Raw genomic sequence first — 242,548 nt, forward strand, 5'->3', positions numbered from 1 at the left:
CTTGATAATATGGTTGAATGTAGTAACCACATTGTTTTTCATGTGAAACCTTCACAAGAGTATATATTACTAATACCTTAAAAAGAAAAAGAAGCAGACTACTGTGTGACATGGGCAAATCTCAAAACCATTATGATTAGTGGAAGAAGACAGATATGAAATGCTTTATGCCATATGATTCCATGTATATGACATTCTGGAAGTGGCAATACTATAAGCACAGAAAGCAAATAAATGACTTCCAGGGATAGAGGTGGGGTAAGGGAACTGACTATAATGGACATGGAGGAACTTTTTAGGATCATGGAGTTTTCTCTATCTTGATTGTGGTGCTAGCTATGCAACTATATCTGTTTGTGAAAACTCATCAGGTTGTACATCTAAAACAGGTGAATTGCATTGCATATAAATTACATCTTCCATAAAAAGAGAGAGAAACCTGTCTTAGCATCCCAACATAAGTTGAGAGAGTAAGAATTAGATTATACTATGGCTATTCAATTGCTGTCCTGAAGAAAATACAAAAGGGATCTAAGACCCTTCTTTCATTGTTGTCCCTTGGCCATATTGGGCTAACACTCTTATCTACCAAATATTTTTACTGAGCCCAAAAGAACTTGAGTGAATGAAAACACCACTTTAAGTAGAAGGCATGGTTTTAAATACCTAAACTCTAACAAAGCATAATAGCAATAATAGTCAAAACACTCTGACTCATTTCCCAAGTCTTCTGGATGCAGACTTCAGTTTTATTTCTATTACATGGACTTAGGATTGTGATATATGTAGTGTACACACACAATTGTAATGCAATACACGGAATTATTATCAGACTAAATCATTATCACTTGTGTGTTTCCAGTGTGACTGCCTTCTTGTCCCTGTAATCGTTGTTTATGATCTGCACCACTTGTCTATATTGTGTGGACCAAGCTAAAACAGCATTATTAGCAGTCATTTGCAGCCAGGCCAATCAGATCACGTTATTACCATACTGTCAATTGTCTTTTGTTCATTAAAAAGATGTGATCACAAAATGGAAAACTACTAAACAATTCCATTAGAATATTGCTCCTGTTTGGATGCCTCTGGTATTTAGATTCTGGAATAAATCATTTTGTACCATGGGTTAACACCATAAGAGTGAATCAGAATGCCTCAAAAAATATGTTGAGAAGCAAGAGCAGTAGACCCAGAGCAAAATCCTTAGAAACACCAATGAACAGAATAAATGGAGGTATGAATAGGACCAAAAAATGAATGATCTGAGAAGCAAAACAGAAGAACTAGGTAGGATCATAGAAGTCAATGGAACAGAGTTTCAAGGGCTTACTGGTCTATACTGTCAAAAAATCCATCAGCAAGGTAAGGATTGAAAAGTGTCCACTTGAAATGGCAAGGTGGTGATTCAGGGAAATATTTGCTGAAATGATTTTTTTGTTGAGTCAGAAGCAGAACTTCTGTGGTAAAGGAAGAGACTGGCCTAGAAAAGGAAGAAGAGAGATTGGAGTGTAGCTAGAATGGTTGCAGAAAAGACAGTCTATTTTTAGATGGTAAAAAGTTGAGCAAGTTGACAGACTTGGGGTAAAGGGCCATGAAAGAGTGAGAGGTTAAAGTCTTAGAAGGGAGGGCAGACACTGATTTATGCAACCAAGTCCTTGAAGAAGATAGAGGATTTAGGATTGGATTAAAAGCAGAGGCTGCATGTTTTCATGTATATCTCCCCCTTCAATTAGATTGTAAACTCCTTTACATAAACTATATTCTTCAGTTCTACACAACTTAGCCATGGTAGGAATACAATGAACAAGCGGCGGTTCATTAAATGAAACCTCCTTATCTAACCAACATAACATCTTCAGTTTCTTTTGGTTCAAAGTCAACAAGTTTGAAACAAATCCAAATCTAAATAGTCCTTATTTCTACCAGTTGTTATAATGTTGGCTGTAAATACTTTCAGTTCTCACTTGGTATTCACCTTAAATATGATAAACTAAAGTCAAACATTTGGATTGGAAGATACAAACTCTTATCTTCCTACAGAGCTTTTTAATGGGCCTTGTATATAGAGGGTGCTTCATTTGTTGTGGAAATCTACCTATGTGCTTGGATTCCCACAAGCCTTTATAAAAACCAAGAGCGTTTTCTGAGAATCAGAGCAATACTACACATGTCCAAATTAAGAATGAACAGTGTTAGATTAATTACCACAATAGGATATTTATCACAAGGGCTTCACCTGAGAGCAGTGTGATTAAGAGTAGCACATCTGTGAAAGCTGAACCCAGAACTGCCCTTTTAGCTGCATGTTGGAACCAGTAAAGGTGACAGCTGGTCACTGGAGTCTGTGCCTATCCCCACAAATGGCTTCACTTTATTTAAATATTGTTTTTTATACTTTTTAAATGGACTTTTCCAAAGCAGACAGGTCTTCTTCCCATTAAACCTTCCCTATTCTTCTCTTTTTAGAAAATATAATCACCAAAAACAACAAAAAGAGGTCTTTTTACAAGAAATAACAAGTGTCAGCAAGGATTTGGAGAGAAGAGAACCCTCATTATACTGCTGGTGGGGATGTGAATTGATGCAGCCCCTGTGGAAAACAGTATGGAGGTTCCTCAAAAAACTAAAAACAGAAATACCACATGATCCAGCAATTCCACTTTTGGGTATTTTTCTGAAGAAAACAATATTGCTAACTTGAAAAGATTTATGCACCCCCATATTCACTGCAGCATTATTTACAATAGCTTACATATGGAAACAACGTAAGTGTCTATCAATGGATGAATAGAGAAAGATGATGTTATATAGGTGGAATATTATTCACAGTGGACTATTATTTGGCCATAAAAAATAATGAAAGCATGTCATTTATAACAGCATGAATGGGCCTTGATGGTACAATGCTAAGTAAATCAGACAAAGGAAGACAAATTCCATATGATCTCACTTATATGTGGAGTCTGAAAACAAAACAAAACACTGAGCTTATAGATATGGAGGACAGATTGGTGGTTGCCAGAGGTGGGGAATTGGTACAAGGGGGATGGGTGAACGGTTTCAAAACATAAACTTCCAGTTGTAAAATAAGTAAGTCACTGGGATATAATATACAGCAGAGTGACTTATAGTTAACAATACTGTATTGTCTATTTGCAAGTTGCTAAGAAAGGAGATTTTAAAAGTTCTCACCACATGAAAATTCATTTTGTAACTATGTACGGTGATGAATGTTAACTAGACTTAATTGTGGTGATCACTGTGTACTATATACATTTATCAAGTTATTATGTTGTACGCCTGAAATTAATATAATGTTATACATCAGTTATGCCTCAATTTTTTTAAAAAGTCTTTTCAGTGGTGATATGTTCCAAAAGGGAGTATTTTCACCATACCTTTTTCCTCTGTGATTAGATTTTAACAGTTGCAACAGGAAGTGCAGCTAACACTGGGCAGCCCATTTGACAGGCCTTTCTGGCTATGTTCACATTTGACATGGCTGCTTTTGAATATCCCAGTGAGATATAGTTCTGATTTCTTTATTCTATAATTTTTCACGTGTAAAGGAGAGAAACATTTTCTCCTTCAGGAGCCAAAATGTCATTGTTTTCTGGTTTCCATTTCACTTCATAAAAGTGAAGTGGATGAAGTGCCGAGGGCTGATAATTTTATACGCAGAGTAACTTGTAGAGGATTAAAATGGTGCGAGCCTTTTGGAAAATAGTTTGGCAGTTCCTTAAAATGCTAAACACAGAGTCACCATATGATCCATCAATTCCACTCCTAGCTACAAATTCATGAGAAATGAAACTATATGTCCGCACAATAACTTTTATGTACTTGTTTATAACAGCCAAAAAGTAGAATCAACCCAAATATCTAGCAAATGATAAATATAATGTGGTATATTATTCATACAATGAAATACTTAGCAATAAGAAGGAAGTACTGCTACAAATGGGTGAACCTTGACTACATAGTGTTAAGTGAAAGAAACCAGACATAGAAGATTACAGATTATATGACTCCATTTCAGGCAAACCCAAAAAGACAGAAAGTAGATTAATAGCTGGCAAAGATGGGTGGAGAGGAAGGAATGGGGAGTGACTGCCAATGGGTATACAGGGTTTCTGGCTCTAAAACTGATGATGGTGATAGTTGCACAACTCTGAATATACTAAAAATCACTGAATTGTACACTTGAAATATGTGGATGGTATGGTATGTGATGATTATATCTTCACAAAGAGGTTTATAAATAAAGTAAGTTGACCCCTTAGCCACCATCCCACTCAAAAAAGCATATGACTTGAAAGAATTTCATATGGAGCATTGACTTGGGTGCTGGAGAGAGAATTATGAAGGCAATTAAAAGCTTAAAAGTTCACATTGGAGTTCTATGAAAAGAGGTTTACAAAAATCTGTAAATATTCTGAATCAGCCTTTATAAGCATTTTTGTTATCACTCTCATGGGTGATTCTGGGCTTTCACCTTTGTATAATGTGAAAGCAAATTCATAGGTACAGTCTGCTCAAACCAGTAAGATTCATAATGTATCACCACTTTGGCAGGACTCCTGTCCTGGATATCTGTGTTACAAAAGTGATTTTTTTTTTTTGAGAGGGTATCTCTCATATTTATTGATCAAATGGTTGTTAACAACAATAAAATTCTGTATAGGGGAGTCAATGCTCAATGCACAATCATTAATCCATCTCAAGCCCAATTCTCGTCAGTCTCCAATCTTCTGAAGCATAACGAACAAGTTCTTACATGGTGAACAAATTCTTACATAGTGAATAAGTTCTTACATGGTGAACAGTACAAGGGCAGTCATCACAGAAACTTTCAGTTTTGATCACGCATTATGAACTGTAAACAATCAGGTCAAATATGAATATTTGTTTGATTTTTATACTTGATTTATATGTGGATCCCACATTTCTCCCTTTATTATTATTTTTATTTTTATTTTTAATAAAATGCTGAAGTGGTAGGTAGATGCAAGATCAAGGTAGAAAACATAGTTCAGTGTTGTAAGAGAGCAATTGTAGAAGATCAGGTGTGTGCCTGTAGACTGTGTCAATCCGAGCTAGACAAGGGCATTAAAACATCCACGGATGCAGAAGATTTCTCTCAAAACAGGGGTTTGAGGTTCTAAGCTTCACCACTGTTGATCCCCAATTTCTCACCTGATGGCCCCCCTGCGACTGTGCCTGTCTTAGGTTGTTCCTCCCTTGAGGAATCTTACCCATCTCTGGCTAACCAGTCATCTTCCAGGGCCATACAGGGAGATGTAAAGTCGGTAAGTGAGAGAGAAGCCATATTGTTTGAAAAGGTTAGCTTTTTACTTCTTTGCAGATTTATGCCCTGTGGCTTCTATGCCCAGCATTTGTCTTGAGGTATCTTTACCACTTGAAGGAATTATGATACTCAGTAAATTCGATATGAGGCACGAATTCTATTTAAGGGTTGTAATTAGGAAGGAAGAAGAAATGCTATAGAGGTAGCAGATGGAAGAAAACATGGGAGGATTGATTATTTATTTGACATATCTTCTGGTAGAGTAACTTAAGCATGTATAGGTTTTAAACTACTAACTAAATTGCGCACACATATTAACATAATAGGAATACAGTTATATAAACAAAGCAGATCTATAATTATCAGCCATCTCCAGTGAAGCCAAGAAAACCAGTTAGGCACCCTAGGCATTTGTGAAAATTTGTCTATGATATGATGGATATTGTCCAACTGTACTTGAACAGTCTGAGAGAAATCAGACAAATTAAAGCAACCCATTTCTGGGAACTGTTCACATCCCATATGTTCTTTTAACCATAGATAGTCTGTAGTTGTAAGATTTTGGAGCGCTACAACTTGCACTTCTCCTAATTCTTGGTTGAGTTCCAACAGTATAGATCCAGTCAAATTTGTTGTTTTACTGAAAGCACAGGCCAGCTTAGATATCTCCTTCTTCATTCTAATGGCAAGTCCAGGAATCGGTGGGATGAATGCAGCTACAACTGCAGCATCGCCTGAATCTTTGTTGAGGTTTTTTGATGATCATCTTCTGGTATGACTCTTCCAGAGAGTGCTGATGTTGGAAGTTCTTCCTCATATCGTATCTTAGTTCATTTTCTGGGTAGCCAAATTAGGCTTTGATCTTCTGTATAAAAACAAACAGACCCTTTGCCCATACTTTGATATGCCCTTTATACCATTGTGTAGAACTCATTGGAGGTCACCACATAGACACTGCTTTTTTTTTTTTTTTATTAAGAGAAAGGAATATTATCAGAAAAGTGTACCTCCATAGCCGATCATCTGACACCCTTTAAGTGATCAAAATTAAGGATATTTAGAGCATGCGTTAATCTTTGATTTACCATTAGTTTTATCCTATCAAGGAGTAATCCCCCTTTTCTTTCTTTCTACAAAAGTGATTTTTAATCTCTGTCTGCACTGATTCAGTGTGGATGGCTTAGAATAAACTCACTACCACATTTGAAAAATACAGCTAACCAAGGTCCTCCCACAGTGGGCCAGTATGCCTTATTTTATGTTAAACAACAGCACATAATTGAGGATTCAAAAATTGGAGATCACAGAAACAGCATCTTAATTCTTCATTAATTAGCTTATCTAATTCACTACTACTTTACTACTTGATTTTGACCCTTAAAAGACCACAACAGTTTCAGGAAAACATTTCTTTCATCAAGAGATGTAGAATGTCAATTGATAACCTTCCATTGTAACAGCCATTTCCAGTTTTCTTTTGGGGGAAGAAAGGGTAAATAGGCCACACTTCGCGAAGCTGGTTCCTGCCCTTCTGTTTAGAATAACACCTCCCCCTACAGAATGTGTGTTCCAGGCCTTCAGCCCCACTGTGGTCTTCTTGTCCATATCTGCTCACCTCTCTTTCCTGTCATCATAATCAGTCATAATTTAATTCCACTTAGAAGGATTTAAAATATTCCTTTCTTCTTCCTGGGACATGGAATACTCAGACTGCATAGCTGGTCAGGCACCGTTGTAGGCACGTGGACTGAAAGAAGTCACTCTTCATTCTCAACTGTCACACCATCCCCAAATGACTGGCAAAGGTTAAAATCTCTCCTCCTCCCCTAGGTAGCATTCTTATGCATGGGCCAAGCCCAGTGAACTCAGAATTAGCAAATACTCCTTCAAAGAAAATGCCTGGCCATCTTCAGCTAATTGCAGTAGGATGCCCTATCTCAAGAATGCCAATTCATCTGTTCTTTGTTTCCTCTTCAGTTCTCTGCTGTCTTTAGAACATTTTTATATTTGTCTGATTCCCCTGGCTGTTGTAAGAGAAACAGCAGACTGCAATAAACTACTACATCTATCCAAAGTGGAACTTTAGAGTGACCTTTTTGATATGCAAATCTAGACACACCATTTTCCTATTTAAATCCTTTAATGACTCCCAATTACCTTCAAGATAAAAATCAGAATCTTTAAAAGACTTTATGAAGCCTTCTAAGAGAAGACCCTTGTTTGAATGTGCCATATTCTCTCATATGCCTAGACCTTTGCATCATTGCCTGTTCTTACTGGAATGTACCTCCTTCATGATCCTCTCTTAAGTAAGTCTTACTTGCCCTTCAGGACCCAGGTCAGTCCCTCCTTCTTCAGGAAGGTCATTTAGAACACACAAGACTTATTTAGGGGTTCTTGCCCAAATTCTCTTGTCCAACTGCATTGTGTTTATCTGTTTACTATGCTGCATTCCCTGCTAAATTCTTATCTCCTCTGATGATTGGGAAAATATTCTATTCATCATCAGAGGAACTTTTGACAGTAGAGTTTAGCAGCATGGACCCTGGAGCCAAACTGCCTGGGTTCAAACGTTAGCTCTGTTTCTTTCTAGCAGTGTAGCCTTGGCAAGGTTTTGAATCCTAGAATCTCCAGTTTAAGAGGAAATAGCAAAAGTGTTTATCTAGTAGGGTTGAGTTGGTCAAAAAGGGAGTAAACCCTGGGAAACAGACAGACTGTCCCATGCAATAACAGAGTGCCATAGAAAAAGAACCATAGCAAGTAAAAACAATGTCAGAGAAAGAAGAAGGGGGAGGAGAAAGAGGCAGGAATTATTGACTTATACCATCCTCCCACATTTTAGATAGACAGATGGGGGGGTCCTTATAATGTAAGGTAACTCCAATCAGGGTTTTATCCCCACCATTCTACCAAAATTATTCTTGAATACCACCTCTGCAATGGTAAATTCAACAGCCAATTCTCAGTCCTCACCTTATGAACCTATCAGCAACATTTGACCCAAACGATCATTCATTCCGCCTCTCTCTACTTGGCTTCAAGGATACTGTATTCTCTTGGCTTTCCTCTTGTCTCACTATTTTCCACACTATTTGTCTCCCTTGCTAGTTTCCCGTCCACCCCCTGACCTCAACGCTGCAGAACCCATGGCTCAGTCCTTGGTGCTCCCTGTTGTCTTCTTACTCAATCTTATGATGACCTCATTTGATTCTTAGCTTTAAATACTATCTATATGCCAAAGACTCAAAAATACCTCTCCATTCTAGACCTCTCTACTGAACTCCAGGCTTGTATATCAAATTGCCTACTTTATATCTCCCCCTGGATCTCAAATACATACCTCTAACTTAACATGTCCAAAACTGAACTTATGTTTCCCCAAACCTCCGCCCACAGCCTTCCCCATTTCACTTGATAATATATACAGCCTTGTAGTAGTTCTGACCAAAATCCATGTAGTAGGTCTGATCCAATGAAGGATCCAAATCCTTCATTCTTATTCTTTTCTCACATTCTGCATCATATCTGTTAGCATATCCTGCTGGCTCTACTCTTACAGGCCACTGTAAGAAACTTATCTTTTTAAAACAATTACCCAGAGGACACAGAAAACAACTTTCATTTACATCTCATTGCACGGGACTCAGTCTCATGTCCAAGCCTATGTCCAAGGCAGATCAAGAAATATAAGCCTCATTGTTACCTGAAGACAACTTCAGATTTCTTTTACTTTGGAGTGGAACAGGTTCTTGGAGTCAATCCCATCATATATTCTAAAGGATTCTGAACCTCTTTAGACTGATGTATATGTAGGCTGATATTTAAAAAAAAAAAACTAGCACTGAAGCCAGTTTTCTAAGTACCAGGTATAATACTATGTTGATAATATTGTATATCCAGGATGCCATAAGACACTTACTTCTCTATCTTGTCCAGCCAAGCTTCATACTTATTTCACTCAGGGGTCTGTTTAAAAGAATAGAATGTACTCTAGCTGGCTTATTAAAGGTTCACTGAAAAATCTATTAATGTTTATGAAATGGCTTATGGAATTGTCAGAACAGCTAAAGAAACATAGGTCTAGGTAGACAGACATTCCTCAGAATTAAGCCACAAGGGGAGAAGCTGTGCTCTGTGATCAAGAAGCCAACCTGAAAGCTTAGCAGCCCTGGAGCCACACCACTACTGCTACAATCAGAGAGCTGCCAAAGAAACACCAGTCAGCCCCCCACAGTGTCAGCTGAGAGACAACAGCAGGAACCGCAGAAATACAGGTGTTGTCTTGCCTCCAACTCACAAAAGCATCTGAACCTACGATTAACAAACCTAAGTGACATGCAGAATCTAGATGAAGAGACTCTGAAAGGAGGCTGGATTTCATGAAATGAAAAATCTTACGTAAAAGCCACGATTTGCAAATTTACGTCTATTACAAATGAATCTTGTTTATTTCTGTGGACAGCTAGAACAAGGCAACATGGATAAATGAAGTCTACAGGTAATTGGGAGAAAACTGTTTTAACTAGCATTTAAAAATCTCCTTTCCTTGATCATTTTAGTGGAAGTTATAATGAATAAGTCATAAAGTAAGTGTTTTGGGTTTCATTTTTGATTCTGCTTCCCTCCCATAGTATACTAATAAGTAGTAAAAGAGCTGAAAGGAAGACAGCTGTCAGGAAGACAAACACAATGCTTATATCACTCATTTACTGGAGAATCAGCCAAGGGAAAACTGAGCTTTGGTGGCATGTTTCCATACTGTGATGTTTATACCAACAATAAAATATTTAAGAATATGGAAAAAGACAGACATGCAAAGAATAAAAAATGTTGAGCCTTTGGAGTAAGGTAGTTCAAAATAAATCTTTAAATAGGCCTTTTAAAGCATAGAGGAAAAATGAGGGACAAAGGCCCTGAAAGGATATTTTCTATGAATCACAGCATTTGATTGAAAATGTTTGCAGTGGAACTAATTTGAGTTCCAGCCCAAAGAACATCAGCCAAATTGGATCTAGCCTATCTTTGCATTTCTATGAGCCTTGACTGGTCATTTTGGCTGGACCATAAATAAGGCAGGTGTTGGGCCTCATGCTAGTTGAACCTTCAGCGTTCTTACCTTATGTGAGACTTGGCTTTCTCCCCTTAGTCCCCTGAGCCTTGGGATTCAGCTGCTTCACCTCTCCGTTTAGCCTCCAGCTATACTTTTTCTTGAGGTTTACCTCCTCCCCCTAAGTTGGCACATAGTTGCCTTCAAATGTTTATTAGGATTGATTAATTACTTAGAGAATGATTGAATAGAACAGCCTCCCAGCCTCACATTTATTTGCTGTTTCCAAAATTAGACACACCAATCTTGAAAATATTAGTGTGTCTTATCCTTATGATAGGTGAGAGAAAGTGACAAGGCTCTAGGCCCTTAGTCAGTCTGCTTCATCACTGTCCCTATTCTCTAATTCCTGAAACTTTGTTTGTTAGCTGATACCTAATAGTGCCTCTCAGCTAGAAACTTCTTTTCTTGATCCTGGATTTTGGGCTGGGCTGCTTAGACTCACCTCCAGCCTGGAGTACATCAGGACTAGCATCAGTATTGAGACTGGCAGTGACAACTTGGAAAAAGACAGTAACTTTTTCCCCTCAGTCCACTGAGTCTTCCCCTGTGCTCCAGACCTGTCCAAACAAAGTTTAGACACTCCTGTCTCACTCACTCCCTAGCACCAGGAACTAGCACCATTGTGGTGGATTATTTTCCAACAATGCCTGTGATAATACTTCCCATTCTGCACACTCTTACAATGTGATTCTGACTCTTCTCCCAGGTTGGGCCTACGTTCCCTTCGTTTGAATCTGTGATTAGGGTGGAAGCAGTGTCATGTGACTTCGGGCCTAGGTCATAAAAGGCGATAGAGCCTTTTCTGGGGTCTCTTGGGTTGCTTGCTCATGGAAGCCCTACTGTGAGACAGCCTAAAGTTGGCCCACTTAGACGCACCACAAGGAAAGGTCAGGTGGAGTGCTCCAGCAGACAGCCCCAGGTGAGGTGCTGGCCACAAGGCATTTCCAAGCAGGAAGTGAAGATACTTCCAGATGATTCCAGACTCTATCCCTTAAGACATCCAAACTTTGACAACCCAACTCCCCCATGGCCTGTGCAAATTCTTAATCCTCACAATCCATGAACTTAATACAATGATTGTTTTATGCCACCAAGTTTAAGGAGCATTTATAATGCAGCAATAGTTACTAGAACAACCATTCATCCATTAAAAAAAAACTTACTGCATTTGTAATACATGTCAGATGTGCATTTTCAGTCCCTATGTGGGACTGCTGGCCATTTCCTGTGGAAATCTGAAAGATCCTTTCCTGGTCTCCAGAGAACTTGCAACTGTCCCTTCCACTCCTCCTAGAAGTCTGTGTCACTTTGGTCCTCAGAAAATCTTCCCCTTGGTCCAGTTCTCACTGTACTATGTGTGTTGTCTGCAGCACAATAGCTGTGTGCTTGCTAAGGTGCCCACACTTCATTGATGCTGGGATTATTCACCTATTATTCTAAATTAAAGTCTAAGCCAAAGCTTCCTGCTGCCATTTGGTTCAGAGGGGGAAACTCTACCCAGGAGCTTATGTGTCCAGCACGTTGCCTCCACAGCAGCTTCTATCTCACCAGCCTTCTTTGGCTACATTTGGGGCATAGTTACAACTACATTATAGGGTTATTTTGAAGGGTCAGTAGGACAAATGTGTTACCTGAAATATTGCCCAGCATACTGTAGGTACTAGTGCCTACCAATTTTTTTGACAGCCCCCTCTTTTGTAGTTCAAAAGGTCTTAAATTCCCAGAGGATGTTCCAGAATATTCTTGTTTCTAATCTGAGAAATATTCTAAATTCAAAGTCCATTTTGAAAGCTAAAATGATTTTCATGGTCTGTGACTGGTATTCAATCTGGATATATATATTTTTTTAATCTGAAGGGTCCACAGTTCATTTTCCCATTCTTACATGATACAGAATAATTTAGTTGATCTTTTTCTGTGATATTTCTAGCTTTCAGATGCTATTTCTTCTCTGAAGGTTCAGAAGTCCACAGACATGTTCTCAGGACCCTGGAAGAATTGTTATTATAGTTGTTATAAAATGGATCTTGATTATTTAAATATAATTTTAAAACAATGGCTTCAAATTCGTGGTCACTAATGTTTGCTGAGGCCATATCAGGGGAGTTTGTGAATCTGTATAGGTCCATCAGATTTTTGACTTGAATAAATGATAGATTGTAAACAGCTTTTCTGTTATCTCCAATATATGTAATACTATTCTAATGATCAATTTATTTTAAAGTGCTATTGAATTCATTTATATCAGTTTTGGCAAAATTGATTTTCCCAACCAGTGGCTATGGAAAGCATAATAACTATGATATGGAAATACAGAAAATATTTTCCTTGTAAAATTCCTTTTGCTCAAAAAAGTTCAAGTGTTATTTCCAACCATCTCCTCCTGGCATTGAAGGTGATGGATTTAGGCAGTCACCCTAGGGAACCAAGGGAGATTTTGGAATTACAGCGCCTAATATGAAGATTGCTTAACCATACATAATATTCATAATTTCTACCAAGGAAAAACAAGAGCTATTTCATAACATAGGCCCATTATACTGTAGCAATTCATGGGGAAGGGGGTGTTTCACAGAGTGCAATGGCTATTTTTGCACAGACCTCTGATGTAACAATATATAATGTGATGGCCAAGTAACTGGAGCACATTAATCAGTCTGTGACTGCCACCCAACCTCAAGTTGATTAAGATATTCTTCATAGAAAATATTCATTTCTAATAAAAAAAGGATTACTGTAAGAACAAGTCTTAGCTTCAGAGAGTTTTTATTTCCCCACACTTAACATGGCAAAGAATAATTTAGCTAATCTTTTTCTGTGGTATGTCTGGCTTACTTTTTAAACAGAAGGATTCCTGTTTCCAGAAAATCCATAAATGTCCACTTTTCTTTCAAAAACCAGGGTGACCTCTAATATGATTTCAATTTCACAGAGGGTGGAGGAAGGAGTGGCCAGGGGAATCACGTAAAATTATTGGTTCACTGCCATTATAATGAAAAACATGTGTACAGGGAAATTTCGAGCCATAAATCTCTCAGTGCACATAACTTCTAATTAAAACCTCATAACAGTCTTTTCCAAACAATGAACACAATTTTGAGTTCTAGTTCAATTTCATTATTTCAGAATGGACGTGAGAACTGTGTGTCTGGGAACATGTTGCTAGCATACTGTCACCAGTATAGCAGAAAAGAACATCGTAACTACCCTCTCTCAAGAAAATGTGGGAGGAGGGAGGTTGCTGGCTTTAAAAAACAGTATTTTTGGTACAGAATTCATATGCAGTGGGTCTCAAATATCCTGTTTGGCACCGAATTTAGATAACTATGTTGAATAAAAATTATCTGAGCTTTGTCTAGAATACATCTCACAATATATGCTGTTGTGTTGGTCCTGGGGATGGAGAGTATGTGCTGATGAAACCACAGTCCTGCTCTTTGAACCTTGACATCTCACACAGCCCTGTTTGCCCTTTGGCAACACCTTCTGGCTCATCTAAATAGTGTTAACAAATTCCAGGGAGTGAGTACAAGTGTTTTTCCAGAGGGAGACAGATTGCATTAAAAGGAATGAAATAAAGAGTCAATGATTCCAGTTTATGCCAAATTTCAAAAACATTCCATGAACGATGAAGAAAATATTTCCTTTCAGTTAGAATTGTAAGGAGAGAGCAATTATTTGGCCCTTAAACTTGTGTTTGAGGATTGTTTCTTGTCTCAGTTGGACAATATTGATAATGGTGAAAAACATGTTTAATCTATTAGTTTAAATGGAGCACTTACTCTGCCCTAAGGAGTCCTCTTTGAACTCCTTTTCCTTCTCCTGAAAGTCATGGCTAATCAACAGGCATTAATCTCTATTAAAATACAGTAAATCTAAAGGGTGTATTACTTGCCTCTTAACATCAAGTTAATTTATCAACTATGTATACACTCTAATGATAGTAGATAGAAATTGTAAATGGTACTTTTATTGAAGCAAAACAACATTTAACTGTAGGTACTACAGGTGATAAACTTCCAGCACTAGCTCAACTCAAAAACATATGCAACTGCCTGTGTGCCAACTCAAACAGTTTTATTGAATGCACCTGATTTTAAGTCCCCGTTTTAGCATTCCCTTTTAATATTTTAATAAGAACCAGTTATAGCCTAGCTAGCTTGTGCACATGTGTTTAAAATTCAGAAAGTTACATAGGACAAGCTTATCAATTAATAGAAACTCATCAGAAGCAGCATAACATGCATTTAATATTTTTAAAAAAACTTTTAAAATTAACTTGGCCCTTTGTTGTAAATGATTCTCACAATCTGCTTACAACATCTAAGGCCGGGTCTATCAAAGGCTTCCCAAGGCCCTTAATTCAGGACTGGCCTTTATGTTAAAGAGCTCAAGCTGCTGCCTGCAACAAGGACTCCCGGATCTCGACTAAACGAGGGTACCTAAGAGTGATCATTCTTCGCAAACATCTGTAGCCATTGAGTTGCAGACCTGTTCGCAGGGCCGGGAAGCAGGCCATTATGGCCTGGCCCTCTGTGTCCCCTCTCAGCTGCAAGCACACATAAGCGCCAGGTGCAAAACCCTCACTCAAGAGACTATAGATGAGTGTAATGGTCACAGCGATTACGAACTGACAATTATTCCCTCCCTATTGCCTCCTTTCAACCAACTGGTTGCTTCACTGATTATTTTCTCTTTATTGATGAAAATAGTATCTTATGGCTAGGGGCTGATTATATGTTTCTTTCTGGCAAGACTTGTATTTCAAAATTATGTAGCATGTAGTTTGTTAGATTGTACCTATTAGCCACAAATTTGAAGAAATCACCGTATTGAATATTTCACAATGTAAAGTTAGGGGGAGCTATGCAAAATTTATAGTCTCAATATTCCTTTTATTTGTTTTAACTGAAACTCCATATGTGGTCCTCTTGATTTTTTCTTTCAATCTGTTTGTATTGGTTGTATCTTTGTAGAAGTTTTCCTCATTTTCACTGACACAGACTTAAGAAGCTGAGTTATTTTATTTCCGTACACCTACCAAAGCCCACCATTATGCCTGCATTCACAAATGTGGCACAAATTTTATGATACAATAAAATAAGCATTTTTATAGTCATGCACCTTACGGCCAAACACTAATTAAAAATAGGATGGAGCTTTTATTTCCCCCACTAGAGATGTAAGGGCCAAAGTGTTTCAGGAGAACAATGATTTTCATTGCTATGCAACATAGTTATTAAAGGCTGTCTGAACACAAGAGTTTCAAGTGAGTATTGTGCAAGTAATAGGGGCTACTCAGAGATGTTAACTGACATGACTCCCTGCCAAAAATAAGTTCTGTAAAAGAAACTTGAGTTAGATGCTTAAAAATTATATAATTGAAACAGTTGTAAAATGGGCACAATGCTCTCACACAAGTGAATATAAATCTTTTCATCCAGAATCTCAAAAATTACCAACTTGCCAAGTTTTCATTAGTATGGAAAATTCCAAGTCTCATAGAATATTGCAATCAACGAGAGTGACATCTTAAGCAGAATTTGGACATTTCTGGAAATTGTAAAGCCATGAGGGGTAAAATATTGTTTTCCATCTTTTTGTTCTTTCCTTCAAAGGGGAAAGAAAAAAAAGGAAAAAATATCTAGTGGGAATATTAAAATAATGCAAATAGCCAAGTATATTTTCAAGATCTAAGATAACTCTGAATATTACCTATATTATATAGAAATTGGTTTGCTCACAAAATTATCATATTTGTTATATTAACATTTAAAATAAACCTTATCAGGCAGTATAAAAGCTACTATTTGCATTTCTTTCTTTCTTTTTTAATAAATAGAAGCTCATGCTGCAGAACTTAATGGAATCCAGCAATTCTTTCTTACTGAACTTTTTCTGAATATGAGAAGCAGAACAAGACTATAAAGGAGAAGAATCAATATTTTTAAATGTACCCTACTGAGTCACATGACTTCACGAAGCACTTTTGTGTTTTAGAAACAGATTTGAGAAGAAAAGAGGGAGGGATTCAAACTTCATTCTCACTTCTGCTGTATGAAATATTATCTAGAACGCTCCATTGGAATTGTGTATTCCATATGAGAATATTTTGAAGTTTCATTCTTTTTCTCTTACCATGCGGAAATGTTTCCATATGTTAGAAGATGGTCTCACCATGTCACTGAGGGAAATAGATAAAACAAACAACTCTGTGGCCAACTTAAACATATACAACCAAGTAACAAACATTAGGTACAGCCAGCACTCGGGGCTCCTCAGAGTTAACTGTCCCGAGCTCCCCAATTCCCTGGGCTTGGCTCAGGTAAGGCTGGCTTGTGAATTTTCCACATAACACCAGATTATGAGGAATTCCACTAGGAACTATATGTTAAGTGGTAAAAACATCTATTATTGAATAAAATATATATATTTTGAGGATCTAATTCATATAGTGTATCTACCATGATTTAAATGTGTAAGTATTTTCACACACCTATTAGCCTAAGGTTGAGTGTGATTAAAAAGTTGCAAAAGGCACTTTTTTGTTTTTTTTTCTTAATTAAAAACATAGTACATTTTACAAATACCATGTAAGACACTAAGCCAGGAGTACTAAGCTTCTATTTATCGTAATATTTGCTCTTTTTTCTGGGTCATTTTCAGCAAACAAAACAATGTTTTTAAAATTCTAACTTCCACAAGAATATACTCTTGCTATACATCTCAGAGGGTTCTAGATCCAAGGTTAGGACACCTATAAGTGCTCTGAATTCTTGCAGCTTCCTTTTATAGTGCAGTGTATCATGTTTAGGCAGAAACACTGGCTACACAATCAAGACCTCCGCTCTAGAGCTGTTAATCATTGCCTATATCTGAAACCATTCATTATTTTATGAAAGTGGCTTCCTAAGGCATGCCTTTTGGACATTTTTGTTCTTTTCTATTACCCTTTCACCCTCTTATTATCTCATTGTGAACCAAACTGGAGATAACATTGAATCTATTCACTGTGTGCAGAGTTGTTTAAAGCAGTACAAACAGTCATCTAAGGGCACCCAAGTGCCTGGCAGGCGATTTTGCAGCTGGACCAATAGCAGCACACCATGCCAACAGAACCTGATATCCAGCACCATCTACTCCCCAGATCAAATTTGGCTACTTCTGCTCCCCAGAACTCCACTCCCTCATAATTGAACAATTACCCTCAACTACTTTTTGAAAGTAGTATATGCCTTGCGTCACATTATTTTTGCTTTTTGCTATCATCCAGAGGATGCCCGAGGTGTGGGATGCTAAACACTCTAAAGTATGAAGAACTTCAAAGGGAAATTCTATTTTCATTTGTTTGTTGTAAAAGTGTTCACTGGCTGCTAAGAATGCTAATAATAAGGGAAAAAATTTCCAGAAGTTTTTGGTAAAATTCCAGGTATATAGAGTTAAAGAGATTCAGTTATAGGAGTCAAGTACAGTTCAAAAACAAATATTGTGGCTGTGGGTGTGAGTTAGCTAGCTGGTATTTAAAGAGACAGTGTTAAGTGGTAACTCTTCAGTTTAACCTCTCTTAACCTCTTCACTATGTGACTTGCAGTTTTCTTAGTCATAATGTTGTCACAGTGTATTTTTCCTTTAAAGTCTCAAACCCAGATGCATAATTATATTATACTACCTTCTCTCTCCACCCTAGAAGCACCCACACCATACCCTATTTATGAAAAACAGAATAATTACTTTGCTTACTTTTTTTTTTTTTTGTCCCTATCTGGGCTGTCTGGAACTCTATTCAAACTAGTCGTGTGTCTTTTTTTTTAACATACTCCCATTGTTTCTTTGATCCCTTCCTTTATTTTGCTTACTTTTTAGCTAGCTTGATGCCATCAGTTTTTACATTTACTCTGGAAATTCAGTTTTTTAGATTCCCAAGATTTTAATTTTTCTGAAAAAAGATGCATTAGTAAGGTCCTTGTTTAATACAAATTTGAATTTTATCCTTTATTTGTTGGTGATCAACATTAGAATGAACTTAAAAGCTGAGATTCTGGTGTTGTGGACATCTGCACCACTGTCGGGCCAGCATCCCACTTCTCTTAGAGTTGCTCCCTCCCCACTTCCAACCAGGTGCTGTCCAAAGAAAAGCAGTGATGATCTCACAGGACACTACACAGCCACCTCAAACACAGGACCACTGTGAATTAGTTCAAAAATGGGCACCTGACCCAAAATGGCCAAGCAGATTTCTTCCTCAAGCCTTTTGAGCTGAATCCAATAGTGAGTTGGTCTGTCTCTAGTGGGCTACACAATGAGAAACTCAATAGTTTTTAGTGATCATGAGTATCATGTTCTGCAGAGAAGCATGATTAGCCATTAGAAGTGATAAAAGTAACAGCAGAGAAATAAAAAGGTGAGAGATATAATAAAAGACACCCTCAGCATTCACACCCCTGGTTCCAGTTGTTCCTAAGACCCAGTCATGTCTTTACACTTCTTGTGGTTTTTAGCTCTTCAACCCTTCCCTTCAATAAATCTCTCTGCCTATCTGAGCTACTTCGGAGAACCTTCTGTCACTTAGAACTAAAATAAACAGAACTAATACATTTGTGTTAAATCCTAAGTAATATTTTTTTGACATTCCTAACACAGTTCCTAGCATGCAATGGGTATTTAGTGACTCTCTCTTCTTTAAATAGTTTTATTGAAATACAGCTGATATTCAATATTTTATTGGTTTCAGATATACATATAATTCAACAATTACATACATTACTAAATGCTTATCTCAGTAAGTATAGTTATCTGTCAACACACAAATAAATTGCAATATTATTGGCTATATACCTTATACTACATTTCCATCTTCATAACTAATTTATTGAATTTTCTCTTTCTTTATCCCCTTCACCTATTCACCCAACCCCCCGACTCCCCTCCTTTGTGGAAACCACCAGCCTGTTCTCTGTGTTTATGAGTCTATTTCTGTTTTGTTTGTTTGTTTGGTCTTTTTAGATTTCACTTCTAAGTGAAATCATACAGTATTTGTCTTTCTCTGACTTATTTCACTTGGCATAATGCACTCTAGGTCCATCCATGTTATTGCAAATGGCAAGCTTTTATTCTTTTTTTATGGCTTAGCAATATTCCATAGTGTATATATATGTATATGTATATAAATATACATATACATATATATACACATATATGTGTGTGTGTGTATACACATATACTATTTTTTAATCCATTCATCTATCAATGGACACTTATCTCCCTCCCCTTCCCCCAGAATCCAACTCCTTCCCCATGGTAATGACCAGTCACTTCTCAGTGTCTATTAGTCTACTGCTGTTTTGTTTTGTTTTTTTTTTAGATTCCACAAATAAGTGAAATCATATGGTATTTGTCTTTCTCCACCTGGCTTATTTCTCTTAGTGCAATACCCTCTAGGTCCATCCATATTGTTGCAAATGGCAGGATTTCTTTTCTTTAATGGCTGAATAATACCCCATCATGTATATGTACTGCATCTTTATCCATTCTCTGTTGTTGGACACTTTGGTTACTTCCATATCTTGGCCATTGTAAATAACGTGGCAATTAACATAAGGGTGCATATATCTTTTTGAATTAGTGATGTTGTTATCCTTGAGTAAATTCCTGGAAGTGGGATTGTGGGGCCATATTATATTCCCACCAACAGTGTGCAAGTTTCCCTTTTCTCCACACTCTCACCAACAATTGTTATTTCTTGTTTGTTTGTTTGTTTTTGTACTACCCATTCTAAGTAATAAAGATTCTGAAAATAAGATTATGACTAAAATGGAAACTGAAAAACTTGACATTGATATTTATTGTCATTTACTCTTAGGCACTATAATAAAGGGAAAGGCTGTGAACAAAGCCTAGAATTTCCAAGTAGTCCAGCCCATTTTGCCCTCATCTTCTAAATTCTGTATCATTATATTAAGGATCAATAAATCAGCAATTATTTGGTATTTTCTATTTTGTCAACACTGGCAGGGATATAAGAGAACAAAATATGTCCTCTTTGATTTGCCTTATGTTACTCACTTAGTAAGGACTTACTGCCTTAGTAGTTTGGCTAAAGTCACATGGATAGTAAATTTAAATTTAAGCCAACATTTAAGTATAGGGATTATTTCAGAGTCTAGTTTTTTGAAAAACTACCAAGTAAGCATTGTCCCTTTCTAACCAAGAATATTTCTTTCCCTTCCACCTCAATATTTTATTTTGACCATGTCTCAAAGTTGAAAGAATAGGACAATGAAAAATCAATGTACCTTTCATCTAGATTCAACAATTATGGTGTATTTGCTCATTCTCTTGATAGATAGATAGATAGATGATAGATATATATAGACAGATAGATAGATAGATAGATAGATAGATAGATAGATAGATAGATAGATAGGTAGGTAGATAGATAGATAGATAGATAGATAGATAGATAGATAGATAGATAGATAGATAGATAGATAGATATAGACAGATAGATAGTAGATGCTAAGCCATTTGAAAGGTAGGTGCAGATATAATACTTCACCCCTAAAAATTCAGTGTGTATCTCTGAAGAATCTAAGCTGAACAGATTCCCTTCACTGACTGTTTTGCCTTTCTTAGCATTTACACTTATGAAAGTTCTAGGATATTGTCTTCTAAAGTGCCCTACAGTCTGGGTTTATGTGCTCATTTCTTCATGATTAGATTCAGATTAAACATTTTTGATAAGAATACAGCATGGGTGGTATTGAATGCTTTCTCCTGCATCACTGCAGGAGGCAGTGATCGTGGTGATGCTCAATTTGATCACATGGTTAATGTAGTTTCTGTCAGCTACCCATTCAAAGGTACATTTATTTCTTTATAAGTAATAAGTCACTTTAGCATCAATTGCTAATCCTTACCTCAATGATTATGCTGATGATTTTAAAATAGTAATTTTCTAATTGTATTCCACATTTTACTAACTAGAATATTTCTGCAGAGAGGAGTTTCTGTCCCTGACTTCTCACCTTTTTTTGACTGTCATAATAGATTCATGGGTTACTTCTTACTGAATATGTTATGAACCCCTGTTACTATTATTCATTTTGACAATTGAATTATTCCAAATTTGGTCAGTGGAATACCCCATTAAGCCAATTCATGTGTCCTTTTGATATGTTTCCCATTACTTTGTGAGCATTTTCTTTCTTTTATAGCACAAAAGTTTCTAGGTTCACCTTGTGCCTCCCCATCCCACACCTGGAATCAGCCCTTTTTCTTTTTACTGGGGAATGGTATTAGACATCAAGATATAGATGCTAGATGTGCTCATTGCTTCTGGGGTGTCATTCCTTCAGGTGCTTTCAGTGGACTAAACTGTGAAATGAATTTTTAAAAATAAGTTGGTACTTACATCTCCAATTCAAATTCTTCACCCCAGGGTTTTTCATTTTTCCATGACATATTTGTGTTATCTTCCCAGATCTTTGGTTGTTGATAAATCAGTGTTATTTATTCATTTGCTTCCTTCTATAATACATGTAAAACAAATTAACAACTTCAATGCCAACAACAAACCTGCTAAATCCAAGTTTTCTTTGCAGTTCTTATCTTAGAACACATACTACTAACATTACAGAGCTAGATTCTACTGTGTATCCTGGCTGACCATGCCCTCTTTTTGAGATGCAGTTGGGTTCACATGTCCATCACCATCCTTTGACATCATGGCTTCCTCATTCTTGAATTCCAAACTTTCATCTACCTTTATTTTGGCTAAATTATGTAGCCAAAATAGCTTTTTTCAGGGTGATTATACTTTCTGATACCTTACCATATCTCTGAATTCTATCTGCTTTCTTTATGCATAAGTGAAAACTTGCATCTCATCATCCATTTATTAAGTTTATTCCAATATGCTATAAATCTGACACTTTGGTAAGTTGAATTCTATCCTGTTGTTTTTCTGATTATAATAATAGATATTAGTGTATTTGTTTTGGAAAAGGTCACATTATTAAATCATCTTATAGTTCAAATAGGTTTAATTTATTTTTCTTTTTTTTACTTTCCTAAAAGATAATATATCATCTGAAAATACAGAAGCTCCCCTACATAAGAATAGGTTCACTTCCAAAAAGTTGTTCACTAGCTCCAATGTTTGTTAGTCTAAACTAACGGCATATGAACAGGTGTTAGCAACACCCAGTGATGGCAAGAAGAGTTGATGTACTTTTCTTCAGGTGTATTCAAACCAGTTAACACATATGAAGGGGATAAAGAGATACAAATTTCAAATGACAAATTAGTCATCAGAATGAAAGTATAGCATAGAAATATAGTCAATAATACTATAATCTTTGTATGATGACAGATGGTAACTGCATAATGTGGTGAGCATTTAGTAGTATATCTAATTGTCAAATCACTGTTATACATCTGAAATCAATATCATGTTGTATTTCAACTCTATTTCAATAAAATCAAATAAAATCAGTTAACATGTATAGCACTAAGTTTAAATACATGTTATATCTGCAGAAACAAAATCAAATGTAAATGCTAGTAATAAATTTTGAGAGGAATGCAAGATAAAATTAGGTTAATTATTTAGCTACAATTGCCAGTGTCTTTAATAAATTAAACACTGACAAACTACTAGAGTTAGGAAGAATAGCAAAATAGAAGCAAGCTAAATAATTTCCCAAACATTACAGGTATATTCTTGAATTTGGCTGCTAAAGAAATATAGGCTTAAAATCCTTTATCTTTCAGATCATTGTCAAGTATCAATAAAATGTGTTTTTGCTGTTTTGCTTAAGAATATTCAACTATGCTGCAGAAAAATACAAGCAAAAGTAATGGATGAATGAAACCCATAAGAAGGATTAAGCACAGTCATTAAGGAGGCAGTTTATAAGATATAGATGAAACTCACAGGATGCATTAATTGTAGATAATGAGTAAGCAGGAAGCTGGAGAGACATAGTATGCACAAGATTGATTAAATATAGAATAAGTTAGTAACCTCTAAGACATGTTAAAAATACACAAAGTAAATGGATCATATGCTAGAACACACAAAAATGATACTTACAGATAGAAAGGAATGGAAAACTAAGTAATAAATAATAGCTCTTGTCATCTCTATGCTGACAGCTATGTCAGCTACAAACTGGCTGCCCAGTGGTACCACCAATCATGGTCTCACTCTGGCCTTACACGGGCTTCATTCAAGAAATTCAGATAAAAATCATTTGAAATTTGTATCTATTTATCCCCTTCATGTGTGTTAATTGGTTTGAATACACCTGAAGAAAAGTACATTCTTGTGTGTTCTAGTGCTGTTCAGTAGGCTAACTGGAAAGTCACAGCAGACATCAGGCATATTTACCTGCTTCTCTGATGTAGCAAGTGAGTGTGTTGACCCTTGTTAATTTCCATTTGCTGGGCTTCTTCGTAATCACTCCAGCAGCTGGGAGGACATAGGCGTCAAAAAGGGACCAGTAATCAGGCAGTATGACCTTTCCACACTGCTTGCACTCTATCCTAAATGTGTTAGCCTGTCCTTTCTCTCACTTACACTTCTCCCTATATGTTTTAAAATGATTTAAGAAACAATGTGATTTGAGAATTTTACTTTGGTCTGTGAGTTTTTCTGTTCCATGATTGTTAGGATAGTTTGCCTGGCTCATATATTTGGAGGTATTGCTGCCCAAGGGTAATTTCCCATGTGACAGCAAAAGTAAGAACAAATATATTAATCCATATAATTATTTTAAATCATTTAAAAGACAAAGTCTAAACCAAGTTCAATTAAAATAATTTAATCATTCCCTTAATAAGACAAACAAGTTATCATAGAAAGTTAAAAGTAAATGCTTGGGCAAACATAAATCAAGCAAATATCAACCAAAGAAAGCACAATTGTAACCTGGATAATAAACTCAAGTATTAGCGAACTGACTTCAAGAAATGAGTAGCTCTCAAATCCTTTATCGTGTCTCCTAAATTGTTGTGTGAGAAAAGAATGGAGTTACATTGAATGTGTCCAGGGTTACACATAATTTGCTGTTTTCTCCAGGCAGTGGCCAGTAGCAAGCAATTCTTTCCAATGGAAGGAATGCCTGCCTTCAAAATGCCACCTCTTTTGCACTGGAAAAACATGTAAGTTTAATCCAACTGAATTTTAGAAGAATCAGAGAAATGTAAGAATATTTTAATATCAGGAAGCTTAATAACATTATAAATCAGCTGGCAACACGAGTAGATAAACCCACCAGGTGAAACTTTTCGTAGAAACAACAGAAAGTTACCTGATGAAAATATAAGACACATACTTGATTTAGAAAATAAAAACTTATAAAAAAATCTAGGATCAAAACTTTTGGTAAGTGTATCGAGTAGAACTTTTCTTATTGCTCCAGAATTAGTGATGATCAAAGTCTCAACTGAAAATACAGCGCAAAGTACCCACATTTGAATGAGAACCATGGCAATTGGGCCCAGACAAGCCCCCGACACACCTCCTTTACTAAGAGGTGGAAAAATCCACCTGACTGAAATCAAACATCATAACCCCACCTCACCCTAACCCCAAAGTCAGCCTAAGGGAAGGCCAGGACAGAGAGAAAGGTCGTTTGGATCATCAGCTTAATGGAGTGGCAGAGTGCATGAAAAGAGACTGCCTTTCTCCTCCGGAAGGCGGAGCCCTGAGGTAGAATCATAGGTACCATACAGATACCAAGTCTCCAGAAACAGATGGACCCTCACTTAGCCTCAGTGAGGTCTGGGAATCCTCCCTAGATACCTTGCTCAGAGTGGGCATTCTATTTTTCTTAAATAATAAATGAATGACCAGACTACCAAATCACTTTCTGATACACCTTTTATAGGACTTTCATTTCAATACATTAAATTTTGTGTTTACTTCATATCTCTTCTCCTACTTTATAATTTTCTTGAGACTTTGACCAGTTTCTAATCTATTACTGTATCCCTGATAAATATTTTAAATGAGTGTTTTGACAGGGATATTAAAAAGTGTTCCTGAATGAGTAAATAGATGAACAGATCAATATTGTATCAAATAGCCAACAAATTTGCCTGTTCAACTTCTACTAAACACTGGCCCCACATTCCAAACTCAGAACTGATACTGCAATTAATACTCTTGGTTTTATCTTTTAATCCTAGTATAAAATTTCAGATAAAAGATCACTACTTCCAAATGACAATAATGCCCCCCTAAGGCCTCCCTAGGACCCATATCTCTTTTAAGATGTTGTCTTATCCCTCCCCAGCCTTGTCAATTTCTTGAGGAGTTGTCTACAGTTAGATGAAGTGGTGACATTTACTGTGATAGCAAAACAAACAAACAAAAAAAATAAGTTGTAGGGGGAGATCATACATTCATTGGATGTGTTGGATCTGAGATACCTATGCAACATACAGAGGGAAATGCCAAGTGGGCTGCTATGTAGTTAGCTTATTCTCCCAATTCTTCACTCATTCTCAATACACCCATAAACCTGGGCCAATTCTTGCCCTATCCTTATTTCCACTCGAACTGCTACATAACAGGCATCAAGTAAGTGTTCACTAAATAAGATAGATTAACTTAACATTAGTCATTATCCCCTCTTCTAATATCTTATTATTGTTTTCCCTTTTTGGGGGTTATTTTCTCCTTACCTTCCTTCTTTTCTTTTTTTCCTCTTTCTTCCTCCTTCACTGTGTATTTATCTGAGCATCTATTTTATGTCAGAGACCACACTGAGTTTCAAGAATATAGTTTTAGCATGAACAGGTAGTTTCTTTCTCAGAACTTACAATATGGGGCTAGAGATGGGCACTCATTAAATAAGCCCACAAATAAGATTTATAATGACCAATGCTGGTGAGTGGCATGGGGCAAGAGCCCACGGTATGTGACATCAAGCAGGGCTGATGCATCCTAGCCTGGGCCAAGGGTAAAGGGGAGGTTCCCCGATGCCATGGGCTGAGAGCTGAAGGAGCACCAACTTGAACTTGGGGCCGAAGGGCAAGAGCCACGGGGACCCTGGTCAGAGGACCAGAGGCTGGAGGGAGGGGCTCCTGGTGTTCAAGGCCCTGAGAGGCGGGTGAGGGTGATGAGCAGAGGAGAGGCAAGTGTGCTGCTGCCTGTTTCTATCCAGTTATTTAGCTTCTTCTTTTTTTTTTTCTTTTGATTTTCATTTTTGGTATGTTCTTTTATCTTTTTTATTTTATTTTATTTTTATTTTAAATAGCCAAGTATTGGATAACCAAGATAAGAGCAATGCTTTGAATTACCTTCCCAAAATGTAGATGTATAACTAAATGAAAATTTGGGAAATACTGGGAGTTGGAAAAGAGCTCAAGGGGATTTACAGTCTTAAAGGCTGAAATATTTGAAATATTTAAATAATTTATCCCTTAAAGAGAAACAATTTAAAATACCCAGTATATATTTAGTGAGAATGCATAGTAATTTAGTGAAGGAAAACTTAAAAACCTCTATGTTTTCAGTCTCTTCAGATAGACTGCCCACTGTGTGCCATTAGCTACCATGGAGCTTTTGATGATTAGGCAGATTTTACTTTGACTCCTAGCATAGATGGTTCAATTTATACCCATAGTGGACTATTGATATATATAAGAATTGTAAGAAACTCATGTTCAAATATAGAACATTAATGAAGACATATAATAATAAAATTTCTGCACAATTACCCCAATAGACTATTCATTAGATCTGTAAAAGGTTAATCACCTAATCAAATTCTTTACATCAAATTGTCTCCAGTATTTCAGAAATAGGATTAAAAAGTACATATAGTGATGAATATATCTAAATTGACCTTCCATTTATTGTAAGTAAAAATGATATATATGTACAGTATATAATTTATGGATAGGTGCTTACAAATACCACATTTGCATACATTAATCTTTTTTTTAATTTAACTTTAAGAAATGTTTTAACCTTTAAAAAATTTTAATTTTTAAAATTTTGTACAAATTTCTATAACTAAAAATTTTTTAATGTATGAAAATAAATCAATCACTCAATTAAAGTTTATGGCAGAAATTTCAAAGACGTCATAAGAGCAGTTTTTGTCTATTTTGGATGCTGAAATATGTCAATTATATTTCAGTCTACTTTTTAAAAAAATGTGTTAAGTCACTAAATTCTAAGTGATGTCATGTTATGTTTGTTATGTCACTCTTTCATATTTAAATAAAACTAAATTGCATGGGTCACTTGAAAATAGATAAATTTTGAAATTTACTTTTAGAATGTTATTAAATATTAAATAAATTTATAAATAAAATTTTAATGTGATGATATAATTTTTTTTACCTAGATTAGTTTCTTTATAAATCACTTACTAAAAATGGTGAAATGATTATGAAATTACATAAAGCAGGTCTGTGAGGTTATATATTACAGTAAAAGGAATTGATTAATCAAAAATGTTTGGAAACTGTTTTAATCTGCTTTAATTATTTCCAAAGTAGTTTGAATACATGTAGTAGATGTATTGTTCAAGGAACAAACACAGCTTCTGGGCACACATTACTACTTGTTTTCTTACCATGATTTGTCTTATCTGGTATTAATATTTTACAGTTAAAGTGTTAATACACACATGCATATACACCCACACTTAGGCGATCAGTGAAACTTACATTTACAGGTCTCCCCAGTAAATTGCATATGCACCTTAGTAAATAAAAATAACATCTTAGGTTTTTTAAGGGAAGAAGAATCCAGGAAATCTTTGAAAACCTAGAACAACCATAGAACTGATTTATGCTCCAGATATTCAAGCTGACAAGGTCAAAGTCAGCCTTGATTGGCATTTATGTATTTCAAATGTGTATAGTTTTATTTATTTCAAAATGTATATAATTTTAACTAAGTCCTTAATTATTTTAGATGGAAGTATGCAAACAAAATTATTTTCCTACAACAGAACCACAGGAATTTAGCTTAGCTCCCTGAGGTCTGTACAAATCACTTAATCGCTTTCCTCAGTTTCTGGTTGGGAATTACATCTCTACTAAATAAGAGATGGAGTGATCAAATACTCCATCTTTAATGAGCTTTGAAGTTCAGTAATACGGATGTACTGGTTGGCGAGCAGCACTGCAATCTCACTGCGTTTCATGACTTTCCTGATTCAGGGTTTCCACTGATGTGAGCCCGCAACAAAGCGCTCCCAGTGCATGTGTCTCAAACTGCTGTTTTAGTAGCTGCTTGTGTTTATATACAAAACCTCCACTTGTGGGTAAATTAGTGTGAACTGTTATTATTTGATATTTTTCAACTTTTCCATTCTTTTAACTTACCTTCAGAGTGAACAGAATTATTTCGTGAACACAGGTCAGAAGTGTTCTTAATGCACACATACTAATTGGAAAACAATTCTTATTTCACAGACTTAATTTTGACAACAAACACACACAGAACTGTGGGATTTTATAGCCTGCCAAATGAATAAGTCATTAAAAGGGCTGATATTTAAAATATGTATACATGATGAGATCAAATATTGCCAAATCGATGTGACTTCCTGAAATCCAGTAAAAATGAGACTAGGAAGACTATTTCATTGACATACATTAGAAGAAGTAACGTAATAAAATAAGACATATCTCTCTTTTCTTTTCCTTGTCAATTTTCATTTCAGAATGATGTGAAGGCTTATGTCCCAAACTGGAACTAAGAAACACCTCTTTATTACTATTGAGGTTTAAGTAATTTGCCAGACCTTCTGCAGAACTCACACAATGTCTTTATCTGCAAAAAAATGATGTAAATCTTATAAAATGAGTTTGTCACACAAATAAGGACTTATTTGAAATATTAATCTATTCAAAATACTATTGCTTTTCCATTCCTACATCACATTTACTCTGAAAATTTTTAACTAACTAAAATTAAAATTGCTTTTAGTTAGAATATGAACATAGAGAAATGACAGTACAATAATATGTATGACATTGAATGCATTCCACATAGAAAAATGGAATCCACTCACATCAGTGTAATCTTATTAGGAAACAACACATGTATTCAAGTGGTACAGTATCAAATAGTTTTACAGGTCTTGCTTTGTAAATTATTAGGTGTTTATTATTTGCTAAAGGCCTAAACTATGAATTGCTTTTAGAAACCACATAATACATTTTAATATAAATTATGGTCATAAATATTGATCAAAAATAGTTTCAGAAAAGTCTAGACCATTAGAAGCACCTTTGGTGAATAATAAAGATTGGGTAAACAGTGGAGAAAGTATAACTGTTTGCTAAGCACCTACTATGTGCTTCCCACATAGTAAAACCGCTGATTTCTAACCTTCTGTTTCTGCCTCATTCCCAATTTTGTTCTTTATTCCCCTTTTCTCCTATAGATAAAAAACAAAGTCAAGTCAATCCCATTCTCAGATTCCAGGATAGCCCTTCATAAATCTAAGGAGCCAGTGCACCCATAATTGCCCTACTACCTATTATTGGGTAAAGCATGGGAATATCATTGTAGCCCAATTAAACTAACTAAAAGGATTTATAAGCCCTGAAAAGGAAAGATTTTCTCTTCCTCCCTCTTAACATCAATGAAAATGAGGCCTGTTTTTGCCTGGGCTCCCACCACCCCAAAGTTAGGAGGGAAACCAGCCAGAGCCTGAACTTGAGATCTTGAATTTCATTATTTGTATGAATTTTCTATTCACAATTAATAAACATATTTATCATCAATTTGTCAGACACTTCATATATACAATTTCTAATCACCAAGTTAACATCCGTGAAATGAGAATAATTGTCTTGAGGCAAAATACAAAGTATGGAGATTTTCCAAAATCAGCAAGTGACAAGAAAAAGATGAGCGAAGAGCTCCCTACAAATACCCTGTTTGTGCCTCAGATGTGTACCCAGAACTCTCTGGCAGTCCTGTAGACCTAAGCATTGAGTCAGGTGGTAAAAACCAACAAAATCTGTGTCTTAAATGGTTAGCGATTATGAGGACCATTGTTCTTCAACCTCCCTCAGTGGTGGCGAACAGCAACACGGTCAGTCAGGCCCTTGCGCCATACATACCTCAGAAAGAAACTAATAAAAAAAAAAAAGCAACATAAATTTTAAACCAGAGCTAAAGGCACAGTTTCATTGTGAACTATGGTTCATATTCCAATTCAATAAAAGGATAATTTTGCAAGTATTCATTGTCTATTAACAAGCTTGGACTTGAAATTAACTTTAAAATGAAAAAAATCATAGGAGTAAAGTGTCTAGTTGCACAGTAGTACACAGAACGAATCTAGAGAAGGTATATGGACTATTTACATTTTGTTTCTATGACAGAATTCTTTTATCCTTTACAGCTTTATGGATGAGCAAGTTGTTCTTTAAAGAACATTTTAAAAGTTTGAAGATGATGATTTAAAAAAAAACCTTTAAAATCTCCACTCATTTCCATTCTATTCTTATTATCATATTCCATCTTGAGATCCTAGAAACCATAATTACCAAGTAAACCAATTCACATTCACCCTGTATAAAGTAAAAAAGGAAAGTGATAGAGGGAAATACACACACACACACACACACACACACACACATACACACGCACACACACACATGCACACATGCACACACGTTCATCAAACCAAGGAAGAAAATATGACACTGTACCTTCATTCCCTAATAGTCATGAAGACATATCTCATATTTTATAATTTTATAAAATTCTTCCTCCATTACTCATTCCATGTTCTTTGTCTGTAAAATATATTCCTTGTTCACAATCAGTGTCAAGTGATCACAAAGTTTCTTGCTCATTTGCTGTCTTATTCACCAAGACATTAAGATAAGCAATGATTTTAAAGCCAAAAGTACAGCAAGCAGGAAAAACAGGTGCATGCCTAAAATATGCATTTATTCTACTGAATACAATTCCTCCAAAGAGAATGCATCTAATATAATCCATCTCATGCCAGAATATGATACCCTACTCAGGGCTCATCTTTGATATTTGTGACTGACAGATTACGCATTAACAGTAGTAGCTTGATCAGCCTTCATGAGAGAGACTTCAAATTCTTAAGTCCCTCTCCTCACCACCACAACCACCCTGTTCATGAGCTGTAAGGTAGCTGGAAAAAAGACTACACTCACAGAGCAGGTCATTTTTTGCACCAGATTACTGAGAACCTCTTCTACCAGGAAGCCTTACGATGAATACTCATTTGGAACACAAAAATGCACTCACCCTAAGGAGCCTATGTACATACCTTTTCTTCAAAAATTCTTTTCACCAATTTTCTGATGGTGTTCTCCCCAAGTCCCTGACCATCTGCCCAAATGAATAATCACTACCCGGGAACCAGTGGAGCTTCAAACCGAAAGCAGAAGCTTCTAGGCAAGTGGAGAAGCAGATGACGCTTTCAGTATCTTTATTTAGAGGCTTTTGCTTGCCCAATATTCCTCAGAGCCAGGATGGGCACTCTAATGCTGCAGCAGTCTAGTTCTATCTCATGCTGGAATGCCATGCACGACTAGTCACCTGCCCTAGGGTACTCCCTGTGGGGCCTGCCTATAGACTGAAAGATAACAAAGGAGTATGTGCCTGGTACTGTGAGCCACTGTTCTTAGAAGGAATTTGTCTTTAAGACCTGTTCTTGCCACTGGATGGAGTGTTGTCATGCAGACCATACAAGTTGACAATTTATTGTCTGCTGAAATCAGAAGACCTCATGCACTTTTTACCATATGACTCAGACAAATATCTAAAAATTAATAAATTTTGGATAGCTCACACAGTTTTGTCTATTATACAGTCAGAACTTCTTATTCTACTAAAAATAATAGTTTTTCACTTAATAAGATAATCTATAGTTTAGCCTACTAGTTCTTATTGCCTTTATTCAATTATAACATTTCCATCAAATATATTATTACCTCTTTAAAACAGTCTTCTTATCTAGGCTTTTTTAATTGTTTTTTGAAACAGATTATTTTTATGTAGGTTATATGTTACATCTTCATTCAAATTCATTTATTTTTATTCCTGCCATTGCATTCTCCTCTTTATCATTTTTGTGCTCTGATCAGATACTATTCAGAATCTGCCAAGAGCTGGTTTTGTGTTAAGTATTCTCATTGATATTGATTTGATTTTAGCAATTCAGCTACTTAAATAGCACTTGAAGATTGTCTGAAATAGCACTTCATCTGATACAAAGTACATGATCTCAGTTTAGATTCACAGTAAGTCTAGGAGGTGAGGAAAGCAGGGAAGGTATTCTTTCTTTCACCAATTTTCTCTGTTTTTTTAAACTTATTTTATTAATAGGCTATTTTTAAGAGCAGTTTAGGTTTACAGAAAGTACAGAGTTCACATACCCTGCTCTTCCACATACTCTGTCCCCTATTACTGACATTCTACATTAATATGGTATATTTGTTATGACTGAGGAATCAATATCAAGACATTATAATTAACTGAAGTCCATAACTTACATTAAGTCTCATGCTATGTGTTGTTCAGCTCTGTGGGTTTTGACAAATGCATAATGGTTTCTGTCTCAGTCAGCTCAGGCTGCCATAACAAAATACCATAGACTGAGTGGATTAAACAAAAAAATGTATTTTCTCCCAGTCTGGAGGCTGAAAGTCCAAGATCAGGGTGCCATGGTCAGTTTCTGGTGATGTTCTCTTCTGGGTTGCAGATAGCCACCCCTCACTGTCCTCTCATGGTGGTGTCTCTTCTTATAAGAACACTAATCCTATCAGAACAGAGCCCACGCTTAGGACCTCGTTTTACCTTATTTATTTCCTTATAAGCCTTATCTGCAAATGCATCACATTAAGGGGGTTAGGACTTCAACATTTGAATTTTGAGTGGGGCACAAACATTCAGACCATAGCATCATGTAGCCACCACTACAGTATCATACAGAATAGTTTCATCAACCTGAAAATCCTGTGTGCTGCCTATTCATCCCTCCCTCTCCACCAAACCCTGACAATTGCCATTCTTATTACTTTCTCCATAGTTTTTCCTTTCCCATGTGAAACTTGCTTTTTTCACTTAGTAATATACTGTTAAGCTTCCTCCATGTCTTTTTGGAGCTTGGTAGCTCATTTCCTTTTAGGACAGAATAGTATTGCATAATCTGGAAGTACCACAGTTCATTTATTCTTTCACTTACTGAAGGACATCTTGGCTATTTGTGATTTTTGGTGATTATGAATAAAGTGCCATAAATATTTGTGTGTCAGCTTTAGTGATCTGAGTAAACACCTGAAAGCATAACTGCTAGGTCAAATGGTAAGACTATGTTAAACTTTCTAAGAAACTGCCAAACTGCCTTCCACAATGCATGTACCATTTTGCATTCTGAACATTGAGTAAGATTTCCTGTTGCTCCACATCCGCAGTAGCATTTGGCATAATTTTTTTGTATGTTAGCCATTCTGATAGGTGTGTAGTGGTATTTCATTATTTTCATTTGCAATTCCTTAATGAGCTATGATGTTAAGCACCTTTTCATATACTACTTGTTATGTCTGCATCTTCTTTGGTGAGTTGTGTAATTCAAGTTGTATGCCCATATTTTAATTTAGATGTTTGTTTTCTTATTGTTGGGTTTTAAGAGTTGTTTGTATGTTTTGGATAACAGTCCTTTATCAGATATGTGTTCTGCAAATATTTTCTCCTAGTCTATTGCTTGTCTGTTCATTCTCTTAAATGTCCTTTGTTTATTGAGACCATTATTTAACCGGCTGCATAATTAGACACCAACACTACAAAAATAGATAAAATATAGCAACTGCCCTCAGGGGGTCCATAATCAAATTGGGAAATAGGCATTAATAATTAATACCTACATTGTGATGACATAGTGCTCTGAAAATATTAATATGATGTACTTTTGGCATAGAAAACAAATGACTATGGATCATCGATATTCTTCACAGAGAAGGTAAAATATAAAGTAAGATTTAAAGAATGAGTCAGCATATCTTAAGTAGAGAAGGGAAAGGACCATTATAGAAAAGAAAAGAGAGTGTGCTAAGGCATGGAAACATGAGAGAAAATGGGATGTTAATGCTAATGCACATATGCTTACAATCCTAGGAGTGAAGGATAGCCCATATCGTGAAAGGTCTTGAGAGCATTTAAAAGAATCTCAGAGTTATCTAGCAGTTGACCAAAAATACTAGAAACATGAACTTGTTTTAGAAGAGGGAAGGGATATGGTCAAATTTGTGACATGTAGAAGATAGGATTATCAAAACTAAAGTAATAGAGCAGCCATTTAGGTCTTAGGTATGGTGAGGTGGATTTATTGTTTCATTTATTGTATTTTTAAGGCACATACAATAAAACATGCAAATCTTAGTGTGCAGCCTGATGAATTGTGACACATGTATACACTCACATGTATTTTTTTTTTTTTTGAGAGGGCATCTCTCATATTTATTGATCAAATGGTTGTTAACAACAATAAAATTCAGTATAGGGGGGTCAACGCTCAATGTACAATCATTAATCCATCTCAAGCCTAATTCTCGTCAGTCTCCAATCTTCTGAAGCATAATGAACAAGTTCTTACATGGTGAACGAATTCTTACATAGTGAATAAATTCTTACATGGTGAACAGTACAAGGGCAGTCATCACAGAAACTTTCGGTTTTGATCATGCAATATGACCTATAAACAATCAGGTCAAATATGAATATTTGTTTGATTTTTGTACTTGATTTATATGTTGATCCCACATTTCTCCTATTATTATTATTATTTTTATTTTTAATAAAATGCTGAAGTGGTAGGTAGATGCAAGATAAAGGTAGAAAACATAGTTTGGTGCTGTAAGAGGGCAAATGTAGATGATCAGATGATCAGGTGTGTGCCTATGGACTAAGTATTAATCCAGGCTAGACAAGGGCAGCAAGACATCCACGGATGCAGAAGATTTCTCTCAAAGCAGGGGGGGTGAGGTTCTGAGCCTCACCTCTGTTGATCCCCAAATTCTCACCTGATGGCCCCCCTGCGACTGTGCCTGTCTTAGGTTGTTCCTCCCTTGAGGAATCTTACCCGTCTCTGGCTAACCAGTCATCTTCCGGGGCCATACAGGGAAATGTAAAGTTGGTAAGTGAGAGAGAAGCCATATTGTTTGCAAAGGTTAGCTTTTTACTTCTTTGCAGATTTATGCCCTGTGGCTTCTATGCCCAGCACTTGTCTCGAGGTATCTTTACCACCTGGAGGAATTATGATACTCGGTAAATTCGATATGAGGCACGAATTCTATTTAAGGGTTGTAATTAGGAAGGAAGAAGAAAAGCTATAGATGTAGCATATGAGGGAAACTTGGGAGGATTGATTATTTCTTTGACATATCTTCTTGTATAGTACCTTAAGTATGTATAGGTTTTAAACTACTAACTAATTTGCACAGACATATTAACATAATAGGAATATGGTGACATAAACAAAGCAAATCTATAATTACCATCCATCTCCAGTGAAGCCAAGAAAACCATTTAGGCACCCTAGGTATTTGTGAAAATTTATCTATGATATGATGGATATTGTCCAACTGTACTTGAACCATCAGACAAATTAAAGCAGCCCATTTCTGGGATCTGTTCACATCCCATATGTTCTTTTAACCATAGATAGTCTATAGTCATGAGATTTTGGAGTGCTACAACTTGCACCCCTCCCAACTCCTGGTTGAGTTCCAACAGTACAGATCCGGTCAAATTCGTTGTCTCACTGTATGCACATGCCAGCCTAGACATCTCCCTCCTCATTCTTATGGCAAGTCCAGGAGATGGTGGGCTGGATGCAGCCACAACCGCAGCATCGCCCGGATCCCTGTGGAGGCTTTTTGATGATCATCCCCCGGCACAAGTCCTCCAGAGAGTGCTGATGCCGGAAGCTCCTCCTCATATCGTATCTTAGTTCATTTTCTGGGTATCCAAGCTAGGCCTTGATCTTCTGCATAGAAACAAACAGACCCTTTGCCCACACTTTGACATGCCCTCTATACCACTGTGCAGAACTCATTGGAGGTCAGCACACAGTAACTGCTTTTTTGTTTTTTTTTTTAAATTAAGAGAAAGAAATATTATCAGAAAAGAGTACCTCCATAGCTGATCATCTGACACCCTTTAAGTGATCAACATTAAGGATATTTAAAGCATGCGTTGATCTTTGATTTACCAATAGCTTTATCCTGTTAAGGAGTAATCCCCCTTTTCTTTCTTTCTTTCTTTCTTTCTTTTTTTTTTTTTTTTTAATTTTTAATCTACACTTACATGAAGAATACTATGTTTACTATGCTCTCCCCTATATCAGGTCCCCCCTAACAACCACATTACGGTTACTGTCCATCAGCTTAGCCAAATGTTGTAGAGTCACTACTTGTCCTCTCTGTGTTGTGCAGCCCACCCTCCCCTTGCTCCCTCCCCCCCATGCATGCTAATCTTAATATCCCCCTTCTTCTTCCCCCCACTTATCCCTCCCTACCCACCCATCCTCCCCAGTTCCTTTCCCTTTGGTACCTGTTAGTCCATTTTTGGGTTCTGTAATTCCACTGCTGTTTTGTTCCTTCAGTTTTTCCTTTGTTCCTATACTCCTCAGATGAGTGACATCATTTGGTATTTCTCTTTCTCCGCTTGGCTTATTTCACTGAGCATAATACTCTCCAGCTCCATCCATGTTGCTGCAAATGGTTGGATTTTTCCACTTCTTATGGCTGAGTAGTATTCCATTGTGTATATGTACCACATCTTCTTTATCCATTCATCTACAGATGGACATTTAGGTTGCTTCCAATTCTTGGCTATTGTAAATAGTGCTGCGATAAACATAGGAGTGCATCTGTCTTTCTCAAAATTGATTGCTGCGTTCTTAGGGTAAATTCCTAGGAGTGGAATTCCTGGGTCAAATGGTAGGTCTGTTTTGAGCATTTTGATGCACCTCCATACTGCTTTCCACAATGGTTGAACTAATTTACATTCCCACCAGCAGTGTAGGAGGGTTCCCCTTTCTCCACAGCCTCGCCAACATTTGTTGTTGTTTGTCTTTTGGATGGCAGCTATCCTTACTGGTGTGAGGTGATACCTCATTGTAGTTTTAATTTGCATTTCTCTGATAATTAGCGATGTGGAGCATCTTTTCATGTGTCTCTTGGCCATCTGTATTTCTTTTTTGGAGAACTGTCTGTTCAGTTCCTCTGCCCATTTTTTAATTGGGTTATTTGTTTTTTGTTTGTTGAGGCGTGTGAGCTCTTTATATATTCTGGACGTCAAGCCTTTATCGGATCTGTCATTTTCAAATATATTCTCCCATACTGTAGGGTTCCTTTTTGTTCTATTGATGGTGTCTTTCGCTGTACAGAAGCTTTTCAGCTTAATGTAGTCCCACTGGCTCATTTTTGCTGTTGTTTTCCTTGTCCGGGGAGATATGTTCAAGAAGAGGTCACTCATGTTTATGTCTAAGAGGTTTTTGCCTATGTTTTTTTCCAAGAGTTTAATGGTTTCATGACTTACATTCAGGTCTTTGATCCATTTTGAGTTTACCTTTGTATATGGGGTTAGACAATGGTCCAGTTTCATTCTCCTACATGTAGCTGTCCAGTTTTGCCAGCACCATCTGTTGAAGAGACTGTCATTTTGCCATTGTATGTCCATGGCTCCTTTATCAAATATTAATTGACCATATATGTTTGGGTTAATTTCTGGGGTCTCTAATCTGTTCCACTGGTCTGTGGCTCTGTTCTTGTGCCAGTACCAAATTGTCTTGATTACTATGGCTTTGTAGTAGAGCTTGAAGTTGGGGAGTGAGATCCCCCCCACTTTATTCTTCTTTTTCAGGATTGCTTTGGCTATTCGGGGTCTTTGGTGTTTCCATATGAATTTTTGAATTATTTGTTCCAATTCATTGAAGAATGTTGCTGGTAATTTGAGAGGGATTGCATCAAATCTGTATATTGCTTTGGGCAGGATGGCCATTTTGACGATATTAATTCTTCCTAGCCATGAGCATGGGATGAGTTTCCATTTATTAGTGTCCCCTTTAATTTCTCTTAAGAGTGACTTGTAGTTTTCAGAGTATAAGTCTTTCACTTCTTTGGTTAGGTTTATTCCTAGGTATTTTATTCTTTTTGATGCAATGGTGAATGGAATTGTTTTCCTGATTTCTCTTTCTATTGATTCGTTGTTAGTGTATAGGAAAGCTACAGATTTCTGTGTGTTAATTTTGTATCCTGCAACTTTGCTGTATTCCGATATCAGTTCTAGTAGTTTTGGAGTGGAGTCTTTAGGGTTTTTTATGTACAGTATCATATCATCTGCAAATAGTGACAGTTTAACTTCTTCTTTACCAATCTGGATTCCTTGTATTTCTTTGTTTTGTCTGATTGCCGTGGCTAGGACCTCCAGTACTATGTTAAATAACAGTGGGGAGAGTGGGCATCCCTGTCTGGTTCCCGATCTCAGTGGAAATGCTTTCAGCTTCTCACTGTTCAGTATAATGCTGGCTGTGGGTTTATCATATATAGCCTTTATTATGTTGAGGTACTTGCCCTCTATTCCCATTTTGCTGAGAGTTTTTATCATGAATGGATGTTGAATTTTGTCAAATGCTTTTTCAGCATCTATGGAGATGATCATGTGGTTTTTGTCTTTCTTTTTGTTGATGTGGTGGATGATGTTGATGGATTTTCGAATGTTGTACCATCCTTGCATCCCTGGGATGAACCCCACTTGGTCATGGTGTATGATCCTTTTGATATACTGTTGAATTCTGTTTGCTAATATTTTATTGAGTATTTTTGCATCTACATTCATCAGGGATATTGGTCTGTAATTTTCTTTTTTGGTGGGGTCTTTTCCTGGTTTTGGTATTAGGGTGATGTTGGCTTCATAGAATGAGTTTGGGAGTATTCCCTCTTCTTCTATTTTGTGGAACACTTGAAGGAGAATGGGTATTATGTCTTCTCTGTGTGTCTGATAAAATTCTGAGGTAAATCCATCCGGCCCCGGGGTTTTGTTCTTGGGTAGTTTTTTGATTACTCTTTCAATTTCTTTGCTTGTAATTGGTTTGTTTAACTTTTGTGTTTCTTCCTTGTCAGTCTTGGGAGGTTGTATTTTTCTAGGAAGTTGTCCATTTCTTCTAGGTTTTCCAACTTGTTGGCATATAGGTTTTCATAGTAGTCTTTAATAATTCTTTGTATTTCTGTGGAGTCTGTCGTGATTTTTCCATTCTCATTTCTGATTATGTTGATTTGTGTTGACTCTCTTTTTCTCTTAATAAGTTGGGCTAAAGGCTTATCTATTTTGTTTATTTTCTCAAAGAACCAGCTCTTGGTTTCGTTGATTTTTGCTATTGTTTTATTCTTCTCAATTTTGTTTATTTCTTCTCTGATCTTTATTATGTCCCTCCTTCTGCTGACTTTAGGCTTCATTTGTTCTTCTTTTTCCAGTTTTAATAATTGTGATGTTAGACTATTCATTTGGGATTGTTCTTCCTTCTTCAAGTGTGCCTGGATTGCTATATACTTTCCTCTTAAGACTGCTTTCGCTGCATCCCACAGAAGTTGGGGCTTAGTGTTGTTGTTGTCATTTGTTTCTATATATTCCTTGATCTCTATTTTGATTTGTTCATTGATCCATTGATTATTTAGTAGCATGTTGTTAAGCCTCCATGTGTTTGTGAGCCTTTTTGTTTTCTTTGTAGAATTCATTTCTACTTTCATACCTTTGTGGTCTGAAAAATTGGTTGGTAGAATTTCAATATTTTGGAATTTACTGAGGCTCTTTTTGTGAGCTAGTATGTGGTCTATTCTGGAGAATGTTCCATGTGCACTTGAGAAGAATGTATATCCTGTTGCTTTTGGATGTAGAGTTCTATAGATGTCTATTAGGTCCATCTGTTCTAGTGTGTTGTTCAGTGCCTGTGTGTCTTTACTTATTTTCTGCCCGGTGGATCTATCCTTTGGGGTGAGTGGTGTGTTGAAGTCTCCTACAATGAATGCATTGCAGTCTATTTCCCTCTTTAGTTCTGTTAGTATTTGCTTCACATATGCTGGTGCTCCTGCATTGGGTGCATATATATTTAGAATGGTTATATCCTCTTGTTGGACTGAGCCCTTTATCATTATGTAGTGGCCTTCTTTATCTCTTGTTACTTTCTTTGTTTTGAAGTCTATTTTGTCTGATATTAGTACTGCAACCCCTGCTTTCTTCTCACTGTTGTTTGCCTGAAATATGTTTTTCCATCCCTTGACTTTTAGTCTATGCTTATCTTTGGGTTTAAGGTGAGTTTCTTGTAAGCAGCATATAGATGGGTCTTGCTTTTTTATCCATTCTATTACTCTATGTCTTTTAATTGGTGCATTAAGTCCATTTACATTTAGGGTGACTATTGAGAGATATGTACTTATTGCCATTTCAGGCTTTAGATTCGTGGTTACCAAAGGTTCAAGGTTAGCTTCTTTAGTATCTTACTGCCTAACTTAGCTCGCTTATTGAGCTGTTATATACACTGTCTGGAGATTCTTTTCTTCTCTCCCTTCTTATTCCTCCTCCTCCATTCTTCATATGTTGTGTGTTTTGTTCTGTGCTCTTTTTAGGGGTGCTCCCATCTAGAGCAGTCCCTGTAGGATGCCCTGTAGAGGTGGTTTGTGGGAAGCAAATTCCCTCAGCTTTTGCTTGTCTGGGAATTGTTTGATCCCACCATCATATTTAAATGATAGTCGTGCTGGATACAGTATCCTTGGTTCAAGGCCCTTCTGTTTCATTGCATTAAGTATATCATGCCATTCTCTTCTGGCCTGTAGGGTTTCTGTTGAGAAGTCTGATGTTAGCCTGATTGGTTTTCCTTTATAGGTGACCTTTTTCTCTCTAGCTGCCTTTAAAACTCTTTCCTTGTCCTTGATCCTTGCCATTTTAATTATTATGTGTCTTGGTGTTGTCCTCCTTGGATCCTTTCTGTTGGGGGTTCTGTATAATTCCATGGTCTGTTCGATTATTTCCTCCCCCAGTTTGGGGAAGTTTTCAGCAATTATTTCTTCAAAGACACTTTCTATCCCTTTTCCTCTTTCTTCCTCTTCTGGTATCCCTATAATACGAATGTTTTTCCTTTTGTATTGGTCACATATTTCTCTTAGTGTTGTTTCATTCCTGGAGATCCTTTTATCTCTCTCTATGTCAGCTTCTATACGTTCCTGTTCTCTGGCTTCTATTCCTTCAATGGCCTCTTGCATCTTATCCATTCTGCTTATAAATCCTTCCAGGGATTGTTTCACTTCTGTGATCTCTTTCCTGACATCTGTGATCTCCTTCCGGACTTCATCCCACTGCTCTTGCATTTTTCTCTGCATCTCATCCCATTGCTCTTGCATTTTTCTCTGCATCTCTGTCAGCATGTTCATGATTTTTATTTTGAATTCTTTTTCAGGAGGACTAGTTAGGTCTATCTCCTTCTCAGGTGTTTTCTCTGTGATCTTTGTCTGCCTGTAGTTTTGCCTTTTCATGGTGATAGAGATAGTTTGCAGAGCTGGTACAAGTGACCGCTGGAAGAGCTTCCCTTCTTGTTGGTTTGTAGCCTTTTCCTGGGAGAATAGCGACCTCTAGTTGCTTGTGCTGAGCAGCTGTGCGCAGACAGGGCTTCTGCTTCCTGCCCAGTTGCTTTGGGGTTTATCTCCGCTGTTGCTGTGGGCTTGGCCTGGCTGGGGCTGTTCCTCCAAAATGGTGGAGCCCCGTTGGAGGGGGAGCGGCCAGGAGGCTATTTATCTCCGTAAGGGGCCTCTGTGCTCCCTGCTGCCCAGGGGGTTAGAGTGCCCAGAGATCCCCAGATTCCCTGCCTCTGGTCTAAGTGACCTGTCCTGCCCCTTTAAGACTTCCAAAAAGCACTCTCCAAACCAAAACAACAACAGCAACAATGAGAGAGGGAACAGAAAGAAAGAAAAAAAAAAAAAAAAAAAGGAAAAAACAAGCGATTTTTTTTTTTTTTTTTTTTTTTGTCCTCAGGTGCCGGTCCCAGGCACCCGCTCACTGGTCCTGCTGCCCTGTCTCCCTAGCACCAGTGTCCCTGTCTTTTCAAGGCTTCCAAAAAGCACCCACCCACCGGTCCCGCAGGGATGGAACGCTCGATATTCTTTGTCCTCAGGCACTGGTCCCAGGCACCCGCTCAGCAGTCCCACCGCCCTGCCTCCCTAGCACCGGGGTCCCTGTCCCTTCAAGGCTTCCAAAAAGCACTCGCCAAAAAGAGAGAAAAAAAGGGGAAAAACGCGCGATTTCCTCCGTCCTCAAGTGCCAGTCTCAGGCACCCGCCCACTGGTCCCGCAGGGAAAAACGTGGGATATTCTTTGTCCTTAGGCGCCGGTCCCAGGCACCCACTCACCAGTCCCGCCACCCTGCCTCCCTAGCACTGGGGTCCCCGTCCCTTCAAGGCTTCCAAAAAGCGCTCGCCAAAAAGAGAAAAAAAAAAAAAAAGGGGAAAAACGCGCGACCTCCTCCGTCCTCAGGCACCGGTCTCAGGCATCCGCCCGCCGGTCCCGCAGGGAGAAACGCGGGATATTCTTTGTCCTCCGGCGATGTTCCCAGGCACCTGCTCACCGGTCCCGCCACCCTGCCTCCCCAGCAATGGGGGCCCGTCCCTCTAAGGCTTCCAAAAAGCGCTCGCCAAAAAAAAAAAAAAAACCGCTCCGGTTTCTCTCCACCCGCCGGGAGCCGGGGGGAGGGGCGCTCGGGTCCCGCCGGGCCGGGGCTTGTATCTTACCCCCTTCACAAGGCGCTGGTTCCTTGCAGGTGTGGATGTGGTCTGGATGTTGTCCTGTGTCCTGTGGTCTCTATTTTAGGAAGATTTTTCTTTGTTATATTTTCATAGCTCTATGTGTTTTTGGGAGGAGATTTCCACTGCTCTACTCACGCCGCCATCCTGGCTCCGCCCCTCACATGTATTTTTTAAATAATTATGAGAGAAAAGTGAAAATATTTAATAGCCCATTGAGTGTGAAAGTAAAGAATGAATAGTTGCAGGTGTCATCAGGGTTTTAAGTTGGAATGATTGATAGACAGTGCTGCATCTAATGAAGAAAAAAATTATTCTTGAGTTGAATTGAGATAATTCCAATTTTCCAAACATTGAAATCAGATGCTTTTGGAAATTTGTCTAGAGATATTTCAGTCAAGGTCCCAGTACAAAATATATGGTGCACTCAAAAAAAAAGTACCCTCCTACACTGTTGGTGAGACTGTCAGTTGGTGCAGCCATTGGGGAAAGCAGTATGGAAGTGCCTCAAAAAACTAAGAATAGAAATACCATTTGACCCAATAATTCCACTTCTAGGAACATACCCAAGGAAAACAAAATCCCTGATTCACAAAGATATATGCACCCCTATGTTTATCACCACATTATTTACAATAGCCAAGATATGAAATCAACCAAAGCATCTATCAATAGAGACTGGATAAAGATGTGGTACATATACACAATGGAGTATTATTCAGCCATAAAAAAAAGGAAATCCTGCCATTTGCAACAACATGGATGGATCTAGAGGGCATTATAGTAAATAAAATAAGCCAGGTGGAAAAGACAAATACCATATAATTTCACTTATTTGTGGAATCTAAAAACAAAACAAAACAAAGTGAACAAAACAGCAGTAGACTCATATACACTGAGAAGTGAAGTATTTACCATGGGGGAGGAGCTGGAGTTGGGAGAACGGGGAAGGGGATAAAGGGGCACAAAAATTCTCAATCATCATCTAAGTTGGTGAAAGGAATCATAATAGAGCATGGAGAATATAGTCAGTGATTCCGTAACATCTTTCCGTGTTGACAGATAGTAATTACACTAGTGGGGATGAGGATTTAATAATAGGAGTAACGGTTGAACCACTGTGTTGTATATCTAAAACCAATATAAGACTGTATATCAACTGTACCTCAATTGAAAAACAAGACCATGAAAAAAAAGTTTGAATAGACTATAAACTTGTGAGTAACTTTAGAAGAAATCAGTAAGTGGTGGAGGTCCCCAAATCTAGCAATGAGTCAAGGCTCTACCATTCCCAGGCTTGAAGGAATAATCGGAGGGAAGAGTTACCAACCCAATGAGATCTTTAGCTATAGTTATAGACAAGAACTGTGACCACTAGGACAGGAACACAACCATTTATAACCCACTGGCTGAGTGGAAAGGACCAGGGAATGAATATGCTTACCTCTCTTTCTGCTCTCTCATAATCCCTTGCCAGTGGTTTTCCCGGACCATCACAACTAAGAGTCAGAAGCTAAGGGAGCCTGTTCATGTATCCACAAAGACAGGCCTCCTGGGGCTCATTGCTGCATCAGGAAGGGGAAATGTGGATCTGGAGATACAGAAATCTGTAGAATGTCTTCCAGAGAAAATATTCTAGAATATTCTAGATTAGAGGGCAATCTAATCTAGAGATTAAGTTTGGGGATTTATCACTATGTAGGTTGCAGCTAAAACAATGAATCAGAGATAAAGCCTATTTCACAGATTAGAAAACTTAACTCACAAACAATTAATTCATAAGGCTTTTAAGTCATAAATTACCATGTTTATAATATATAATATAATACATAATTATAATTAAAAATTATGAATATGATTCATACAGTTTTTTACCTAAAGACTAATAAAATAAAGGCTATTTGCCTAAAGCTAATAAATAGAACCTAATCTTCTGAATTCTAGTCCACTCACTCTCTCTCTCTCTTTTTTTTTCACACCAGTAATCTTAACCAATGATAATAGACACTGATCATCAAACTCAATGATGCAGCCTTTTATATTATGTATTATAAATATTTTTCTCTTCTGTCCTAGTCTTCCTGGTTCAGAACGAACTGTGCCTATGTCCCAGCTCCAAGGAGAAGCACATGTCCCAGTTGTGGCCAATAGAAATATACATTCTTCTGGACATGGTGATGGATTCAGGGATTGTCAATCCAAGGTTATGGTATGTAAGAGGCTGTTATTCATTAGTGAGCCCTATAATTATGACCCACTAAAGGAAATCCACATAAAAGTTTGAACCTAAGTGAACTATCCCAAAACTTCTGGGCCCTTTCATTCAGGCAGATTTTGTAATAAAAGAGAAAACAGAGAAAAAAATTATTATAGGAAATTTGTACTTTAAAATATTTTGATAAATCTTTCCATTTTATTTTCACTCTTTCATATTGTTTTGACAAGCCATGACTAAGACTGTCAAAACCTAAGTAATACAAAGCAAAACATCGGGTAAGAAAAATTCTATATCATTAACTGTTACTTGTAGAATATTTTAAAACTCAAATTAATGGCTCAGTTTTCCATTTGCTTTTGTTTATCAAAATGCAAATGGACTCAGTCGTTAATACATCATATTGTATAATTTATTAATTTATATATAGGAATAATTCATGATATTCAAAATTGAAATATAATGCTTGATACAGCAGTTCTCATGACAGCAAAATTACTGTAGGTTACAGAATGTCTTTTAGATTTGCAGTGCAAGGTTATTTCAGCATTATAAAAATAGAATTTAATTGAATTTGGGTAGAATTAATTTCCAACATATGTATGAGACGATTTCAAGATTTGGGGGGAAGGGCATAAAACAAATGTTTCTCCAAAGATGTTTTCCTTCCAGCCCTAACAGTGACAGCATGAAGCCTGCCCTCTGCAAATTGTATCATCTGGTCCTTGCCAGGAGAGGCCCTTACTCGTGGCTGCCACTGGTCCTGGGCAGGGCTGTCCTTCTCTTCATGCCAATTTTCTGGTTTGAGCACACGTGTTCTGAGGCGTATAAACTGCTTTACTTCCTTTATTAAGACATTGACATAGTGTCCCTGGAGTAGTGCAGAAAGACTTCAAAACTGAAATGAACCACCCTTGGGGTCCAATGTTCTTGTCATGTAGGGTTTCTTTTTTTCTTCCTTCTCTTTATTCCATTCTTTTTTCCTTTCTTTTTACTTTAATAAAGACTGTAACAGCAGGGACTATACAGACCCTGAAATCGCTAGAAAATGAAATGTTTCCGCAGCACTGAGAGGCATTTAGTGCTGAGGCAGAAATTTAGGTCCTTCTATTGTTCCTTTGTAAGGAGCAGTTTTTTTAAAACCCAAATGACATCAGAATAATTTCAGGATTATGGGAGAGCCTCCTGCTTCAGGACACACTGTTCTCGTACCATTTTTCAAAGTGTTTGGTGATAAAAGAAAATGAAAGAAAAGGGAAATTTTTCTAATCAGAGTTCCATCAATCAAGTGGATAAACTAGAGAAAATGAAAATGGTCAGTGTGTACTCATTAAAGTGACTTTTCAAAATGACAAATTTCAGAATCAATGATACTATTGCTAAACTAATCATTGACTGTAACTTAGAACTTTTTGTTTTATGTACTTTTCTCTGTTTCCTTCTGTGACATAGCTTCATAAACATACATGATCCACAATATAAATACACAAGCTTATATATTTATGTAGTTGTGCTTTTTATTCCATTCTCTAAACTCAGATTACTAGTATTTCATTGTTCTGGAAAATCATCTTCAAAAGAAATTTTAGGGATTTTTAATTCAAACAATGCAATGAATAGTTCAATAAATACCTACCTTTTTAATTTAAAAAATAAAAAATAAGTTATACTCTTTATACATGTATTCTTTTTATCATTAAAAAGCTGTTTATTAATATTTTTAGAGGATAACGGTATTATATGATTGCTGTAAAGAATTAAAAGAATATAAATATGTAGAAATACAAAAATAATAACCTTCCATACACTCCCCCCATCCCTACATCACCCACCTACCATCACCTCACTTCAATGAGTTAACCAATGTAACACACTTGGATATATCTTTTCATTCTGCTCAGTGCATTTATCCTATACGGGCATATATATGGAGATTTGGGGGTGATTGTTTTTAATAAAAAATAATCATATATATTTTTGAAAATTGTTCTTTTCATTTTGAAAACAAGTATTAAAATTCATAAGGTTTTAGTTATACAGTTTAAAACATTTTATTATATAAATTTCAAATATATACAAAAGAAGACAGACTAGTATAATGAATACTCATGTACCTATCATTCAGTTAAATAATAAACAACTAGAAGATCACATTTATCTCACACTCCCTATTTGATTATTTTGAAGCAACACTTCTTAGGTATGGTTATATTTTTGCCAGGAGGCACATGTCTGGTGGTCTTTAGCTTCTGAAAGGGTTTAGCTATAATTTTAATTATAAGCTATTAATAGGATTGCTCTAACAAAAGATCTCTTCTCCTTCAGGAATCCTTATTTATTTTGAGGTCAATGGTATTGTTGTCATCTACCAACATGATGTTGTCTTTCTCTTTGTTCATCTATCCCTTGTTTTGTTCAAGTGTCTGCCTCTGTTTCACATGACTCATGAGTAAATCCTCATTAGTCCAAACCAATCATGGGAGTTACATTCCTCTTGATAGTGACTGGTTTAGGGCAAGTGTAATTCTGTCCACTGAAACATGAAGGATGAAATAAAACCAAAGTCTGGATGTATCACTTTGAAGGGATGAGAAATGGTGAAGCCAACCACTCTAAGCCTTACTTTCCTGATTTATACAAAGGCATTATAATAGTATTTATTCCATGCATAGTTATCAGAATTAAATGAAATAATGTATAAAACACCTCAGCATCTACTGCCCAGCATGGGGACTACACCTAACAGCAATTCATTGTATACTCTGAAGTTGCTAAGAAGCTAAATCTTAAAAGTTCATGTCACACACACAAAACAGATAACTGTGAGGTGACGGATGTGTTAATTAACTTTATTGTGGTAATTGTTTCACAATATGTACATATATCAAATAATCACACTGTACACCTTAAGCTTATTCAATGTTATATTTCGATACAGCTGAAAAGATAAAATAAAATTTAAAAAGATATAAAACAAAAAAATCCTCAGCATAAATGTTGGTGTTTTGCAGTAGAAATACGAGTGCTCATCAGTATCCTTGTTTTTTCTTTTCCATTTTGGGCACATTTCTAACCTCTGCTCTGTAACTTAATAGAACTCTTGTGAACTTCAGCAAGTTACTTTAATAACCTGTGCCTTTGAACTGAGGCACAGGTTATTTGTCTATGAAAGGGGAATAGCACTCACCTCATAGAGATTTTTGAGGGTTAATAATTTAATAAATGTGAAATGCTTAAAAGAATACATGGTAAATAATAAATACTGAGGGTGAACTGGTGGTGTTAAGATAAAAATATTTTTTACACATTCTAACTATTGAGCTTTCTTTTCCAACATTAGAATTCTTAACTTTGCAAGTTTATTTTGATCACAACTACCTCAATCCTTTCCTGATCTATACATATTTGTGCAATCATTTTTGTCATAGAACTGTATTGGATTCTTAATGAAATGTGGTTTGATATCAAAACCAGATAAAGACACTACAAAAAAAAAATCATAGGCTTTATCCCTGATGGACATAGATGAAAAAATTCTCAACAAAATATTGGCAAACTAAATTCAACATTACATTTAAAGGTCAATATACAGGCTAAATTTAGAATACTCTGATGTAATGGTGGTGGGAAAATTGCTTGTACAACAATACATTTAAAAGGATAATGCAACATGATCAAGAGGGATTTATTTTAGATGGAAGGATGTTTTCAACTTCACAAATCAATAAATGTGATATACAACATTAACAAAATGAAGTATAAAAATCGTATGATCATCTCAATAGATGTAGGAAAAGCATTTGACATTCACATTCATTCATGATTAAACTTTCAACAAACTAGGTACAGAGAGAATGTATATAATAAAAGCCATATATGGCAAACCCACAGCTAACATCATATTCAATGATGAAAAGCTGAAACATTTTCCTCTAAGATCAAGAATAAGAAAAGATGCCCACTTTTGTCATTTTTATTAAACATATAACTACTGGAAGTCCTAGCCAGAGAGGTTAGGCAATAAAAAGAAATAAAAGGCACCCAAATCAGAAAGAAAGAAGCAAAATTGTCTGTATTTGCAGATGACATGATTTTATACATAGAAAACCTTAAAGACTCCACAAAAAAGTAGGATTCTGACACAAATTTCAATGTGTATGTGTGTTTTTTTTTCCATACCACCAAGCAATCAACTCAGTTTTGACACTATCTGAAGATAGCATCAGATCCCACAGTTCATAATCTCAGTCCTACAAAACACATCCCCACCCCACTTCAGACACCAGGAAAAAGTCCAGGTTATCACCTATGCTTCTGAGTCGACTAGCTATAGGTGAGAGATTTCAACAACCCCCTCCTTGAGTTCAATTAATCTACTAAAGCAGCTCACAGACCTCAGAGAATAATTTTTCTTACTAGATTACCAGTTTAGTATAAAGGGATTTGAATAAGGAATAGTCAGATGGAAGATATGCATAGGGCAAGGTAAGTGGGAAGGGATGTGGGGCTCTGAGCACACCACTCTCCCAAAATCTCTATATATTCATCAATACATAAGCCTCTGAACCCTGTCACTTTGAGTTTTTATGGAGGCTTCCTTATGAGGGCCTGATTGATTAAATTATCAGTCATTGGCACTTGCTTCAACTTTCCAGCTCCTCTCCGCTACCTGGAGATTGGGTGGGGGTTGCAGGTGACTGAAGTTCTAAACCTTCTGATTATATGGTTGGTTCCTCCGACAACTGGCTCCTATCCTTAAGGTCTTTTAAAAATTCACCTCATTAACATAAACTCAGGTTTGGTTGAAAGGAATTTGTTAGAAATATCAAGACACATTTGCCACTCTCATCACTTTGGAAATTCCAAGGGTTTTAGTAGCTCTGTGCCAGGAATGGGGACAAAGAACAAGTATACATTTTTTATTATAAATCACAATATCACAACTGTAGGAGCTAATAAATGAATTCAGTAAAGTAGGATACAAAATTCAATATACAAAAACTGCATTTTTATACACTAAAAAGGAATTATGGAAAGAGAAATTAAGACAACAATCCTATTTTACAATGGCATCATAAACAATAAAATACTTAGAAATAAATTTAACCAAGGGAGATGAAAAATCAGTACACTGAAAACCATAAAACATTAATGAAAGAAATTGAAGACACAAATAAATGGAATGATATTTCATGTTCATGGATTGGATTTTAGAATTACTATTGTTAAAATGCCCACACTACCCAGAGCAATCTAAAAATTCAGGGCAATCCCTATCAACAATCCAATGACATTTTTCACAGAAATAGAAAGAACGATTTTAAAATTTGTATGGAACCACTAAAGAAGCCAAATAGCCAAAGCAATCTTTCAATAGAACAAAGCTGGAAGCATCACTTCCTGATTCCAAAGCGACTCAAACAGTATGGTTTTGGAATAAAAATACACATAGATAAGTAGAATGGAGCAGAGTAGGGTTTATTTTACCAGAAATAACCCCATGCATATATAGTCAAGAAATTTTTGACAAAGGAGCCAAGAATATACAATGATAAAGGATAAATAATAGTCTCTTCAGTAAATGGTGCTGAGAAAACTGTCATCCATGAGAAAAGAATGAAACCAGGCCCCGTTTTTTCACCACACACAAGAGTCATGTCAAAATGGATTAAATTTAAAGACTTAAACATAAAAGCTGAAACTATAAAACTCCTGGAAGAAAACATAGGGAGTAAGCTCCTTGACATCAGTATTGGCAATGATTTTTTTGGACACGGCACCAAAAGGAAGGGCAACAAATACAAAAATAAACAAGTGGGACTACTTCAAACTAAAAAGGTTCTGCACTGCAAAAGGAACAACCAACAAAATGAAAAGGCAACTTATGGAACATGGGAGAATTCTACTGGAGAAAATATTTGCAAATCACATATTCAATAAGGGATTAATATCCAAAATCTAAAAGGAACGGATACAACTCATCAGCTAAAAAAAAAAAAAAAATACCCACAAAGGACCTGAATAGACATTTTTGCAAAACAGACATACAATGCCCAACAGGTACATGAAAAGGTGCTGAACATCACTAATCATTAGGGAAATGCAAGTCAAAAGCATAATAAGAGAACAACTTACACCTGTTAGGTGTAAAAAGATAAATAATAACATTCCCTCATTTGTAGAGTATAACAATGAAGCAAAACTGAAGGAACAAAACAGCAGCAGACTTTGGACTCCAGGAGGGGACTAGTGGCGGCCAAAGGGGAGGGGTGGAGGAGGGCGGGGGTATTAAGGGACATTATGATTGGCACACATGGTGTGTGGGGGATCATGGGGAAGACAGTGTAGCACGGAGAAGGCAGATAGTGACTCTGTGGCATCTTACTATGCTGATGGGCAGTGACTACAATGGGGTATGGGAGGACACGATGGTGCGGGTGAATGTGGTGACCACATTGTTTATACGTGTGAGACCTTCATGGGTGTGTATATCAATGGTACCTTGATGAAAAAAAAAAAAGACAAGTGAAAACAAATCTAGGAAGGATGTGGAAAAAAGGGACTCCTGTAAATTAGTAGTGGGCATGTAAATTGGCACAGCCACTAAGGAAAACAGTATGGAGGCTCCTCAAAAAATTGAACATGGAACTATAGTATGAACCAACAATGCCACTCCAAGTATGTATTCAAGAAATAAAATCATTGTCTTGAAGAGACATTTGTGCTCCCATGTTCACTGCAGCATTATTCAGAATAGCCAAGGTATGGAAACAACCTAAGTGTCTATCAGCAGATTAATGGATAAAGATAATATGGTATATATATATATATATATATATATATATATATATATATATATATATATATATATATATATATATATATATATATATGTATGTCAATGGAATATTGTCCTGCTTTATAAAAGAAGGAAATCCTGTCATCTGCAACAACATGGATTAACCTGGAGGACACTATGCTAAGTCAAATAAACCACACAGAGAAGGACCAATACTGCATGGTATCACTGATGTGTGGAATCTTAAAAAAACAAAAAAACACTCAGAGTAGATTGGTGGTTGCCAGGGGCTCCAGCATGTGGGGAGTGGGGAGAGGCTAGTAAGAGTGCAGACTTTCAGAGGTAAGAGGACTCAGGTCCAAGGGTCTGATGTGCAAATATAATATCTATAGTTGATAATATTGTATTCTTCTTTACCCGAAATTTATTGAGATACAATTGGCATATAACATGTATTAATTTAAGGTGTGCAACATAATGATTTCATATATGTATATATTATGAAATGATTACTACAATAATTTTAGTTAACATTCATCACCTCACATAGTTGAATATTTTTCTTGGGATAAACACTGAAAATTTACTCTTAGCAAATTTCAAATATACAATACAGTATTGTTAACTATAGTTAACACACTGTACGTATGTCTCCAAAACATATTAATTTTATAACTGAAAATTTGTTCCTTTTAACCATCTTCACCCATTTTGCCCACCCCTCCTTACCACCTCTGACAACACCAATCTGTTCTCTGTATCTATGAGTTCAGTTGTTTCAGATTCCACATGTATATGAGATCATGCAGTATTTGTCTTTCCCAGATAATACTGTATTTTATAATTGAAATTTGCTGAAAGGATAGAACTTAAGTGTTGTCATAAAAAGAAGTAAAGATTTTAACTCACTAGTGCGAATCCTTTTGCCATGTATACGGATATCAAATCATTACATTGTATAATTTATTACAACTTTATTTGTCAATTATACATCAATAAAGCTGAGAAATAAAATGTACTCTTGTGGGGCACAAAAAAAAATTATAATGGAACAATTCCTTCAAACCTCTGAAGGAAAAGTGTGTCAATCTACGCAGAACTCTATCCTTAGCCAAACTACAAATCAAATCAGAGGGCTAATAAAAACATTTTCAGATAAACAAGGTTTCAAAAATTTTACTCTGCTTGTATCCCTTCTTTAAAAATTACCGGAGGATACACTCCAGAAAGACGAGGTCATAAACTAAGCAAAAGGAAGAAACGGAAGACAGGAAAAAGGAGACCCCATACTGAAAAGAGGTGGAGGAATATGCAGAAGGATGACAAGAGCGGGTGGGGGGGATAGGTGAATAGGTGAGGGGGATGGAAATTAGTGAGAATGTTTGATATCTTGATCTGGGTGTTGGTTACATGAGTGTATACACATGTCAAAATTCATCAAGCTTACTCTAAGATTTGTGCATTTCATTGTGCCTCCATAAAAAAACTTAAAAAAATTTTAAGTTAAAAAATAAAAATATTCCTCACATACAAATCAAATAAAATTAAAAAAAGAATTACTTAGTATATGGCTTAGTTGTACTTTCAGTATTTCACTTATGTTGTCATGATAATATCAACACCAAATAACGATGACACAACAATGTGGGGGGGATGAAGCAGTGTGAACTATACATGTGCGGTGAGAGTAGGAAGATGCAAGAGAGCTAACTGTTCATCTTCTATAGAGGGAGAGAGATGATACCTATGCTAAAAGGCAGAAAAAGCAAGAAATTCATGGGATTTAGAGATACGGAGTTCAATTTAAAAATCAGCTAAAAGTGTGCCTCTGGAAGGAGAAATCTGGGGTAAGGTCAAAATAATTACTCTTTTCCTTGTAACATGGGTAACTATTAGCTCTTTCAACTATATGTATACACCATTGTGATAAAAGTAAAAGAAAACAAAAATCACTTTTATGAAAATACGATTACTAAAACACATTTTAAAATTATGATTTTGTGAATGAAATAAATTTATTTCATTATTAAATTATTTTATTGTTGATAGAGCCTATCCTGTCTTCCTTAAAGAAAATTAGAATTAGCACAATTCACGCATTTATTTATTCAATCAGTAATTACCTATTGAGGTATCTCTCTTAAAGGACCTCCCAGTACCTCAGAGGAACATCAAGTCCCACATCCTTGCTTGGTTGCTATAGGAAAGGAGCATAAAAAGTGCTATCAGAATACAACACAGAGAGGGATCTGCCTGAGAGTTCCTCAGAAAACTCCTCAGAGATATTTTATCTAGGTCTGAAAGGGAAGATAATGTAGGGTTTTATTTTACTTTCTAGATTTTCTAAGTAATTCGATATAATGAGTGCTATTGAGTACATCTCTGTGCAGATCACTCTACCAGGGGCTATAGGAAATATGAAGGTGAATAAGACATAGCTCTCTACACCCATAAGGCACAAAATACAGAGTAAGAGAAGCACTGATGTTGAAGTTTGGAGAGTCATTCCAGATGGGGCGTCTGGAGTTTTAGGAGAGTGACATTCAGGAGGTGCATCTGCTTCACTGAATTCCAGGAGAAGAATGTTTGCTTTATCTGTTCACTCATCATTTTTTATTCATTCAGCTGAATTTATTAAGCTCCAACTATTTGCCAGACACCAGGCTAAGTATTGGGCACAAGGGATACCTAATCACAGGAGACGGGCAAATCCCAAACAGGTTCAAAGACAGGAGAAGAAGGTGGGTGGGGAGAGTGAGGGGGATAAAGAGGCACAAAAATTCTCAATCGTAATATAAGTTGGTCATGGGGATGGCAGTACACCATGGAGAATATAGTCAATGATTCTGTAACATCCAGCAGGGAGTAGCAGAGAGGTAGCATAGGAAGGGGAGTCATAAAAATTAAAAAAGAGTAGACTCATAATTCCACACTTCAGGATTTATCTTTTCCAAGGCCCTCAACCCCCTAAATTACTCACTGACTGTTTTTAGGCATTACTAAAGCACTTTGAAAGAACAATTCAAATTCTTAAAATGAGCCTATGCAGAGTCAGGGTTGCTTCTCTCAGTTTTACAGCTGGAGCCTCTGACATCCTGACAGTGCTAAGTGGATAACCTCATTGGAACCCTTAAGCAGAGCAGAAACTCTTCCCAGACCCCAGGCTTCTGGACCCTTGTGGGATATTCTGCCACTCACATTCATTCTTTCCAAGAATAAAAATGGAAAGTTCAGTGTTTCAGGGTTCATCTGTGTTTTTTATTGCATATATACTGTTGTATTCTGTTCCTTTTTATGGCTCAGTAACATTCCATGTTATGGGTATGCCACCTTTCATCTATCAATTCATCTGCTGATGGATATTTGGGCTGTTTTTACCTTCCAGCTCTTGTGAATAGTGCTCTGAACATTCAGAAACCAGTTGCCAGGGGCTAGAGGAAGAAGGAGTGGGGACTGACAGCCTAATGCATTCAGGCTTTCCTTTAGCAGTGACGAAAAATTTCTGAGACTAACAGGATTGCACAACACTGAATATACTTAATGCCACTGAATTATGTATTGAAAATGGATAAAAGAGTAAGTGTTATGTGCATTTTACAATAAAAAAGAAGCAGCAGCTCACTTTTTCATCTCTCTGACAGCAGGCTCATTTCCCTTCTAGCCCCACCACCTCGCACTTGCCCAGGCAACTTCCTCTTGCCTGCCTTTACTAGAGTAAAGCTTTGCCCTGGGACAACACTGGGACTTGAATTGAAACTGTATGAAGAAAAGCAGCCAATTTTACAGCTGAGCTTACCTGGCCTGGATTCTCTGCAGAAAATCACCTTGGAAAACCCACTCAGTCCCATCTCCACATCTGTTTTTGTTGGTCTCTCTTCACATTGCTGAAATCATTCACAATTTCTGTTAAAATTGCCCCTCAAGTACAGTTAACTGCAATCTCATTCCAGTCCACTCCCTATCCTTGACTTCAGGCATATACACTTGGCATCTGTACTTGGAGCACCGCATGTTCTCCTTGCTCCTTTTTGGGAGGAGGGAATTCTTTCCAGGCTGTATGTGCTACTAGACCCAAATATCTTCATCAGAATGAGAAGCTGGCAGAAAGTCCACTGGTGAGGTTCCTGAGGATGAATGAGTCTTACATGCTGCCAATGGAAATGGAAGAAAGAGATGGACTTTCCTCAGTTATTAGGAGTACATCAGATCTAGCAACTTCCTCCCCACCTTAACTCCACCTATAGTTTCTTGAGAAAAGTGACAGTGAAATTATTCTAGTAGCTCTGTTTCTCACTCTTTGCCTTCATCTGCTGACTGTGTGAGACTTACCTTCTTTCTAAGGGTGTTTTGTGGTTTTTGTGTTTTTTAGACCACCATGGGTAAGATTTTTCACATTGCCTAATAATTAGAACAAAACTAGTTGGTAAGAGTTACAAAAGCATCTGTAGGAACTTAACATTAATGAATAGATAGATAGATCATTTACAGTTACCTGCTACATAAGTGTAGATGAAATCAGATTAAAATAAGTCTGTAGGGGAGGTTTTCAAGACAAAAATATATTCTAAAACAGAAGTCAGAGGTCCCATCATGGGACATTTGTGTGTCTATAAGGGAGGGAAAGGTGACTAACCATTGCCTTAGAGGCTCACAAATTATTTGGGTTGGTTCTACTGGTAGAGAATTTTGTCTTTAGGAATTACAATAAAGTATTTTGAAAATGTAAATTTAGTGAAGAGCAAAAGTAAATGGTCAGAATGCTCATACCAGATTCATTTTCATTTATCTCTAGGAAAAAAACAAGAACACTTGATATAGATTTGTTAGGCTGTTCACTAATTTTTAGAATGAACATTTCAATTTGTCACCTAACCCTATTACAAAATTCAGTTGTTGATATTCTCTTTCTTTTGTCTCCATTCCCTCTGAAATGATTTCTTCTGTCCTCAATAGATGATACCAAAGATGTATTCCTTACGATGTTTACTGAGAGATATTTTTAGACAAGCTAGTTTTGTGTCACAGGAAGCTCAATAGAAATTTACCTAGATGTTAGATGAGTCATCATTTTCTTCTCTGAATCTTTTTCAAACATCTTTTTTCAACAGCTTTAGAGATATAATCAACATACTGTATAATTCATCCACTTTAAATGTATACTTTAAAGATTTTTAATATATTCACATTTATGCAACCATCATTACAATATTTTAGAATGTTTGAATCAACCCCAAAAGAAAGCCCAAAACTATTAGCAGTCACTCCTCAGTCTCCCCTCCCCCAGATTCTGGCCACCACTAATCAACTTACTGTCTCTATGGATTTGTTTATTCAGGATATTTTATACCAATGGAATCATGTGATATGTAGCTTTTTGTAACTGGCTTATTTCTCTTAGCATGTTTTCAAGGTTCAACCATATTGTAACATGTATCAATGCTTCATTCCTTTTTATGGCCAAATAATAGAGCATTGTGTGGATAGTCTACATTTGACTTATCCATTCTTTGGTTGTTAGACAGTTGGATTGTTTCCACTTTTGTTTATTATGCATAATGCTGATCTGAACATTTGTATACAAGTTTTTGGATGGACATGTCTTTATTTCTCTTTGATTCAGATATAGATTTTAACATAATAGAGCTTGACTTGACTCTGAATGACCTGGGTAGATAGTCTGAGTATGTGAGTGGGTGGCAAAACATATTCTGCCCATGTTCCTTGTCCTCCCACTATCAGTTGCCGTTTTCATAGGTTATGAGTTTTACGCAACCCAAAAATGGAACATTGTAAACTGGGAATGTCTTGTTTATACATTTACAATTATGCTTAAAGACAAATATGAAATCATGCCATTTCTAGATACAATTACATATATGCTTCCCAAATTATCAACAGAAATAAAACAAGCAATTGCTGTTTGAACTCAAGTGCTAACTCCAATCAATTGTTAGTAGCTCCTAGATACTACGTTGATAAGGATTCTGAAGACTTGACCATGTTCAGAAGAAGAGTGTAGCCATCTGTTTATGAACTTCCACTGGTATGGGACTGAGGCACACAAAACGTGTGTTTGCCTTTACTGGGTGTTTAAAAGATTCTCACATCAAGTTAAGGATAGTAGAATGTGTTTCTGTGTATGTTTCTTGTAACTGTTAGTTTTTCCATAGTCTGACCACTTGTTGAATTTTTACTTTAAAAAATAAACTTCTTTTGGGGTTTCATGTGGGGCATATTGTAGTTAAATAAGGAAGAACAAGAATTCAAGGGTTAGAAATAAATATTATATTAGATAAGAATGCCTTCAAAAGAATATCATCTATGGTGATAAGAGTAACAGCAACCAATTCAGAGGTAAATCTTTTTGGGCATATTTTGGTGGCCAAAGGAAGTTTAGGAACTAGTACAGTGACCATATTTTCCAAACCTAAATTGGAAGATACAATCCCATACTGATTTTTTTAAATGAATGACTAAATTTATATAAAGATATTTTACAAAATACATCCCATGTTCATGGATAGGAAGAATTAATATTGTCAAAATGGCCATTGCCCCTAAAGCAATCTACAGATTTGGTGCAATCCCTACCAAACAACCAACAGCATTCTTCAGCAAACAGTTCTAAAATTCACATAGAACCACAAAAGACCCCAAATAGCCAAAGCAATCCTGAGAAGGAAGAATAAAGGTGGGGGGATTATGCTCCCCATCTTCAAGCTCTCCTACAAAGCCACAGTAATCAAGACAATTTGGTACTAGCACAAGAATAGACCCATAGACCAATAGAACAGACTAGAGAGCCCTAATATAAACCCAACCATATATGGTCAATTAATAAATGATAAAGGAGCCATGGACATACAATGGGGAAATGACAGCCTCTTCAACAGCTGGTGTTGGCAAAACTGGAAAGCTACACGCAAGAGAATGAAACTGGATTATTGTTTAACCCTATACACAAAAGTAAACTCAAAATGGATCAAAGACCTGAATGTAAGTCATGAAACCATAAAATTCTTAGAAGACAACATAGGCAAAAATCTCCTAAAAATAAGCATGAGCAACATCTTCCTGAATGTATCTCCTTGAGCAAGGGAAACAAAAGCAAAAAGGAACTCATGGGACTACATCAAACTAAAAAGTTTCTGTATGGCAAAGAACACCATCAACAGAACAAAATGGCATCCTACAGTATGGGAGAATATATTTGTAAATGACGTATCCACCAAGGAGTTAACATCCAAAATATATAAAGAACTCACACGCCTCAACACCCAAAAAGCAAATAACCCATCAAAAAATGGCAGAGGATATGAACAGACAGTTCTTCAAAGAAGAATTTCAGATGGCCAACAGGCACATGAAAAGATGCTCCACATTGCTAATTATCAGGGGAAAAAAAAAAGCACAGTGAGATATCACCTCACACCGGTTAGGATGGCCAAGATCCAAAAGACAAAGAACAACAAATGCTGGTGAGGATGCAGATAAAGGGGAACCCTCCTACACTGTTGGTGGGAATATAAATTAGTTCAGCTACTGTGGAAAGCAATATGGAGGTTCCTCAAAAAACTAAAAATAGAAATACCATTTGACCCAGTAATTCCACTCCTAAGAATTTACCCAAAGAAAACAAGATCACAGATGTACCCCTATGTTTATTGCAGCACTATTTACAGTAGCCAAGATATGGAAGCAACCTAAGTGTCCATCAGTAGATGAATGAAGAAGAGGTGGTACATACACACAATGGAATATTATTCCTTTAGCCATAAGAAGAAAACAAATCTGACCATTTGCAACACCATGCATGGAGCTAGAGGGTATTATGCTCAGCGAAATAAGCCAGGTGGAGAAAGACAAGTACCACATGATTTCACTCATTTGTGAAGTATAAAAACAAAGCAAAATTGAAGGAACAAAGCAGCAATAGACTCACAGACTCCAAGAAGGGACTGGCAGTTACCAAAGGGGAGTGGTTGGGGAGGTTGGGTGAGGAGAGAGGGAGAAAGCGATTAAGGGGCATTATGATTAGCACACATAATGTAGAGGGTCATGGGGAAGACAGTATAGCACAGAGAAGACAAGTAGTGATTCTGTAGCATCTTACTACACTGATGGACAGTGACTGCAATGGGGTGGGGGTGGGGACTTGATAATATGGGTGAATGTAGTAACCACAATGTTGCTCAAGTGAACCCTTCATAAGATTGTATACCAATGATGCCTTAATAAAAAAAAGGTATTAAAATTAAACAACATTCAAGGATGTTTTAAATAAATCACCTTTATATGAAAGATTATATTAGAAAGATATGTAAATATATTATATTTGGAAATGGTCCTGAAAATTGTAAGACTAGTGATGTATACAGGAAAACAGTTTTGGAGCTGTTGCTCCCTGATTTCTCCAAAGCAAAGCCCTTAGACCATTCCAGATACATCACTTTCCTGAAATTCACTCACCTTGTGCAGCTTCTGTCTGAAATCCATTGATAGGTGAAATCGACTGTTCCAGTCAGCTAGAAACAGGTATTTCTCTCCAGAATAAGCTAATATTCTTAAGAGCAAACTGTCAGGTTCTGAGAGTGCAGTTTCTAGAAGCACAAAGATGTCACTTCCTAGATTAGCTCTAATTTCAGGGTCATTCACATTAAGATTCTAGGTTCTTACCCTTTCATATGCTGGAAGTCTTCCTCTCATTAGCTGCCTGCTCTCCAGGGGTGGCTTACTTTTACTTTGACTTTTACTTATATTTTTAGTTTTTGTTCTCTCTGGTGACTAGGTGATCTGTTATTTTAGTAAGTGGTCTAGGGATTCTTCAGTAGAATATGAATTCTCCTAAATTCCAGGTCTATTGTTCTCGGTTTTGACCTTTAGCTCCAGTTTGAGGCTTTTTCTGTAGTCTGCATTTTGCTTCAGGACACACACTGCCAATTGCAACCTTACAAAGTCTTTTAACTTTGGCGTCACTTGTCAGACTCACCCTGGATAACTGTTTTTCCCTTTTTCCTGCAAAAAATATAAAAATAGATGCCAGGATATTAGCTCAGTTGAACTTCAAGGTAAACCAGCACTTTTACTTTAATGCCCATTAATAATCCTGTCACTTTATCGTGTTTTCTTGCCTCTTGCTACCCTGTTAGCCATAAGAAGAAAAGGTATTTGTGTTTAAAGGTTAATTCAAGCTTCTACACTCCTTAATTTTTTTCCTCCTATTCTTTGATCCTATATTGAAATCATAATGTTGGATTTATGACGTCATTCTAAATTGCTTCCAGATGGTTTCTCAGGCTGATCAAAAAGAAGGTAAAGCCAATATATGTTAGTAAAAAGTAGATCTTCAAACAGGGAGATGGTTCAGGAAAAAAAAAGAGTATAATAATAACATTGAGAATACAAAACAACTATAGGTAAATTACTTTTTCTTTCTGTCTTTAAATAAAGTCTTTGATCAATTGTGCCAATGTATGAAAATTTAATTTCTAAACCCAAACATCAAAAGCTTTGCTTCCATTAGAAAAATTTAAACCCATGATACTTTGAATGGATTTAAAATTCTCTAAGATGAGCTCTAATAATAACCTTTACAAACAGAAAGGAAAAGAACAGTAGGTTATGTGGCTTCGTGCTACCATTTTCTCTGGTACATTAGTTTTCCAAAGATGGCATTTTGGCTTGTACCAAATAAAAGGGCAAAGGTGACCAAATGCAAGCCTGGGGAAACCAGAAGAGAGAAGGGCTATTACAATGGAGGGAGAAATCCAAGCTGTCAGCTCTGAATGGATAGAAATAACATGTGTGAAATTGACAACCAGCAACAGCTTGGCACCTTGGAAGAGCCAGGAAATGAATTCTACCAGCATTCCTCTTTACTGTAGCAGAGCTGCAGTTCTGTAGAGGCTTATTCAAGATTCACAGACCGAAATGTCCTAGTCTTTGGTAATTTTGGTAATATTCAGTTGCTTTTTCAAAAGCAGTTTAAACAAATGAAATATGAAAATGAGAATGGATGAAAAATGATGCAGAAAAAAACATAAATTAAAAATAAAAAGCACCCATCATCCAGCTTCCTGAGAGGCACTGTTAAAAATTTTGTATATTTGCCTCCTCTTACATGCCTTGTTTTGCAAAGTTGAAACAAACATAATTTTAGTATCTTCCTTTTATTTAGTATTATATCATAAATATTTGTTCATGTCAGGCAAATGTCATCATAACCAGTGTTAATGTTTATAGAACATTCTGTCATATGTATACACAAACCTTAATTTACTTCACCATGATTAATTCAGCTACTAAGTCTTTGCCCATTCCTTTGTCCTCATCTCATATATTTTCCACTGAGAAACTAGAGTAATCTTTTAAAAACTCAAAGTTGATCTTGTTACTCTTCTTTTTTAAACCATTCAATAACATCATTGGTCTTAGAAAATATCACTATCCTTAGCAAGCTCTTTGGAGCTTAACGTCCTTACTATTACACCGAGAAATACAGAAATACAGAATCTCTGCCTCTTCTCAGATCTCTTGAATCTGAATCTGCACATTTACAAGACTGAGTGATTCCTATGCACATTAGGGTTGGAAAGCCGTGGTCTTCGTGGTCTGGCTCTCCTGCCCTGCAGTAGTCTCACCGGGACCAGAGCCCCTTTGACCCAGCAGCAGAGATGCTCCCTCAGGGCCTCACTTGCCATGCTTCTCCCCCACAGAACTTTCACAGTTGCTATGGACTAAATGTTTCTGTGTCCCAAAATTCATATGTTGAAGCCCTAACCCTCAGTGTGATGGTATTTGGTGATGGGGCCATTGGGAGATAATTAGGTTTAGATGAAGACATGAGGCCACAACTCCCAAGATGGGAGATAAAAAGAGATTCCAGAGAGTGCTCTCTCACTCTCTTCTTCTTCCTCCCTGTTGTGAGGACACAGAAATAACTCCACCATTGGAAACCAGGAATAATTTTCACTAGAACCTGCGCTATAGCTTCTTGATCTAAAATTTCCAGCACCCAAAACTGTGAGGTCCATTAATCTCTGTTCTTTAACCCCTTCCAACCCCCATGTCTACAGTATTTTCTTTTGGCAGCCTGAGCTAAGACCTGAGGCATGCACTGCACTCTCCACCCAGAAAGATCTCCCTATGACTCTTTACCAAGTTAGCTTCTACTTTTCCTTTAGAGACCAGTTTAAAAGGTGGGAGGTGGACAGGGCCTAGTATCCTGAATTTATTAAGAACTCTTACCATTCAATAAAAAATATCAAATGACCCAATTTAAAAATGGACAAAAGACATGAATAGACACTTCTCCAGAGAAAATCACAATTGTCCAAATATATGAAAAGGTGCTCAATGTCATTAGCAATCAAAGAGGTGCAAATCAAAACCACAATAACATTACCACGTCACACCCACTAGATGGCTAGAATAAAAATTAAAAAAAAAAACAAGCATTGGGGAGGATATATAGAAAATGGAATGTTCGTACATTGCTGGCAAGAAAATAAAATGGTGCACTCACTGTGGAAAACAGCTTGACAGTTCTTCAATAAATTAAATATAGAATTACCATACAACCCAGCAATTCTACTCCTATTGTACCCAAGAGAAATGAAGACATATGTCCATAGAAAAACTTAAATACAAGTATTCAGAACAGCATTATGCATAATAACCAAAAGGTGGAAACAACTCAAATGTCTACCAATTTATGATTAGATGAATAAAATGTGGTATATCCATACAATGCAATATTAACTGGCTATAAAGAGGAATGAAGTACAGATACACACTACAACATAGATAAATCTTGAAAATATTATGCTAAGTAAAGTAAGCCAAACATAAAGGCCACATATTGTATGATTCCATTTATATGAAATATCTAAAATAGGCAAATCCATAGAGACAGAAAGCAGTGTAATGGCTGCCTGGGGTTGTAGGAACAGGGTAATAGGGAGTGACTGCTTCATTATGTATTGCTTCTTAGGTATGGAATTCTCTTTCGGGGTGATGAAAATGTTCTGGAACTAGATGTTAATGACGGTAATTATGAATGTAGTTAATGCCACTGAACTAAACAATTAAAAAGTGTTAAATGGTGAATTTTGTTTTGTTTATTATACCAAAATAATTTTTTTAAAGAAGATGGAGGGAGAAGCAGAATGAAAAAAAAGCAATAGGCCAAGAGACAAAAAGAAACAAAGCGATGAAGACAAAGATAAAAAAAGATTCTAAAAAAAGTACTTATTCACTGTGAAACCCAATCATCTTCATTTTTTTTTTGGACAACTCTTAATATTTCATGCTACTAGTAATCAGTTATTCCTAAATGTTCCTGGATTCTCCCATGTTAAAAAGAAGTGCTGCTTCCAAACTCAGTCCTTGGGCACAGACTTGCTATTTACATCCTTCCTACTTCAGAAGCTTCAACTTTCCAAGGCAACTATCCAGCATGTGTTTTTAGCCCTCACCTCTCTCTCCTGAGCTCAGACACGGGCATTTACAACTCACCACCATCTCATACTTCACATCTTCACAATTCCTCTGAAAAAAAATATCCCCCTCTGTGTTCTTCCCTTGGATCCTTTTGGCCACCATCTGAATTTATAGACTCCAAAACACAGGAGATGTGACTGAGTAATTAAAGCCATGTAACAACTCTGGAAAGCTACAGTCATCTTTTACTCAGTGTTCCATCCAAGATCTCCTGTCAGTAAATTGTGTTGCTCTTTCCTTCAAACAGTTCTTGTATTCACCTGTATCTTCCATCCCCACTGCCAACCCCCAGATTTAGGTTTTCAACACCTCCCGCCTCAGTGCCTGTGGTGGCCTCCTGGCAGGTCTCTGGAAATGCACCCTGCACAGGGCAGCCTTGGTAGCCTGCCTGAAACCACAGCAAGTCTGCGTGGAAAGGTTTGAGGAGATCATCAAACCTGTCGCACCACACAGAGAGAAGGTGAGAGCCAGCAAGAAACTGTACATCCTGCCAAAGTCCGTGTGGATTCCCTGACTATTAGGATAAGGTAAAAGAATACAGGATGAATTTTGAGGTACTCATGGCTCTCCACAGACTCTCAGCAGGGCTAATCTCAAGAAAGGGAGCAAACAAGAGTAGAAGCCCATAGGATCACACAGCAGGGAGCCCAACCACCGTCTGGGGACTGCAGAGCCCCACAATCCAGGTACCATCTGCCCTCCTCTCCCACATGGGACTACATTATCAGAACAAAGGAAATAAGGGATATGACCTAAAGTGAAGGTTCCAGGATTATTTCTGGGGTTTTGGGGAGCCACACTTTGATAGTATCTGACTGCCCAGTGGAGGATCCTTGAAGGCCATGGAAGTAGCAGAAGACTTTAAAGTGGACCTTGAAGCATTCAAACATTCTCATTTCATGGCATTCTCAAATCCCCAGCATGCACAGTAACTCGTTCAGGCTAAATCAAACAATGGTGATCAGAGCAGAAAAAGAATTAAGATTAATTGCTTCCAAATTAGTGCTTGTTTTCCTTCTCATTATGCCTGCCATTAGTGTCTTTTAAGCTCCCAATAGGATAACATTTGAAACATATCAAAGCAGCACCATTATTTACAGTGTTCTACTCTCCACAAACTCCACTCCCACCAATCCTAGGGGTGAGACAACTGTCAAGGGTCTGGCACACTTTTAATCACAGGACCCTCAGAAAGCCTCCCTGGGGATGGATATCATGGTATAGGGAAAATGGAAGTTCCATGGCCAGGATCCTCACCTTATCCTAATCTATACCCTGTGTACATGCAATGATGTAATACTTAGCCTACTGCACAGGCGCATGCTTGCATACCCATTGGTGATGAGCCATTATTCCCTGTGTTACTACAAAAGGAGTTTCACCTGGTGCTAAGAGAAGAAGAGAGCAAGAGATCAAGAAAGCAGGAGAGGAGAGCAGAGGCTGGAGGCAAGGGCAGAGGCTGGAGCAGAAGCAGCACCTGAGATAGACTTGCAATTTGCAGACTGCACAAGGAGGTGGATTGGATTCTAGTACTTGACCTGCCACTGTGAGAATAAAGCTTGGTATAACCCCTTTTTACCCCCAACATTCCATGGTCATTTTCCAGTCTCACTGAATCCAGAGTGAACTTGCCTGGAGTTGAAAATTACTTGATCCTGGAACTACACAAGGGTATTCATTGTCTTGCACACTGCACAGCCCAGAAATATAAGATCTGTTCTGAGCTAGCTGTCTTAGTAAAGGAGACCTCGATGCTGCACATCATTACCTTACTGCCCAATTAAGTATGGTAACAGGTATAAATGAGGTGGCATTAAATATGGTAACAGGTATAAAAGAAAGGCATGATTGTCTCTGTCTATGAGGGTAGAAATTATTCTCAGAAATAACACCTGAGCAGAACTTCCCAGGATAAACAGAAGTTCTACAGATAGGCAAAAAGTGTGTGTGTTCTGGTTACGGGCCAGCATTTTAACTTTGGACCTCACCCCAGCTCTGGGAGTCGGCTTACTGGAGAACAGTGCTTGCTGCTCAAATTCCTGTCCAAGAGCATTGCTTCAATCTGTACAAAAATTCCCAATCCTTTTAATTCTTATCTGCTATTTTCATGGAAGTGTTTAAAATCAGGGCAGAGAGAAGAAAATCTCTGGCATGGCAACCATCATATACTAATTAGACAAACTTAGATACTCATCCAAATTCTGAAAAGGTTTTCTGTTTTTCTCATCTGAAATTATTTTTTCTCTCCAATGATCATAACGTCCAAATCCAAGCCAATGCAAGTGTATTCCCTCTAGCCTAGCTTAGATGTCTAGATCTCCATGGTGCTTGACATCTTGCCAATCCACTTGAATTCTGTATCTTCTCTGATTAGTGGGACTTCAAACTCTGATCTCTCTCTGTCTCACTCTGTTTCCCTTTTCCCTGCCTGTATGGCCTCATGTACCCTAAAACTTCCTCCCTATCTTGACTCTTCCCATACGTCATTTTCCTCAACTGCATATGGCCTTGTTCTGCATTGGGCATCCACAAAGAAATCGAAATTCAGACTTCTGATAATATCTCTAAATTTGATTATACTTACAGACCCAGAAGTATTCTTAAAAAATTGGAAAAAGATGTTTGCCATTTAATTTAAATGTGTGTTCTCTTTCTGGCCCTGCTCTCTGTTGTACACTAAGAATTGCTATTTTTGATAAATCTTATAATGATAGTATGAGTGGCACAAGTATATGGCATATAATATTTGTGTGTTACAAGCATAAAGTTTCAGTGTAACTACATATCACACTTAGCATACACCACCAGGATGTATTATATTTTGGCAGTCTCTTTAATTTTTAATATGCCAGAAACTTATGAAACTCCTATAAATATTATAGAAAGCCCAGAGTATCCAGGTCACCTTGGATTTCTGGTGTCTGGAAATGTGAGAAAACATCTTTTCCAGTGAAATTATGTTCTGAATGTGGTTATCTTTGAGACACGTGTCAGAAGCCTAATTGATCCTCAGTGCTGAGGAACAGTGCTGTGTAGCTCAGTAAAAGTCAATTCCAGGCACAGCCTTGGAACCAGCAAAGATTTTAACTGATGTCTTTCCAGCCCTCTTTCTGTGTTCCCTGCCATCCTTCCCACTCCACCCTCCCTGGGCAACCTCCCCTGGAAACTCCAATATCTTCATCATGAGTTGGCAAATTTCTTCTCTGAAGAATAAAGAGCAGGTGGTTTTTGTTTTTAAAATGACACCTATTAAACCAGATAAATCTCCATCAGAAGTATTTCAATTATGAGAGAGGGCAACAGGGTTAAGAGTTTTCTGTTAAGATCAGGTCTCCGAAATTTCCACTTTATAATTCTCAGATTACATAGAATTTCTAAGTTTTCACAATGATTCTCAGGGCTTTCCAAGTTAGGGGGTTTGCAGTGCACTGTGTGAGGGGAAACATCAGGTCAATCTTAGACACCAAAGGGTCCTATGTTAAAGACTGCCTTCTTCTCCTCTCTTTGAAGACTGGCCTTCTATTTTGAGTTTAACATTATGCTAAATTTATTTTAATGAGGCTCAGACAGCATAGATAGAGCCCTAATGAGATTATTTTGTTTCTTTGTTTTTTTTCCCCCCAGATTGCATCCACTGCAAACCATGAGGAAAGTTCCCTTCCACTACAGGCTCAGTCTGATACTTACAATTACATACTACCAGAAACATCAGATACCAGTAGCATTTAAAGCAATAATAAAACAATTTAAGCACTGCCTTTTAAAGACAACTGCTTTCTATGGTAACAAAATGCAAATGGTTGCTTGACACTTCCGTTCTGAAAGATAATCAGGAGACAGGGATTTGGAACCTTTCCCTTTGTCGCTCTCCATGTGTGTAGCATGTGGAGCTTCTGCAAGGAGATGCCCTGTAGGGGGCATTTCTCTAAAAACAAATTTCCCCTGACCTCAGTCTTTGAATTTATTTAATTTTAAATTACCACCTCAACAAAGTATCCTAAATTTATTCAAATAACTCATTTCAGAAAAGAATCTCATTTATGACTTTATGGTCAAATGCTAAAATATGCATTGCTAAACTCACTGAAGTACTTTGAAAATCAAAGCCCAGATATATTTCCTCAAGGAAAAACTTTTTTAGAAAAGTTCAGTGAATAAAGGAGCCTGTGATAAATGACATATTTACTCAGGAGAACTTAAAAACCAATAAGCAAGTTTACTCAGTTTCCTACATGACTTAGCCAGGTAGTAAAAGTGGAAGAAGATCCCATACCATATTAAATTTTCTTTTTGAACATATTTTGACACACCATTTCTTAAAATATTCCTGGGAAAAAAAATTGAAACTGTAGAAAACCTTTTCAGAAAATGCTCAAGTCCTTTACATTTACCCTTTCGGTACTTTCAAATCTAATTTCTAATTCCATAATTGAATTCACCCTGGTTTAAACTGTTATCACATATCTTTTGGGTATTACAACTCACTTCTGGTTCAAATGAAGCATCAGAAAATCATGCAAGGTGTCGTCCCAAGAAAGTAATGCATGTCAATTCAAATTCTCCTGAGATTAGTTAAAGGAGTTGGAAATGACTGATTAAGAATGGTATATAGTAACTGCCATGGGAATACTTACTGTATCAGAAAAAAAAATCAAATGCATATGGCTATTAGGCCCTGCAAAAGATGTAGAGGCTTTGGAAAATGAAAGATGATCAAGGATCTGAAATAGGGAATGTAAACGGATGGATGCATCTGCCTCAACCTATGGACTACATAACCTAAGCACCTTGGGTCCCAAGTGCTCCAGTGTCTGTGGGTTGGTGGCATGAGGGAATGAGCTCCCTTCCATTAAAGACAAGAGATAGATTGTAAGAAAATTTTTCTTCAGGATTCACTTTCGTCTCTTATTTCAGAGCAAAAATGAGAAGTTATTTCTACAACTGTTAGAAACGTCTCCTTGTAGATGGTATCCTTATAATTCATAAATACATATAAACATGAGAGCAGGGAGGCTATAGCGAAATACTAAAGCCTTTTGGTGAATGCTCCTACCTCCTGAAAATTCTCATGACTGGGAATTAGAGAGCTGAAACAAGGACAAATTCATAAGTGATATAAACTCTGAAAGCAGACGTTCAAATCCAGAAACTGCTTCTTACTGGATGGATGTTTGACCCAGAATGGAACACTATATACCTAAACTTCAGTTGTCTTGTCTGTAAAATAAAAGAAAATAGTAGGATCTTCCTCAATGGAGTATTGTGATGGTTAATTAAATTAACCTGGGTGACCATATTACAAAGCTTCACAGTGAGTGTTCCACAACTGTTGGCTATTATTTTTATTATGGTAAGAACTGGAAGAATCAACAGTCCTCTTAATGGACTGGGTCAGAAGAAAAAAGGGCTGGACTAAAAAGCAGTTATCTTTAAATTAGAAGATATGTCAGTGCTTGCAAGATTTACTTTAAGCAGGAGAAAATCAAATAATTTTTAAAAATAAAATACAAAAACTCCTTTCAGCAAATAGAGTTTAAAAAATTAATTCTGTTTGTGTTCAAAATAAACAAGAATCATGGTGAGGGACCTCTAAAATGTATTGTTTTATAGCTGTTGGCTTTAATATTGTAATTAATGACATTAGAAGCAATTAAACCATAATTAGAAATGTGCATTAATGCAAAACAGAGAGGAACTAAACTACTTCAACTTTAGCTGATATATTTACATTTGAAATCAAAGCTTTTGTTAAACTAAACCACAAAGAGCTATTTAGCATAAGAAAGAGTTAACATGGGTTTAGGGGTATCCTACTTTTAAAAAGAGGTTTGTTGGAAAATACTTGACAAATCTGCCTTTAAAATTAACTGCAAAAATATTGTGACTGCTCTTTCGACAGTCTTCCTAGGAAACTTAGCTGATGCGAAAGAAATCATGCTTGTCAAAATAATAAGCAAAGTACATTTCACAACTATCAAGAGAAATAGCAGCAGAGTTTTCTGTTACACAGTTGTGTTTGCATATCCCAGTGTGATCACTACGAAAGTCTAGCATAGGGGTAGGTTAATAATGTTCATCTGTTGGGTATCTTTCTAGAAGAAGCTAACAAAATCCAAGCTTTTATTTAGCTTGCAGAAATTACATTGGCCTACTGAGTAAGCAAGTGAAGATTGCTGCTCATTTAAAGAACTATATATTCATGGAAATGAACATTTTTTTTATTAACATCTGTAAGCTCTGGTTTCTTGGTACAGACTGTAATAGTAGTATGACTGTGCAGCTGTTTTCCATCTGCTACTCAGAAATTTTTGCACAACTACTTATTTCCCAGTACTGTTAAGTGAGTACTAGAGCCATATTACCTTCCTTAAAATGAGAAGGGAAAGTATGTCAGGGGACTATATTGTGCTCTTGAATAGCTATGTACTCTGAAAGAAGGGTCTTCAAGCTAACTAATTACTTAGTCTCCTCAGACAAGCAGAGCTATGCTGGTCAAAAAGCAGGACTGGTAAATTCTACCAAGACAAGCAAGCCACTAGCCTTGGAAACTTACTGAAGAGCTATTACGTACATGCACTGTGCTACATTTTCGAAAAAAGGGATAAAAAATAAGCAATACACAGCTTTTGCTCCCCAAGAATTTGTGTTCAGGGGAAGTAAACGCTTCTTTTTCCCACTAACAACAGTTCCTGTTATTTTTGATAGAATTGCTTTTGCCCTGTGTATCCATTTTTCTATTGTCTGCTATGGTTTGGGGTCAGTGACTATTCTTTGGCCACTACATTTTTTACTTCTTCAACTTGTCTAAGGCTCAGCTTTGCATTTTAAACGTTTCAAATAAATGTCAGAAAAGCAGGGAGCTCTACTTTTTAAAACACGATCCTGGTTGAAGGCCAACATACCTGTGTTAATTTCCCAGGTATTAGGCAAGTAGCAGAGAGCTAGCCCTGCCCGTGTCCCACTTGTCTTATGGCCCTAGCAAGGAAAATGCTAAGTTCAAGGTTGGATGTCCATTTCTTCCAAAACCAATAGAGCCTTAATCTTATTGAGATATCCCAAATTCTCTAATCCTGTATATCGAAACAAGCAAACATAAAAGTAAGAATGGGAGATGCTGTGTTCCCTGGGATCTGTCCCACTTTTTATAATGAAGCATGGTCACAAGAAAATCATACTACCCAATAATTTTTAAGTAAAGCTCTGTTATGATTACATCTACCTAACAGTTTTCATGCCTTTAAGAACTCCGGTGGCTTAAAGAAAAACTGTGTAACCAAATGTATTTCATGCATGTGAATTACCAGTAACTACTTAAACTATGTAACGCAAAATACAATTACTCCAGTTTAAGAGAATCTTTGCAGTTCTTAATTTTATTTCTAACAAAAGTGCATGTTGCTATTGAGAGAAAAATATGTGTGCTAACAGACTGAATCTTGGAGTTTATTCCCGGTTCCACCAATGACTTAGACATCACTCTTAATTTCCCTGGACCTCATTTTCTCATCTCTAAAATAAGGGGATTCGATTTAATCTATGAGTCTTTCCAAAAGCAAAATTCTACTATCTGCTCTGAACATGAGAGGCACCCATCCCTGCACGGTCTTCTACCTTCCTTCACATTATGAACCTGAAGTGGGCAGTGTGCATATTGCCAATGAAAGATGATTATTGGATTCATTAGGTTTAGGATACACACCATCTCAAACAGTCCCAACCTCCCCTCCAGGTGGATCCAAGAAAAACTCAAGTTCTTATTGCTGAAATTCACATTTTCTTCTCACTTGATATCCCTACTTCCTAATATTGGGTCTCATAAATTTAGTTATCTACTCAAATGAAGACTAATACCCAATGCCCCAACCACTGATCTCCACAAATCTAGGTTTAAAAGAGATTTGTTTAAATGTTTATTATCCAGTTTACCGAATTCTATTGAATCCAGTACTTTCATTAAATTAGACCATTTGTGGGTCACTATTTTGTCCTAAATGGTTTACCACCTCACCTCATCCTCCCCAAACTATTTACAGGGCAGCTACACACCTTTTTCAGCATCTGTGGGCTTGTGCTTATGGAGAGCTCTGCACTTCGTTGACAAGACCGTTCATCTGGTAGAAGGCTGCCACTGACTTCAGTGTCTCCTCTCACACAGCTGTGACGTCACCTGAAACATGAGCAGGTGTGCTGCATGTTGTGCAGCATGTAACTTCGTTGAACAAGCAAAGATTTCCCCTTCTCTTCCTGACAGTGATTTGCATCAGTGTGAATAAAGTAAGTCACGTTTAGTTGAAGGAGAGTAGCAAATGTCTGAAGCTGGGTAGCCCTGTCATTTAGAGGTGCAGGATGTTCTGAATGACACGATTTGTTGTGCATCTACGGACTATATGCTATACATAGCAATGGGCTAAATGTTAGACATACTGCTATTGTCATAGGTTTTAAAGGAAATACCATTTGTTTTCAAGGAAAAAACGTAAGGGAATATTACTGTCAAAGATAATAATTCATCTGTATAAGGAGTTTCACAAATTCCATATCCTATCATATTAAAAATCGGTGCTCAAAACTATGTCCTTTTCTAATACTTAGATTACAGTTGACACCCAGAGCCAACCTCAGAAACTGTTTTAGGAATAAAACATTTCACCAGAACTTGGAGGGGGAGGGTCTTATTTGTATGTTAAAACAGTTATTGGGGAAATGGTGGTAGCAGAGGTAATATGAAAAGGAGAAATCGAATGCTATCACTTGATTTACTCTTATCGACATTAAAATATGGCATCACAAGATTGGTTTCTATGCTATTGGTATCTTCTTAATTCTTATAAGGGATGGTTTCCCTCAAAAACAACACTGAATGAAAAGTGAGTTATGTCCAAAGAAGTAAAGTCTGCACACATCCTGAAAGCCCCTGACTTTCAGCCCCTGCTCAGTTCTCACCATTTAAAGCATTGCCGATGACCCGCCTGCACTCTACATCAGATTCTACTGTGGTCCCGTTAACTTTCAGGGACTCCAGCCTCATCACCTGCCCGCAGCCCCGGGGCATAGCCAGGATGCTGCAGAGCCTGGTTCCCTCCCTCCCTACCAAGTGTCTGGAGCCCTCAGTGACCTCAGCCTCACTGATCATTTGTTTACTGAGCTCATGCTGGAATTCTTGGCCAACTGGCAGCAGAAGGGGGAAAGAACCATGGTATCTTAAGTGCATTAAATCTTCATATTAGCCCCCTAGCTTTGTCAACCTTTATGTTGTCTTTGTTCTCTTTTTTCCAAGCATGACAAACAAGTGGTTTTTCTTTTTCACTTTAATGATTCTTCAAACAAAAAAGGGGTAGTTTAGGGCTTTCTCCAAGGCTGATAGGTGTTTCTGTTTAATGAGGTTTTTATTATACTGTATTGGCTTCCCTGAAAAGAAATTACCAGCAGCAAACAGCTGATAATAGAACTAGACGGGAAGAAACAATAACCGAGAAAGGGAAAAATTAGTGTGGCAGCAGATGCATGCATTGTAGCTCGGGGATTAAATGCCTCTTCCATTCTCCCTTGGCCACCATTGTAGTAGTAATAAAGTGGATGTGGGCACTTATGTGCCAGTTATGTGGGCGCGAGATATGGATATAGATATAGGCCCAGCTAAACTGCCATCTGTGGAGGAAGAAGGGTGGTGAGCTCGGTCTAGACAAAGATGAGTGAAGCTCAGAGTGCGGGTTTACAAGGGCTGGTCGGTTACCATGGAAACTAATTGGAGCTAATAAGTAAAGGGACATTTTAACTGTGGGAACAGAATAGGAGGGGCTATTTTTCAATATCACCGTTACCTACAATTAATCTTTCATTTTAGGAGTGTCTAATTCTTATGATGAAACCATTCCCTCCGCACGCAACCTCCCTCACCCTGATCAACATTACATTCAAATGCTAAATGTCATCTTTTAGAAGGTGCTGCATTTTAGGTTTAGATCTTTCAAGACAGAATCAATTTCACTTATTTTTCCTTAAAAATAAACTGTTTGCAGATGGCAAGGAGAAAGGAAGGGAGGTAATGGAAAATTCTTAACTTCGAAACTGACCCTCTGCTGAGCACTGAAGCTGGCGACGGGAGAAGGGGAGCTGGGGCCTTATCCTGCAGCACCAGCTTCAGGTTTTTGTTTGAGTTGATTCCCTAACAAAAGCATTTCAGAACATCATCCCAAACAAAGTGTCCTTGTAGACTCATTTTACAATACTTTTGAAAGGTAATGTTTGCAGACATCTCACAGAGCAAGAATTAATATCGTAGCAAATGGGCAGGACCTACTGCTCCACTTGTGTTTTTTATTTTAAAGCAAGTTTTAAGTAGTACAAATCGCTGAAGTTTTCAATAAAAGCAATAATGACTGAGATTTCATGAAAAGATTTACAAAAAAGACTGGAATAAAAATGTGTAAAAAAGCACTTTCAACAATAATGTGGGTCAGAGTCAAGATCACTTGGGAAAAGTCTTATAGGAGATGTATTACAAGCACAGGATTGATAAAACAAGATTCAACATCTTTGTAGTTTCTTAGGTTTAATATTGTTAACACCATTTACAGTTTAAGAGAATGCAAACTACCTTAATAATGTCTCCAGGGTCTTCAAAATCTATTCAGTTGAGGTAATCCAGATTTTCAGACATGAGTCTGGTTGGATTAACCAAAAAAAAAATTTTTTTTAATGAAAAAAATTGCCTTGCAATAACTGGCACTATTAAAATTTTCACAGTGCCCAAGGGAAATTTTAGCCCTGTGGTGCCACTTGCCTTTGTTGAATGTTTCTGTGTTGATTATGTATCTGGATTTAGCTGATTATGAGTAATGGTTTAGTGAATATCCTATGTATTGTGAAACAGATACGTCATAATCACTTTTGGGTAGAAATTGAGCAAATGACTCAGGACTTCAACCTTTAATTCTTTTTTCTCCTCCTTCTTTCCTACCTCCCAGTTATAGGAAAAGTTCACAGTCAGAAAATTATAGTTCTATAATCCTATGCTCCTGCAAAGTGCACCTGAAGTAATTTTTAAGTATCTTAAAATAATATCACACAAAAATTCCTGCAAAAAAAACCAAACTAATCAAGCTAACTTTGTTAGATACTGAGATAATTCTTTCTGTGGTACTGGCACTCTGAGATTTAGATATTTATTTATAGTCTAGATTTTATTGCTTTGGATATGTTTAAAGTTTCGTTTGTTTGTTTTTATTCCAGTAATCACCCTCCCAGTTTAAAGAAATTCAAAAGGTGTAATAGTTGAAATGCTGGCTTCCCACAGACACTGTCAGGGAGTTGATAATATTTCAAATTCCCATTTTCTCTTTCAGATTATCGAAATTCCTTAAAAGTTGATGGAACTTTTTAAATGGTGAGATTTGTAGCCATCAATGTATTTATTTCCAGGTATCTCCTTAAAGTTTTCTAACAAGCGTAGACACTTTCTGGTTCAGAGTGTTAGCAAAGTAATCAATTCTACAAAACAGTTCAGAGAACTCAAAACGAAAGAAAGAAAGAAAGAAAGAGAGAGAGAGAGAGAGAGAGAGAGAGAGAGAAAGGAAGGAAAGAAGGAAGGAAGGGAGGGAGGAAAGGAGGGAGGGAGGAAGGAAGGAAGGAAGGAAGAAAACAAAAGAAATGCACCTAAGAAGGAGGTATTGAAATGACCAAAAATCGAAATCATTTCCAAGCAAAATTGTTGATGAGCTGTTTTAGCTATTGGGACATTATAAGTGCAATTAACTAGAAGCCAATAAAAATAATCAATGACAGAGCACAGTCCTCTGGTACCAAGTGCTTTTACAAAGAAATGTCTGTGAAAGCAAAAAGTGATTAAAAAGCCACCTTTACCTATGGGAGTGCCTGCTATTTTACATGAGTAGAAACTAAAATGATTTTCATTGACTGTTTCTGAAGTTCAGCCTGTGTGGCAAACAGTGAAGAGCTGTACGTGGGAATAGAGAAGTTTCTGCTCTTAGCTGGCTGCACCCTCACCCCCTTCCTCCCAGGAATGCTGGAGGCAGCGACAATCTAATCAAAGGAAGGTAGGAGTTTAGATTTCAAAATGCAGATGTCACATTGCAGTGCAAGGTACTCCTACATTAACACTTTATCGGTATATCAAGATGAATCTTTTATCTTCTTGGAGGTGGGGGGTGCAGACAGGGAGTGTCTTAGTGAGATGATTGCCCTCCCTAGGTTGGCAGGGAGATTTCTAGTGTTTCTGCACATCCTACGTGGATCCGCTGGCCCCTGGGGAGCACAAGGAGTTGTAGAAAGTGACGCCCAACTGGCCACCAGAATAATTCATTTCCTCCACCTTTTCTGTAGTACCTCCCACTTCTCCTCTTTTTATAGCAGTCCTTTCTGAAAATCTCAGGTTACTTGACTGGGAGTTTGCAGACCTCCAGTTGCAGCGCTGCCCTCAGCCTCCAGTCAGTAAGAGACACCCAGCGCCAGCAATTGGATTGGGCAGCCTGTCTTGACACACCACTATGCTGAGTGCGTGAGGACGTGTTTCACCAGATGGTTGGGGTTAGTGTGTGTCATCACATTCGAGTGGGGATTAGGAGCAGGAAGACTGCCTCGCTGGAGCTGTGTGGTCTTCTCTGAGAGTTGCAAGCAAGAGAACGACTTTGCTTTTGGAAAAAGAGGAGGAATTCATTTTCTGCAGCCACAAGAAAAGCAGTTTTTTCAGGTAAAGTAAAAGCCATTGAATGCCTCTCACTCTCTCTGTCTCTCTCTGTCCACTCTCTCCCCCCTATTCCCCTCTCTCCTAGCATAGTTTTTAATGGAATGCTAGCACAGCACACTTGTCAAAGCCAGTTGTTGCTATCCTATCAATGCTGCTATTGTACGACTGACAGATAACAGTGAACATAGCTTGGTGCTTGGCCGTCTTTATAGAACTAACACTCCTCAAGCCTTGCTCTTGAAGGTGTAGCTAAGAAAATGTCTTTAGCAGCAGTGTTTGTACCCTTTAATCTTCTCATTACATACGCAAAACAGGAGCTATAAATTGCTCAAAAGGATGGATAAGACTAAGGGAGCATTTATGTATTAGCTTTCAAAATTAAATTTCACTTTCAAACTGTTGCACTTTATTACTGCATTTATAAAGGTTTTTTAAAAAGTCTATCGCTGAGTTGCTGGCAGAGATGGAAACGCTTTCTTAACCGATTTTTCCAGTGTAGGTTATGTCTGATTTACCATGGCCAAATTGTCTTTTAATTTTGGAGATTGACTCCAAAGTTTGAAAACTCTTTTTAAGAGTACAGGCTGCCCTTGGAGTAGCTGACAGATCGGCTTTAAAGCAAAAATGCTGAGAACTAGAAGGAAAGCAGAAACGGAGGAAGTAGGGAAATGCTTTTTAACATACCCCTCCTGCAGCTGCAGGGGAGCAGATGGAGGTAATTCATTTGCAGATCTGTTTGTGAAAGTTTTACAAGTCATTGAAAACTAAAGTAGCATCTCTGTAATGGATCATTAAAGTCACTCCATTTATAGGTTTTAAACTGGCTATCTGAAGTGTTAATTAAATGTAAATAGATTTTGTGGCTTGGTTATAAACATTTTAAAAAGGTTTTAATTATAAATTAGTCATTGGAAATGAATGGTCATCCGGTGCCTGAGAAACATAAAATAAGATGTCATCATATCTGTGAGAAGCCGTTAACCTAACCACTCTGTCGAAAGCTCCCCAGCAAAATCAAACTGACCTTCTACCCTTCTACAGCAATGGGGTTTATACACTATGTTGAATTCATGATACAAAAAAGGCCTTTGAAACTGATGCCCTATTTTCACAGGGATCAAAAAATTTTTTCATCCTTCAAATTTTTATTTAAGCTGTATGAGTGAATGAGTTACTTATTTTGCACCCTCACAGACTTTTCCCTCCTACGTCAATGTTCATATACCTGCAGTGCTTAAGAATTCTTGCTCTTACTTAACTTTCACATTTGGTAGAGAAACCCAACACTGTCTTTCCCTTTGCAGGTGAGAGATTCGATGAATAATACTGTATATAAGCTATTCTGAAATAGGAGCTGTGTCGTAGTTTGAATAACAGGATTTATGGCTAGTGCTTTGTGATTTCTGTAAGTTCAGCAGCAGACAGATGCCTGTAAAATTATGTTTCAGGTTGCATTATATGTATTTTTTTTGCAACCAGTTGATAGCTTTCAATCCTCTTTTTTAAGTTATGCTTAAAACAATATTTTAGTATGGTATTTTGTTCTTCAGAATATTCTCTGGTTATTATAGTCTAAGAATCGTCAGTGAGAAAAATAATCTTTATGAATAACCAGGCAGTTATTACAGCTGAGTATTTTTTGATGCCCAATTACATAACTCAAAAAGGACTAAGTTCATAAGCTGAATTCTTGTGGAATGCCAGTCATTCCCTTTTGGGACTGGGGTTTAAAAAAATTAAGACAGAAAGGCAAACTACTATCTCATGTTGTAGCAGAATCAGGACTCATGCATGCCCAGCGTGTGGCAGGTACGGTGCTAACTACCAATGCCATTTTTCACTATTACAGAAATATTTCTGGAGAAAGTAACATTCCTCCTCACAGATGGTCTTTTCCTCCGTAAGATGCGGCACGATGGCATCTAACAAAGGCAAGTTGCTATTTAGCCACAGGAGCCCCACAAGCATATTGTCCCTAATGTTGCAGCCTGACCACGAGGCTGCCTGACCAGGATTTTGACTCTAGGAGAGAATCCCCCAGCAAAATCAGTTGTACACAAGATTAGGCAGGACAGAAATCAGAAAGAAAGCATTGAGAAATAATCAATTCACACCTTGCAAAAGCGACATGATATGTTAATTCCGCAACGAGGCTAAAGTTAGGAAGTTTCTTAGCTCAACTAAAAGGGTTTCCTTAAAAGACAATGCCCAGAGGGCAATCCCAGTTTCTTTTCAAAACCTAAATCCATCCACTGTTCCAGATGGTAAACATTCAGAGGCATATTTATGGTGAATTCTACATACCTGTTTGACATTTGGTTTCTTCCAACAGCATGTGTGCTAGTGACACACGTGAAGTTCCCATCAGCATCTAACAGCTGTACAAGTGTCTGAGCACAGGGGTCTCCCTCCCAGTGAAGTGAAAATAACTGGGGTACAAATCTCCACTGGCACAGCTGAGGCATCCTGCTATCTAGGCATGCTGGAAGGTGATGAATCTTAGAGATGAAAGCATGGCTCGTTCAGTTAAAAAGTCTATTTTTATGGTGGAGTGGAAAATTAAAATACATTGATCCAGATATTCACTGAACTTATGGGTAGATCATGAGTGGGGACCTTCATCAAAGAACTAAAAGATTTCTTTTAGTCTGTTTCCTTCTGTGGAAATTTATGGGACTTCAGGCAGATTGCTGTGGCCATTTCCTTTGTAATAGTTAATACAGAGACAAGTAGCAAGTGTGACACTCTGCATTTCCTTTCTTTATTATACATCCATATGGGAATGGACAGGGGCTTGGTTTTTATATTTTAGACTTAAAATGGTTTATTCTTTTGAAATCCACAAAGCAGGATGTCTGGTACTGAGTATTATGCTTTCCCCAACCATTGCCATGTGGTTAAGGCCAACTAGCAGGTTAGGTCAGGACATCCACTTCTTCCCTGCGCAATATTTTTGCATGGAGAGAATGGAGTAAATTTAAGGGGATAAAAAATTTTAAGGGGCTAACTCTAAATAGAGTATTATTTGTATCATCATTATGGACTTTGAGGGAAAAGAGTCTCATGTATAAAATTCAGTCTCTGCTCATATGATACATTTACCTTTACTTTACGTTAGATCCATAGGGGGGAAAAAAGGTATTTGAAAGAAGATACTTTTGGAAAACTTTGTCCTGAAGTATGTTTCCTATTTAAAATATTTTCAGTTGTATCTCAATGTGCTAGAAAGGAGGGGAATTAGCCAGTTAGCTTTTGTTTTATCTCTAATATTCCCATAACCCCCACAGCTAATCGGTCATCAGGTTCTTTGATGTTCCTTTAAAACATCTCCCACAGCTGGCCCACCGCTACCGCTCACCCCAGGGCAGTGACCGCACCACACGCAGTAATCCCCACAACCTCCACACTGGCCCACTTGCCTCCATCTCCCTCTTTGGGCCACCACTGAGGGCTGAGTTTCCCAAACACTGCTTCCATCAAAACATTCCTCAGCCGAGAATTACCACACAGATCCTCACTACCTACCTACAGGGTGAAGTTTGAATTTCTCAGTCTGACAGGCTGGCTGTCTGTTTCTTGACCCCAACTTTGTGACCCTATCTTCCACAAAACCCCTACAGCAGCAAAAGTGTGCCCTTCCCTGCACCTCAGTGTCCCCCTTCCTGGTCTCTTCATTTCCCTTAACCACTCCAGTTTTCTGTTTTGTTGTCTGCAAAATGAGAGTTGGCCATCATGTGCATGGCTCCTCCTGATTTTACATTTGTAGGACTGTGTAGAACATCTTCATCATCTCTATCTACTCATCATTCAAAGTTTCAATTTAGGTGCCACCTCCAAGAAGCCTCCACTGACTACATCTTCCAGTTGCTTTCCTTGAAGCTGTTATCTATAGGTTGCACTTAACACAATTGCTTTGTTGTTTATCCTGCTTTCTACTTTGCCTTTTTATTCCGTGAGTCCTTGGATAGGATGAAGCTTCCTAAGACAAGGACTGGCCTGGTCCACTTTTGTGCCCCACAGAAGATTCCAAAAAATGTGTGTTAACTAGGTCACAGGGACATTCTGACCTCCAAGGCATTTTTCTCTCCAGTTACTTCACTTTAGAGCCTTTTAATAGCCCAATAGCCTTCTCCACCCATGAGAGGAAAGAAAAAAATGGAACTTGATTGATTGTATTTTGGGGTAGCTTAGGAAAAATACTGCTTAAGCAGAATGTGAAATTATTGCCCCAAATTAAACTTGAGCATCTATTTCAGCTTTCTATAGCTATGGTAGAAATTACATGTAATAGCTGCCCTTCTATGGTATACAATTTCAAATATAATTTGGAAAGCAGGAGAGTACAGTCTTTGTGTTCAGACAGACTTGTGTTCTAATACAGGGACTTCCTCTCACTACCTGTGTGGCCTTGGGACAGGTGGCTTAACAATTCAGTTCCCCCCTCTGTCAAGTGGAGATAAGAATGCCACCCTGGGGAAGTATTTTATGAAGAAAACACTGAAAGCACCTAGCTCAGTGCATGTGCAGTAAATGGGAGAGGAGAAGGCTAGTTGGTGTGTACATATGTAGAAAAAAAGGCTAGGGTGCATGCTCAGCTCAGTCGTGTCAGTCACTAATGCTATCTACTTATGTGTGTCTTTAGTCTTTCTGCCACCAAGGGCAGAGGGATGGGGAAGAGAGACCAAGAGAGTGAGAATGAAAAAGAGAGAGAGAGAGGGGGTGGGGGGTGGAACAGGGGGTTGCTTTTGGTATTTAAGGATTTGGAGCAACTGAGTTAATGGATCTGTAGAGACAATGGTGACAGTTGAATACACTTTGCAGGGAGGAGCAGAGTCCTGGGACCTGCCTTAGAGGATAATAAAGAGCAGACGCTGGGCAGCAGTACTGGGGAAACAAAGGGCCTGAGCAGTGGACCCCAGCAGGGAGTTGAATTTACGAAAGGGTCATGTGTTCCTCTTCCTTCCTCCTGGCCTACTATTTAGAAAGAAATAATAACTTGGCAAAACATTGGAGAGTCAGGTCAAATTTCCAGAAATAATTGGTAAAGCAAGATACCCTTTAGACAAAACAAGAGGTTTAGACCTTTGCTGTCGTTTACCTCCAAATCAAATTTAACAAATGGTTGAAGGCAATCAGCTTGAGCTGTGGTCTGCTCCCAAACTCAGTACCACCACCAAACACTGAGCCATCTATATGCGCTCTTTCCCCAGGAGCACAGCTGACGGAGAAGTTCCCTAACAAAGCACTGAATGCCACCTAGCAAATGTGTCCTTGACACTGGTCATTGAATTTCAGTTTCCAGGACCTAGAGCTACATCAAAGAATATTCTTCCCAATCCCGATCATCTGGTCTGCACCTGCCCCAGGCCAGGGAAAGAAAAGAAACTGGAACCCCTCTAGGATAAAGGGCTAGGCAGGATTTCTGGAAATCCCTCTCTCTCTCTCCAGCAAACATGTCCACAGAACTTTCAGAAAGAAGCCTTAGCAGTTACAGGGCTTGACCTCATCTTCAGCTCTAACAACTAAATTAGCCCTTTCTGCTCTCAAGATGAGTGAGCCCTGGACTACTGCACAATGTGCTAAACCTTGTTAATTAAAAAAATGTAGCTCTCCACTTTCCCTTCAAAGGTAAAACCTTTTCTTAGACTCTGATTTTTTTTTTAAATCACACAGCTACAAATCTGTAGAAAACTATTTCTCCATCTTCTAAAATGTAAATCCAAGAGACTCGGACATGTCATTGTTTAACTAAAGTGGGTGAGGCTGATACTAAAATGTTATGCTGAATAAACAGACACAACTGTTTTCTGGGGGGAAAAAAAGAAAAAAATCTTCATTGCAAACAGTAGAGTCTCCCAAAAGTAGTCTACACATTTTGTGTAATACTAATCAAGTTCTCACACAAGGTTAGATGGGAGCAGAGCTTGGCAGGAGCCCAGATGGCTCTGGTTGAACATGAAATAAAGATTCTGAAGTTCATCTGGATAATAAACTCATGAGCAAGCCTATACACTTTTGGAGAAGAGTACCATAGTAAAGTGGGGGACAGTTTATCACATACCTGAGCATGTTATAAAACTCTTAATACTTGAATTTTCTGTTCCTAAGCAATTTTGACTCTCATGTAGATTTTCTTCTATGTATTTTTGCTTTTGTTAATATTCTCTTCAGTTTTAATCTCTGTTCTTTGCTGGCATGTCCAAATCTTCAGTTCAGATGCAGATTGCTTTTGCTAGATACTAGTTGTGTTGTTACAGTTAACTGAAATCCTTTATTACTTTGTGTTACAGTTTTTCCCATCTGCAAATAGGGCTAATAATATATATATATATGCAGATGTTCCACTTCATAGATTGCATACAGGACTGAAACAAATTTTTCTCAAGAACTCAGGAGAACCCCCTGAATCCATTCCCTTGATGAAATACCAACCTAAGAATCGTCCCATTTTTCTGAGCAATAATAGAACACTCCCAATAAACAAAACGTAAATCAGAATTACAGAGAGTTTGGTTTATTGTCCAACTTTGTGTTACACTGTTATAACTCAGAGGCAGTAACCACTATATTAACTGAAAATAAAACTGAAGAATAGACTTTTATAAGATAATAGCTATAGCAGAGTCATGTGAGGAAAGATTAACTGCATGCCAATTGTATACTTACTGATAAGGTAATTCGGAAGTGAGCACCTGTGGATATTGTCTACAAGCTCGAATCACAAATATGGCTTCGCACCAAAATCACCTTCCTATAATATAACATAACCTCTGAATAGACTTCCTGCAAGTTTAAAGCCTCCTCCTTAACCTTCACCTGCCAATAATCAATCTTTCCCTGAATAGAATGTCCTAGTAAACAGATGTGCTTGGCATTGCATCCAGAAATTCTTGAAACTTCAGCTTTTAATTCTGATGTATAAAAGTGCACCCAAGAAAAGAAAGGCCCCAACAAACCATGTGTTCTTTTCTTTCTCTTGAGAGTTTAATGGTGCTAGGTGAAAGTATTCTGAATATAGTAGATGAATGAAAGCACGGGTTATGTAATATTTTTCATCTGAGACGAGAGGCTTCATATGTGTTATCACATTCTTTTTCATATTTGACAGCTATTTTTAGTAAAAGATCTGGGGAATATACTCAATATCAAACAGTTTAAGTTACTTTTTAGAAGTTGAGTTGCTGTCCTAAGAATAGTCATAACGTGCCTTCTGAATAGAATTAAAGCCAACAGGAATAGGCTTAAGAAACCTCCATCAACATACTAATTTATCTATTCCATTGTTTTTGAGAACTTCTATTCTATTTCTACTCTAGTGCAAAAAAGATTTCAGAATAATAGAGAACACCATCCTTGCCCTGAAGATATATCTAGTTCAGCTATGAGAAGACAGGTACACAAAAAAATTTCGTAGTAATGCAAAGAATTTTGTGGTTAACTATCAATTACTAGATCTAATTAAATAAAAGAGATGCCAACAGAGCCCCCTATTGGAGGAGCAGGAATCTGAGCCTGGCAAGGCTTTCCTCAAAGACCTGATTCATCTCCGTCATTTACAGACTGTGTGAGCACAGTTTACCCTCTCTTTCACTCAGTTTCCTTCTCCGTAAAATGGAGATAAGGTTATCACAAAGAGTTGGTATAAAGGTTAAGTGAGATAATAAATGTAAGATAACTAACAGAGCATAGAACTCAGCAAGCATTCAACAAGCTGTATTTTTCCAAGATGGTGAAGTAAGCACTTGAGTGAGGGCTTGGAGTTAAACTGAGTATGTCATTTCAAATAAAGCCGGTATTCTTGAATCAAAGGATCTGCATAGCACATGCAGTTTGGAAATATAATGAAGGGAGGTACTGGTCAAAGAAAAGAAGGAGCAACGGAAAATAGAGAGGGAGAAAGGAGAGAGGAGAAAATGAAAGGCGGAGGAAGAGGCCGCCTCTGCCCCTTTTTCGATTGTAAACCCGTTCTGTTAGGGCCAAATTAGGCCAGATTCCAGAGTGTCCTCACACATCAGCTGCAGAGATGGGGCTTTGTAGTCAAGAAGGTCCCTTTGGATGGTTAAGCAGTAGGTTTTTGCAGGAAGTGGTGGGGTGAGGGAGCGTGAGAAGAGAGCGCTAAGACAATTTGGAGGCTACCAAAGGAAAAAGACTGTGCCTAGTCCCACTGGTGGCTGAGGATGAGAAAAACTGGGTATAAGAAACATTATGTAGAAATAAACAACAGTATCAATGACAACTTGGTGGTTAGTCAAATGGAGGACAAAAGAAAGAAGGGACAAAGACTGCAGTGAAGGATCAAACCCAAGAAACAGGAGTGGTGACACCACCTACGGAAAACGGCGGTGCTGAAAGTAGAATTTCATTTGCAACACCATGAATTTCCAAAATGACAGTGGTCATTATGGAACAAATGTTTATCCATCATCCATAAATTAACAGTTGTGCTTGGAATAACTATAATGCAAATGCAGTAAAGATATGTATATGTAAGTTTTTATAATTTAAACAGATAAAAATCTAACTTTCTGATCATTGATGGATATAAGACAGAATACATAACTGATTTTTTTTTAATGGGCTTCATCTTCTTAGATAAAAATAATATTTTCTTCAATCAAGGAAATAGTTGGCCAAACAACAATTCTAGTGTTTTTAAACTTGGGGGAAGTAATGAATTTTCAAGTCAGAACAACAAACTGCTTCTGCAAAATACCTATAAATTCTCTTCTTTCAACTAAGAAAATGTTGGTGGAGAGGGACATATAATTTAAAGCAGAGTCTAGAGGCCAGAAGAGATGAAATATTTAAGTTGCTTCTGCTCATAAACCTGCAGATTCTGCTGTGGAAGAGATGGGTTGATCACCTTTTTGCAGAATGTATGAATGACTTACTTTACAAATGATACTGACACTCCCTTCTTCACTCATTACAAAGACAAACCATTCTTAATTTTAAGGTTTGGGAAAGGTTTCCCCATTTCTAACCTCTCTTGCTTTGCCCTTTGTTTTTATTTCAGCTAAACTTCATTTGAAGATCCTCTTCAAAATACGAGAGCCAAACTTTAGTCATATCTTTATATTAAATCTGTCAGACTAAGAGATTTCAGAATTAAAATGTCCTCTTACTAGAAATTTGTGGGAATAGTGTTGACTGGAGACTTGAGGGCATTTGGGTTCCTCTAAAGAGACTTGGGTTCCATTCAAGTTTTTAATGGAGACTTTGACCTGTTTTGTTTTACTCAACTGAGTTTTCTGAATCACGTTCCTTGGGTTTTATGGGAGAAATGCCAGCCTAAGAATCAGCACCTATAATCTATTTCTCATTCAGGATTGCCACATATAAGGGTTTAATTGGCATGAGATAGTTTATATCTGGAAGCTATTTATAGCTAATGACTGCATTGGTAATTCTTAAGCATCCAGTTCATTGAACCAAGGGGAAAAGATGTAATAAATAAGTGATATTGTTAGGCTGATGAACATCATCTCCAGCAAGCACAAAAGTTGGGTTTAGTTGACAAACTTGATACTAGATCAGATCTCTTAGATCAACAGGCTGTACCCACTAAGTACCCTTTTAGGTCAATGGGCTAATGTGCTTATGTGGAAATGAGGGTATGGAATGTGAGCTGATAATCCTAAACTTCATCATTTCAGAGGTCTAAATTCAGATTTCAGTTTAGGATTCCATTCCTACATGTCCAGCTTCTAGACCTATCTGAAAGAATTCTGGATTGGAGAAGTATGGTCCTTGTAAAAATGAAAAATGAATAAGTAGAGAGGGAGGTGGGAAAAATAATATGAATGTAGTAAAAAAAAATACGTACTTTCAGAGAGTCAGTTTTTTGGATGCAAAAATAAGGACAATAAAAAAAAGAAAGTAAGCTATCTGCTTCGAGGTTAGCAATTGATAATTTCATTAGTTGTTTTGCTCCAAAAATACCTCTCTGTTGATCTACCATTCTGGTCACCCACTGGAGTAATCTTGAAAGTAGAATTGGAGATGTTCTACAGAAGCTTCTGTCTTTCTTGGGATGTCGTAACACCTTTAGAAGCTTGAAATATGACTCTGGATGGCTTCTTTGGCTTCAGGCAAACCATGTTTCATGCTGGGCAAGGAATAAATTAAAATGTTACGAGCAATGAAACAAAATTTGCTGAATAATGGCGGTAGTGTTACAGTTGGGAAAAAGGCAGAGTGGTACAATGGAAAAAGCACAAAAACTTGGAGGTCTAGAACACCATGAATAGTGTGATGCTGAGCAAATTTAGTTAACCTTTTGAGGGCATACCACCCACCTCCTGTTCACCTTTATTTGGCTGGTGCCTCCATCTAGATCACATTATCCTTCTTTACTGGCAAACTCTGCTCTTCCTTAAGACAAGCCTAAAAAATATACAACATTCTCCTTGAATTTAGAAAACATGGACTCAGGGGAGGGAATTGAAGGACTTTAATCCAGTCCTACATCACCTCATGCTTCTAAATTGAACTCTGTACTTGCTTTCTTATTCGCACTCATCTTAACACCACTGTTAAACTAATCTTCCTTCAGCACTGTTTTCATCATGTCATTCCATTACTCTAAAACAGCCATGTCCCAATTTTCTACAGCAATCTGAAGAAAATACCAGCATTTAAGGACCTGCATCTTTTCCACTCTAACCATCCTACTTCCCCTGTATACTTTCTGCTCTTTACTAAGCTGGTCCAGCATCTCCTGAATTTTCCATCACCTTTACCTGTACTGCTAAGCATTTGCTCACACTGTGTCCTGGTCTGGGGCTGCCTTCACATTGAACGTTGAAATATTGCCCATCCTGGAAGAAAAATCACCCACATCACCTCCACAGAGCTTCTTTTCCTAACTATTCCAAGCAGCAGTGATTTCCTTCTTAGAGAGGCTCTCTTACCATTTAGAGCCTTGTCATACAATTTTAACTCTTAATTGGGTATGATTTTGTACTGTTATTCTTCATAGATTCTTAAGGACAACTGGGATAGAAAGTTGCACGTTAGTCATTAAGAAATTTTAGGAACTAATCAGCTGCAAATCCAGAGCTACCCCAGGCAGTTCTTTCGACTGTGGAAAGCACTAGCTCATACACTGCTTCTCTGGCTTGATTTCTTTTTCCATCTTCTGCCCACATCACTCTCAAGGGCTGCGTTTCAGCCAGCTGGATTCCATCCAGAAACAGATTCAAATAGACAACAGGCCAACTAGAATTCCCATCTTCCTTGATTAGATGTGAAATTGTATAGCTGGGTGTCACTCACATGCCAGCCACTCAGGATTCTGTGTTACCAATTAATTTCTCTTGAGAGCTAAACTGAAGAGATAGTGACAAGTGTGGTTTGAAGGACCTGTAAAATTATGGCTAGACCAGAATTTCAAAGACAGTGCCAGATATATAGACCTGTCCTGCCTAAATGAATATGTTCACTATCTGCTGCATGGCCTAAATTAAAATTCCATAGTGAATCACATTGGGGGTATGTATGTGTGTGTATATTCATATATATATACATATAGAGAGATATAGTGGGATTTGATTGTAAAAATTCTTCAGCTAGGAGTCGCATTCTCATTTGTAGGACAATTGGCTAGTGAAATGAGAGGATTTAAATTACTTAGAAAAACGAAAAAATTATCATGCACTCTGTCAAAGCTACTAGATCTCATTTCTTGTAGTTGTCTTAAATAATTGAGAATTAGGGACAGATTTTCCAGTAAAGGCATGTAAGATACTACAGAGACACAGAATGTTAGAGGTGTACCTTAGATACCTTCTAAGTAAAGATCTCTCCTTCATTTTACATTTGAGGACACTGAGGCCTGGCAATGTTCAGAGACCTGCCTAAAATCACAAAACTCATTCTTAACAGTGTTCTATGAGCTAGGCTTTATCAAAAAGTGCAAGTCAGTGAAATTCTACCAGGACTAAAGGGAGTTCGTGTGTCAGTTGTACATTCGAACCTGATGAGAACATGAAGGCATGAGCCCAGCTCCCTCGGTGACCAGGAACTCTCTTGCTGAGTGCTGCCATGAATAATCAGGTATTGCAGAGAGTTCTTGGGATGGGAATGAATGCCAGAAAAAGTATCACTGTTCAGATGCATTCCTTGCAGAATATTCATTCTAACAGAAATGCCCAAGCACGGTTGTGTGGATGTATAATCTGCAGGTATATAGCTTTAGTATAGAGAACCTCCTTTGTAAGGACATTTTTTTTTAACCTGTGCCAAAAGAACGCTACCCAGATATGATGATGATGTCAACCACGACTCCTCCAAAACATCTTCATCTGAGCTAAATCATTGGAACTCAGTATTTGGGTTAGCACAGCAGAGATGCCATTTCTGCAAATGAGGAAACCAAATCCGAGGAAGGACAAGCCTGAGTCTGAAGAGCTAGTGAGTGGAGTAACCAGCGTTAGAACTCATGTCTTCCAACTCCACTTCATTGCTTCATGCTTCAGGTGATTTCAAACACACCACATTTTCTCAGTCTTAAGGAAATTTGTTGCATTAGAACAGTAGCTGTTCTTCAGTAATGTCACCTCACTGAGAAAAGACACATTTGAAATAGTTCCTCAGGTACTGGAATTTTCCTAAGAGAAGCTAAGAGCAGTATTCTTCATAGCTTAATAAATTACATGAGTGTATACACCATTATGTATCTATAAATATATGTTCGAAGCTGATTATTTGTAAAGGAAGTAAAATCAATCATGATTGGATTATAAATGTATTTCATTGTCATCGACTTACTTACATTTTTCATTTTGTCCTATAAAGAAAAACAATTTAATAATTCAAAATAAGAGATTAATTTGGGATACTTAAGTGCAGTTTTAACTGTTTGAAAAATACCTTTGTTTTTAAAACATGTTCTGGATTTCCTTTTTTTCGTTGTTGTCACAAGTATCTAAAGGAAGAAGCCGTTACAATTTTCAAAGTGATGAAAGAAGTATGTCACAGGAAAAATGGTATTTTCCTTCCTATTTTTAAGTTAATAGTCATATTTCAATACACTGGAGAATGTGATTGCAAATCTGGTTATACTTATAAAGAAATCAGGCTTACCAGTATTACAACTTCTGATGAAAGGGAGAATTCTGTTGATAATGTGAAGATAATGTGGCAGAGTAATTATTTGTCATATAGCTAAACTTATTACAGCAAATGCTGAAAAAGAAGTATATGAAAAATTGTTTCATTGGTCCATAAGAATACTTTGTTTATAGTATTTTCAACTAAGACTATAGATTTGACACTTCTGTACAACATGCTTCCCTATTTGTATCTGAGTTGTTGTCTGTGATGAAAATACAGCAGGCTGTGTTCATTAAGGACCAGAAGAGATACAGCTGAGCCCTTACTAATTTTTTACATCCCTACTTACTCTTCCATTTGAGCAGAAACTGTTTGTTTTCTATAATCTTTGCTCTCAGACATGCTCAGAATGTCAACAAAAAATAACAATATAATATGGAAAACAAAGTAAAACATAGCACCCAAAAATGCATGTCCTTGCAAGAGGAATTTAACTCAGAATGTATGACATAGTGTGAAAGCATCATTCTTGTTTCTCTCATTCATCTCATCACACAAACTCTGAAGTTAGCCCTGTCTTCAACCTGGCATGCACATTGCCCATGGACATTTAGTTTGTACTCTATGAACACATGTAAGTCCTTTGAAGAATTAGGTGATTCGAGTTTTCTCAGTTTACAAAATGCTTCCTTTAATTTTATATGACAATTTGTACTTTATATAACAATATATACTTTCCAAAGCACTTTGAAACATTTCATTTGATTTTAACAACCATGTAGAGCATGTTATACAACTAAATACTTGTGATTTTTTTAAAGAATAAAAAACAGAGTTGCATTCTTAGGTAATATACACTGAAAAATACTTAGGGGTATAAAACCATGATATGTACAACTCACTCAGTTCAATAAACAAATACACACACACACACATGTACACACACATATATATATGTATGTGAGAGACAGTGGGTAATAGATAAAGGAATTGCGGTAAATTGTTAACAATGGGTGAATCTGAGTAAATGCTATGCACATGTTTTTTCCATTATTCTTGCAATTTTTTCATAACTTAGCTTAACCCTCCAAACGTTAGCTTTTTTGGTAATATTTTCAATGCAATTTTTTTTTAAAGATACAGGGACATAGGGAAGTTAAATAATGTGCAAATGCTAATAGAGCTGATTAGAGGCAAAGTGAAGAACTAGAATCCAGGTCCTCTATTTCTCCAAACTTCCTCCCAACATGTAATCCTATATCTGCATAAACTGAAAAGTAATTTATAATTAAAGTATTTATAAACCATAATTATTATTTAACTGTAACTTTATATATATATTACTAACTGCAAATCATTTTACAACCCTTTTATTTGATCCTCATACTAAAAATTATTTGATTTGAATGAATGAATGCACAGACATTATTGCACCCATATTACTGATTAAGAAATAGGCTGTGAAGATTACTTGTGTTATTACTGTTCATAGTTACTAAACAGCAGAGTCATATTCTGCACACAGATACCCAGGTCCTAAAACTCCAGAACCAGTACTTTTTCCAATATATCCTCTTGACAGTCCACTGCCTTTTCATACCCCCTGTGCACATCTAAAACTTCTAGGGCTCATGTTGTATTTATCAATAGAAAAAACAATATTCTCTTAAAGAACAAAGCAAAGGGACTGATGCTTATAGTTTATCGACTAATACTATATATAATAGCTAAGATTTATTAATCACCTACCTGCCATGTACACATAAGTGCTTTATACATATTATCTGATTTGATTTTTTTTATTTCTAAATTTATACACATTTTCTGATTTATTTATTTTTTTAATTTCTGTGACATGAAATTCTCATGGTTCCTTCCTTACAAAGAAGGAAATGGGATCTGACTAACCTTACTGATGTAATTAACTTAGAGGGGGCAAAACAAGACTTGGACCACTCCAGATCCCTACCATTAATTAAAACAATCTTTATTCCACATTTTTCCTTTTTCCTTTAAGCCTCAGTTGATGCTTTAACCATTACTTCAAACATTCAGTAGTCAAGAAATTACTTCAAATTATTTCAGATAGTCAGTAATTTTTAAATAATGAAATTGACAGAACTCTTTCCAGGAACATAGCTTGTATTATGGAAAAGCATGTTTTTAAAAAAGCAGGTACCACATATTTGCATCAGCAGCAGCCTGTGGCACATATTAAACATTCAATAAATAAATGTCTTTTAAATGAGGGGATGATGTTTGGAATTCTCTATTAAAAAGCTTGTAAGACATCATGATCTAAATACTTAAACACAAGACCTAAAAATTAACTTGGCCCAATTTGCTAAACCTCAGCTTTACCCACAAATCATGTAGTTTCAAAACCTAAAAAAAATTATAATAAAAGAAGGAAACAGATTTTATCTTTTTAAAAAAATTTGAAGCCAGTCCTTGGAAAGTTGAACTGCTTTGAAGATAATCTGACAGATACGGTTTTTGCCTATCTGCATAACCTCTTTTAGATTATAATCTCGTCTATATGATAGAAAGTTAAGCCCAGTTTCAATGGTGGCTGGATTTCATGACTTTTCCCTTTGCTCTAACCAGTTACAACACAGCTGGCTCTCTAGAGTGTGCTCACAGGTACCTGCTGGGCAATGACCAGTCAGGGAAGAGCCGCTCAAGATGCAGGTCAGATACATGGCATATGCTTTTCTGCCTCTGTCCTCTAACCCACGCTTCCAGATATCCCTTTTGTGGTTTCTTCCCACTCCAGATTTTTGGATAATACTGAATTGTGTACATTTTCCCTCGAACAAGAATTGTTAGGTGAGCTGAGAAGATGACATTCACCTACCTCTTCCCTTTAGTAATAAATACGGCCTCTGTCCTGTCCCCACCCCTGCTGCCCTATGCATACCCACACAGCACACAGCTGCCTAAAGCGCACAGCTTAACCTTACTGCAGTGTAGGAGAATTCAGGGGAAAAACTGCCTTCATGGAAGTCCATCACATTGGGTCTCAGGTTACTCGGCTTGGTATTAATTAAAAGCATTAAGCAATTCCTTTCAGGGGCTGCCCTTTACAGCCCACTTTGCTGTCCATCCCCCTTGCCTCAGGCTCTGGCTCTTAGCCTCTGGTTCTTCTCACTCATGCACCTGCCAACCCTAGACATGGGTATTTGCAGATTCTGCAGAACAAGCCTATTTCCCATCTGGGTGTCAGCATATCCTCTACCAGCACCTCTCAGAGTGCAATCTTTCTGGGCAGTAGGGGCCAGGGGCCCATCCCCACACCTGCTTTCTCTTCCTCTGCTCTGCCCAGTGTCTGCACACCTGCACTTTGCCCCAGCACCTGCTCTCTGACATTGATGGTTTTTTATGCATTTGCATGTTATTCCTCCACCTGCTCAGAAAGACTGGAAGGGACAGATTGGATTCCACATGGACTGTATCTCTTGGATAATGTTCCCTCTGTTCATTTTTTCTGTGTCTAATCCACTGTTGCCTAATGAAAGCTTTCTTAGGATTTCTAACACCAATCCCAACATCTTGAGTTTACCTGGTCCCCTAAATAACTATCCCCTGGGCTGAAGTCACAACAGTAACATTCAGGTTATTATTAATGCTTATCAATCACCATCTTTTTTTCAAGAGATTCCCCCTTCTTTTCCCTTCTATTGTTTAATATTTATATTTAAACACAGAAACCTAGGCAACTGTTGTCAGGGTCACTCCCTGGCTAATGGTCACTGAAAAAATGAAAATTGTTTTACTCATTTGGCACAAATAATCCAAGTGCTTAGGACAGGAGTGCCCTAAAAGATTTTCAGAAAAGGAAGGAGAAACTGAATCAGTACCTACCACATGCTGGACACTCACATTCATTTTCACATTTTGTTGTTCCTCTACTAGTTGAGCTGGCTTCAAGTAAAGGAACTAGACTGAAAAAAAAAAAAAAACATGCCTGTAGAACTAGATTTGGACCCAAGTTAGTTTGTTTCCAAAAATCAATGGTGTCTCTTAAACGAAGGTTCTATATGAATGCTAAGTGGTAAAACCCAGTCATTAGTTACATGGAAGCAGTTTACATTTTCCTGTAATTTACACCTTTTTTTTCAGATTAATTAAATTTCCAGTGGCTGGCAAACTTGTTCTTCCCACAATTTATTAGGCTTTTGGTGATGAGCTAAAGGAAGGTTTCCTGTGAAGCTGGCGAGGAAAAGAAGACTAAGATTGCAATAAAAATGTGCTAACTGGTGTGCAGCACTGTGCCTGTCTAGAGGGTAACAACTCCTATGCAATACAGACTGGTCTGTATGTACGTTGCTTGTTAAGGGCTGGCCTAAGTGCTCATCTCCCTCAGACTTGAGTTGTGGGCTCATGCCCAAGCCAGTGTTGAGAAAGTTGTAACAAACCCCCGTGGAAAACACTGTTGCTTATTTAGAATCTAGGGCATCACAATGAACATGCTGTTCAGTGCTTTCCACAAGGCATTATTACTGTTGTTCCAGATAAGCAAGACGGACTCGTGCTTACTTAATGCATTTTCCCTTGATTTACATGTCTTTTCTGCTTAAATCATTTCCAGAAATCCTTAGGAAATGGCAAAGGAATTTATGAAATAAATGTGTTATCTTTTCCTCCAACAGAATGTCAGATCACTTCTTGAAAGATCCTCTCCAAATTCTTCTTCAGTTCAAAATGATTTTAACAAACGTGAATATTCACACCATAATTAGGAAGCAAATTTATTCCATTAATTTGCATCAGTCTAAATAATTCTTCCTGACAGATGACTTCTGTTTTAAGTACCAAGTGCTTTTTAATCCTAGTCCGGTTATTGCTAAGGGTAAATGATTTCATGTTTTTCATAAAGATGCCAGGTATTAAGAATATTAACACAGATTCCTTCCCCTTGAGTAGAAACGAGCTGTTATTTTAGCAATGTCGCTGTGTCAGCCTTTCTATTGTCAAACACAACAAATGATGAGAAAATCAATTTACTCTTTAGAATTAGTCAAGGGAGGAATTCTTTCAAGTGGGGGTGCAGGGGTTTGCCTGGGTTATGTAATCATATAAAAGCGGGTACTGTCTATATGTTGGTAAAATGTTGTAAAATGTCATGAGGACTATTTGCTGCCATAGACCTTCCAGACAGAATCTATCCCTGAAAAAGAATTCCCCACTCCTAAAAGAGGTTTGATGAGCAACAGATGTGGTTTAAATGAACCCTTGTTCAACTGAACTAAGAATATATTTTGATCTGCATGAGGCACAGCCCAGAGAAGGGGGGATGTGACCACAGTCTCAGCTCTGAGGTTCCTTGTGGAGTTTGAATATATTTACTCCATAAAGCTTCTCTCATCAGACAGAATGCAAATTAGAGTTTAATTAATACTTTCTAGCTGTTGGAGGATGACATAGGTACTGGGTAGGAAACAATTTATCATTTTACTTTGTAGTCTTAAGAATGTGTGGAGGAAAGCAATTCACTGGGCAGCCGCCACCTTAGAGTCCTGGCAGCCACTCACAAGTTCCACAACTTAGTTTCTCTGCCCATAAAGGGAAGATTAGATTGTTTTTCAAGAATGACAAGCATTTAATATTTGGAAATGACTAAATAATGAAGTGCCTGGATTCTATAGAAAATGCTGAGGAGAAGGAAGATTAATTCAAACCAAAATCTAGTACAAACATGACCTTCCTATTGTAAATCTCATGAATAGGAAAAGAAATTGCATCCAAGGCCTTGTTTCTAGGGCTGAGAATTTGGAAGTATATTAATATTGGGATGTTTCAGATAGAAAAAAAAAAGCTGTTTTAATCTGTCTGTGGAGATGGGAAAAATCCTTTCTGCTACATTTTACAGAAAGAATGCAGTTAGTAAAGATTTAAATGACAGGAATGGAAGGGTCATCTTTTTATTCCTTTGCCTTTAGGCAGGATTGTAGTTAAGCCATATCAGGAAAGAGGACAATGCTGTTGCTCCTCCAAAATTCCCAGGTGAGAATGATAAAAATTAAAAAAAGCAGATGGGAAAACTCAGGGCCTTGAAAATTAATAAAGGTCAGTTCCGGCTGACACAATTTCAGTTAAAATTCATTTCTATTTGCAAATAGCCTGATGCTTAGCAAAACTCCAAAAGACATGATATTTGGCACTAGTTCTCTGGCAATTCCATTTCAGATCAGTGTGAATGTCTGGTCACTGTTTGTCCGCCCCTCTCTCCCTGTTGCTAAGGGAAGGGAGTCCTGCCCTAAGGTTCTAGGATGACCAAACACAGGACATCTGACATGAAGACATGGGATCAACAGCAGTTTGTCAGTCGCATAAACTAACAGCCCAGGAGAGGACACTATATTCCATGAAGGCCACACAAAGGTTGAATTCAGGAACAGAGTAAACAAGAAGGGCATGGAGGGTAGGCTTTGTAGTAACAAGGGGGTGAGGTGGGCCCTGGTTCCCAGAGGTGGATGTGATTGGCTTGTTTCAGTAATTGTGTGCCAGGGAAGTGAAACCTATGGGGTTGAGGACCAGGTGGAGTGCAGCTGGCCCAGCTTGAAGGGAACTAGCCAGGTCAGCGTGCTTTTCACTTGGCTGGCAGGAAGTGGGGTGCAGGGGAGCTAGCTGGCTCTTGCTTCCCCCTGGCTATACCCAGCCCCTCTAAGAGTAATGTCTTTGCCACACTGACTGTGTGTCTCAAGTGAAAATAGTTGCTTTTGACTAGACTGAAAACATGGGGGCATAAACAGTTTCTAGTATGCGTACTCAGTCCAAGGCTATATAATTAGCTGGGTGATTCATGCAGAAGTATCCTTTGCTGCTTGTTTTGATTTGAAAGAAAAGAGGAAGAGAACCTTAAATCATCCAGACAAATTATATATTTAACTTTTCCTTGATTTTAATTTGTCACGAAGCAAATGTTGACCAACGTTAGACTCACGCCAAAGGGCCAAAAATGGGTTTAGCTTGCCAAAGTGAAGGTAAGTCTGCCTTCCATTTTTCAAGAATAATGTCAGGAAACACAATCAGATCAGATTAACTCTCACTTTCCCTGCAATTTAGCAAGTGAGGAAGGAGGTAAAGGACTTGGGGAGGCCAGTAGTTTCAGGCGGAGCTTGGACATCTGAAGCTAATGCTGGGCCTGTTACAAAAATGTGGACAAGGAATTTTATTTTTAATCTCTCTGGATCCCAAGTTCTCTACCTTTTAGATACAGGAAGTTAATCTAGTTCAGATATCAGGAAGTTAAACTAGATTCAGTGTACACACATACACACACTGAACATATATATATATATAGTAGCAAAATCTTTGCTTCAAACAAAATCTTAAGTTACTCTTTAAAACCAGTAAAAATGAAGCTTCTTTGAGTCCAGTGGATGAAGCTCAGGTGCCATTGACCTGGTCTCCCCCTCACATTTGCTTCCTCCCGATTCTCTACCCCAACCCCAAGATTCCTGGAGCACTTCCTTGAAAGCCTAGGGCTTCTCAGAACCCAGTTACCAAGGTTCCTCCCAACTTTCAGGAGAATGGAAAAATCACAGACCAGGGTGTCAGACAGACTTGGGTTCTAATCCAAGTTCTGTCAGTTCCTAAGCTTTTTGTAGGACCAATTTTCCTATCTGTAAAGTGAAGATTAAAATACCTGTACTTACGGACAATTGCTGGGGTAAGAATGCATGAAAACCTATTGCCAGTGCCTGATACCTAGTAGTGGCTCATCAATGGTCGCTCTAAAAAAACATACGACTCTGACTGGAACAGAACAAAATGAGGGAGGATCCTATACTTGAACTACTAAATGGCAACAAGACCTGTGTCATCCCTGAAGTCAAAAGAACTTGAGGCTAAAATTCCTCTTTGGAACCTGAATTGGTTTTTATTGTTCCAAATTAGTGAAGGTGGGAAAATTCTTTTAATTCACTGAACATTTTGTATGCATTGGAAAGCATGCGCTGTGTAATCACACCGGTCTATTAAATGACACCATGGTTAATGCAGCCATCCCAGATGGAATTTAAAACACAAAGAATAACAGGAGAAATGTCATTAAGAACACTTTAATACTAAGCCACAAGAAATACAGAACCTGACAGCTCACTTTCCATATTTCACCCTGTATCATACAACAATTCACCAGAGAGCTGTTCTTCCTTCGTGGAGCTGCTGTTATGGGAGCCTGCATTCTTTCAGTACTGGAGGAGTTTCCCCATAAAATGCTTCCCAGAAGTCTGTCATTTCTGAAAAACTTACCTTTGGGGGAATTTTCCTGGCATTCTATTAAGTAAACTCCACTTTATAGCTCCTCAAATGTGAAATAGCCAGAGCTCAGTAGATGCCAGCATTCTTGTTACTTCATGGATTTACATCCGAAAGGAAGTTGACTCAAGGGAAGTTGAGGCACTCCTCTCCATGTAAAGCTTTCTCTTTTTGAAATTTATGAGTTCCCAAACATATACAAAAGTACAGGACATCAAACTCCTCAGAAGCCTATTTGTACACATCCCTACCTCACCAATGTGGCAACTTTCCTCCTGAACCCATGAGGTTTATCTTGGGTCCCTTTCACACCAAGGCTGATGGCCCAGGTAAGATCAGGTGGGCTGTCGCTCAGTTTAGTAAACCGGCAGGAAGTGCTCGCCTCACGCAGGCCCCGTCCTGGGCCACCCTGGGGACCCACACAAGGTCCCAGACCTATGAAGCCAGGCAGCACATGAAGTGTTACAACAGACGCAGAGTCAACAGGGAGAAAAGAGACGTGGGGTGGGATTGGCACTGAGCTCTGGAGGAAATGGGAGCGAGGACAGTGCCAGCCGCGGAGAGGGACGCACGGGGAGGCAGGGGGCGGGCCGCCTTCCGAGAGGGATTCCTATTGAAAGTGACGAGGTAGGTGAGGCAGAGGGCAGGAAGGGAAGTGGGAAATCAGTGCGGAGCCAAGTGAAAGCTTTGAATGCCAGGATGTGGAGGTGCCTTACATGTTGGAGAGCACTGCCCGGAATAGGGACGGATAATAATAACCGAAAGAAAACTTAGGAGGCAACAAGTTGGGGAGGCGGAGGGTAGCAGGGAGGACTGATGCTCTGAGCCAATCAGAACTTTCTCAGACCCGACTCCGGTGCACAGAAACCTCTGTCTGGGTTTACTGCACCCACAGAGAAAGGAGCAGAGACCCATTGAGATTTAAAATAGGTTCATCCCTGGCCAATGGAACTCCCTGTGAACCATCATTGGGAAAACGAGAGACAGGGACTAAAGCGAAGGAGCAGAAGCGCCTGGTCTGAGTCTAAGGCTTCAGTGTTTACTAGGCACTTGGTCTCCGGAACGCCCGCCTTTACAAATACCACATCATCTCCATCCACACGGTCCTGCCGCGGGCAGCTACTGTGCCGGGCGCCGCCGGGAAACCGGCCTGCCTCCCTCCTTCCCTCCCTCCCTCCGAGGAGCCTTCCCGCCGGCCAGCTGCAGCTCCCTGTTTGTTTGCCGCGGTTTGCAGACACATACTGAGTTGCCTTTTTTTCCAGCCAGTTAAGCAGTGTCCCGAAATTCACCCCCAGTGTAACTTCTGCCTCTGCTCCTCCTCTTCTTGGAACTGCCTTTTGTTTGTCTGGCAGCCTTGGTTCTATGGGGGTGTGATGATGATAATACGAGGGCTTATATAACCCTCCGCATCTTGCAAGCGCTTCGCAGACACTCTCTCCTGACTCCCTAGGCCGGTGTCGGGCCGGGAGGCTTAGCGGCAACTAGGAAACCCCAACCCGAGGAGGTCAGAAGGGAGGGCTGTGAGGGTCAGAGGCCAGGCTTTCCTGGCTCCCCTGCGCCTGGGAGGTCAGGGCAGATAAGGAACAATGCCTCTCGCCTTCAGGAGGAGGAAGGAAGTCCCGCCACCTTATCTCTGCTCCTCTGCATGCTCCCCGTTCCCAGAGCTTTTTCTCTAGAGAAGATTTTGAAGGCGGCTTTTGTAAGTATGATGCTCTGCTTTTTCTTTAGAAAGGAAAGAAAAAATTCTCCTTACTGCCCTTGTTTGTTTCATATTTATTCGTGAGAATAATTTCCCTCATTCAGATTCTTAAACGATGGGAAGTGTGTTTCTGGCCAAAGTCCTCCAACCTGATCAGGTGCCTCCTAAAAATAACAGGAGGGGAAAGAGGTTTCTGTGGATAATTCACTTAACAAAATAACACCCAGGTGAGGTGCTGAAATAGGCTACTTTCACTGTGTCCTGGTCATTTCTGACAGCCCTACACACCCATTTCCTCACCCTAGAGAGGAGCCCTGGTTATTCAGCTGGCTTGTTGGGTAGCAGGAAGATGCAACAGTTCTTATCTTCAATATCTCTGCTTGCAGAGCTCACAATTTCAGAGCAGTCTACCCGTTGGAGGCTTCCTTTCACTCTAGGAAATAAACTCCATCTTTCTGAATAGGCTTGAAACTTGTACCATCTAGTGTAAACTCTACAAAACACTGACTATAGAGGACATGTGACTTGTTACCAAGTTTTGTACTGCTTAGCTAAAGGGTCTAAGTATTAAGGGAACATGGACACTAACTTCTTAAGCACAGGCAAAACCCAAACCCCCCAATTATCAACAGTTTTTCTGAAGAATGCTGAATTAACAGAGTGTTTGTCTCAGAGAGATGGGGCTCTCTGCTTCAAGAAATTGTCTTTCAACAAAAGGTGAATTTAAATTCTAGCATAACACTAAGAAAGATGACATTCTGAACCTTAGAAATATGATTCACTAATTGAACAAGCCAACAAAATAAAGTACTATTTTGGGTAGTTGCACAATTAGCATTGATAAAAATCATGATTATAACTTGGTGCACTTTGAGATATTGAAAATTATTGTCTCTGTTTTAAGTAAGAAAACTAAGAAATATAAATTCACAGTAGTACAGAAAAGCAACACCTCTCACTTTTAGTGCTTGTTATGATTAGTCCACTGAGCTTGAGTATCTTTACCTTTAGATAAACAGATGGGAAAACCACATATAATGTGTATCTGTAAGTCTGTGTGTGTGCATATATATGTAAGAGTTCAGGATAATTAAGTATATATGTATATATATACTTTGTTGTATCTGCTAGTGTTCAGTATATTATGTGATAGCATAATATCCAAAATTGGCAAAATGGAAAGATTTTATATCAATTTCAGAATGTAATAGAGCTGTTTATTCATTTATTCAACAAACATGGGAAACCTATCTTTAAAGGAAAATTTCCACTTACAATTCTTTGTGGCTTCCAAGAAATTCTAAGACATAACTAAAGTTGAAAATGAGAATGGATTCTACTTGCTTTTACTCCTAAATTTAAAAGTGATCTGTCAATGCTAAATTCTTTATACTAGCTAATTTTATTACAAAGATCAGCCACCTAATGTCAATAGCCTCAAAGGCATACTTGGTCATAGTAGAAAGAATCCAAACCATGATGAGATCTGAATGTGAGGCTTGTAAGGCTAGCATCAATATCTTTAAGATTTTCAACCTCAGGTTTCACATCTTACAAAGTAAGACCAATACTACTTATCTCAAGGAACAGATTATGAAAGGACTAAAATGAAATAGGATATGTAAAATTATCTAGCACAGTGTCTTAAAAGAGCAGTGTTTCAGTCAGTTTTAGGGCTTTCCCATTGACTGTATATTTTCCTCTTTGATTCAATCCATTTATTGAACATTTACTATGTATTACATGCCATACTAAATACTAGTGATACGAAGGTGAACGGGATTAATATCCTTCCCCAGAAGAGTTCATAATCTGAGGAGACAAAGCAAAACAACGTAATTTTCTTACCAGTGTAATTCTGAGAAGTGTGTTCAAGATTCAGTGACAGAACTGAGGCCAGAGTGATTATCTCTGACTTGTAGAAGTCAAGGGAACTTTCACAAAGATGATGATGATTGTGTGAGTTATAAAGGATTAGTAGGAGGTGTGCAAAGACATTCCAGAAGAGAAGAACATTGGAGAGAAGAGGACATGAGAAAACCTGGGGCTGGGAACTGGCTTCAGTTTCTGCTAGAGTGTTGAATCTAGTGGGGCTGCGGCTTTAGTTGGAGGACCAATCATGAGCATCCTGAGGCTTTATGCCTATCGTTGGGCTTCTTAACTCTAGTGAAGCTAAACTCATACAGAGACCAGCTCATGATGTGCGTAAAGTCTGTTTTTTAGGTTCACATCAATATTAAAAGCTTGGGCTAACGTGTACATCATCTAAAACATATTTTGGTTTAATAAGATTATTGTTTGTTCGTAGTAAAACCAGCTCAATGGAAGCTTTGTAGCACAAGCCCCTTAACTCCCCTTGGTCCAGCACTTTCAGGACCCCTCTTTGATCACTGACTAGACCAGGGAGGACTTGGCACGGGACTGAGAAGGTGGAAAGTAGATATGATTCATGTTTTAGGAAGAGTTTACATAGGTCATCTAGTATCCAGTATGGAGTGGGGGATGGGCAGAGACATAGGGCATGACCATGACATACGGAGAAAGCAGTTAAAAGACTTATAGTGTATGAGTGAGAAGTGCTGAGGGTCCTGAGCAGTGTAGGTGGACAATAGGGCACAGATTCCAGAGATATTAAGAAGTTAGAACATTCGTGACGTGGGGACAGAATGAAGGGATTGAACAAAAAGAAAATGTTTTATGTTTGTTTGGGTTAAAGGCTGCTGGCTAGCTACAGTAGAATACCAGAGGACAAGAGGAGGTACAAGTTTATAGAAGAAAATTGAGTTAGTGGGGGTAATGCTGCTCTGGGATGTCACTAAGAGGGTAGACTGCAACATTGAATAAAAATCAGAAGTAACTTTAAGAGAACTATAAAACTGCCAGATTTTTCTTGAAAATTTTGAGGAGAACATAAAGACTGGGCTATAATCAATGCCCCCAAGAAGTGTCAGGCTCTGGGCTCACTGGGCTCTGAGCTTTCACCTCGCTTCTCTGCTGTTGAGTGGATTGTTTACCCATTAAGTTTTCAAAATGAAGTCCATGTCTTGCCAATAGCTGTGTATACTCTCAAAAAGAGTGCTGTGTTCTTCTGAGCCTTCAGAAATGAGCAGAGACTAGGAAAAAGGCCAGTGGGCTAGTGGAATACTTACTCATAGAGAACGCATGCATCAAGAGTTAATCATCAAGAAGTCCTTTCCTCAACAGAGCTTTTTCACTGCCTTTGAATTGGGGGACCCACTCCTAGAGAAAAGAAGGTAATTCCTAAGACTAAAACTAAGTTGGTGATTTCTTACCTAGCCATGACTTAGCCTATAACTACTTCTTCCTCCTTCAGTGTGACCAGGAGGTTCTTCCCATATGCTTGAATGGTGCACAGTTGGAAAGGAGAAGTGGGCAACATTTATGAATTAGTAAAAGATGACAACTGAAAGAATTTTAACTTTTAGAATGAATAGGAAACCATCGAATGAGCAGATGGTGACTTTTCAAATCTGTGAGATCTGGTTACTTGATAACCTTAGTGTTCTTATGCTTTTTACCCTTTCTACACTCAGCACTTAATCTTCTGTGGCAAAACCTCTATCAGATTTCTTGGATTTCAGAGCATTCACCCTACCTGAACACTTCATAGCAAATACCATTTATTACGAAAGGGGCTTAGGCCCAGACTTCATGGCTAGTCTCACAAAGTTGTATGGTATTCCTTTCTGGATGGCAAACTGAATTGACATATTTGAATACAAATTTAAGAAGCTATTTCCCCCTTCAAATATAAACAATTTTATCATTCATCAGAAAAATAATATTTGGTTATAATCTGAATTCCATCCTGCTTCTGACGGCTCACTTCAGAATTCCCCAAAGTTTGGAAATTATCTTTGGCCTTTGAAATGATGAAAATGGTTTCTATTTTTGCTGAAATGCTAAAGCCATACCAAAAAAAGACAAATTAAAAGTTCCACAAAAGAACTGTTACTGTATCAGTTATACAAAATAATCACCAAATGTATACTTTAGAATAAGATGAGTTTGCATCATGGGAAAGTTTTGTTGTTTAAAGAAAAGAGCAAGATATATGTGGGGGAATTCCCATTAGCACAATTGAAAGTGTGAAGAATATACTGAGCTTCCATATATGGAGCTGGCCGTTCCACATTTAGGCTATTCAAGCCATTTAAAGTCTTGGCTTCGTGAGCCAGCACTACGCTCTTCCTAGCCTTCCTGGGTTTGCTGACATAGTGATCCAGTCCAGGCTGGGTGCTGCTGAGCTGCTGTGCTCTCCTGCGCAGTGTTTGAAGAGTGGATGGGGTGCAGCTGGGAAGTCCCCCAGACACCTGAATTCAGAATATTGCTGAATTTTGCTTCATTTATGTGCTCCATGGAAAGTTGGAAGCTCCCCAACTCCCTCTTGGGTTTGGCTTCCTGTTCACATGTTTTCTGGTCTCATGTCATTGTGCATGAAGTAATAGTCCCATATGCATGCACCATCTACAATGGCAAGATTTGTGTGGTGCAGCACAAGCTTTCTAATGAGCACATTTTGGACCTTCCAACAACTCTGTAGGGAAAGCAGTCTGGACCCGGTGATTACTCTCCAAGGCAAAGGGAGCAAGGACAGAAGGCACTTCTGCAACAAGACTAAAGCCACTCTTAGGAGACAATTAAAGGACAACTGCTCTAAAAAACAAACATTTACCTCGCCCATCTGTCTAAATGTATTTATGTGTACAGTATAGAAAAATGCCTCTGATTCACAGTTCAAATGGTTCAGTTACTATTTTAGCATTTCACTCTGAATGGTGCTAGTGTTTTCTACTGAGGAATGTTATTTTAATGACATTTCTCTGCAGCAAAATCTGATGAGTTTATGAAGTTTGGGAGCCAGGAAATGCAGCTCAATTTCTGAACAGCTGAGAAAGCCAAGAGAGTTAAGTTCGACCATCTACTTGCTTTATAGCATGGATTCATGAGTGCTAAGTGCAATAACACACTAATAGAGAGCGATGCCAAGCCAAACTTTTAAAGCACAGCTCTTAAACTATCAAGCTTAACTTACCAACATACTATCAGCAGGTGAAATTCTAGCCCACACCCACACATATTTGTGGATGCTTATGTCAAATTAATGGGCAGACGTGCCAACATTTTACAGAAGTTTGGAGTAGGAAGGGATTTTGGAGGTCTTCCAATCTTACCCTTTTATGAACAGAGAGATGGCACACACACACACACACACACACACACACACACCTACCCCTGAGTCTTGTGCTTACAGAAAATATCTTAGGTCTGGCTTAAGAAAAGGGAAGGGCAAATGACCCTGAGCTAGGCCAGTGGTTCCCTGCTCCATTCAGGTCCCTGTGGCCCGGCCTCAGGGCTGTGAACCAACAATTTATCCTTGCTTCAAGGAGCCACTGAGTATCTCAGATTCGATGTTTTTGATCAAAATTTCAATAAACTCCAAAACAAACCAGGGATCACTATGTGACCAGGTCCTCACTGTACAGCACTCAATCAGCACATGGCAGTTACCAGGGGCCATGTTATGACTACAGTCTACGATGTAGACAAAGCCTGAGGTGCAACCCCCATGCCTAGGAACCTTAAAAACTGACCAGGGAGAAGAGACCTTCACCCATGAAGGCAGCAGTAGGCACAGGGGAGACTACATAACTAAATGCTTCATTGCACGGCACAGATTTTAAGCGTGGTTGGAGTTCTGGTGAGAGAAATGAAAAGTGAAGGTGACTGGAAATGCGATTTCAGCTGATCCCAGAGGGGTGCTTAAAATTTGACTATATGGGGGAATAGTAGACTTACCTAGATAAAGAACAGGAGAAATGAAAGCATGGAGAGCGTCACGGGGCAGGAAAGGGGACCCAAGAAAGCCAAGCTATGGGTGCTCCCCTGAGGCATTTCCCAGCCTAATAATGGACCGCAGTGCCCGCAGTATTGCTGTACAATATTACCTACTAATGTTACTGAATGAACACCTAGGTATAAATCACTTAAATTGTATTTGCATAACTATAAATCCACAGTAATATGTCATTGAAAATCCAAAAGAAATTGCTAATTAAGTAAAAAAACATAAGCCAATAATATCCTATTTAACAAGATTAATTTTACTTACCAGATGGTGCTGTCTTGCTGAAATTCAAGAATAAATTTGTTTTAACAAGTGTTCATTAATGAAATTGTAAAAAAAGAAATATTTTAATGATTTCTGTTGCACATGTAGTGCTATGCTTACTAATTATGAACTGTTGCAAGTAGGCACATAGAAAGGAGGAAAGGATCCAGGCAAATACGTCCACTGGGGTGGAGATTATGGAAATGCGAATCGTGATGGCTTTGCTATCCTGTCACCTTGTTCTATTCTGGCAAATATAACTTCATCCAGCACAGCAGGAACTATTGGACTCTGGTGTGCACACTTATCAAGAAATATTTAGGCTGCCTCTCTTCTTCCTTTAATAGCCTGTAGCAATTAAATTATGACATTATTCTCAAATTATGACATTCTCCCATACATTATCATTTTAATGATGACAACTCGAAGTCTCCGTTTATAAAATTCATGAAAACTCTGGACTACTTCCATGAAAATGTCTCTTGCAAATTATCACTGCAAAGGAAGTATCTTTATTACTGGCTGAAAAAAATTTCAACCCAAATAATAATGGTTGCCAGTGTTTACTGAACACCTAGGATGTGCCATGAACTCTTTTAAATTTGTCACATAGATGTTTGCATGTAATCCTCACATCAACCTAGTGGGATAGATAATTATGTTTAATACCCATTTTTCAGGGGAGGATACTGAGATGAAGAGAAATTAAGTAACTCACTCTAGGACATAGAGCCAATGAATGCTGCAACCTGGAATCCAGGCATCTGATGCCAGGGTCTGCTACTCCCAGCAGTAGATTTCTGAAAAATCACAGAAAGGAGTGTTGTTCTTTCGGCATTAGACTCTGCCAGCATGACCACAGCCAGTTACTGACAGCCTCACATTCACATGTAAACCTCTACTTCAGAGGATCTTGACGGCCATGCATAATTATAAACATTCAAAGGTACCCCTGGGAACATATTAAAATGTGGACATCTGCATGATTATTACATTTGTAATATTATATTTGGAAACAGAGAATATGGAAATTCTCCTAGAACTCACCGGCTCCTGAGATGAGAAGCACAGGGGAGGTCAACAGGCAGCCTGGGTGGGGTGGGCCAGATGACAGAGGGTGGCGCACTCGGGCGGAGGAGTGGAACAAGACATGATAAGGGTGGTGTGGGAGGAAGAGCCCTGCACACAGGCCAGCTTCCAGGGAGGGTCTGCTGCTACAGCCTCCCTGTAAGCACAAAGTTTCCACAACAGAGCAAAGGACACTTTGACCTAAGTCATCAAGGCCATTTCAGAACAAGAGAATCCAGGTCTATTATGAGGGAAATCATCTACACCATTACCTCCGAGAGTCCCCTCTGGGTATGCCAACATGCAATTGTATTTGCCAGTGAAGAGGTATGAATGCTCTAGGTGAAATGCTTTAATATTTATGTGGGCAAGGAAAATATTTTTTAAATGTACAGGCAATTTGGGGTTGTGAAATAATGTGTGATGTTTTCCTATTCTTATATTTCTTATATAGTTCTTTATAATGTGCATATGTTCTATATATTTCCTCTTTCATCTTATATATCATATCCACATTTATATACAATGTGTATATGTTAAAATGTGTTATTCATGACAGCAAGATTGCTTCATCAAGTACTTAATGCGTTAAAATGGATGTTTCCTCGTATTCACAGTATCTACTTGATTTTAATCACTCACTTCTTTGAGTTGTCATAAATGCAAAATAGAAATAAATTTAATCAGTTGTAAATGCTCACTTTACTACTCATCAAATAAGAGTTTGCTGCAACTTTAGAAGATTTACGATTCAATACATTTCTTTTAAAATAGGTCTCATAACCTGAAATTGGAGGTTGCTCAACTTTTAAACTAGAAAACACTTCGTAAACTTTTTAAAAAGAATCTCTTTTTTATTGGTTTTATGAAATCTAGTCAAAAGATATTATGAAATGAATCTAATGGAAAGGCTCTCCCTTGATGAAGAGAGAGTCAAATGGAAATTCCTGCAAAAGGGGACTGAATTATGCACAATGCTTCAAAGCCTCTTGCAAGTGATTGTAAGAAAATCCGACTGGATGAAATTTGGGGAATATTATTCTTAATGATGTCCTCCTTTGAAGTTGTGAAAGGGCAACATCTGAAAGATAAGTCACTAATAAAATGCACCTGATGGCACTTCTTATTTCCTCCACCGTAGGAGTTAAACGACACCCACCATCATCTGAAGACAGTGAATTTGGCAAATGACACGCTGGTTCTCCCGGACAGAGTAATTGAAGACGATTTTTAAAGGTACATACATCAGATATTTATCTCTTGATTAATTAAACTAAGGCACTAATTAAACCTGACCCCTCCATGTCCCTTGAAGATGGGGATGTCTTGCGGATGGGGAGTGGTAAGGGACTGGGGGCCCTGTGCCTGTCTGTAGTGTTCTCTTCCTTCTTAGCTGAGAGAACTGATGAGGCTTCAGTCCAGCAGAGCCATTTCATGACATTAGTCTTTAGGAATGGCAAAAGGGCCATCTGCAAAATGGGGATTTAAAGAATCCTATAACTTTATTAACATGTTATGAGCTGTCAGGAAACTCTGGGGAATTAGATGGACACTGAATGTCCGCCAGCTCAGCCAGTGTCAGGAGTGAGAACTGTAGGGACAGCACCTGTGTTGTTACAGCTTGCCTTCAGAGTTTCTTGTCTTGGCCAGACAAATATTAGTGCCAAGAGTATTGTGGAACCAGGGAGAGTCACAGAGACCCACCTCAGCAATACAATGTTGGCTGCAAAAACATTCTTAAGGTTCCTGATTTATATGGGTATACACCTCTGTGAGTCTTTCCTCAAATGTCAGCATTGAAAGTTGTCCTCCACCCTTGACCAAAACTAATGCACACAGTGAACACTGTTGAGTTACTCCTGGTTCTAAATTGTAGCTCTTCCTATTCATTGCCTTATATTGATTTCCATTCTAAGCCTTGGTTGGTCCACATTGGCTTGGAAAATGTCCTCTAATCACCAAAAAGTTCATGAACTCACACGAACCAAACCAATCCAAATCTTCAACAAGTCTGTTCTGAATTCAGATTCATCTCTGGAGGACTGATTTGTCTAGCTTCTCTTTCTAATACTAAAGGAATTAAATATTTTATCTTCATATTACAGATGGCAAGTGAAGAAAGGAAATGGCTAGAAGTGTATGAGGAACTGGGATTAGTATGTTGACATAAAATTATGAGCAGTGGCAGTTTTCTATAATTTTCTGATCTTTGCCTTCAGGTGGTCTGGGGTATCACCAGTAATGTGTTGGGTGCTCGTTATCCACAAGGTAAATCCACAGAAAGAGAAGATAAGTTGAAATTTTGATCTTCTTACTTCAGTACTCCAAATAGAAGAGCAAAATATTCAGAAACAGAAACTAAAAAGATACCTGTTTAGGAATAAGCTCAATAAACAGTGGAAGAGTGACTTCTTAACACTTCTTAACTCAGTTTGCCAGACCTCTTCTTTGTGAACTGCTAGCCAATGCGTCAATTTTTCTGTAGGTAAGAAAGACGTTGGCCTTTAGTATCATACCATTCAAAATTAACTGTAGAAGAGACTGGAAAACGTTTAATACTGGAGGTTACCCTACATCTCCCAAGAGTCACTGAAGACCTGATTTTTCAAAGCATCTGTCCTAGTTTCTTTTGTGCTGTGAAGAGGCCACTTTCCTGGGATACCATGTTATTACCTGGCCAGTAATCTTTCATTTGACACTTTCCACCTTTTAATGGATAATTTTACTTCTTTAAGCATTACATCCTTTTACTTTCTCAGCATATCATTAATGTGAGATAATAGAAATAAGTTTATTCTGATATTGGATCAAATTAGAATTACTTGTTCAACTTTAACATACAAGACAACTTATTTTTTTTTTTTAATCTGTGGACCCCCTATGAGAACAAGCTCTGTTCTGCTTTATCCATCTTTGGACTAGAAAATTCATACTTAAGGTCTGATCAGCTGCCAACCTCAGAGATCTCTGCCCCTCCTCATCCACCATTTGAGCTGGAATTAGATAGGGAGCTGAGTCATTTCCCACAACCACCTCTGTATCCATATATCCACAAGCCTCCCATCTGGTACATTTAAGAAATGGTCCTTTCTCTGTATACTCAGACAGTCAGGTTTATAAAATAAGGACCACTTTCATGGGCCTTAGGGTTTCAAACTACTGCTCTGTGCATTTTTTATTGCCTCTCTGCTCATGCCATCTGCATATAAAGTGCTTTCATTTAATATTTTTCCAGCTTTAAGAACTGCTTACCTGCAGTTCATTGAACTTGGCATCACCTGCAAAGTACGTAACACGAGGAACAGAACCAGGAGATGCTATAAGCAAATCTCAGAAGCTGCCCCAGCATCTCCTGACTGATTGCCAGAAAATCCTCTCCTGTTCCGAGGAGAGATAGGTTGTATTCACATATAGTGTGACAACAGAAGGACAATTAAATTTCACAGCTTGGGGGAGATTTTGAGGATTCTTGTCAAAAATGTTCACACCTGTGGAACAGACTGTTATTTTTTTTGTGGAGCCTGGTTTTCAGCTTGAAATACACCTGCCCAAATATGAATGGTCTCTATTGTACCTTCTGGACTCAAACACTGCGCTGTCAGACAAGGTTTGGTGCACACAGATGGGAGAACTTAAAACAGTGTTGTTTGTAAGGAAATTAACACCTTTCCTAGCCCCACTGATGCCTGTTTAGGCTGGGAAATTTTATCATAAGCATGCCGTAGCTATTGCCTTCCTGGCACTTAATTTTTAAACATATTACTTTATTTAATTTAGACTCAATATATTAATTTAAATTTAGGTGATTTTTAAAAATTGCCCTTGGCCTATAGTAGTAACCTACATCTTTCAAGAATCAATTTTAGATGTGGACCCTAAAAAGTACTAAAATTATCATCTTGGTATCTTATGTGCATTTAAAAATTGCTGTGCAGTGCAAAGAGCTGAATTTGGTGGTGCTGAGAAACAGACTTTCTTCCTTTGTGATCACTTTTACCTTTACCAGTTCTCATTAAAGAAGGCAGTTTATTACACAGAATCCTAAAGTCAGTTAAAGTAATGTATGTGCTGTAAAAATGATAAAATAGCTAATAATACTTACAATAATTGTTAAGAGTTAAAAAACACACACACACATACTTAGTCTGTGCACATAAGTCTTTTCTATATGAATATGTGCTATGTGTGATGATAAATTGCTGCTATTTGATTATTTTTGACCTACAAAAGCAGCAGTTTCATAAAGTACTGCCTCCTGTTTTACATAATTGCAAACTTGGAGAATGTACAATTTTATTCTGATTTTTTTCCATTTACCTTTATATCAAAACAGTTTGCAGTTTCTGCATTGTCTTCATAGTTTATAGTTATAATTCGTGCGTTATGTTCCATTATATGGATGTGGGACTTATAAGCTGATTTTGCTTTTTTTTTTAAGAGATAGCACTTCAAGAAAACACAATCAGTAGCTTCTTTCACACAGCCGTTCTACTTGATTGCATTCTGATGCCAGTTTTCAACTCATGTCTTTTCCTGCATCATCCTTTTGTCCCTCTGAAACTAAATGTTTTCACATGTGAGTCTTCAATACAAATCTAAGTGGTAAAGCAAGTGTCAGTATGTACAGGCACACCAGTGTGCACATATGTGTGTACGTCGTTAAATGGATCTGTTTAGAAAATACATTCTCAAAGCCAAAATGTTTATATTTAAAGAAAACTCCAGACTCTAATGGGATGAGAAACATTGTGCCCATCAGGCTGCGCCACCTTTCGCTGGCTCCTCTCCATTCTCATCTGACTCAGACCTGTCCCAGCAGATGGCCCTTGCAGTATGGTTCAGCTGCCAACAGAATAGTGCTTTGTCTGCTACAGCAAGGAAGCAAACGCCAGGGATGTTGACCGACCAAAGGAAAACCCTTTGCTCTTGCCACAATGATACATTCAGGCAGGAAGTTAAGGGGAAAATAGCCATTCCTAGAGTGGGGAGAGGATGGGGGAGCAGTTTAATTATGATGAGGGTAAGGGCTGGGCGAGACGGACAGTCACAAGTTGATATCAAGAGAAAAGAATGGGATGATGTCATTCTTTACTGGGACAGTCACTGAAATGAAATCAGGTCACACACAATAGTCTTGTTATACGCCCAGAACCATAAGTGTTACAAGAGATTACTTTGTGCTAATGGTTCTTAGGAAGGGTCAGATGGCCGGCTCAAATTTGGATGTTCCCAAGACATCCTTAAAGCAGATAAGAAGGGCAGACTCATTTCCTCCAGTGCTGAAATGGCCCATGCTAGGTTCACAGCATTTGTTTAAGATCGCTAAGGCACAGTTTAGGCCAGAAAAACTGTCCGCATTCTCCTTACAGTGAATTTCAAGAGCAGAAGGCAACAGCAGAACTTGGTATCAGGCCAGATGTTTTAAACTGGTCCTTTTTTTGTAGGATAACTTTGAAGGGCATTCTGAAGTTCAGATGGAATATATTCTCAGTAGAAAGTTGGCACTTCCTGAAAAGAAGTACTGCCTTGTACCACTTCAGGGGATTTTTAGGATTGAATAATTCTGCTTACAGATGAAGCATTTGATCTGGGTTGATCTCAAGTTCCTAGTGCCACTGGTGGCTGATATATTCAATTTTAGGTCCTTCTCTCAATGATGTCCTAATTTAACCTCATTCATCTGCTTATATTTTCTGACAAGTCATCCCTGGAATAATTAGATGATAGGGTCAAATCATATTATTAAAATTCTGTTATTGTATTAATAGGGCTTAAAACAAGGAAGTCATTGCTTGAAGCTTTTTTTGTAGGATATTTTTGTTGAGTATTTATAATAGCAGAATACTGGAGGCTTCTTACCTGGCATCTTCCATCTAGAGATTTTGGAAAGTTAATGTTCAATTTTGATTAACAGCTGTTCCTTAGGTACTTGTATTTATTTGGGGACAAGGTCCTTCTCTCTGTTGCAGACTATACAAAAATGTAAAAATAAAAGTAGATGATGGTGGGAATTCATATTTGTTTTATAATTTTGCTCTAAAACTGCTAAGGAATCTTGTGTGGTAATCTAGGAGGCAGGGGAAATGGTGATGTACATGTGCGTTTGAAAGTGGGTGTAAACTGGGGCTATCAAAATGGAAAGAGGCACATTTAAAGGAGTTCTCTTTGGGGCAAGTTCTAACATGAACTTCAGTGATTTCTGCTTCCCATATTTTTAAATGGAAGGTTAGATAATTATTTTATTTAAAAGTTAAAAAGTAACCAAAATATTGCCTAACAAATGGTCAGGCTCTTAGGTATTCCATGTTTAATTTTCTTTTCTGTTCATTTTCTAGTACCCTTTAAAGAAATCTAAGTCTGCTATCCACAGCCTGTTGACAACTGCATCTAAAATGCAGGCATTCCTTTTTAGCAAATTCATTATTTACAAAGCAAGTAAATCAGGAATGGCTTCTTAGAATGGTATTCACTGTAAAATTAATTTAAAAATTATTTGCTTTTATAGTTTTCCCCCCAAAAAAAGATTTGATGCATTTTCTGCATGAAAATGTATTTATTGCATAAAGAATGCCCCAGCAAATCAAATCTATCCTACAATATTCATAGGCATCTGTACTAGCTGACACAAGGATGCTCCAGTGCATAGTAGCCGCGGTATAAGGACTAGCAGCCACATATAGCACCCCTGCTGTATGGGATCAAGATATTTTTAGTATCTGTCCTGATGTTGAGTGTGTCACGATATAACTAGTCATGAAATTCTGCTGTCCAAAGAATACTACACTGAGAGTTGGTTCCAATTTTAGGCATTTTGTTTCCTGGGTACTTTCCAACAAAAACTAGAATATACTGGCCTCACTTGCCTCACCGGGCTGTTATAAATATAAGGCATAGAATGTGAAAGTGCATTTGGAGGGAGAAGATTTCTGGAGCCAATCAAATACATCCTATTGCTCTTGTTGCCATATTAAAAGGCCAAGGTATTGCACGGTGATCCCTAGTCCTCCTCACACTGTGCCACTCCCAGCACCTTATTTCTCCCTTATTGTTCTTTTAGTTTAATGTCTCTGCCAGTAAACTAATCCCAAAGTGTATTTTTAATGGTTGGCAAAAATGAAAAAATTCTTTGCAAAGAAGGAAGGCTAGAGGATCACTTGGATTATTAACTATGTATTCAGTGCATTTTTTTTTCTTTTTTTAGAAACTTATTTATTTGTATCTACCTCATTACCACCAAGGTTGTAAGGCAAGCAGACACTATTCCAAATGGACAGTCTTCCCATGTGATTTTTTTAAAAGTGTCATTAATATACAATCTTTTGTTGATTTCAAATGTACATTACAGTGGTTCAAAAGTCCTTGTGATCAACTTAAATCATGATTCTGAATTATTGTGTCCCTTTATCTCTCTCCTCCTCCCCCTTGGTAACCACTAGTCACTTCTCAGTGTCTGTGAGTCTACTGCTGTTTCTTTCCTTCTGTTTTGCTTTGTTTTTATATTTGACAAATAACTGAAATCATGTGGTAATTGTTTTTTTCTGCCTGGCTTATTTCACTGAGCATAACACCCTCTAGATCCATCCATGTTGCAAATGGCAGGATTTCTTTTTTTTATGGATAAATAATATTCCATTGTGTATATGTTCCACACCTTCTTTATCTGTTCATCTATTGATGGACTCTTAGGTTGCTTCCATATCTTGGCTATTGCAAATAGTGTGGTGATAAACATAGGGGTACATATATCTTTTCAAATCAGGGATTTTGTTTTCTTTGTGTAAATTCTTAGGAGTGGAATTCCTGGGTCAAATGATATTTGTATTTTAGCTTTTTGAGGAATCTCTGTATACTGCTTTCCACAGTGGTTGCACCAATTTACATTCCCACCAACAGTTTAGGAGGGCTCCTATTTCTCTGCATATTCACCAGCATTTGTTGTTTCTTATCTTTTGGATAGTCACCATTCTAACCAGTGTGAGGTGATATCTCATTGTGGTTTTAATTTGAATTTCCTTAATGATTAGTGATGTGGAGCATTTTCATGTGCCTGTTGGCCATTTGTATTTCTTCTTTGGAGAAGTGTCTGTTCATGTCCTCCACCCATTTTTCAATTGGGTTATTTGTTTTTTGGGTGTTGAGCATATGAGTTCTTTATATATTTTGGATGTTAACCCCTTATTCAGATGAGTATTTACAAATGTATTCTCCCATACTATAGGGTGCCTTTTTGTTCTGCTGATGTTGTCCTTTGCTATACAGAAGCTTTTTAGTTTGATGTAGTCCTACTTGTTCATTTTTTTATTTTGTTTCCCTTGCCTGAGGAGATGTGTCCAGGAAAAAATTGCTCATGCTTATGTTAAAGATTATTTTTGCCGATGTTTTCTTCTAAGAGTTTCATGGTTTTTTGTCTTACATTTAGATTTAGGTCTTTGATCTATTCTGTGTTTACTTTTGTGTATGGAGTTAGACAATAAGCCATTCTCATTCTCTTGCATGTAGCTGTCCAGCTTTCCCAACACCAATTGTTGAAGAGGCTCTCTTTTCCTCATTGTATAATCATGGATCCTTTATCACATATTAATTGACCATATATTCATAGGTTTATATCTGCGCTCCCTGTTCCATTGATGAGCTCAGTGCATTTTTAAGAAAAGCTTCAGAATGAAATATCTTTACTGGCTGAAGCATTAAAAATAAAAGTGAAAAAAATTCACTTGTGCTATATTATAAATGCTTATAGTTGTTGGAATTCAGCTAAGGGTTGACTCCAAATAATCTTTGTGATTAGAAAAAAGTATGGATAAGAGTAAAAGCTTTGCTTTTAATATATAGTTGATTGGCTCCTCTCATGCACTAAAATGGGTTGAGAAATTGCCATCTGTATCCCCTAGACAGAGGCCAGAGACCAAAAGTGACATCCCTCCCCTCTCTGTCAGTGCCTGTCACAAGCCTGCCTTTCTCTTAGGGAAATATTTAATTTTCTAGTTGCTTTTTCCATCGCCAAGCATTAGTTTATAGAGGAATTTCTTTCAAATGTCAGACGCCCTATCAGCTTAGTAGTTTGTAAGTGCTGAAATGTCCCTTCTGGGTGAGAGGATAGGAATGTAATTTACATTTTTCATTTGAAAGTCCATCTTAGTTTAAAGAACTTTCTCTCTGGTTATGGAAATATTAAGATAGAGTTTCTGTGGTATGACTTGTGTGTATATGTATGAATAACTTTTTCAATACAAGTAACTCCTGAATGTGACAGACAGTAATTCTGACTATCAAAACATTTTTTTTCTCCCTGACTCATGTTGACAGTAAGACCGTGCATCTATTTAGTAATCAACTATTGGTCTTCTTGGGTGTCTAAAAAATGTATGCAGTGATATGTTTTGGGTGATGTAAAAAGAGCCTTTCCTACCTTAGGGGGCCTTTGGGAAAACTTCAAAGTTATCATCAGCAAAGGTGATCTGTCTTCTTAAAATGGAAAACTCTCTTTTTATTTTAACATAGTGGTGCATGAAAGAAGTGTAGCATAGTAGTTAGGAACACAGATTTGGAAGTCAGGCTGCCTAGGTTTGAATGGCTTGCTGTGCCATTTGTTACCTCTGAAACTTAATTTCTTTGTGTCTCCGAGTCCTTATCTGAAAAATAGGGGCCAGTATTAATACTGACTTTCTTTAGCTGTTTAGAGGATTAGATGATTCCATATGTATAAAGGGCTGAAAAAAATGCCTAAACCTTAGTAAAGTGTTAAAAATGTTAACTATCAGTCTTTTTTGTGGAAATTTTAAAAATCCAGAAATGCAGAGTAGATAAATTCCTATACTAGTCTGCCCATAATTTCATACACTTAAATACACACACACATACACTGTCAGTGCACCAAGCACTATAGAGAAGCCAGTCATGAGCCACAGCGCCCACCCTGTGGAAACTGGTGCTAGTCAGGAGTAGGACATATTCATGTGCCTCCTAGTTAATAGCAATAATAATAATACTTTGTGATTAAACACTTAAAATGTGACAGCTGTTGAGTGAGTCAAATAACATGATACATGGGAAAGTACTCTGGGAGTATATCATCATCATATACACAAAACTTTTTTAAGACAAGCTTTTAATTTTCTAGTTTCTGATTTCCCTTTACATTTGTTTAGCCTTAGGTTCAGCATTTTCTCCCATCCAACCATGATTTGACAAATATATATTATATAAACATGATCCAAAAATATATATTCAAAATTGCATATCAAATGTTGCCAACAGGATCTTAAACTATAACCTTGGGATTTGGGTTTTCCACTTCTCTTTATTTATGGTTAAGGATGCAGATGCGCCCTGAGCCACCAAGTCCCTGCTACACCGAAGAAAGAGCAGAGAAAGTGCTTGGTGAGTGAGCGCCATTTGCTCCATGGTCACCCAGCATCTGTCAAGTGAAAGTTTAAGGTTATCATCAGCATGGCACTAAATGGACAATAGAAAGTGACTGTCCATTCTGTAAAGAATTAAGTGTGAACCTTTTTAAAGCCATTCAAGGGCCATCAGTGTCAGAGAAGAAATACACTATTGGGAAAAGACAATGGAGATACTCTACCATTTACTAGCTTTTGGAATTAGGCAACTGCAGGGCTATTTGAGCCTTAAGTTGCCTTTCCACACCATGTGGGTAACAGCACTGACCTCATAACGCTGTTGTGAGGGGCTCAGAGAGAAGATGCGTGCAGAGCCCCAAGCCCAGGGCCACACGACATATACCGAGAAGCATCATTTCTCTCCTCAGCCTGACTCAACATCTGAGCTCCTGCTCCTCCTTCCCACTCATGACTTGGGCCTCCCCACCTCCCCAGCCCGGCCCTGCACTCCCACCCAGCCTGCTCACACTTCCACAAACACGCTCTGCCTGGGCAGATCTCTTCCATTACACAGGGCCAGATGCTCGTGCACCCACTTCCTAGGAAAAGCTTAAGTGCCCTAACCTTTGTAAAATACCCCTTTTTTTCCTCACAGCAGATTTGATTATTTCTTCTTTTGAACTCCTGTGGACATTATACTTTAATTGTGGTTCATATTATATACAGCTAAATAAATATAACACGCATTTATTTAAATCTTGGTTGTACCATACTATCATTTATATGTCTGTTCTTCACTCTCAATTGTGTCCTTCCCTTATAAGCCAATGTCTTACTGCATTTAGCACAGTATTTTGCAAGTAGTTAAGTGCACAGGAAATGTTCATTTTTAATTTAAAAAACAAAGTTGCAACTTTGCTGAGGCATCCTATCCTTGCTTTGCCTAGGGTCAGTTCCCTAGAGGTAAATTTGAAAACTCACTAATACAATTTTTCGTCTATTTGCTTAAGTATTTGAATATATAAACACTCCTGTGCAAATAGGCCCAGATTTAAATATCAAGGAGGAGCCTGTGGCCTGGCATTTGTCTTAGGAGAGACACTGGGGCATATTATAGAGCTGTTATGAAAGGCAAGGACTTCATGGAATAATGAATGAATAATCCCCAAAGCTCTTTGCCATATACGTCTCTTCAGAGTAGCTTGTGACCAGGGATCACTCTGCAAGACCATAATCCTTTGGCCATAGGAACACCACAGAGACAACTGCAAGCCTAGTGGTAAACCATCCATGGCTGAGAAATAACAGGATAGAGGCAGCGGAAGAGCCACCCTGGTGGTTGACTGTCTGAATGGAGATGATTTTGCGTGAAAAAAGCTTTTGTGAATCTCATGAGGCAAAAAGGCAGAGCCACCACACCACTTGGTGTTGTGTGAGTGGCAGCAGCTGGACCAGGGCACAGCCCACTGTGCATGTGGCATGGCCACAGCTTCCTGCCAGACTGCCATCATTCAGCCACATTTACAAAAAGAGAAGGAAAGGATTCCAGTGAATGCCAAGACAAATAGCAACATACTCTTAATAAGTTTTCTAGGAAGGGGCTCTAAAATATACTTTTTGCTGCTGTCACTAAAGATAATGAGAGGTGGCCAGATAAGGGAAAGTTTTGGGAAGTCCAAGCTTTGTCCCAGCTGCACATCTAACTGGCTGTGTGACCTTAGGAAAGTCACTTAACCTTTCTGGGCCTCCATGTTCTCATCTGTAATATGATATAGGTGTTTACTTCCATCTTTAAGATTACATATCAGATTTTAAAAGATTATGCTTTCACTTTATTTTATTAAGTATGCATCCCTCTTAGGTGAGAATTGTACACCTCTGAGTTTGTCAGGAGAATGATGAGATGATTACAAAGGATGAGAACATAGCGACTTTTACTTTATTTTCCCTTATTCAAACTGATTCTAGAATTTTTCACAATTGCAGTGGAATGTTTGTTGATATGGATGTTTGTAAATACAGATAAATCCCCAAGTTACAAATAGGCCATGTTAAAGATGATCACTTATAAACTAATCTACTAGTGGTTTGATTGATATTATAATATTGCCTAGTAATATTATTGATGCTTTTATTTCTATAGCTCTATTAAAGGACAAATACCTTAGCCACCTGCCTTGAAATTTAAGCATTAAGTTTAAAGTTTGGTTGGGAAAAAGGCATTTCATGTGGCAGTTTTATCATTGCCTACCTTGCTTCCCCAGCCCTTGTAAAAGGAGTAGAGGTTCTTCCTTCCCTTATAAGCCAATGTTGATGATATATCCAGGCCTGAAATTCTAATGAGACATTAATTTAGGAACCTGAAAGTAAGGGTTTTAAGGAAGATGAAAAGACGGAGGTTGGGAAAGGAGATAGAGTGTTCCATGATGCTCTTTAAAGGGAGGTAGATGGGTGCGGAAAAGTGAGCACACAGTTCTCACTGCATGGAAGAGACCCAGTAGGAGTTGAGGGTATGAGAGCCAGGGCTTTAAACAGTATGTACTGGGGTACTAAGGATTTAAACCATAAGTATTAAGGGGTAAGTTAATTGTAAGACATGGATAGAAAATAAGAGAAAAAATGTTCAGTGAATAAGAAGCCAATGGAAAACAGAGGGGATAGAAGAGTTTCTCACTATTTTAATTCTACGCTTTTATTACCTACTTCTGCCTCCTCCTCCTCATCACCACAGACTCCAGTCATCTGGGTGTTTGGTAAGAGAGGAAGTGGGAGATTGATGAATACTTCACCTGAATGTGCAGAAGGAAGGAGAAATTAATGCATAAATTGATCAAGAAAAATTGTGTATTTTATCATAGGCTTACATTTGTGTATTTCTGTTACAGTGTTCATCACATTATATTTATCATGTTTTTGGTTAGGTGAACTTTTTTTTTTGAATCTGTGGGTTTATAGTTTTTAATACATTCTGAAATATTTTAGTCATTATTTCTTCATCTATTTTTCCATTACCCCCACCCCCTCTTAGGACTACAATTACACATATGTTAGACTATTTGGTATTGAAACTGTTGCCCAGGCAACAGACTACATTTACTTTTTTGAAAAGCCTTTCATTTCGGATGTTGTCATTTTCAGCTCTAGAAATTCTCTATGGTTCTTTTTAATAGTTTCCATTTGTCTCTTCATTATTTCATATTTTCCTTCTAATTTAAAGTCCATATTTGCTGATTCCATCATCTCTGTCATTTCTGAGTTTCTCTTTTTTTTTTGAAGAATAATTGACATAACATTATATCAGTTTGAGTTATATATTTGATATTTGTATATATGGCAAAATGATCACTGTAATATGTCCAGTTAGCATTCATCACTGTACATAGTTACACTTTTTTTTTCTTTTGATGTGAGTCTCTTTCTGTGAAAGTTTTTCCTCCTGGGTAGAAGCTGAGTCTTCTAGCTTTTTCACATGTCTAATGTTTACTTGGTTGGCTGGTGGATATTGTGGACATTACATTGTCTAATGTCTAGATTTTGGTGTATTATAAATAATATTGGTTTTGTTCTAGCAGACAATTAGTTTACTTGCGGATCAACTGGACCTTTTAAAGTTAGTTTTTAAGTTGTATTAGGTGAGATCTAGAGTGATGGGTACTCCGGGGCTGGGTGAGTCCAACCTTTCGGAGGTCAATCCTGAAAGCCCCATGGGTGTTCTGTGAATTCTTTCCACCATGCCTGGTCAGAACTTGCACATCTCCCAGCCATCTGTAGTGTGAGTTGTTGATATTACAGCCCCATGGTAATTGTTCTTTGCCCGCTGGTTGTCCTTTGCCCAGCTTTGTGGAGTCTCACCTTACCCAACTGTATTCAGCCAAGGACTCCAGGAAACCACATACAGATAGATATCTGTAGCTCTTTCCCTTTGTTTCCCTCCCAACTAATATTCTACCCCATAAATTCTGCCTCCCTTCCCCACCTTGCACTCAGCCTTCAGCTCTGCTTGGGTTCTCCTCACTGTGTGATAGTCCAGAAGATGTCTCTGGTGGGACATACCTCACTTGTGTCCCTTCTCTCAGGGATCACAGCCTAATGTCCAAAGTCTGAGGGAGTTGCTTCCTATACTTTGTCCAGTTTTCTGGCCATGTATTGCAGGAGGAACAGTGTAGAACCAGTTACTCTATCTTGACTGGAAAAAGGAATCCTACCACATTTGTAGTCAAACGTTTCTTTTTCTTTCCCCCCACTAATTAGTAGGAGCTTTCAAGGCAGTGATAGGAGCTCATTCATTTACTGGTAAATTACTCCCACTCTATAGGTCAATTCAGGGTTCACAAAATAGTTATGAAAAACACAGTCTTTTAATACTTAATCTTATTTGAGCCACAGGATTCTTAAAATTCCCTTTTGTCTCTTTCTGAGTATATTTCTGGTTTCCCTCAGTGAAAGGCAAAGTTTTTTAGGTCAAGGAACTTGGCTGCGAGATGTCAGCTCTGTTGGTTCATTCTCCCAGGTACCTTCAGTCACCTTTTCATCTTTGTTCTTTGGTTGTACAACCCACCAGATAGAAATAACAATTTAATCTCCACATGAGTGTAAAGGACCTCTGAAATGCTAATACAGGATAACAAAAAAACTGGCTCATTATTGAGGAAAATTTTTCCAATAATGATCGTATTTGTTTAAAGCCTGATGAAGTGACATTTAAAAAGCAGTGATTTAAGTCTGTGGTTCCAGAACTATTCCAAACTAAAGATTTTATTTCACTTTGTTTTTCTCCAACATCTACCCCTTGGTTTGCTTTCCCACTTAAGAATTTAAAGTGAAACTTTGCCAAAGCCTCAGGTTCCACCTGGTTTGGGGTTGAAACCACATGAAGCCACTGAATTTTGCATAGTTTCCATTTGAAAAGATATATCAGCTTAGGTTCTCTTTCAGTGTGAGCCAGGTTTATGTGAAACTTGGCCAAGCTTTAGATGAACCTGCTCTGAGTTTTGATTTTATATCAGACCCTAAAATGAGGCCACTCACCTAGTTCTGTCTTTGAAAAGCTCTTATTATAATCTCCCCAGAGTGTGCATAATGGTTACCAGCAGCTGAGGTGCAGCAACACTTTGTTTTAGTACAAATGTATGTGTGTGTGTGTATGTGTGTGTGTGTGTGTGTGTGTGTGTGTGTGTGTGTGTGTGTGTGTGTGTGTGTGGTGGGGAGTATTTCTCAGCAACTTAGAACCCATTATAATTGGGAAACAGAAGAGATTCTTGTGTCAGGCATAACATTTTGGGGAAAGAATTTCCTGTCTCAACAGAAGTGTGTCCAAGTAAATAGGTCAGAGAGACCAGGTTAATTCACTTTTCCTTTGTGCCTTCCTTCACTTATGCATTCATTAATTCAACAAATAAACACAGAGCACCTACCACCTGATAGGCCAATCCCTGTTCCAGGTATTCAGGATACATCAGTGAGCAAAATATTTAGCAATCCCATATTTTATGGGTCTTAATCCTAGTCGCAGAGGACTGAAAATAGAACTAAGCATAATATGTAAGGCAAATATGTATATTATATTAGAAAGTAGCAAGGCTATGAAATAAAAGTAGAACAAAATGGGAAATCAGGGTAGCTTGCTCTTTTAGAGAGGATTCACATGGAAAGCCTCAGTGAAATGATAAGGTTTGAAGAAAGACTTGGAAGAAGTGAGAAGTAGCAAGTGGATGTCTTGAGGAAGAATATTCCAGATAGAGTGAACAGCTGGAGCAAAAGCTCCAAGGTACCTACATATTAAAGGAACCACAATGAAGTCATTACGACAGAAATGGAGTGACCAAATGGAAGAATGGTAGAAAATAAGGTCAAGCAAGTAACAATAGGCCAGTACATGACCTGCAGGACATGAGAAGGATTTTAGCTATTTTTCTGGATTTTGTAGAGAGGAATAGTACATTCTGACTTACATTTTAAAACATCTGTCTTATTGAGAGTACTGTAGATGGGCAAAGGTAAAAAGAGGAGACTTATTACAAGGCTGCTGAAAGGCATAAGTGCCTCAGGTTTGGTGATAGCAGGGGGAGTAGCAAATAGAAGTTAGATGCTAGCTATTACTGAAGATAGAGCCAACAGGATCACCTGATTGATTGAATGTGGTTGTGGGAGGAAGAAAAAGAAAAGAATCAAGGATGCCTCAAAGGTTTTGGCCCAAGCAACTGAAAGGATAGAGTTGCCATCAATGGAGATTGGAAAGGCTGCAACTAGAAGAGTTCTGGGGAGAAGGATCAGGTGTTCCATTTGGAAATCAAGTTTGAGGTGTCTGTTAGACCCCCAGGTGGAGATACCTTGCATAAGCAGGTGGGTCTGTGAGTCTGAAGTTGGGAATAGAGGTTTGCAATTGGAAGTCATTAGCATGATACCAACAAAGCTGTGAGCAGAGACAGAGAAAAGGAGAAAGACTAGCCTCTGCGGTGCTCAAAGATCAAGGGTCAAAGAGAAGAGAAAAGGTCATCAAAGATACTGAGGAGGAGCCAGTGAAGTCAGAGGAAGACATGGGGCTCAGGGAGTCCCTGGTTTCCTGGAAGCTGAATGAAGAAACTGTTTGAAGGAGGAGAGAGTGATCAACTATGGCAGGTCACCTATGTCATAGGGATGATTAGAGTCATCTCCTTGACAGTCACAGGTGACATGTGAGAGCAACTTTGGTGAAGCAGAGGGAGAGAAACCTGGTTGTTGTAGGCATAAAGATTAAGTGGGAGAAGAGAAACTAAGAAATATGGCAACTCTTCCAAGGAGTTTGCTGCAAAGGAAGCAAAGAAATGGGGCAATAGCTGATGAGAGGAGTAGGGCCAAGGGTTGTGGGTAAAATGAAGGTTCCTGGGGACAGGATTCTTACCTGGCCCTGGTTGATTAGCTCACTACACATGTGTGGGCAATGTGTCATTATTGACTCTATATAAAGAGCCCTGCCCAGTGCTCTAGGCGACCCAGTGGCCCGGCTGCAAGGCTGCAGGAGAGTGGAGGCTGGAGTGGTGGCAGCACTGAGGACAGAGACTGGGATGGCTGTGCAGGCAGCGAGGCCCTGGAGGGCACCTGTGTGGGCAGAGAAGCCCAGAGGCAGAGACTAGCTTGCTGCATGCTCGCTCGCTCTGGGTGAACGGGATTCTAGTGATTGATCTGCCACCATGGAAATAAAGTTGGGTGTAACCCTTTCACCTCAAGAATGTTCTACTGTCATTACTTTGGCCACATTGAATCCATAGTGAATTTGCCCGGGGCTGAAACCCATTGGCAAGACAAGGATGTTTTCAGAAGATGGGAGAAATAAAAGCATGTTTATGTGCTGATGGGGATGATGTAATTTAAGGAAGAAAAATGATGATCTAAGCAAAAAAGGGGAACATTGCTGGAGCTACAATTTTTTGGATAAGTGAGAAGAAATTGAACCTATTTCAGGTGGAAGAATTGACTTCAGAATAAAAGAACAATGATAATTCATCTATCACATGGATGAGAAGGCAGAATATAGGGGAGCAGATGCTGATAGGTGAGCAGACTGGGGGATTGGTGGGTGGGCGGGGGGATGGAGTAGGCAGGGAGTTGATTCAAGTAGATTTGCTGTATACCAAGTGAGGATGGCGAAGTGGGAGGAGGAGGCGGGCGGAGACTATCCACAGGGGCAGATTATAATGAGTAACTGTGTAAAATGACTGACCTGATGAGGGGCGTGAGGACGTCAAGGGAGTGAGGGCCAGTAACAGAGTGCTCAGGTCAGGGACTTGAAGAGCCTGTCACGTCAAAGAATTGTTGGGGATGGAATATTGGAAAGAATGGAGACTATCGGTCTGTATCCAAGGAGGGTACGTGAAATTGAGATGACAGGGAGGGTGGCAGTTACCAGTACTGCGAAAGGCTGGGGGTTTGAGCAGATTGGCCTAGAGAGGAGCTAGGATAGAGGAGAGGTGGCCCAGTAAAGAAGAGGCTTTGGTGTTGGTAAACTCATCTCCATGACCTTTAAGTCTCCAAGAATTCTGACAAGTGTAATACTGGAGAGAGGGAGTGAGGCAGGGGCCAAAATCACTTAGAAATGAGGAGGAATTGTCTGAGGTCAGGTGGTAACTGCGAAGTAGTAGACCATATAATCTAATAACATGCACTAGTTTTTTTTTAATAGGATGAGAAATAAGAAAGCACACAGATTGAAGGAGGGAAGTAGAGGGAGGGAAGGAACATGGAAGGCAGGCTGGCAGGCCTGAAGGAAGATGTTAGCATAACACAGATACATTGGGTACACCCATATGTGCATTCAGTTTTGTTAGGATTATGTTATTCAAAGACGGCACACTTCTCACAAGCCTAGATAAATCATTGCATTCCATGTGAAGTTAACATTTTGCCAAAATGAGATTCTTTCTGCTTTCCCTACTAGAAACTATCAAGATACCCAATAACTTGTTGCTTCTGGTTTTACAGTGAAATAAACAAGACTGTCCTTAACAAAGTGTCAAACAATAATATAGAAGAAGGAATCCAATTTAAGCATAGATGGTCTAGGCTTGCTTTATGGCAATAATAAACCAAGTATTCTTCCCTGAGAGAGAAGAGATGAAATCTCTAAAAGACAGGAGAGTGCTTTATATGTACAGTGGTGGCTTCATTGCCCCTTTTTATGGCTTTGCATCTTCTCCTTACCTTGACAAAAGATCATTCAGATGTGAATTTATTTTGATGACACCTATATAGACTTTATGCCTGCAAAAGAAATTCACAGCATTTATCCTGATGACAGCACAGAGGAGATAATCAAATTTTTATATTTTCATTGTTAAGTTCTATTCCATTCTTGATACCATAGGGATATTTGAAAAAATTTCCTGGAAGTCAGGAATGGCACCTTGGTCAGATTTTGCACAAATCTGAGCCCTCAGACACTCAGGAAGTGCTCAGTGAGACTAAGTTGACTGTTAATTCCATTGTAAGTTCAATTTTGTAGTGGAAGTGAATCTTATTTTCTTTGAGATGAAATAGAGAAGGATGGCCAGATAGAAAATCCTTGGTGTAATTTTCCTTTTCACGTGTGTGGGTCATGTCTTTCCCTGTGGTGAGCAATGGCACAGATGACACTAGGTGACTGGTTTTAAAAATCAGTAAACCAAAGGAAGCCTTCTCCCTAGCACTTTTCTAGGAAATTGAGCAGGAGAAAGAATATTCAAATCGGAAAAGAACATTAAGAAGAGGGTTTTTAATAAATTAGGCTCTTGCTTGTACTTTACTGTAAATAGCAATAATACTACACATAGCAATAGCCTCCCAGGCACCGTAGTATGTGAAGTCGAGTTTGGGGACTTCACCTGAAATAGCAAATCTCAATCATTGATTGATTTAACAAATGTCAGATGTGCCTCACATGTGCAGGATACTGTTGTGGGTGCTGAGGCTGTAATGTTGGGTGTGACCCATAGGCTCTGCTTCCAGGGAGCTTGCATTCTAGGGTGACCACAAGACTTCCCCCGTGTGAGCTGAAGTAATACCCACAGAAGCTCCCTGTCAGTGTGATTGCTAGAGACTCTTTGAAAGGGTAATAGTCTTTAGCACTTGACACGTATTTCTTAAAGCCCTTCAGTAGATGATAACTCCAACACTATTATTTGTTAGAATATATTTCAGAAAAATGATACAAAGCTAATGAAAATTTGCCAGGTTCTCCCCACAACAATGAAGTTTTTAAGTACAAATTGTTACATAACCAAATGCCAGGTTTTTGCCAGTTTAGGGAGGCTTAGGACAGTGGTAGGAAGTATTTCCCAGTAACCTTCTCACCAACCAGATGTTTTGAAATCCTTTTCCCTCACATGGCCATGTTAGAAATGCAGTAACAACTTAGCAGAGAGCTGTCCTTTAAAGCTCCTAGGAGGGACTTGCTCCCAAGATTTTTGGCTATGTTTTAATGCTAAGGAGAATTTAAATTTATGGACTTTTGTTCCCAAAGATCAACCTACCTTTTCTTAAATTTTATTTTATTAGTCAGTCTGTTAAAATAATTTACCTTTATTAGTCAATTTCTTAAAATGTTTCTGTTACGAAATACTTGTTTCCTGAAGCTTATATAGAGAGAGGTTACTTGAGCCCCACTCCTTACAGGATTTGCTTCATGAGAAAGACAACAACAACAAATAATAATAATAACAGTCTCTTGTAAGTGTCTGAAAGAACTAATCCAGAAGTACTTTAAACACTCTAGAAATATAAATAATAAAATGTTAGCATGGATAGTTATTGTTTGGTTCCAGCTGGTAACCTGATGTTGTTCTGAAGCTCTCCTGTCTGGTTTGCTGAATCCCATCTGCTTCCACGAGGATGACTTCACAGGCAGGCAGTCTATGAGCGCTCTTCAGGGCACACACTGCGAATGCGAAAGTACCTTCGTTTTAGCAGTGTATGACCGTATTTTTCAATCTGTAAATTGTGTCCAGAAAAGATGAAAAGAGAAAATAAGGGGAAAACCCCTCTAGCTAGCAGACTGCCCCATGGGATTTGTAGCAGAAACCAAAGTAATACAAAACCTTATAATAGCCATTTCATTGGAGGCAAGTGAAATGACAAGGCAGATGACCAGCAGAGCGAGAGGAAAGAACTGCAGGTCAGAAAGGACAAAGGGCTCTGGGGAGAGGACCAAAGACGACAGTCCAAATGCTCCAGGACAGAGGATGGCTGGTGCCAGCGGGGCTTCCTAGACAGCTTAGGGACTAAGCAGGCACAGGATTTTCATTTTACTTAAAATAGCAGTTACTCAAAAACCAGAATTGCAGGTGTGTCCAAAGATGCATTTCTCCACGCGTTCCTATGTAAATGGAGGATAGACAGGAGGATGGATAGGCAGATTAAGTGAAAAATAACCAACCATTATCCATACAGATTTAAAGGCTTAAAAACGAATGATATTCTGTGTGTGGTTTCCGTCCATGTAGCTTGGGTATGTGTGTGTGTGTGTATGTGTTTCTTTTTCCTTAGAATTACAGGGAAAACACATGATGAAAAATGATGCTTGAATAAAAAAATCCCTATGTGTTTTACTGGGGTTTCACTGGCAGAGAGAAACAAGGATGAAAGAAATGAGGAAGAGGGAATCTGTAAATTGTTTGATTACCCACACTCTCCCCTGCCCTGCCCCCAGTATCATGCAATAAACTAAAAGAAGGCTAGTTTTACTTATGTAAGCTAAATAATTTAAATAATTTAAGCTGAATAATAAAAATGTGGTATATCCAGCCTGTGTGTTGCTTCCCTGGGAACTCTTTAATGTCCAACTGCACAGTCTCCACCTTCCTCTAATCCTTTTCAGTCTTCTTGCCCTTTGCCCCCACATGACCTTTGGCACATTGCCTCCTAACCTTAAAAATGAGGAGTTCAGAGTTTCAGGGAGATTTTGATGACACCACCTGCTGTTCTACTCTACTTTTCCCCTCACCACTGAATTCAAATAGAATGGCAGAGTGTATAAATATGCAAATATTCTGAACCACACTAACTTCCCAATCCAACAATTCCTGTAGATAGGATGGTTGTAATGATTGGCTGGATTTCTCCCACCACTACCCAAATAGGAATGGGCATGAAAGGTCTTATAGAGAGAAGTGGATTCTGATTTCTTCTCTAATATAGAAAAAGACCAAATTCTCAAAAGATTCATCAGTTTAGTAGTGTGCATTGAAATTGAGGCAACTCTTGATTTTTTTCATACAATACTTGGTTTTCTTTCATAGTATACTGACTAACTCTGACTAGAGACTTGGAATATTTGGTTGTCTAAAATTTTCTTTTAAAAAATTCCAACTTTGAATATTTAACTCTTAGAAGACAGAGTTATATCAGTATACCCGGAGACAGGGTGTCATTCAGGGCTGGGAATGCGAATGAAGTAAGACATGTTGCATGGCTTTCCAGCCATCAGTACTGATGAAATGTAGTGTCAGCTAATGAAGGCAGGGAGGGAAGCAGGTGGGATCCCTAAGTAATGGAATGCTTCCCTCAGATAGTACTTCCTTATCTGTTTCAGGTTTCAAATTCAACTTGGAAAATATCTTAGTGGATAAATGAAGGGCACATGAATTCATGGATCATGTATAAAAGAAATGAACTATGACAGGTTAAAATGTTAAGGTCATAAAAATAATGCTTATGGGAAGCTTTCTATGTACCAACTGTTTTCCTAAGAACTTCCCATATTTTAGGTCATTTAAACCTCACAATTTCCATAAGGTAGGTACAATTACATCCATCTTACTAAGGAGGAAGTCAAGGTCCAGAAAGCTTAATTTGTGCAAGTTCTCACAGCTAGCATGTAGCAGAACCCAAATAAGAACCCATCTTGTCAGATCCCTAAACCCATGCTTATTATAAACCACTGGGTTGAATGCTAAAAGAGTGCTCACATATTTTAGAGGGAAGACTTGGTGAGAATCTTTTCAAAAGGCCATTAGAAAATTCCTCTGAACTACCACTGATACAGCTGCTAAGCTTTTGGACCACCCCTGCCCCCTATTCTCATGAATTATGAGTGGTTAGCACTATAACTCCAACTACAAAACTGAAAGGTAACCTCAGTCACTCATAAAATCAGTCTGTTTTAGAAGGCTGTTATATTAGTTACCTCTTGCTGCATTAAAAATGACTCTAAATGCAAGTCGTTTAAAACACTACTGTGTACTTACTGTCTCAAAGTTTCTCTGGGTCAGGAATTTGGGAGCAGTTTAGATGCACAGTTCTAGTTAAGGGTGATTCAGGACACTGTGGTCCAAGATGTCAAGCAGGCCCACAGTCATCTGAGGGACTGACTGGAGCTGGATGCCAGCAGCAGGCTTCAGTTCCCTGCCATGCAGACCTCTCCATGGAGTTGCTTGAGTGTCCTCATGACATGGAAGCTGGCATTCCTCTGAGCAGATGATCCAAGACATGGAGATAGAGCAGCAGTGATTTTTATGACCCAGTCTCAGAAGTCACACTTGATCATATCTGCAATATGTTATTGGCTACTCTTGGCAGCCTGATGACGTGTGGAAGGCAATTACACACAGGTGTGAATACTCACAAGAGGTAATCACAGGTGACTGTGTTGGAGGCTAGCTGCCACACATTATCAGTTTATTGGTGATACTATTTGGTGATTTGGGTTCATTTTTGTGCTTCAGAGCAAAGCCAACAGAGAGGTGAACTAAAAACAGTAAGTACATTCAAAGAGTTAGGATTCCAACAAGCAATCTGCCCCTCCTCTGTCCTAGCAGATCAATAGTGTGAGGAGTCTTGCTGGACTCTGAGCTAAGGTCATCTTAGTCGAGGTGACCTTAACTACTGCTGACATCAAATTTAGGACTTAGGTCTGAGTACAAGGCTCATCAAGACACTCAATCATCAAGCACTTTGAGCAGACAGAGAAAGTACACCTATTTAGGACTTGCCTCTCCACATTCATGGATTTATTTGACAAATATGTATTGGATACTCTTTAGTGGTAAGAACCACAGTCGGCAGAATTTCAGACATAATGGTCCATTGGGAAGGCTCAGTCAGCTATTCTTAGATATTTGTAGCTAACATGAGCCTCTGAGTAACTATATATAACCACCATCCCTTATAAATGAGAAAATTGAATTCTCCAGAAAATGAAAACTTGCATATTATGACATGATTATGACTATTCCGCCTTAACTTGTCTTTCATGAAATCTCAGTCAAAATAACTCCCTAAAACTGTCGTTAGAGGTTTTCCAGGGATTGTACTGTTTGTCACCTACTCAAGTAACCAGATGTAACATTTGAATGATTTAATTGTACATCCTAGAATTCAGTGAAGAGGCATAGATTGTTTATGGACACATAACCTGGTTCCTTTATCTCAGAGGAAAATCTTACTAAACCTCAATACTGGCATTGATCTATATTTAAATGAATACTTCCTATTCCCTTTGTCCAGCATATCAAATTTTTGGTATCCTTCGTAAGTAGGTACTGAGACAGGGTGGAGCAGAGCAAGAAAAGGAGAAGTACTTGTTGAGGGCCTCCTGTGTCAGGCACAATGCTAGCACTTTCACACCTATTCCAGCTCTTTAATCCCCCCAAGAATGGTGTGCAGTAGTAGGTGTGATTATTCTCCCATTGTACAGAAGAGAAAGCTGAGAAGGTGAGAAACTTGCCTGAGGACACTTACGGAGCAAGAAGCAGATTTGGGACTTACATTTAGGTCTTCCTGAGCCTGTGTTCTTACCCACCAAGCCGTCCAAATACCACTTGAAAGTGATTTCTCAAGCAACAGGTCTAGCCTACTCCTGTGCTGTCCCAGAGAGTTCCCATGTTGCTTCAGAAGTGTTGATCTTTAAAAAGCTAATTAATCTTTATGTTTGCATGTGTATATAAAGGAGAGTTTCCAAATGTAGTGTTATCTCCTTAATCACAATATTCCTTTTTAATTTTCCCTTTCCCCTGCCAATAGGGCATTCTGCCTGCAGTAAGCTGTGAAGATAGATTTTGTTCTCATGGCATATTTTCACCCAAGCCATTGCCCAACTCTCCACCATCTCTGTCCCAACACACTAGGTCTTCCCCTCTAGTGATTTCTCATTTTTTAAATTCACATTATTTTCCCAAGAAACCTGTATAAATTATACCCTCCAAAAAGTCCTTCTTGGACAACACGTTTGTTTGCTTTTAGAGTTGCCATTAATTAATTTGGAAGCTAAAAAGCCAATTGTATAGTGACTGAGAGAAGTCCCTACGGGGATCCTACATCTTAATGTCCTCTTAGAAGTATTTTTTATTCTGGAATCCTTTTTTAAATGCAGGTACATTATAATCATTATAATAAATGGCTTTTTTTCCTCTTTGTAAATAAGAAGACATTTTCCTTTGTTTCTTCTGCTGATGTGGCGGCTCCACAGCTCACTTCACTACAGGAAACAGTGGCAGTTCTAAGCTGATTAAATTAACCACCGCCACCACCCCTCCCTACCATGAAGGGAGCACTTCTACCAAGCTCAGGATTCTTATCCTTGCAGTGCCAGCTCTTCAGCTGAAGACCTGGGACTTGCATGCCAGCTGATAAACTGTGAAAGCATAAACTTTGCTGACACTCCCCAAGAGGAGCAAGTTAGGGGCTAGGGAGCAGAAGTATTAGTGAAGTCACTATTTCTCCATTCAAGAACGTTGAGAAACAAGGCCTTAGATGAAGTGACATTCATTTAGATTAAAACCCTGTTCTTCAGGATATCATATATCATATTACCTCAAATTATATATCTCTTGATTAGAACATCTTTTTTTGCCCAAGAGTCTTCCTAAGGAAACAAGTCATTCTATGTCTTAAAATAGTTGTTTCAAAACAAATGCATGAGAGAGCTTTAAGCTTCACTGAACCTTAAAAGAATTTTCAATATTAGTGGGAGAGAAAGCAACCTTCAGTTCTTAAAAAAAAAAAAAAAAAAAAAAAAACTGGACAGCACTGTGAATAGATTTATTAGTATTGTGCAAAATGGGTCACTAACTCCTTTATTTTCCAAAACAACAAAATACTTTGGTTCTATAAATAACTATTAGATAGGTCTACACATACACAGAAAGGAGTGCCTGCTTTCACTACCCTCTGAAGAAGAGAATGCGATGTATGCTCTTTAAACACATTCTATAGTAAGAAAATCAAAGCCGAATGCAAGAGAAATGCAAGAGAAAACCCATTTGACTTGGAGATAGCATAGGTTTAGTACTAGTTAGGACAGCTAAGTACAAATAAGATGTAGGTGTGCTAATTGATAAATCCGAATGTATGAACATTAAGAAAATCACAGATTAGAACCCTGTTAGGCCCAGTGATTAAGAACACTTAATGCAGTTCCTACATAAGTAGAGCACATAAGTAGAGACTTCTATGTGCTTGGTTTTGTGCAAAAACTGTTGAAAAACCTCATCCCTCAGACCTATAATCCCAGCATGGCCAGGGTTCTAAGTGCTAAAATTTAACTCTGAAAGCCCTTGGGACATGGAAAGAATGTGGTTATTTTTACTCCCAGTCTGGCACTATTGTGGTATTAAAATCAAAGGGTGGTTGTGAATAGCTTCAAACTCCATAAACAAACTTAAAAGGCAAACAGCAGACCAGAAGCAAACATTTGCAAGGTTTGGCTTTAAAGTCAAGTGTTTTTCCTGGCTTAAAGGAGTTTCATTCTTAATGATTATGACAAAAACCGTGACATGGGTTGAGAACGATAAGGAAGTTATCAGTGTGGTTTGGGAAAATCTTCTGTTAATGACTTCAGTGAGAGCTGCATGATCAAATTCATCTTGAGGCTGAATGTATTTGATAATGTCCATTTCACATGATTGAACCATTAGGTCTGCTTACTTGCAATTCTTGCAGGAAGTAGCTACTAATTAAAAAGGCAATCTCCAAGGACCAGAGGAAAACTGGCAAATTCAGGAAGCATTTACAAATGATTTTGTTTTAATGTCTATAATACTGTATTACATCTTTAGAGTTAAATGGCTTTTAAAGAAACTGTATTTAAGAGCTATTTTCACAAAATTATACATGGTTAGTTTCTGTGTGATTTATTATTAACTCAGTTTTTATGAAGATTATTTGGATACCATAAGAAATAGGAATCTAGAGCATGTGAAGATGCCGACTCTGAAGAATAGGGATATATTTCTAGAAGCATCACCAGTCATTAGAAGACTTATAATACATGAGAACAATTGCCAAGAAAGCAAGTATATTCCTTTTATATCTGTTTTATTACCAATTTAAACTTCAACTTCTGTGAAGTTAGTTTGATCTTACATATGTCACAGACTGAATTTCATTGATAAATGAATTATAACACTTTCACTTTTTTCAGACTAAAGAGAAATGAGACAAGTTGGCAAGATAATTAATTTCCCAGGTTTATGAAATGAAGGTTATGTTGATATAATTGATATCATACATATTTAACAAGAACTGGATTTTTAAGTTGTCCTAAACAGAGAAGTTACAATTCTTAATTAATTAACACTTAAGTGAAAAAAATCTAAATAATTCAAAAGGAATGTGCCAATTAGAAGTAAAATAATAGATGTCATGAGGATTATTTTCCTCCCAAAACAAGCACTTTTTAAAAATTAACGTATCATTGATATACAGTCTAATGTTGCTTTCGGATGCACAACACAGTGGTTCAACATTAACCCATATATCAAGTCCTCACCACCTCCAGTGCGGTCACTGTCCATCAACGTAGTAAGATGTTACAGAATCATAAACTGTATTCTCTGTGCTGTTCTACATCGCTGTGACCAACCTATACTGTGATTCTGAATTATTGTGCCCCTTAATGCCCTTCTCCCTCCCCTCCACCCTCCCTAAGTTCTCTCTTGTGGTAACCACTGGTCCCTTCTTGGTGTCTGTGAATCTGCTATTTTAAAACAAGCTGTTTTTAAAATCAAAGTTTTACATGGCATGATATATATTTGAATGCTTTGGGTTGAAATAGAAAAAAATTCAGCCCAATGTGCTTCAGGCAATAGGAGAACATTTGGGTTTACAAATGGTAATTCCAGGGAATGCTGGTAATGATGCTGGGGCTCTACTGGAGCTCAGTAAGTCACCTGCTCTGTTTCCTTCCCTACATCTCTTGTGGGCTCCCGCTGTGGGGAACTCTATGTTTAGGCATGTTTATGCCCTCGTGTTTACAGTGTGGCTGCTGAAACTCCAGCTTCTCATCCTCAGGTCTTCAGTCAGTGGATGACAAAGCACTGCCTTCCCCCACAGCTCAAACAGCAAAGCTTCTGAAGTGACTCACTGGCTATGAATGACCTGACTTTGGTCAGTGATCTGTCTTTGAAATAATCACTGTCGCTGAACTACAGACAGTGTAACCTGTGTGAGAGGACAAGGAGCTGTGATTATTCCTGGAAGTCTGTGGGATACCAAAGTAAGAGAGCTAATTCCTCCAAAGCCAAAAATCAGAGCTATTTACAAAAATAGAGGGCAGTTCCTAGATAGGAAAAAGGCAATTGCCCCTCTAGGGCCATGACAAAAGAAGTAATGCTCTAGACTCATAAACCTATTAATATAAGAGCCATGAAACCAGCTTAGATAAGATGAAAGTTTCAGTTAAAGAGGGCCAAATGGGAAACATGCTACCTGTGAGGGAACCACACAACCACCCTCACCCGAGGGGAAACCATGGGAGCCCCGCAGCACCTCACTCTTGAAGTGAAATCACTTAGATACTGGAAACCTACTCGATTTGTGTAAAGAGTACAAGCAGCTTTCCATGTGGGTGTCAATGAATCCTCCTGCCATTGTTTATGTGCCTGAATTCCTCTTGCAGCTCATAAAAAGGCATCATTAGTTCTTACTCAAACAATGTTTAGAAGATCAGAAAGTGATCAGAAAGCACATCAGATGTGCTACAGAAATTCATTTTATTTATACCATATTGAGCATCATTTGCAACTTAAAAATAGCTGATGTCTTACCATTAATACTACTTATCAGAGATGTCCAGACTCTGCAGCCTATTCATGTTTATTAATATCTGTGGCAAGCAAGACACACTACCATTAGGTACATTTGGTCAAAGGGAGTGGCAGAATGTAATCCATTAGCCACATTCTCTAGGCTAAAGTGGTTTGAATTACTGAGGATGGAGCACCAGAATATAGACACCTGAGGATATTTCCTTTTCCCAGGGGCGATTAGTATGTTGATTCACTAATTTCTATTCATCTAGAGCAATATGGCAGATTTTCTCATTGTTATGCCAGTGCTTCCGAAGAATAAGCCATGGACGCCAAACATAGAGTGCTCACTGTCATCAAGTCTGGTGCAATGGTAGAAACCGTGTCTCTGTCCAATGTGGCCCTCCCAAGGAGGCAGGGCATGTTCTGGCTCACGACTCCCTGAGTTAACCATGGAACAACTAGTCTGTGTAGCTCCAGGGGAAAGGGTGTTCCTGGCCTGGGGCAAGTCCCTCTATGAATCTGGTGAAAAATCTGAAGTAAGTCAAGGGAAAAGGGCAGGGCAGGTTAGGAGAAAGGCTTTTATTTCTTATAGTCACTAACCCGCTTCCCATCCATCAGTCTCCTCAGGCCACATTGTGTGCTTTCCTTCCCCACCCACCCCTTCCAGAAGGAACTCCATGGGTGGGTCCTTGGTGACTGGCAAACGCCAGACCAATCACATACCATGAATGGAGGGGAGGAGAAAATGGCCTTCTCTCCCCCTATTGCCCCAGATTGACCAGAAGCTCTGAAACATCCATTGGTATGTAAATGGATAAGGCCAGGCAGGAAATTTTAGAAACTCTGCCATTTATCCCATACCATGAACTCTGGAAAAGCTATTTAATCTCTCTGTACCTCAATTCCTTCAGCTGAAAATGAAGAAAATAGTCCCATCTCCATGGTTTTGTGGGCAGTTAATGTGTTGTTCCTGGCACAAACCATGGGCTCAATAAATGTCAGCTTTTATTAATAGCACCTCTGACATGCATCACGCAACCTCCTTAAGAGTATCTGTGCCCTGGGGGGAGAGCTGTATCTGAGTTGGGCCTTTCAGAGCATTCTTTCTATTTCTTACTGCCGATGAAAGGAGACTAGATAGAAAACCAGATGCAAATATCTAGATTTCTGGGCATCTCTGACAGCACGTGGTAGGCAGTGCGGCTCCTTAGAGGTCTGTTAAATGAATGCTGGTACCCTGGTTAAAAACTGCTTCTCATTCCCCAGGGTATCAATTGCCTGGTGGTTTCATAACATTTCTTCTTAATAACCTCAACCCAATGTCCTGTGAGTGGATTTTTGATTGCCAGAAACTATCATTAAATATGCATAATTCTGTTAAAAAATGTCTTGATCCAGATTCTGGTTTTCAAGAATATGTGATATTAAATAGATAGAATATTTATCCACACTTAGCCTGGGTGTGGGCATCTTAGGGTAACTTTAGAAATGTGAATCATTCACAAAGATTCTCCCTTATGAGTATGCCATTCCCTGATATTAAAGTTATGAGCTTCCTATTTTTACCAGTAAGGACAAAGTGACCTGCAGAAATGCTTCATACCCTGCAGAATGTCAGGAACACCGAGGCTAATGTCTGCACATTTGAAAAGAGTCTTTGATATGTAGTGCTTTGTACAATATAAGATGGCAATACTGGTTTTCAACTGTTCACTTCTGTCACTGATTTTCAAGTTCTGTGTCTTTTTAGGGCCTTTTTCACCATGAATCTGGAATTAAAATATTATACAACCTGAGAAAATGACGCTTTTTTTTAACAGCTTTACCGAAGATCAATACACAGTCAATGGCACTTAGAGAATACAATTTTGTTAGTTTTCAAACATGTATAAATCATAATACCATTACCACAATACAATTAATATTTCCAAACCCCTAAAAGCACCTCTTTGTAATGAATCTCTCACACCTCTTCATGCTCATCCCCAATTTCAGGCAAGAAAATGACTTGTTTTGAGGGGAAAGAAGAAGTCAGCCTGCTTTTTGTTTTGTTTGCTTACAGATTTTTTTGGATTGTTTTGCCTTTTTGGAGCCGTTGAGCTCTTTTTCAGGTACATGCTTCTCACCCTTGACCTCCTCAACGCCATAGGAGCTGAACACTCCTGCAGCCATGCTCACTTGCCTGCAGTTGGGGTCTCTAGATTAGGTTTGAGCTTTCTAGGTTAAGTGTGCTGACGCACTAAGGTCGAAACCCCTTTCCAGAATATGTCAGCATTCAGAAGTCTGCCCCATATAGTCCGGAAGTTTAGTAAATTTTGAAAACAGTGTCTAGATGGTGAGGGAGGGATACTTACTAATGGGTTCTATGGAAAGGAGCTTGAGAAAAAAGTATTGAGCAAAAATGAGACAGTGACAGAAAACAGAAAATCCTGCCGTGTCTAAACCTGCCCACACCATAGTCTTTGTTTTTTTGCAAGCTTTAATTTATTTCCAGAACAAAGTGAGGTAAACCAGGATTGAGCACTGCAGTTGGATAACCTGCTAGTTAGTGTCCAGGGCTGTCTTTGCAGAGAACAGGGGCACATCTGGCTGAATCCTTCCCACGGCTCACACATTCACCTCCCTGCCCTCCAGCTTGCTGCAAGGATGGAGGGGCTGCTTCAGAATCCTAGTACCTCAGTCTTTGTTCTCGGAAAAGACAATTTTAGAGCTAAGAAATGGCTTTCAAATTGATTGGGAAAAAAATCAGACTGTCACAGCTTTTCCTTCTTTGTTTGAGTCTGCTGAATGGAAATGATCTTTTAGAGAAATTGAGGCTCATTGAAAAAAGGCTTTTAAAAATAAAAGATCCCATGTTATTGGAGAAAGACATTTAAGTGTCCTAATTTTTCTCATGTTATTTAAAAGAAATATGTTCCTATGACACACAAATGAGAAAAAATCTTATCTTGTCTTACTCAATTGCTGACTAAATATTTAGATATGGCAGAAAACAAAAGGGTGAGGTAGTCAATTCATCTGTTTTGTTTTTTGAAATATTTTACATTTAGGGTGAAGAAATACCTATAATAGCAGGCTGCATACAGAGTCTGGATGTCCTCTGATATGTAGTGTTAATGATAGGACATCAGCTATTTTTAATAGAAATCTCAAGTGATATTCACTTTATACAAAGTATAACATGGATTTCAATAAGGGAATATATTACCCTGAGGACATCCTTGTTTTATCCCACCAACATTTACCAGGCCTCTATCCTGTACTAAATCCTGGGTGGGCTCTAGAGGAGAAAATAGTAGTTCAGAGGTAGAGATGTGCACAGGGTATCACTGAAGTCCACAGGTGGAACACACTTTCTGGGTAGGGAAGGAAATGTATGAGTGGCAGGGGGAGACCAAGGAAGGCTTACCTGGTGTCTGAACCTTCTTAGGGAATAAAAAAAAGGACCAACCATTTTGGTAGAAGTGGAGTTTGTTGGACAGATTCCACATTGGACAGTCAGCAGGTGCTTGAACATAGAAGGCATTTTTATTTTTAATACAAGAGCCATGATTGGAGCAGGAAGTGAATTTGGGGTGGGGAAGAGGCATGGTTAGGCTAGCATCTAAGAAGATTGCTGTGGTGCCCAAGTGAGTTGAAGATGAATTTGAGAGGAAGCAGATGGGAAAGTCCATCAGAAGCTGCTACAGTGATCTGGAAAGGAGATGAAGGCATGATCAACGGTGGCGAAGAAGGGAGCAGAGAACAGGGAACAGAATTGGTAAACATTTAGATGACAAAAGTAGCCAAATAAGTAATCGATCATATCTAATAACTGGGGAAAATGCCAGAATAGATGGAGAGAAGGGATACAGAAGGTCCCCAGATTGACCTCATTCATGGGATGATAGTTTTGCCAACAGCTGAGATAGAGACACTGTTTTCCCCTGGTACAATGATGTGTATTATTTTCTGTAGATAGAGACAAACATATTGGAGCAACTAATAGTACAAGGCATTTTGTTATCAGTTACTCTACCAATTTTATATCGCTTGATAATAACAGCCCTGGAAGACAGGCAGCACTATTACATTCCAGAGATGAGAAACTATTGATTAATAGAGGATGTCAGCTTCTCCAAAGTCATACAACTAGGTAGTGGGAGAGCAGAACTTCCATGTTCAGAACTTCCTTGCAAACCTGCTGCTCCCTCCTCCAACAAGCAGGCCTACTTCTTTTGTGAGAAGCTATCTCCATGCCAGGACAGAGGCACAAACTGCTTCTGTCTTGGGGGTGGTGCTCCATGCCTTCTGCCCAGGTTTCTGTACCTAGTTATATGTGTTACCTACTGTCATTAGGAAATGTACATTCCCTTTTTTAAATTGAGATATAATTGACAAGGTAACATTATATTAGTTTCAGGTATACAATAAAATGATTCCATACCAGTATCTATTGGGAAATGATTATCTCAATGAGTCTAGTTACCATCTATAATCATACCTAGTTACAAATTTTTTTTCTTCTGATGAGGACTTAAGATTCATTCTCTTAGCAACTTTCAAATATGCAATACAGTATTACTACCTATAATCACCATATTGTACATTATATTCCCATAGATTATTTTATGACTGGAAGTTTGTAACTTTGACCCCATTCTCCCATTTTGGCCAATGTCAAACCACCCCATTCTCCCCTTTGGCAACCACCAATGTGTTCTCTGTATGTATGAGCTTGTTATTTACTTTTTTTCTGGTTTGCTTTTCAGATTCCACATATAAATGAGATCATATACTATTTGTCTTTCTCTGTTTGACTTACTTAACTTAGTATAGTGCCCTCAAGTTCTATCCATATTGTTGCAAATGGAAAGATTCCATTCTTTTTTATGACTGAGTAATATTCCATTTTGTATGTATACCACTTCTTCTCTATCCATTCACTTAGACTGTTTCCATATCTTGGCTATCATGAATAATGCCATAGTAAACATGGGGGTTCATGTATCTTCTTGAGTTCATATTTTTATTTTCTTTGGATAGATACCCAGAAGTGGAATTACTGGATCATACGATAGTTTGATTTTTAGTTTTTTAGGGAAACTCAGTACTGTTTTCTATGGTGGCTGCACCATTTTACATTCCCACCAAGAGACCACAAGAGTTCTTTTTTTTCCACATCCTCACCAACACTCGCTACCTCTTGTTTTTTTGATAATAGCCATTCTTACTGGTGTGAGGTAATACCTCATTGTGGTTTTGATTTGCATTTCCCTGATGATTAGTGGTGTGGAGCATCTTTTCATGGGTCTGTTGGCCATCTATATGTCTTCTTTGGAAAAATGTCTGTTCAGGTCTTCTGTCCATTTTTCAATTGGATTGTTTGTTTTTTGCCACTGAGTTATGTGAGTTATTTATATAGTTTGGATATTAGTCCCTTATCCTTATATATGATTTGCAAACATTTTCTCTCATTTAATGCATTACCTTTACATTCCATTGATGATTTCCTTAGGAGTGTACATTTTTGCTATTGGGCCCATTTGAGATCTCCACTCCAGATAGATATTTGCTATGCCTTATCTTTTTCCTCAAATAGAATCCACAAATGAAATACCAATGATTAGTTCCTGGAGGAAATGTACTCTTTGTAACTTTCACAGGACCTGTCACATAGTAGGTGATAGCAAGTATTTCATAAATGAAATCAGTAGCAGCTTACTACTACCTCTATTTGGATCACTCTAAACTAACCCAAATTAACCTAGACCAAAAAAATTGGTGGTTTCAATATGAAACTATAACCTGAACAGCTCATAGCCTTGCCTGTATGTCACAGCTAAAGGATTTCTGAAAAGGGGACTTCAGAAAAAGAAAAGAAACAGATAGTAAATGTGTGTTTTGGGGAAGGAAGATGGAGAATGATGGAGCAGGAGTGAAGAGGATGGGGCAGGATTTACAAGGAAGAAAGCATAAAGTTTCCAGGTTTATCTATACATTAATTTCCTACTGAATTGAAGCAAATGTCAATACTAATGATATCCACATTTTACAAAAATATGACAGTAAAGTATATATTAACTCAAAATGACTGCCATTTGTGAGACCAGGGAACAACCCAACTACTCTTAACCTAGGTAAGGGCAACTTGGCATTTCCACTGAGAAGCTTGATGCCAGCTAGGCACAGTGTTGCTGGGGCAATGTGAAAGGTTATCAAACTTCATGTGTGTCTTTATTCAAACTGAAGTAGTGGAACTAAGAGAAATGCATTCTTACTCTTCGTACCACTTATTTACCGTGACACATTTTTGGGGGGATTCACTATTACCCATTTACTCTTTGAGGAAGGAGAAAAATAGACTTCACTCTAAGGAGGGACTATAGAACATTTTTTTCAATTAAATGTAATGAATGAGAAGGGAGATAAAGTAGAAAGGAAAGATACCCACTTCTGAAAGTTATATTTTTTAATCAAGCACAATGATCCCTGAGCCTGTGTTTGAAAGCACAGATGTCTTGTTTAATCAGAGTGTCATGGGATCCCAAAATTAGAAGGGAAGAGAACCTATGAAGAAAGTCTTTCCTTCTAAATAATTGTTAAAGAGAGCAAGTCATTTCATAAGGCATGTGGGTACTGTGCATAGATACATGTAGGGTTAAGTAGTGATGTTTGTTTTTCAGGGCAGAGCATGTAAGACTTACTTTAAAACAAACAAAAAAATAGAGTAGAGATGGAAATGTTTTAAGCTCAGAAGCATGGATCCACCAATTTGTATATCACTGAACACACTTGATCTTTTCATTATTCTTTCTCAATGTTTCTGGACCCAACCTACTGATAGGGAGGAATTAGGGAGGTAGGGGAAAGAATAGTATGAGAAAGTGATATCCTTCCTTAAATGTGGGGCTTACTAACCTAGAATCATGCACCTTCTTTACTGCATCGAAGTTCATTTGAAGAGCCGAAGGAAATGCCAATTCCCTAGCACCTTCGTCCCAGAGAATGAAGACCTACAGTTGTTGCCTTTTCTTCCTCTCATATACCTTCTCAGTGGCATAACTTCTCATGGAGGTTTAAAACTGGGGGAGTTCCACATACTCTGAAAAATGTTGGAGAGGGTTTCTCAAATTTTAGATATGTTGGTGTGTTGGGGGCAGAAGATATTTCTTCTTAGCACAAATGCAATTTATTCATTTGAGCAAGTCCCTTATACCTAGAACTGACTTCAGTGAACTGGAAAAAAACTGCCTTACATTGGTTTTGCCTCAAATGCAATATACAGCTCCAATGTGTTCATGATGGAGCATTCAGAGATGTAGCAGGAAGGTGCAAAATGAGGAGCTCCTCCCCACTTTGAGAAACCACAATTTGGGGTGTGATTTAGCCTTTCTGAATCTGACTCGACCCCTGAAAAAACTGGCATAACCACAGTGCTATTGGGAATTACTGGAAGATTCAAGTTAGAAAAGGTATGTGAAATTTTGAACAATAGAAACTTGGTACAAATGGTATTATTGATTACTTGATACCTGGGACCAGGAGAGTCGCTCTGGACTGTGAGTAGCCCAATATGCTTACCCCAAAGTGCTATACATATTGGTATTATTATTTTCTTTGTGTGCTATGACATGAAACAGTTTGGAGAACATAATTTAGACTAATCAAATTGACTGAATAATTTCCATTTCATAGTAGTTAAATATAACTCAAATTGAATAAGGTATTTTGGCTTGTGGATTCCTTCTAAACAAACTTTGCTAGTTTATCCATGATTTGGATTAACTATTAATAATTACTATATAATCAGATACACAGTTTAAGAGTTGTGTGTCAGTTAATATTAGATTTTGAAAAACCTAATTTGAAGCACAAATGACACGTACTTGAGAGGTAGATGGGGGAAAAAATCACTTTTAAAAATTCCTTTAAAGCATAGAGACCTTGAGTTTTCAGAGTCTGAAAATTTTTCAGGAAATCCTTGATATTCAAGTATAGGCAGGATTCCTATTTTCAACCAAAGACAAGTCATGTTTCTGGGAATAGAAGGGAACAAGGGAAAGGCCTGCAGGGGAAGAGAAACAGTTTTTTCATATAAATAAATGTGTGCCAACATTCCTGCAGTGGACATATTTTTGTTACCATCTTTGTATCTATTATGAAAACTTTGGCCTGACAGATCAGGAGATAGAGCCCCAGGGTGTGACCCCAGTATTTCTGTCATCACGGGAGGGAGGCAGGCTTCATCAGGTTGGGCTAAGTGAACTTCCCTGACAGGAAGATGTCATTCAGACATCTGCCTGGCTGCAGAACCAGTGCTAGCTCTTTGTACATTAACAAAACAAAACAAAATGAAAACATCCGTTATGACTGTTTCAATGTGAAAGGAATAGTCAACTGACTATAGAAATCTTCTTAAAACTTACTGTGAACTTCTCAGTGGATTCATTTTCAAAATAGGTGGCTTTTTCCCCTCCCAATTATATAAAGGTATTCATGCTGCAAAGAAAAAGAAAAAGAAAAAACCCAGGTGGAGTACTGGTATGTTTGTTTAACAGGCTAAGAGCAATTCATACCATAATAAATCTGCTTGAATCCCGGGAAATTAACAAAAGTTAGAGGTATCCATTTCTGTTTTTCATTTCCATAGCTAATGAGAAATTTCTAACATTCTTTAATTGACCCAGAAGCCTTAAGCTGCCTTAAATATTAGTTAAATATTAGTTTGAAACTTAAGCCTGCTGAGAGAATTTCATGTCCCTGCTTGCCCCTATGAATTTCCTATCAGTTACCATAAGTTGTAATTATACATTTATTTGTGTAGTTCTTTATGTCTTCAGAGCTCTCATTAACCACAGGTTTAGTTTTTTCCTATTCCAAATACAAATCAAACTCTTTGGGTTTGATTTACAAGGCCATGTTTTCCTAACTTTTAATCTAAGATGATGGTAGAATGAGAAAAACAATAGTGTTAGTTAGGAGGTGTAAGTGGGAATTTGACTTCGGATTGCAGAAGAGCGCCTTAGCCACAAAAGGTTTTGTTCTCTCAAATAAAAGAAATTCAGAGTCATTGTGGTGGGCCTGGTACAACAGTCACTAGGGACTCAGGTTTCTTTTTTCTCTCTGTTCTACCATGGAGCATTCCATCAGTGAGAGTATCTCATGGTACAAAATGACCACTGAAGCTTATATGACCACTGGCCACTCACATTCCTCATGGAGCCATCCAGAAGTCCCACAAAACCCTTTCATTACATCTGACTGGAAATAATTCAGTCACATGGGCACCTAGTGTGGCAAGAGTAGCTAGGAGATATCACCTAAAGTGGCACATTGCCACTGTAAATAAAATCAGGATCTTGTTATAAATAAGTAAGGTAGTGAATTGTGAGGTATTCAATAAGCAGTCCCTCCATATAATTTAGAACTATTTGCATCAAAAATGAAAATACATTTTTCCTTTCAACCCATGGTAACAAATTATGTGAGCTTAGAATTTGTCTGGGGAAAAGCACACTGTTGCCATCAAACAAAAAAAGTTTTGCCTTGTCATTATTATATGGAATATTATTTGGGCCTCTACATTCATCCCTGTGACCAGGCAAAACAGTGATGCAAGGTGAGGTGAATTTCCAGGAATAACTGGCACCCCCACTGCCCTCTCACCCATGACTCCTACCTAGAAAACTAGTAGTTTTCTGGCTGCTGTCCACTGAGAAGTTGCTAACTTTCCACAGTGCAGCCCTTTCCTGTTTAACTGAGTTTCATGTCATCTACAAATGCATTTTTAGCAGTGTAATCAATCTTTCTGGTCCATTTTTGTAAAAAGACTGTTAAAATGTTAAAATCAACATATCTTCAAGACTTTCCTCAAGTTGTTAATCCTAAAGTTAGTTAATCTAAATTATCCCATAGACATATTTTTACCAAAAAGTTGCTTTTTTCCATACTTTTTTAAAGATTCTATTAAGGATACTCTGATCAACATATTAGGATTGCTAAAATTATTAGGAAGTAGAATTAAACACTTTGTTCCCATTACTAGGGACATTATTATGTCTGTGTATTTCACTAGTCAGTGGTTTTTTTACAGAAAGAATAACTTGAAACCAGTATTCTGTTTGAGTTGTAGTCAAAAGTAGTAATGAAAATGTTTGAAACTCATGCAAATGTATTTTTTCTTTGCCTGTTCATGCAATACCTTAGTCTGCATATTTTTACCATCTATGTCCATGGGTGATAATGAGGTAAAATGGAAAAGAACTGATTTGTTAGGAAGAAATGCTACCAGCCTGAGTCAGAAGACCTGAGTGCAAGTTTCAGCCTCAGTTTTCTGAACTTCCTATGCAGGGTGGCAGTAGGTAGAAGAAAGAATAATAATGCTTATTTGGCCTTTCTATAAAAGTTGTTGTGAAGAGCAAATTTGATAAATTTATGCCAAAGTCTTTCTGAATGGTGATTCATTGTTATCTAGAAGGAGTAATTTTATCTGTGAAATAACAAAAATATCTTTTAATGAGATTTGAGATACAAGAAACCACCTAAGTGTATGAAAAATCTTTTTCAATGTTTTGTCAATGTAAGGTCAGGTTTTCAAAGGATCACTAAATATATCTTAGAAGAAAGTGCTAGCTAAGAAATAGTTGTCTGGTAACCAAGTTGAACATATTTGACTTTCATCTACATCAGCTAATATGGCTCTTTGAGATTTGTTTGCATTCATCAGAGATGAACATCAGACTCCACTGTGGTGTTCAGGGTAATATCAACCGGAAGTGAATATCATGCACATTCTAGGGAGCACTGGGGCCTTCCAAAGTGCACTGTCTTTGTCTGGCCTGCCTTTAGAAAGAGGGCAGTTGGCCGACTCTTTCTGGAACTGTATTGTACCCAGCATTGTATGTAACTATCCTTTTGAAAACAGGGCTCTGTTCTCTTTCATCCATTATCTCCATAGAGCATTACAAAGTGCCTTCACAGCTGCTCTACAAATAGTTGCTGAATTGAATGTGTATTATGAATGAAAATAAATGGAATTGAGCAAGAAATGGCAGGTAGTTTTAATGCTTCTTCAATTATCTAGGAAAGACTTCCTTTGAATATGGAAAATGGCAAAGCAGGGGTACTCCTGTGGAACCTGATCCAAAGCCCAGTGGCCTCTAGCTGCTTTTATCTAACACTCTCAACAGCCAGAAACAGGTGAAAACAAGGAATCCAGTAGCCCTGAGAGGCACCCACCCTGAAATAGGTATCACAGAGTCTGGACACCAAACCCACTAACATACTGCACCTCATGTCTCCACTCTTAATTCAAACACAGACCTCACAAGGTCTAACAAGCCACCTCCCTGATACCTCCGTAGCATATTAGAAGACAAAAAGATGGAGTAATAAGAAGTAAATACAGTTACACTACCCAGAAGTGATAATTGATACCAAGGAGAAAAAAACAATACTATGCAAAGCATTTTAAGGAATTCCAAATAGTATCAGTCCAGTATTATTGATGTATTAGACACACAGCTTTCTGCATCCTGCTATCCCTTAGGGCAAGTTTGAATTATAGCCAAAGGCGCAATAGTCATGTTAACAGTGGTGACCCAGAGCCATAAAACAAAACAGTTAACCTCATTTCCAGTATTCTTTGAAGATTAGGAAATATGTAATTTTTGGAAGTGCCTATATTAAACTAATAAATCACAGGTTAAATTAAATTTAATCTGTTAAATTTAAGGTGAAGTTTAAACCATAATCCCCAATCACTGACATGCCTACCCTACCAGGGAAGGCACCAGAGTTCAATGCCCAGCCCCTTGCCCTCACTGCCTGGGGCTTGCCTCCTAGAGAACCGATCATGCCCTCACCCCACCCGGGCTCCCCTGGCCGAGGGCAAGGAAGCAGGTGCACAGATGTCATGTCCCAGCATAGCATTCCCAATTTCCACCATCTCTCCTGCTCTTTTGTGTCTGTTGTGAGACTGGTGCATCTCACATGGGACAGCTTCCTGATCCTGAGTCCTGGAATGAGAAGACTCCGAGATATACTGCTTGGAGTAGGGCTAGGCCCCACCTGCAGCCACCCCATCATGTAACACAGGCAGAAGTAACCCTTTTTTGTTATTAGCCACCGAGCTTCCAGCATTCTTTTTGCAAATTCAGGTTGCTTTAAAATGGTTCTTGTTTGTTTGTTCGTTTTAAGCTGCTGACTTTAAATAAAGTAGGGTATCATGAAAATTCACATATTTGGAGACCCTCCTTCCCCCCTCCTGGGATAGATAACTGAGGTATCACCATGAAGAGCCTCAGTTAAACTTGTCTAGAGGCGATGGTGGAAAAACAGCTACAAGCAGCTATGAGCAATGTATGAACCAGATTGTGCCTTCTCCACCCAGTAGGCCAGAAAGCCAAGCCTCAAGGGCTCCTGGGGGAAGCCTCCTTGGGGTGGAAAACAAGGACTGCTGGCGGTGGGGACATCTCAGTGGATGGAATTTCCAAGGACTGATGATATTGAGAATGATGTCATGAGGGTGTTGGTTAAGGACAGCTGGCAGCCACCTGCCCTCCTTTTAGAAAATTTCGGGGGTTGGGAGGATGGATCTCTTGCATCACAAACACAAAGCAGAAAGTCAAGTCCAGTCTTCTGGTCTCTGGAAAACGAAGCACTCCCGTCCTAACTCTGAGGCTGAGAATGACCAACTGCGTGACTATGCACAAATTATTTCACCTTCTGCCTCAGCATCAGGGATTAATTAATCATTGCAAGTTGTCTCGCAACTACACAATGCTAAATACAAATAGAGGAGACCCTCGAATTCATGGAGTTGTGACTCGTGGTCTTGAATATTCATGTTCAGCCACACCAGTCCACTGTCTCACCCAGCAACACCTCTTTGTTTTGCTGAGCTCTGAGGGGTCCCCTTCTGTTTGTAAGGTGAAAGAGGCCTGTACGCAGTGTGTGGCTGCAATACTGATGGCCTGTTTTGTTCTCCTGGGGTAGGTACTGTAAGGCGCAGTGGCAGATGCCTGGAAACACCAGCAACACCTGACACCCCTTTTTGGCCCCAAAATTTCACCCTGTTAATTTTGCCAATTCCAAATTCTTTAGGCATACAAGATCTCTTAAAGTAAAAATGCACTTCAAGAGAAAATAGAAATACAGAAGAGTTAGGAACAAAGGTTCTGGTGGGGGCAGCGCCAGTTCTGTCCCTTGCTTTGCAGTCTTGGACAGATTCCTTTCCTTCCCTGAGTCTCAGTTTCCTCCTTTAAAACAGTGAGTAACAGTGGTGCCTACTTTACAGGTACATGGTGGGGCTGAAGTGAGCTAATGACTGTGAAGGTTTACTACTGGGGCATGCTGAGCAGATAGTAGCGAAAACTGTTACTTCTTAATAAAGGCAAGGTCTGAGCCACATGCTGGAAACTGGAAATCTGGAAGCCCAGGAGAGCAAGAGGCAAGAGCAGAGTGATGAAGGATGTGAGGTGGTCAAGGAGGGCACAGAGGGCACTGATACTTGGGGAATGGAGAAGGACAAAGAGACAATAACATGAAGGGGTGAAGGGTGAGGAAGACGGAGAGAAACATCTTCACAAAGGGAAGATGTGCCACCTCTCAGGAGTGCTCAGGTCCGCCTGAAGTCCCCAGGGGCTGGGATAGATGCCCTGAAGTCAGACAATTATAAAACCCAGGCACAAAATTCTTGCCCTGTCATCTGAGAAGTGGCTACACAAAATGAAGCAAAGTCATTTTGGAACCTTGCAAACTTGACCTTCACTCTGTTTCAGCCCTCTGTGCCTGGTCCTGGCTAGCTCTGTCTGGTGTTCCCAGTCCACTTGTGTGTGGCCGCACCCCTTTCCTTACTTTTCCACAGCATGAGAAGGAGAATTCAGTTTGGGGCTCCCCAGAGCAACTAATGTGTCCTGCGCATCACAGTGGGTTGGTGTGTTTTGGGGGTCATATTGTTTGAGTCTGTTTTTACTGAATCTGTGTTTGTCTGTGTCTCAAAGGAGATGACAGATGGGGTAAAAGGCCCATGGGGGGTGATTGGCAGAGAAACTGCATAGAATTGAAAAACCAAGGAGGGGTGTCTTTAAAACAAAAACAAGTAACTCGCTCTGCTTCCTTAGCCTCTAGAAATAATTTACCAAAAGACATAAAATAAAAGTGGTAGTGGTAAACATACTTTTGTGCATGACAACTTTTATTTTAAATGTAACAAACTTCAACATCATGCTGGACCACTGGCAAACTTCATCAGTTGGTGGATGTCAAGGATTTGTAGAACCTAGTTTCTTTACATAAATAAAGTATATAGAAAGGGTTACTGGAGGGTCATTTGGAAGCCTCTCAAAAGAACACTTGTGGCTATTTGCTGAGGGATGTCTAATGCTCTCCAATGGAAAAACTCTTGCAGTTGCCTGTGACTAGAGAACACTGAGTGTGTTACAATGTTTGCCTTCTCAGCAGCTATGCAACAGATGATCTTACAAAATAGTCTTACACCCATGATGTAATTGGCAATGTAGATAGTCCTGTTGCATGAATGCTTAGCTGCTTTTTTAAACAGATAAGCACAGAGTCACTATTGCGGATAGAAGTTGGCAGCATGGGAAAGAGGAGAAACAGGTGGGGAATTGGAGCATCATTAACAAATATAGCCCCCTCCCCCAAAAACTGGGGTCCCTGGGGGAAACTTGGTCTGCTTCAACCCAAGAGGAATCAGGACACAAAAAGCCAGGGCAAACTGAGAAATCCGTCTACATGAAGACTTGCAGCATGAACTCCCCCCAGCTTGGCTCTGTCCACCTTCCCTTTTGAGAGCTCCAGTGGACCGAGTCTTCTACCCTGGACTGGTGCTACCGTAGCATCATCGCCGGGAATTTGCTAGAGACACAGTTTCTTAAACCCCATACCTAAATCAAGGATCCCTGGAGTAATTAATAAGACCTCAGATCATGATGAACTCCCGCTCTACCTTAGGATTTAGGTCCTTGAGATTGGGGCCTTTGTTTAATGGTGGAATGGTTGTTCTCTTGCATGGCTCTCTTAAAGTATGCAGTTACTCTGAAATTGGGAGCCAAGAGTGAAAAAGATGTCTTTCCTAGAAGGAAATCTTCCTCAAAATCTAGAGAGAAATCAATGACTAATATGCCATGGAATGAAAAAACTCCCATACCTGGATTGTAACTCCTATCCTGAATCTTCATCTTTCTTGTCTAGCTTTATTCTCTAATAAAACTGTTTAACAAATTAATTATGAGTTAAAGTTAGTCCAAACACAAAATAGTGGCACATAGGGAAATTTTTCTAAGTGAATCTGAAAAGCATTGATGAGTAGTTGTCTAGTAGTCAAAATTCTTTCAAGCCAGATAGGCATTAAATTAAATATACTGGCTTCCTATTTATGGAACTATCACTTTGCAGGGTCTGTTGATCCGATACTTAACCAACCAATAGCCAAATTTGAAATGGCCCCTTCCACTGCTCTCCCATATTCACCACCAAATCTCCACATAAGTGTGGTTTTTAAGAGGGGTGATTCAGGAATTTTGTGTGGTTCAGTAGAATAAAGCATGATTAAAGATTTGGAACAGAGGAGGGCAGCAGATTTTTTGTTCAATAAAAGGGAGAATTTTATAACTTTAATTGGTGCCCAAAACTAAACAGGTGGCCTAGTGAGTTCTATGTTACCAAGACAGGGACATTTTTCATTGATGCTCTAGAGAACTCTTATTCATTAGTTAATCTAGGTGATTTTTAAGATCCCTTTTGTCCTAGATTTTTTAGGCTGCTCTAACAAAAATACCATGGACTAGGTGGCTTAAAGAATAAATATTTATTTCTCACAGTTCTGGAAGCTTAAAGTCCAAGATCAAGGCACTGGCAGATTCAGTGTCTGGTGAGATCTCTCCTCCTGGTTCATCTTCTCAGTGTTCTCACATGGTGGAAGGGGGATGGGAGACCTCTCTGGGGTCCCTTTTATCAGGGCAGTAGTCCCATTCATGAGGGCTCCACCCTCATGACTGAGTCACCTTACTCCCAAAGGCTCCACCTTCTAATATGTCACACTGGGGGTCAGGATTTCCACATAAAATTTTGGCAGGGTTGGGGGACAAAACACTCAGTCCATAACACCTTCAAACTCCAAAATTCTATAATGTGTCTTCTAGAATGCCTCATTCATGTTCTCTTAGGTAGAGGTTGTTTACCTCTTTTCTCATGTGTGATCTGGTCTGTCAACTGGGTGTCCAATGAGGAATAGCAGATTTTCTGTGCATCAAGGTATTGCTTTGTGCCACTTTTACAAGCCAGTTTATGATCCTGTTGTATTTCAAGGATGTAAAGCTGTAAGAAGGAGATCCTGAAATAGAGGGATAAGAAACATGTCAAATGTGATCCTTTGTATTTTCATCCATGATTGGAACTACAGACAATCCAGAAGTAGACAAAGGATCAGGAAAAACCAACCAACAAATAAATAAAACCTCCAGAGGTTAACCTCAGTTCTAGAGGTCTTGGTAAACATCATAGGCAGCATGACTTAGTAATTATAAGAATCTTGTTCTACTGATAATGACAACTATTATTTTGAAGTTGTCAGATGCTGTTATATGATGCATTTTGATAATATTTCACCACAGTGAGCCAAAAGAATGATATACTAGAGACTCACAACTTCATAGAGAATTGTCCGAACAGTCCAAGCTCCTCACTGTTTTGTTAGAAATATTTGCTGTTTGCTAATCTATGCATAAGTGAAAGCTGTTTTAGTTTCTCCTCCACTTTTATATGCAAATTTTATGTATAAACCCAATTCAGATTGCAAGGGAGCATTCTTTATTTTTTCCTAATTAATAAATAAACACTGTCTACCTTTGTAAGCAAAATGTTTTAATAAGGTTACAAATATAATTGAAAAATACTTTCTTTTTGAAGACTTACATATTAAAATCATCCCAGCCCTGCTGCATTATAATCTGTAATATCACATCAGGTTTTAATAAGCCTCCTTTTTGCAGCACGCATGTGCTTAAGACTTCATGGAAACCAAATCAGTAGAGAGAAGGGATTACTTTAGATTACTTTGAAATATGCATTGTTTGAAATAGCCTCTGGTGACCAGCTTTCATGAATGGTTGATTTTACTTGTGAGGCCCATCATCTGGTTTAATTATATCAGCTCCTTTGTGTGACAAGTGCTGTCCTTATATATGATGAAAAATGAAGATTTAAAATAAACTAGAGTAGTTCGTGAGAAAATAAATTCTAGACATGGAACACCATTGGGTTTTGTAGTTTAGAAGCCTAGTTGAACTCGAAGGTATTGTCATCTATTTATAAGGATACTCTAAACAATAAGCATAGATTTGCCCCCACATGTCCATAGACATAGATTATAATCTGAGCCTTTTTGGGAAGATTATGTTACAAATATTACAAATAATAGTTTAGGGTGATAATATGGCTCTTAAATTTTCATTCTATAAATACTTGAGCTTAAAACTTAATGAAGTTTACTCTTGTAACAATAGATAAGTCCAGATAATGATTTGAGGATAGGTAGATGAATTTGATTGGACAAGAATGCCAAATACCAGATGAATGTCAATAAACATCGATAGTTTATACTCATCATATACTTTATGTGTGCTTTATAGCTAAGATTAATAAATTAATTTCCCTAGAGGAAAATTAACTAGAGGTCTGCTAGTTACTCAATTTGCTGTACTATAATGGTATTTTCCATGATTGCAGACCTGAATTGCCCTTGAAATTTAAGTGGAGTTGCTCTTTCACCTGATAAATGTAGTTCTATGCTTGTTAGTCATTGGGAGGTAAGTATCCACCTAAAGGAAAGATGTGAATCTGAAGATAGCATAGGAATTCAGGTACATATAAAGCGCATGTCGAAGGTGACTTTGTCATTAAAAAAAACTTGGAATTGCGTATTTAACCAGTTATACAAGAAAATCTCAAACAAGATGTCCCAGCACAACTTGTGAAGCAGTATTTTTGAAATATCAACACATGAACAAATCTGAATTGTAGGGTTCCCTTGAAAATGTCTCTAAGCAAAGGAATTAATTTAAATATATATAGATGTTTGATTTTTTTTATTATGTAATTTAATACATAATTACTTATGTATTGCTATAAGCAATTGCCCTTGAAATTTAAGTGGAGTTGCTCTTTCACCTGATAAATGTAGTTCTATGCTTGTTAGTCATTGGGAGGTAAGTATCCACCTAAAGGAAAGATGTGAATCTGAAGATAGCATAGGAATTCAGGTACATATAAAGCGCATATATGAGATATACATATAGCATTTTTTTGGGGGAAAACAGCTACTCTCCATAATTTGTCCCCAACTCTTGAGCTTGTAGTAGCTAGAATTCTCTTTTGAAGTATGCTATTCATCTTCCACACCCTAGTTCTCAGACCTCCCTCTCTTGGTTATCGCTGGGTGAGGCCAGCAGGATTCCTCAGAGGGAACTTGCATCTCTGCTCTGCTGTAATTAAGCCTTTAGAAAATGTTGAAGAGCATTATATTGGTGGTGAGCTTTATAGCACAGAAAGTAGGCCAGTGGGACACTCTTGACTGTGGCTTCATTTATGTAATAAAGTCAGGTGTTCTCTTTCCTCACAGAGATTTCCATTGCAAGAAAATATTTGGAGAAATGATTTTGAGATATACATATAGCATCTGTGTCTTTTTAAAAATATTTTCTTCAACTTAAGTGTATCACAAGAATTGTGGAACTTCAAAATAAATTCGTGTTGTGTCAGGTTATGTATATCAGGGAAGCCAACTAAAATGAAACATGTCCCCCAAATCCCAAATTCTCTGTAAAAAGGCATCTTTTTAGTACGTATGAATGGCTGAAATTTTAACTGTGAGAATTACTTTTTTCATTACTTGAACTATGTCTATGTGTGGAAATACACACATATCATAAGTATGTATATGTGTGCACACACACATGTGTATGCGTGACCAGAGAAAGATAAATGCGTAAGACAAATGAAACTTGATGCTTGTGGCAGACACTGCATCTGCTCCATCCTCTTTTATTCCATTCCTAGCCCTCTGGCAGTTGGATAGTTGCAGCCAGTGATATGTTGGAAGTGACCTGAGTCACTCCTGCATTAAAGCTTGAAACGCTGTCCTGTGAGATTCTCCAGGTTTTTCCTTCCTGTACTTCTTGGACCAATTACTGCAGCAACAAGACAACAGTGCCCCCGTCAGCCTGCATCCATGCATGACTGGGCCAAGCAAAGCTCTCTTCATCCTGCGTGTCACTTGTAGTATGAGCGACAAATATACTTCTGTTGTGTTAAGCCATTGATATTTGGGGTTTATTTGTTATTGCAACAACCTTCTGCTGACTAATGCAATACCTCAAAATGCTTTACTCCAAATAAACTATAATTAAGCTACAAAGACAAATTTAATGAAATTTTCTATAATAAACTATGTACTTTAAAACCAGCTAAGATGCCCAAGACCACATGTAATTCTTTTTTTTATCAATGTTATTCTCTCATTAGACCCATTTTAACTGAAGTTTCCAATGTTGCCTTTTTTTAGAACTCTAATAATCTCTTGTTCTCATGTTCTTGAATCTCACTGCCACCTTTGAAACTAATGACCATTATCAGATCCTTTACATACTTTGTGAGCACCTGTTTCAGGAATATCAGGACCTCCTGGTTCTTTTCATTATTTTTAGATCACTTTGGTTTCTGTTACTTTGCCAATTCTTACTTGAAAGGAGTTGGATAAATCTTAGCCTTGGACTTCCTATATTCCTTAAAACACCCTTGATAAGCTCATTTTTATGGTTTTAATTCCTCTTTTGTGGAGTTAAGTCTCAAAAGTGCATTTCTTGCTATGACCTCTCATTTCCTTCTTATCACTGCTGAACTTCTATCTATAGAAAACATGAATTTTCTTATTTGTATTTTATAATGCCACAGATCACTGAAAAAAACTCCAATAAACATGAATGAAATAAGAAATAAAATACATTCCTCTCCCTGACCCAGGAATAATCCACACCAACAATTTTCTGAAAAGGTGACTTCTCAGGGCTCCATCCAATTTCAGCATTCACAACGTGGGGGGTAGAAAGTAGAAAGGGGGCAAGAAAGAAAAGTAAACATTGCTGAAGAAAGATCTCATTATTTAACCAAGCATTTCCCCAAAGGTGCTCCAAGTCAAAGATACACATTTTTCAGCTGTCATTGGTTGTTGGAAGAGATTTATTAGTAGTAAATATCATTGAAAATATTACTGCACCAGTCAGAAAAAGACAAGTATCAAATGATTTCACCCATATGTGGAGTATAAGAACAAAGAAAAAAACTGAAGGAACAAAACAGCAGCAGACTCACAGAATCCAAGAATGGACTAACAGTTAGCAAAGGGAAAGGGACTGAGGAGGATGGGTGGGAAGGGAGAGACAAGGGGAAAAAGGGGCATTACAATTAGCAGACATATTGTAGCGGGAGGAACACAGGGAAGACAGTACAACACAGAGAAAACAAGTAGTGATTCTACAGTTTCTTACTACACTGATGAACAGTGACTGTAATGGGGTATGTGGTGGGGACTTGATGTTGGGGGGAGTCTAGTAACCATAATGTTGCTCATATAATTGTAGATTAATGATAGAAAAGAAAAAAAGAAAAATATATATTACTGTACCAAAAGGAGACTGGTGTATCTTCTTCTCTTGGAATTTCCATAAATTAGATGGCAGACAGGCTTTCTGGATTTTGTCAGCTGTGGAGTTTTTGTTGTTTGTTTGTTTTAATTAAGGTGTCATTGATATACAATCTTATGAAGGTTTCACATGAACAACATTGTAGTTTAGCTATGGAGTTTTTAAGAGAAGAAATTTGCTCTTTCATGGTTTCACATATATCATAAAGAAGATAGACATCCTACAGGGAAAGAAGTGATGTATGGGCAACTTAAAAGCCAAAATTAAGGGTAAAGGGCCATGTAAGCTGGCCCTAAGAAATGTGAGTGTGTAGACTGGCAGTAGTGGGTGAGGGCAGGATATGGATACCAGTTTCTTACTGGTATAATCCTATGTTGCTTCACTCTTGCAATAAACTCAGTGTGTTCTGGCTAAACTCAGCTTTGAGTAATTACATGCTACCTCCCCTGCTGTTTCGATTGGTTACAGTGTCCCTTTTGTCCTATGTCCTAACTCTAGGGTGGCATTGCTTGTACCAAAGACAGTACCTTTGCCCTGAGAGGTTCATTTCTGTGCTGAATGGGCTCTTCTGATCCTGTCTCTCACCTACTTTAGATGTGTGGTCATTCATTTGTAAAATTCTGTGTCATCCTCAGATTTAAAAAAAAAAAGCATGGAGTGTCATCATTTTAACAACTCCTGTGTGATACAAGGCATTTAGAATTTAGGACAATTTCAAAGTTTTAATGGAAAAAAAGTAAGTTTGTGAATAGGGCCAGATCTACAGCCTTAGAGGCAAAAGTCAGCTTCACTATGGAACCAGGTGTATTCTAGGCCATCAATCTTCAAACCCTTTGTGCTTGCTGTCCCTTTATGCATTAAAACATTATTCTGCTTTTTCCACTTAGTTGACATTTGCACTGATGGTGTAAAAGCAACGGTGAGTTAAAAACTGCTTTCATACTACTCAAGATGAAGCAGTAAAATGAATCATTCTATGAAACCTTGACCTTTGAATGCAATGACCTTGACCTATGAAACCTATAGGTTGACACAGTATTAGAGGTATGAAGGATTCCATCCCCCCACCAAGACTTTTTACTTATGTGGATTATTGCTATTGATACTTAGAAATTAAAACTGAGAAACTTTAATAATATTTATTCTTTTGAAAATAGCAATAATGTTATATGTTAAATGATATATTTTATGAAAAGAAACTGTATATTCCAAACCAGAAAAAAATTGATGATGAAAGTGGCATTGTTTTTTTTTGCAAATCTAATATTCATCTGAATAGAAGAAAACTGAATTCTCATATATGCTTCTGCAGTCCATCTGTTGAAATATATTGCTTTGATTGAAGCATAGGAATAAAATTCAGCCTCACATGGAGAAGTAGTTTTGGAAAAGGAGAAGTATTTTAATAGCTTTTTCTGCCACTTGTAGATCTTTTTGATACTATGCCAAAACTTGACAAGTGGTGATTTCTTAAACCGTATCAATGAGTTCTTCATACTCTGTTACATTAAAGTCAATGATCATCTTGCACTTTGATTGAAATATTTTTACTCATATTTAATTTTTTAACACTGTATTTGGTCATTTGGGAAATACTGGTTCACTGAATTATGAAAATATTCTATAGGTTGACACAGTATCAGAAATAACATGTTAATATCAACATCAGTGTCATCAGAAAGGTTTACACATTGGAAAAATTCCAAGTTCATTTGCAGATATAAGTTTTCCAAAATTCTGATTTTAGCTTGAAAGCTAGGTTTCTATCATTGGCAGCAAATACAACAGATACTGTTGGTTGTTTTCCATGAAATGACAGCCTCATTTCATTCATTACTTGAGAAAATGCCTGCCCCAGTACCCAAGTCCAAATCATTCTTCAAGTAAAAATAGTGTTTCATGAGAAAAGAGAAGTGTCTATTTCAGCTTATAATTTAGACACAAAAGTGCTTTTCCTCAACAACCATCATACTCCATAGACAGCAAAAGGCACTATATGTACCTCCTGCCTCATAAAATAGAATATTAAAAAGAGGTGCATTCAAAGGTCAAGGTTTCATAAAATGATTTATTTTACTGCTTCATCTTGAGTAGTACGAAAGCAGTTTTTTACTCACTGTTGATTTTACACCATCAGTGCAAATGTCAACTAAGTGGAAAAAGCAGATTAACATCTCAAAAAAAAAAAAAGCAAAGTCTGGCCTTGTGGACTCTCCCCAGAGGATCTCAGGGACCCCAAAAAGTCCCAGATTACATCTTGAGGACGTCTGTCGTGAACAAAGCAGGACCTTTTCAGCATAGTGCTACCATCTTCTTACCCTCAGCCCCAAATGCCCACACAAGGGGGCTTGGTGGAGACAAATCCCCATAAATCCACAGGGACCATGAGGCTTTGCTTCCGTTAGGGGGTATTGCTGGATGGGTGCTATGTGGACTAGACTCCATCCAATTGGCTTGAAGTCTTCCCAGTCCTTTTTTTTTCTTTCCTTTATGTGTGACTTGAAACTTTTAATGTCACATTTATAGTTTGGCTTGACTTCCCTAAAGAAAATCCTGTAAACTTTCCACACTGATCGTTCATAGCTACAACTCTGGTGTTTCATTTAGGGCTTGACGCAAAGGCAACTTGTATTCCGGTCCTTATTTGTGAATACACTACCATTCCTCAAACTCACTTTCTGTGTGAAAAGCCTCTCTACATTTCTCCCCTTTTTCTACGATTTCTCAAGACAAATTGTTAGTCTCTAAGGACACTTGTCATCCGCCACAAAGTATCCAATTCAAACGTTGCATCCTGCTTTCCTTTGTCAAGTTCTGCATTTTGTCTGCAAGGTTTTTTCTTCCTTCTTTACTTCTTTTCCTTCTGAAGCTGGAAACCAGGCAGTGAAGGATGACAGGTTTTAAAAGGTCATTTTTGAATAAAGAATAGTCTGTGCTGTTTTTCCAGAGTGGTGTGTCTTGTGTGTTTTAGTGAGGGAGGTGGGATAAATGATGACGTGCTTTTGCTGGCCAGGCCTGTCTGAAAGTCCGGTTTTCTTTATCACTCAATTTCTCTGTTTTTACATATAATAAACTATGGCACAAAAATAAACTGAATCAATAATAAATTGTGGCACACAAAAATCTGTCTCTCTGCTGCACCTTTAACTCTCCAGAAAGGGAAGTCACTTTATAGGTAAAAAAAAACATCTACTCTGCTCTCCCTTTTCTTTATTAGGAAATGATTTTCAGTGTAGTTTATACAAGGTACCATTAAGGTAATTTTCTTTTTCCTAAAGGAAGAAGTAAAGTAAACAAGATAAAGAAAGGAATAACCAGTAATGTTGATTGGGTTCCAGGGAATGTTATCAGCATCTTAATTGTTAAGAACTTCCAGTTTCATGTGTGGCTGATTATTTATACTCCCAAGTGCCACTGTTTGCTCGACACAGTGAGCCTGACTGTACTTCCCTGTCACTACTGTCAGCAGAGGTCGATTTATATGACAGAAGAGGCAAGAAGCCTCTGCTCACTCTCTCTTCCCAGATCTTTGCAGGCTTGGAGAGGTGAGCAGAGTTTTGCTTCTTAAAGGATCAACCGTCTAAGAAATGTCTGTATTTAACTCTTTATCCTGATGCACTCTCTACAGGAAAATACTGTTGTTTGGCTTATTTCTTTCATTTTCCTGTCCTTTCCTGCTCGTGTCGGTTTTCTCATGATTTAAAACAAATGCACAGAAACCGAACAGTCCATGCAGGACAGTTGCAGGCTTTCAGCGTTTAGCACGCACGGTAATCACGAAAGAAGCCTGAGTTATTAAAACAAAAAATACCAAGGCTTACTTATTGACTTTGTTGGAGCCAGGATCAATTGCAGGTGGCTTGTTTGTTGCTCTGCTGATAATGTAGTCAGGACTGCCCTGCTGCCAACACTAAATTTCATTTAAAAACCTATTTCTTGTTGACTCTCTCTCTTTCTCTCTCTTTCCCAGAGTAATTACAGGCTGCAGAATGAAAAGCATTAAAACTGCTTGCAAAACAGCTCATAAAGTTTAAAATAATTGTGTGTGTGTCTGTATGTATGTAAAACAAAATAATGTGTATAATTTTGTATATATATATAATAAGATTATATAAAAACTGAACAGAGGGACCAGAATTATGTGGAAGGAAGCATCCCTTTTCCAGTGATTGGAACACAGTCTTCTTTCACTGCCCCATGTCACCCTCCAGAACTTAAGGCATGAAAGTGAGCATTGGAGTCCTTTTCCTTCTGCTATGCAGTAGGAAATTCGTTATGCTTAATTAGTTATGCTTGTTTATCTGATACCAGTTTATTGCTGCAGATCAAAATACAGACCCTCAAGTGTGTGGGGACAGAGCGGTTGATGAAGCGCACTGCTATCCCATTAATTTTAGGGCAGCCTAAATTCCCCTACAGGCATTCATTCCCTCATGACATTCAAGAGAAAGATTTTTTTTTTTAATGAGTCCTTTGCTGTCTTCCAGAAGTCCAAGAGAAAAGCTTTTACCAGGTTAGCATTCTAAGAGGAAAATGGCATTTTCCAACCCTTTCAAAAGTCTCCTCCTGTGCAGATTTGCAAAGATTTTGCAGTGCTCCCCTCCAGATTTTATTTATTTTTAATGTGGATGGCAGTTAACCTCCAGCTTCAGAGCCAATCAATCATTTTGCTTTTGCAGTTTTAGATCTGCTGCAGCAAACCCTTTGTGCTGGTGGCACTGCACCAGGTCTTGATAATACTGAGGCTGGTGCTGACGGTCAGAGGAGGGCTCTGTCCCCTTAGGCACCGGTGCACTGAGCACACAGGCTGGACAGAGGGACCAACCTCTCCTGGAGGAAGCACTGTCCCCCTGGCGACTGATGGAGGACAGTTAGGAGCTTTGCGGAGGCTGGAGGAGCTACCCTCCCAGTCACTTACTATGAAGTCTTTGTCAGCAGAAAGAACTCTCCTGGGTATTCAGTGACATAATGCAGATGACAAATGACAGCTTTGCATTTCATTCTGCTTGATAAGTACTCTATGTAGGTGAATTAACGCTTCCCTAGTATGCCCCCTCGTGCCCACCGCTCCCCAGTTGCAAACACTGTGGTTTCACCAGCACTGCTGGCTCTTCCTGATCAATCCTTAGTTTTCTTGGGGATGTTTAAAGTTCTCTTAGGGTGTGCGCAGGGTTGGTACCCATATCACCGGAGCTTTTTTATTGTTGGTATTCATTAGCAACTCTAAATGTGTTTCCTTCTGTCTCTCCCTTTTGGAGTACAGATAAATAATATATATATAAGTAATGCATAATATATAAAATAATAAGTAACATACTGTTTCAAGAGACTGTTTCAGACCAAAATTGGTATCGGAGTCCTTGGCTGACATTTCCTACGTATTTTTTCTACCCCTTTTAGGACCCCATCTGCAGATGTTCTGAAATACCTCTGAGTCTAGAAACTGACTACTCTACCAGGACACCCAATTCAAGGTATTAGCTCTTGTCAGAAAGCTTTTACATCTGAGCTCTATGTTGGAAACTGTATTTTGGCAATGAATTTTGAAATAGGAATATTTGGAAAGAGAATAAAGGACAAAAGTGAATTTGCAAAATAATCAAGTGGTTAGAAACCTACCCAATGCCAGTAAGGGTTTGCCGCTTCTGACTCATTTGCAGCCCTTTCTCTGCCAGTTTGCGTGCCAGTTTGCACTTCACTGTAGCCCTTTTCCTGCAACTGTGTTTGAGGTTTGTGTTTCATTGTAGTTCCTCCCTCTCCCTTTTCTCTGACTGCCCAGACCTGCAGAAACCAGGAGACTGAGACGTTTTGTCAGCTGTGTGACACTGGACCGAACACAATGAAGTATTCTTGCTGTGCTCTGGTTTGGGCTGTCCTGGGCACAGAACTGCTTGGGAGCCTCTGTTCGACTGTCAGATCCCCGAGGTTCAGAGGACGGATACAGCAGGAACGAAAAAACATCCGACCCAACATTATCCTCGTGCTCACCGATGACCAAGATGTGGAGCTGGGTGAGATGCTGGATTTTTTGCTTGTTAGTCTCTTCGGCTGATTTGAGCTGACCTTCCACATTATTGGTAACAGTCGGTGAACATTAGGGGTTTGGCACTTAACTGTAGTACCTTAACTAACAACCCGGTTTATAAAATGTACTTGCATTGATTATAAGGTATTTGGTTCATGTTTCAATGTTACTTTTATGGTCTTAAGTTTTTAAAACAGTCTGTGAAATAGGAGGATGAAGACGAGAAGGCCTGAATACCACGGGAGTCAGAGATTTAACAGTGCACCTTAGAAACTTGGTCAAGAATTGTGTAAATATTTGGGCAAAGTTGTTTCAAAGTGTGTGGGATTTGGGTGGCAATTCTATGCAGTGTGTATGTATGAATGTATGCAGAAGCTAAAGGAATTTTCAACAGTATTATTAAAGTGAGTGATTTTTCACAGCTTGTGCTTATTGTTAGGTCATTGAAAGTATTCTACATATCTTCTGGTAGTAAGTCACTATCACCTTAGATTTGATGCTCTTCTGAAGAATTAGCTCACCTCAGTTAATCTAGAACACTTGGAAAGCTTGCTGAAATTGTGGTTGCAGCGTAGCTTCCGGCTCATCTGATTGGGTTTCTCATCTTCTTGCCTTCGCTAATGGTCCAGCTCTATGGTCTTTTCTGTAAACCTGGGATCAGTTATTCCAGGGAACCCTAAGAGAGAGACAGCTTGCCCTTACAAGGTGTCACCAGCACTCCTTTCCATTATTGGACTCAAGTTCCTCACTGTCAGAAATCACTCCACTACGCTTAACCATCACATTCAACTAGACCATCACTGGTGTCTTTTAGACCACTGCTTTGAGAGCACCCTGGACTGCTTTACAGAGCTCCTCCAGCTACACTTCTTGAGAAGCTCTCCATGCTGGAACTTAATCTGCAATGGGAGGGAACTTTGATTTCCAGCTGGAAACAGAACCATGGAGTCCCAACAAAGTTAACTCCTTGGGTTCAGCTGGAAGCAAATGCATTCAAACCCAGCCGGAGTAATGATTGCCGAAGTTGATTTGCTGAGTTTGCTCTGTCTGACTTGACTTTTTAAACAAGAATATTGATTTTCAGACAGCATGCCAAGATGAAAAGTCTTACAAGTGTGACATTAGTATGTATGTGGCTGGTGGTTTAACTTTTCATTCACCTACAAAGCATGAACTGAACAAGTTTGAATTTACCTTCCATAAGAATCTCTCATCTCCATCCCTTTCACTACAGCCAAGTTTGAGAGGCTGTTCTCCTCTCTCCCAGTGTTTCCCTCCCTGGTAAAACCTGTCCCCTCTAGTTTTCGCCCCACCTGCCTAGTCTTCACACCATTGCCAGAATCATGCAAGTATCTGATCAGGTCTCTTCTGTTCAAAAGTCTCCAAAGGTTTCCCTCTGCCAAAAGGATTAAACCACTTAGCTCTGTGGGTAAGTGAACTCTGGGCCATGTGGCCCCCACTTAGCTCTTTAAAGCTATTTCCTCTTTCTCCCACTTTGGTTCTGTGCTTCATGAGAATAACTTAGTTCCCTGAACGGGTCTGGTGGTTTCATCTCCCTCACTTCTATGTCTTGCCTTTGCACATCTCATCTCCTCTGCCTTTTCCCCTTCTTCAACTGGAGAAATCCTGTCTATTCTTCATGACCTAGCTCTCAAGGGTCTTCCTTCACCAAAACCATCCTCCCTCCAACAGGGTGATGGAACTTTCATCTGCACCGCCTTAGACATGCCTCTAGCATAGCCCTTAATCTGCCATGTGTCTTCTGCTTAGAACAACTACAAGGCAGGTAATGTTTTGTTTCTATTGCAATCCTGATGCTGGGAACATAGGAGGTCCTAAAGCAACTCAAGATGAACCCACAAAGGCCTGAAAAAGCTAACACAATTGCCAGAAGTGAACACAAGTATCTGTGAAGATTTACCTCTTCAATATACAGTCCTTGTCTTGTCTTGAAAATAAAATTAAAATTATTTGACAAATTTATTTTTAACAGAATTTAAAATTTCAGCCTTCTCTTACAGTTCATTCATTTGTTCAGTAAGTTATCAAGCAGTTATTAAGTACTGGCTGCTATTGGAGGCATGTGAATATTATGGTGAAGGGGTGTAGACCAGGTACAATCTATCCATTTGCTTCCTACCTATCTGCCTTTACCTCCTTCCTTGATTTTTCTGGCCAGACACCATGCAAAGCATTCGTTAAACTTAATCTTCACAATAACTCTGAAGTAATTACTATGACTCTTCAATTTGTGCATAAGGAAAATGAGCCTTAAAGGAGTCATGTAGGCTGTGATGAACTACTGAATGGTGAAACAGGTCCCTGGGCTCCACAGCTACACATTTAACCAGGATCCCTTCCGTCAATCATCCTTTCAACAATATCTACTGAGCCGTTCCTAACAAAACCCTTTGAACATATAGTAATGTTCTAGGTTCAGAGAAAGATAACAGAAGCCCACCATAGCTTTTATTGTCTCATTGGCAAAACAAATCGATGAAGAGCCACAGTGAACCCTGGGACAAAAGTTTAGAAAGGACCTCCTTTCTCTGCAGAAAAATTATGCTCTTGGTCGTAGTACTGCTCAATAGAGACTTTTGCCTTGATTTTATGATGGTCTCATATTCGTTCTTGAAACTTCTCAACACTTCAGTTGGTTTTTTTGGTTTTGGCTTTGGTTTTTTACCACCTTAACCACGTTGAGTGTGCAATTCAGTACTGTCAAGTACACTCACACTGTGGTGCTGGGCCCAATCTCCAGGACTTATTTCATCTCAAAGTATTAAAACTGTACCCGTTAAATAATAAATGCCCACACCCCTAGCCCCTGACAACCACCACCCTGCTTTCTGTCTCTGTGAATCTGATTGTTCTGGGTACTTCATATAAAGGGAATTATATAGTATTTGTCTTCTTATAACTGGTTTATTTCACTTGGCCTAATGTCCTTTCTCAAGGCTCATCCATATTGTAACATGTATCAGAATTTCCTTCCTTTTAAAGGATAAATAATATTACATTATATTTATATACCACCTTTTCATTATGCATTCATCTATTGATAGGAATTTGGGTTGCTTCCACTGTTTGGCTATTATGAATATTGCTATTATGAACATAGTTTCCTTTCAGTTCTCTGGGGTATATTCTGAGAAATGGATTTGCTGTATCATTTGATAATTTCACTTTTAATATTTTGAAGAACGATTGTATTGTTTTTCATAGCAACTGCACCATTTTACATTCCCATCACCAGTGCACAATGGTTCCCATTTCTCCATATCATCACCAACACTTGTTATTTTCTTGCTTTTTGATACTAACCAGCTTAAGAGATATGAGGTGGTACCTCATTGTGATTTTGACATGGTTGGGTTTTGCTTTAGTTTTTTACTTACATGTAATTGTGTTTGCCAAATGCTGGAATAGATCTTCAGCTAAGCAAAACTCTTTGCACCTGTAATACTGCAGGCCTTTTTGGCTACTGCACCTTCAGAAAGATACAACAACAGACTTAGAAAAGGATTAGAAAAACAATTACAAAAATTGTAATAGGATACTTTTCCTTTTGGGAAAGAATAAAACAATTCTAACTTCTTTGTCTGGAAAGACAAAGGCTAGAAGGATTATAAACAAAGTTTATGCAATCAAGCTGGGAAGGAAAGCTCTTATTCAATAGGAATGGGGGCTACTCCCTCAACTTTGTCAGAGGACAAATTATTAAAATAAACTAGTACTTTGTTAAGGGAATAACACCCATAAGGAACTCATTGATAAAAGTGCTAGAACCTGGCCTATGGATAACACTTTATCTTTGTCCAAACAACATTCATTCTCATTATTGCATTTTATTGTAATCCCACCCAAGTTGGATAGGTGGGACAAAGATCATTATCCTAGAAGAAAACATAATCTGTGGAAAAATTCAGTGACTTAATGACTGGTCTCATACTTCTGGATTTGCTTTTTCCACAATGTCAGTAGTTCAGGTTTGTCTATACCTGCAAATAGCTCAGGTTTTTCAGACTTAAGTTAATGGGTGGGAGATTTATACTTTTTTAAACCAGAACTCCACACATGTTTGTCTGGGATGATACCTCTGGGAAAGAGATGGTAAACAGGAGCATTAGTAATATCCACATTTTATTTTAAAAATTAGAAACTGTTTGTGAAGCAACTGTGATTAAATGTTTAGCTTTGATAAAACTAGGAAATGTGTTGTTTATTCTGTTATTTCCCTGCACTTAAAATATGTTATAAATCAAAAAGAAGAAAATCAGAGATATTTGTGGGACTCCTCGAGCTTTCTCAGACTAGAGTCAGAGAAATTAAGCTCTAAATTTTCTCCAAGCAGTCTCTAGGTGCCACTCTGTGAAACAAAGTATTTGGGTTGATTAGATCACTGATTTGACTGAATGTGGCATTTCTTAAATTCTTAAGAAATTGAGTTGATGCTAACATCTCAGTAACACTGACCCAAGGATTCTCTTAAGTGGAATTAAGAAACCACAAATAAATGGAAATACTTTGTTCCCTTAAAGCAAAGGTCACAGATGGGATCTACAGTCCAAAGCTAGTCCACAGATGCATTTTGCTTGACCAGCAACATTTGAAAAATCAATTGATTTCATGTGACAAGAAATCCAGGTTCCAACTTTTCTTGGAAATCCAGAAGAATGAAAGTTTGCATTCCCAAGAGTTAGCTATCATTTAGAAGCTTGAACGGGAGTCAAGTTGTCTCCATTGGGAGGGACAGTCCTTGCCAGTCACCGTGGTCCCTACCTCTCTCCATTGCTCCCCAATGATTAGGCCAAGGAGCAGTTATCATTTACCATCATGTTCATACTGCTGTTTTTCTTAATGATCAGGGAGAAGTTCTAACCCACATCTCTATCAAACATGAAAACTAAAAAAATGAAAGTTCTGTGATTTTTCATATACCTGGCTGCTTTCACTTGTCTACCTTCCCCGTCTAGCCCTACAGGCATGCTAACTGCATTGGCCTAAGAAACTAGTCTGTTTCTAATGGCCTTTTGCTCTTTGGGATGGGGGTGGGGGGCGAAAATAATGAGTCTTAGTGACCTGGAAACATTCCAGGCAGATCTATATCTGCTTCTTGGTCTTCTCCCAATTTGTTTTTCTCTGTTAGTTTTAGCTGAAACATCTGTTTTGTTTTTTTTTCTACCAAGTCCATAGTTTTGGTAGAAAAAGGTATAGTGTTTATATTACTTTTTCTTCTGCTTTCAGAATTAAAATTCAATAGACCACTGTGGCCATTTTTAATATTGGCAATATCACTAATTAGTATAATATACTTTATGATGAAAACAACTTTGGTATGAAAAAATAGCACTGATATATTTAGTACAGACCATTTACATACTTAAAACATTAACTATAGTACATCATAAAACAATGACATCTAGGAACAACTGAACAATTGATAAGAGCTGTGCCTGCTTGTTGTCATCACTCATCAAACCATGAACCTTTCCTATACACAGGGAGATGTGTCTTTAGGAAGCCAGGTGTATGTGCATCTCACATGCCTACGATTTCTGTAAGAGGTGATGACAAGGACAATATTTATTAGTGAATTTCTAATTTTGTGAGTTTTTCTGGACATGATAAACAGGCTTGATGAAAATTTTAATATTTGATAGTACAAAATATTGAATAACCAGATGCTAAGATATTTGAATCAGGAGAAGTAAAGCTTTGTTGTAGTTTAACATGTGAATGCAGCAGTGCCAGCTCTCTGTGTGATTTTGGTAAAGGGTTCTTTAGTGGGACCTTTCTCCCTCCCAACATTTTCACATGGATGATTTGGGAATACATGAGTAGAGTATGTAGAATGATTTAAATTCCTGTTCATGATTCCATCCAGTCCCAATAACCTATCACATACTCGATGCAACATACAGATCCTAGATCCTTGATCTTTTTAAAGTCCACTGAAACTGGAAACCTGGCAAATCTTGTGGAATTCCTGGAGTGCCACATCTGTCCGCCTCACCTCTGACCCAGCAGAATCCTGTTTCACAGCCATTGCTGTCACAGCATCCCTACCATGCAGGAGCAAAGGCAGATGTCCTCAGTCCCAACCTGGGTCTCTGGCACTGGGACAGCTCTTCTTGGCATCCTGAGATTCAGCTGTGGCCTGGACTTGCCCTGTGCTCAAGCCAGGCCAGGCAGCAGTGCCACCACCCCCACCAGCTACTAGACCTAATTACAGTCACTTCATTTCATCCCTATCAGGCTTCCACCTTGCAGGACAATTTTAAACAATAATGAAGTCACGCTTCTTGCTTAGGAGGGGTGGGGAAACAGTGCATGTGTGGTGGAGAAGAACTGATAGTTATTGCTGTAAGCCAGCCTGAACATTTTGAGTCAAATCATAGAAATTGCAGTTGACCTCTATCTTAGTCTGTTTAAGCTACTACAACAAAAGATCTTTGATTGGGTGGCTTAGTGGCTTATAAACAACAGAAATTTATTTCTCACAGTTCTGGAGGCTGAGCAGTCTAAGATCGAGAGGCCAGTAGAGTTGGTGCCTGATGAACACCCACATCCTGGTTCATAGATGGCTGCCTCTTCATGTGCCCTCACATGGCTGAAGAGGCAAGGGAGCTCTCAGGGATCTCTTCTGTAAGGGCACTAATCCCATTCATGAAGGCTCCACCCTCATGATGGAAGCATCTCCCAGATCCCCACACCCACCACCTCCTAGTACTATCACACTGGGCATCAGGTTTTCAACAGGTGAATTTGGGGGGGATGCAAGCATTCAGTTTTGTGATAATCTGTCTACTCTTATCCAAACTTGGAATTCAGAATAGATTGTGGAGAGGGAGACCGAAAAGGCAGGAGAAGCCTAAGCATGGTAGGGCTGTCAGTGGGATGTGGTCAGTGCAAGGTGAGATCACAGCCCACTGACAATATCCCTGGCATGAACTGCTTGAATGACATGTTGCCATTTGCTCCTCAGCATCCCCCTGATCTGGTCAGGGAAGCTATTCATAGCTCTGCTTTAAGGGTGAGAAACACAGAACAAAAGTGGGTAAATGACTTGCTCAAGCAAATTTGTGACAAAATCCAGATGTTTCCCAGGAAATCAAGTCCCTTGCTTTCTCTTATTCTTACCGTCCTAGCCCTGGCCTTGTGAATGTTGTTACGCATCTTTGGCCTTAAGCTTCATATCATTCCTATTTAGTAATTGTTCAAATAATTAAGAACCAGAATTATTTGCATTTTAGGTATCAAAGGTCTGAAACCCAGAAAGGTGACAAATTTCAGCTTAAAACAGAACTGAGCCCTTCCAATTGTAGGACAGGACATTGTTCCATCCCTACTCTAAACAACTGTAAATACATAGTTATGACTTTTATTACCTAATAGCTGTTGGTAGAGTTTCCCAATGAAAAGTCAGTCACGCAATCACAGTGGCAATAGATAAGCACAAGGCAATGTTGTGATCAATGTTAATCATGGCACAGCCATAAAAACGAAGGTGCTTTGTGATCCACTGAGATCAGCAGCAGTGTTTAACACCAGTGTGGACGTCAGCTCCTGAAGGCAGACATACCTGAAGCCCACTTATCCTTCAGCTGGACCTGAGCTACTAAGATCACTTCAGCCCTAGTGAGGGCAGAAAGCAGGCATTGGTGTCCATCAGTATCTCCCGTGAGAGGTCAGATGAAGCAAAATATAAGACTGCAGAAAGTGAGACACACCTTGATTACAAGAGCAGATGTCAATGTCACAGCCATTACTCAGCCTATATGGAGCTTAAGGGCATAGTCTCTGGAGCAGACTTCCTGCATTTGCATCTGGGCTCTGCTACCTAGGGCCTTTGTGGCACTAGGCATGTTATCTAACCCTTTTGCACCTCAATTTTATCATCTGTAATATGGGGGAAAAATAGTAATACCTACTACAAAGCGTTACCATCAAGATTAAATGAGTTGATGCATGTGAAGCACGTAGAAGAAAACCTGGCTGAGAGTAAATATGAAATCAATGTTTCCTCTCCCTTCTGCAGTATTTTATAGCCTTGGGAAGTAGTCTAAGCCATTCAGATGACTTTAAACAAGCACCCAGCAAGATCTCTTCCAGGTGTCCATTTCCCCTATTCTTTGCCAATCCTGGAAAACTTGTCCAGGTATGGTCTGTGGACAGGAGGCATCAGCATCCCCAGAGAGCTTTTTAGAAATGCAGATTCTCAGGCCTTCCCCAGTCTTACTAAATCAGTATCTCACGGTGGGCCCAGAATTCTGTGGCTTAATGCGCTCTCTCAGTGACTTTTGAAGTCAGAGAAACATTGTCCCTTTGCTGAGAAACTTGAAGCCAGGTGCCCACTCTCAGGAACCCAAATGTCTTCATTCATCCCTTAGACATGGGGACTGGTTAGAAGCAGAGCATCTGGAAGGATTGTTTAGGGTCTCAGCACAGCCGTCTCAGTTAATCAGGAATAATAGTGACGCTTAGCATGAGAGGCCAGTCCTGGCTGGGCCATTCCAGAGATGATAAACTAGGCTAAGTTTTAGCCCCAGTTTTTCTATTACTATTTGACCTCAGATGAGATTTCCGCCTATCACCCCATATTTGTAGCTCAAATGAATCTATAAACTGGAGATTTGCATTTTTGTTATTCAGAACTTGGAGGATGGCTTCCAGTTGCTTTCTCTTACGTTTGAATTCAGCTAAAGCTCACAGGGAAACACTGAGAGCTTGTTCTTTGAAACAAAGAGATTATTAGGCGATGAAACCCCATAAACAGTATTTGCTGGGTTTTCCCCAAATTCAAGATATTACGGTAAATAAACACTGTAAATATCTAAAAAGGGAAGAGAGTAAGTGGACCTTCAGCACCTACTTTATTCGTCATCCACTCTGTGTCTCTATTCATCTCTTTATCTCCAGAATGTTTCCCCGTATGATCAACCAACACAACTTTTCTAAAATGTACTTCTTTGATCTTCTATAGGGCATATTTCTTTAGTTGCTTCTTGAGCAACAGTGAAACCATTACTTTCTGAAATTTCTTCCTGTGCCAAAAACTTTGAGGTATTGGTCAACTCATTGCCTCCTGATGCATTACAATGTCTTGGATCTGCTTCTTAGAGTTGCCTTATTTTAGAGGTACAGTCCAGTTCAAGGTTTACCACCTCACAGCCTGCTGGCTTCGGCGACCTCTTGGCAGCACCTGTGACAGACCTTTCCCTTCTCAGTGCCAGACCTCTATAGCCACACTGCCCCAGCAACACCTCTCAAAGACTTTTTTTAAAAATTATATGGTTCATACTTCTGACAAAGAACCTATTCTGCCTTTATTTTGTCTGTTCTAGCAAATCCAACTGTCTCTGCCCAGCCTCCAAGCCATTTGCTAACTCTGCCTCCCATGTTTCAACAAGACAATTCTCCATGTTGTTTTTCATTTCATGAAATCAACACACTGTGCCCATCCCTGTGCTTAGTTCTTCACCCCTCCAGAGCACCATGCACCACCCTCCCCATGCCTCATGCAGCACACTGGACCCATCTCTGTGTGTCCTGCTCCTTTCCTTCCATTTGTCCTCATCTCTTGGTTCAGAGCTCTTACTGAACATTCACTTCAAATCTCCTCTAACCTTATATGGACTGCTACTACCATATCTGCACACCTGTGTGTATGTTGCACATACCCGCAAGCAATATTTATATGTAGGTTCTCATCTAGATAGCTGACTACTGAAGACCAGAGGCAGCAGATAATTTCCATTTCTGCGGGACCAGCGCAGAATGCTGAGGCTGATAGACTGTTTAGCATGAAATGGACGCTCACTACATGTTATTCACTGATTACAAAAAGGTTGCTTGATTGCCCTGAAGACAACAGAGGAGAAAAAGCAGTTAGGAGTCCTCCTAACTGAAGCATATTTTAGGGAATTCTAACAACACCCAATTAGAAACCTTCCTCCTGTTTTCGTATGTTTCATGTGAGCAATAAAAGCTAAAATGTGAAAAGATCAGGCCGGCTGTGGCTTTTTGGACCACTGCACGCTTCTCTTCTGCTCTGAATGCCTGCCTGGTTTGCATTATGATTTCTTTCCTTGCTGGAAAACTGCAGAGACTTTCTCCCTTTCTTTGGAAGAAGTGGGACCTGTTGGAAATGTGAGGCTCCAGGATTCAAATGCAGTGGGCTTGGCTTAGTGCTCTGTAGTGCATTTCTTGACAAGTCCTGAAAAGACTATTGAATTCTGGCCTGGGTTTTTTTCTGCAGTATTTGGATGTGTTTCAGCTGCAGTGTTTGGCTGGATAAAGTAATAGAAATAGAATTTTTTTTTCTTCCTCAACAGTCTTATGTTACAATTTTATCCTTTACAGCTAAAATTTTACTGCTATACAAATACTTTTGAGTGCAATAAAATAGCTCTTACACAAACAACCTATATTTTAAAATTACATGTAAACAGGTAAATATATAATGTAGGAGTGCTATTCTGATAGAAAAGCAGGCAGATATTTGGTGAGTTTGCTGGAGGATGCCAAGTTACATTGAAGATTTCTTTTTAATTAAGTAGAGGCATTTTGGAAGGACTTTTACTATAAAAATATTTTTTCTCCTTCATGTAATGAAAACACTCTATCTAGTAATCTCTGTGATGTCACCAGCATTGTGCATGTGTGGTGGGCTGGGGTTTTGATGCTCTGTGTAATGGGCTATTGTTCTCCCATAATCTTCAAAGAGCTGCTGGCCTTTGAGTCTGCTCCATAGCTAAAATGCTAGCTTTAATGATCAGATTAGCCTGATTTTTTTTTTCCTTCGTGACTAAGGAGAGAATAAGCTGAAATATGCTTACTATTCTGCAAAATACTTGAGATGGTAAGACCCCAAATGTTTAATTTTCTTCTGAGAGCCGGTCAAGTTATAGACTCCTTCCAGCCAAGGGAGGGAAATTAAATTAATAAGTCAGGGGAACAGAGTCACTGAGTGACATGATGTAAGCGGGTGTTCGCATGGTGTGCTCTGCTAAACAACACTAAAATTGTGCCTTTCAGGGTCCCTGCAAGTCATGAACAAAACGAGAAAGATTATGGAACGTGGTGGAGCCACCTTCACTAATGCCTTTGTGACTACACCCATGTGCTGCCCCTCCCGATCCTCCATGCTCACGGGGAAATACGTGCACAACCACAACGTCTACACCAACAATGAGAACTGCTCTTCACCCTCGTGGCAGGCAATGCATGAACCTCGGACGTTTGCTGTATATCTTAATAACACTGGCTACAGAACAGGTAAAGGGTGAACTTTCTGGCCCATAACCCTCAGGTAACACCATCTTTGACACAGGAAAATGCATTGTGCAATGAAATACGTGAAGTTCAGTAAGTCGCTAAATGGAAGTAGTCTGGCCTTTTCTCTTCTGTATCAGTATTCTCCCAGCCCTTCTTTTTCTCTCTGAAGAATGTACCAATGAGAAATCCCTTAGAGAAAAGTCAGGATGATTCTCAGGGGACCTGTTGTGAACATGTTGGATCCATCAGAGTGCCCAGCAATTGAAATTTTCCAGGAGAACCTGCAATAACAGAGCTTTCATCCATTTACCTGCTTATTTCAACCCCCCAAATCTCAAAGGCTCATTGCTTAGCTTGAGGCTTGTCTTAGATGTTGGTAAATTCCTGCTGATTGTTTCAGTGAGAAGTTGTCAAGTGGTTTGAAACTGCTTCACACCTACCCCAGGGTGTGGGACACAATGGATGATCAAAATTACTTACTGAGTTAATAAATAATTGAATGAATAAACCAATGAGGTGTACCTTATTGATTCATTTATTTATTCATTCATAGTGACTAGGATTTGGAGTTTCTTTAGGTTATGGTCACTCTTAGGTCTTCACTGTTCATCTCCATCTCCCAGGAAATGAAGGCCTCCCAATTACTACACCTGCTATCGTTGGTCCAAACTACGTATGCAGAGCAAGAAGAGGATTTTGATTGGTTGGTCTCTTGATGATTGGGGACCTGTTTAAAGAAAGGTCATAAATATGATGCTAATTTTTCTAAGAAAAAGTAAGCCTCCTTCTGGTAATATAGCCCCCCAAAATGTTTATTCTTCAGCATTTAGATGCTCTCCTCAGGTTTTCTGAGCATTTCTTCATGAAAGGAAACAAAGATGTTGATAGATGGGCCGCCAAGGTAAAACAACCACCTAGACTTACTCATAAAAAATTAAAGATGCTGTCATTACAGGTTGTGAAAATGATTTTCAGGGCTATGGATTCTCCATTCTGAAGATTTAAAAGTAAAAGATTTCAGATAAATGTATTCCCTCAAATCTCTTTTAAACATGAAAATAATCTTTCCCACTGGGTTCTGGAAATATGTGGCCATTTGCTTCTTTGACACTTAATACTTGTTATTTATGGATGAAAATATTGATTTCAATATGATAGCATTGTCATTCACAGGCATCTCAGGATCTCCACTCACAGAAGAAGCTGCCCCCATAAATCTCAAGGATATTCATTTATGCTTAGGAAAGAAACTACGTTCCTAAGAGTGCCTTATCCTGAGTGTGTTTTCTCACATAAGTCATTTAAATTTACAGAACCTTTCATCTGAGAGCTCTAAAGCAATTTGCAAATCCATCAAACATCCCTGGAGGGTTCACAGACAGCAAGTGTACTTGCCTGTGTTTTATAACTGGGATGGGGATTTCAAAAATGGTGTGACCAGCTCAGAAGCAAAAGCAGAAATGGTCCCCTAAAGCCTGGTTCCCTAATTTTAACCATCAAATTGTGTTTCGTTCATGAAAAGCACTGTATAAAACCAGTGCTTCCAACTCCTAGGCTCCTTATAATTTAATTTCTAGTAGCAAACATAGAGCTTGAAGGGTTGGGACTGTCACCACATCCAGAGTGACATGGATGATTTCCATCAAAAGAAGTAGATATGTAGGGTGACACAGAGAACGTTCTAGGACTTACATTGGTCAACTAGGGTTTGCCAGTTTGTTTCAGGATTAAATCAAGAAGGAGGAAAAAAGATGAATAAGTTATGGACTTATTGTGTGACAAGATTTTGATATGTCCTTGAAATTTGCTAAGAAGGTAGATCTTTGGTGTATCACCCTAAAGAGGAAAATAAGTGAAATGGTAAAGGTGTGAGGTGATGGACATGTTGACTGGGTTGTTGGTGGTGAACATTTCACAATGCTTACATATTTCATGCTGTCAGATTACACACCTTACATATTTATAATTTTTAATCATCAATTATACATCAAAAAGCAGGGGAGAAAAAAGAAAAGGGAAAAAGATGGAAATTAGTATTTGTTGCTTACCTACTCTGTACCAGGCACTTTACCTAAGTTGTCTCATATAATTCTTATGGCAACTATGAAGGATTTGGCTGGGTTACCAGTGAAAAAGCAGATACTCAGGAGAGTTATTGTAAAGATCACAATCTAGTCAGTGATAGATTAAATCTAGCACATCTGACTCCATAGTCTTTCCTCTTTCCATTATCTTTTTTCTTTCCAATGGTTCTGCCATGTGTCATTCCAAAGCTCCTTGAGACACATAAAACATAATAGGATACAAAGGAATAAAGACCCTGGCTTGTTTCTTAAATGGAAATGAAGAGCAGTACTAGGCAAAGGCTGGTATGCAAACCACAGGTCGTGGAGTTGTAGAGAAAAGCTGTATATTTGAACTAAGCTTCTGATGGCAAAAGCAAAAATTGAAATGCCATCCATTACAAAGTTCACTGGGTCTCCAAGAAAACAAATTGTTGCTTCTTAGAAGCATAGTGTATTCTGGTACTTGTTTCAATTAAACTATGCTGTGTCCACCCTACAATGGATTCTAAAAGGTTGAATAAAACTGAGATAATTGAGCTCAATTCCCTTATTTTGAGATGAGCAAAGTTAGACCCAGAAGATTAAGGTGACTTGCTGAATTGACACATGTGATGTACTAATGTCAGGACCTTGGTCTTAGGGCTGTTTCCAGAATGCTCCCTACCCTTATGCATTAAGTCTAGGGTGAAGCTGCTCACCATAAGGCCTTCCCAATGACAACCATCAGTCCTTTCCTGCAGCCCAGCAGGCCTGCCTCAGTCAGATGTCTTCAAGGAGATGAGATTTGCTCCTGGAAAACTAAGTCTGATTCTGAAGCCAACTTTCTCCCCAGGGGTCTAGGCACTTAGGTAATAATGTAATTTATAGTGAGTCATCCTACAGAGGAAAAGGAATTCTTTAAGGGAAACAAGGACTTTTCCAAACAGTTAGGAATAGAAAAAGGATGATATGCACTCAGGAAAATAAATTTTGATATATACCCAGTTCAGAAAAATTGAAAACTGGATGACTAAAATGTCAGCAGTAGAGATCTATATGATTTAAATGTATCTTCGATGGAAAAGTATTGAAGTGTCTCAGATAGTAAGGAAGCAAAGACGTCTTTGTGACAATAATTATTGATCTAACCAGGGACAGAGCCCCATTTGAAAATACATAAAAAAGCACATCAGGAGGAAGGCATTTTAGGAAATTGAGAATCGGTGAGTAGGTATTACACCAACATGATTATTTATGAACCACTAAACTAGTGAGGTAAAAGCCAATACATAAAGATTTTATTGTCTTTCTAATAATGAATACATTATTCGGAACATTTAGCTGAGAACCTAAGAGAAATAAGGAAGGAAACTGAAATATGTATTATACATAAATGTCCATCTAGAGAAAAACACAAAGCAGCAATCAGTTTTATGAAGAACAACTCAGAGAATACAAATTACAAAGAGGTTTATTTTGGGAGGCATCCAGAATACATGGATTTAAATGGATTGAATTGATCCAATATTATATTTACCATTGTATGACGTGATTTTTTTTTTTCAGAACTGAGGCATATTTTTGGACTGGCTATAGCCTAAATTTTTCTAACTTTACTCATGGAAAATATGACTGAAACAGCTTAAATGTTCAAGAAGGGGAAAATATAGCAACATGCCTATTGCATTTTATGTTCTGATGGGTGAAGTGGGAATGCTATTGGATTATCTATCATAAAAATGAATATCTTGCCTGACTATCTGCTCAGAAAATTTATGAGTTTCTTATAAGGGTATGGACATGAATATAAAAACCTTGCATAAGTTTTAAGGTAAAAGTAATAATCCACATATGAGAGGTAGTGTCCAGTGTTAGAAAAAAACCCTGAACAAAGACTGAGAAGAGCTGGAGTCATGTCCTAGCTCTACCTTTTATTTGTTCTGAGAATTTGTGCAGGCTGGTTTTCCAACCTATATATGTAATGTAGAGTTTGGACTACAATGATCCTACATTTTCTTTCTTGTCCAAAATTATGTTGTAATTTTATTATAATCACTGTAATTATTATATTCATTTAAAATTGTAGTGTTCAAATTACAGTCATAAGACATAATGCATAAAATTACATGTGCCTTCAGTTTTAGTGATACCAGTTCTACTTCATATCACTGGGGTGGAAGGGGATTAAGACAGATCTGCAATAGATTTTTTTGAAAAGAATTCTTTTATAACCAAACAATTTAGACAAATTAATCACATCTCTAATCTTATGTCTTTTTACATTGCAAAATGTATTTGTTACTTATAGATGGTATATTTATTTATTCTCCAAAATGAACTTTTTTAAATGTAGGGTTCACTTAAAGTAATACTAATATTCTTATTTTTGTGTATTATAGTATTATAGTTTTTTGATAAGTACATAAACATGATGTATAGCATACACTTATTGAATGACATATTCTTAAAACTATGCTAGATGCTGGAATGCAAAGAGATAGAAAGTAATTTCCTTGTCTTCATTGGACTTAGGGTCTAGTTGGGAGACCAGACTCAGGTATATAAGTTGACATAAGAGTAGATCATAATTTTAATTTGGTTCAAACTATGTGTATTTTGATTTACTACCAATAAAATCCTGCAACCCCATATCCATCAATTACTTGGAGTAAAACCTCAGTTGGTATGTATATCATCTGTTTATTAAATAAATGCTTCTCCACCGCATCAGAAATCTTTTGTATAGTTACTATTGCTGACTTAAAAATAATGCCATTGATTCACATAGTTCAAGAACCTTTTTCTAAATATTATTTAACAGATAGTTCTGGACAAAGACAGCATGGCCTCAAGTGAATAATAATGGTGATGTGGTCTTTCTGACCTTTCTCCCTGTCACCTACACCCCCACCATCTTTTTAAAACAGCTGGGAAGGGAAGTGTTTAATGGTGAAAGAGAGAGAAGGACAGGTAGATGGTGTGTTAGTGATATATTTGGATAGTGATAAGTTGAGTTGAATTGCCAATGCCAAAGGATAGAAAAACTTCACACTCCATATAACGTAATGGCAATATGGGCAGGAAAATGAAATTCACCTTAGGGAGGGAGAAAGAGATTTAATACATCTGGAGTAAAATAATTAGAAGCCCAGATAATCAATTGCAGAGCGCTGCCAAGAAGCATAATGTTGAAAGAGACCAGGGGTGATTAGAAATGAGTTTCAATGTCCCAAGGTGACAAGAAAGGCCAGAGTAACTTGAAGCTGACAACACAGGCCGCATCATGACGTGTGAGGTCTCTCTTGGAACAAGTGTGATGGGGTAGGGCACATCTGGAATACTGAGCACATTCTTTATACTCCATTAGCACAAAGACCCAAAACCTGCAGGGAGTGCTGAAGTGGATAACAGGCACTATTAAGAGACTTGAAGAAATCCTTTATAAGGGGAGGACTGAGGGAGAGGGCAACAGCCGTGGCAATGGGTAGAAAGCAGTACAACATAACCTAATGGGTAAATAACAGAGGCGCAGGAGTGGCTTGGCATGGCAGCCCTCAGAGGAAAAAACAGAACAAAACTAAAAGTAGCAGGGAAAATATCTAAAAATTAGGCACAGAAATGTGAGCCAACTGGGAGAGAATTGGTTGCCACAAAATAAGTCAGATGAAGGAAGAAAAATATATAACCCCTCAAAAAATGTTTTCAAATATACAAATGTAGAACAAGTTTTCCTTGTACTGCAGAATGGTAAATTGTTTAAAATCAGAACACAATAGGAAGGATAATGATAATGGTGATGCTAATAATGATACTAGTACTTGCAGTTCTTAATAAGTCCTAGTTATATGCCAGGCACCGTTTTAAATACTTTGCATGTGTATTAATCCATTTGATTCTCACAACAATCCTACCACTAATATCATTAGCACCTTTTTCATGGTTTTGCAGAAGGGAATGGGAGGAGAGAGGCTCAGTAACTTGCCTGTGGATGTATAGCAGAGCCAGGATTTGAACCCAGGCAGGCTGTCTCCAGGGTTTGTATTCAAACCAGTATGCTCTTTTACCTCTTTGAAAACAAAAGGAGAGAAAGATGGTGGGGGAGTGCAGAATTGTGGGGTAACGAGCAAGCCAGAGGAAAGAGGTGGGTCCAAGCTTATTAAGCAGAAGGTTCTGGAAACAGTCCCCTTCTGAAGTTGTGTAGGTGGCACGTGGCTTTGATTTGCTGGCTGTGACTCCAAGTCACATTCCTTTTTTGGAAAGAGAAAACATCTTGTGGTTTTATTTGAGAAGGTAGGTAGTCTCTGAAGACAAGAATCCCTCACTAGAAGACTTCCTTCTACTCATCAAAGGGAGATCCTCGATCATAGCTGAGTCAAATCAGTTTGGCTAATAGACCACTCAGTTGATGCACTTGTTGAAAAACTTTCATTCAACAAGTCAACAAATATTTCCATGTTTGTCAGATTGGAGTCACTCTTCAAAGAAAATAAATCTGATGGAACTATCAACTTCTGCAGCTCCAAAGCTCTATTCCATGAAAACATTTAGACCAAATCAGCTTTAAAAATTATAATTTAAGTGAATTTAACAAGTTTAGAACTTACGGAATCCTCAGAATACATGAGGGCCTATGAACCCCAGTTCAAGAAGCAAAAATTATGGAAACTCTATACAATGTGTAAGGATGAGAGTAGGAAGGTACAGAGATGAGGCAAGGGCAGCGTTAACCCACAAAAACCTTACAGTTGAAGGGTTGTTAGTCTCATATATAAACATGGTTGAACCACAGAGAAGAAAAGATGGCTCTAGAGCCACAGAGACAAATTGCTATGGGACTGGGGCAGAGGCTGGGACTGAAATGATCATCTGCTGTGGCTTTAATACAGAGAGAGGGGAGATGAAGAAACCAGCACAAGCCGAGAGAGAGGTGAAATCCGGAGTCAATAGGGGAAACACAGCAGTGGGAGAGAGGGGCAGTTCACAGAGAAATGCGAGCTGGGTTGGAAAGTGAGAGATTTTGTCCAGACCTAAGAGAGGCTTGAGGTGGCAAGCTGTGGAATTCAACTTGATTCTGCAGGTGAGCAGGGTTTGTCTGGGAAGAGGGCGCTGTGGCCAGAGCTGGTCTTGAGGACGGCAGCTGTGACAGCCGAAAGACCCCGGAGCCCAGCGAGGGGAGCCAGGCAGGGAGACTGAGCATCCGGGAAGGATGTCAAGTAATCAGAGGAAGAGGGGTGAGTGAAGAGCTATTGTCGGCAGAACATTCAGGTGGTGGCATGCTTGGCAGGGGGCACAAGGAGCAGGTGGAATCGGGGAAGGCTCTGGGGTGCCACACCTGGTCAGCCAGGAAGGTCATTATTGCCACTCAGAGGATTAAAGGCTAGCTGAGGAGAGAAGCAAATTTGGAAGGAAAATAATTGATTCCGTCTGGACAGCTGTGTTAGGAGCAAGTAAAACATTCAAATGGAGACATTCTACAGGTAGTTGTACATAGAAGATAAAAGCAAGCTTAGTAGTTATCCCATAAAGACACAGAAATGATGTGCAGTGGATAAGATTAAGATTCAGAAAGGTGTGTTTTAAGAGCAGTACCAATAAAGTGCCTGATTCTAGGATCTGTTCTCACCATCTCAGGCCAGTCATCTAGGAACTATCCTCATGTAAGTCAGTGGAAGTACCCGTAAAGCCTGCTGAATGAAGTTGGGAGATGCCTGTGACATGGAAGGCATCTGGCTGGCCATAAGACACAGTCTCTCCCAGAACAAAATATTTCAGCCTTACAAATCAGAAAAATTAAAACTTGCATGCCTGTTGAGGGGTGGGTTATATTATGTATATGTGCATGTATATATACACCCAGGTATACACATGCATATACCTGTATATACATACATAAAATAAAATTGTCTCTAGTCCTTCATACTTGAGGGGAACCTATGTATGTGGTTAAAAAGGGCACCAAACATGTAGGTTTATCCAGAATAGTGCGTGTTGATACCTGTTTCACTGGTGAAATTATAGTAATTACAAATAGCATCCTCTTTCTCAGAGGTTTGCCAACAATACATTTTTAGCTGCCCTTCTGATAGTTACAAGTTACTTGACTTCAAGATTTCACCCGTTTCGTGCCTGAAACCCCAGTCTGCCTTGTTCTCCCCTTCGCCCCTGCCCTGTTGTCATCTTTGGCAGAGGACCACATTCGAAGCTGCCCTCTCTGCAAGAATCACTAAGCCTGGGGACAGTGGCCTTTCTTGGGTACAACAGGCCAAAGTTATAAATGTGAAGTCCCTCCGGTGGCCTTGTCAGTGAAGAGCAGAGTGTCGTGGCACCTAGGCTTCTATTATACAATAGTTACATGAAATTTAATCATTTATGTAGTAACCTTATATTGACAGAACTTTTCATTATCAATAATAGGCACACACATTTGCAAAACAAACATGATATAAACTCTAATGGCATAAAATACATGTGACTTAAAAACCCTGACCATCTCCCTAAAAACAGTTTTTTATAGTTCCTTGATTTGGAAATTTCATGCTTTCTGGATATGCAAAAACAAAGACCAGCCGTTCAATGGCATTTTTATAATTCACCACTCTCAAACAGTAAGTTAGAAAACCTATTGTATCAAACAGACTGAACTTTGAGTTTTCTAATATTTGCCCAGAGGTAGCATTTCAAATCCACACTGGCTATTTCTCTGTTATATCAACTTTACAAAAGGATCTCTTCTCTTTTATCCCAGGAAAATCACAAGAAATAGGTGGTGCCCAGTGTACCATGATAATTATAGTAATTTTATTGAACTCTAATCCATGTACTTCAGTACTACTTTTATTTATTCATATGGAAAATACTTGTGTGTCACTTTGCCAAGGGATCAGAGTATTACAGTAAAACCTTGGCACCCATTGTTACCTTGATTAACTTTTGTTTTACCATTTCTTTTTTAAGTCATAATTTCATATTTATGCATTTATTTATGAGTAATCATTTCATGTGGGAAAATAAACCTCTTTTCCTGTTGCAGCCTTTTTTGGAAAATACCTCAATGAATATAATGGCAGCTACATCCCTCCTGGGTGGCGAGAATGGCTTGGATTAATCAAGAATTCTCGTTTCTATAATTATACTGTTTGTCGCAATGGTATCAAAGAGAAGCATGGATTTGATTATGCAAAGGTAATTTTCAGGCACTTTAACACTGCATCAATTTACTTTGTGCGTGATGAGGAAAAGCCATTTTCAGTGAGTTAGCCTATCCACAAGATTGGCTTTCTATGTTCTTACAGTGTTAGAATAAGAATTTTGAGGTAATTTTAAATTTCAGGCAAGAAAAACACTCTCAAGGAATACTGACTTTGAATAGTAATTTTTTCTCCCTCATTAGGATGAAAGGCAATCCGCCTTTGATAAAAGTATCATCAAGAAAATCATAGATGCCTCCACTCTGTCTTGGGGTAATTTTTGCTTTTTTTTCCCCTCTAGAAGGGCTTGTCCACAGAATCAAATGTTCACCTTGTACTGTTTTGGTTTTCACTGGAGTGAAAGTATGTATTGTCTGTGGCTTGAGATTTAGTGTAAGAATAAGCAGACAAGTGCAGTAATCAAAGGTTGGAAAACCACATTGTTTGCTTTTACTCCTGTCGGACCAAGGTTTGAGATGTGACCAGGACACTGCCCCATGGCAGCTATAGCCCACAAGTCTCCAAGGCTATTACTTCTGGGATTTCCAAGTCAGTCAATAGAAACTGAAATTGACATGTCCCAAGGTTCTCTAGAGTGGATCCTTGATTAGATCTTCTAAAATTCACAAAGGTTTTGTGTTTGCCAACTTCAAATATAACAATTTTCAGGTCACAAGAGTGAAGGAGAAAATATCTTTGAATTTAGCCTGTACTTAGCCTAAAATATCCTCTTCCCTCCTAGCCATACCTATTACCTCATTTATCTAAACGCTGAGAATCAACTCTATCTAGCATAGATTGCTACAAAAGAGCCATTGGTAGAAATCAGGAAAAGGGCCCTTGATTTAATTTTGGCACATTGCTGTCTTTATGCTTTGGCGTGATTTGAGCTCAAGGGACTTTAGGAGATAAAGTGGAAGTCTGGCTCTCTCATACCCTTCAGAACACAATGAATGCAAATGAATTCACAAACACTGTTAATAGGTTTCCAGACTCATCAAAGTTGATAGCTGGCATGGCCCTTCGAGGCAGAATTGAGCAATGTCCTATAAAGTGCCCTCATTGTCACTACTACCATTTTTATCTGCGGGGAATGCTTTTCATGCCCCTTGTACAAGCTATTAACCTTTCCTTCCCTGTTGTCCTAAAAACAGCAAAGTAATCAAGCTTCCCTCCAAAGACTAAATCAGCGTAACTTGCCCAGGATCACAGCTGATTGTCAAAGACAGCTCTGTCTGAAAAGAAATCTTTTTTTTATTGAGGAAAGGAATGAAACAGACACCCCCATGGATGAAGGTGATAGACTGGGACTTGTCCTAAAGATGACGGGCGACACAGATTCTGTCCCTTGGGCACTGCTTTTGCAGCTGCTCTGGTCCTTAAAACCACATGGATTAGTCATGCCTGGAAGTCACAATCACTGTGAACATTGCTTGGGCGCTTTCTGAATACAGTTTATCCTGAAGGTCCAGGCCAATGATACCCAGTTAGAAGAAGCAGGTGGTTTAAGTTTCCATCTTTTCTTTCCTTCTCATTCCGTTTCTTCCCTTCCTCTTATAGAGTTGCATCAGCCTCCTCAGACCCTGGGTTGTCATTGTATTAACAAGCCCAGCGCTCATCCAGCAGCTGTATCATTTTAGTTGTGCAATTAACAGTATAATCTGCAGGAAATCAACTGCTCCCCATAGCTAGTGTTTCAAGTAAATTACTTGATAAAATGCAGCTTTTCCCCTGTGCACCCAGATTTTGGCGAAGGTTTTCATTAGCAATTACTGTGTAATTACCAAAGGTGAATTTTTAATTTAAAGAAAATAACTTTTGTTCGTGCATTTATGTTTGTGTGTGTGTGTGTGTGTGTGTGTTCTGCAACTGTGAATTGTAGCGGGTATGGGTGTTTCCTGCCCTTGAAGAAAGTGAATTTTTGTCAACAAATTACATCAATGAAACCTGAGAATGAAATATGTATCCGGTGTTTCATGCTCTAGCATTTGGATTGCCAGATCTGACATTATCTTGAGCAAACAGGACTTGACTTTTTTCTTTCCTAATTACTAAGTTGTGTAGTACTGAAAATAAATTTTGTGCATGTTACCAAGCTAGTAGCCCTAGAAAGTAGCTGGCAACTGATTTTGTCTGTTATGGGAGACGCGTGCTGCTTCGGGAAGTAGTTTTCCTTCCTGCTTAGACCTTCCCCATTCAGTGAGATGCTTCTGAGGAAAGCACTATTCAAATGTGATCTGATGAATGTCACCTTTTGTAATTTCTGTTTTGTGTCAAATGTATGTTTCAGGACTACTTCACAGACTTAATCACTAACGAGAGCATTAATTACTTCAAAATGTCTAAGAGAATGTATCCCCATAGGCCCATTATGATGGTGATCAGCCACGCCGCGCCCCATGGCCCTGAGGACTCGGCCCCACAGTTTTCAAAACTGTACCCCAATGCTTCCCAACACATGTGAGTAATCGCAGCTCTGGGACCTGCTGATTCCCCTTCCTTCCCCAGCCCCCTCCTTCCCTTCACCCCATTTCCTTCCACTGCATCTCCGCGAGGCGGCGGCACTGTGAGGCCGCGAAGCAGGCAGCCACAGGGCCTGCACTGAGGGCCTCGGTTCCGCGGTTTGATTAGGAATCACATTGTCAACATGTCTAAGTAGCTAAATGACAAAGGAGAGAAGCATGCAGGGTGAATGGAGGCAGTTTTTATCCAGAGTCCCGTTCAGTTGTCTTGAATAATATTCACTAGTATGACCTAATAGTAATGATCAGATGGTATATGTTTCATAGCAGCTGAGTGGCAACCCCTTGTCTGCTTATAGAAATCCGGGTTTATTTCTAGGTGAACTGTAGCAGCTTGGCTGCAGATGTGCGGTCGGGATTGCTGCAGAAAGCAGCTTGCATGGGCTAGCCCAAGAGGCTTGCCAGGTCACGGCTTTAAAATAACCCGGTGTTTCTTTTTGAGAGGCAGGAGGCTTGGTGAGGTTGGGATGGGGAGGTAGTGGAGATGGCAATGATGTGGGAGGGGTGAGGCAGAGAGCAGAGAGCTGTACTGTGCTACCCAGTAACTCTCCCTAGCCAAGGGTGAAACAGTCTGGATGCTTTGTCAGTAAAGAACATGATACTGTTTTCTAGTCTGTTGACTCACTTTCTTCCCATCCGTTTCAATAATACAATCTTCCACACAGGGCAGTTGGCTCTGTGTCTGCTGAAAAGTTCGGCCATCAAAGAGATAGGGAACAGGGGGTTCATATGTTTCCTTCATCACTAAGCCCCCAAAGTCAGTTCTTAACCTGTTTGTGCTTCAGTATCACCCTTTTCATCTACACTGATTTTCTAGTCATGATCCCAGATGGAAAGAAAATAGATAAAATGTATTTCCTTATGAAAAAGGATAAGTAACTATTGAAGGCACTCTAGTTACTGGTCATCACATCATTGAAGAATTTGTGTTTATATTCTGATTTTTTACCTTATTATAACTAACAAACTGATGGCTCCTGGTCAGTGGTATTTAGATAATGTCTTTCATATCAAGTCATTCAGAAAAAAGGAAAGAGGTCAGAACTGACTAAGAACAGGAACTAACAATGGGATGGATAACAGTTAAAAGGTAAATAACCACCTGAGCATGCCCAGGAACTTCAAGGATTAAAAATGCATAAAATATTGCCAACAAATTAATAAGGTTGCCCCGGCAACTGGGGAATATGATCTGGATGAGCCATTGTGTTTTGAAATCAACACCATAGATTGGGAATACAAGTCTCTGAAGATCTATCCTACATATAACTGGGCAACTAAATTCATGAATGAAGCCTTCAAGAGGCAATTGGCTCTCCATTACAGATCACTTAAAATGTGATAATCTGGTTCACTGAACAGAAATTGTCTTTTGGGACTTCTTCCATGCCCTGGGACCCATCTTTCCCTTTTCTTTTGAATTAGAAATCACTTTGTGCAGCTTCTTTTGTTTCATTAGCAGATTCCCAACCTAAGGCAACTTTCCAGAACTGTAAACCTTACTGGAGTTTTCCCAAGAGTGAGGAGAAGGGATTGACAAAATGTGATGTTTTATGGCTCCTTAGAAGTCAGCCTGCCTTTGAAGCTTCAAGGCAAGGTCCTGAGCCTACAGGACAATCAGCTGAAGGTCAAGAGGTTCTGACAGCTCAGTGGCATGCACAGACAACAGTCACAGGAGAAGGGGATCTGTGGACGTCTCAGGGTCTCAGTGTAATGAAAAAGGAGCATCTTGATTCTAGCAATTGAAAGTTCTGTTTGGTTCCACACATATTTCTGAGTGCTGCCTGTGGTGCTGTAACAGTACAACAGGAACATAGGCACAAGGAAGAAACAGTTGCTAACATTGGGGAACCAATAAGCAGGCACAAGGGTTGGCACACTGGGGCCAAATCTAGTTGGCCACCAGTTTTTGTTAATCGAGTTTTATTCAAACACAGCCATGCTCGATTATGTATTATCTATGGCTGCTTTCATAATACAGCAGCAGAGTAGTTGTGGCAGATACCATATTGCCTGCAACGCCTGAAGTATTTACTGTCTGATCTTTTACAGAATAAGTTTGCCTCCAACCCCTGCTCTCGGGGGAGGATGGGCAAGTGTCCAAATAGCCATATCGTCAGTAGGACCAGAAGTGGTAAGTACTAGAGCAGCCATTCAGGGGGCTGTGGAAATTGAAAGGAGGAAACATTCACATATTTAGGGGGAAGCAGGAAAACTCATGGACCAGCAGGCATTCAAAGTGAGCCTCAAAAGATGAGTAAAATTTCTTCAGCTGACTCTACAGATTGGGTAGATGATTTCAGGATGGACAAGTAGTCACCATACAAGTGAGGTGATCTAGGAAGCAGAGAATGGGGTGCAAGGAACTCAATAAGGGATAAAGCTTTCTAGAAAGGGAAGTTAGCAGAATATTGAGGACTTGACTGTATGTAACTGTAAGCAGAAGGCGACTAGAGTTATTTAGTAGGGTAGTAACAAAATACATGATTCGGTCATTTTCTCATGCATATAGTTACAATTACTCCTTTTTAGTTCAAATGAACTACCTGTGTGCCTTACTAGTAATTCTATAAAGCGAAATCTACATGTGGCAGAGTGAAAAGTATTAAGGCCTTAGAGACAAACAAGTGTTGGTTCCTTTCTCTGCTGTCCTGATGGGGATAATACTAGCACCTTGACATGCTGTCATGAATGAAAATTAAGAGAGGCAGCCTAGCTGAAGTCCCCACATAGGACCTGGGACATGGGAGCCACTTCATAGATTCTAATGCTTGTTGATCCTTTCTATTAAGATGAACCATATAAAACTTTTTTCTTGATTTAATCCTTCTTGATGCACAAAAATGCAATTTCATTTGATTTGAACTTCATGTTTTAGGCAGCTAGAGAAATGACGAGTTGATTCTTGCCCATTGTGGCATAACGAATCTCTTGACAAGCCAAGACCCACATTGTGATGAGCCTCTCACACCCGGACATTCTAAAAACACAGAATCAGCTCAAGTCTGGGTTTTGCTAGCTTCTTCAGGTGCAAAACATGTGCTATGGGTAAGTGCCAGTTTGGAGAACACTCTTAGCCATGGAAAACGGAGAGCATGAGGTTGGTCAAATGATTCAGCTTCTATTTGCTGCTAAACATTAATTAGGCTTTGGTGCCCCTCGAATGCGGAGACCCGCTGTGTGTTCCTCAGAAGGCTTGCAGTCCTGGCATCCTTGCTGTGAGTCTCCCTGACGGCTACCAGAGGAAGGGGCTGGAAAGAGTCTGTGTGCATCTTGTCACTGTGAGTGACTGCACAAGATCTCAGTTGAATCTGGAGACAAAAGGAGTTAGACAAATTGAAGACAAGCTGCCAGTTGTGGTGCAGGGAGCTCCTGAGCGACCAGTTTCCTTAGCAAAAAAGAGCAGCACATTCAAGCAAGGGGATGTAACAAGTTAAGGACTTTGCAGGAATATTTGGCAGGCTCTCTGAAAACAGCAAAAAGCAGGAGACTGTCCCCTGATGGGGGGACACAGTAAGGTGAACACTTCCCTTTGGGTCGCCTTCCTTGGTGGTCAAGCATTATCCAGATACCTTTCATCCAGCCTTGGGTATTAGTTCTGTGACACTGTCAGCCTGGAGCAAATGTATCGTGTTTCCACAGTGTTTGCCTTTCCTGACAAAGGAAGGAAACCTGTCCAGCATTGGTTTGTTGGCTTTACAGACTGAGGTTAGAGGTTATACCTAGCAACTAAGAACAAGAGCGGATTATCCACCACTCGTGGTGGGAGGCACTGTAATAGAAACAGCTCAGCCACTTCACGGTCTATAAGAAATCTGAAGAAACCCCCTCATAATATCTCTTATCATAGGGCCCTTCACTATGGCTAAGACCCTACTTTTCAGCAAATTATCTCTCCAGTGTCCTCATAACAGTGCTATATCCTCAGTCTCGATTTGACATAACTTCTGTCCCCAGGGCTCAGAGGTGTGATCATATACAGCTGTGGATAAAACCATGACAGGAAAGGAGATTCTGCTGGGAGCTAAGAGATACCTAATCACCTTATCGCCAACTATGCCCCTATCAGCTTCAAAATAATTTTTGTCCCAGTCCATCAGTTCTTTCTTCCCATACCTAGAAATGTGTATAACTGAGTGTATGAACACACAAGCACAGATTCAAGTGAAATATAAAATCTCAGTAAAACAGTCCACATCCATTGACTTCCAATAATCATTCCGAAAGTGGAGTTTTGGGATACATAGTATGTCAAAGGGAAAACTATCTCAGTAAAACTCAGAACAAAGGTTTTGAAACACCTTTGTTATATAAAGGTGGAAGGAAATGTCTTGTCTTAAAAAGAATTTACACATTCTTGCATCATTTCTTCCAACTAAAAGAAATCTTTTTGAAGATTGAAAGAAATTTAAATTCTCCATAAACATTTTTGATTTGGGCAGAACTAATGACGCCCTTTGTTGTGTCCTCTCTAGTGTTCACTACACATCCCACTGCACAGGCTGTTTACCCCAATCTCTGAAGTCAAACTGCACGACTCCTGAGGCTCGCATTCACTCAAACTTACTGTGTGAATGGTGCCCAGGAGTTAATGCAAGGTAACTCTCTCCTGAAGGCAGGACGCAGTCCGCATCTGCTCCTGTACATCCCAGTGCCTGGGGAGCATGCATCCTGTCACATTCTTTGCACAACACATTTTTGTTTAGCAAATAAATAAATTTGCTAACTTCACCAGCTAGCGTACAATAAAACATTTGTAAAAACCCCACCAACTAGCAGACAATAAAACATTTGTAATATAGTATCAAAATATTTAAACAGTTGGTTTTGTGAATAAGAAGACACCTAGAGGTAATCTAATTCCATGTATTTTTACATTAAAAAGTAGAAGCCCAAAGTCTATTAAAAGAAAACAAAAGACCCAAATGGCTTTGTCCAGGTTACATAAGTAGACAGGGACAAAGCTGGAGCCAAGACTCGATTCTCTTAGAACCAGGTGATCACTCCACAGTTCCAGGCCTACTCAACACCCACCATAGTCACAATATCAGAAGTGGTTCCTGTGTAACTATTGGCAAAATTCTCATTGGAGTTTGCAGCATCTTAGAAGACTTTTTAAATTAATTTCATGATATAGGTATAATTGGGATCATTTGATATTATCCTGCATGTGTTTAAATGTTATCTACCTAAAGACATTTGAACTAGGTGGGGGAATATCTCCAGAAGTCAATTAAGTAAGTTCAATTTTAGTGAAAGCTGAGACAGTGTGGCTCAGGAGATTAAGTATAGAATTTCCAATTTAATGTTTGGAGTGTGTGTCTTAAATCTGCATAATTGGTGCATGCTGGGAATTGAGACCTATTTCATTTCCTAGAGAATAATGGTCCTGCTACCAATACCCTCTAAGAAGAGTTAGATCATAAGGGGTTTTGTTGTTGTTTGACTACATAACAAATGAAGAAAACATGTGTTCAAATGTAACACACTAGAAATCTATTTATTTTCACTGGGTGACAGCAAAGGCCACAAGCAGTAAAAATGAGCTGCTAAGTTCTTTGCAATTCCCCAAACATGGATTTAATGTACCACACATGTATTTCTAGAAATTATGTCTTTGCTACTAAGAATTATTGTCCTAAAACTCCCACCTATCAAAAAGAAAGTGGCATTATTGATTTTCAGAATTCTTATTTCTTTGATGTCAGTTATCCATACAGGAAAGAAAATCAAAGCCCAAAGGGAATTGGCATTGATGGTGAGGTTGAACTTACAAACGCAGTGGTCTAAAGGGTCTCAGTGATAAATCCAAACTAATCATGACTAGAGAAAAGCAGTATGCAGGGAAGCCTTGCTGGGGAAAACTACATTTTTAAGTATAGGAGGAGGCTATTGAGGGTTACAGGTATGTGTTCTTGAGAGGATAAGATCTGGTGTGCACGGTCATTTGTAAAACCCTATCTGAACAGACAGTAGGAAGTCTTACCAGACCAGGCACTTAAGACTAACTGACATGGATTTTCATTTTGATTTGTTTCTTAGATGGCAACAGAGATGCAAAAACAATGGTTAGGTCATTTGTCCTCTCAATTTTATAGCAAATATCCAGTTATCTGCCTTTTCCCTGAGGCATCATCCTGTGTGTCTTGGAAGGTCAGACTGCTTTTTGTGTTTGCAGCAAAGTAGACACCAAGTAGCTGGTGGGAGGTACCTTCATTGGGAAGTGGAAGAGACTATTATATTAAATCAGGATGAAGGCTAAGGGTTTTAGGACTTAACTTTTGATAGAAAGGAATGTATGTGTCTGATCTTTAAATGTCTGGGGTTTTGAGGTGCTTCGTAGGGTCTGTGGCTCAGGACTCTGGTTGGTGGGACATCATGGAGGAGCCCCAGCCCCAGCACATTCTTTTGGAGCCACTCTGTACACTTCACGTTCTCATTTGTAAAAATGGAATTAAGATGCCCTGCCTACCCTTCAGGGTTGCCACAATTAAATGATCTATTAAATGATAGGATATTTTCCAGCTAACCTGTAAGAAGGGTTTGAAGTTGTCCCAGAATTTGTTCTGTGGAGTCGCTGCAATCTCTTACAGCATCCCAAAAACTTGGAATTTGTTATTCTCATTATACAGATGAGGTAACAGGCTTAGAGAAAAAAGTTGCCCAAGATCACACAGTAGTAAGTAATGGTTAGGATGAGAATTCGGGTCTGAGTCCCAAACATTCTGGAAAAATTGGGTATGTGGTTTTCTACTTTTCCCTAAAACAGTTACCTGCTTTTTTCAGTGGCTTGTGTTCCCGCTGACAGCTCCAGGCCCTGTTTGAATAATTGTAAGTCAACCCTTCGTTAGGGAAGCAAGCCTTAATTATCACTGGGGGACAGAAGGCTGCATCTTCCAGGAATTTGGCAGACCCCAGCAGGAGGCAGCCACAGGTCTTTGGCAAGAGATCACTTTTCAACAACGTTGTCAATTCCAGCGACCCCCGACCTTCCACCTGCAGGTCCCGGAACAGCTGCCGTTCTGTGGGAAGCAGTGGCAGTCTGTCTTCCTTTAAAAGGCAAATGCAGAACCGCCTCCCTGCACCCTGCTGAGATCCCACCTGGGATTTCATCCCCAGAGCAGGGGGTCATCTCCCACACGGAGAAGTTAAGGGAAAAAACGGAGGAGGAGTGGGAGACGGATGGGAGGAGGAAAGAGGGCTTTGACAACAGACCCGAACTCTCCCTTTTAATATAAGCCAGATTTAACATACGTCATTCTGCAAATCTGGGAGTCCAATTTGGGGTTTGTAATTTGCTGCAACCTTGTCCCTGTTCCCTCAAAGTGAGGTGGAGCTATGCCAAGCACATCAAGGTAACTGGTGGAGGATAAAATTTGCCCACTGTGAGCCTGTTTCACTTCCCTATTGTAATTTTTATTTGTGTTGAGGTTTTGTGGCTTTAAAAAATGTCATCTAGATTTATTTTAAAATGAAGGCAAACCAACATCAAAGACAATTAGAGGAAGATGTTTCAGTTTTATAAAGAAACCCTGTTTAACCTTTTATAGCTATAATCTTTTTCAGGGCACGTATAGTAAATGGTTAGGGGACCTTTCACGACCAACTTGCTATATTCCTCTGACCTCAAACTACCCCCCACTCAGGGTGAAAATCCCTTTCCGATAGGATTAGAAGCCCCCTCTCTCCTCCTCCTCAGCCTCTTAATCTAATCCTGTTTGTAACGCAACACGCATGAAGAATAAGAAACAGGCTTCAGTCTCTTCCTGCTGCTCAAGCTTCTGAGGTACAAGAGTCTGATTCTGCCCGTGGCTCACTTTTAGATTGTGGTTCATGAGTTGTTTACTGGATCAGCAGAAGAAAGATTTTATTGAAAGTTTCTCTTAGAAAAAATGGCAGGTGATAGATAACCTGAAGAGCTGGGTTCTTTTTTAATGATATAGATAATTACGTAGAATGTAATTTATTGGCTCATGTAGGAAACTCATGTGCCTCTGTTCTAGGCATTCTTAAGTGATAGATAGCTTAGCCAGCTAGATAGGTAGCTAGCTACATAGATAGGTAAAAATTAGACAGATAGATAGAGGGATAATTTGTTGTTTCTCTAAAGAGCTTTTTAAGAAAGGTACTATTATCCTCATTTACAGATGAGCAAATGGAGTCATACCTACTTTTCTACTCTGCAAATCTCTTTGCATCCGTACTGATGATCAGGCTAACTTTTTGTGCCAAGAAGGTCATTGGTACCAAAACAGCATATTCAACTATCAAAAGAGGTCCTGAAAGTCCACTGGCAGAAGTAAAGGTGTAATAACAGGGGCTCTATGTACTTCAGTGTGCATGGACACACCCCAGTACACAATCACGTGTTTCAGAAACCCCAAGTCTACTCCATGGGAAATTTGCACCATAACAGAACCGGTGGAGTACATGGGCAAGTCTCATGAATTCACTGGACTCACAGTGACTGTTTCTCTAGTTTTATAATAAAAATGATGGCAGGGGGTCACCCTCAGTTGTCATTATCTAGTCTTTCACTGGTTGAATCCTTCCCAGAACAGAGATTGATTATCAAATTCTCAACCAACATAAACTGTTGTTTGTTCTTTGACACTGGCTATTTGTAAAGTTGTGATTCATATGGGAAACAATCTCAGATTTAGGAAGCACCCCTCACTTAACTTCTCTTTCATTAAAGCAAATAAGCTTTGGAATCCAGTCCTGTTTCTATCACATGCTAACTTTGTTAATCTGATGAAGTTATTTAATTTTGCTAAGCCTCAGTTTACTCAGCTGTAAAGTGGAAGTGATAAACCTATTTCCTGGAACAGCTGAGACAACTGACTTACTGTATAGAAAACATTAGCACAATACTTGATGTGTGGTAAATACTGAATTTTTTTTGAGGGGGAGCACCAATAATTTAATGAGAACAGTGGTGCATTAGTGAAAAGCAATAATTGGAAGCAAAAATGCCTTGGGCTCCTTCTAAGATAAAGAAAAGACATCCTGAAAATAAATAGAAAAACCCTATATATTTCCCTTATAATTGTCCACTAACAGTATTAGAACCTATGTCAATAGGAAAACTATATAGATGTATATATATATAGATGTTCTTCTGGTGCTGGAGTTGAGATGGGAGAGAAATTTTTCTACCTTTTTCTTCTTTTGATTTGATACATTTATATAATGTTTTAAATATTATTATTATTATTATTATTACATTTTTGAAGTATCATTGATATACAACCTTATATTGGTTTCAGATGTACAATGCAGTGATTCAACAGTTACCCACATTATTAAATCCTCATCCCCACAGTGCAGTTACTATCTGTCAACAGAAGAAGATGTTACAGAATCACTGTTTATATTCTCCATGCTGTACTACCATCCCTATGACCAATTTATATTATGATTGAGATTTCTGTGTCCCTTCATTCCCCCCAATCACCTAGCCCAACTCTTCCCCCATGGTAACCACCAGTCCCTTGTCAGTGTCTGTAAGTAAATCTACTGCTATTTTGTTCATCCTGTTTTAGATTGTTTTTATACTCCACAAATATGTGAAATCATAGGATATTTGTCTTTCTCACCTGGCTTATTTCACTGAGCAGATCTTCCATCCATGTTGTTGCAAATAGCAGGATTTCCTTTTTTATGACTGAATAATATTCCATTTTTTATATGTACCACATCTTCTTTATTCATTCATCTATTGATGGACACAGGTTGCTTCCCTTTCTTGGCTATTGTAAATAATGCAGCAATAAACATAGGGGTGCATATATCTTTTCAATTCAGGGATTTTGATTTCTTTGTGTAAATTCCTAAGAGTGGAATTCCTGGGTCCAATTGTATTTCTATTTTTAGTTTTTTGAGGAACCTCGATACTGCTTTCCATATGGCTGCACCAGTTGACATTCCCACCACATTGTAGGAGGGTTTCCCTTTCTCCTCATACTCGCCAGCATTTGTTGTTTCTTGTCTGTTGGATGTTGGCCATCCTAACTGGTGTGAAGTGATATCTCATTGTGGTTTTATTTGCATTTCTCTGATGATTAGCGATGTGGAGCATCTTCTCATGTGCCTGTTGGCCTTTCAAATTTCTTCTTTGGAGAAATGTCTGCCCATTTTTTAATGAGGTTATTCTCTTTTTGGATGTTGAGGCATGTGAGTTCTTTATATGCTAACCCCTTTGGATGTTAACCCCTTATCGGATAAGTCATTTACGAATATATTCTTTCATATTGTAGAATGCCTTTTTGTTCTGCTGATGGTGTCCTTTGCTGTTCTGGAGCTTTTTAGTTTGATGTAGTCCCATTCGTTCATTTTTTATTTTGTTTTCCTTTTCCCTTGTCTGAGGAGATGTGTTGAGGAAAAAGTTGCTAATGTTTATGAAGAGATTTTTGCCTATGTTTTCTTCTATGAGTTTTATGGTTTCATGACTTACATTCAGGTACTTGATCCATTTTGAGATTACTGTTGTATATGGAGTTAGACAATAATCCAGTTTCATTCTCTTACATGTAGCTGTCCAGTTTTGCCTTATTAGATAAGTCATTTATGAATATGTTTTCCCATACTGTAGGATGCCTTTTTGTTTTGCTGATGGTGTCCTTTGCTGTACAGAAGCTTTTTAGTTTGATGTAGTGCCATTCATTTTTATTTTGTTTCCCTTGCCCAAGGAGATGTAATACAAAGTTTTAATATTAAACTTCTATACATTTAAAAACATCTAAGGAGAAAGTTCATGTACATTATAGTCTGATGGAAAGGTCAAGTATAAACAAATAATTCGTATGAGAATTGCTGTAGCATAGATACTTTGGAAATATGAGGTGGTAGTATTGAATGGTTAAGGGATTTGGGTAAGACTTCAGAGAAAGTGACATATTTTGTGGGTTCCCACTGGGGTGTAAGGGACACCACTTGGATCTCTGCAACAGATTAAATATAGGCTTCAACCAACCTTCCCTAGAGCAATAGGACCCACTTCACTGTAGTTAACAAAAATTATGCCCTACACTATATTGATTTGCTATAAAATGAATATCTTTATTGGTCAGCATCTATAATACAAAAGTAAATTTGGTTATAATTCCAGCAAGTCCAGTTAAATTAATGGTATCTATATACAAGGTTAGGAATGAAAAATCCCAGAGACCAAATACATAAATAATCAATAAAATACCCTAGTAAATTCAAGAGGAAAAAAGTGTTGAAATCATAATTCATCATGATTGCACATAACATATTTGTGACTATATTTAATATCCTAACTAGCAATAAAGTTTTACAAGTTACCATCACCATGAGAACATTCCCTTCTACTACATTACTGAGTTTTATCTCTGGATTTGTAATGTTAGCATGATCATTGTGATGTGTTTTTACACATTTTATTCAATGAACCCAAGTGAACTTGCACTAATTACATTTTGGCTGCCTTTCATCATTTTATAAGCTTGAACTGATAGACCCTCAGAGAGTATGTGCTGTTTGGGGTGGTGAAGAGTTCAGATCTTCTTACAAACACAGAGAGAAGATACATAAGAGGGGGAAAAATGCTTTAGCAGTGCCTGAATTACTTATCCTAAATGATTATTTCACAACCTTTAACTTGAGATATTTAGTCTCTAAGTAACTAAGAAATATATAGTAAGAATCCCATCTGGATATTTTCAGAACTCCTAGTTATAACTATGCACCAAATATGGATAAGCATTGGATTATGCAGTACACGGGACCTATGCTGCCCATCCACATGGAATTTACAAACGTTCTACATCGCAAAAGGCTTCAGACGTTGATGTCAGTGGATGATTCTGTGGAAAGGGTAAGCATGTGAACTTGTCCCAGTGATAGATTTTGGCCCAGCTTCCCTTGTTTAGACCCACTCTTGCCAATCTTGTTTTTTTTCTTGTGTTTGATTGGTTGGTTCTTTCATTTTAAATGTGTGTGTGTGTGTCCAGTGAGGTTCTCATCCCTGCCTTACCTTGTCCCCCTTCTATTACCTCTCCAGGCTTGGTTCTTGTGGAGCCAGTGCTAAAGAAGAGACGGAAATAAAAAATCATGGGCTACACCCACAAATACCTTCAGAAATTAAGCAAATAATGTAAATAACTTAAGCAAGTCCAGTATAAGACAATAGGGAATGGTGGGGATTGCAATGAACTTTTAAGTGCCCCCATCTAAAGCACAACTCCAACTAATTTTTGCCATGTAGTATCCAGTTCTTCAGATTTTTTTAAAAGAAGCCATAAATACAAAAATTTGATTTGTGATCTCAAATTTTAAAATACAGCAGAAGCCAGAAAAGACATGCCTAAAGGCTGGATCTAGTGGGATCAGACTCAGAAGTGGCCTATTTTTAAACCCTTGATAACTAGATATAAGAGATGATACTAAAATTTGCTTTAAATATGGATTTTTCAAAGTAAAACCTATAAGTGAGGTGGTGGAAGTTGTTTTGTGGGTTTTTTTCCCAAAAAATAGGTGAACCAAACCTTTAAGTAGAATGTGCCATAATCAAGAATTTTATGTTTCAACTGTATCACTGGTCTTTTTCCTTCCAGAACTGTAAGCAACAAGAAAACATGGAAAATGTTCATGTTTGTTAGCCTTATTAAAGCAACTCCTGCCTTTTAAAAATAATGGACAAGAGATTTGGGGTAAATTGTGGCAACACTATCATCCTCTTGTCTCATCACAATTGCTGCTGACTTGTCTCTGTGCTGTATTTCAGCTGTATAATATGCTCGTGGAGACGGGAGAGCTGGAGAACACATACATCATTTACACTGCCGACCATGGTTACCACATCGGGCAGTTTGGGCTGGTCAAGGGGAAATCCATGCCATATGACTTTGACATCCGTGTGCCTTTCTTTATTCGTGGTCCAAGTGTAGAACCAGGATCAACGTACGTGTTTCTCTGTTTGCAATATTCAGTTGTCATAGCTCTTGTGTGTCTGAGATAATTCAATTACTAGTCTCTGTGTCTGGTTTCCTTTCATCCCAAACAGAAGAGGGTGTATGTAGGTTGGTAATTAAGAAGATGAAAACCTTTCCCCCACCACATGTTAACTAAAGCATACTCTTTAAAAAGAAAGGAAACATAACTGTATCAATGATGAATTCTTTCAAATTGACTAGAAACCATGTCACATGGGACTGTGTACATAGACACAAAATGTGATCTTTAGGAAGATTGTCCTTTCCTTTGAATCAGAGATACCCACCTTTGTAAAAAAACAAACTTTGCCATCCTCTAAGTTTAAACAAAAATTACTATTAAAATTTTTTTTAAAAAAGAAAATTAAATTTTAAAAAGCTTGATTTTCTTTTAAATGAAAAAATCCTAAGGACTAGAGTTCTATTTCTGTCACCTTAGGCAAGTCACTGCATGACTTTGCATCTCTGTTTTCCCATCATAAGATAGGTTTCATATGCTCTGCCAATCACCTCAGAATGTATAAAGCGAAATTGTGTACATAAAACAATTATAGAAAGAGTAAATGTACACAATGCAATAGAATCCAAAATCTGGAATGACCCTTTAAGAGAATCTAGCCTGGACCCCTGACTTAACAGTTAAGAAGCTTGACAGTATAAAGTGACCCTCAGCACCCCCATTTCTGGAAGTGGCAGTGTTGGGATCCAGAGCCCAGAAATTCTGAACTCATCCTTGTGCCTCATCTGCTACGTGACACTCCATCCTGGGGAGAAGGTGATGGTAGTGGCAGTAGGAAGGTTTCTTTTTGGAATCTTACCATGTTTCTTCAGATTATTAGAAACACCTTGGAATTGTCAGATCTAGAGTTAAAGGCTTTATGTAAGAAAGACTAAGTATCATGAATTGGATTCAACTATAAAAATCTTGTGTCCTTTTTTAGAAGAATTATTTTGTTTTAAACCCCAGTTTAACATAGGGATTATGGACTAGCAGGTTTTAGAAGAAAGCATACATCCTACAAAACTGGCCAGAGCTCAGGAGTAACGCCATCTCTGCGGGTAGGAGTCAGTTAATCGTGCTCTATGCCACTGCCTCTGACCAGTCAGCCACTGGCCAAATGCACCCACTCAATGCTAAGAGATCAGACAAGGAGGGGAGAAACATTAAAGGACAATGAGACATAGGGTGGAGAAAGTGACCTTCAGTACCACCTCCACTGGTTTCGGGGCTGGGGCATGACCATGTGTCCCTTTCAGTGTCCCACAGATTGTTCTCAACATCGACCTGGCCCCTACGATCCTGGATATCGCTGGCCTTGACACACCTCCTGATGTGGATGGCAAGTCTGTCCTCAAGCTTCTGGACTTGGAAAAGCCAGGTAACAGGTGTGTCACTTCTCTTTCGTCCAGCCAGCCCCAGCCGGCTCCCAGAGCCAGCTAGCAGTGAAAAAAGGGAAGCAGAGTGTGTTTTGCTGAGAATGAGACCAGCTGAGCTTTCTCGGCTGCTTGTGAGCAGTGTATTGATGGAGATGCAGTCATGGTCTGTGGGAAGTGAGAGGTGTTTCTTTAAATAAACTGTTAGCACAGATCCATTTGGAAAAACAGCCAGATGCCAACAGTAAATATTATTATTTTGCTTTCAGGTTTCGAACAAACAAGAAGGCCAAAATTTGGCGTGATACATTCCTCGTGGAAAGAGGGTAATTATTGGTTCCTGGGGTGCTTCTGGGAACCAGTCCTAGTGAGCAGCTCTCCCTGCTGGGTATTTTTCCCCTTATTTTGGTTTACTAAGCATTCAGATTTTGTAAGCTTAGTCACAAGGTTGAATGGTTTGCTACTCATTCTCCTGGCCAACAGAGTAATGATAGTTGCATCAGAATTGTAAAGAATAAATAATCTTAAGACTGGATCCAAGCATGGATATGTATTTACACTTGCATTTCTCAGCCTTGGTTCCTAATCAGACCAGTCAATTGACTTTCTCAACCATCCTTACCAAGTCCTGCCTGGCATCTCCTCTCTACTTCTTTTCCTTATGTGCTTTTCCTAGTTTTAAATATGCAAATATGTGAGATTGTAATTATTTCCAGAGTCACTTCTGTGTTTCCCTTTTTGATTGACAATGCTACTTGTTTATCTCCATACATACATTGAGAGAAAACTGAATTGTATTCAGTTTAATTGTTAAGTTTAAACATTAATGCCCAAAGATTTGGAATTTGTGCTTTTGGGGGAGAATGATTCTTGCTAGTCCGACCTCTTCATAGTATCCCTTGTAAGTTACACAAAAGACTCATCAAATGTTAAACTCCTATGGACAGAGCCTTAACATCTATTTCTTGTGGAGGAATAGAAGAATCTTGTGGAAGAATGTGGAGTCATATCCCAGGGAAGAAAGAGAATCGGCAGGACTCAGGCAAAGTAATTCAGATCACTTTTCACATAAGAAACTTCCCTTTCTGTCAAAGGAAATTTCTACGAAAGAAGGAAGAATCCAGCAAGAATATCCAACAATCAAATCATTTGCCCAAATATGAGAGGGTCAAAGAACTGTGCCAGCAGGCCAGGTACCAGACAGCCTGTGAACAGCCTGGGCAGGTGAGTGACACAGCTTTTGTCCACCACCACTTAGTTGCTCTACCATTTCTAATTTAAAATTTTTTCAGTATGTAAAATAATGTACGTTTATATATTAATAGGCTTTTAATGGTGATCACAGAGTACTCACTGAAACACCTCTTCCTTGACCAATGCAAACTAGGCCTCCTCATCACTGCGGGCCCCCTCCATCTAAAAAAGATGGCACCCTCAGAGAAAGTTCTAGATTTACACCCAGTTAGCCAACACCAGTTCAAGACATCAGATACATGAAATGGGTAGCCAGGTTAGAAAGATCAGAGACTCATTCCATCTAAGAAGAAGCTACTATCCCTGGGGGTCCTGTTAACTGGTCATCAAGAAGGGCCAAGAGGCTACTTAGTTAAGATCATGGACAGATGCTGAGGCTCTGGGCAGTGAGCACCCTAAGAGACACACTGGGGTCTTCCCATCCTGGACTATAGTCAGATGCCATCAACCCACAGAGAAGGACAGAATCTATAACCAAGATTGGGGAATGAAAAGGAAAATCATGTTCTGTTTGTTTATTGTTTCTACATCTGCTTGCAGAATTTTTGGCATCAAATACTTCATTAGAATAATCCTCTTTGTTAGTAGAAATATCATTTCAGAATTCAGGGCTAACCAGAACTCCAACCATTATTAATGAGAACTAAAGAGAAACCATGTGTTGAATTAAAACAGACCTGTTTGAAAGGAAAATGAAAATATATGGACACAAACTATTTTAAACACTCTTGATTGAAATCTACACTAGCTAAAAGAAATGCAGTGTCATCATGAGAGAGGACCTGAATTTCTGGCTAAGTCATTGCAGTTTAGAACAAAATGGAAGGAAAGAGACCAGATTCATAACTGGATAGCCTGGTTATTATTAAAATGTCCTCATTCATTTATCCTCTTATTGTATGATATCTAGCTTATTAAATAGACATTCACAATCAACAGCTTGATCCTCGTACTCTCCGTATTTCCTCCTGCCTTTTTGTATTCAGGAATTCCTTTGAAATAGAAAAGGATGGGGACAGAGTTTTTGAAGGAAGGAATAAAATCAGGCTTTCATGGCATTCTAGTAAGTCTTTAATTTCGAGTGTTTAGTAGAGAAGCTTAGGCTTATTCATTATATTTTAATTTGATGTCTTCAAACCCTTCTTATGGAAGCTCTAAATATTATTATGACTAAAACCTCAGAATTGTTCTGTAGCTCTAAAATGACTTTTATGAGCCAGCCTCAACAGACTGATTTACTTTTATTCAGGAGCTGGAAATCTTCAGTTTAAAAATATCTTATGCAAATTGGTGATTCTGTTACTATTTTAGCCATCCAAGTGTGAGCATTATAACCATTTGGGAAAAAGGTACACTGCCTACCTTTCAGTATATAATTTTGCAAACCATATGGCTTGACTGAAATTTTAACACATGCCCTAAAGGACAAATGTCACATAAACTGGATTATGGTACTTTGGGACAAGCTCTTCACTTATGTGCTCAATGCTAACTGTATTAAAAACTTTACTTTGCTTTCACATATTTTCCTAAACTTGTTTTGCCTCATGGAATGCTTTAATATCTGGCTCCCTGGAACTTTCCTCTACTGTTTTATTTCCATGTGAATCAGTCTGAATTTAAATTCTATCATATGGATCTATGAGAACATTAGCAACAATCTCTTAGAAGTGCCTAAATTAGAATAAAAAATTACTATGCCTCTGATGGTATTTTTTTCTATAGGTGGTGCTCAAACCATAGCTTAAAAATCTGGGAACCTCAAGGAAATTTTGAGCCTCTTCAAGGTGGTTATCAAATCTGTGGGTAAAACCTGATAGCTCTGTTGTGTTCTATAGAATCTTTATGTTTTGGCCTTTTGCTCTTTCTGTCTGGCTAGTTTGAAGATTCTCTTTTAGTTACAATATCAGTGACTTATAAAAACAGAAGAAAAATGTCCAGAATAATGAGATTGTATTGTTCAGGATAAAGATGACAGCTAAGCTAGAACTAACCTGCTTGGAATCCCTTCACCTGACATTGATTTCACACCTGGCCTGTGCCCATCATCTCTTCCTCTAACCAAGGTTAACTGCTTTCCTTTAAAGGCAGCATAATCTTGTCTTTGAAGGGACCCTCCCTGGGATGTAGAGGACAAATCAGCACAATTAGCCCCATTCTTTTCACATCCAATCCCCAAAGAGATAATGCATGCCCCCCTTCCACACACCCCTATGGCTAATGTCACCTAAGGATTCTTCAGGAGGGTCAGTATAGATGCATGAAATAGAGTAAATAAGGGGAAGAGAAATTTGAAGTCAAAGGTTTGGGTTAGAATGTCAGCATCCACTGCTCTCTAGTTGCATGTTCTGGGACAAGACATTTGATTCCTCCTGAGTCTCATGTTTTCTATCTGTCAAATAAAGAAAATTCATCTCAGTCTTGTGAGGATTAAGTGATACCATATACATAAAATTCTGGATGAACTGTAAAGCAAAGTGCAAATGTTGGGTGTTGTTATTGTTCCAGGCCATCGTACCTGCTGTTTTCATTCCTATGAAGCCAACAGGGAATTAAAATGGGCTGGAATCCCAGACATTTGGCATCACTTCTTCACTATGTGAACACAACAACCAGCAGGGACTAATTAAGACAGCATGGACATATGTGTTTGCATTACTTTCATGTTCCTGAATTGCTACAAGGCTGAGTGTGCATTTCCACCACTCTGTCAGCTGGCATTACACCCCCAAGCACATTTATGTACAAATGAAACTCACAGACTCACACTCATGTGCAAATCTCAATTTTTGTCTGAAGAGACTTGGTTCAACAGAGAACACAAATCAGTAATGCTCAATTCACTGGGCAGCTTTTGAAAATACAGGTGCACAGCCTTACCCTAGACCAATCAGATTAAAATGTCTGGAGGTGGAGGCCAAAGCATCTGTATTTTTTAACACAGTTAAGAACCAGAGGCCAACAATCAGGGAATGTCAAGTTTGGAAGGAGTCTTAGGAATATAATTGAATGATAGCATTTTCCTAATATGGAAATTTAGATCCGGAGCCCTTAAGCTACAAACCCAGAGTCAGAATCTACATCTCTTCACATCATGTTCAATCCTTTCTTCCCCAGAACATGCTGCCTTTACAAAATGTAAATGTAGATTTTCGCTTTGAAAGTATATGTGGCAATGGCTTGGCTGAAGTCATGGATTTAGGACCCACTTGCAACCTCTGGGGAACTGGTTTTCAACCATAACTGTACATTAGAATCTCATAAGCAGCTTTAGAAATGTTCACGTTCAAGTCCCAGGACAAGCAAATTAAATCAGAACCTCTGGGGTTGGGACCCAGATATTGGTGGTGTTCTTTTTTCAAACTCATAGGTGATTTCTATGAGCAGCCAAGATTGAGAATCACTCATGTTGTGTAAACATTATTATTTGTTTTGTTTTTCTTCTAGATATAGCTGTTGGCTCCTTTACTAGGAGTCATATAAAAGAAATTCTCTGGGGCATTCAATTTTTAAGTATGTTTATATATTCTCTGTCATTTAAGAGGGAAAAAAGTAGCTTGTTTTGTTTTTATACAGCAAATGTCATGCCCTTCTGTTGAGTTGTTGAATTCTAGCATCTTTTCAATTTAGTTTGCCTTTCTATTATTTATCAGATAAAATGAAAGATTTGTTTAAAATTCAGAAAAAATGAGCAAGCAGAGACTATTACAAAGGAAATTAGAACACAACTTATTGACTATGAACTGGTTTAGCTCCAGGATCTATGTTCTCATCCCAAAATTATCCCTCTGACCATTCATCTCTCTGACCCTTTGTGACTAGTTGCAGAACAGAAATAAAAAGACGTTTCCGGTAAGATCTGGTTAGAATTGTTAGCTTGCCAGAAATTGACAGCCTATTTCCAGAAACTCACTGAGCCCTGGTTAAAATCACAATGTGGCTCAAAATCAGTGTGGCTCATAGACATTTCCCCCTGGCCCTGCTGATACCAGAGGGTGTGGCCAGAAGGGCTGAGTCCCCAGTGCCATTCTTTGGCTGAACTCTGTCTGCCCGGAGGCCCAGTACAGATGCGTGAGCCTCAAAACCTTGCTTCCTCCCCTATTCAACCTGCTTGGAGGGACGTGTCGGAATAATTGTGCATCTACTTGATTAGATGTTTTTGCATCTGTGCATTTTTCAAAATGCAAATAGCAGGGTTAAATGTCAAGCCATATTTAATGATGTTCCAAACAAGTCAGAAGAACAAACTTGGGGACAAACCTTTCGCTTCCAAATGTAATACAGAATGTGACCCTGCCCTGTTTAATTGACACCGTCATACTCCCAACTATTCCCTAACTCAGCCCCCTCTGGCCAGGTTCCGTTCCTCCCTGTCTCTTAAATATTACAGTCTCATCTGCATGGAGATTGTTGCCTCTGGCTTCCCAAATGCTGTCCCCTCAACGGAGGCCCACCTGAAGCCTCACACTCTACCCCAAACCACTCTCCTTTTTATTGGTGTCCTAGTCAGCTGGGATTGCAACTGGGAGTGAACATGGGCAAGTTACTTAACCTAACTCTGCCTCAGTTTCTTCATCTGTAAAATGGGACAAAAATAGTACCTGCCTCAGGGGGGCTTGTTGTAAAGATTAGATGGATTAAATGTATTAAGTGTCTGAGACAGTACCTGGCACATAGTGAGCCCTCAACACATGATGCTGTCTGTTCTTGGCCAAGGTCATTTCACCAATTTTATTTTCCCTGCACTGCAAGAACCATACTTCTTCCCAATGTTCCAACATTGAATTTTACAAATGATTGTCAGATTAAACCCTAAAGGAGGAAACATTTTCTCTCTCTCCTGATTTTCCTTCCCTTCCATTTTCCCTCCCCCATCCCATCTTGTCCCAAGGAGACATAAGTAACTTGGCTTCATATTTGTGATAAAATTTGACAGTGGCTTGAGCTGAGCAATGGTTTGAATAAGGATGTTTACATGGTCTTTTTATATTCCACAGTGTTGATATGAAAGTTCTAAACACATGTTCATAAGCAGGTAACTGCTTTTCATGAATTTGGTAGTGGCCTAAAGGATAATTGGGTTATCAGAAAATTACTTTATGGTTGTTCCATTTTAGAGAACATGATTTGACCTGCATTACGACCAAATCCACATAATATGATGTATAATAACGGGGAGAACTAATGTGTGTGTGTAAAATTAAGCTTTCATTGCAAGTATACTTTTGAAAAAGTTGTAGCCAAATTTTGTTTCTCCCTTATTAAAATGTATATGAGTAGCCATAAATCAGAATATAGAACATTCTTAATTAATCTGAGAAATATATGCAATGCAAAATATAGAAACTATCATGATTATCTAGTGGTTACTGCAGGAAAGGAAAGTAACCAGAGTCCTATCGTCATCTAATATTGTGCTAGCATTTTACATGGAACACTTTACACCTGAAAACTATTCTATAAAATAGATACAGTGGCCATTAGAAGTATGAGGAGACTGAAGCTCAGATGGCAAAGTAACTTCACCAAAGTCACATGGCTAGAAGGGCGATATATCTGAGTTCAAACCAGAACTATGTGATTCAAAGTCATGGTCTCCCCACTAAATAATAATTACTATGTTATATACAATTTGTAACTAGGAAACATTAATTTGCCCAAGGATTGGATGACCATTTTTAAAGGTCAATTATAATAGGACTGCTCTGGTTTCATATAAGGTATCTTTTCCTCAGAACTCCAAAAACACTCAACAGTTTATTCACATGACATATCCTTGAGGCCAGGAGGCACAAGTTTTATTTTACCAGATGTGGAATCTGGAAGAACAAAGAGATTCTGCAGTTTGCTCAAGGCCATAGTTATCAGCAAAAAAGAAATCAAAATTGAGGTCTTCAAATCCTTAACCCAATACTTGTCTCCATTAAAAATGGCTACCTTTCATCAGGTTTATATTAGATCAAATTCTTAAAGTAATAAACTGTGTGTGTGTGTGTTTAATAATAATAATGATAGCAGCTGCCTTTGTTGAGTACCTACAATGTGCTGAGTTCTTCCTATATGTCATCTCTAATGCTCGTGACTCTGCCCAAGCTTAGATTGTATAGCTGACTTGGTCAAGGTTACCTAGCAATGTGATAAAGCTGATATTCCAATCCAGACTTTTCGAGCTTAAAAGTCCAGACTAAGCCACATCAATATGGGTATAAAATGCTATTCCCAAGTCCCAGGCAGCATATAGGTGACAACATCCTACTCCAAAAAATGAAGTATGGCAGCACTTAAGGCTCTTGTGAAGACTAAGTGCATAAATGTGTATAAAGCATCCTAGCCCAGTACCTGGCAGCAAAGAGAGTTCAGTAGATGATAACAATGGAGGTGAAGATGGTGTTGAATGGAATTGTTTAAAAGGCATTGGGCATAGTTCTCATTAGGTTTGATTCTAACAGACTAGCTGCACGCATGAGTCCTTGTCCCAAAATTACCAATCTTCTCTTCTCCATCAGGTGTTATTTATATACAGGCATATATAATCAATCAAAAACATAATGTATAATTACTAAACAGAGTGATTCAATGTTGAGTAACTTTAGGGAAAAATTCAGGACCATGAGACATGGTCCCTGTCCTTAATTCCTAGTTCCAGTGTAGTCAGAAAGGCTAAAATGAAATAATAATAACTTATGAAATTACTCATTTATCTAGCACCTCACCTACAGTACATGTGCAGTAATAGTTGTGTATTAACCAAATGTGTGCTAAATTATTGGTACAAATGAGTCAGGAATTTACAGAAGGGGGGAGTGGTTGGATTAAGACACTTGGGTTTGGCCAAGTAACTACTTTACTGATACACTTCCAGAGAACAGATAAAAGTGAGACAGTGTGACATCTGTATTTCTGTAAGGGCACTTGTTCAACAAAGCTTATTTCTGAGGCTAACACTGTGGCCCATTAGCAGATACCTCACCGGAGTTCATGCTTTCTTCTAATTCCTGAAGTTCCTCTGCATTGCAAAATCGTCTCTTCTCATTATTTTCACCATTTAAATGGCTCGAGGCATGAGTTTCAGAGTAATTCCCTTAAAAATTCTCTTCTTCGTTTCCATCTATAAGCTCTCTAAGTAAGATGACCGTGTTAGTTGCAGCCATTTCAAGGTTTTATTACTCAGCCATAAAAGTTGTCATGATATCAAACACTGAGATGACTGTGGCAAATGTGTGATAATTACATCTCATTAAAATTCCTTGTATGCTTGCCACTAAGGAGATTTTCAAAGCCTCTAGCTAATTACTCTATCTAGTAGGGTCTACAACTTATTCAAAAGGTCCATGGCATGGAAAAGAACTGGCATTTTTGTTTTATACAGGGATGAGTGTTTTATACAGGGATGAGTGTAGGTATACGCACACAGGTAGTATATGTGAGTGTGTGTGTGTGCATATACATGCATATATTATGTATTTTTGACTTTGTATGATAAGTCATCAGTGCCAAGGACAGTGCCAGACCTCAGTTTTGGTTAAATTCAGCTCTTCGGGAAGGAAACACTCCTCCCCTTCATATCTATCCCAAAGGGCACCAGCAAGGAATTTGGCCAATGGGAAAATGCAGGTTGGATTCCACATAGGCTAAGTTACTAAAAATTATGCTTATAGTGTATGTTCTACAGGAATCCAATTGTAGCCTCAGCTCTTCTAAGCCAAAAAAATCATGCACAGTGGTTATAAGGAAGGTTTTTGCTGTAGTTGAGTTGTAAAAATTATTATTTATACTGAAGTTGATACAAGTTGGAAGCACAAAAAGACAAGGCCATATCTTCCAAGAATACAGTCAGCCACATTTTTCTCTCCAATAGAAAATGAGTACTTCTTAAGATTCTGCTTGGCTGTGAATTGGGAATCCACTGGCCACTTCTTTTGTTGCTATAGAGCACAAAGTGGTCAACTCCTAGTTTTTGAATACTTGAGGTAGAGATTACCCGGTGGGTGGATACAATTTGGATCTAAGACAGGTACAGATAGAGACAGACACTCGACACCCCTAATCCCAGCCTTTCTGGAGCTTGACAGGTTATCATTTTGATGACACATTACACCAGCAAGAATTCTACACACCATCTGCTTATTTCTTAATGGAATTGTGTATTAGTTTCTGAGACCTTTTTTGAGAATTTCATGGCACCTCCTCACACCAAATGGAATATCCTGGGAGTGCCACAAACCCAAGCTTGAAAATCACTTGTCTCCAAGTTGTATGGCAGAACCATGGACTAGACCACCTGCAGTTTCCTGCTAAAAGTATGAAAACTAAGTTTCGTTACCTGTTAACTAACTGTAGGGAGACAGTGAGGAGAACTGGTTACTCTTCAGTAGAGCCCGTAGTCCTGCCAGTGTAGGCGAGCTAGTAGTGTTTGTCGGTTCAGCTTGAGTCTGACCTGGTTACATCAATACATTTCTAGATGAATCTTCCTTTCCACACCCACATCCGAAATACATACATCCCTCTCAGAGACTCACCCATCCGAGCTACTTAGACCTAAATACGTGCCTTTTGCCTCCACCCCCAGCAGGAGTTCCAGATGCACAAAGGTCCAGTAACCAGGTATATATCTAAAGCAGTTGTACTTAACCCCAGTTAAATCAGAATTACCTCAGGATCTTCTGAGAATCCTGATGTCCAGCCGATCATGAGGACCAGTGATCTGACATGACTGATCTGAGGACCAGTGATCTGAAGCCATTTGCCTCATCAAGTTGGCTTCACTTTTTGGGTCTTTTTTTTAAATCATACCCCACTCAGATTTTCTTATATTCTTATTTGTATTGCCTTTCTCTTGAGCCTTCTTCTCTGGATGGAGGTGCTAAACATTCAGGATATCCTGGCCAACCCATGAAAGAAGGTTGTCACCTGATGTGTCTTGAAAAAACAAACTCAGGGGCACCAAAAGTAAATGGGGCTAAAACAAAATCATAGCGCAAGCCCTATAGATCTTCGATTTGGGAACTGTATGATAGGAGTTCAAAGGCAGCTCTGATAACTCAAGTTATTATAGGCACATAATTCCTCTAAGAGAAAACAAACCACGACTCTGCACCCTGGTCCATGGTGAATGATTGCACACCATTCTGTACATGAATGCCATTTGTCTGCTGACTAAGCCATCTGCGACTCTTGGCCAAACTTCACCTTGCAATAGGACACTTTGAAATCCAGATGTAACCCAAAGTATGCTACCCCAAACAAGGGGGTAAGAGGCGGTCATTTATGTGGTGCATGAAAGTACATCTTTTATTTAATAATTTTTTATTTATTTTTATACATATTTGGAAATACATAACTGGCACAACAAACACATAACTTTACAAGTTTTGGTGTTTTGGCCATGGTTTGGAAATGTATCCATTTAAAGCAAAGCATCAATAAATAATTGTGCATAGGTAATACTCATAAAAAGAAGGGGGAAAAAAGGACAAATGTCTGAGAGCAGTACCTTACAGTGAGTTGTAAGAACCGCAGTCAACTTGAAATTGAGGTCAGTGTTCTTCCTGCTTCCCAATGTGCCATTTTCAGGAAGAAGCAAGGGGAAAATAACAAGTTAAAAAAAGGTTATCAGGTCTTTAAGTAAGATGTGCAGGATCCCATGAAATGACCCCAAAGTGAAGTGCTTTTATTTGAGCCAAACTGATATGCAAGAAGCAATGGGGGCACTGGGACCCAGCCATGGCTTACCGATCTAGAACTGAGCCTGTAGCCCCTCAGCATAAGGCAGCCCAAGGCTGCTCCCCCAGGTGTGTTTGTTGTGAAGGTGAACAATGTCTCTGCAGGAGCTGCTTGCTCTGCTGGGTATGCAGCGTTTGTAGAAGGGAAGGAAAGGCAGGAAGAAAACCGGACATGTTCGCTAACGTCTGGGGTATGTGAAAGCTGACTCACCGTGATGGACTCAGATGAAGTTAGTCTCCCTCTTCCTCACCCACCCCTCCTCCCTGGCTCATGTTAGACATTCAGGGGCAGGGAACAAAGCCACCAAGTCTGTTTTTCCAGAGAAAGAGCGTTCTGGTGAGAGCAGCCCTGACAGCTGTGCTTGGTGGCTTGGTGAATGAAGGTCTTTTCCATGTTTCACTCAAGGCTCTGTTTAGTCTGGATGCTGAGGATTTATTTATCAATTTTTGGCTCTAGTGTCAGTGAGGTAATTCTGATTCCCAATGATTTTGTTGTCATCTGTATTTGCCTACAGTGAAAGAAATAACTATGAGAACTGGGAGTCGATGTATGGCAGGATCACTTAAAAGCTTGCCTTTCTTCATTTGCTCTCTGCAACGGTGTTGCCAGTCTCCTAAAAATGAAAACAGCAGTGCTTAATAAAAAACACCTGGATCAGGATCGGTAACCCACTCTCATGTTGGCTTTTGCAGAAGTGGCAGTGCATTGAGGATGCGTCTGGCAAGCTTCGGATTCACAAGTGCAAAGGATCTGGTGACCTGCTCTCCATCCGGCAGAGCACGCGGAACCTCTACTCTCGCGGCTTCCACAGCGAGGACAAAGAGTGCAATTGTGGAGAGTCTGGTTATCGGGCCAGCAGAAGCCAGAGGAAGAGTCAAAGGCAGTTTCTAAGAAACCAGGGGACTCCGAGTAAGCCACACACTGTGACCTTCTTGGCGACAGCCCGAGGCTTTTGGGAATGGACGTTAGAGCAGGCTGGCTTCTTCTACATTTAGATACTGTCAGTTCACAGCTACAGGGCTAAAAGCAAAATAATTGCTCTGTTTAAAATATGAAAGCTAGGATAACTTGAAATTTTGCTTTGTGAACATTTTCAGTTAGGCACAGAATTAAAATATATTTAGTAAAAGCCCCAGACACAAACATACACACATAAAAAGAGCTGTAAAGGGCAAAAGGGCATGGTTAGGAGCAAAAGGTCAGTTTTATTTTACCTTAATACTAATGTCCTGATTTGTCCACCTTAAGTTACTTAAAAAAAAAAAAGAAAAAAATGGAAGCTTTCAGTGTTTGTGCATTTAACTAATAGGAAAAGTATAAATACTTTTAAAGGCATATCTCTTTTAAGACAATATATATATTTTTTAACTTCTCTGGTGTTGAGTGGCAGGGTCAAACTAGTCAAATTCCATATGAAAAGCACTGCCTAGCATTTCTTTATCAAAACTCTTACCAGGAAGCTCTGAGATTCCTGTGATTATATAGGTACGAAAACCTGAAGTCGGACACCTTCTATGAAAGAATGGGAGTCTACTGCCACCTAGTGGCACAATATGAAAAGTGCCATTTCTGTAATAATTCTTTTCTATACCAGTTTGGAAATAAGCAGAATACATAAAAGTTCAATTCCGCATCCAAAATTAGGAAATCAAATCGTTCACTAGAATGATGAAAGTCCTTAGAACATATTTTTCTATCCTGGACTCTAAAGATGGACTCTAGGGGATCAAAAGTCCGCTAACATTTTATCTTAAAGTTCAAGTATATTCCATGTATGTATGCACATTTTTCTGGATGTCCACAACTTTTAACAAGTTTTTAAAGGAACTCATAACCTAAAAGGCCAAGAACCATTGATGTGGGAGATTTTCTTTTCCACGTGAGGGAAAATGCCGGGTTTAATAATTCACACAGAGATACCAAATGGAAAACTGCCAAGGGACAAGGCCCTCTGACACCCGCCTCATGGAAGCTAGCTACCAATGTTCAGCTGATGGGTAGGGGCAGCCTCTTCTCTCTGGAAGGCAGATGTCTTTCTCCAAGCACTGACCATAAAGCGTTTTCAATGTTGAGCACAAACTGGAGAGGTCTGGAGACACTTTTCAAGCCCATGAAATCTTAGGTATTTGAGAGCCAGGAGTTGGTTCTCCTCTTTTCCACAGTGACAGAGCTGGTGATCACTCTCCGTGACCTGCCAACTGGCATTTCCTCATCTGGAAACTGCCATCAGAGTAGGATTCTATAGAGAGCATGGGGATTCTGATTCCCCAGCCAGTGCACTCCCTTCTCCAACTTCAGCAGCAGCTGGAGAGAAAAGGCCATGGGAGTGTGTGCCTCCAGAGCCTAAGGGCATGTGGTAAGGAGGGACAAATGCTTGCGTGTTACAGCCATTATCTAGCACACTTCGAGCCCTGACAGTGGTCTATAGTAACCAGGAAGCATGCTGGCCTTATTCCCCACATGGCAAGTATTAAAAGTCAGTTGTCTGATGAAAGCATCTGCAAAACTTAATTTTTCTTAATGCAAATAGAAGGTGTCTAGAACATTTTACCTTTTTTGAAAAAGCAACCCAGCATAGTGGGAAGACTTTGTAGTCTTTAGAATCTGATAGATTGTAGTCCTGGCTCCCATAGGGATTGACTGTATAACCTTGGCGAAGCCTCTCTCTTCCCATCCATAATATGAGGATAATAAAGCCAAATTCATGAACCTGTTTTGACAATCTGGTAAGTTTTTAATGTAAGGATTTATGATGATAATAACTATCAAGACTGTGGATTAGAGATAAGTACAAGGTGAATTCTACATAGTAAAATCTCAATAAATGATAGTCATCATTATTATTCTTAATACCATAGGTGGGAATAGAGTTTTATCCAAGCACACAGCCTTATCAGTTCATGTTGAGAACTCAAGGGCACTGTGATGTCCCTCGGCAATGCCTGCCCTTTCCCAAAATGCTCACCGAGGCAGGTGATGATTTTGTTTCCTCCCAAACTATAGCTGAACATCCATATTAACATATTATCCTTGATTTCCAGAGTACAAGCCCAGATTTGTCCATACTCGACAGACACGTTCTTTGTCAGTCGAATTTGAAGGTGAAATATATGACATAAACCTGGAAGAAGAAGAACTGCAAGTGTTGCGACCAAGAAACATCGCCAAGCGTCACGATGAAGGCCACGAGGGCCCCAGAGGTCGCCAGGCTGCCAGTGGCAGGGACGCGATGCCGGCCGACAGAGGCAGTGCCGTGGGCCTGCCCGCCACCGTCCGAGTCACACACAAGTAGGGAGACTTGGGCGTTCACAAGGGCTGGGTTCAAAGTCATCCCCCATCTTATCAGTCACCTTTACAAAACGTAATAGCACTCAGCAGTAGGGAGCTGGGGGCTGAAGCAGCAGCGAGGTGTCCAAACAGTTCTATATTTGGACGCGTGCTTTGGGTCCCATTTCACATTAAGGCTGAGCAGCTGGGAATTGAGCCAACGTGATTCTGTCGCATCTTGGCCTGGCAGGCGTGGAGTTCTGCCCTTGAGCAATTACCTGTGTGGGAGTCAGAAAGCAGATGGAAACCATCACTGGGGCTGGTAGAGGCTCTCCGCACTGCGTGGTGACAGGCTCAGGGCAGGTATACAATCATGGCCTCAGCAACAAAACACAGTCCAAGGGAGAAGCTTCCAGAGAGATGGCATGTGTAAGATGCTGGGGCATCGACCTTGTCCGGGTAGATCCCAGAGAGCATGTGGAAACAAAGGACGGCCATTCCCTCTCGGCTTGAACGGGCCACCCTGGTTCCTCAGTTCCTTCCAAAACCTGGTCACTCTCTGGATAGAGAAATATTTTCTTTCTGAGTTTATTAGCAAGAACTTTGTTTTCTCTTTTATTTCTGTCACTTTAGAGAGAGGCAGAGTACCACAAACCCTGCCAGGAGTTGATCTTTAGGACCCATCTCCCGATGCTGTAGTTGTCAAGTGATGTGCTAAGAGACTTAGACTGGGATCTGTTTCTCTCACTATTCCTGGGGCTGTTTCTTTGTTTCAAACTTACCAGGGCAGTTCAGGCAGGCCCTTTGTAACAACCTGTGGGATGAATGACCCCCTTCCAACTCTACATTTCTGCAAACAAGCTATTTCCATTATACCTGTGAAAACCTCATTTTTTTTCTAAAATGTTTGGTGGGACTTTTAAAGCTGAGGATGTCTTGGTATCTGTCCACAGGGACATGGATACTGAATGCTGCCTTGAGAGGTGACCTTAGTGATCTCTCTCCAACACCATGCTTTGCCCACACCAGTAGCCAGGAGACATTCCCACGTCTTCTTGTCTGTGGCTCAGCTCCAAACAACTACTTGCATCCAAATGAAGAGTTTAGAGGATACTTATGTTCCTTTGCTATTTCTAATGTTTTTAAATATTAGAATATAAACCTATTGCTGATGTTTCTTGCTTGTTCTTTTTTTCAGGTGCTTTATTCTTCCAAATGATACAATCCACTGTGAGAGAGAATTGTATCAATCAACCAGAGCCTGGAAGGACCACAAGGCATACATCGATAAAGAGGTCAGCCATGGCTGTGGCTGGGGAGCACAGTCCAGACTGGTGGGACATCCTGTGTGTTCACTTCATCTTTTCTATAATTATGTAAAAAATAGAATATAGCCAGGTATTTGTCTTTCTCCAGTCATGTGATAGTCCTGACTGAAAATGAAGGGTGAGGAAAGAATGCAAATTGACTCAATGCCTTTTGAAACCTTTGTGAGAAAGTGATTCAGTTACATGTGAGACATGTGTCGATGTTTATCCGTAATACGTCAGTTGGAATAGAGAGGTAGACATATTCTATGCCCAGTGTGTTTCCAAATCAATAGTCATCTCACCTGAATATCTGTAACTATGGAGCACAGAAAATAAGGTAAAAAGAAAGGTACTTAGTATAGAAAATCCTTACCTTTACATGTAATTGTTCTAATACATGTTTTCCAGATTGAAGCTTTGCAAGATAAAATTAAGAATTTAAGAGAAGTGAGAGGACACCTAAAGAGAAGAAAGCCTGAGGAATGTGGCTGTAGTAAACAGAGGTGAGCCAGCATCCGTTCCACAGTCTCCTTTCCAAAAACTCAGTTTTACACAAGCCACAGGGTTAGCACTAGGGTCGATTCTCTTATACCAATAGAAAGCTTCATCAGCTGAATTCATTATCATACATTGTAAAGACCTAAACTATTTAGGTCAGATCAAATATGACATAAACCTAAGCAGAAGTTCAAAAAGTCCCAGTAAGCTAAGAGATTTACAGCAAAATAACTGCTTTCCTCCTATTTTTATTTCTTTTTATGTAAATGAATTTTAGATACATTTTATGTAAATGAACTGTTTTGATCAAATGCACAATTATGAAGACTCACATTTTAATCTTCTTGCCTGCAGCTATTACACTAAAGAGAAGGGTGTAAAAAAGCAAGAGAAATTGAAGAGCCATCTTCACCCATTCAAGTAAGTAACTCTCCATTTTCCATATTTGCTGGGAGGGAAGGACCATCCACTGGGCATTTCTGCGACAGCAGGGACTCGTGTGAGCCGGGTGAGGCTGCTTCTCCGGGAGGGCCTGTAGCTCCTGAAGCTGAAACTGAAGCCCACACCTTGACAGGAACCCTGGCAAGGCGCTTGGATCTTTCGATGGGGAGCCGTGAGAGTTCTGCTCTGATTCCAAGCGTGCTCTCCGCCCGTGTTTGGCAAGGTAGCTGGATTTCATTCCATTCACTGCTTCCCGTGGACAGTGATTGGAACATGGGGGCTCTCTTAATTAGGTATGTGTGTTCCAAAGAGTAGCCCGCAATTGTGTTGAATTCTGAAAGTTGGAAGAAATACTCGTATATTTAAAATAATAGTAAAATTTGTACCTGAAGGAGATTTAGTTTTTAAGTCTCAACAAAAGTTAAGCCCTTTATGGGAAAACCAAGATAATAACAACAGAAAAGTCTTTCCAAGTCAGCCAACCATTGATTTCATGGCTGATAAGTACTTTGCCACCAAGAAGCTAAGCCTTTGTCCAAACGGAGTGGCTAGCAGGGTCCATGGACTCACTCTGACATTTATTTCCATCAATGTTTACCTGTAAATAAGAAAGAAAATGTTGATCAGTTCAGGCTCAGTAAAACTGAGAGCTGTCACTCACTGAGTTTGGCTTCCTTGGTGCCGATCATATAGGCTGGGGCTCTCCGTGAGAAATAAAGGTCGTTTGTTTATTATTGCATGTTTATCATCGTGCATCTAAGTATCTAAGTGAAAGATTCATGGCAACAATCCTGTTTTTAGTTGACAAAGTGCTCTTTGATCATTAAGAAGCTCCTTCTGTTGGAATAGGGAGGCTGCTCAGGAGGTGGACAGCAAGCTGCAGCTTTTCAAGGAGAACCGGCGGAGGAGGAAGGAGAGGAAGGAGAGGAAACGCCAGCGGAAGGGAGACGAATGCAGCCTCCCCGGCCTCACCTGCTTCACACACGACAACAACCACTGGCAGACGGCCCCGTTCTGGGACTGTAAGTTGCTCGGGGCTCTTTTTGCTTGGAATTTTTTGTTTTTTTAGAAGTTGTCCTCCAGTTTTATTAAGCTGTAACTGGCACACAGCACCATGTAAAGTTTAAGGTGAATAGCATGATGGCCTGACTTACATAAGCCAAGAGTGAAACAATCACCACAGCACGTTTAGTTAACATCTATCACCTTGTATTAACTGCTCCTTCTAAAGGCCGCTTACTGCCGCCATGCAGAGAGACTGCAACTCCTTCTACAGTAATTAGACTAGGAATTCAGCAGCATAACACCAGGAATCTAAACACTTGTGTGAGGTTCATAGCAACCCATCTCACACAAGTATTTAATTCATGAGGAGAGCATCACATTATTTTCTATACTGGCAGCTCGAATCATTTTGCCAAAAATTAGCTCTTTCTTTAGAGGTTTTTTTCTGTATTTTGTCTGAAAATGCCAGATTCTCCCTGCGTTTTTCTCCTCATGATGTTATTTCACACAATCCCCAGCCCCTGACAGAGTTCCTACCTAGTAAGACTGCTCTGTAATGAAATTAATGAAAGGATGAATAATTTTTCTCTAAGTATGTTTTTATTTCTGATTTATTTCAAGTACATACACTATGTATAATAAAAAGAAGTAAAAGTCCCTTCAATGCAGGGACCATATCCTATTTATTCTCAGTCTCGCTTAGTACTTCTCGCCATGCTTGCAGGATGCCATAAGATACTGGGTTTTACACAGACTTGCTGATGATATGGAATAATAATAATTAACTATAAAATTAATACTTGCACTTGTTTTAGTGGCCTGTGCCCAGTCTTCACTGAGGCCATGCTGAAATAATACCATAAACTCTGTGGCACATCATCAGATCAAAGGCTTACCATCCACGGAGTAGCCAGGATACTGAACCTTCCAGTTGAAAGGCTCACGGCAGATCCCCCAGGTCAGGGTTTCTCAAGTTGGGATTTGGAGACTCCCCCAAATCCACAGACCATTCTTCGGGTGTTGGGCTTATCCATGAGAATTTTTGTTTTATCTTTCTGTTTACAGCCGCATCAAGGCTGAGTGAACTCTTAAAGTCATAGCATTGAGCTTTTAATGAAGTTCCCTACACAGGAGCGTGAAGATCTCTGAGGGGCGCCTAGGTTGCTGGGTCTGGTCTCCAGCAGGCTCTGGGGTGACCCCTAGCACTGCCATTTGTCACTTGTGATCTTGGACATATTCCTTAACCTCTATGTGCCTCAGTTTTCCCATCTGTAAAATGGGACTAATAATCATCCCTGTCTCATAAGGTTATTTTAAAGATTAAATGAGTTAATATTATATATTCAAGGGATATAGTTACAATGAATGCACATTTAAGTATACATATCCCAGTTGTTATAAAAATATTTGCTAGATAGCATGTTTCTGAAATCCAGTTTTCATTGAAGGGAAGGTTAGCAAATTTAGAAACTTTGCCTTTTGTAAAAGAAGAGTGGATGATTTGTTTTTTAAATTTGATGTTCTCTTATGTAACTGTTCACAAGGTAACCAGTGAACCTCTGCATGGTAGAAAATACGTTCATTGTCATAGTCCATCTCATGTTAAATTGTTTTAGAGAGTCTGCAGTGATCACAAACTACATCATCCTTCAATCCACTGAGCTGGGCTCAAGCCTTCTCCAAACCCCTCCGCCTGGTGGAATCCCTTCTCTGGCCACACCGCATTTGAGACTCATGGTCATCTGACACACAGAACAAGCTTGGGCACCAATTTATCTCTTTCTTGAGTAATCACTTTTTTCCTTTAAAAAAAAAGATAAAATTGTTTTTTCCATTTTTTCACCTAATCTCATAGCAGTATAGAGGGGTGATAATATAGTTGTTTTTAACATCTAACTACATAGTATTTTCAAGAAAGAAAATGTGGCCCTTAAAAGGGTTAAAGATAAGGAAACATTGGAACAGCTAGCCTGCCTGTTTTTCTCATTTTTTTGTTGTTTTGTTTTCTTTTTACCAACAGTGGGATCTTTCTGTGCTTGCACGAGTTCTAACAATAACACCTACTGGTGTTTGCGTACAGTTAATGAGACACATAATTTTCTTTTCTGTGAGTTTGCCACTGGCTTTTTGGAGTATTTTGATATGAATACAGATCCTTATCAGGTAGGTCAATATGTTTTCATTTTATGAAGGTTGTTGAAAATAGAATAATCAGAACGTGAACCTAAATATATTGTCCTGGCCTCTTCATCTGCAGCTCACAAATACAGTGCACACGGTGGAACGAGGCATTTTAAATCAGCTACATGTACAACTGATGGAGCTCCGAAGCTGTCAAGGGTATAAGCAGTGCAACCCAAGACCTAAGGGCCTTGAAGTTGGTAAGGAAAAAAAATTTTTTGACTATAAAACCATGTTATCAAGTTTTCTGCCTTCAAAGCATTTATTTGCATAGACACACATAGTTTGGGATCCTGACAGGGAAAACTTTTCAGACAATTTCAAACATAAATTGGCCTCTAAATCTCCAATGTGCCAAAAGATCTGGTGAGTGTTTGTTCCAGTCATTCCCACAGGCCTATTCTATTAGTGAATCTAAATTCCTGATAGAAGCATCCACTGGAAGCTGGGATGAAGGTGTGGGAGACTTATTTATTATTGCTGTCAACAGTCATAGTATGTCCTTGAGGTAACCCAGGATATCCTGTTTTAAGAGAATTTGATGGAAACACACAATGCCCTACTTCTGCTTAACACAGTTTGGAGCTACCCCAGATGGGTCCCTGCCCATGACTCAGGGAATTACACTTCTTTTGCCAGTATTTCCATCGGAAACTGGACATATTTGAGTGATTAATTGTCTTGGAATCTAAATGTATAAAAGGGCCTGTAAGAATGGAATCAGCCAGATGTTCCCTCCCAGGTCTGCGGTGTTTAACTTATTTCTCCTCTGGCTCAAGGGAAGGCAGTTCTTTTCAGTGTCTGTCCCAGCTCTTTCTCAGTCGATGAAAATATTATTTTCCTATAATTCCTATAGAAATGTAAATACCAGCTGTCCATAGAAGGAGAAAGAGCTGAAGCTGGCAACGCATTGGCATCAGCATAGCATGGCAATCCCAGAAGGGCGAAGAGCTAAACTCACAGGCCGTGGGGAGCAGTTTGCAGGAACTCTGTTGTGCAGCTGAGTTTCCTGGAGCAGCTTTCTGGGTCATGTGACTTGAAGGAGGGGGTGTCCCAAATGATCGGCATCACCACCTGTCATTTTCACTATTGTAGGGTCCTGAAGAGCTATGAGAGTCCCATAAGAAACTATAAATTCTGTGAGAAAGGTCACGCAGCAGCCATCAGTCAACACCTCTTAATTCACACCTTAGTGAAATCAGTCACCAGCCAGAGTCCAGTCCTGACTTGCAAAAATGGTCTTTTGGTCCCTGACCCTACTCAGCAAAAATCTTTTCAGATACCTTGCTTATCTGTTGACCTTTTCCTCAAACCTTTTGGTCCCTGACCCTACTCAGCAAAAATCTTTTCAGATACCTTGCTTATCTGTTGACCTTTTCCTCAAACCTTACAACAGCCCACTAAGGTCTAGAAATTAAATCAAACTCTTAGAGGCACTAAAAATAGTACACCCATTTCTGCCCCAGATATCGTAGCACACTTACTGGTAATGACGTAACACCTCTGCTCGGTGAAATCTGAGAGCCTCTCAGTGAAGTGACACACCAGGTGGAGGCTGATTGCCATCAAGCTTATAGTAGTCCTCTCCACCCTCTAAATGATTCCTAAGGGAGATGATTTTTGCCCTTTTTTTCCCAAGTGTTTTATCTAAAAATAACCAGAATTTAACTTTTACCAAGACTTACATGCCCTCACGGAAGTATTTTTCTTACTGCTTTTAAATGGGCTCTCCTTTCCTGACTCCACCAATTTTTCATGCAAACTCTTACCTGTTTTATCTTACACCATTTTATTTGTAGTGTTCAGTACTAATTCTGAACCTAAAAGAAAAGTTCTGGTGGACTCCGGCACTGTCTATATTTAACACAATATGTTTCTTTCTAGGATTTAGGTGGCGTGAATGGAAATCTACATAGCAAATGGTTTTGTGAGTTCTAAAACTAACATAAATTACTCTTGTATTTTCCTATATCAGGAAATAAAGATGGAGGAAGCTATGACCTACACAGGTATTCACACTTTGTTATTCTCCCGGCAGCTTCTTTCCCAATAATTGCATGACCCAGCCATTTCAACTAATTTCTGTCTCTTACCACATTGCACAGAGCACACTGGGGGTGCATGCGTGTTCTAACAGCACTCTCCACCACATTGTGTCACTGGTTACCAATCTGCCATTTTGCTTTTAAATCGGTTCATGTCAGAACAAGATGTCTCTCGGAGCATTTACTCACTCCCATGCTTGTTCACTTGTTTGATGATGCTTCTAAGCATGGAATGATGTGAGATGAAAAAGCCAGAATGACCCTCGGGAGCCCTGCGGAGGGTGGGGAAATTATTTTCCCTGTGGTGCGTACTGTTTGGTTTGCTGGAGAGGCTTCATAGAAACTAGTTAGAAATTTTTATGAAACATAATGCCAAAGGCACAAAAGGAGTAATGGGAATTTTAAGAACAATCTAAAGCCAAAGTTGGAGGTAATAGAAGGAATTTCCTTGTTAGCAGTCTTTAATAAACATTTGTGGTGAAAGCACCAGAGATACAATTCAGAGGGCTCTGCAGGGTGCTGGTGACTGAAGAGGAGGTGCTGGAGTTTGGGGTCTAGGTATCTGGGGTCAAGGCCTGCAGAAAGGTCTCAACAGCATGGAGACAATCCTGCCTGACACACAAAAACTTCACAAACAGGTTTCAGCCTACTCATCTTATCCCCCCTCCACACCCACTTCCTCGTGCTCTGGAGGCAGGACCCAGACACCTGGCGGCCTCATCACTTGGTCGCCTGGCATCCGCAGCCCCTGCTAATTTCCCACCCTGAGGATAGACCTCAGGTGGGTTTGTCAGAAATGAGCTTTGTAGGGCAGGAGAGGACTGCCCTTACCACCTCTACCATAGAAAAACTGAGGCAAACGTGTGCCATTCACCTAGTGAGTGAATCCTCTAAGGAGAAAAGCTTCCATCAGAGGACCATGGACTGACTTGGTGCCACCCAGAGTGACAGCATGTCAGGGAAACGGAAGACTACCACCATGCCACAGTGCCCCTGCCGCCCGGCCGCCACTGCCTGCCTCCTGAGCTGTGATCCCAGATTCCTCCTTTTAGAGGGTGGCTCGCTGGTCTGCCCAGGCTCTTAACACTAGGAAATAGGTGGGGAACATGTGCACAAATGAACAAAACAAAGCAAGCTAAACGTTTGGGGAGACCTGACAACCGTTCACACATCTCCTTTTTCTCTTCTCTCTCGCCTTCTTTCTTTCTTTTCCTCTCTCTGCCCCACCCCGATCTGCATTGCCCCAGCACTCGTAAGGCAGAGAAGAATCTGCTCTTCAGCTGGTCTCACCCAGGATATGGGCTGGCGAGGTAATGTCCATGCCCCAGGGCACTTTTGCCTGCTTCCCAGGGGCCTCACTAAGACATTTCTAAAGTGTGACATTTTAAATGGACCTGACACTAAATATTGGCTTTACAGTTATTTTATGATGCACTCAGTTTCACAGCTAAGGGATTTTTCAGCCTGGCCTTCTTTTACTTCTCTCGTGAAAGAGGTGAGAGTGTATTGCCAGGTTATTTAAGACGCAGGCCTGGTCAGAGCCGAAGTGGTTATTCTCCATCAAGTCCTCCCTGGACACTCGTCACCCCTGGACAATGCTGAGATAAGGAAGGTTTAGCTGCACTCCAGTCATCACTCAATGGCACGCATGTGCGATTCTCCTGTTTCTCCTGTACTCTGACCCCTGCCACCACCCCTTACCCAGGCCAAGCCCACAGTCTCTGAGGCTGTGTGACATAGCCTCCCTGGTAGCATGGCCGTTGAAAGTAGATGCACAGCGCAACACAGTGATACCTGTTGCTTTTTTTTCTCCTGAATTCCTCACCAAAGGACAAATCTAAGATACTCTATAACTCAGAATGACTGGTTTTCAGATTCCACCATTTCACAATCCATGAGGCAAGCTTTCTGTTAATGGATATCCATGCTGTAGGCAGAAAATCATGAAGCAGGGTTCCTGAGGGAGCATTTGCCTGGCATGCCTGGGGGCTCTCTGGATATCCAAATGCAGTGTTTGACGTGGCCTTCCTGTTGGATTGAAAGGGAAGACGTGCAGAACAAGCCGGTATGGGTGGAACTGCTGGAGAAAGTGCTACCTCCAGATGTCTACCAATACACAGCCTCCAATGATGGCACCTCTACAGGAATTTCAGAAGCCTTGATTCTTAAGATTTTGATTTTTTTTTTTGAAAACTAACGCAAATGCATTTTTAATCATGAAATTTCATTATAAAAGACTTTGAGGAAACCAAACCTGAAGAAGTTGAAATTTGAAAACTCAAGAGTATTTTAGAAAATGTATCTTGTAACAAGACTAACAAGAGTTCCTTAAACTGCCTTCATTTTGTGGATTTTCAAAAATTAACCCTTAGACTTATTTAAAAAGGTCTTCAGAAAGCAAGTCTGTTCCCTATTCAACTTCATTATTTGTTTAGTATGTTTTGCTGTGGCCTGTGCATGAGGCAAAGGCAGCTGAAATGCTTTGCTTACTCACGCTGTTCATTTCCAGTTAGGAAAAGCTCAGAGTGAGGGCATAACTCAGAAAGTCGCCCCCATGACTCAGGAAATAAAGTTTGGCTTGAGTTGAAAGCAATACTTTCTATGTTGCAAAATAGAGTAGGATCAACAGGTTGAGGGAGTGTTTATTTTTCCCATTGCTAATGAAAGCTGATGCTGCTGCCCTTTGATGTCCAAGAAGAGCTCTTGACAGCCCCACTGTGTCTCCAGTGGCTGCATGGAGCAGACAGTTCCTGGCAGCCTCACGCCGGCAGTGCTGCTTCCTGACCCTTCTGCTCCACACCCTGCAGACCAGCAGACCATGTCGTGCTCCACCCTCAGCAGGCATGCTTCTGGCCACATGGCTTCTGCTTGTGGTGATTCATGCCTTGTGTTAGAGCCCAGATGAATCTTAAAGGCTGTGTGTACTGAGGTTAGAGCTTGGACACAGCATTCAGGCTGGCTGGGGTTCAAATCCCAGCCTCCCTAGTGGAAAACCAAGAACAGTATGGTGAGTAGCAAGCACCAGTAAAGGTGGGTGTTATAATAAAGTGTAAAATGGGGTACAAAACATTTATAGGAAGGAGACAGTATGTGAAAGGGAATAGTAAGTGACATTATAATTCCAAACAATGTTACTGTATTCTGTAAGAAAAACAAAAAGATATTTATCAGCACTACCACCATGTCCATCATCACTCGTTGGCAACTCAGAGTTCAGCACACAAAGCCATTTTCTGAACTGCCTAAACCTCTTGAGATCAGAAGGAAGAGACCCCCCCTCCCCCACTCTGTCACTGCCCTGCTCCGTGCTGGTGTAATGAAGCCTCCTCTGGCTCTTTTCTCTCTCTCACATCTCAACTCCATTTTATTTTATTTTATTTTTCTCCATCATAAATCTTTTTCCATTTTTTCTGAGAAATAATTAATATACATCAATGTGTAAGTCCATTTTATTTTTAAGCTGCCTTGCTAGCACTATTGGACTTTTGGGTTTAAGGTGCTCAACCAAGAGGTAGATCAACATCAGGGCTTGGGGCTGAAGGGTCCGGAGGTGAGGCCAGCCTCCTACGGTGATGGGGAGACTCAGAGTCTCAGTCGGTAGGGGGTGGGGGAGAGCCAGGGCCACTGTGTGCGGTGTGCGAGGCTCCCACCCTGCATGGTGTGCCCGGAGGGCAAGCAGGTGCCCTCCAGCCAGACCTCTGATAGCCAAGCCATGCCGTCTGGTCGGGGCATGTTTTTCTGCACACAATTCTGGCCACCCTGTTCATGGTGAGGGTCAGAGTCAGGTCAGAGTTCATCTAGGCTCCCAGAGAACATTCATAACTTTTTCATACTTTTCCAATAGTGATTCTGCTTCCAGTGCCTTGTTTCTTGTGCCATAAGAGAAGCTAAGGTGTTGCAGAACTCTTAAGATCCTCCCCAAACTGGAGAACAAAATTGACCTGTAATCAGCTTTGGTATAGGGAGAAAAGAAAAAGAAAAAATGAATGATTTTTCATCTGTTCAATAAAGAAAGAAGGAAAGCATCTAAATGGCTGCCTCTGCAACATGCTGCCTTCCAGGAGAGCTCAGTCAGGTACGGCGGTTACAGCACAGGGTGCCAAGCGCTCTGACAGGGAAGGTGAGGAGCAGGAGAGCTGTGGGAGGACCCAGCCCAGTCCTGAGGGGTCAGAGGAAGCTCCCCAATGAGGAGGCATTTATGCTGCACGCCGAAGGCAACGTTGGAACAATCTAGACATAGGATAGTGAAGAACAAAAGTCTAACAAGAAGGATAGTTGATGTGAAGGCAAGATTCACTGGGTGAATTGTGATTGATTCAACGATGGTACAAGGGAGGCGAGAGGGATGAACTGAAGAGGTACATAGAGCCTGTTTAATGAAGGGTATTATATATAGGGTGACTGTATTATAATTTATCTTCCAAACAGGAATGTTTTGGACCACATAGAAGGTACTAAAAATAACTAAGATTATATAAATATGACATATGCATTTGCTGACCAATAAATCAATTGGTAGATTTATCAAATAGTTGCATTTCAAAATGATCTCCTAAATTAAAAGTCCAAGAATTCTGGACAAATGCTAAACTAAATAGGATGCCAGTATAGCTGATGTAACTGGGACCATTACAGACAAACTATACAATTCAGTCTCCCTAGTTATGCTATACCAAAGGTTTAGTCTTTATCCTGAAAGCAGTAGGGAGATAGTCAACAGTGTTAAACTGGGAGAAATAATGTGAGAGGATTTGGTGGATCAGATTAGATAATATAAATAGTTGAGAACAGTTTTGTGGGTCAGACTGGCCACAAGGTCCAGCCTCACTGCTTCCCAGTTTGGGGTGATTTTCCAACAGTCTTACATGACTTACTATGTCCCATCGCTCTTCTAAGCACTTTACATATATTAAGTCATTTAACCCTCACCATAGGTTTGTGAGGTTAGTCCTGTTACCCCCACTTCACAGATAAGTAAATTGAGTCATCCAAAGATGACAAAGATGATAAATGATGGAATAAGAAGTCAAACCTAAGGAGTCAGGTTCTAGCATGTGGTTTTAATCTCTATCCTGTACTGATTCTCTTGGACAATTTATTTAACCTTTTTGTTACGATTTTATGATGTATAAAAATCTGAAAATAATACATATACACAATATACATAAGGATTACATGAGCTAATACCTGAAAAGTGCTTAGCACAAATAAGCCCTGAATTTGTTATTCTATGATTGATGTGTGATAGTAAGAGTTATATAAAAAAACCTAGAATTTTGAAGGACCTTTACCTTCATGCTGATGGATAATAAAATTCGCAGTTTCTATTACTCATTTGGTATTAAGAAAGAGGGAAGGTGATATGCATTCGCTCCAGTAAGCAAATGTGCTATTTTAATCAGCCATTGATTATACAAAATTATTCATCTATCGATGAATGATATATTTATATTTGTTGATAGTTCTATACATAGTGTTTTATTTGTAAAGTAAATAGGTATTCCTGCAATTAATAAATAAAATTGTGGAGATTAGAAATCTTCTGTACATAGCAAATGTCTATAAATAGGTATTTATAGTTGGTTTTGGGCTACTATGCAGGTCAGAGCCTCAGAAATTTCAAAAGCCAAATTCTATTCCAGCTTAAAACATGTTGTGTTTCAAGCAGCATGAAAATCACCCATGAGGCACACTGATTTTATCAAATATTGGAAACTCTGTGCCTTCAGAAAAATATTTAAAGTAAACACAGAAAGACATTTATGAAAAAGAAATAGTTACATTAGTGTAGACATTCTATTCAGGCTCTCTCAATTTTGAAAATCAAATTACAGGCACACCTCATTTTATTGCACTTTGCTTTATTATACTTCACAGAGACTGTGTCTTTTACAAATTAAAGGTTAACAGCAACCCTGCACTGAGCAAGTCTATCAGCGCCTTTTTTCCGAAAGCGTTTGCTTGCTTCATTTTCTCCATCACACTTTGGTAATCTTGCAGTATTTCAAACTTTTCCATTATTATCATATTTGTTGTGGTGATCTGTGATGTTATATTATAATTGTTTGGGGGCACCACAAACTCACCCATATAAGACAGCAAAAGTAATTGATAGATGTTGTGTGTGTTCTGATGCGCCACCCACAGGCTGTTCCCCCATCTATCTCCCTCTCTTCAGGCCTCCCTATTCTCTGACACCCAACAATATTGAACTTAGGCCAGTAAATGACCCTACAGTAACCTCTAAGTGTTTAAGTGAATGGAAGAGCCAAACATCTCTCACTTTAAATCAAAACTAGAATTGATTAAGCTTAGTGAGACAGGCATGTCGAAAGCTGAGATAGGCCGACAGCTGAGCCTCTTACACCAATCAATCAAGTTGTGGGTGCAGAGAAACAGTTCTCGAAGGAAATTAAAAGTGCTACTCCAATGAGCATGCGAATGATAAGAAAGTAAAACAGCTTTATTGCTGATATGGAGAAGGTTTGAGTGGTCTGGATAGAGGATCAGACCAGCCACAACATTCCCTTAAACCAAAATCTAATCCAGAGCAAGGCCCTAACTCTCGAATTCTATGAAGGCTGAGAGGTGAGGAAGCTACAGAAGACAAGTTGGAAGCTAGCGGAGGCTGGTTCATGAGGTCTAAGGTAGGAAATGCAAGGTGAAGCAGCAAGTGCTGATGGAGAAGCTGCAGCAAGTTATCCAGAAGATTTAATTAAGGTCATTATAAAGGTGGCTACACTGAATGACAGATTTTCAATGTAAACAAAAGAGCCTTCTCTTGGAAGAAGATGCCATCTAGGATTGTCATAGCTAGAGAGGACAAATCAATGCTTGGCTTTAAAGCTTCAAGGAATAGGCTGACTCCTGTTAGGGGCTAATGCAGCTGGTGACTTTACAGTGCTCATTTACCATTCTGAAAATCCTGGGGCCCTTAAGAATCATGCTAAATTGACTCTGCCTGTGCTCTCTATATGGCACAACAAAGCCTGGATGACAGCACATTTATTTATAAAATAGTTTACTGAATATTTTAAGCCCATTGCTGAGACCTACTACTCATCAAAAAGATTGCTTTCAAAATATTACTCCTCACTGACAATGCACCCAGAAGCAGTGATGGAGATGGACAAAAAGATAAATGTTGTTTTCATGCCTGATGATCCTTTCTGAAGGACACAGATCAAGAGTAAGCTAGACTTTCAAGTCTTATTATTGGAAAAATACACTTCCTAAGGCACTAGCTGCCATAGATAGTGATTCCTCTGATGGATCTGGGGTAAAAAACTGAAAACCTTCCTGAAAGGACTCACATTCTAGGTGCCATTGAGAACAGTCATATTCATGGGAAGAGGTAAAAATATCAACATTAACAGGAGCTGGGGAGAAATGGATTCTAACCCTCATTGAGGTCTTCAAGACTTCAGTGGAGGAAGTAATCTAAATGGAAGTGGCAGGAATAGCCAGCCGAGAACTACAATTGGAGGTGGAGCCTGAAGATGTGATGATGTGACTGAATTGCTGCAAACTCATGATAAAATTTGAACAGATGAGAAGTTGCTTCTTACGGATAAGTGGTGTCTTGAGATGGAATCTACTCCTGGTGAAGATACTGTGAAGACTGTTGAAATGACAACAAAGGATTTAGAATATTATGTAAACTTAGTTGATAAAATGGCAGCAGGATTTGAGAGAATTGACTCAAAATTTGAGAGAATTTTGAAAGAAGGTCTACTGTGGGTAAAAATGCTCTCAGACAGCATCTCATACTACAGAGAAACAGTTTGTGAAAGGAAGATTCAGCTGATGCAGCAGATTTCATTGTCTTCTTTTAAGAAACTGCCTCAGCCACCCCAGCCTTGAGCAGCCAGCAGCCTGATCAGTCAGCAGCCATCAACATCGAGACAAGATGTTGCCAGCAAAAAGATGATGACTCACTGAAAGTGCAGATTATGGTCAGCATTTTTAGCAATAAAGTGTTTTTAAATTAAGCCATATACATTTTTTTAGACATAATGTTATTAGATGTTCAGTTGAGTACATATAGTTAGACATAATTTTTATATGCACTGAGAAACCAAACAATTAATTTGACTTGCTTTATTGAAATATTTGCTTTGTTGCTGTGGTCTGCAATTGAACCCACATAATCTCCGAGGTCTACCTGGAGCACCCTTAGAATTGAAACTTGGGAGAAGAATAACCATTTTAATGAAAATATCCTTCCATGTAGCAATGATTAGCAAAACTGTAACACTTGATGAATTTCTGGTCGACCTATTACTCACTTCTTGAAAGTGTAGACACCTAGCCAGGTGAAATTCAAAGTTTGCTGTTGAGTACAGGTGCCCAGAATCATCTCCAGCTGGGTGATGCAGGGGAGGGGCTCACACAGCACAGAGGAAGGGAAGAGGGAGAGGAGGCTCACGAAAGGCTTGTGGAGGGGAAGATGCTGAAATTTAATCTTGAAGGCTAAGAGACACCCAGGTTGATGAGGCAGGGAAGCACCTTCTAGGAGTAACTGTAAGTGCTGGGGAGGGAGAGAGGCTGGTGTTTTCAGGAAATTCCATGTTGTTCCAGAGGCAATGCAGGAAGAAGGAATAGAACAGGCTGAAGTCAGAATCAGGCAGCCTCTGCAGAAACTACCCTTTCTGCTGCTTCTGACCCAGTAGCTCTTGTTGATTGTAACACTGCTGTAGGAAGAGTTAAAATTCCGTGCATAAGTGTTCTCTAAGTTACCCATCTTTAGAATATGGTCATATTTTTGTAAGTGTCATCCAGACAGAACTATGACTCAGCTTGAGACCTGTGTGAGGTTTTGAATTTCCCTGTGTGTTTCACAACCTTTCTATTTCCAAGGTTGCATGAGAATTACCTGAAACTTGAAATCATCTACATTTATTCTAAATACTCACTTTTCAGCACAAACCTATTCACACCTTTCCTCCCTGAATAAAGAACTTCAGAGTGGCCCAAGGAAAGGACATCCTTTTGTGAGATGAGGCAGAAACTAGGACGGACATGTGGAGAATTTAAGTTTAATTTGTAAAAAGTGTATTTTGATAAAATTTTACATTTACAGAAAGGTTGTAAGAATTTGAAGAATTCTTATTTTTAAAAATCCCAATAAATTTTATCCCATTTGCCTTATTGTTTTCTCCTGTTCTTTCACTCTCCTTCATTCACATTCCTGAGTTTTTTTAATTTACAGACATCGTATACCTTTATATATGAGAGCTTTAGTACATATTTCCTAAGAACAAAAAACATTCTTACATAACTGTTGTACTTTTATCAAAATCAGGCCACTTAACTGTGCCATACAATACTATTATTGAATCCACAGCCCATAGTCAAATGTTACCAATTGTCCCAATAATACCATATTTAGGGTTTTTTGGTTTCTGTTTTTCTGGTCTGGGATCCAATCCAGACCCACACATCATGGTAAACTGTAGTGTCTCTCAAGACTCCGTCCATCTGGAATATTTCTTCAACTTTCCATTGTCTTTCATGACATTCTAAAATGTACAGGCCAGTTGTTTTGTAAAATGTCTCTCGGCTGGGGTTTTTAGAATGTTTCCTTATGTTTGGACTACAGTGGTACATTCCTGGGAAGGATACCACAAAATGAATACTGTGTGCTTGAGATGCCTCACCAGGAATTCCGTGGCCTCTGTTTGGTGGTTTAACCTTTGATTACCGAGTTAAGGTGGTCTTTGCTAGGTTAATACACTATAGAATTGCTGTTTTTCCTTTTTTAATTAATAAGTAATTCATCCACTGACCTTTGAAGAATTGGTGGTTCTTCCTGAATCTTTACATAAATGGCTGCAAAATGGTGATTTTTCCCAACTCTATCACTCCTCCTACATTTAAGTGGTATTCTACCATAGAGAAGAGATTTCCTTAACTATCCTGTTTATTCATATCAGTATGGATTCAGAGATCCTCATTTTTTATGTCATGGATATGCTTCTGTGACCATCATTCATTTTGATGATGAAGTGTTTCCAGATTTGGCCACTGGTGTCCCTTCAGGTGGCTTTTGTGTCCTTGTGACACATCCCCATTATCCTTTGAGCACTTACTTGCTTTCTGGCCTAAAACAAGTTCCAGGTTCATCTTGTTATTTTCACTGCCGCACATCTGGAATCGGTTCCTTTGAAGTGGGGAGCTGCATTTGCACACCAAGATCTGGGTTTGAGGTTTATAAAAGAGCTGCAGAGGTGACTTTGTTTGGAGGCCTTTCTGGGGACAAAGCTAAAATATACACACACGTTTCGACAGTTCTTTCTATACCTACAGTTGAAGATGTGCGGCTATAACTATTAAATATACTAAAAGCTGTATATTCATCCTGATAACTCTGTTTCTAATTCAACACCACAAAGTAAGTTCATTCTACTCTTCCTTGTTTCTAGATTGTAAGTTCCTTTTCCAACAGTGAAAAGTGTAGTTTGCATTATCCCCAATGGATTACCTCTGTGGTCACACAGCTATAGTGCACAAAAAACAAATTCAGAATTGCCAAATCATACTACTGCAAAAATAAATTTGCAAACTCCAGTCCAATGTATTTTTCAGTTCCTTCTGTCTTTAGAATGAGAAAACAATACTGTGTTCAAAGTAACTTGGGCTTATTCTGTGTTACTCCCCGCTTTATTGTGGTTGCGTTATTCATTTGAAAGAGATTAAGCTTTGTTTATTTCTGTTTGTATCCCATTTTAGCTTCTTTTTTTCCTTGGTAACTTGTTCCTTAGTAAGTAAAACATCAACGTAGTTCCAAAAGCCAAAACTGCAAAAAGCATATCCTGAGAAATGTTACTCCTTCCAACCATCTCTTCCCACGCAGGCACTGTAGATAACCAGTCTCATCATTTTCTGTTTTATCTTCCTGTGTTCTTGTTGAAATAGTAAGCAGATGCTGTATATTTATTTCTCTTCTTTTTTTACACAAAAGGTAGTAGACTATATATATATGGTATTACACTTGGTTGTTTTTTCACTTAAAATATTCTTTTCATTTTAAAATATATCCTCTCCATCAGTTCACAGAGATCTTCCCATTTTCTTTCACCACTTCCTGGTCTCCACTGCATAAAGGTACCATAATTTATTCAACCACTCTTTTATGTATGGGCATTTCAATTGGTCTCATATTTAGCAATTACAAATAGTGCTGCAATAAAGAGCCTTGTGAACATTCTTTCTTATTGTTGAGTATATCTTCAGGGTAAGTTTCTAGTTGTGGAATTACTGGGCCAACAGGTAAATGCAGAAATGGACATATTAAATATTGCCAAATTCCCTTTCATATGAGTGTCTGTTTTCAACAGCTGTCAAGCTTTTTTATTTTTTTCAATAGAATGAGAATATCTCACTGTAGTTTTCATTTGTATTGTGCTTATTATGAGTAAAGTTTTGAAAATAAATAAATTTCATAAGATTATGAACTTTAAAGGCCATTTGGTTTATTTTTGTAGAATATCTGGTTGTAACCTCTGCCTGTTTTTCTATCTGGTTTTTGAAATAATTATTGGGAAGATATGATATCTTTGTGATGCTGAATCTTCATAGAAGAACAAAGGATACTTTTCATTGGTCAACTATACTTCTGGGTTTTTCAGGAGCTTTTGAAAGTATTCTCTTACAGATTTTGTACATTTGGAAAGGTTATTCCTAAGCACTTTATTTTCTTTATTATTATTGTATGGGGTTTTCCTCCATCATTAAAACCTCTACCTGATTATTGTGTGTGTATATGATGGCTATTGCTTTCTATATAATAATTTTATATCCTGCTACCTTTTAAAATCATTTTTATTTTCTGAATTAATTTTGTCATTGATTCTCTTGGGTTTTCCAGGTATACTGTCATATATTTGCAAATAGAAATAGCTTTGCTTGTTTTCTACTTTGTATCGCTATTTCTCATTTCCAATTGACTGAACGAATACTTCTAGCACAATGTTACTTGTTCCCGATCTTAATGCTTTTAGGATTTCCCCAGCAAGTGAGAGGCAGGCTTTAGAACTAAGCTATATACATTTTTATCATATTAAGGAAATAGCCATCAATTCTTTTATTTTTGGGGGCGGTGAGTTAATCACTAATGAGTGTTGAATTTGTCAGGCAGGAGCTTTTTTCAGCATCGATGGAGATGCTCAATTAATTTTACTCTTTAGATCTGCGAATGTGATATGTCATATTAATAGATTTGCTAAGAATGAACCAACCCTTCATTCCTGGAATAAATTCTACTAGGTCATCATGTATTATTTTCCTAATATGATATTGATTTCTCTTTACTAATATCTTACTTAGGATTCTTGCATCCTATTGATAAATGGTATCTGTAATTTTGTGCTAGTGCTATCATCTTAGTACCACATTCATTTCCTGTTGCTGCTATAACAAATTATCACAGTGCTTTAAAAAAAGCACAAATTTATTCTCTTTTATTTGTAGTGATCAGAAGTCAAAATGAGCTAAAATCAAGGTGTCAGCAGGCTGCGTTCCTCCAGGGAGCCCTAGGCAAGAATCCCTTTCCTTGACTTATCCAGCTTCCCAAGGCTGCCTGAGCTCTCGTTGGTGGCCCTGCCCTCATCTTTAGAGGAAGCAGTGTAGGATCCTCCCATATCTGTGTGTGTGTGACCTTCCCTGACGTCTTCTCTGACCCTCCTGCCTCCCTTTTCCTAATAAGGACCTTTGTGACTACATTGGCCCCATCTGGATACTCGAGGATAATCTCCCTATGTCAGCATAATTTAAATCACATTTTCAGAGTCCCTTGTGCCAGGAAAGTTAACATACCTATGGTTTCTTGGGATTAGCATGTGGACATCTTTCGGGGTAGGGCCACTATTCTGCCAGCTGTAGCTAACAATATTACATTTCTTCGTGAAAAGAGTTTTGGAGTATTATTTGATTTTCTATGCTCTGGAACAGTTTATATAACATTGGGATTCTCAAAATCCTGTGAACCCATGTGGACCTGGTACATCTTTGAAGAGTAATTCTTAATAACCTTTCTTTTCTTCTTAGGAAATGTTTTCATTTAAACTTTCTCTCTCTATTGGGTCAATTTCAATAAACTGTATTTTCCTGGGCAATTACCTGTTTTGTCTTAAGTTTTCCAATTTGCTTTGAGGTCTGCAGAGTATTCCCTTGTGTTTTTACTTTTGTATATTTCAACAATTATTTCTCCCTTATCAGTTTCTATTTTGTGTAATTTGAAATTTCTCCCTTTAACTAAGTAAACTAGTGATTGCCTATTTTGATACTTTTATTTTAAAGAATCAGGGTTTTGATTTATTAATTAGATACCATTTGTGCTCTACCTCATTAATTTCTGGCTTTACCTTTATTATTTCCTTCATTTTGTTCTCCTTTTATTTATATTGTACTTCTCCAGTTTTTTGAGTCTTGGATTCAATTCATTTATTCTTGTGAAAAAAGCTTTCAAGTGTATGATGTTAAAAATGTTGAATAAAAATGATGCTTTATACTCCGTAAGCTCTAATAATACTGTTTCATTATCAGTATTTTTAAGAAATTTCTTACTTTTAGGTTTGTTTCCCTTCTTGTCCAGATGATGTTTGATAGAAGGGTTGTCAATTTCTAGGTGAAAGGGCCTTCTTGTTTTAATTTTATTAATTTCTAATTTCATTAATTTTTAGTTTCTAATTTTATTAATATCTCATTTTATTTATTTATAAATTAATTTCTAACTTTATTTCTAGTGTTTATAATATTTCTATTCTATGCAACACACTGATGCATTATTTGTGACCTAATATGCATTCAAATTATGTGAAATTCTATCTATGTTTGAGAAGGTACAACCTCTTTTTTGAGAATATATTGCTAAATATATATCCATGAGAACTACCTGATTATGTATTTAGGTCCCCTCTATTCTTACTTATTTTTAGTCCATTTGGCCTGTTTAGGATTACTTCCTATTACTATGTTTCTGTATATTTCTCATTGCATTTTATAAATGATTTTATAAGTTTTTGATTTATAAATCATTTTATAAGTTTCTTTATAAAGATGGTTGCCCTGTTTTACCCCTTTGGAACTTGGTAAAATTTATATTTTTGTCTTATTGGTTGCCTTTGAACTTACACATTTTTAATACCCCTTTTTGCTTTTCTTTTTTAATCTCTTACTGTTTCATTGGTTCAGTTTTTAATGGTGTTCTTTGACTCACAACTATTGTTTGAACTATACTCTCATTAGCTTATTCTCTCTCAGCTTTTCTATTTTTCCTCCCATTTTTAGTTGTATTATTCCCACTCTGTCATATAGAATGTAAATATAGAGATATAGGTGATAGATAGATGATAGGTAGATAAATAGATGATAGATAGATAGATAGATAGATAGATAGATAGATAGATAGATAGATAGATAGATAGATAATTGATATAGATAGATAGATAGACAGACAGACAGATAGATAGATAGATAGACAGACAGACAGACAGACAGACAGACAGACAGACAGACAGACAGATAGATAGATAGATAGATAGATAGATAGATAGATAGATAGATAGATAGATAGATAGATAGATAGATAGATAGATATAGATGATAGATAGATAGTTTTACTCTTCCCCTATCTTTGATTTACTCATAGAGCTGGTATATATATTCAGTGCTTACCATCACTCCTTTTGCTGTTTCCCTAGTGATTTTTGGTTAAAAGAAACTCACCCTCTGGAAGACTATTCAAGAAGAGCTGATGTGTACAGTATTCCCTGAACTCTACACTTTTAAAACCGTTTCTCTATGGTCTTGATACTTGAAGGAGAGGTTGGCTGGATATAAGATCCTTGGTTCATACTTCCATTTCTGGTTTAAGGTGGTTTCATGTCCTCGATGCTTGATTGAGAACATTTAATTTACTTGGCATTGTTGGGTTGTGGTTTTCTTCACTTTATGGTGTTTTTTTGGAGGGTTGTTCTCATAAAATAACATTTTTTAATTCTCATTTTCTATTTTCTTCTATAATAATGTATAGACCTATACTGCTTTTATTAATTTCACAGATAGAGTATTTACAAGAGCCCTAGTTTAAGAAGATCCTTTCGATTTTTAAATTTTTATTTTATTATTATTTGGGGGTGTTAGTGGGAGAGGTTGTGTGTCCTCTGGTTTTTTTCTTTATCTCTTTCTTACAGGATCTGAAATTTCCCCCCTGCCCCCTGTGCTTCCTTTTTCCTTTACCACCTAGTTTCCAGAATATGTTTCTCCCTTCCTTTGCATCCTTTTCTCCCTAAAACAATGCCTTTCAAAGACTGCCACCTTGATTCAGCCACACTCCTAAGTGTCTTCCTCATTGTCACCGCTGTGATTTGCCAGGACTCTTTACAGTATTTTAGACTTCAGGGTGGCAGTCTTTCTGGCGATGGCTTCGACTCAATCCTTGTCTCTATCCTCACTTCCTTCTTCTCTCATCTATACTGTTTTCTCAGGACTTGTGCCCAAAGTGTGGCTTACAGCTCTGCTGAGACTTGGTACTAACTTTTTTTAGTTATAGGTGATTTGAAGATTATGTGATTTTCTATCATCTAGTTCTACTAGAAGTGTGGGTTTTGTATAGATATACTTATTCTTCCTGCTGGCCTGTATTACTTGTGGATAGTTCATTATATTAACCTAGGCCACCTTTTTCTAAACAGCACTTGTGCACAACTAGAGAAAAGATACTGTATTCTTGCAGGACTGTGGTCATCTTGGTGATGTAGAAAGATCTGAGAAAGAGAAAGATGGTTGCATTCTTTGCATACTGTGAAGAACACTCAATGATTGATGTATGTAGGACATAGAAACTTTAGGGGGAAGAAGAAACAAAGAAATAGATCCAAGCATTTGTTTTGAAGAGTTTAATTGCATTCAAGTTTATTTTTATACTGAGTACCAGGGAGTTGTAAAATAAAAATATCTTACCAAGTGTTGCCTAGTACATTAAAATACTTTCAAATCCATCATTCACCAAGCAACCCTCCAAATAGTAAAGGTTTTATCACACAATTATTCCCACATTTGACAGGTGAGGGACTGAGACTCAGTGACATTCACTCACATGCTTCTCCTGCTGACTTGAATAGAACCAGGAGTAACACATAAGCTCCTTGACTGCTAGTACAGTTCATTTCCAGCATAAACCATGCCTTGTCATAGAAGTTTTCACTCATTTGATCCTCTGTCCAGTTTTTGGTTATTGTCCCATCACTTTTGTAACCTAAGGCCACTCCTTGATAGCAAATTACTAGAGGAAAATACTACTTACTGTTACATTTCAAATTGATGTTCTCTGTAAAAAACAATGCAAGTTGTTCATCCAATAAGTAGGAAATATTTTCTCCACTAATGATCCACCTTCATTTCTCTTTTCACAGAGGACAGTTATGGGAAGGATGGGAAGGCTAATTTGCCAAGTGTCACTGCAGATGTCAACTGGCAAGGCCTGGAGGATTTATACAGAGTGAATGAAAGCATCTATGAGTACAGACAGAACTATAGACTTAGTCTGGTTGACTGGACTAATTACTTGAAGGATGTAGATAGAGTTTTTGCACTGCTGAACAGTCACCATGAGCAAAGTACAAGAAATAAGACCACAGCTGCTCCAGGTGATGGGCTCCTGGCTGTATCTGCTGAGCTGTTCATGCCAGTGGAGGTGGCCTCCGCTGAGCCAGATGAAGACCGGGATCGTATGCATGGGGAAGCACCTCATTTGACATTGCCAGCTGACCTTCGAGGCCTGCGTTTGAACCGACCAACATTCGGTCCAGAAAGTAAACTTGAACGGAATAATGACATTCCAGAAGTTAGTCGTTTGAATGCTGAACACTGGAGAAATCATAAAACTGATAATTGGATGGCGCATGAAGAGATAAATCATCTTGAAACTGATTTCAGTGGCAATGGTATAACAGAGCTGGCACTCCAGCCCAGCCCCTGGCTGCAGCCCCTCAGTGAGCATCAGAAAGAACTTCCCCAGGACGGTGGTCCAAGGGAAGATGTTTTTGAAAGTCGGCTCTACCTTCCTGTGCATTCTGATGTTGCTGCTAGTCATCAGACGATCAGTGTGTCCGCCGTGGGGCAGCCTGTCAACTCCAGCAGCATGGAGAGGATATTGAACAAGGTGGAGAAGAATTTCAGGAAGGGGAGCTTACCGAGTCCGGAAGGCAGCACCCCCTTCCCACTCTTCTCTGATTAGATGAAATTGTTACCTTCCCCAAAACAGTATTTTTTTTAACTTTTTATTAGTAAACTAATAAAGGCAATCATGAAAACCAACATTCCGAACTACCCTAGGCATCTATGTGCAGAGGTTAATGTAGAAGTGAGTGCATGTGTGAGCGGTAGGCACCCAGGGATGTGTTGTAATTCACTATATGTCAAAAGTAGAGAGGTTGATTTACAGGGGTTTTTTTCATTTGTTTTAGGGGCTACTAAAACAGTATTATTATCTTTTGAAAACTGTAGGAACATGCATTGATAAATGTTATCCAATCAAGATGGCTACGGTTGTGCCTTTCTGAGTCTGTAAAACGTGACATACTCAGTGAATCATTCAGCACGCTTTCCACTGCCTACATAATGTGGTTTTGATTCCTTTTTAACCACTGGAATTTTTCAGTGCCATTGTTTTTTAGTTCAGTGATTTTGCACTTTGAGATTGGAATGCCATGTCTATTTGGTTAGTCTCTCTTTTGTTTTTTTTTACAAACTTGTCATGGTCTCACTGCTTGCTCTCAGTGTGACAAAGTAAAATAGACCCCCAAGGATGACACACAGTATGGATCACGTATTGTTCAACATACACTTTTGCCAGAAAATATTGCATGTGTTTTACGTTGACTTGCTAAAATTGATTAGCAGAAAGGCATGGCTAATAGTGTTGGCAGTAAAAATAAATTAATTAATTAAACAAAGATGGCCTGCTCTCTCTGTGCCTAGCCTCAAAGTGTTCCTCATATGCTTAAGATTGCTAAATTTTTATTATTTTCTCAACAGGATAAAAAGACTGAAGACTTTTTTTTTCTTTTTCATTTTGTTTTGTGGTCTTGACCTGGCTAATAGGCTCAAGTGTTGGAAAAAAAATATGTTTCATTTTGAATTTATATAAGGAATTTTTTAAATAAAACAAACTTGTGAATGTTTCATAATTTAAGCACCCCATATGTGTTGTATGATTATTTTTAAGGCCTTCACCAAGTTCTGATGTTTTTAAAGGCTAGTTCAAAACTGCTTTTGAAATTCTGTGTTCCTGAAAATATTCTTATTGTGTATTCAATTTTTAAATACCAGCAAAATGATTACCTCATTGAGCATTATCAGTACCCAAGTCAACTTCCCAAGAAGGTTTGTTTTTTTTTTTTAGCTTAACCAGTGACTTTTTTATTTTTAGATAATTCTCATGTAGGTAAATTATGTTCTCTTTAAGTGTTTAAGGTAAACTCTTAAAGAAAATTTAATATGTTACAGTTGAATCTTTGATAACTTTATGTCTTTATCATAGACTGTATATATGTTAAAAATAAGTAGCTCTTTATCAGATGTGTGTGTCACCAGCTGAATGACAGAAGAAACATATTTATGGTCATGAATGATGATGTACTTTGTAAAAAGTTTCAAGTTATTAGGAAGCATACTGTGTTTTTATAATCTTGTGTAATATTCTGTAATACTTTTATAGAACAACTCTGGCTTCAGGAAAGTCTAGAAGCAATATTTCTTGAAATAAAAGGTGTTAAACTTTACCTGTTTCAGAAAAATGAACTTAACCAACTTTTTGTAGTGTACTCATTCCTTGTAAGTAAAACTGAGTCCTGGTCTCAGTTTACATGATTAAGTATTAGCCATGTTTGTAAAACTGACCCAAAGTCAGTGTGTTACAGAATATTTCAGATTATGATTTCAGCATGGCTTTGCCTCATTGCTGTTAGGGAGGACATGGCAGAGACAGCACCTGAGCAGTTTCCTGGGCGTGCAAGCTGGGAGTTGCATAAAGCCAGGGAGTCGTTTAATTCTCTACTGTTACCAACTTGAAATTTCTAATCATTTTTTGACAAGGGACCCAGCATTTTCATTTTTCTCTGGACCTACAAATTATGTAGCTGCTCCTAGGTAGCACAAATGGAGTTTTTCAATAGCAATAGGACAGATCCACCAAAGCCAGTTTGGGTTCTTGGGGACTATGTGCTTTAGTCAAGATCTAACCAACCTCAAGACCTCGTTTTCTGATTGACAAATTCCATACACTTCCTCTGCTCCAGATCTCCTGAGAAGCTTTCCTCCCTTCAGGTAGAGGGGCTAAAAAATCTATGAAATGTCCAGAAATCAGAAGTTTGTTAATAAAGAAAAAATAAAGCAAAAAACTCTGGGATCTGCCAATTCAATCCAAATAAGTGAGGAAAGCATCTGTATTAGTTTCCTAAAGCTGCCATAACAAAAACCTAGGTGGTTAAACAAAAATTTTCTCCCAGTTCTGGAGACTGGAAGCCCAAGACCAAGGTGCCACCAGGTTTGATTTCTCCTGAGGTCTCTCTCCTTGGCTTGCAGACAGCCGCCTTGTCTGTGGCCACTGTGTCTGTGCATGTGAGTCCCTGGCATATCTTCTTCTAAGGGCACCAGCCATGTCAGATTAGGGCCCTCCCTTATGACCTCATTTAACCTTAAAATCCTCTTTAAAAGCCGGTTCTCCAGATATAGTCACACTGAGAATTAGGGCTTTAATACATGAATTTTGAGGGGCACCATTCAGTCCATAACACTTAGGTTTCATCAAAGAAGAGTCCAAGATCATTGTGTCCTAAAGCATATCACTGTGCCTTCCTCTGTGTTCCTTTCCTACAAAATGTGAGTAGACCAAATGCTGCTATCCTGGAGAAAATGCCATTTTAGCTCAGTAACTATGGATTACCTACTGTGTGCGAAGGGCACAAGAGAGACTATTTCAGATGTTAAGGGGCCCTTCAAGACTGGCTGGCTGACTGGCCTCATTTGACCTGTGAGGAGGCTGCTTGCCCAGAAGGGGAGAGAGAGCTTCTGTCTGTTCTCCACAGATTTACAGGAAGAAGAGATTCAACAGTACTTAGAGTCACCCCTCCGCATTTCTCCACTTACCCACACATGCATACACACGTGCACACACTGCCCCCTGCCCAAGATTAGGGAGCAGAGAGGCCATAGTGGGGTCCCATT

General features: G+C 38.7%; 1 protein-coding gene and 1 long non-coding RNA gene across 12 annotated transcripts; one reads left to right on the plus strand and one right to left on the minus strand.

Annotated features, from left to right (window-relative positions):
• Nucleotides 1-21,837: 21,837 nt before the first annotated feature.
• LOC118968290 (uncharacterized) lies at nucleotides 21,838-31,806 on the minus strand. The gene is made up of 3 exons (XR_005055872.2): nucleotides 31,718-31,806; nucleotides 23,812-23,892; nucleotides 21,838-21,947 (listed from the first exon to the last, which is right to left on the minus strand). It is a non-coding gene; the product is annotated as an uncharacterized lncRNA (long non-coding RNA).
• Nucleotides 31,807-77,148: 45,342 nt separating this feature from the next.
• On the plus strand, nucleotides 77,149-241,104 carry SULF1 (sulfatase 1). Of its 11 annotated transcripts, none has more exons than XM_073229652.1 (23): nucleotides 100,129-100,478; nucleotides 108,821-108,915; nucleotides 162,604-162,677; nucleotides 162,983-163,214; nucleotides 174,269-174,508; nucleotides 183,584-183,735; nucleotides 186,031-186,200; nucleotides 197,954-198,104; nucleotides 199,014-199,189; nucleotides 200,479-200,607; nucleotides 200,865-200,921; nucleotides 201,690-201,819; nucleotides 212,265-212,481; nucleotides 214,614-214,860; nucleotides 216,038-216,134; nucleotides 216,558-216,652; nucleotides 217,002-217,067; nucleotides 217,938-218,110; nucleotides 220,114-220,256; nucleotides 220,351-220,474; nucleotides 222,250-222,283; nucleotides 233,371-233,425; nucleotides 238,735-238,963. In XM_073229652.1, exons 4-23 carry the CDS (start codon nucleotides 163,043-163,045, stop codon nucleotides 238,822-238,824), a joined length of 2,718 nt encoding a protein of 905 aa, XP_073085753.1. In that variant the 5' UTR covers nucleotides 100,129-100,478; nucleotides 108,821-108,915; nucleotides 162,604-162,677; nucleotides 162,983-163,042; the 3' UTR covers nucleotides 238,825-238,963. The 11 variants fall into 11 exon arrangements, with proteins under 11 accessions (XP_073085751.1, XP_073085749.1, XP_073085753.1 ...); XM_073229654.1 differs by lacking the exon at nucleotides 233,371-233,425 and adding an exon at nucleotides 223,567-223,629 and having other exon boundaries at nucleotides 238,735-238,899; XM_073229655.1 differs by lacking the exon at nucleotides 233,371-233,425 and having other exon boundaries at nucleotides 100,133-100,478; nucleotides 238,735-238,899.
• The last annotated feature ends 1,444 nt before the right edge of the window (nucleotides 241,105-242,548 follow it).

This window comes from Manis javanica, chromosome 2 (genome assembly GCF_040802235.1).
Source record: "Manis javanica isolate MJ-LG chromosome 2, MJ_LKY, whole genome shotgun sequence".
Classification (NCBI taxonomy): domain Eukaryota; kingdom Metazoa; phylum Chordata; class Mammalia; order Pholidota; family Manidae; genus Manis; species Manis javanica.

Excerpts from the sequence above, each read along its gene's own strand:
- SULF1 (XM_073229650.1), top strand. The coding sequence starts at position 163,043 with ATGAAGTATTCTTGCTGTGCTCTGGTTTGGGCTGTCCTGGGCACAGAA. Across the intron at positions 183,736-186,030 it reads ATGGATTTGATTATGCAAAG|GACTACTTCACAGACTTAAT; the intron begins GTAATTTTCAGG and ends TGTATGTTTCAG. Across the intron at positions 201,820-212,264 it reads CCTGTGAACAGCCTGGGCAG|AAGTGGCAGTGCATTGAGGA; the intron begins GTGAGTGACACA and ends TGGCTTTTGCAG.